The 287,242-nt window shown below is 41.4% G+C and overlaps 2 protein-coding genes across 11 annotated transcripts; both read left to right on the forward strand.

Annotated features, from left to right (window-relative positions):
* Positions 1 to 20,677: 20,677 nt before the first annotated feature.
* On the forward strand, positions 20,678 to 234,426 carry LOC132816525 (inositol polyphosphate-4-phosphatase type I A). Of its 10 annotated transcripts, none has more exons than XM_060826226.1 (28): positions 20,678 to 20,765; positions 49,371 to 49,461; positions 77,648 to 77,755; positions 109,122 to 109,208; positions 124,794 to 124,974; positions 128,350 to 128,556; positions 135,462 to 135,506; positions 138,940 to 139,058; positions 147,372 to 147,488; positions 156,127 to 156,206; positions 160,163 to 160,274; positions 161,069 to 161,159; positions 163,420 to 163,567; positions 167,207 to 167,337; positions 168,677 to 168,781; positions 171,611 to 171,719; positions 175,837 to 176,020; positions 178,791 to 179,003; positions 182,055 to 182,295; positions 195,111 to 195,143; positions 198,455 to 198,627; positions 199,594 to 199,717; positions 200,544 to 200,670; positions 206,721 to 206,861; positions 208,721 to 208,818; positions 210,025 to 210,137; positions 217,371 to 217,525; positions 231,979 to 234,426. In XM_060826226.1, exons 6-28 carry the CDS (start codon positions 128,454 to 128,456, stop codon positions 232,109 to 232,111), a joined length of 2,895 nt encoding a protein of 964 aa, XP_060682209.1. In that variant the 5' UTR covers positions 20,678 to 20,765; positions 49,371 to 49,461; positions 77,648 to 77,755; positions 109,122 to 109,208; positions 124,794 to 124,974; positions 128,350 to 128,453; the 3' UTR covers positions 232,112 to 234,426. The 10 variants fall into 10 exon arrangements, with proteins under 10 accessions (XP_060682209.1, XP_060682217.1, XP_060682211.1 ...); XM_060826234.1 differs by having other exon boundaries at positions 182,055 to 182,193; XM_060826228.1 differs by having other exon boundaries at positions 109,122 to 109,204.
* Positions 234,427 to 243,894: 9,468 nt separating this feature from the next.
* On the forward strand, positions 243,895 to 269,553 carry LOC132816848 (nucleoside hydrolase-like). The gene is made up of 7 exons (XM_060826826.1): positions 243,895 to 244,000; positions 252,231 to 252,302; positions 253,232 to 253,422; positions 257,693 to 257,872; positions 260,053 to 260,164; positions 261,410 to 261,546; positions 267,779 to 269,553. The coding sequence occupies exons 2-7, from the start codon at positions 252,278 to 252,280 to the stop codon at positions 268,124 to 268,126; spliced, it is 993 nt and encodes a 330-aa protein (XP_060682809.1). The 5' UTR covers positions 243,895 to 244,000; positions 252,231 to 252,277; the 3' UTR covers positions 268,127 to 269,553.
* Positions 269,554 to 287,242: the final 17,689 nt, after the last annotated feature.

The raw sequence follows: 287,242 nt of genomic DNA on the forward strand, positions 1-287,242 counted from the left end.
GGCTTCCTCTAGCAGTCTCCAGCATCACAGATACCAGTCTTCAGCCACAAAAACAGAAATTGCCAGCAAAACTCAGCTGGTCTGGCAGCATCTGTGGCGAAAAATCAGAGTTAACATTTTAGGTCCAGTGATCCTTCTACAATACGATCTTTGGCCAATTCGATTCACTCCATGTGATATCAAGAAGTGGTTGGAGGCATTGGACACTGCAAAGGCTTGACAATATTCCAGCAATAGTCCTGAAAACTTGTGCTCTAGAACTTGCCACTTCCCCAGCCAAGCTGTTCCTGTACAATTACAGCACTGGCATCAACCCAACAACGTGGAAAGTTGCCAGGGTATGTCCTGTAAACAAAAAGCAGGACAAATCCTACCCGGCCAATTACCGTCCCATCAATGTACTCTTGATCGTTAATAAAAAGCTGGAAGGTGTCATCAACAGTTCTATCAAGTAGCACCTGCTCAGCAGTAACCTGCGCAGTGATACTGTTTGGGTTCTGCTAAAGTGACACAGCTCCTGCCCTTATTACAGCCTTCATTCAAACTTACACAAACTTACCTCTGAATTCCAAAGGTGAGGAGAGCATGACAGGCCTTGACGTTAAGGCTGCATTTGACTGAGTGTGGCTTCAAGGAGCCCTAGCAAAACTGGAATCAATGGGTATCAGGGGAAAACTCTCAGGTGGTTAGAGTCATACCTGACACATAGGAAGGTGGTCGTGGTTGTTGAGGTCAGTCATCTCAGCTCCAGGACATCTCAGCAGGAGTTCCTCAGGGTAGTGTCCTGGCTCCAACCATCTTCAGCTGCTTCATTGATGACCTATCCTCTGTCATACGTTCAGAAGTGAGGATGTTCACCAAGGATTGCTCAACATGTAGCATGATTCGTGATTCCTCTGGTACTGAAGCAGTCCATGATCAAAATACCACACAAATGGCAGGCAATGACCATCTCCAATAAGAGACACTCTAATCACTGCCCTTTTGTCATTCAATGGTGTTACCATCACTAATCCCCCCACTATCAACATCCTTGGAGTTACCATTGACCAGAAAGTCAACGTGACCCGTCATATAAACACAGTGGCTACAAGAACAGGTCAGATGCTAGAAATATTGTGGTACCTAACTCACTTCCTGACTCACTCCTGACACCATCTTCAAGGCAAATGTTAAAAATGTGATGGAATACTCCCCACTTGCCTGGATGGGTGTAGCTCCAACAGCACTCAAAAAGCTTGACATCATTCAGGACAAAGCAACTCACTCAATTGGCACTAAGCATCCATTCTCTCCACCACTGACCATTAGCAACAGTGCGTCCTAGCTACAAGAAAGAAACTACTACAGAAATTCACCAAGGATCATCAGATAGCACCTTCCAAACCCATGACCACTTCCACCTAGAAGGACAAGGAACAACCATCACCTGCAAATTCTCCTCCAAGCTACTCAGCATCCAGACTTGGAAATATATCACTGTTCCTTCATGGCTGTTGGGTCAGAATCCTGGAAATGCCTTCTTAAGGGCATTATGGGCCAGCCTACAGCATGTGGACTGCAGTGGTTCAAGAACACAGCTCACCAGTACCTTCTCAAGGACAACTAGGGATGAACAATAAAAAATACTGACCAGCCAGCAATGTGAACGTCCCATAAGTGAATTAAAAAAAGAGCTTTCGGGAATGGCCAGAGGGCTTTGGTTAGCATGGGGCGAAGGGGTTGTATTTTATGGTTTAATCTTTATTTTTAGCTTGGTAATTGATGGAAATTCCTGGAAACATCCAACTGGCCCATTCTATGGTCAATAACAGTCATTTTAATTCCAAGAGTAATTTTAAAAATTAAACAAGCATTGCCTTTTAAAAAGAAAGAATGTAGAATCTAACTTCATGCCTTTTTGGTATGTCATTTCATACTGAGAGTGCGCAGGGTGGAGATAGGGTATTCTGTGTACAGACACTGGTAATGATTAGGCTTGCACTCCCATTTTATTGACCCTGTTCACACTGTTTCATTTATAATAATATTTTATTCTTGAAAGATGGTGGACTCCTGAAAATCTTCAGACCAATTTGGGGAGCTTGGCTCCCCAGTTGACAATCCTTGTTATTTGTAATTGTTTTATTTTATTATGGATTGCTTGAGCTAAATCACGGTGGTGGGTACAAAACACAAGTGTGATGGATTTTTTTTAATGGACACGTCAGGGAAATAAGCTTTTGAACTAATTTCAATTATTATTAGCTAGTCTATAATAGGTTTCCTCCATTCCTGAATTCTCCAATGGAAATTACACATGGCACAAATATAAGATTAATTACAGATTTTACATGTGACCTGTTTGTTTTCCATTTTTCATTTGTTTGTCATTCCACCTTAAATATATATTTAGCTTTCTGGCAAAACATTTAATCAATTTAAAACTATCATGCTACCATTATTTTAAAATTTGGTATGACCTAGCAGTCATACTGAATTACTCATTAGATGGTGACTTGTCAGAATCCTGCTGTAATTCCAAACAGATCTACAAATGGTAGAAATCCAAAACAAAACCATAATGGAGTTGTATAGCACTGTTTCCTCTCTTTAGAGGAGAATGACTACTCAAAAATGGAATCATAAAAAAAGTCTTATCAAATGAATCAATATTGTAAGCAGTGTTGACTATGCCCATCCCACTGGATAAGGAGGACCTTAAGCATACAAATGGGCATTGAGTGCTCTTTCTGCAGCCTTACATGCTGATTGACCAGCTGTATGATTAGATTAGATTACTTACAGTGTGGAAACAGGCCCTTCGGTCCAACAAGTCCACACTGACCCACCGAAGCGCAACTCACCCAGACCCAATCCCCTATATTTACCTCTTCACCTAACACTACAGACAATTTAGCATGGCCAATTCACCTAACCTATACATTTTTGGACTGTGGGAGGAAACCGGAGCAAACCCATGCAGACACGGGGAGAATGTGCAAATTCCACACAGTCAGTCGCCCTGAGGCGGGAATTGAACCCGGGTCCCTGGTGCTGTGAGGCAGCAGTGCTAACCACTGAGTGACTGTGCTGCCCACCACTGTATATTTGTATAATTTTCTGGTTTTGGCTGTAGGATATACTTTCTGTTTTCAGTTAGGTGAATGTCATTGGTGATAAAGAGTTCCATATTATTATGGAACACTTTAGCTAAATAAAAGTGCAAAAACCTGTTATCATCCAGCTCTATGTTTGTTCAGTATTCGTCATGACTTAACATTGAGCAGCATATAGGGTTATGTAATCGCCTAGCTGGTGTTGGATACTGCATTCATGCTGGTGATAAAAGCCTAACTGATTTACCTTATTCAGTTAGAACTGACATTTTAGCTCTAATGAAAATCACAGAACAATTAGAAATTGTAGAATTAAATTTAATTGATTAAATTAACCACATGGATTTAAAAGCAATGCAATATTCAAAAGCACAATGGAAAAGGCTTTGAGTGTGGACAGTTAAGTATCCAATAGTGTAAAACTGGTTCATCAGGTCAGACTGTGGGTTGAATCTTTACAAAAGTGTGAATTTTGGTGAGTTTCAGAAGGATTTCTAACCGTGAGTCCCAGCAGGTTTCCACATGCACTTTTATGTTGCTCATCTCATTGGTATGCACCATGTCTCCATAGTGCCATGCACGCACAATCTGAAACTCAGCAGCAGCAGCAGAACTGCTCAGTAGTGCCACAATCTTCCAGCATTCATTCCACTGACACCATATTCAGGCCCCAGCTAAACACCAGTTTTCCAACACCACAAGCCAGGAATTCTCCTTCCCAGTTCCAGTTTGCAAAGCATTTCCAAGGGAGATGGCTCATAGAGGCAAACTGGCACCCTGTTTTGTGTACAGTGATCTGGAGGGCTTGGTTGCCAGGATGGTGCAAAGGTAGTGCATCTTGTCTCCCCAGGGTCACCAAAGGGCGCTGCCAGCCTGGTCTGTAGTTGCCAACAAGTATTTTTCGTAGACTGGATGGATGTCCAGTGGTATAAGAAGATGGTTAATGACCATCTTCTGTGCTCCATAAGAGTAAGTGCCACCATTTTCTCTCTGTTACTTCACACTTCCTCTAACTACTACTTGCCAAAGCTCATGGACTATCCCTGCCTCTATTGCATGCACATCTTTCTTCATTTGTCCTCATCTATCATACTCCCCAGTCCCTTCTCCAGAAAACTAACCCTCCACATCCTCTGTATTTCCTCTTCATTCACACAGAACCTTTCCTGCAGCTGTGCCAGTACTAACAGGTCATGTCAGCCACATTCATCTTAACCCCTCCCCTTGTCTCTCTTTTCAGGAGAAAATGACCTACAATAAATTTGAAAAGGACAAGGCATGTGCTGGGATGGCCAACATACTTCTCCTTACCCCCAGTGAGCTCATGTAGTGACCCTGTGACCTTAATGTCCCAGCAACCATGTTCAAGTTCATTGTGATGTGCTGCATCACTCCCCCATTACTAACACGGTGAATGCATTCTTAAGATGCTCAAGCTTCTAAACTTTTTATGTTATCAGGAGACAGCAGATTCCCTCTCTTGTCTTCTGTCTCTTGGAAGAGATTAGCTTCTGCAGCCCTCTCCTCTATCTCTGAGGAAGAAGTCAGTGATCACTCAAAGGAAGTACCGACAAAGCTATTTGACTGCTTTTCAGATGGACCTTATGCTTCAGTTATAATAAAAACTTTGGAAAAATGTAAAATTAAACTCCCAGAACTCTATAAATAAATTAATTAAATAAATTGATCAGATGTACTTAAAATCAGCTCTCTCAGAGGGTAGTGAATCTATGGAATTCTTTAACGTGGAGGTCTGGAGAGGCTGTGTTCTTAAGTCATAGAGTCATAGATTCACACAACAGGGAAACAGACCCTTTTGTCCAGCCAGTCCATGTTGAACATAATCTCAAACTGAACTAGTCCCACCTACCTGCTGTTGGACCATATCCCTCCAAACCTTTCCTATGAATGTACTGATTCAAATGTTTTTTAAATATAATGGTGCCCACATCAACCACTTCCTCAAGAAGTTCATTCCAGACGCAAACCACCCTCTGTGTAAAAAAAATTGTCCTTCCTGTCTTTTTAAACCTCTCTGCTCTCACCTTAAAAATGTGCCCACTAGTGTTGAAATCGCCCATCCTAACAAAAAGACACCTACCATTAACTCCACCCATACCTCTCATTATTTTATAAACTTCTATCAGGTCACCTGTCAACTTCTCTCGCTCTAAGGAAACATGGTCCTAGCCTATCCTCCTTTTCTTTATAACTCAAACTTTCCATACCTGGCCATCCTGGTAAATCTCTTCTGAACCCTCTTCAGCTTAATAATATCCTTCCTATGATTGGGTTCCCAGAACTGGATACACTATTCCAGAAGAGGCCTCACCAATGTCCTGTACAACCTCAACATGACTTCCCAGTTGCTATACTCAAAGGACTGAGCATTAAATGCCTTTTTAATCACCCTATCTATATGCGTCACAAACTTCAAAGAATTATGTATCTGAACTCCTGGTTCCCTTTGCTCTACAACACTACCCAAAGCCCGACCATTAATTGTATAAACCCTACCTTTGTTTGTTGTACCAAAATGCAATGCTTCACATTTATTCAGATTGAACTCCATTTGCCATTTTTAGCCCATTGACCCATTTGATCAAAATCCCTTTGTAATCTGAGAAAACATTTTTCACTGTCTACTGTGTCACCAATTTTGGTGTCATACGCAAACTTACTAACCATGCTTCCTATATTCTCGTCCAAATCATTTACGTAAATGTCAAACAAAATATGTTCAAAGCTGAGATAAACATTCTTTGCCTTGTGCCTATCGTAGCATAACATCTTGTCATGTTTGAATGTAGCATCATTAAACACTGTGAAGCCTTCCAAGTATTCTTAATGCTAACTTGTATTACACAACAGGAAGAGCGAGGACAGAACAATGCAAAAAGCTGCATTTTGTTTGGCACTAAACAGAGGCTGTTTGCCATTCCAGCATGAACACATTTGCTGTTAATGAATGATGACTTCACCCAACTCAGTTCCATTCAAAGTGGTTGTCAAATAACTCCTATCTGGCTTGTTGCAGCTGATGCATCATGGTGAAGGTGATTCTCCACCTGCAGAACATTCTCATCTTCCTCCTCAGAGGAGTTCTGCTTTGCACATAGCTTCTCATCACCTTCCCTTTTGCTGGCTGCAGGTGACTAGTGCACAGTGATAGAGTTAAGGTTAGAGTACGGATTATGGTCAGGGTATGGGTATAACCTAGGGTAAGGTTATGGGGCTCACCCTGTCAATAGAGTACTACAAGGTAACTCCAGGTCAATCCAAGTATGAGAACCTCAACTCAACTCAACTCAACCTCAACCACTACCTTGTCTGTCCGACAGTGGCCCTGCTTGAAGAATAGGCAGCATTGTATCCTTGTTGGGATTCAGTCAAGTGCATGTGCAATGGAATCATCAGTCATGAATGGAGAAGATTGCTTTTGTCCACAGCATTCATCCTTGTAAGGCACTCAGCCCTTGGAATAAAGCAGGAGCCTCAGAATTATTAAAGCGATAGCCATCATGGCAACTTACAACTTACCTGGCACAGATCTCTAAAGTTTGGTACCAATGGTCAGAGACAAGTTAGACAATGATTGAATGAAATCCTTTCCTATTAATGATCTTAATCATATTATGACATGGAGCATTCAACACTTCGTCTATACTGTCTATTGTGCCCTGCACCCTTAAGGCTCCAGCAAATGACACTATTATGTTATGATGTTCCCAGCTGCCCTCATTCAGTGGTGGCACTTGCATTGTTCATTTGGATGAAATGGCATTGAAGCATCCTACATTTTCTCTGCATCCTAAGGGACCTTCTGTGGCAAATTCATCAACTGGAGGTTGGTTGGCGACCCCAGAGGTTGCTGCTGGTCATCCTGGTCTTGCAATGCATCTGTTCTCCCTCAATTCCTGTGGCTGTTTATAGGCACCAGCCACAATGTCAATAGCACCTGCCATGCCTGCATCTATTGGTGATGGTTCCAATCAGCTTATGTGGCAAATATCAGAAACCAAGCAGCACCTTAGTATTGTGATCAGTCAGTAGTTGCAACACACAAAAATGATAACTTATATAGAAGCTTGATATGTTGTCACATGGTGTCTTCCAAGAAAGAGGACCATTGGATGCAACCAGATGGACCTTTAATGTAATAGACCTTATTCAGGAGGAATTAGTAGTTGTGGGAGGATCAATGACACATTCTTCCCTGAACCCCAACACCGAAGTAACCCAAGAAAGGCAGCTTTGTGTTTAGGAGAAGTACATTCAGGAGGTGGTGGTATTGTGATCATGTCACTGGACTCTGTTCTGTGGACCTGAGTTTGATTAGGTAGATGGTGAAATTTGAACTCAACAAAAATCACGAATGAAGAAAAATCTAGCCTAGGTAAGGATAGGTAAAGACCGAGTAAGGTTAGTCAATTTCCTCTCTGAAGGGCAGTGGTGAATCAGATGGGATGTTTTTTGCTTATGTGGTTGCCATTAGCCCCATATTACCAGAATATTAAACTGGGGTTCATTTCCACTACATCACCACCTCCCCACATACAGTGTGCTTTTCACCGAAGTTGCTGGCACATGCAATAGGTGTGATAATGAGATAACATAATGCCATACAGCAACCTCGCTCTTGATTGATCACAGAATTTGTGTACAAGGAGGCCACTTGGCCCATCAGGTTTGCACCAGCTCTCTGAGCAGTTTAGCCTCATGCTAATCTCTTGCCTTTTTCCCACAGCCCTGTACATTATTTCTAGTTAAATAAACATCTAATGGCCTCTTAAATAATTCAGTTGAATCTGCCTCAACTACGCTTTTGGGCCATGCATTACAGATCCTAAATACTTCCTGCTTGAAAACATTTTTTTCTCCATATCATGTAGGAGCAGAAGTAGGCCATTTGGTTCATTGAGTCTACTCTGCCATTCAATTAGATTATGGTCAATCTGATAATCTTCAGCTTTCTGCCTTTTCCCTATAACCTTTGATTCCCTTCCTGATTAAAATCTATTTATTTCAGCCTTGAATATACTTAACAACCCAATCTCTACAACCCCTTGTAGTAAATAATTCTACGGATTCACTATCCTCTGAGAGAAGAAATTCCTTCTCATCTCTGTCTCAAATGGGTAAACCGTTGCTCTGAAATTATACTCTCTGGTCCTAAGCTCTCCTACAAGGAAAAGCAATCTATCCATATATACTCTGTCAAGCCCCCTAGAATCTTGTATGTTACAATAAGGTCATTTCTCATTCATTTAAATTCCAATGAATACAGGCCCAACCTGCTCAACCTCTCCTCATGAGACAGTCCCTCCATGTTTTAGACATCAGCGAAGTGAACCTTGTCTGGACTGCCTTCAGTATGGGTATATATGAGATAAGGTGCCAAAAACTGTTCTCAGCTCATGTTTACCTTTTCAGCAAAACACTTTAAAACTGTGCCCTCTAGTTTATGAGTGGGAATAGTTTCTACCAATCCATTGCTTCTTGAATGCTCATGGTTTTGAAATATTTCTATTAATTTTTTAAATTCAGTCCTGGGACAAGGCTGTCACTGGCTGTGCCAACATTTACTGCCTGTTTCAAATTGCTCTGGAGAAGTGGTAGAGAGCTGCTTCTTGAACTGCTGTGGTCCATGTGCTGTGGGTACACCCATGATGATGTTGTTGGGGTTGGAGGGGGGGGGGGGGTGCAAATCTCTTCTTACTTTCTCTTTCCCAGGGAAAACATTCCCAACCTCTCTAATATTTCCTTTTAACTGAAATGTCTCATCCCTGGTATGATCCTTTTACACCTCTTCTGCAATCTTTCCAATTCATCCATATCCTTCCTGTAGTGTGGATTCTCCAGCTGAGTCTAACCATTATATAGATTCATCATAATGTCCCTGCTGCTATTTATGAAGTCTGGAGTACCAAGTACTGATCATTGCTGACAAACACAACAAGCTGCCTGGCTTTCCATCTGCAACAAAACACATGGCAAGACAGAACCATAGTGCGCCTGTAAGTTATGAATGAAGCAGCAATGCTCTAAAAATCAAGGAAAGGCAAGACAGGGATGCTGTGAGTATCCAGGCAAATGCAAATTGAGTCCAAAGAAGACAATGTTGGCCAGGAGCTGCTCACACATAGAAACAGCAGCTTGTGAACTCAAGTTACCTGAGCCCCAGCTACTTTCAACAAGTTCAAATCAGGTCAGCTCAGAGGAAAACAAGGGAAGTGACATAAGGTAGAAATCGTTACTTTGTGGGAGAGTAATGAGGTAACATTAATGGTGTCCTTGGGCTGGAGATTATGATGAAAAGACACAGGCTTGCCAGATGAGCCAGAATCAACAAGAGTAAGACACCTCAGTTTGTAAAGATAAAAAGAAAGGATAAAAATGAAGGATTTGGGGTGTGCCAGCAATAAAAATGCCAGAGATCAACCTTTACGAAAGTGGAGGACCTTATGCCTGGAAGCACGGAGATTATATCAATGAACTGAGGGATCACCTGGCCAATGTGAGCTACTGTTTTTGAGTATTTAGTCTTTATTTACGTTGACTGGTCAGGGAACACCAGAGAAACTTATTGGTTGTGCACATAGATTTTAGTCTCGTATGAATTGCTTGCCTGTTTTTAACCCTTTCTTAACCAAACTGTGTGAATTGCATTTCTATTTTAACTAACCAATAAAGTTGATTGTTCATTGATACAGATTTGACATTTTTCTTCTTTGTGCCGAACCAATATTATTGTTGAGGACGGAAATCAGGCAAAAGCAATCTAAGAGCCCAGAGGTGCATCTTGTTCCGTTGCATGAGATGGATACCTGTTTCTGCACGTAAGGTGGCCTGTTAACAGCATTACAATGAAAGATGTTGATGAGGCCCAAAATGTGGTGCAGAAGTGTTGCATTGAAGTGTAATGCCAGTGAGTCTGAAAGGTGCCATTCTGATATGATGAGGCTGATGCTTTGCCAACGTCAATCTCCTGGACTGAGAGTGCACGTGGTTGCTGCCCTGTGTTTTTAGTTTACCCTGAGAATTTGGGGAATGATGGAAAAAAATGGAGATGTGGAGATGATGCTAGAGGCCTGTGGTTACTTGGTAATACAAAACAAAAACAAATTGCTGGAACAACTCATCAGGTCTGGCAGCACATGTGGAGAAAGAGAAGAGTTAATGTTTCAGGTCCAGTGACCCTTCTTCAGAACCAAGTAACTGTTCTGCCTTTCATATTGGAAATTGACGCTGTCTTATTTCTCTCTAATAGGAAAATAGCAACCATTTTTTAAAATAGAAGTGGGATTAGGCCATTCAACTCTTTGATCCTGATACACCATTCATAGAGTCATACAGCGCGGAAACTTATACTTTGGTCTAATTCATCTGCGCCAACCAGATATCCTAAAATAGCTAGTCCCATTTGCCAGCATTTGGCCCATATCCACATAAACCCTTCTAATTCATGTATCCATCCAGATGCCTTTTAGACATTGTAATTGTACTTGCTGCTACCGCCTTCCCTGGCATACATGTATCACCCTCTGTTAAAAAAGTTGCCACTCAGGTACCTTTTAAATATTTCCCCGCTCACCGTAAAATGATGTCCTCTATTTTGGACTTCCCTACCCTGAGAAAAGACTTTGACTATTCACCTTATCCATGCCCCTCATGATTTGATAAACCTCTATTAACCTCACCCTTCAGCCTCTGACACTCTAGGGAAACCAGCCCCAGCCTACTCAGCCTCTCCCTATGGTTCAAACCATCCCAGCAATATCCTCGTAGATCTTTTCCAAACCATGTCAACTTTAACAACATTTTTCCTATAGCAGGAAGACCAGAATTGAATGCAGTATTCTTAAGGTCACCTCTCCAATGTCCTGTTCATGACATCCCAATTTCTATACTCAATGCACTGGCTAATGAAGGCAAGAGTACCAAATGCCTTCCTCACTATCCTGTCTACCTGTGACTCACTCTCAAGGAACTATGCACCTGCTCCCCTGGGTTCCTCTGTTCAGCAACACTCCCCCAGGACCTTAACATTAATTGGATAAATCCTGTCCTGGTTTGCCTTACCAAAATGCAATACTTCACATTTATCTAAATTAAACTCCATCTGCCACTCCTGGGCCCATTGGCCCATCTGATCAAGATCCCATTGTACTTTGAGATAATCTTCTTCACAGTCACATTCACTATGATCATCACTGATCATCCCATTCAATATCCTGTTCCTGCTTTTCTCTGTATTCTTTGATCCTTTTAGCCTCAAGTACTATATCCAACTCCTTCTTGAAAGCATGCAATATTTTAGCCTCAACTACTTTCCGTGGTAGTCAATTTCACAAGCTCACCACTGTCATCTCAGTCCTAAATTGTTTTATTAGACGGCAATCCCGGTTCTGGACTCTTGGCCATTGAGAACATCATTTTAGCAGCTAAGCTGTATAGTCCTGTTAGCATTTCATTGGTTTCTATATTGCAATAAAAATGTTGATTATCCTTCATTTTTTTGAACTCCAGCAAATATAATCCTAATTGATTCAACCTCTCCTTGTATGTTAGACCCGTTATCTCAGGAATTAGTATGGTAAGTCTTCACTGCATACCCTCTAGAACAAGTTCCTCAGATACAGAGACCAAAACTGCATATAATAATCCAGATGCGGTCTCACCAAAGCCCTGTATAACTGAGGTGATGAGATTGGGTATTGTTGAGATATTAATGCATGCAAATAGGCCCTTCACTGGTGAAATTCTCAAATATCTCTGGAAACCTTCAGGAGAAAATTGGACATTTTTTTCTTGACTTGGAATGTCTCAGTATTTTCATTCATACTTATTATTTTATTCACCTTTGCCTTTTTTGTTTAGAGGTCAAGAAAGTTTCACCTACATGACAGCGACAAGTGGTATCACATGAATTACACACAAAGTGAACTTGAAAGATAAGTGGATTTTAAATATGTATAAAAGTACAAGATTGTGTCCACTAGTACAGGTGAAAAAAATGTGGATGGAATGATCAATCATTTCTTGAAATCCGCATCAATGTAAAGTTTGTATCAGCAGGACAAATTAAGTGCTGTCACACATTTCAAATGCTTTTTATCTCAGGCTGTATAAGGCCTCTCCAACTTTTTTGTGTAGCCAAATATGGAAACTAACAACTCTAGGTTTCAACCTTTAAATGTACATTATAGATTAGAGACTTCATGTCATTGTACCGAGCTGATTCTTATTTTGGCTAAGTATGAATTGCATCAAGTTTTTTGGAGGGCTTTTCACCATGAGTTGTAGCAAGATTTCTCATGAATCCTACAAAGTCGCATAGCTATTCCACTCCTATAGTGCCCCTTTCTTCTGATTCCATCCACATCTTGCTACGTGCCATTCCTGGAACAACCTGCCTCTCAGCAGATATCTGCCAAAGGACTGGCTTCCCCGTTCCATCTTTGAAAGGCCACTGTGCACCCGGACAAGCATTGGCAATCAAGCATTGCCCCTAACCAGCAAAGTAATGGCACAACAGCCAGAAAACGACATTCCTCACAGCATAGAGTTGGCACGGCTGATGTTCCCTTGCACAAACAACATCAGTTTCTCATCTTCATAGCTGTTAAATTAAAAGGCCATGCAGATAACCTGTCTGTAGCTACATCCCATCTAATACCCACTCTAAACCACCACTACTCTGTCCCCAGTGCCTGCTCCTTGGTCTCAACACTAGCATCCTGCTGCTTGGGCTTGCTGTTGGACCTCATTCTCCTGTAATCGCCTTTGTCTTCCTGGGAAAGCCAACGCAGGAAACAACATCCCAGTGGCTGGGTGCAAGACTTTTACTGGAAATGACCAATATTAGGGACTAAAGAATCAGAATATATATCTAGGTCTCAGAGGAGTCAATGGTTATGTACCCTGCAGATGAGGGATGCAAGCATTCCTCCATACAGTAAGACATGCTGCACCCTGACAACAAGAGCCATGTCTTCACCATTCATCAGCTTCTGCCTCAGTGTGTGCATCAACTTGATGTAGGAGTCATTGCAGGCTGACGAACCAACAAATTACAATAAAGAGAGTGGCTGCTTTTCTCTGAACTCCTTCCCAATCCAATTCTATATTAATATTTCAATATTTCACTGAATTCAGAAAAGACTATTGTTAGACTTTCATGACAGATAGTGAAACAATGGTCTCTGGGTCCCACAGTGTGACAAGTTTCACAAGGTCACCTTTAGCCAGCATTCACCTCTTTTTAAGTCAGTGCTGCTAATTTCAGTATCATTCAGAATCCTGCATATTGCAAATAAACCTTGGCATGATTGTAACTTATATGAAGCTGGGACTCGATGGACTCATTGAGTCATAGAGTCATACAACATAGAAACAGACCCTTCAGTCCAACCAGTCCCTGCTGAGGATAATCTCAAACTAAACTAGTCCCACCTGCCTGCTCCTGGCCATATCACTCGAAACCTTTCCTACTCATGTACTTATCCAAATGTCTTTTAAAAGTTGTAATTGTACCCACATTCATCATTTCCTCATGAAATTCATTCATTCTTTCTAAAAGATTTGCCCTCATGTCTTTTTTTTCAAATCTCTCTCTTCTCACCTTTAAAATGTTCCCTCTATTCTTGAAGTCTCCACATCCTAGGAAAAAGACAACTACCATTAACCCTATCTATACCCCTCATTATTTTCTAAACCTCTCTATGTATTTGCTTCTTCGATATCCTAGTGTCCTAGAATGTGGATCCTGCACTCACGTCCATCAGTAATGCTGTCTCCATCACCCTGAGCTGTGTCCCAGCCATTTTCTAATTGCATTTCACTCTAGAAAATGGCAAGTAATGGCAGGGCCAAGCTCCACGTGGTCATGGGTATCCCTCCAGAGCCTCCAAATCATCTTTTACCTCGTTCTACCTGACAATCCGTTTTCACTAATCACCTCCCATTTGGAGACCCAGCACATTGAACTGCACCTCGAATTATCCTCCCTGTCCCTAAAGCTAATGTAATACCTTAACAATGCCGACACTCCTTGACCTTCTCATTGTGGAGGCCTTAGAGGTGATGACTGCCAATAACACCCTCCTGAAGTTTGACCATGGTGAATATTAGGTGAGTTGACATGGATACGGGACTGCAAAGAATGATGGTGGGCTTATGTGTTGACGTGCTAGCACTAAGTTTGCGTGGGGCTATATGGGGGAATTGTTTGTTATGGAGAAACAATAGAGGTTGGTACAATGGCTTAGGGTGGCTTGGGAGTACAGGGGAACATTGGGTGTATATAGGAGCACAGGATGGTATGTAGTTTATAAGGATTGGGATTGGGTGGATGCAGATCACTAGTGACATGATGAGAATGAATGAGGAACTGGCAGTGTATGTCAGAGAGAGGAGATACCAGAAGGTGGAGAGCTGTCTTTGGTTTCAATCATTTTGTTTTACTCTCTTATTCAGTTCCTGATCATACAGGCATGCCTTCCACCCAGCCTGCGTCTATGTACAGTCTTAGCTCTTGTTCCAAGGTCATCAATCCCATCTTCCAAGGAACTCTATCTCTCCAGAGCTAAGATCCATCTGCTTGGGTGAAGTTTTGAATTTGTGGAGCTGTGGAATGTCTTTTCTCTGCATTTCCACATCCGTGAATGGAAATTGGGCCCAAAGGTGTATCGTATATCCAGGTGACCAAACAAAAGGGGGTTAGGCAGTTTTCTGGGAATCATTTTTTAAAAATTCCTGATGTCCAGCAGAAATTCACTGAGCTAGATCACTGATGTTTACCATTGGATATCCATCTTACTCAGCACATTAAGGTGTGTTTTGTACATTGATATTCCCTGAGAAGGAGCAGATTCATTTGATCAAATTATTTTATTTCATCCCATGAGCCTTTTAATTCTCGTTTTATTATTCTTAAAAGAATCAATTCAAATATGGTAATGAGAAAATGTGAGACCACTGATTGGATTGATTAAGTGCTAGATAGAACAATGAAGTCTCAAAGCCTTGAAACATTCTGTAATCCACAGGGCTTCAAGAAATGACATTGTAGACTTGAATGTTGAATATTTAGACTTGTAGGTCTGACACAATCCAATCCCACTGGCTCTTTCTTTTTTATCCTCTGACTTATCTTTCCATTCTAAAAAATTATATTTCACATTATTCCTTCTATCATTTGAATTATTTCCTTCTCTGTTTCAAACATTGGGATCTTGCTCTCATTTCAATGTGTATCAGAAATTTAATTCAACTGTGCCCTAGATTACTGAAAATTAATGAGGATTAAATTAATTTGGGTCTAAAGAAATAAATATCCATTTGATTTCAGCAGGGTCTAATTAGCTCTGCTCCATCTAAAACAATGAAACATTTTGCTTCAGCTTTGCACACCAGAGTGATTTTTTTAGGTCATTGTTAGCTAGAAGAATCCTGTTATAAACTGAATAATGCAGGGTGCAGGAGGTGGAAGAAGTTATTGATTACCCAGTACTGTAGCTGAAAAAAGTACTGAAAAAAGATTTTCCACTTGCATTCATTTTAGCCACCTTTCATAATCACCAACATAGACATTTTGTATGCTTGACCTTCCAATCTGTCAGGCAAAGAAACAGGGCAATGCTATTTAGCATTTCACATTAAAAAAACGTGAAAATGAATTGGGATGGAATCTTCTATAAAGGGAGACCAGAAAATCAACAATTGTGGGCTTTGGCAGATCATTTAATTATTAAATTGTGTAATTAATAGCACAGTTCATCAAATTTAAGAATTTAATGAATGGTACTTTTGTCATTTTAATAATGTGCTTTTGAATGGAGCATTAGTATTGTCAAAGAGAGTGTCAGTCTGGCTAAAAATTGAAATTTCTTTTAAGAAGAATTTGGAAGCTGCCAGTAATATCCAACAAGGGCTCTGATCGTTTACAAAATTATACAGCTTGTCAGGAAATGTTACACAGTGACTGAATACATGATGAAACGAAATACATGAGTGAATGTAGTTACTAAAGGGAAAAATAATGATAATCTTTTAAGGTTTTATTTATATTTAATTCAAACTACTTGACATATAACAAATTGTATGGGTTTTTACTAATTCATGTGACAAGAGTTGAAACTACAATATATTCCTCTGTGAGGGAATATTATTTTTGAAAGATTCTTATGGACATGGAGGTTTTCTAAATCATCTTGATCCACCTTCCAAAACAGCCAAACAACATTCTGCCTCCAGCCATTATTACATTATTCTTGAGTTTTGTTTATCTAGAAACCAAATTCAAGTTTCTCCATGAAGAAGTTTCAAAGTTATTCTACATAGAACATAGAACATAGAAAAATACAGCGCAGTACAGGCCCTTCGGCCCTCGATGTTGCGCCAATCCAAGCCCACCTAACCTACACTAGCCCAATAACCTCCATATGCCTATCCAATGCCCGTTTAAATGCCCATAAAGAGGGAGAGTCCACCACTGCTACTGGCAGGGCATTCCATGAACTCACGACTCGCTGAGTAAAGAATCTACCTCTAACATCTGTCCTATACCTACCACCCCTTACTTTAAAGCTATGCCCCCTCATAATATCTGACTCCATACGTGGAAAAAGGTTCTCATGGTCAACCCTATCTAAACCCCTAATCATCTTGTACACCTCGATCAAGTCACCCCTAAACCTTCTTTTCTCCAATGAAAACAGCCCCAAGTGCCTCAGCCTTTCCTCATATGATCTTCCTACCATACTAGGCAACATCCTGGTAAACCTCCTCTGCACCTGTTCCAGTGCCTCCACATCCTTCCTATAGTATGGCGACCAAAACTGCACACAATACTCTAGATGCGGCCGCACCAGTATCATATACAACTGCAACATGACCTCAGGACTCCGGAACTCAATTCCTCTACCAATAAAAGCTAGTACGCCATATGCCTTCTTCACAGCACTATTTACCTGGGTGGCAACTTTCAGAGATCTGTGTATATGGACACCATGATCCCTCTGCTCATCCACACTACCAAGTATCCGACCATTAGCCCAGTACTTCATCTTCTTGTTACTCTTACCAAAGTGAATCACTTCACACTCAGCTACAGTGAACTCCATTTGCCACCTTTCTGCCCAGCTCTGCAGCTTATCTATATCCCGCTGTAACCTGCCACATCCTTCCTCACTGTCAAAAACTCCAGCGACTTTCGTATCATCTGCAAACTTGCTCACCCAACCTTCTAGCCCCTCCTCCAGGTCATTTATAAAAATGACAAACAGCAATGGTCCCAAAACAGATCCTTGCGGAACACTGCTGGTAACTGCACTCCAAGATGAACCTTTACCATCAACTACTACCCTCTGTCTTCTTCCAGCCAGCCAATTCCTAATCCAAACATCCAACTCCCCCTCAATGCCATACCTCCGTATTTTTTGCAGTAGCCTACCATGGGGAACCTTATCAAATGCCTTACTAAAATCCAAATACACCACATCAACCGCTTTACCCTCATCCACCTCCTTAGTCACCTTCTCAAAGAATTCAATAAGGTTTGTGAGGCACGACTTGCCCTTCACAAAACCATGCTGACTATCCTTGATCGCATTACTCCTATCCAGATGTTCATAAATCCTATCCCTTACAATTCTCTCTAAGACTTTGCCCACAACAGAGGTAAGACTCACCGGTCTATAGTTACTATGGTTATCCCCACTCCCCTTCTTGAACAAGGGAACCACATTTGCTATCCTCCAGTCTTCTGGCACTATTCCTGTAGACAACAAGGACATAAAAATCAAGGCCAATAGCTCTGCAATCTCCTCCCTTGCTTCCCAAAGAATCCTAGGATAAATGCCATCAGGCCCAGGGGACTTATCTACATTCACCCTTTCCAGAATTTCCAACACCTCTTCCCTACATATCTCAAAGCCATCCATTCTAATTAATTGTGACTCAATATTCACATCGGCAACAATGTCCTGTTCCTGAGTGAATACTGATGAAAAGTATTCATTCAGTGTCTCCCCAATTTCTTCAGCCTCCACACGCAATTTCCCACTACTATCCTTGAATGGACCTATTCCTACCCTCGTCATCCTTTTATTCCTGACATACCTATAGAAAGCTTTTGGGTTTTCCCTAATCCTACCAACCAAGGACTTTTCATGTCCCCTCCTTGCTGCTCTTAGCTCTCTCTTTAGATCCTTCCTGGCTACCTTATAACTCTCAATCGCCCCAATTGAACCTTCACGCCTCATCTTTACATAGGCCGCCCTCTTCCCTTTAACAAGGGATTCCAATTCCTTATTAAACCATGGCTCCCTCACACGACTCTTTCCTCCCTGCCTGACAGGTACATACTTATCAAGGACACTCAGTAGTTGCTCCTTGAACAAGCTCCACATATCGATTGCACCCTTCCCTTGAAGCCTACTTTTCCAATCCACGCATCCTAAGTCATGCCTCACCGCATCATAATTTCCCTGCCCCCAGCTATAACTCTTGCCCTGTAGTGCACACTTATCCCTCTCCATCACTAGAGTAAAAGTCACCAAATTGTGGTCACTGTCCCCAAAGTGCTCACCTACCTCCAATTCTAACACCTGGCCTGGTTCGTTACCCAGAACCAAATCCAGTATGGCCTCACCTCTTGTTGGCTTGTCTACATATTGTGTCAGGAAACCCTCCTGCACACATTGGACAAACACCGTTCCATCTAACGTACTCGAGCTATAGCTTTCCCAGTCAATATCTGGAAAGTTAAAGTCCCCCATAACAACCACCCTATTACTTTTACCCTTCTCCTGAATCATCCTCGCAATCTTTTCTTCTAAGTCTCTAGGACTATTAGGAGGCCTGTAAAAAACTCCTAACAGGGTGACCTCACCTTTCCTATTTCTAAGCTCAGCCCAAACTACCTCAGATGGCGAGTCTTCATCCATCGTCCTTTCCACTGCTGTAATACTATCTTTGACAAGCAATGCCACACCTCCCCCTCTTTTACCACCACCTCTGACCCTACTAAAACATTTAAACCCTGGAACCTGCAACAACCAATCTTGTCCCTGTTCTACCCATGTCTCTGTAATGGCCACAACATCGAAGTCCCAGGTACCAACCCACGCTGCAAGTTCACCTACCTTATTTCGTATACTTCTCGCATTGAAGTATACACACTTCAAGTCACCTTCCTGTTTACAGGCACCCTCCTTCGAGATTGATGTCTGGTTCCTAACCTCCCTTTAAGGTCCTGCACCTTAAAACTACAGTCTAGGTTCCCATGCCCCTGCAGAGTTAGTTTAAACCCCCCAAAAGAGCACTAGCAAACCTCCCCCCAAGGATACTGGTGCCCCTCAGGTTCCGGTGTAGACCATCCTGTTTATAGAGGTCCCACCTTCCCCAGAAAGAACCCCAGTTATCCAGAAACTGGAATCCCTCCCTCCTGCACCATCCCTGTAGCCACGCATTTAACTGATCTCTCTCCCTATTTCTTGACTCTCTATCACGTGGCACGGGTAACAAACCAGAGACAACAACTCTGCTTGTTCTAACTCTGAGCTTCCAACCTAGCTCCCTGAAAGCCTGCCTAACATCCTCATCCCTCTTCCTACCTATGTCGTTGGTGCCAATGTGGACCATGACTTCGGGCTGCTCCCCCTCCTCCTTAAGGACCCGGAAAACACGATCAGAGACATCACGTACCCTTGCACCTGGGAGGCAACATACCAAACGTGAGTCTCTCTCGCCCCCACAAAACCGCCTATCTGTGCCCCGACTATCAAGTCTCCAATAACTATTGCTCTGCTCTTCTCCACCCTTCCCTTCTGAGCAACGGGGATAGGCTCCGTGCCAGAGGCCTGAACCCCATTCTGTACTGGTTTAAATTTATGTGCCATTCTCCAAACCCATCATTTAATCCAAAGATACAAATATCAAGGTATAATCTAACGAAAATATCTTACAATTTGATCATGTCTTCCTGTGCCATGTTATAGTGTGTTTATGGCAGCACTGATAACTCGTATTACTAGCTTTATGGTGCCCTATATCAGCAAGGCGTAGTGCATATTGATCCTACTAAGAATCATTCTCTTTCAATATAATTTTTGACTCTTTAACACAATTACAGATATTGCCCATTAATCATTCCTGTTAAATTTGTATGCATTAAATGTTATCAAAATGAATTAATGGAAGAAACATGGAGGTATCTATTTAATAGAGCTTGCTATTGATTGGAGAATGATGCTACCTGAAAACTTTCTTAATGAGATAATTCGTTTTGTCTGCAATACAGTATAGTGGTTATTATTGTCTGAAATTGGATCAGCGATTGAAAAATTTAATTGACTGACTTGGAATGATGGATAATGTTGCTGTATCCCATCATTTGCCCCACAGCGTAAAAGGCTACTTTGAGGGAAGGACGCGGTGACGTCTGGGAGTTGTAGTCTAATATAGGCTGGGCCCAATCGAAGTATAAAGAGCGTGACTACAACTCCCACGACCCTTTTCCGCGGGCCAGCGAGGCGCGTGCGCATTGAGTGGAGTCGGTGGGCGTTGAGCGGGATGGTTACTGCATCCGCCGCTGGTACTGGTCTATGTTTGTCGCCGGCGTGAAGGGGCAGGGAGGAGGGAGGGAAGAGAAGACAGCCCCAGGTAAGAGGTGATGTTATGGCAAGGATTAGAATTCGCGTTTACTTTGATGGGAACGGGCTCGGAGAATACTGGTCCCGATGGAGAATCCGTTTGATGAAGGGATGAGCTCCTTCACCCTCCACCCGCTCAGTTGCTAGCCGCAGGAGGAAAGCATTAGGCCTCTGCTGATGGGAGGGAACCTGTCAACTGGAGCAGCAGAACCATTTGTTGCAAAAGTGGTGCAATCATGAGTTGCAGTTCATGAACAGCGCAGAAACGGATTCTCGTCTTTTTATTTGGAAGAGGTTGAGGGAGGCGGTGTTCACTTGCTGTTAATTTAAAACCAGCTGAGACCACTCATTTCTATTTCCACACTTATGCTACATATCTCCTAATTAATTCTCTTCCTCTGTCTCGATTGAAGCAGTCTGCGTCCTTACGTGCAGCAGGCACCTTTCTACTGTACAGAAGGACTTTCATTTATATAGAGCCCTTTTTTTTTAAACCTCACCATCCCAAAGTGCTTCACAACCAATTAAGTAACTTTGCAAGTGTCAACACTGTTGCAGTGTAGGACATGAATGAAGCAAATAAGCTTTCACTAACATAAATTGAATACATAAACGTTGGTTTATAAAATGAGAGAAATGCAGAAACAGCCTTTCAGCTCATCTTGTTTGTACTGGTTCTCTGAGTGAGCTTCTCATTAAGTGATATCAGCACTCTTGCAATCATTAGGGCAATTTATGAGAATTCCAGCACAAGGAGAAACCAACATGCAATATTGCACGAGAAGCAAGTGCTGATTGGCAAGTGGACTCATTGGTAGAGGTGTTGTCATGGTGAAAATACCAGTTAACTGGTCAGCTTTGTTTAAATTTTAAACCAGTCACCTTGACTCTGATTGTGGCATTATCCTGAGAAGTAAACTAACAAATGAGTTGAAATAGTGTGGTGTGTGTTCTAGCATTTAAATATCAATCATTATTAGTACATTCTTCATGGCAATGCATTTGCCAAGCAAACAACACCATCATGCTCTGTAAATGTTCATTTTCCCCTTGACTTGATGTTGCAAATTGCTTTGGTGAGTGTAGCTGTAAAAGCAATGAGTGATCATGCCTTGAAAGACTTCAGGCCTAAGTTCTAGATTTACCTTTTATGCCCCTGTAACTGGTATTCTTTCTTTAAGATGTTCCTCAAAACTACTATCCAGTCATCTGATCCAATATCTTATGAGGCTTGATGTTTGTTTTGTTTATGATCTTCCTGTGAAGCATCTTGGGAGTTTTATGTTAAAAGCTTCAGAAATATTTTGTGAAGAAGTAACAAAGAGGAGGATTGATGAGGGCAGACTATTTGAACTTTAGTCAGGCATTCAACAAGATTCCTCATGATTGCAAGGTTAGATCACACGAGATTTAGGGAGAACTAGCTATCTGGATACAGAACTGGCTTGAAGGTATAAGATGTTGGTGGACAGTTGCTTTTCAGACTGTAGGCCTGAGGTGTGTCACAAGGATCGGTGCTGGGTCAACTGTTTTTTGTCACTTATACAATGGATGTGAACATAGGAGATACGGTTACTGTGTTTTCAGATGACACTAAAATTGGAGATACAGTGAACGGAGTGGAAGGTTGCCTCAGTAAAACGGGATCTTGATCAGATGGGCCATTGGGCTGAGGAGTGGCAGATGGAGTTTAATTTTAGATAAATATGAGGTACTACAATTTGGAAAGGCAAATCAAGGCAGAGCTTATACACTTAATGATAAGATCCTGGGGAATGTTGCTGAACAATGACCTTGGTGTTGCAGGTTCATAGTTCTTTAAAGGTGGAGTCACAGGTAGGTAAGATAATGAAGGTGTTTGATATGCTTTCCTTTATTGGTCAGTGCATTGAGTATAGGAGTTGGGGGGTCACGTTATGGCTGTACAAGGCATTGGTTTGGCCACTTTGGAGTTATGTGTGCAGTTCTAGCCTCCCTCCTATAGTATGGATATTATGAAACTTGAAAGGGTTCAGAAAAGATTTACAAGAATGTTATCATGATTGGAGGCTTTGAGCTACAAGGAGAGGCTGGATAGGTTGGGCCTATTTTCCCTGGAGTGTCAGAGGCTGAGAGGTGACCTTGTAGAGATTTTAAAAATTAAAGTGCGTGGATAGAGTAAGTAGACAGGTCTTTTCTCTGGGGACGTAGGAGTCCAAAACTAGAGGGCATAGATTTAAGGTGAGAGGGAAAAGATATAAAAGCACCTGAGGGACAACCTTTTCATGCAGAGGGTGGTGTATTTATGGAATGAGCTGCCAGAGGAAGTGGTGGCGGCTGGTGTGATTACAACATTTAAGTCATCTAGATGGTTGTATGAATAGGATGGAGTTTGAGGGATATAGGCCAAATGGGGCTAGATTAATTTAAATATCTGGTTGGCATGGATGAGTTGGACTGAAGGATCTGTTTCTGTGCTGTGTATCTCTGACTCTATGAAATAGAAGGTGTTGATGGATGTTGACTAAAGAATTAATTTGACAATGAAATCAAAACAACGTTTGAAAACTATTTTTAGTTAGTAACTAGCCAAAGTTTTTTATTTAAGAAATCTTTAGTCATCAAGAAATTGGCATTACCAGATTTGTTTATTTTGTCTTGAGCAATGACTACATTTACTGATTTTCTTGTATTATTTAATTTTTTTTTGGCTATTGTTTGGTGAGTAAGGGAAGAATGTTGGTGGGAATTCACCACTTATCATAACTCAAACTGGATTAGTAATTAGCAAATATACATTGTCAAATGTGCAGTTGAATTCATTTGAATTCAATTGCATGTACCATGTTAGTGGGTGAAAGTTATTTGCTACATTGTATAATGGGAATGGAAAGTTTTTGGTTGCTGTTTGGGGGTGGTAGTTTCTCCTAGTCCCAGTGTTAAGTTTGTTTTAAAAAGTAATTGGTATTAATATCGATAATAGTTTATATGTTGAATTATCAGATTGTTTTTAATATAAAGCTGTATTTACTGTCTTTCACTTGAAGTACCAGTCTAAGACATTGCTCACAATGAGAATAGGTTAACTTGTTTAATTTGCATACTGAATATGGGACTTTTTCCAATTATAATTAGTTGTGTGAATGTTGCCACCTGTCAAAAATGTCACGCTTGTGTGACTATATTGTTCTTTGCATTAGAAACTATTAATAAAGCTATATGTAAAAGCAATAATAGATTATTATAATGTGACTGGTACAGTTAAATACTTGAGCTTTGATTGCAGTTTGTGTTAAATCAGCTTTCTATTAGTGTGTAACCCTCTTTGTCAGGTTTGCAATCTAATATTTTATATTTCTCTAGAGATAATATTATTAAATACAAAACACAATGGACATGTTTCTGATTTAAGATCTCAGAAAATAGTGCTAACGTTAATTTCACGTTTTCACTCTATCGGCATGAGTTCCACTTTTTTTTAAATGTAAGATTTGTATTCCAACAAGACTCCTAAAAAGAAATTAAGTATAAACAGGTGTACTGTATTAAAATGTGTAAAAGAATTGGTCTTCATTTTAGGTCATTCTCCAATTCTTATTTCCTCTACTTACTATGCTATATTGCTTCTTTTTAATAACGGTTCCTGTTGCTATCTATGAAGGTACTTTCTTTTACAGGATGTTTTGAACTGAAGGGGAGGAAGTGATAGTGCCTGCCCACCCATGCACTAAGTTAATATTTTAATTTCTCTTTCCCAAATTGATGTATGCTGTTCCCAGAATGGGAGGAAGTAAAGAAGTCTTGCTTCCAGATCTTTATTCTTTTCTTACCCTTTGGAACATTTGTCTCCTAAAATCTCTGGAGGATGTTGCTTCATTTCATTTTTATTTCCCTTAGTGAATAAAGCAACAAATTATTATTTTGTTTTAATGTATTCATCATTTCCATGTCTATAATACTGCTGTATGAGGGACCTCATTCAGAGGATTAGTGTTATGTTGTACATTGGAGGAGACTTCATTTAAAGTTGGGTTTAATTTTCAATTTGTGATGAAATTCTGTTCTAGTTTTGCAGCTGGTATTTTCATTTGAAGTGATAGAGTCATAGAGATATACTGCACGGAAACAGACCCATCGGTGCAACGTGTCCATGCTGACCAGATATCCCAACCCAACCTAGTCCCACCTTTAAAGTCTGATTGAAGATTTGTAGCTCTGGTATCCGTTGTTGTGGTTCTGTTCGCCGAGCTGGAAGTTTTTGCTGCAAACGTTTTGTTCCCTGGCTAGGGAACATCATCAGTGCTATTGGAGCCTCCTGTGAAGCGCTGCTTTGATGTTTCTTCCGGTATTTATAGTGGTTTGTTCTTGCCGCTTCCGGGTGTCAGTTTCAGCTGTAGTGGTTTGTATATGGGGTCCAGGTCCATGTGTCTGTTAATGGAGTTTGTGGATGAATGCCATGCCTCTAGGAATTCCCTGGCTGTTCTGTCTGGCTTGTCCTATGATAGAAAAAACACACCGAATCATCAACGCCACACTCACAAGAATACAATTCACGAGAGAAGAGGAAAAGGATAGCCAACTCCCATTCCTAGACGTGTTAGTAGAGAGAACACCCAACGGAGAATTCACCACAAGGGTACACAGGAAACCAACACACACAGACCAAGTCCTAAACTATGAAAGTAACCACCCCAACACACGCAAACGAAGCTGCATCAGGACACTATTCAAAAGAGCCACAACACACTGCAGTACACCAGAACTGCGAAAAGAGGAAGAGGAACACCTATACAAGGTATTCGCCAAAAACGGATACCCACGCAACTTTATCACCAGATGCCTAAGAGATAGACCATGGAACGAGGACATGCCACAACCAAAAGGACTAGCCACACTACCATACGTCAGGAGCGTCTCAGAACTGACAGCCAGACAACTGCGACCCTTAGGACTCATAACAGCACACAAGCCAATTTCCACACTCGGACAACAACTCACTAGAACAAAGGACCCAATAGCCAGCACGAGCCAAACTAACGTAGTTTACAAAATACCATGCAAGGACTGCACAAAACACTATATAGGACAAACACAGGAAGACAGCTAACAATCTGCATCCATGAACATCAGCTAGCCACAAAACAACACGACCAGCTATCCCTAGTAGCCATACACTCGGACAACCAGGAACATGAATTTGACTGGGAAAACACTACCATCATAGAACAAGCCAGACAGAGAACAGCCAGGAAATTCCTAGAGGCATGGCATTCATCCACAAACTCCATTAACAGACACATGGACCTGGACCCCATATACAAACCACTACAGCTGAAACTGACACCCGGAAGCGGCAAGAACATCCATCAACAGACACATCGACCTGGACCCCACATACAAACTACTACAGCTGAAACTGACACCCGGAAGCGGCAAGAACAAACCACTATAAATACTGGAAGAAACATCAAAGCAGTGCTTCACACGAGGCTCCAATAGTCCCACCTGCTAGCACCTGGCCCATATCCCTCCAAGGAGAAAGTGAGGTCTGCAGATGCTAGAGATCAGAGCTGAAAATGTGTTGCTGGAAAAGCACAGCAGGTCAGGCAGCATCCAAGAAAAAGGAGATTCAACGTTTCGGGCATAAGCCCTTCATCAGGAATCATTCCTGATGAAGGGCTTATGCCTGCAACATCGAATCTCCTTTTCCTTGGATGCTGCCTGATCTGCACTTTTCCAGCAACACATTTTCAGCCCATATCCCTCCATACCCTTCCTATTCATATACCCATCCGAATGAGTCTTAAATGTTGCAATTGTACCAGCTTCCACCACTTTCTCTGACAGCTCATTCCACACACTTACCACCCTCTGTGTGAAAAAGTTGCCTGTAGGTCTCTTTTATATCTTTCCCCTCTCACCCTAAACCTATGCCCTCTAGTTCTGGACTCCTTGGCCTATTTATCCTATCCATGCCCCTCATAATTTTGTAAACCTCTATAAGATCACCCCTCAGCCTCTGACGCTCCAGGAAAAACAGCCCAGCCTATGCAGCCTCTCCCTACAGCTCAAACCCACAGAGTTCTCAGGTACATCTGATCAGGTCCTAGGGATTTATCCACCTTTACCCATTTCAAAGACATCCAGCACTTCCTCCTCTGTAATATAGACATTCTGCAAGCTGTCAACATCTATTCCCTGCAGTCTATATCTTCCATATCATTTTCCACAGTAAATACTGATGCAAAGTATTCATTTAATATCTTCCCCCATTTTCTGCGGCTCCACACAAAGGCCACCTTGCTGATGTTTGAGAGGCTCTATTCTCTCCCTAGTTACCCTTTTTTCCTTAAAATCCTTTGGATTCTTCTTAATTCGATTTGCCAAAGCTATCTCGTGTCCCCTTTTGCCCTCCTGATTTCCCTCTTAAGTATACTCCTCCTTCCTTTTTATTCTTCTAAGGATTCACTCGATCTATCCTGTCTATACCTGACATATGCTTCCTCCTTTTTCTTAACCAAACCCTTAATTTCTTTAGTCATCCAGCATTCCCTATACCTACCAGCCTTCCCTTTCACCCTAACAGGAATATACTTTCTCTGGATTCTCGTTATCTCATTTTTGAAGGCTTCCCATTTTCCAGCCATCCCTTTACTTGCGAACATCTGCCCCCAATCAGCTTTTGAAAGTTCTTGCCTAATACCATCAAAATTGGCCTTTCTCCAATTTAGAACTTCAACTTTTAGATCTGGTCTATCCTTTTCCATCATTTTTTAAATCTAATAGAATTATGGTCGTTGGCTCCAATTAGCCATGATTGAATGGCGGAGTGGACTCACTGGGCCAAATGGCCTTACTTCCACTCCTATGTCTTATGGTCTTAAAGTACTCCCACACTGACACCTCCAGCAAGTAAAATTAATAAATTCACAGTTGTGAAGTGCTATTTTGTGTTGAGAAAGTTTTGAAATTTGTTGCAAGATGAAAATATATAAAGTGAATGGCCAAAGTTTTATTTGTGGTTATTTATGTATTGTATCAACTTGTATTATGTTCAACATAATGTGCTACATTTCATGCAGCTGGAATGTGTTTGTGCTTGTTAACAATATAGATCTTGTTTTAGTGCTATTCATTACATAACAATCTAAAACAAAAGTCATATTTTCAATAAAGTACTCCATCTCAGCCTTCTGTCTTCCCATGCTGCTGAATTTTGCTGAGTACTTTTTTTCAAGAACTTGATAGCTTAATGATTCTGATCCCAAGTACTGTTCTTCAGGCTACTGTGGAAATGCATGGTATGCTTGCACATTGAAAATGGCAACTTTAGGTAGAAACGAAGGGCTGCTAGTACCTGGAGAAATGATATCCAGCAAATGTTAGCAAATTGGAGGAAACGGGCAGGACAAACAACAAATCCACAGTGCAGTGCAAAGCAATTTTAAAAAGACACACTGCATTTGCTGGACCTGCATTTACGACCTGTTTTAGTTGCCATTTGAGAAAGTGGTAGTTGCTGCGTTGTACCAATATAGTTTGCTTGGTCCTACAATGTTTTCAGGCAGAGAGTTCCATGATTTTCATCTGGTGACAGGGCAGGAATGGTGATTTATATTTCCAAAGTCAGGGTGCTGAGTAGCTTAAGGGGTACTTGCAAACAATGGTTTTCTCATGCATCTGCAACTCTTGTCCTTCTAGGTGGTGATGCTCATAGGTCTGGAAGGTGGTGCCTGAGGAATCTTTGGGAATTTCTGCAGTGCATCTGTAGATGGTACACAGTACTACAGAGTGGTGGTGGAGGGAGTGAATGTTTGTGGGTGTGCTTCCGAATGAGTGGGCTGCTTTGTCTAGGATGGATAATGCTTTGGAAATGTTTGTGCATGTATATTGGCATTTTGGATGGAAGCAGATCATTTCTGTACACTTGTAATGCACGTTTTGTTGGAAAAAGTGAAAATTCCTTCATGGTTTCAAGTATTTATGTCCTATTGTGTATTTTCAAAAAAATCATTCTCAGGATGAGCAAATAATATCACTGTTATCCAGTGATTATGCCACTAGGCAATTGCCTCGTGGGGAAATCACAGCATATACTGTAATCCACATGTACCTCTAAAGTTTGAAAAATTTGTGAATGAGTCTGCTATTTGTAGCATAATTAGAAATACACATTTTAAATAAGCATTTTTACAGATTGTGAACTAATGCTAATTGAGATTACAAAATTACTGTAAATTGGAAATCTGTAACAAAAATAAAATATTGGAAATATTGAACAGGCTGGGTAGCTTCTGTGGAAGAAGAAAAACAAGATGACCTTTTCATCAGAATTGTTTGCTGTTAGTCGATGGATATTCCAACTTCTGCCTTACTCGGAGGAATAATTTCTTCATCACATAGCAACCACCAGATTTTCAAATGGTAGGAACAAATTACTACAGATGCTGGAGTCTGTACTGAAAATAACAGATGCTGGAGATCGCAGTGATTCAGACAGCATCATATGAAGAGAGAGAGAGAGAGAGCAAGCTAACGTTTTGAGTCTAGATGACTCTTCCTCAGCGCCGGTCTAATGGACCATCATTTAGACTCAACGTTAGCTTGCTCTCTCGCCATGGATGCTGTCTAACCTTCCGTGATCTTCAGCATTTGTTTTCTGAAATAGCTGCTAATTTACTGCTTGTCTGTCTCCGCCTGCCAGCCCTGCCCTGCCTAACCATCAGAGACTGAAGTGACATGTTTGTAACCACTATCATTAGGGCCATTGCATGCCACTCCATGTTTAAATTTTCAAATATGCCACTTTGTGGTCTCCACATTCTCCTCCTTGGAAACTTGAAACCATCCAAAACCCTGTTGCCCATGTCTTACACCATTCCATTCAAGTAACTTTCTTGTGCTCGGTGAATTGCTTTAAACCCTGGACAACAATGCTTTGATTTTACCATTCTTAACTTTTATCACCATATGCTTGCATGACCCTTTTTCCCCCCACTGAACCACCTCCAGACTCTCAGATATTTGGAACTCATTTAAATCTAGCCTCTTGAGCATCCTGATTTTTGAGTGCTCCATCCTTGAAGGCTATGCCTTCAATTGTGTATTCTCTAAGCTCTGGAATTTCTTTCTCTGACCTCTCCATTTTCCTACCTACTTTCTTTTCTCTAACTTTAATCTTTGATAAAAAATGTTATCATCTAACCTATTATAACTTTATTTGGCTTGGTATCATTTGGATTACTAATTGTCCTATGAGGTGTATTGGGCATTTGATTACATTTAAAGGTGTTTAATAAAAATTAGTTGTTAGGAGCCAATTTGAATGTTTTTTCACCAAAGGAGTGGATAATTAGTAATGTATGAAGCAATAAGACATGGAATGGGCAGTGGGCCTTTCAGCCCCTCAAGCCTGCTCTGCCATTCAATAGAATCGTGGCTGATCCAACATTCCTAACATCCAGTGTCCTGCTTTTCCCCCATAACTCTTGATTTTTCCTACTTGTTAAGAATCAGTCTATCTCAGCCTTAAATATACACTCTGCCCCCACAACTATCTCTCTCAAGAAATTCGAAACACTCAACCTTCCTAGAGAAGAAATTAATTCTCATCTGAGTCTTACATCGATATCCCTTTTATTCTAAGACAATGGTTTCTGATCTTAGGCTCTCCCATAAGGGAAACATCCTTTCAGCATTTATCCTGTCAAGCCCTTGAAGAATCCTGTCTGTTATGGTAAGATCACCTCTCATTCTTCTAAACTCTGAGCACAGGCTCATCCATTCAATCTCTCTTCATGAGACAATTTCTTCATACCAGGAATCTCCTACTGAACCTCCTCTGAACTGTCTCCAGTGAAATTATATCTTTCCTCCAAACTGCTCTCCGTATTCCAGATGTGATCTCACCAGCACCTTGTACAGTTGCCACTAAGACTGTCCCTACTCTTGTACTTAACCCTTGTAATAAAAGTTGGTATCCCATTTGCCTTTCTGACTATCTGCTATACTTGTGTGCTGGCTTTGTGTTTCCAGTACCCCCAAATCCCTTTGCAGTTTGCTGCTGCTTTTCTCGATTTAAAGGATACTCTGTTTCTTTTGTTCTCTCTTCCAAAATAAAATGCTTCATGTTTTCCAACATTTTATATTGCATTTACAATGATTACAATCCTACTTCAAAAATCTGCTGCAAACTCTCTTCCCTCTCTGTTTCTGTTATATGACCTGAGTGAGTTTGAAGAAAATAGTAATTTCTTCAAGGAGGAATTGTGGATATGAATCTGGCTTCATGTCGCCTTGGTCCCTTAGAGAATTAAAATTAATAGGATAAGAAAAAAATACAAATTGACTTTGCATCTTTTTTATTAAAAGAAAAGTAAGTGAATATCTAATGTTGCTAGTAAGCTTAGTTTGAGGAAAAAGTGAGGTCTGCAGATGCTGGAGATCAGAGCCGAAAATGTGTTGCTGGAAAAGCGCAGCAGGTCAGGCAGCATCCAAGGAACAGGAAATTCGACGTTTCGGGCATAAGCCCTTCATCAGGAATGAGGAAAGTGTGTCCAGCAGGCTAAGATAAAAGGTAGGGAAGAGGGACTTGCGGGAGGGGTGATGGAGATGTGATAGGTGGAAGGAGGTCAAGGTGAGGGTGATAGGCCGGAGTGGGGTGGGGGCGGAGAGGTCAGGAAGAAGATTGCAGGTTAGGAGGGCGGTGCTGAGTTCGAGGGAATCAACTGAGACAAGGTGGGGGAGGGGAAATAAGGAAACTGGTGAAATCTGATCCAGCAGGCTAAGATAAAGTTAGCTTAGTTTAAGTTGATTTGCAGTGCATAGTAACACCAACAGTAACTGTATGAAGAATCTTAATTTTAGTACAGTGGGGATGATGGGAAGGAGAATACAGTATCTTGGTGTATTTTTGAACTTGGAAGAGTTGAAGAAAATTTTGTGCATGTACTAGTTAGAGTAATGACACTAACCTTTTATGATTTTGGGTGAGGCTGGGGAATGGTTGCTGGCAATGGAGAAGAGAAAGAGAATGTCATTAGTGTGTATGGCTCCGTTGCCTAATGGTTCAGGAAAGTATCAATAATCCTTTCCAGAAATGAGACTTTCAGAAGTTTTGAAAAAAACTTACATGCATTGGGAGATGTTTGGTAATGGAGGGAGTTTAGGTCACTAATTATCTGATGCCCACAAATTGTGTATGTCTTAATTATTTGATACATCCTAAAAATGAGTGGTGTCTCAAATATGTGACCAAATTTATAAAAAGGTGCTCAATCCTGCAGCTCACTACCACCTTCTCAAAGTCAGTTCAGGAAGGGTAATTCATGCTGACCCAGCCGCCATGCCCACAATGAATGAATTAAGAAGTGTCTGTGAACTAAACATGCAAGAAATGCAAACAGTCTTGATTTTAAAAAATGCTTATGCTAAAAATTTTGATTTTTCTCATCCATTCTTTTATTTGTCCTTATTACTAGAAATCTTTTGATCCAGACCTTTTTGACAATTTTTTTTCATGAAAAGGGAAGGTTCAGTCTAGCTCTGTGTTCAGTGAAGCTGTGAGTTAACTGAGATCCTAACTGTGCACCCCTGCCCCAGAGTTTTATTTCTCCTTCCCTGTTAGCTGTTCTTGCCTCAATTGCTGAACCTCACCACTTCCTCCATGCTTTTCCCTTCCTTCCCCCTCTTGCTGAGATTTAAGATCTCAGGGGCAAGCAACGAGGTTCAGGCCTCTGGCACGGAGCCTGGCCCCGTTGCTCAGAAGGGAAGGGTGGAGAAAGGTAGAGCGATAGTTCTTGGGGACTCGATAGTGAGGGGTACAGACAGACGGTTTTGTGGGGGCGACAGGGACTCACATTTGGTATGTTGCCTCCCAGGTGCAAGGGTACGTGATGTCGCTGATCGTGTTTTCCGGGTCCTTAAGGGGGAGGGGGAGCAGCCCCAGATCGTGGTCCACGTTGGCACCAACGATATAGGTAGGAAGAAGGGTGAGGATGTCAGACAGGCTTTCAGGGAGCTAGGTTGGAAGCTCAGAGTTAGAACAAACAGAGTTGTAGTCTCTGGTTTGTTACCTGTGCCACGTGATAGAGAGTCGAGGAATAGGGAGAGAGAGCAGTTAAATGCGTGGCTACAGGGATGGTGCAGGAGGGAGGGATTCCGGTTTCTGGACAACTGGGGTCCTTTCTGGGGAAGGTGGGACCTCTATAAAAAGGATGGGCTACACCTGAACCTGAGGGGCACCAGTATCCTTGGGGGGAGGTTTGCTAGTGCTCTTTGGGAGGGTTTAAACTAACTCCGCGGGGGCATGGGAACCAGGACTGTAGCTTTAGGGTACAGGACCTTGAGTGTAGGGAGGTTAGGAATAATGCAGCGATCTCTAAGGAGGGTGCCTGTAACCAGAAAGGTGGATTGAAGTGTGTATACTTCAATGCCAGAAGTATAAGGAATAAGGTAGGTGAACTTGCAGCGTGGGTTGGTACCTGGGACTTCGATGTTGTGGCCATTACAGAGACGTGGGTAGAACAGGGACAAGAATGGCTGTTGCACGTTCCAGAATTCAAATGTTTTAGTAGGATCAGACATGGGGGTAAAAAAGGGGGAGGCGTGGCATTACTTGTCAAAGACAGTATCACAGCAGTGGAATGGACGATGGAAGAGGACTTGCCATCTGAGGTAGTTTGGGCTGAGGTTAGAAATAGGAAAGGTGAGGTCACCCTGTTAGGTGTTTTCTACAGGCCTCCTAATAGTCCTAGAGAAGTAGAGGATAATATTGCGAGGATGATTCAGGAAAAGAGTGAAGGTAGCAGGGTGGTTGTTATGGGGGACTTTAACTTCCCAGATATTGACTGGGAGAGCTATAGCTCGAGTTCATTAGATGGGTCGGTGTTTGTACAATGTGTGCAGGAGGGTTTCCTGACACAATATGTCGACAGGCCAACAAGAGGGGAGGCCATATTGGATTTGGTTCTAGGTAATGAACCAGGCCAGGTGTTAGACTTGGAGGTAGGTGAGCACTTCGGGGACAGTGACCACAACTCGGTGACTTTTACTTTAGTGATGGAGAGGGATAATCGTGCGCCGCAGGGCAAGAGCTATAGCTGGGGGCAGGGAAATTATGATGCTGTGAGGCATGACTTAGGATGTGTGGATTGGAAAAACAGGCTTCAAGAGAAGAACACTAATGAGATGTGGGGATTGTTCAAGGAGCAGCTACTGCGTGTCCTCGATAGGTATGTACCAGTCAGGCATGGTGTAAAGGGCCTTGTGAGGCAGCCGTGGTTTAGTAAGGAATTGGAGTCCCTTGTGAAAGGGAAGAAGGCGGCATATGTAAAGATGAGGCGTGAAGGTTCAGTAGGGGCGATTGAGAGTTATAAGGTAGCCAGGAAGGAGCTAAAGAGGGAGCTAAGAGAAGCGAGAAGGGGACATGAAAAGTCTTTAGCTGGTAGGATTAGGGAAAACCCAAAGGCTTTCTATAGGTATGTCAAGAATAAAAGGATGACTAGGGTAGGTATCGGTCCAGTCAAGGATAGTAGTGGGAAGCTGTGTGTGGAGGCGGAGGAGATTGGAGAGACATTAAATCAGTACTTTTCATCAGTATTCACTCAGGAACAGGACACTGTTGCTGATGTGAATATGGAATCACAAATAATTAGAATGGATGCCCTGGAAATATGCAGGGAAGAGATTTTGGGAATATTGGAAAGGATGAATATAGATAAGTCTCCTGGGCCTGATGGCATTTACCCCAGGATCCTATGGGAAGCTAGGGAGGAGATAGCAGAGCCATTGGCCTGGATTTTTATGTCGTCATTGTCAACGGGAATAGTACCAGAGGACTGGAGGATAGCGAATGTGGTCCCATTGTTCAAGAAAGGGAGTAGGGATAGCCCTAGTAACTATAGGCCAGTGAGTCTGACTTCAGTGGTGGGCAAAGTCCTAGAGAGAATGGTAAGGGATAAGATTTATGAACATCTGGGTAGGAATAACGTGATCAGGGATAGCCAGCATGGTTTTGTGAAGGGCAGGTCGTGCCTCACAAACCTTATTGAGTTCTTTGAGAAGGTGACTAAGGAAGTGGACGAGGGTAAAGCAGTAGATGTTGTGTATATGGATTTTAGTAAGGCGTTCGATAAGGTTCCCCATGGTAGGCTAATGTTAAAACTTCGGAGGTATGGCATTGAGGATACATTAGAGGTTTGGATTAGGAATTGGCTGGCTGGAAGGAGACAGAGGGTAGTAGTTGATGGATTATGTTCATCTTGGAGCGCAGTTACTAGCGGTGTACCACAAGGATCTGTTTTGGGACCATTGCTTTTTGTTATCTTTATAAATGATCTAGAGGAAGGACTTGAAAGCTGGGTAAGCAAGTTTGCGGATGACACAAAAGTCGGTGGAGTTGTGGATAGTGAGGAAGGAAGTGGTAGGTTACAGCGGGATATAGATAAGTTGCAGAGCTGGGCGGAAATGTGGCAAATGGAATTCAATGTAGCTAAGTGCGAAGTCGTTCACTTTGGTAGGAATAACAAGATGATGGATTACTGGGCTAATGGTAGGCTACTTGGTAGTGTGGATGAGCAGAGGGATCTTGGTGTCCATGTACACAGATCTCTGAAAGTTGCCACCCAGGTAAATAGTGCTGTGAGGAAGGCATATGGTGTACTGGGCTTTATTGGCAGAGGAATTGAGTTCCGGAGTCCTGAGGTCATGTTGCAGTTGTATAAGACTCTGGTGAGGCCTCATCTGGAGTATTGTGTGCAGTTTTGGTCGCCATACTATAGGAAGGATGTGGAAGCTTTAGAACGAGTGCAGAGGAGGTTTACCAGGATGTTGCCTGGAATGGTAGGAAAATCTTATGAGGAAAGGCTGAGGCACTTGGGGCTGTTCTCATTGGAGAAGAGAAGGTTTAGGGGAGATCTGATAGAAGTGTATAAGATGATTAGGGGTTTAGATAGGGTAGATACTAAGAACCTTTTACCGCTAATGGAGTCAGGTGTTACTAGGGGACATAGCTTTAAATTAAGGGGTGGTAGGTATAGGACAGATGTTAGGGGTAGATTCTTCACACAGCGGGTTGTGAGTTCATGGAATGCCCTGCCCGTATCAGTGGTGAACTCTCCTTCTTTATGGTCATTTAAGCGGGCATTGGATAGGCATTTGGAAGTTATTGGGCTAGTATAGGTTAGGTAGGATTCGGTCGGCGCAACATCGAGGGCCGAAGGGCCTGTACTGCGCTGTATCCTTCTATGTTCTATGTTCTATGTTCTATCTGTAGGAGGCCAGTGAGAGAACATCAGTGGAAGAGCTAGAGCATTTATTTAAAGGCAAATACTGTCTTTTTGCTTGGCCTGTTTTCTGTCAACAAATTCTGAAACCTGTTGCAATCAGCTGCATTTGAAAGAAAAAAAACAGCACAGTACAGTATCAGGGACTGTCATGTAGACAGCGCACGACTTTATTTTTCCAAGAAGTACATTAATCAAAGATTGTATATCTTGTATACAATATTATTTCTGTAATGGGTATATTAACTGGGGGAAGATGGCATGGGAAAGAGAGAAGATTATATAATTTAACATTATTTTTGTTTTGATTCGTGTGTAGTGAGGTGCTTTTTGAATAACTTGTGGATTGAAAGATAGGTTCCATTATTCAAATTTTAAAAAATGAGCATGGATTTATAGAGTCAAACAGCATGGAGATGGATACTTCTATCCACCTTGTCCGTGCTGACCAGATATCCCCATTTGCCAGCCTTTGGCCCATGTGCCTCTAAACACTTCTTGTTCATCTACCCATCCAGATACCTTTCAAATTATGTAATTGTATCTGCCTCCATTACCTCTGACAGCTTGTTCCATACACACACCATCCTCTGTGGAAAAGTTGCCCCTCCTAGTTTTTAAGTCTTTCACTTCTCACCTTAAATGTATGCCATCTAGTTTTGGACTCCCTTACCCAACAAAAAAGACCCTGGTTAATCACTTTTATCCAACCCCTCATGAGTTTATAAACCTCTAATAAGGTCACTCCAGGGAAAATAGCCCAAGCCTATTCAGCCTCTCCCTGTAGCTTAAACCCTCTAATCTTGGTAACCTCTTTGCAAATCTTTTCTGAACCCTTTCAGGTTTCATAACATCTTTCTTATAGTAAGGAGACTGCATTTTAACTTGTTGCAAGATGCCCTTATGGAATTCAGTACTTTTAAAGGTAAAGTTGTAATATTTTATCAGTTTTAAAAGGTAAAGTAAATTGCTGATTTTACTTGTGGTGTTTTATACTGTTCTAGAGCACTTCTACTGTTAAGTGTAATAATCCTCATGGGCCAAAATAATCAAATGAACCAAATTCTCTATCTCCCCAGCCTCCCTTTGAGGAAAATTGCAATAAGATTTGTTTTTTTTAGTAACATAAGCAAAGATCGGAACCAATGCAAATTAAGCTTGCATAAATACTCAAATGATAATTCAAATTAACTTTAACCCTGACAAATTCTATGGCTTTCAGGACTCGATGCAGATTTCAGTCATTTTTGGGCCTATTCACCACCTATATCTTTTACCCATCCTGACACTTCTAGCCCTATCACCATATGGGTTGCTTTCATCACAGCCAACTCATTGTCCCCATTATCAACTCTTTTTGCTATCTGTATCTCACCATTATCCATCCCTTTATCTGCCCAACTGCTGTTCGTTTTGCATCTGTTTCCATCTTCACCTGTTGTTTAGTCCTCCTAGCCCACCCCAGTTCTGAAGAAGGGTTATTGCACCAGAAATATTGACTGCTTTCTCTCCACAGATACTGCCAGACATGCTGAGTTTCTCCAGCAATTTCTGCATTCTTCTCACAACTGTAAACATGTATGGCATTATACAACTATACCTTAAATTGAGCATTTTTAAAATCCAAGTAGGGTAGTTCTATCCAGTGACAGTTGAGCTAAATGGGTTCGATTATTAGCATGGAACACTTTTGAGTTCTGACCCTTGGGTCACAGTGGCCCTGATAGCTCTATAATCTTTCTTTTCAACTGACTGATCAGTAATACCAGTTCAGTATTTGGCTACTTGGTCAAGTTCCCAGCTGTTTAGTGTTGTCAAGTTGTTCATACATCCTTCCGTGTTTTGACTCTTTTAGCTCATTTACACTGCCTCCAAGAACTCTCTTTATATGGGTTGATCTCCAGCGCTGCTCTGTTTGCCAGTCACATGGATTTCATGTTCTAAATTCAGTTTGACACTGCTTCCAGATCAAAGCTCATCAGTTCTCATGGAACTCAATGCTGGAGGTGGCAAGCATCATGCAAAAGCCATCGAGACATAAACATATAGATGTACAGCATGGAAACCGACCCTTTGGTCCAACTCATCCATACCGACCAGATATCCTAAATTAATCTAGCCCCATTTGCCAACACTTGGCCCATATCCCTTCCGATTCATATACTGATCTAGAAGACTTTTAAATGTTGTAATTCGACCAGCCTCCACCACTCGCTCTGGCAGCTCATTCCATACAGGCACCTCTATTGGTTAAGTATTTGAAGTAATCAGAACTGCTTAGCATCTCAGCCTTTCCCCACGTACCCAGCATCTCATGCTAGTTCTTAGCCAGTTTGATTTTCTACATGTTATATAAAGAAGTAGCCCATGATACTGGATACTACAAAGGCTGTTGGCCCTGACTACATTCTGGCGGTAATAGTACTAAAGACCGGTGCTCCAGAATGAACCACATCCCTAGCCAAGTGTTTTTTTTTTTAGTACAGCTAGAACACTGGCATCTACCCAACAATGTGGAAAATTGTCCAGGTATGCCTGTGAACATAAAGCAAGACCAATCTGACCTGGCCAGTAACTGCCCTGTTGGTTGATGACTCATCACGAGCAAACTGGTAAAGGGGTCATTGTCATTACAAACGCAAGTTAATAGCAGTGGAGTAACCCTGTTGGCTGACATTAGTTGGGTTCTGACAGGGCACACGGTTCCTGACCTCATTACAGCCTTAGTCCAAAAATGCTGAAGTCAATTGGTGAGGTGAACGTGACTGGCCCCCATATCAAGGCAACATTTGATCAAGTATGACATCAATAAGTCCTAGTACACCTAGAGAGGATAAGAATATTAGGAGGGGGTGGGACTCCTCACTTGTTAGGATTATGTTCAACACATGGGTGATGGTTTCAGTTGTTGGTCATCAATCATCTTAGGCCCAGGGTATCATAATTGCAGAAGTTCTTCAGTTAGTGTCCTAGGTCCAGCTAATAAAACCATGACTTCACTTTATTATGCAAGGAAGATGTGGGGTTGGATGTTTGTTGTTGATTGCACAACATGAAGCATAATTTGCAACTGAAACAAGCCATAATTAGCAAGACTGCCTAAGGCTTGGGCAGATAAGACAAGTAACATTGTTACACAACTGTCATGTTTTGGCTGTTTCCCCACAGAAGAGAATTTAACTATCACCTCTTAATGTTCAGTGGTATTACGATTGCTGAATCCCCGTACTAGGGGTTACCTTTGTCCAGAAACTGAATTGGGCTAGCTATACAAATATTGTGGTTAAAAGATCTAGATAGAGGCAAGGCATTGTTTCTTTTGTTCATGGATACTGGTTAGAGAGCAGTTAAGGGTCATCTGCATTGCCAACAACCTGCATTTATTTGTGGACCAGATGGTAAAGATGGCAGAATTCTTCCCTCAAGGAAAAGAGTAAACAAGATTTGTTTTTGCAACAATCAACAGCAGTTGCCCAATAGGGTTAGGCTAGCAGTTTATTCTAGATTTTTACTGATTTCAAATTTCACCATTTCCCATCGTAATAAGTAGTTCATATCTCCAGAACAACTGCCTGGGGTTCTGGATTTCCAGTCCAGTGACCTTACCACTGTACCACTGCATTCTGTAGCTAGTACTCTCATCATGTCTCCTCACTGCCGTTGTATCATCTACAAAGTACATTCAAGAGTGTAATAGAATGCAGGTAGTTCTTCTATAACGCAATGTTTGCGTTCTTGTGCAATCCTGTGTTACAGAAAAATTGTGCTTTAGAAACAGCGCTTGAAGTGTTGGTGATTTAACCAAGTTACAGCCAATGTGCATTTTGAAAGTTTGTGCTTTCAAAGTTTGAGCTTTAAAAACAGTCTCCAATTTGTCAGTTGTCATTGTGTTTCGCTAAAGCAAACTTGCGTGTTATAGCAGTGCAGCCTGTATTGTCCACTTACTGGATGACTGAACCTCCAACAGTATTCATACTTGACAGCATCCAAAACAAAGCAGCTTGCTTAATTGACACTGCACTCGACACCTTCAACATTCACTTCCTTCATTATTGATACCGAATGATGACACCCAGACACCATCTCTAAAATGGGTCTGCAGTAATCCATCAAGTTGTCTCCTTCCAAATTCTCTACCACACAGGACAAAGGTAACAGATCAATTTGAACGCTATTACCTGCAAGTTCCTGTGCAAGCACCACACTATCCTGACTTGGAATTATATAGATCATTTTTTTCACTCACTGAATCAAATTACTGGAACATCCTTTCTCACACCATTGTTGGTGTTCCTACACCACAAGTACTGCAGTGCTTCAAGAAGGCAGCTCATCATTACCACCTTTAGGGAAACTAGGAGCAGGCAATAAATTCTAAGCTCGTCAGCAACATCCCATGAATATACTTTTTTTTTAAAAAAAACTGGACACATTGTGAGAGTAGTTAGCAAAGCAGATGGGATTTAATCATAGATATCAACTACAAAAGTAGGTGTGTTATGCTGAAACTTTTTAAAGCTCTGATTGGACACGACCAGTTGTACATGCAGTCTGGACGTGAGAATAGATGTATGTATCCATGATTGGGGGAGGCGATGTACTGATATGGATCCAGAAATATTCAAGATTAGGTGGTCGAAGCTGGTGTTTTTTGCCATGGAACAATGTAGACTGAGGGAAGGTTTAAGGGGAGAGATAATGTATGGTTTAAATAAAGCTGCCATAAACAGCTATTTCCATTAGACCATGCTGCAGCATTAAGGAACAGAGTTAAGGATTAATTAAGAAATAGAAGGGTTGTGACAAAAAACACACTTTCATGTCGGAAGGGGTACTGACTTTGAACTTGCTGCCTAATGAGGCAGGAAGAAACTGAGAGCATGAGTGATTTTGAATGGAAATTGATTGGTCACTTCAGGAAAATATACTTGTAAGGCTATGGTGAAAGAATGATGGGAATGTTACTGATAAAATTTCCTCAGAGAATCAACATGAGCCCATTATGCCAAATGGCCACCTTCTTTACCATGATCATTCTGACACTTTTTGTGTAATTTTTGAATCCAAAGCTGTAGTTCTCAACTTGTGATTCAGACCAAACGGATCACTGAAATCTACAGGTATGTTTATATTGTAAAGATATGTATTCTGTTTTCATCTGTCTTGACAGAATGAAAGCTAACCTCTCTAGTTTGCCTGCTGTCATGATTATGGACTGGCTGTATCCTTGAGTGGTCTGTGAAGAGTTCATGTAAGCTAGTGGTTAACACCCTTTCCGTTTTTCTTTCAATTTATTAGTAACCAGACTCTCAGTTTATGTTTTGGACTAGATTTTTTAATGCAGCTATTACTGAAGGTTATTTAAAAACAATAAAGTTGTTAGCTAAAATACAGATACAAAGATTGGTTCCACAGGTTGAGTGTGAGTGAAGACTCCTTTCTTCCACCTTTTATAATGCTGTAGGTTGTGACTCTTGGTAGCCTTGTTCAGTACAGCAGTCCTTGGATATTTTTGTCCATCGTCCCATTAACATTTAGTTGCTTCTCCTCTGATCTCTGTACAAAATGTTTGCTGAATTTTATATAGTTCAAAACTTTAAAATGGCTGTTATCCTAAATGTCATGTTGTTCATTCTTCTAGAATATTAGGTCAGCCCAAGTCTGAAGCATCCATTGTCTTTTAGTAGAGATAATTAACTTTAACTATTTTTAGTCGAATTAAGGAGTAGTGATTGTAGGAATAGTAATGTCGTCTGGGAAACTATTGTCAGCGGGTTTATGTTTACCCTTGGGAAGGGTCACTGAGTTTTCAAGTTTTTGAGATTCTTGAGATATGTGCAGTATGGTTCCAAGACCAACTGGATTCACAAGTACAGTTTTGTGGCCTTGGAGCTGTTTTGTAGGACTTATGTTGCTTTGAAGGTAATGAGCTTTCTTTACAAAACCACATTTGTGGTGCTACATTAGTTGCCTTCATGTAGCAGATGCTTATAGGTAAATTTAAAGTCTAATGTAGAATACAGCCATCATTGTGGTGGTGATCTTACATTGCTCCTTAAGTGAAATATTTGAAATGTTAAACTAAACACCAGGGACTAAAATAACCATAGATTTGTATGCACATATTAAGCATAACTATAATAGAGTAATTAAGTAGTGGAAGAGCTAACTGTGATCACTATATATGAAAGAATTGTGGAGATCTTGCATGTACAACATGTGCTTACACAAAATGTTGCTCATTGTAAAAAAAAAGTTCCTAGCCTGGATTTGTTACACAGCTGCAAGCAATGCGTTATGTGCACGTGCCAAACCTAACATTTACAATTCATAGGTCCTAATAACCACATCCTTCAGACCATTTCAGCTCTTCTAGGTCTGTCACTGGCAGCTGTGGAAGACCAATAAGGTTTTCCTTTAGTTTGGAAGGAAGCTTTTTTTAAAAAAAAACCTTTTATCTTTCACTCAAATTAATAGACGTTCAACAAAATACAATGAAAATGTTTTGTGTGTGTGTGTGTGTGTGTATAATACAACGGCAGTCTTATTTCCATTTGTTAAAAGATACAATATCTTTATTTGTGCTGAAGGGCCTGTACTGTGCTGTAGTGTTCTATGTTATATCTGCGTATCTGTTTGTCATTACTGCATGCACTGTACTTACTGACAACTTCTTAACATTTAAGAAATTTAACTTTTTGAGTTGGCAGTTCCGTTCACCTACCCAATTTTGACCTGACTTAAAGTTGACTGCAATTGTGTTCCATGTTTATAAGCAACAACAGGCAAAAGATATATTTAAGACCAAATTATTTTAATTTTCCTTCACAATAGATGTGATAAATAATCTTGGAGCATTTAATCCCCTAAAACAATTTTATAAGGTCATTGAAGCCTTTATAATTAGGAAACCTCGAGTGTGAAAGCTTGGAATAGTTGTCTGCTATATAGGCTAATTATGTCTTGCAGCTTCACATGCTTCCCAAGGGTTCAGTGAAGGAACTGTGCACCCCCTCCTGAAAAGTTTAGTTGGGAGCTCTGCTCAGCTTATCTTGAATCTTGGAACTGTTAAAAATGTGGGCATTATCACGGGACTCGGCAAGATGGCAGCGATTCTGTAGAACTGCTGTGGACAGCTCTGCCTAACAGCCAAGGCATACTGGTGTTTTTTTTTCCATCCTTGCCCAACTTATGTGGTGGAATCATTAGTTTAAAACCTTACAGAACACATTTGTTAATATTTGGGAGTGGGAAGGATGCCAAAGGGAAAAGGAATGAGCAAACAGCAGCAGGGAGGGCACTCCCCTGCAGCACCAGGCATACCAGAGACCGCTGCAGCAGCAGCCTCTCTTGAACCCCCTGGGGACCTGACAGACACTCAGGAATTGGCTGCGGTGATGGAGAGACTTGAAAGATAGGGCTGTAATTGAGGAGATCCGTGGGGGGGATTTGTGCCCAGGTCCAACCTATCGCATCCGTGCTGCAGAAGCATGAGCAGGAGATCCAGGGCCTCGGGGAGCAGCTGGAGGAGGTGGAGGGTCGAACTAAGACCTCGGAAACTGCGATGGAGTCCTCATCCAGGTGGTACCCAGTGCTGGAGCGAGAGGTGCGGGCCTTGCAAGACCATATCGACAACCTCTAAAATCGAGGTCGGAGGATAAATCCCCGAATTGTTGGGCTCCCTGAAGGTGAGCAGCCAGTCATCACCTTTGAAAGCTGGCTGCTGGAGTTTTTGGGCCTTCACATAGAGTCTTGCGGGTTGAAAGGGTTTATCGGGTTACAGTCTCCCCCCCCCCCCCCCCCCCCCCCCCGCCAAACTCGGTCCTAGTGCACTCCCACTCATGTAAGGACAGGCAAAACGTCATAGAAGCTTCCAGATCCCTGGGAAAAGATCTGAAGGCACAGCTGTACAAGGGACCAAAAATCATGTTTTTCCAGGATTTCTTTGCAGCTTTAATTCAAAAAAGGAAGTCCTTCGATGAAATTAGAGGCTGAGGAACCTGGGCATCCAGTACTCCATGAGATACCCCGCAGTGCTCCATTTCAGCCATGAGGACTCTGTGTTTATACATTTGACTCAGCGGATAAAGCTAAAAACTTTGTAGACACTTTACAATAGATGATTGGCCTGAAGGATACGGTTAATGTTTGTTCTCTTTTTCCTTCTTCCCCCATGTTTTCCTTTCCTTATTTTTTAAAATTCTTTTCTCCCTAGTAATTTCTTTTGTTTTGGAAAGGGGGGAATAGACCTTGGAATAAGTTGTTCCGTTTTTTTAATAACCTGATATTCTGATGGGAAATTTTGTGGATGCTCTTTGTCTCCCCCTGTTTTTGTTTTTTTTCTTTTTCTGTTTCTCTTTTAGTCACAAGTAGGGGTGACATAAAGCCAAGGATGGGTGGAGTGCTCATCCTGACTTTGTCTTTTTTCTGTTAATTTTCAGGATCATCTCCTCCTTGTTTGTTTTTCTCTCTGGACTAAGGCTGAGGCGCAGTCTGGGTTTGAAGGAGCTGTGAAGGAGGGGATAGGTAGAGTGAGTTCCCCCTATGGGAAGGGGGAAGAATCTTCCATTCACAGTTTTATAGTTGGTTTTCTTTGTAGTTTTTTGGTAGTGATAGTTATTTATAGTTATGATGGAGAAGTGTTTGTGTATATTGTTCTTCGACTCTGAGTCTTTATTTACTTGTGCTCGGCGCTTTGTAAGCAAGGCTCTCCCTCTGAGAGGGGTTCAAGGGTCTCTGAAAGGGGATATGGCTAAGTGTCTTATTAAATGGTGCACCTGGAACATTAAGGAAAGTCATTAGCCAGTTAAAAGGAAAAAAGTGCTTTCTAGCCTTAAGAAGGAAAGGGTTGATATTGTTTTGTTGCAGGAAACCCATCTTGATGGGGAACATCTGAAGTTACAACAGAGGATTATGACCAGGTATTCTTTTCATCTTTTACGACTAAAAGTAGGGGAGTGGTAGTACTTATCCAGAAAAATCTTCAGTTCGCATTATTATAGCAGGTGAAAGATGAGCAGGGACGGTTTGTGATACTTAAAGCCCTGATACATGGAGAGGAATATGGCATTTTAAATGCCTACTGTCTTTCAGCGCATCCCCTCATATTTTAGAGTGTTTTCTCTAAGTTGAGTGCTTTTGGAACACGGCACATTGTTATAGGGGGGTGATTTTAATTGTCTTTTGATCCAACAGTGGACAGGATGTCTTGTGGACCTCCAACTATTTCTTTGCAGGCCAAACAGGTGGTTGACTAATGTGAGGAATTGGGGCTGGTGGATATTTGAAGATGCCTTTGCCCTACCGGCAGGGACTTCACCTTTTTATCAAACCAACATAAATATCACATGAGGATTGATCTCTTTCTGGCTTCCTTGGCCCTTCTGGATTCAATTATGGGTTGTAAAATTGGGAATATAGCTATCTCTGATCACATGGCAGTATATTTGGAGGTTAAGGCCAAGAGTGAAGGGCTAGGTTTACAGCACCCTTTTCTCCTTAAGGATTCCAAATTTGTGGAATTCTTTTTGAAGGAATTTCAGGAATTCTTGACTATCAATTCAGGCACGGCTAGTAGTCAATCTGTGCTATGGGGGACTGCTAAGGCCTTTGCTAGGGGATTAGCTATTTCCTATTCAGCTAGCTGGAAGCGACAGAAGGAGGAACAGTAGCGTCTACTTGAGACGCAGTTGAAAGCCGCTGAAGTGCCACATTTTGAGCGGCCTTCGGTGACTAAGCTACAGCGGATCACGGCCCTTTGGGCTGACTTGAATTCAATACTGACACAAAATGCAAAGAAAGAACTTTTGATAGACAAAGGCTGTTCGAGTATGGGGATAGGTCTGGGAAGTATTTAGCATACCTGACTAGGAAAACGCATGCTCCCCAATCTATTACTGCAATCAGACACAGCACTGGGGTTCTTACATACGATGCTAAAAAGATTGACAAGGCTTTTTGGAGATTTTACTCTGAATTATATCGGTCTGAAGGTTGTGAGGGCAGGAGGGCTAAAATGGAGACCTTTACCTTGGGAGGCCCAGGTTCTTAACCTTGAAACAGGCCTCTCTCCTTAATGCCCCATTGACAGTTCAGGAGATGCAGGAGGCAGCTAGGTAACTTCAGAGTGGGAAAGCGCCTGGCCCTGATGGTCTTCCGGGTGAGTTTTATAAGGAATTTATAGGCATTCTGTCAGGAAATGTACAATCACTCCTATATGCATGAATGCCTACCACCATCTTTGAGAGAAGCTAATATTTCCTTAATTCTTAAGAAGGGGAAGGTTCCTGAGGATTGTGCCTCATACAGGCCCATCTCTCTATTAAATTCAGATTTCAAGATTCTGTCCAAGATCCTGACACTGAGATTGGAAAGGGTCTTGCCCCATATTGTTGAAGAGGGCCAGACATTCTTTTATAAGAGGCCGTAGGTCCTCTACTAATATTAGAAGGTTGCTGAATATGATCTAAGTTTGTCAGCAATGATCGATTCGGGGTTGGTGATTTCCTTAGATGCAGAGAAAGCATTTGACTGGGTGGAATGGCCATATCTTTGTCTTAGAACAGTTTGGGTTGGGTGGGGTCTTTGCTAGGTGGTTTTATATTGCCACCCTCTGGTCGCGGTCATCACCAACGGAGTGAAGTCTGGGAATTTTAGGATTGGTAGGGGTAGTTGGCAAGGCTGCCTCCTCCCACTGCTGTTGATTATGTTGGTGATAGAGTTGCTGGCAGAGGCCATTTGTCAGAATGTCCACATAATCACTCCAGAAGTAGGATTGAGGGTACACAAGATTGCACTGTATGTGGATGATGTTCTCCTGTTTTTATTGAACCCAATGACCCCTCTACCCCATTTGATACAATGTGTCAATTCATTTGGGGCTATTTCAGGATATAAGATTAACCTTGCAAAATCGGCGGCTATGCCTTTGGGGAACGTTAAGGATGTGCCAGAAGTTGAAGGTGGCCCTAGATTCCCTTTTAAGTGGTCACGGGCAGGGTTCTGATACCTCGGCATTTTTATTACTACCAAGTTGATCTGTTATTTCGAACTAACTTTGCTCACTTGCTCGGCAATATTAGGCGAGATCTCCAGAGATGGGAGGCTCTTCCAATTTCATGGCTGGGCTGAATATCTCTCATTAAGATGAATGTTCTTCTTCATTTGATTTATCCCATGCATATGCTCCCTGTAATGTTTCCCAGGTCAACATTGCGGAAGCTTATGGGATGGTTTGGTTCCTTTATCTGGCATCGTGGGCGGCCCCTCATCAAACTTAGCAATTGGCAGTTGCCTCAAGGAGGGGAAGGAGTTGATTTCCCAGACATGAAGAGGTATCATTTGAGTACCCTAATGTCCTTTGTCTGTGATTGGTTAGATAATGATCCAAACTCCATATGGCTGGATACTGAGGCCTCCCAGGCAAAGTGCCGTCTTAGATTAGGTTAGATTACTTCGTGTGCAAACTGGCCCTTCAGCCCAACAAGTCCACACCGACCCGCCGAAGTGCAACCCACCCAGACCCATTCCCCTACATTTATCCCTGCCACTAACACTATAGGCAATTTTAGCATGGCCAATTCACCTAACCTGCACATTTTTGAACTGTGGGAGGAAACTGGAGCACCTGGAGGAAACCCACGCAGACGCGGGGAGAATGTGCAAACTCCACACAGTCAGTTGCCTGAGGTGGGATTTGAACCCAGCTCTCTGGTGCTGTGAGGAAGCAGTGCTAGCCACAGTGCCGCCCACTAATTATTATTAACTTGTTGTTCATGGATAAGATGAGGACCGTTATGGACACTGTCGGAACCCCATTGTCATCAACACAATCAAGGCATGGAGGGCGATGCGTCAGAGTTCACCACTTACACCTATAGCTGGCATGCCAGGGTTTTGACCAGGGATAATGGACTCAGGATTCAAGCTATGGGCAGAAAGAGGAGTTTCTAGTTTGGGAGACTTGTTTGAGGGGGAGGTTATGATGTCTTTTGAGCATCTGAGCCGCAAATATGGTTTGCCCAGCAGAGATCTTTTCCGTTTTTTTTCAAGTTGTGGGTTTCATCCAGAAGAAGACTACGCTTCTCACTCAGCCCTATAAGCCTGATACAGAGAGGTTGTTGCTACGCTCCACCAGCACCCTTTCGGTTAGTGCCCCTCTATTGCCTGCTGAGTGGCAGGGCCTGGCAGGATATTAACTGGTTATGAGGTCTGGGAGCAAGAGCTCTTCTCAAACATAGGAGAACACATGGGAGAATGCTCGAAAGACCTCAGTCTGCAGTAGGACATGCGCTACGCAGTTAAAAGTTCTGCACAGGGTTCATCTGGTGAAGTTTAAAAAAGGGGTTCAATGTGCCCCCCCCTTTCTTCAATGTGCCCCAAATGTAAAATAAGTGTAGGTACTCTTACCCATTGCTTCTGGGCATGCTACAGGCTCCGTGTTTATTGGAGTGCCATGGCGGGAGAAGTAGGAAGGGTATTGAGGATTGAAGTCAAAGTAGACCTGATATCTCTCCTCTTAGGTCTACCGAATTTACATCTATAGACTGGCATGGGAAGAAGCTATTTAATTTTCTTGCATACTGTGCATGGAAGAATATTCTGATGAACTGAGTTCTGAGAACCCGCCGGGCTTGCTGGGATGGCAGAAATTAATTATGAAGCACATTCCCTTGGATCTTTAACACACATGGTGCACCACACAACAGACCATTTTTATAAGACATGGCAGCCCTACTAGAGTTATTTGGATAAAGATTTGACAGTTATCTTAACAAGGGTATTTGTTTAACCAGGATATTTAGGTTTGTCGAGCCCTGGGCCCTGGAGGGGGGGTCTCCTGAGTTAACACGGGTGTTTTATACAATGCTCCCAGTCCTTTGGGAGCTTTGCGTCGAGCATAGCTGTTCTGTATTTTTTGTTTTTGTTTTTGTTTTTATTTTTTTTGGATCTGTTAGTTATTGATGTTGCTTTGCACAGTGTTAGGGTTTGTTTTGTATTATAGGGTAGGTTTACAGTTAGTGGACAGTTTTTATATTATGTTTTTTTCTTTTTGTTATACTGAAATTTTTATTGTATTTTTCAATAATTTAGTATATTTTGTAAAGTTAAAAAATTGCTAATAAATAAATTTACAAAAAAAAAGTAGGCATTATCAAATTTTCAGTAGTGTTAAATTGGTTATGTTTTGCTCAAAGAAATTATGCAAGTCCCCCTTGGTGTGTCTCGCTGAGCCATCAGTTTCAAACCAGTTGAATAAGTAAGTAGATCACTCGAGCAGTAATAGCTGGGGAAACTGCAGCAAGATATAGATCTCCTCAAACTGCAGCAAAAGTATTTTTGTTCTTTTTTAGGTTCCAAGCAACATCTTGTTTTTCTTCTGTGCAGAATGTCTCAACAATTATAAGCTGGCTGCAACTGACATAATGTTATGCTAAAAACCAGGTAAGACTTTTGAATCCCATTTTTGGCAAATAATCTTGACTTTTAAAGGAAATGTGAATACTATACAGCCCCTAATGTGCCATCAGTGTGGCTTTAAAGGGTTTGATTGAACAAACCTTTAATGTCTCTTCCTTATCAAATTTCTTCATGAAATAGAGTTCATGGAGCACTAGACCATAAATTATTGTTTTAGATAGTTAGTCATTTAAATGAACAAGCCTGAGTAATCATTTTGATATTGTGTTGTTTTTATTTGTGGCAACCATGGTTGATGTTGAAAATCTTTGCTTGTGTTTCCAGTTAGAGCAATAAATGGCACTTATGCTTGACAGAATACATAGCTCCTTTCATTAGAAAGTGTTGCAGTGTAAAAATGTCTTGGTGGTGCATCGGGTACTGATTCCTTTTGAATGCATTTACTACAGCAAAGAGATATGTTTATGCAACAATCTTGTTCAAATGCAAGGATGATGTTTAATCATTTTTACAACTTGCATGGCTAAATCAATTTTTACAGCTATAGAGTTAACATATATATGAATGTTGTAAATGCTTGTTTATTTTATCTTTGAAATGTTTAAACCTAGTTTTAATTTAAAAAAAGTTGTTTCCCTTTCCTTTCCAAAATGATTGAATTATTTTGTTCTTCTGTAGGCACTGGACTCACTGGTCCATTTATCTAGCATTGAAGTTAGATTTAGGGGTTTGCTTGCAAAAATTACTGCTTTATTCAGTGTGGTGTGTATATCTCCAACTTACACAGTTATGGGCACTCACTGTCCTATGAATTAAACAGAGTCAGAGGGATGTACAGCATGGAATAGACCCTTCAGTCCAACTTGTCTATGCCAACTAGTTATCTTAAATTAGTCGAGTCCCATATGTCACCATTTGGCTCATATTCCTCTAAACCCTTCCTATTCATAGACCCATCCAGATGCCTTTTAAATGTTGTATTTGTACCAGCCTCTGCCACTTCATCTGGCAACTCATTCCATACATGTACCACCCTCTGCGTGAAAATATTGCCTTTCAGGTCCTTTTTTAAATCCTTCCCCTCTCACCTTAAACTTATGCCCTCTAGTTTTGGACTCCCCTATTTTGTAAAAAGACCCTGTCTATTCACCCAATCCATGCCCATCATGATTTTCTAAGCTTTTTAATAAGGTCACTCTTCAGCCTCTGACACTCTAAAGAAAATAGTCCCAGCCTATTCAGCCTCTCCCTATAGGTCAAGCCCTCCAACCCTGGCAACATCCGTCTAAATCTTTTCTAAACCTTCTCAAGTTTCACAGCATCCTTCCTGTAGGAAGGGAGACCACCATTGAATGTAGTATTCCAAATGTGGCCTAATCAATTTTCTGTACAGCCATAACATGACCTCCCAACTCCTATACTCAATATACTGACCAATAAAGGCAAGCATACCAAATGCCTTCTGCATTATCCTTTCTACTTGGGACTCCATTTTCAAGAAGCAATGAACCTGTGCTTCAAGGTCTCTTTGTTCAGCAGCACTCCCCAGAACCTTGCCATTAAATGTTTCAGTCCTGCCCTGACATGCCTTTCCAAAATGTAGCACCTCACATTTATCTAAATTAAACTCCATCTACCCCTCCCCAGACCACCTGCCCATCTGGTCAAGGTCCCACCATATGCTGAGGTAACCTTCTTGGCTGTCCATTACATCACCAATTTTGGTGTCACCTGCAAACATATTAGCCATACCTTGTAAACGATCTGATTGTATTAACTCGGGTGGGGTTGGGGGGTGGGGGGGGGGAGCAGAGGTGTGTGTGTGTGTGTGTGTGTGTAGGAGAGGGGTGGAAAAACACCAGTCCAACATATTCTATATAAATTCTAAGATTGTGCATGTCTTGAGAATAAGCAATAGAAAGAAATGTCTCAAATGTTGACATACTATTCACCCACATGCAGACATTAAACTTAGTATTTTCCTGCCATACATACAGTGATAGCACTGATTGTCAGGAGCCATAATCCTTGATTTCCCTCTTTTGGTAAAGGATTTTCGAGCTATTTTTGAAATTACTAAGAATATCTATATGCGTACTAATCTAGGACCAAACTAACTCCTTCAAGAATTTGTTTTTCTGTTAGTTTCAATAAAATCAGCATGTAGGGTGAGGTTACCAAAAGATAGATATGTAACTGATTTCATCTAGTGTGTTTTTAAATCTGTAGTTATGTGAAGGAACATGTGAAATTTTGAATTTTTAATGTGCATTTTTAGCAACTAATGCCCCATTAAGATCATAAAACTTAAGAGTGGGAACAGACCATTTAACCCTTCAAATCTGCTCCACAATCACTTGATAATTGTTAGTCTGATTGTGGCCCTAACTCCACTTTTCCACATGCTTTCCATAACTCTGGAAGTTGTAATTTTGATTATTTGCCCCTCCAACTAGGAATGTCTGGTTGGTACTGTTTATGATGATATGATGGCAACTAAGGTGGAACATTTCTCATGGACTCAGAGGCAATTTAGTCTAATGTGTTTGTACCAGCCGGGAAAGATCTGACTACACTAATCGCATTTTCCAACTCATGGCCCACCGCTCCAGAGGCTATCTGAATGCAAATGAACTGTTATCTGTCTTTACTGTTCAGGGTTATAGATCCAGCTGTTTGATTAAAAGAGCTCTTTATCCCAGGAACACATACTGTCATCAGATGTTCATTGGTTATGCCTGTAGTATGTCATTTGAGGCCTTATGACTTCTTCTATAATTTTTGGAAATTAAAATGTTGCTCTCTGATGAGAAACTCTGTGGAAAATACTTAATCAGTCAACATTCATGTATCTAAAGCTTACACTAGTGCCATAGATCCCACCACATGAAATTATGAGTTGACTTAAACTTTAAATCCTTGAGCGTCAATCTGGATATTATCTCTTTGCGAGATATCAGTGGTCCAATAAAACCATAATGTGTTTTTAAAACTTCATTCATGGGATGTGGATGTCACTAGCTGGGCTAGCATTTATTCTTCATTACTGATTTCTTTTGAGAAGATAACTGAGCTGATGCCTTGAAATGTTGTAGTCTGTTTGTACTACATACACCTACAATGCTGTTCAGGATCTTGACCCAGCTACAGAGACAGAACCACAATGTATTTCCAAGACAGGGTGTTGAGTCTTGAATGGAAGCTATAGGTGATATGTTCCTGTGTGTCTGCTGTCCTTTTTTTTTCAAGCTGTTGGTAGATGAGAGTTTGGAAGGTTTAGTCTAAGCAACCTTTGTGACATGTATATGATACCAACTGCTAGGTCAGTAGTGGAGGGAGTGAATGTTTGTGCATATGGTGACAGTCTAGCGGGTCTTTTTTGTTCTGGATGGTATCAAGCCTCTTCTGTTGCTGGAGCTGTGTTTCTCAGAGTATTCTATCACACTCCTCACTTGCCATGTAGATGGTGGACAGACTTTGACAAGTTACCTTGCTGCAGGTTTCCTAGATTCTGACCAGTTTTTGTAGCCTTGCTGTTTATATAGCTAGTCAGTTCAGTTTTGTTTTAGTTGTAACACCCCAGGATGTTGATAGTGGGGAGTCAGTGATGCTGATGCTATTTCATCTAACTCGTGTAATTCTTTTTTACATTTTTGTCTAAATATGAGATGGATTCACATTATTTACTAATTACTTAGACCTTGTTGGTAATTCTACATGGAAGATGAAAATGTGTTGAGATAATGGGAGATTTAAAAGAAGCACTCATGCAAATTTTTAGATAGAAGGATAACTAGTATGCAAGTCAGCATTACTTGCAGTATAGAGGCACCAGTTTCTTTGGAGTTCAAGATCTTCATCAGTAGCCAGTATTTGTATGCTCTGATTTGTCACTGTAGAATTGATCTTGTATATATCTATTTTCTTTTGATTGGCACCTTGCAACCATAAAATGTTTCCTTGAATATTTACATTTCCATTTAATTTAGTTTCTGTGCACTTAAAGGCAGCATCGCTACCCAAGCGATGCACTTCTGCTTCCTTGTGGTAGTTACTGTGAAAACATATTAATTAATTAATTAATTAATTAAGTTAGTATGAAATATGTCTATCTGTAAAGCTATTACATAAAGTTGCAATTTAATGTGAGCGCCCAAATATCACATGGGAACAATCTTATTAAGAAATGTTGCCAACTATGTGCCCTAATATAAATTGTTTTTGACATTTTTGTACGACTGTGATGTAACAACCAAGGCAGCATAGTCATTAGAATTTCAGTACACTAATTTTGTATCCAGTGTCAGATTAAAAGGTGGTGTAAAGATCTGTTCAGAATTGATGGTTTTCATGTAAGAATTTACATAAGTGGGGATGTAACAATACAGCTATGGAATTCACTGGATTTTAAATTTGTATACTAAACATAACTTACATTCAAATAATTGCTTCAAGGTTATGCTAGCATTTATGGAATTTCCTTATTTAGAAAGTGTGCATGTTGTCTTCCCATTATCATTTACAGGAATATGACCTACTATTCTTTTCATGTAAAACAACTTTGTTCAGTTATTTAGCAATTTCTTCGGTGTTTCGTCTGTAGGCTCCAACTCCTATGACCTTGCTTCCTTGGGTCAATAAGATTGTCTCAACTTGTAACTGAAGATACTTCAAATCTGTCATTTTCTGGATACAAACTCATGTACTTCATCAAAAATTAGCAGATGTAGGGAAGGGCAGAACAGAATTCATATGCATAACAAAGTGCCAATTTTAATGCAGTACTTTATCAATTTCCCAGTAGGAATCACATTGTTTTATTATACTAGAAATTAATAATAAAGGTAAGCAGCTTCTGGAGTTAAAGTTTGAGCAGAAGAGAATTTCTGAACACTATTTTTATTTGTCTTTGAGTTGAGATTTTTAAATTATCGCAACATGAATTAAAAGCAAAATGAGACTGAGGTAGGAAATGCTGTTCTCCTGATGATACCTTATTTAACTGAGTATTTTGTGTAAAGCTGTGCAACAGCTAAAAGCTGAGATTGACATAATAGTTTTGTTTAGGATGTTGCTATGGTTGGCAGTTTGATAGCATGACATATTCTTGTTATACAAATTACAGATGGAATGATTATTTTTGAACAGCTGAATGTTTGTTCTAAGATTTGCCTGTTTCTTCAAATAGCTGAGTTATCATGTATAGTAATTTTTTTTCTGCACACAGGCTTATAACAATTTTTGTATAATCGAAGAACTAGCACAGGATGCCATTGCTTCTGAATGGTTTCTTCTTTTGTGTGATGTGAGCATCTCGTCTCTAATTTCCTTTTGAAAACGGTGGTGTATTGCCCTTTTGGTCCACTGAGGTTCTTGGGTTATAGGAACACTGTTCTATTAGGAGGCAAGTACCAGGGCTTTGACCCAGGAACTGTGAATGAACCATGGATTTAGTTCCAACTTAAAATGGTGTGTGATTGAGAGGACAATGAGCAGGTGGTCAAGTTCACATGTATCTGCTGTCTTATCTTTTTGGGTGGTAGAGTTGATGTTTTAGAAAGTGCTCACAAGAGGCTGAATGAATTACCTGAAGGTAAGGATCGTTTGAGTTCCTTATCATCCCAGCAAGAGCTGATATGATGCTAGAACATTTTAGGGTGAAGTTGAGGATCTAAAGTGCAAATTGAATGCCATGATTCTTCAACAATGTTTTCGTTATCGCACCTGACTTTTAGCTTCATTTGTGTCTTGCGGGTATCTTTGAATTTATAGTGTGAGAAAATCACTGTGGTGCTTTGAACTCTTTGAAACCCAATAAGCAAATTGTTGACCATTGCTTGAGATTACAAGGTCTGGGATTCTGTGTTGCACGTATTACCTTCAGGGATTTAATCACTGTTCAGGAGAATGATCCTACAATTGCTTGACTTCTGTCCATTGGGTGTCGCACCTTAAGGTCTCTGCTCAAAGAGGTCTGTCCGAAGACACACTCTCAGAACATGCTGGGCAGGAATATGACATCAATGATTCTTTCTGTTCTCCGATGCTTGCTTGGTACAGCTAGTACAGCTTTGAAAGATCTGCTCATCAAACAAAATATCTTGCTCTGACTCTGCATTATGCCTTCATCTATTAATTTAACCAGCATGACAATGTATTTGTATGAGTTTCCAAAGTAATGCGATTGAAGCTTATGAATTTTCCAAAAAGTGTTTGAATAGTAATCAATCAACAATGGAAATTTAGACCAGATTTAAAAAACCAAATCTTCAGCAATAAAATGTAAAGGCAAGATGGTAGTACTGTCTCTGGGTAATGATTTAAAAGCCAAGTTCAGAGTTTCCTTCTGACTTATTAAGATCCATTGTGACTCATGATGAGTATTTCAGACAAGAGGAAACGTCAGTACTTTAAAAGAGTAAAGTGATATGAAGGTAAAGGAAATGGTCATGACGTGATTATTGGTTATCAGTCAGCTGTGAAACTGCACCTCCGTTGTGAATATCTTGGACAAAGCTCTAGCTTGCTTGATGAACATTGCTATTCCATGTGTTTGTATTTACAAAGGTAGCCTGAAAGAGTTTTGAATATGAATCTCTCTCTCTCCCTCTCTCTCTCTCTCTCTCTCTCTCTTTCTCTCTCTCTCTCTCTCTCGTAAAAGTGAGCATATACCAATAATAATATATTGTGCGGACTTACTTTGATCAAAAGGTTAAGGCATAGTAAGCTTTTGATTCTAATTTTCTGTTTTTTATTGAACAATGAATTTTAGCTTTGAGCAAATCCCAGAATTTTACACTTGTAATCTGGAGGAACTTAAAAATTAGAAGTCAGACGAACTGCTGACACATGAAATCAGACCGGCTACATGTGTCTTATAAGGCGTTGGTTTAAGATACTGGAAACAACAATGGAAAACTCAACCCTGTCGACCATGCGAGGTCCTCTTTACAAATATTGAGAAGCAAGTACCAAAATTGACCGAGCTGTGTCTCAGACGAGTCAAACATAATTGTACCTTGCACGCTGTCCTAGAATACACCATTGCAATCAATAGGTATGTTCTGTGTACTAGGAAGACCAGAACTGTTGCAAGTAATGGCAGTGGTGTACTGTTAGGAAAGAGTTACCTGGGATTCCTCAATATTGACTTTAGACTCAATGAAGTCTCATGTTATCTGGTCAAAAAATGGACAGCAAAACCTCCTGATAACCATATTCTTCCCTCCCTTCCAAAAGAAAAATACTGCTCCACTTAAACACAGCTTGGAGGGAGCATTGAGGCTGGCAAAAATGCAGAATGTTCTTTGAATGGGTGACTTCAATGTCCACCACCAAGATTAGATCGGTAGCACCCTTGCTAACTGAGTTGGAGTCCTAAAGGATGTAGTTGCTAGATTAGTTCCCTCGTCACCATTACAGATCCATTGAGGGGAAAATACGCTTGACTTTGCTTGCCAAACAGCACAAGCAGTATCTATTTAGGATTAAGCAATTCCATGACTGATTGATCATGTCGGAACTCTTTAGTCCTGCTGTATCCAATTGTGAATGGTAGTGCATGATTCAACAACTTAGTGGAGGACAATGCTCTGCAAATATCCCCGATCTGTTATAAGGATGCCAGGCACACCAGCAAAAGATAAGGTTGAACCATTTTCTCCAAATGTCAGACAGAAGTGCCAAGTGCATCCTTGAGATCCCCACATCACAGATACTAGGCTTCATCCAATTGATTGACTCTGACTCTGTGATATTAAGGGAAAGCTGGAGGCACTGGATACTGCAAAGTCTATGGCCCTTGACAGCATTCCACTAATGGTAAAGAAGCACTCTACCTGTTGCCAAGTTGTTACAATACAGCTACAACATTGGTACCTACCGGATCGATGTGGAAATTGGCCTATGTCTTATACAAACACTCAATCCATCCAGTTGCTGCCCCATTAGCCTACCTTGTCTAAAAATTCATACGCAGAATATGGGCATCACTGGTTAGGTCAGCATTTATTGCCCATCTCTAATTGCTCAGTTGGCAGTTAAGAGTAAATCACATTGGTGTGGTCAGAGTCACATGTAGGCTATAAATGAATGAGATGTGTTTTTCAGACAATTGACACCAAAAATGGATTCATGGTCATCATTAGATTCTTAGTTCCAAATTTTTAGATTCAAATTGTACTGTCTGACATGGCGGGATTTGAACCCAGGTCCCCAAAACATTACAGGGGTCTCTGGATTAACAGTCCAATGATAATACAGCTAGGCCATCACCTTCCCCTAATCAGTAAAGTAATGGATGGAGTTCTGAACAGTGCTGTTAAGCAGCGCACCCAACGATGGGGAGGAAGGAAGGGAGACACTCTGACGTTTTGAAGTTGTTCCAGCAAAATTTGTACAATATTCAGTTTTAGGCTGAACGGTACATGAATGACTATCTCCAACAAGAGAGTATCTGACCATCACCCTTGACATTGAATGACATCATCATCATTGAATCCCTCACTGTCAACATTATGGGGTTACCATGGACTAACAACTGAGGTGTACTGGATTAACCATATAAATATTGTGGCTACAAGACCAAATTGGAATACTACAGCATGTAACTCACCACTTGATTGCCCAAAGCCTGGCCACAATCTACAGGTCATAAGTTAAGCATGTGGTGACATATTCCCCACTTGCCTAGAAGGGTGCAGCTCTACTAACAGGAAGCTTGACACTATTCAAGACCGAACACCCCATTTTGTTGACATCACACCCACAAACATCCATTTTCCCCCCCTCCCATTGATGCTCAGTAGCAACAATGTGTGCCATCTACAAACTGCATTGCAGGAATTCGCCAAAGATCCTTAGTACCTTCCAAACTTATGACTTCTACCATTTAGAAGGACAAATATGATAAATGTAGAGTAATGCCACAACCTCCAAGCCCTTTGCCATCCTGATTTGGAAATTGATCACTGTTTCTTCAGTGTAACTGGGTCAGAATTCTGGAACTTTCTCCCCAGTGGTATTGTGGCTCCATAATAGACTGCAGTGGTTCAAGAAGCTTGCTGATCGCCACCTTTCCAGGGAGAATTAGGGATTGGCAATAAATTCTAGCCTAGCCAGCAAAGTCGACTTGAGAATGAATTGAAAAGAACAGAGGCTTCCATAATTGAAAAGGAGTTACAACTGAATAAGCAATGCATCCCACTGCAATTTTACAAGCAGTTATATGGTTTTTAAAATGTACCACAATCATTTATACAAGTTAGAGGAATCTGAATTTATGCTTGAAATGATAATCTTTGGAAAAAAATGCAAGGTCATTTCTCCAACAAAATGCAATGGGAGCATCATGCATATTTTTACATGTAAAAATCAATTCCAATCACTTTAGACTCCAGCCACTGTCTGGTTGGGCAACTTGTTTAGGTCTGTCTTGCCCCATCTCCTTTAATCCTTTCTTTGTCGACTCCTTCATCCCCCTCTGTCAGTCTTCCCTCTCTTCAAAACCTGATTTTACAAAAGTCTATACTGCTTCTATAATGTGAATTTAGCAGTAGTGATGAGAGACAGATCCAAATGACCGGAATCTGCAAATAAAAGGTTACCTCACCAAATTGATGTAAGTATCAGCTGGAGAAGAAAAATAGACATTGCAGTGTTCAAAGGTGAAGGAGGTCAGCTTTTCGGTGACCTGTTCATTGGAAGGTATGCAGTCTGATCTGTCATGTCAATTTGCTGGTCAATCAATTACTTTCTGGTCACTTGGTTTGTCTTGGTCTTCTGGCATACAACTTTTTTTTAAAATCCATAGTTGACTATTCAAAACCAGTACATATTTGTAAACTTAAGTGATTTTGATTTGTTTGTTCATGGGATATGTTTATTAACTGTTCCTAATTGCCTATTGAGGTGTTGGTGAGTTGCTACATTTAAACTGCTGCAGTTCTTGGGCTTTTGGTATAGCAACCAGTCCTCTTGGGAGTAGAAATACAGGATTTTGATTGCAACTATGGTTCCAAGTCAGGAGGATGATTGGCTTGGATGGCAACTTGCAGGTTGTGTGAATCTGCTGCCCTTTCCATTCTCTGTCCAGGTCCAGGGGTTGCAAGATATTATTGAAGGAGCCTTGGTGAGTCACTGCAGTGCATTTTGTGGATGGTACATATTGTTACCATTGCTGGAGGGAATAAATGTTGAAAGTGGTAGATAGAAAAATTTTGCCTTGGATAATGTTAAGCTGTTTGAATGTATTAGAGCTGTATTCAACAGGATAAGTGGAGTGTATTCTGTTAGACATGATTTGTGCGTTGTTGATGGCAAGAAGGCTATGGGGAGTCAGGAGGTGACCGACTTGCCACAGAATTGCCAACGTCTGTCGTCGCAGTATTCATATTGCTGGTCCACTTCATTTTCTGGTCATTGGTTACCCTAGGACATTGGTATTAAAGGAATTCAATGATGGTAGTGTCGTCGATTTTCCAAAGGGAAGTGCTTGGATGCTCTCTTGTTTGGAATGCAGAGGAACCTTGATTATCCAAATGTCAATTATCCGAATATCGGATTATCTGAAGGACATCTCTAGGTCCCATTAGAAACATTATATTAAAGACATGTTTCCAACATTGTGCCTTTTGTTTACAGTGATTTAAAAGCGAACTCTGCTTACTGAAATGCTGCCGAGAACACTCCTGGGCTAATGGGAGGAGAAAGTGAGGTTTGCAAATGCTGGAAATCAGAGCTGAAAATGTGTTGCTGGAAAAGCGCAGCAGGTCAGGCAGCATCCAAGGAACAGGAAATTCGACATTTCGGGCATAAGCCCTTCATCAGGAAGTGGACCATCCTGATGAAGGGCTTATGCCCGAAACGTAGAATTTCCTGTTCCTTGGATGCTGCCTGACCTGCTGCGCTTTTCCAGCAACACATTTTCTGGACTAATGGGAGCTCAGGCACTGTCTCCAAATGACTGACTTCCTGCCCTCTCTCTCTCTCTCTCTCCCCACACACTTTCCCTGGAGTTCTATACAGGCATGTATGCTAAACACCACCCCCCCTCCAGATAATATTGTCCTGTACAGGGCAAAGGTGGAACCCAGTAAAAAGTTGTGTGTGTGTGTGGGGCTGTGTGCATGCGTGCATGCTATTTGGAGACTCACTGCCCCCAAAAAGGTGGTGGCAGCAGCAATCTTGTTGGTGTTGAGTCCAGCTGCCCTGGAGAGGGGGCTGGGGCGCGCATTGGCAGGAGGGAAGGAGTGGACAGGGGTGGCGGTGTTGGATGGGGTGGGGGGAGTGGGGGCTTGTGCGTGGTGTGCTGCTGCCTAGTCTCCTGAACGGGTACTTAACAGAAAATCCCGAGCCCCAGAAGAAAGGCATTGAATCAATTAACCAAATAATCAATCATCCAAACAAAATAGTGCCCAACCATCTCATTCAGATAATCAAGGTTCCTGTAATCATTGTCTGGCACTTATGTAGCAATGAATTTTGCTTGTCTTCAAATTACTATAAGATATAATGTGATAATTTTGCTCTGGCTGTTTTGGACTACTTGGAGTGATACTCAAATTAATGGTCCATTGCTTTGAATGTTACAAAGCATATCATTTACTGGTTGGCATGACAAGGTACCATTGTTTAGTGTGAGGCAATATAAACATTTCATTTAAGCTTTATCATACTGCAGTTTTATGTTTGTGTTTGTGAAATGGCAGTGAAATCACATTGTCCGCAGTAAACTAAAAAATTAGCTTGGGAAAACACCGCTCCTCGTTGGCTCATTTAGAATTAGCTGTGCAGTGAGGTCACTGCATTGACACTCCTTATTACCAAATTTAGCTATAAACAGCATTCTCCAAAAAAATAACTGTACTGACTGGCGCTCTCCCAGAATTTTTGAAATGTAAGCATACAGGCAGCTTTTCTATGATTTAGTATTTGTGCACACTATCTGTGACATGGATGAAGCTGAAAGAAATGCAGAATCTTAATAGACTCAACTAATCATCTCCAATCAATGTCGAGTAAGATAACAAGTTGTGACATTGGACTAGTGGCACAAATGGGGTAAAAATGGGTGATGAGACATTTCTGAGCTGGCATAATGTAAGGAAACCTCACAATCTTTTTTAAAATAACACTTGAAGTGTACTTGGTGTCATAACATTCAAGGCCGTTGGCATATTGTAGGTAGTTGTGTATTTTTGGTGGTTCAGACTTGATTACTGTATGATTGTATCACATCATTACTTACTAATGATGTGATTTGCTCAAGCAGCAGCAAAAATTCTAATTGGATTTGCGTGATGAGAAATCACTTGCTGAAGCTCGAGTCAATCTTTTGTTCTCTTTACCAGTGCCCTGCTACTCTGATCTTTTAGTTTGCATTAAAGATGTTCTTTCCAAGACATCAACTCATTGCTTGGTGTATGGTTTAATTGTGCTGATTGTTGATTTTTGCTTTGGTAAAGTATGTAAAGAAATTAGTAATTACATTAGTGACTGTATAATTGACTCAATTCCTCAAGTTAATTTTTTTACAAGAATCCAATTTTGTAAGTCTGTAAACTGATGAGTTGGTTCCTGGTTCTTTAGCATGTGCAATTTTTAATTTGTGCTGTTTAATCCATTTGGCTTTTCTACAATAGTGCTTGTGCAGCAGCTTGCAGTTTCTTAGCAGCTTTGCACCAGTCATGGTTAGCAGTTGCAATTCTGATTTTAAAGTAGTATATTTCAGTTAGTGTAGTGAGGCAGCATGCAAAACAGCACCATTGACAGGAATGAATTAAGTGTGAATTAAAACACTGCTGAACTTTTGAGGTTGTAGCAACAAGAATCAACAGTGGGGAATCTTCAGAATGCAGTTGCAAAACTGAGCAAAAGATTGACATTTGAAACCGTGAAAGTTGAAGATCAAAAGTAAAGTACTCTTTGCTCCTTCCTGTCCTTTGTGTGAGGTAAAGAAGTGTTTATATATTTTTTCTGAACATATCTGGAAATGTAATTTTATTTGACAATATCACCAGTAGAAATACTGCTTTAGCTATTGTGCAGATTTTGTGTGCTAATGTATGAAAGTTACAATACAATTTAGCTGGAAATTTAGCTGTTTTTGTCACCTTTACCCCTAAGAAATATGACTTTACAGACTTGAAGTTCTGGTTGCTGCTTGTCTTGTCTCAGGCGGCAGGTACTTCTCACTAAATCCTCAGACTATTTGCTGAATAATCAGAGAATCATTACAGTATGGAAACAAGCTATTTGGTCCAACAAGTCCACACCAACCTTTCGAAGAACATCAGACCCAGACCCATCCCCCTCCATTTCTCTGACTAATGCACCGAACCTACATATCCAAGAACACTGGGCAATTTAGCATGGCCAATTTACCCCACCTGCACATCTTTGGACTATGGGAGGAAACAGGAGCACCTGGAGGAAACCTACGCAGACGTAGAGACTAGAATTGAACCTGAGTCCCTGGCACGGTGATGCAGCAGTGCTAGACACTCGGCCACCGTGCAGCCCCAAATGTGGATTTCCTATCCGGTGCACATGCACCATGGTCCACCAACTTCTGATACTCAAATGACTCAACACACTCTACACAGTGTTGTCATCCCTCCTGAGAATCTCTCTCATCCCTTTTCCTCATTTGTGTTGTCATTTTATGACGACATTTGCAAATGTATGTCAACATCCATTTATGTATAGTTAATAGCTCTTTTCCACTATTCTTAACTCATGCACACTGTCTTAATGTTTCAGATTGACCTGTATCAAACTTTCACCTGCTAAACTGAGAGCATTGAAGACCTTTATTTTAAACCGCCAGCCTAACTCCATGTTCATGCCTTCAACTTTTTTTCCTTGTCTTTCTGGTAGAAACGACTGCTTGCAAACCTAGTGTTGTGTTCCTTTTGTTTAACCTGAATGTCTGATTTTCTTTCCTGTCCAGCAGAAGGATTTTCTTTCTGTTCCATCTGTGATGTTACTTGCCTTTGCTCTTTTCCTCAATTGCTTTACAACTTAAATCTCATTCGCTATTCGTGTTTCAGGTTAATAATAACATTCTGCTATACTTACAATCAGTGTTTTTGCGATTGATCAGTCTTGAAATCTGACTTCCTGTAGCTTAGGGCCATGTTACATTATGACCTGTTAGTTGACTTAATGATTAATTCCTTTTGCACAAAATATCTCTTAAATTTCACTTAACTTGCTGAGGAGCAACAAGATGATGACAAGGTGTAATGAGCGAGTTGCAAGTTATCCTCGTGATTGATTTTTAAAAAAAGGAAAGAAATATGAATGGGAAGGATTTGGAGGGGTATTGGCCAAATGCTGGCATGTGAAACTAGATTAACTTAGGATATCTGTTCGACATGGATAAGTTGGACCAAAGGGTCTGTTTCCATGCTGTATAGCCCTGTGACTCTATAATTACATGCAGCATTGTTGTATTGTCCTTATGGCCTCAGTATGCTCCCTTAATGAAAGGGAGTAGAATATGGCTCAAAGGTAGAAGACAGAGGGTGGTGGTGGAGGGTTGTTTTTCCAGACTGGAGGACTGTGAGCAGTGGAGTACCACAAGGATCGGTGCTGGGCCCTCTACTTTTTGTAATTTATGTAAATGATTTGGATGCGAGCATAAGAGGTACAGTTAGTAAGTCTGCAGATGACACCAAAATTGGAGGTGTAGTGGACAGCAAAGAAGGCTACCTCAGATTACAACAGGATCTTGACCAGATGGGCCAGTGGGCTGAGAAGTGGCAGATGGAATTTAATTTAGCTAAATGCGAGGTGCTGCATTTTGGGAAAGCAAATCTTAGCAGGACTTATACACTTAATAGTAATGTCATAGGGAATGTTGCTGAACAAAGAGACCTTAGACTGCAGGCAGGTTCATAGTTCCTTGAAAGTGGAGTCACAGGTAGATAGGATAGTGAAGAAGGCGTTTGGTATGCTTTCCTTTATTGGTCAGAGTATTGAGTACAGGAATTGGGAGGTCATGTTGCGGCTGTACAGGACATTGGTTAGGCCACTGTTGGAATATTGCGCGCAGTTCTGGTCTCCTTCCTATCGGAAAGATGTTGTGAAACTTGAAAGTGTTCAGAAAAGATTTACAAGGATGTTGCCAGGGTTGGAGGATCTGAGCTACAGGGAGAGGCTGAACAGGCTGGGGCTGTTTTCCCTGGAGCGTTGGAGGCTGAGGAGTGACCTGTAAAGAGGTTTACAAAATTGAGGAGCATGAATAGGATAAATAGGCATAGTCTTTTCCCTGGCGTTGGGGAGTCCAAAGCTAGAGGGCATAGGTTTAGGGTGAGATATAAAAGAGACCCAAGGGACAATTATTTCACGCAGAGTATGGAATGAGCTGCCAGAGGATGTGGTGGAGGCTGATACAATTGCAACATTTAAAAGGCATTTGGATGGGTATATGAATAGGAAGGGTTTGGAGGGATATGGGCCGGGTGCTGGCAGGTGGGACTAGATTGGGTTGGGATATCTGGTCAGCATGGACTTGTTGGACCGAAGGGTCTGTTTCCATGCTGTACATCTCTGACTATTTGCTCAACTGCACACTTAAAATATGTTTATTGAACAACCCTTGCATTAATGTTAAGACCTGATTTTAGAGGAATGAGTCTCCTACCTTTTTGTAGGAAATATGGTGACTTAGAATTTCTGAATTGTTGACCAATCCTAGGATATACCAAGTATTGTATTGCCTCCTTGACACATCTTAAAAGCACTCTGTACTTTCACATTTTTAGAGGTACATGTTCTTGCCACGTTTTCTGCCTCAATTTGAGAGCTTTTATGTAAATTGTATTGTTAATTTGATACTTTTGATGGCATGGAATCTATTTAGGTGACATTACTGGTCATTTGTGTTGCACAAATGCTAACCAATGACCATCTCCAATAGGGGATAACTTAACCACTGTCACTTGATATTCAATGGTGTTACATCACTGAATGCCCCAGTGTTATCATCTTGGGGCTTGCTATTGTCCGGAAACTGAACTGGACTTGCCATATAAATAGTGAATTTGAGAGCAGGCCAGAGGCTAAAAATGCTGCACTGAGCCAGTCTTCTCCTGACACCCCCAATCTTGTCCACTATCTACGAGGCACAAGTCAGGAGTGTGATGGAATACTCCCACTTGCCTTGGTGAATGCATCTTTGGCATCATCCAGAATAGAATGGACTACTTGATTGGCACCACATCCACAAAGATCCACTTCCTCCACCACCAACACTTTAGCAGCAGTGTGTTCCAACTGCAAAATGCACTGTAGAAGTTTGTTAAATATGCTCAGACAGCACTTTCCAAACTCCTGATACTTCTGTAATGAAAGTCAAGGGCAGCAGATACATGGGAACACCACAATGTGCACATTCCCCTCCAAGCATCGCCATCCTGACTCGGAAATATGTCTGTTCTGTTAGCATATTTGGGTCAATATCATAGGGAAGGAATTCTATCAAATTTGTGGTTCTGCCTATAGAATATTGGCTGCATTTCTTTTGTTTTGCTGTACAGTAAGGACATGCAGTATTTTAGAGCAGTGAAAACAAATATAGATCTCTTTAACCGATCTTCTGAAAGGATTTTTGAAACTAGTAGTGCAAAGACTGAAATCAGTGTAAAAGTGGGTGAATTCAATGAAAATTTGTAAAAGAGAAAAATACAGATTAAAGTTTCCTTTTTAAAATTTTTCATTTAAACTCAAATAAAATAAATCCATGTTTGCCGCAGTTAGTTGTTCCTCCGTATCTGCAAGCATTCCAATCGTGAGTACACTGCAAATGATGAAATTTGAGAGTGCAAAGCTCGTTTAAAAATAAAATTAAAAATGTTGGTATGCTATTTTTGACTGCAGGCATTCATTTTTGTTAATTTGTTTTTTTTGATGCTGCTGTAGGAATTCTCAATTCGTGATTCTGTGAATATAGAGGATGCACTTCAGCACCAGAGGTTGTCTAATAGTAACTTATGTTGCTAATTGAAGTCCCTCCCCAGGACTTGATGGCCAGGGAGGTACATTCAAAATGCAGTCAAACTGGTTGATGATTAACCTGCAAATCCTTCTAATACTTATGCTAGTGGCATCTAGCAAGAGCAAGAGCGATTCCTGGCTAGCTAAGTGATGGAAAGAATGTTGCTGCCTCTACCATCACGATCTGTAGCTCCAGTCTACAACTTCCATGCAAAAGTGCATGTTGTCACAACTCCAGCTATACTCTTTGTGCCAGGAATGGATAGTGGGTCTACCTAACCAGTGAGCAGGAGAGTCGACGTTTCAGGCATAAGTCCTCCTTCAGGAATGAGGAAAATGTGTCCAGCAGGCTAAGATAAAAGGTAGGAAGGAGGGACTTGGGGGAGGGGCGTTGGAAATGCGATAGCTGGAAGGAGGTCAAGGTGAGGGTGATGGGCTGGGGTGGGGGCGGAGAGGTCAGGAAGAAGATTGCAGGTTAGGAAGGCGGTGCTGAGTTCGAGGATTTGACTGAGACAAGGTGGGGGAGGAGAAATGAGGAAACTGGAGAAATCGGAGTTCATCCCTTGTGGTTGGAGGGTTTCTAGGCGGAAGATGAGGCGCTCTTCCTCCAGCCGTCGTGTTGCTATGGTCTTGCATGTCCTTGGTAGAGTGGGAGGGGGAGTTGAAGTGTTGAGCCACGGAGTGGTTGCATTGGTCGGTTGATCCGAGTGTCCCAGGTGTTCCCTGAAACGGTCCGCAAGTAGGCGGCCTGCCTCCCCAATATAGAGGAGGCCACATCGGGTGCAGCGGATGCAGTAAATGATGTGTGTGGCGGTGCAGGTGAATTTGTGGCGGATATGGAAGTATCCCTTGGGGCCTTGGAGGGAAGTTTCGGGGGAGGTGTGGGCGCAAGTTTTGCATTTCATGAGGTTACGGGAGAAGGTGCTGGGAGTGGAGGTTGGGTTGGTGGGGGTGTACACCTGATGAGGGAGTCACGGAGGGAGTGTTTTTTTTTTCGGAGGCGATGGGAGGGAAATATATCTCTGGTGGGGTCCATTTGGAGGTGGCGGAAATGATGACAGATGATACGATGTATATGGAGGTTGGTGGGGTGGTAGGTGAGGACCAGTGGGGTTCTGTCCTACTAGCGATTTGAGGGGCGGGGCTCGGGCGGAGTAGCGGGAAATGGAGGAGATGCGGGAGAGGGCATCGTCGATCACGTCTGGGGGGAAATTGCGGTCTTTGAAGAAGGAGGCCGTCTGGGTTGTATGGTTTTGGAACTGGCCCTCCTGGGAGCAGATGCGGCGGAGACGAAGGAATTGGGAGTATGGGATGGCATTTTTACAGGGGGCAGGGTGGGAGGAGGTGTAGTCTAGGTAGCTGTGGGAGTCGGTCGGACACCTCTGGGACACCCGGACCAACCAACCCAACCACCCCGTGGCTCAACACTTCAACTCCCCCTCCCACCTCCCACTCCACCACGGACATGCAGGTGCTTGGACTCCTCCATCGCCAGACCATAGCAACACAACGGCTGGAGGAAAGTGCCTCATCTTCCGTCTAGGAACCCTCCAACCACAAGGGATGAACTTAGATTTCTCCAGTTTCCTCATTTCCCTTCCCCCCCCCCCCCCCCCCCCCCCCACCTTGTCTCAGTCAAATTCCTCGAACTCAGCACCGCTTTCATAACCTGCAATCTTCTTCCTGACCTCTCCGCGCCCCACCCCCACTCCGGCCTATCACCCTCACCTTGACCTCCTTCCACCTATCGCATTTCCAACGCCCATCCCCCAAGTCCCCCCTCCCTACCTTTTTTGTCTTAGCCTGCTGGACACACTTTCCTCATTCCTGAAGAAGGGCTCATGTCTGAAACATCGACTCTCCTCCTTGGACGCTGCTTGACCTGCTGCGTTTTTCCAGCAACATGTTTTCAGCTCTGATCTCCAGCATCTGCAGTCCTCACTTTCTCCAATATAACCAGTGAGCCTGGTATGCTGTTAATTTGGTCATGGCTGATCTTGGGTTTCAACTCTATTTTCCTACCTGCTCCTCTGACCCCTTGATTCACCTGAGAGCAGAACCAATCTCAACATCTTAGACTAAAACAGATCAAGCTTTCTCTTGAAGTTTAAGCATACTGGGTTTATATCTATGTTAATATAGCAATTTCCCACCAACCAATGCCTTTCATTGCTGAGAAACCATAAATACTGTTTTTGTGAAGTTAATGAGAGGTACAATTTTTGGATTTTAAAGATTTTGCTGTACCTTGCCCAAGCTGCTGATTATTTGCTTAAATGATGGCATACATCATTTATGTCAAAATCATTTTGACACCCCTTTGCAGTCAGTGTAATTTTTGGTGTATTTCTTTGTTGTCTGTTGGTCAAAATTGTATAATTTTCTGCTATGTACATTGCTTTATTAATCTGTAGAAAATTTTCCAGATTAATCATTTTTTAAATTTTTTCGAATCAAAACACTTGTCAGATAACATCTAATAACATTAGACTTGTTATTGTGGCGCATAATATGCAGCTCTCTTGCCACTTCCTCCTGAAGTCAAAAAGTATAAATTAGTGAATTTTGATGACATTGTTACAATATCCACCGTTCGGTTCTTTCGGAGGCTCACTTTGGCGAAGTCTGTTTTGTCACATCAATAATTCCAGTTCAACTCATTTTGGTTTCAGTCTGATTTCTTGTGTTGCATGTTGTGCTTAGTTTCTTCCATTCCTGAAGAAGGGCTTATGCCCGAAACGTCAATTCTCCTGCTCTTTGGATGCTGCCTGACCTGCTGTGCTTTTCCAGCAACACATTTTCAGCTTAGTTTTAGTAAAGCAATGCACCTTCCTTAAATTATAAAATCTCTAATGCTTTTGTTCCAAAACTAGATTGTATTCATAAAATTTGTACAAGTTTAGCAATCCATTAACCACATCCCAGTTCAATATTTTTATAGTATCTGCTGCTGTGTTGTGTAGCCTCTCATTTCCACATTATATTTAAAATGTATATTTCCATATCAAACACCTTGAGGGCCCTTGTACAACTTCCAACTGCTCTCTGTACTTTTTGGGAAAGCCTTAGTGGCCTCTTACTATAGAATCTTTGTAGTGGCAGGTTTTGAAGGTTTATTTTGCATCCTTCATGTACTACTGAACCTTGCCATGTTCAATGTTGATTGAACTTCTATTTTATTCCATTGAATGATTCCACCTAGATCTAACTTGACTTTTCTACTTTTTTCGCTTTATTGTGTTGCAGCAGTAGTATCACTCCAGGCGTGTGTTTAGATTGGGTATTACACTAATTCCACTTAAATCCTTGGATTGACTAGTTTTAAAACTCAGGATGATCCCTGGATTGGCCACTTGATTTTGCATTCATAAACAGAATTGCTCAAATTGAGAATGACAAGCTGTATTTTTGAAGTTAATTGTGGGGAAAGAGCAAATTAGCGAAAATAGAAACGCGTCAGTGTAAATTTCTATTGAGAAATTCTCAAATTTGAAAAAGGATTTTTGTTCAGCTTCCCCCGCCCTTGGTTATACAAACTTGGAACTAAAAGCCCTCTGGTATGTCTCCTTCTGGGTTTCCTGTTGTCTCTCCTCGGGCTGCAGCCTGTACATGATAGGTGTCTGTCACAACCAAACTGGTTGATGATCAACCTGCAAATCTTTCAAACACTTCTGCCAGTGGCATCTTGCAAAAGTTTTCTATTTGTGAATTCTTTCTTGCTGAAACATTAGCTGCCGTGAGGCTGCAGTGTTCTGTTATAGGCCAAGCTCATCCAACAGAATCTTACCTTTGTTAAGAATTTAGCTCAGACACAAATCATAGCATTATTTCGTGAGCTCTGCACGTGGCAGGCAGGATTACACTTTGTACTTATCCCTAAATGAAAAAGAGAAGGTGGTGGGGAGCTGACTTCTTGAACCACTGCAGTCCATACTTCCACAGGCACTCTTGTTTGGAGCTGGGTTTGAGGACGTAGATCCAGTGACATTGATATGCTTCCAAGTCAAGATTATGTGTAAATTGAAAGCCACTTTACAGGGACTGATTTTTGTCATGTTCATTTGAAGATGCGGTCTCCTCTACATTGGGGAGACAACTTGCGGAATGTTTCAAAGAACATTTCTGGGACACGCACTAACAACCCCACCGCCCTGTGGCTGAACACTTCAACTCTCTTCTCTCCTCCTCCTCCTCCTTTTCTCCCCCCCGCCCCCCCCCCCCCCCCCCCCCGACTTCACTCAGTTGAGGACATACAAGTTCTGGGCCTCCACTGCCAGATTCTAGCCACCCAACATCTGGGGGGAAGACCATCTCATCTTCTGGCTTGGGACCCTCCAACCATGTGGGATCAATGTTGATTTTTTTACTAGTTTCCTCGTCTCTTCCCTCTCCACTTTTTTTATCCCAGATCCAACCCTCCAGCTCAGCCCCATTCTCTTGAATTGTCCTACCTGTCCATCCTCTGCTCTGACCTATCACCATCATCAATCCAGCTTCATCTACCTATCGCATTCCCAGCTACCCCTCCCATTTATCTCTCAGCACCTTTGGGCCTCTCCCATTTTTCTGATGAAGAGCTCATGCTCGAAATGTTGACTCTCCTCCTCAGATGCTGCCTCACTGGCTGTGCTTTTCCAGCAACACGCATTTTGATTCAGTTGAGGAGTTACAGGGAGAGGCTCAATAGAGTGGGACTGTTTTTCCCTGGAGTGTAGGATGCTGAGTGGTGACCTTCTAGAAGTTTATAAAACCATGAAGGGCATGGATAGGGTGAACATCAAGGTCATTTTCTTCCGGTAAGGGAGTCCAAAGCCAGAGGACATAGATTTAAGGTGAGAGGAGAAATATTTAAAAGGACCAAGGGTAACTTTTTAATGCAGAGGGTGGTGAGGTGTATGGAATAAACCACCAGAGGAAATGGTGGAGGCTGGTATAATTGCAACATTTAAGTCATCTGGATGGGTACATGAATAGGAAGGATTTAGAGGGTAATGGGCCAAATGCTGACAAATGGGACTGGGTGAGATTGTGATGCCTGGTCAGTGCAGATGAGTTGTAGTGCACACATGCCAGTAATGTAACTACCTTGGAACAGCTCAACCAGGTGTGGCAAGTTCTGGACCCCAGTCTTCAGTACAATTGCCAGAATGTTGTCGGGGCCCATTGCCTTTACATAAACCAGTGCCTCCAACTGTTTCTTCATGTTGTGTAGAGTGACTCTCAAATTGGCTGAAGTCTGTGAACTGGGGATCATTGGAAGAGACTGAGATGGACCATCTTCATGGCCCTTCTGGCTAAAGGTTGCCTTATTTCTTTGCACTGATAAACTCTTCAAACTTCGAGGATGGGGATGTTTGTGATGCCTACTCCTCCTGTACGTTGTTTAATTATTCACTAACATTCACAACTGAATGTGGCAGGACTGCAGAGCTTAGATCTGATTCGTTGGCTATGGGATTGTTTTGCTCTGTCTATCATTTGCTGCTTATGTTTTATGGCATCCAAATGGTCCTGTTCTGTAGCTTCAAGTTGACTCCTTATTTTTAGGTATGCCTGGTGTTGCTGCAGACAAGCTGTCTTGCACTCTTCATTGACCAGAGTTGATCCCCTGACTTGATGGTAATGGTTGAGTGGGGGATATGCTAGACCATGAGATCACAGATTATGATGGAGTACAATTTTGTTGCTGTTCCTGACCAACAGCATCTCTTGGATGTCCAATCCTGAGTTGTTAGGCTTAGTTGAAGTCTGTCCCATTTATCACAATAATAGTGCCACACTACGTGATGGAGATTATTCTCAATGTGGAGGTGGGACTTTGTCTTTATAATGACTGTGTATGGTGGTCATTCTTACCAATACTGTCTTGGTCAGATGTATCTGCAGCCAGCAGATTGGTGAGGATGAGGTCAAGCATGTTTTTCTGTCTTGTTGGTTCCCTCACCACTTGCTGCTGATCCATCTAGCAGCAATGTCTTTAGCATTTGACCAGCTCAAACTGTCATGTTGCTGCTGAGCCCCTCTTGGTGGTGGACATTGAAATCCCCCACCCCGGATACGTTTTGCATCCTTGCCAAACTCGGTTCTTCCTTCAAGCATTATTTGAGTTGATAAAGTGTGGTACTGGAAAAAGCACAGCAGATCAGGCAGCATCTGAGGAGCAAGAGAATTGATTTTTCAGGCATAACCCTTCTTTTCCAAGTGTTAATTCAACATGGAGTACTGATTCATCAGATAAGGGAAAATGGCATGTGGTAATCATCAGGTTTCCTTGCCATGCCTAACCTGAAGTCTCAAGACTTCTTGGGAGCTGGAGTCATGTGATGAGCACTCCTAAGGGAGCTCCCTCCTGACTGTAAACAATGGTGCCATCACCCCTCTGGATCTGTCCTGCTTGGACAGGATATATCCAAGGATGATGATGTCTGGGGCATTTGGCTGTAGGGTATGACTAGTTGCAAGACAATGCTACCAATTTTGGCATTAGAGTTCGGTTTTTGGCATTTAGATTTGTATTGGGACCAATTTACTGTTAACATCTGTTTCCTCTGCTTTCCAGTTTTGCTTTCTACTCTTCTGTCTCTCATTTGTCACCTTTATTTTTGTACTCTTGTCACCTTGCTCAGGTTCCTAGTTAAAATCCTCTCCCGCTGTGAGGAAATGCCTCTGAGGATACCAGTCATGATTCTGCTGGAGAGCAACCTTTCTAGCTTGTGCAGTTGTGTTCTCCAGAAATGATGCAAATATCTCAAGAATCTAAATCCCTCCCTCCTTATACCATCCCTCAAGCCATGCATTAGTTTGATCTCCTATTACTAATCTTTATAGCACATAACACTGGGAGTAGTCTTGAGATTACTACTTTTTGACATTGCATTTAATATTTTTTCCTGTCTCTCGATTCTGCTTCCAGAACCCTATCCCTCCTTTCTTTTAACCTTTGTTGGTATTGACATGAGCCATGACCCCTTTTAGAATGTCTTGCAGCTGTTCAGTGACTGGGCACTTGGAGAGGTAACCTACCAATCTTGTCAAGTCTGTGGTCACAGAAAAGTCTTCTCTGTTCTCCTGTCACTATTGCTCTTGCAGTCTGTTTAGCCCTTTGTGCAGCTAAGTAACTCCTCTTGACTCATGGGTTTGACTGTTGCCCCTGAAAAGTCATCTTCCCAGCAGCGATCAGAATTGAAAACCTATTAGAAAGAGTTGGTTCTAGGGGACTCCTTTATAATGCAAAGTTCCCCTCCCCACTCCCATTGACTTGAGTTTTCCTTGTTTTTTTCCAGCTTAATTCTATAGAATGGTGCTGGAAAAGCACAGCTGTTCAGACAGCAGGAAAATTGACGTTTCGGGCAAAAGCCCTTCATCAGGAATACAGGCAGAGTCCCTTGAAGGGTGGGGAGAGAAATGAGAGGAGGGTGGGGTTGGGGGTGGGGGAAGGTAGCAAAGAGTACAGTGGGTGGATGGGGGTGGAGATGAAGATGATAGGTCAGAGAGGAGGGTGGAGTGGATAGGTGGAAAGGAAGATAGGCAGGTAGGACAAGTCATGGGGACAGTGCTGAGCTGGAAGTTTGGAGGTGGGGGGAGGGGAAATGAGGAAACTGGTGAAGTCCACATTGATGCCCTGGGGTTGAAGTGTTCAGAGGCAGAAGATGCAGGTGTCGGGTGGTGAAGGAGCGGCGGTGAAGGAGGCCCAGGACCTCCATGTCCTCGGCTGAGTGGGAGGGGGGAGTTGAAATGTTGGGCCACAGGGTGGTGTGGTTGATTGATGCGGGTGTCCCAGAGACGTTCCCTAAAGCGCTCTGCTAGGAGGTGTCCAGTCTCCCCAATGTAGAGGAGACCGCATCGGGAGCAACTGATGCAATAAATGATATTGATGGATGTGCAGGTAAAACGTTTTTGGATGTGCAAGGCTCCTTTAGGGCCTTGGATGGAGGTGAGGGAGGAGGTGTGGGTGCAGGTTTTGCAATTCCTGCAGTGGCAGGGGAAGATGCCAGGATGGGACTATGGGTTGTAGGGGGGCGTGGACCTGACCAGGTAGTCACGGAGGGAACGGTCTTTGTGGAAGGGGGAAAGGGGTGGGGAGGAAAATATATCCCTGCTGGTGGGGTCTGTTTGGAGGTGGTGGAAATGTCGGCGGATAATTTGGTTTATGTGTAGGTTGGTGGGGTGGAAGGTGAGCACCGGGGGTTCTGTCATTGTTACGGTTGGAGGGGTGGGGTCTGAGGGTGGAGGTTCGGGATGTGGGTCTCCTCTCCATTGGGGAAATGAAACATTGGCTGTTTGAACACTTCGCAGAATACTGAGGTTCTTTCTGCAAAAAAAACCTTGAAGTTCCAGTCACCTGCCACTTTAATACACCATCTTGTTCTTTTGCCAGCATCTCTGGCTCAGGCTTGTTGCAGTGCTCCAGCAAAGGTCAGCACTAGCTGGGAGAACAGCACTTCATTTTCCACTTGGAAACTCTACTGCCATCTGGATTCCATATGGAATTCAATAATTGTAGGGTTTGAGGCTCTTTCTCCCACGTCCCTACCCCAACCCCCACACACCAGACCATGTTATCACATGGTCTGGTATTGCACAATACCAATTGTTAGCCATTAATTGTCCCCTTTAGCTGCTATTTCTGCCACCTCCAGTCAGCTGCCATCATGAGACACTTCCCCCCCCCCCCCCCCCCCCCCCTCCCTTGTCAGCCTTCCTCCAGAACTATTCCCTCTCCTAAGTTGATGTTGACCATTTATTCACTCCTTTTGTCTCTGACTGTTTCTGCCTCTTTGGGCTCTATCCCCACCTGTTTACTGCGTACTCCACTGTCCTTTCTTCTGCATAGAAGTAAACTTTTTCTTAGCTACCATTCATTCTGACAAAGAGTCTCTGCATCAACTAATGTTTCTCCACAGATACTGCCAGACCTGCTAAGATCTTCTAGCAATTTCTGTTTTTGTTATTAGCCTGAGAAATTTGTTCAAACGCCTATTCCCATAGCCTCTGATTTCCCCAGTGTGGCTCCTTGATGCCACACTTCCTCAGATGCTGCCTTGACATCAAGGGCAGTCACTCTGCACTCTGAGAATGTAGCTCCCTGGTATGTGTTTAAATTTTGTAAATTGGAGGGGAATGGTTGGGGGGGAAAGGGAGGAGGGGGGGAGCACTGCATGGTCTATTTTAAAAGATTGTGGTTTACAGTGCTTAGAGTTAAAATGGATGTCTGAACAACAGTTTTTAAAGTGCAGGTGCACAAGACTACCAAACTGAAATATTTCGTATCAGACAGCATTTTGGCTAAGGCAACAAATCTTTTCGAATTCAGCCAATCAATTTGAATCAAACCCTTAGATATCAGAAACCAATTAAATGAAAATCTGATGGTTTTGACGACTTAGAGCCCATTTGAGTGTAAAGAAATTAGGTCATCAAGAGTATAAGAGATGAGGGCATTTGGAAAATCAGTGGGAGCAAACTGCCATCTAAAGAGATAACGACTTTCAGCCTTGAGAAAAAGGTATCTAGTTAATAAATATACCACGGCACCCTTAGCTAATATTCCAGACAACAGGATTTGCAGACAGAACATTTCTGACAGAAGAACTGACATAAGAATTCGAAGGAAGAGACTTTTTTCTGAAAGATGATCAGTGGAGAGTGCGAGGAACATTCCACATTGTAGCTGTAATTTTGAGAGTCTAAGTTCTGTTTACAGGACTTTTATTTATTGAAACAGCATACCATTAGGATTTTGTTTATTCAGGAATAGTTGGTAGTTAGGGGGAATTGTTCAGTTTATTAGTGATTCTGTTAAGTTGTTCACTGTTGGAGTTTATAAATAAATTGTTACTTGTTGATTTTCGAATGTGTGAAAGGAGTTCATTTCAGTTAACCACTCCTTTATAACAGATGGCGGGGCGGGGGGGGTGAAAGGTTATACCACTTTTCACACTAACAGATTATAGGACCAGGCGAGTCTCTTTGGGTGTTTTGGTTTTAGTTAGCAAAGGGGAATCGACCTCCACTTTATAATATTGTCAATCACCTCTCATAAGAGACCACCTTGATTGTGGGGGTCCAAGGCGAGTCGTGCTTGCCAGCTTTACCTTGTCTGAACCATACCAATGAGTATTTGACCATAAAGGTCTCTGCTAGTCAGCATGAGTTCTCGTGCACAGAATATTTTATTACGACATACTTTGACTGTATGTGAGTGACATGTAGCTGTGGGAAAACTTTCATCAAGTATGCTTCTGTCTTTTGTTGTTCTGGCTTCAGTGGGAGATCAAATCGTGGTGCCCTCTTTGCAACAAACCCTACTAACATTCAGGCAAAACTTCAGAATTGATTTCCGTCGAGTGGTCTGGCTCGAAAACATATTTTTTGCCAAATCCTGTTTTACAACTCTCAAATGACCAGTGCTCCAGAGGTGAGAAAAGAATAAGAAACGTACTCTGAATCTTGAAGTCCAGTAGCACTGATGTTCGTAAATGTGAGGAGCTAACTGCAAATCATTCAAAATGACTGAAGTTGTCCATCTAGCTGCATTATGATTTTAGCCCACATGCTTTGATGTGGCAAAGCAGCAATTTTAGATATACAGTGTAAATCCAGTAATAGTATGAGTCAGCTCAATCCAGTAATTGTTAGGATGAGTGGCTGAGTGACATCAATCATACTTTTTAAATCCGTTGGTTGTGGTTTAATTTTCTCCCCAGAGATTAGGATATAATTTAAGTCTACGTGTCTGTGCTTATTTGAGGTGCTGTCTCATTTATATAGCACCTGTCACATACTCATGCCAAAGTGCTTGACAATCAATGAAGTATGTTTTGAAATGTTGTCACTGTTATGATGAAAATATGGCAGCCAGTTTATGCACGTAGATGTGTTTCAAATAAGTGAGAGCAATTTAGTGAAATTGACTGAGAAATAGTGTTCGTCATGACTGCTGATTCAGGAGTAAAAAAACTTGATGCTTATCCTTCAGTGTATACTAGTGAGAAGAGCCAGATCTGTCTCTCAGCTATAGTGCGAGTGTCTGGAGAACAGTTTTAATATTTTAAGGAGTAAAAGCAATGTATATCTGTTCATTCAGTTGAAGCTCTGTCATCAGTATCTGCCAAACAATTACCCTCAAATTTCTATTAGAACTTACAAAGTGATGTAAAGTAAGAACAGATTATTGAAAAATACACTTTGCTTTATTTCCGATCTTTAGCATCTGCAGACTTTCGCTTTTGTGTGCAAACATCGGGTTTAGCTGAAGTGAAAGGTTAGCAAGAGAAAACTGAAAAATATTCACTGACGAGAGTGCAAGCAGTAGCTGGTAAGTAATGTAAAATTTTTTCTAATTATACTGCTAATTGATATTGAGTCTTTTAACATGTTTGCATATTGAATTTTGCTTTTTTTTAAAAGATTAGAGAAGCCCAGGTTTTAAACATTTTTGCCAGATATATTCAGGTCCAAGAGCAGTAATGAATGGGTGAAACTAAAGCTTTATTTATTTGTGCGCACACAGATCAGTAGATGTTACATCCAGTGCTCTAGTTTTTATTTCAAAAGTCATAAAATCATCTATAAACACATATACATTCTAAGTCAGTTCTGTACAGTCTTTGCAGAGAAAAATAATAAAACATTGGAATTTTGACATTCCTGAGAGCTTCTGACTAGTTGCAAAATAACAAGGTATTTTCTACATGTGCAGGAAACTGTTCTTTGTGAGGCACCAAGAGAGTCTGACAATTGAATGGACTCTTGCTATACTTCAGCAGGAAAGATGCTTCTTTCCCTATTGTGCCTTGGCGGCAACTGCCCCAAACATTAGTCCCTCAGCAATAGTCCTGGACCTTGGAAAGTGCCAGCTTGCAACACTTAATCAAGGCCATTGGAAGACCAGTAATTTCAGGTGGACCAAAGAGTGTCTTTCACCGAGTTGATGGTCCTCCAGACACAGTCGATAGTTATTTTGTAGTGTGTATAGAACAGCGCCCTGCTTCATGGAGCTGCTCACAGCAAACTTTGACAAAAACCACTGCATACCTCTCCAGACCTTTTTTGCAATGGCATGTTTGAGAAGGAGATTTTTATTTTAAAAATATTTTTTATTCATAAAAAATATCATTTTATGTGTACATAAAACTAAACTTTGTGACTGTACAGTAGCATATCAAGGAGACAAGCAAACATTGAAGTTTGACTGTCTCCAAACAAGTCAAAGGCATCTCTACTTAAACCAGACTATTTACAAGCATTTGAAGCAGTAGGAGGGTCCGATAACTGAATGAGCCCCCATTTTAACTTCAGAAAAAGTTCAGACAGTAAATGGACTAGTAAGGATAAACACGATCTGTGGGACTTATTTCTCAGCTCAAAGTCTTGCCCCAATTGACAGGACAAGGATCTCCTTCCTCTTTTCACTTGCGGACTGGGCTACAGGTTTCTACAGAAAACCTGTAGCCTACCTTGAGGCAAAATCAGAAAACTGACTCCCTTTGACCCTGAGATCCTTGCATGGATTAGCTCATGAAACCCGTATTTGAAAGTCTGATAGAGTTTTAACTGTGCAGATTTGTGTTTATATCTATTATTCCGGTGATGAGGACTTCAATTATTGTCCATTCCCAACTTTATTCTCAACTGACTGAGAAATAGTGAACTGCCTGCTTGAGCTGCTGTAATTGGTATGATGGAGGTACGTGTACAATGTTAGGGAGGGAGTTCCAGGATTTCGATCCAGTGGTAGTGAAGGGACAGCAATATATTTCCAAGTCAGGATGGTGTGTGGCTTGCAGAGAGAACTGGGGGTGGTATTTCCATGTCTCTGTTTGCTTGATTTTTCTAGACAGTGGTTTTATGGATTTGGAGATGTTATCAAAGGAGCCTGAGTGAATTTCTGATCCGGCAGTGTTGTCTTCTGCAATTGTCAGCCTATGTTGGAGACTGACTGACAATACCAGAAATGGAAAATAAATCAATCTGACATTCAAAAAAAAATTGAAAGAGAAAGATTAGAATAAAATTCAAGGACAGCTAGTATTCTGATATAATGAGGCCTTTTCATCAGTCACGGTTTTGATTTTCAAACTAGTGCAGCAGAATTTCCCAGATACGCAGTTAGCTGTGATGTTTGAATGCCATACACAATTTGTGGATCCTTTTACATTATCTGTTTGAGATAATCACTACTTTTGGGTATAGGTAGAAAGCAATGAGAACCCTTTAACTAAACAACAATAAATATGGCGGGTTATTTCACTGTAAAGAAGAACAACAAATAACCAAACTAGAACTCCTATCATCTATGCACGTTTAATGGATAGCACTCTGTTTTTTGAATGTTAGGACCTGTTGAAGATTTTAAAGACCATTTTAACTAGGAGCAGTTAACTTTTTTGATACCAGGAATCAAACTTACTCTATATAGTTCAGAAATCCTTTGAACCAGGGCAGATCAAAAAATATTTTTTGAAGAAATGTAAGGAATACTGTTTGCATATTTCTTAAAGATAATTTGTTAGTTTGGGTCCCACCAGGGCCAGTCTTCTCCTGCCCTTATTGCAGCCTTAATTCAACATGGACAAAAAAGCTGAATTCCAGAGATGAGCTGAGTGTGACTGTCCTTGGCATGAAAGTTGCTTTTGACAGAGTAAGGCATCAAGGAGCCCAAGCAAAACTAGTCATTGGAAAGTGGGAAACACTCCATTAGTTAATGATATCTGGCACCAAAGAAGAGAGGTCAGTCAACTCGGTTCCAAGGTATTTCTGCAGACATTCCTCAAGGTAGTTCACCTGCTTCACCAGTGGCCTTCCTTCTGTTATGTGGTGATATGCAATAATAAGTGAATACTGTTCAGCAGCATACATTGCACAGGTGCTGAGGTAGTCCACATCCAAATGTAACAAGATCTGGACAATATTTTAAAAATGCAGAAATATCACCCAAGTAGAACACTATAAACCTATAAGGCAGGATGTGATTATAGATCAATGAGGAGAAAGTGAGGACTTCAGATGCTGGCGATCAGTCAAAGATTGTGCTGCTGGAAAAGTGCAGCCAGTCAGGCAGTATCTGAGGAGCAGGAAAATCAATGTTTTGGGCTTAAGCCCTTCATCAGGAATTCATCAGGATATTGCCTGACCACATGTGCTTTTCCAGCACTGCACACTTTTAATGTGACTATAGCTGCCAAGTTATTCTTACTGGCTAGGCCAGCATTGCTGTCCATAATGTAGTGGTGGCCTTACAGTCACAATATCGTTAGAGAGAGCTGCAGGATTTTAATCTAGCAACACTCAAGGAATGGTGATAACTTTCCAAGACAGGATGGTGACTGGCTTGCAGGGGAGCTACCAGGTGGTGAGGTTTCCTATGTTTTGCTTGCCCTTGTTTGGGATGCCACACAAGTGACAAGAAAATCCCAGCTCTGGCTGTTTTCCCTGGAACATCGGAGGCTGCTAAAATCATGAGGGGCAAGAATAGAGTAAATAGACAAGGTCTTTGCCCTCACACCAGAAAGCTCTACTCTCTAGATCTCCCCAACCCAGGGAAAAGATTTAAAAGGTACCTAAGGGGCAACATTTTCATGCAAAGGTTGGTACATGTATGGAATCAGCAAGCAGTGGAGGCGAGTACAGTTACAATATTTTAAGACATCCGGATGTGTACATGAATAGGAAGAATTTAAGGGGATATGGGCCAAGTGCTGGCAAGTGGGACTAGATTAGGTTAGGATATCTGTTTGGCATGAACAAGTTGGACTGAAGGGTCTGTTTCCATGATGTATATCTCAATGACTTTGAGTCCAAGTGTGGTGCTAGAAAAGCATGGCAGGTCAGACAGTATCTGAGGAGCAGGAGAGTCGACGCTTCACCTCTTATCTCTAAAGAGGTCGGTTGTGACATTAACCCTTGATATTCAGTGACATCATTATGAACATGTTGGAGGTTGACTAAAAACTGAACTGGAGTAGGAATATAAACACCGACTAAAAGTTCAGGTCAGAAGCTAGGACTCCTGCATGGTGTATGTGTGGGATGAGGTGCCAGAGGAAGTGGTGGAGGCTGATACAAATACAACATTTAAAGTGCATCATGTATATTTGAGTAGGATGTTTAGAGAGATATATGTGCCAAATGTTGTTCAATGGAACTAGGTCAGATTGGGATATCTGGTTGGCACAATAACTTGGACAGAAAAGTCTGTTTCTGTGCTGTATGACTCTGACGCCAAGTTAAAATCTTGGCGCTTCCTCCCTAAAGGCATTATGGATGTGCCTACACCAAACAAATAGCAGAAGTTCAAGAAGGCATCTCTTCATTACTTTCATGGAGGACAATGAGGAGAGGCCAATAAGTGCTGGCCTAACCAGTGATGCTCACATTCCATCAATAAATAAAAAAGAATAATCTTAGAATATCCTGGCATCTGTATGGGTGACACAGTGACTATGTAGCTGAAAATGTGTTGCTGGAAAAGCGCAGCAGGTCAAGCAGCATCCAAGGAGCAGGAGAATCGACGTTTCGGGCATGAGCCCTTCTTCAGGAACAGGTACTATATTGCCTATAGTATCCAGCATCTGCAGTCCTCACTTTCTCCACAGTAACTATGTAGTTAACATACTGCTGACTCCCAGCGCCAGGGACCTGGGTTCAACCCTATGATTGGGTGACTGTGTGCAAACTCTACACAGACATTCTCCCTGTGTCTGTGTGGGTTTTCTCCAGGTGCTCCAGTTTCCTCCTCCAGTCCAAAATTAGGTGTATTAGCCATGCTGAATTGCCTATAGTATCCAGGGATGTGTAAGATAGTTAGATTAGCCATGGGAAATAGTGTTACAGGGATAGGGTAGGGGGTTGGGTCTGGGTGGTATGCTGTTTTAGAGGAGTCACTATGGACTTGATGCATTAAATGGCCTGCTTTCAGACTGTACAGATTCTATGATTCTGTATACTGCCTTTGCAACAGGCTTATAACATTCTACTAGAGTGATATTTCTGAACTTGTAAAAAAAAATTAGTTCACAGGGTTATACTACTTGAGTGTAGTAACTCCACTGGCTCATTGCAGCTGTGTTGTGGCATGAGGGATTGTTCATCTGAAAGAAAGTTAAGAATCAACCACATCTAGCAATACGAGGTAAAACATGGATAGAATTCCTAATTTCTTTTTGCTAAAGATGCTTGCATTTAATTTGTGGCACTGAGATTTCTCTAGCAAGCCCATGGACACTCGCTTCACGTATATTTCGGTACTATAGATATTGGCTTTTTGGGTTGTCTACTGAGGTGCAACAGGTAAAACATAGCTTTCTCGTCTGTGTTTAAAAATTTGCATTTCTGACAAATTGCTTAAAAGTGAGGATTAATAGGAATTGTGATTTTTCTTTTCTTGCTCCTACAATGCAGAGGAATGCAAACAAAGGTACATATGAATCAGGATCGGGGTATGATTTGGAAATGCCGGTGTTGGACTGGGGTGTACAAAGTTACAAATCTCACATTATCAGGTTATAGTCCAATAGGTTTAATGGGAAGCACACTAGCTTTCGGAGCAACGCTCCTTCATCAGATGATAGTGGAGAGCTCAATCCCAACACAGAATTTATAGCAAAAAATTAGTGTGATGTAACTAAAATTATACATTGAAAAATTGATTGTCTGTTAAGCCTTTCATCAGTTAGAATACAGTGATAGTTTCACTTCCTTCATGTGTAAATCACAAAACTTTTTTTAAAAAAGTTGCATTCTCGGGTTAGCTGTTGACAATGGTGATAGCTAGACAATATGTTGAAGGTGTTGGCCCCCTGTGTTTAGACTGATTCTAATCTAAAAAGTGAGATAATGGAGTTTTACATAAATTCATGCAGTTTTTGAGCAAAGTACAATGTAACCCTGCAAGTACAAATTCACCCACAAAATGTGTACATGTGGGTCTTTGTCTGTGTGTCTGTCTGTGTGTCTGTCTGTGTGTGTGTGTCTGTCTGTCTGTGTGTGTGTGTCTGTCTGTGTGTGTGTGTGTCTGTCTGTCTGTGTGTGTGTCTGTCTGTCTGTGTGTGTGTCTGTCTGTCTGTCTGTCTGTCTGGGTTGGGGGTTGTGAGTGTGAGAAAGAGTCTGAGTGCAATGTGTATTTAAGTCTGTGAGGGGGTGCATGTGAGTGTGTGGGTGTCTGTGAATGTCTGTGTGTGTGTGTGTGTGTGTGTGTATATGTGTGTAGTGCAATGGTGGTCGCCTGTAATGTGACATGAAACCAAGGTCTCAGTTGAGGCCCTCCCTATGGGTACCGAACTTAGCTATCAGCCTCTGCTCAGCCACTTTTTTTTCTACTGCCTGTCCCGAAGTCCACCTTGGAGGATGGTCACCCGAAGGTCAGAGGCTGAATGTCCTGGACCACTGAAGTGTCCCCCAACTGGGAGGGAACACTCCTGTCTGTTGATGGTTGTGCGGTGCCCATTCATCTGTTGTCGGGGTAGACTGTTTGCCCCTCAGAGTTTGTTTCATTATTCAATAAGACCTTGGCTAATCTGATCACTCCACATTCCTGCCTCCTACCCCAAAGATAATTAATTTTGGCTGTCTTGTTTTCTTTTATTCCCCAGGTTTCCAGTGGTCAGCAAGAGTCATTTTAGCTGCAATACAGGGTTGTGACTAGTGAGTGGTTCCTCGCCTATGACCTTCACAGTACTCTAGTGCTCAAACCCAGGCTAGTACTCATAAATGTCTCTGAATTCACCAGCACGCTTTGTTCCATTGCAATCCTGATCCAGTGCAGGCCCTTCAGCTCTCGATGTTGTGCCGCCCTGTGGAACCAATCTGAAGCCCGTCTAACCTGCACCTTTCCATTCTTATCCATTTGCCTATCTAATGGCCATTTAACTGCCCATAAAGTTGATGAGTCTACCACTGTTGCAGGCGGTGTGTTCCATGCCCCTACTATTCTGAGTAAAGAAGCTACTTCTGTCGTCTCTCAATTTGAAGCTACTCCCCCTTGTGCTATCCAACATCTTAGGAAAACGTCTCGCACTGTCCACCCTATCTAACCCTCTGATTATCTTCTATGTCTCAATTAAGTCACCTCTCAATGTTCTCTATAACGAAAACAGCCTCAAGTCCCTTAATCTATTGTTGTAAGACCTTCTGTCCATACCAGGCAGCATCTAGAAAATCTCCTCCGAACCCTTTCCAAACCTTCCACGTCCTTCCTATAATGTGGTGACCAGAACTGCATACAATACTCCAAGTGCAGCCGCACCAGAGTTTTGTACAGCTGCAGCATGACCTCATGGTTTCAAAACCCTTTCTCTCTGCTAATAAAAGCTAACACACCTTTGGGCAGTACAGTGACACAGTGGTTAGCACTGCTGCCTCACAACGCCAAAGACCCGGGTTCAATTCCAGCCTCGGGCGACTGCCTGTGTGGAGTTTGCACATTCTCCCCGTGTCTGCATGGGTTTCTTCCGGGTGCTCCAGTTTCCTCCCACAGTCCAAAGATGTGCAGGTTAGGTGAATTGGCAATGCTAATTTGCCTGTAGTGTTAGGTGAAGGGGTAAATGTAGGGGAATGGGTCTGGGTGGGTTGCTCTTCGGAGGGATCGGTGTGGACTTGTTGGGCCGAAGGGCCTGTATCCACACTGTAAGTAATCTAATCTTATGTCTTCTTAACAACCCTATCAACCTGGGTGGCAACTTTGAGGTTTCTATGTCCCTGGACACACAGCGCTCTCTGCTCATCAACAGTACCAAGAATGTTACCATTCTCCCAGTACTCTGCCTTCCTGTTACTCCTTCCAAAGTGAATCAGCTCACACTTTTCCACATTAAACTCCATTTGCCACCTCTCAGTCCAGCTCTGCAGTTCATCGATGTACCTCTGTAACCTACAACATTCTTTGGCACTATCCACAACTGTACAGACCTTAGTGTCGTCCACAAATTTACTAACCTACCCTTCTACGCCCTCATCCAGGTCGCTTATAAAAATGACAAACAGCAGTGGACCCAAAATAGATTCTTGCAGTACTAAATATGTGTTGCTGGAAAAGCGCAGCAGTCAGGATTCCTAAAGGAGGGCTTATGCCCGAAACGTTGAATTTCCTGTTCCTTGGATGCTGCCTGACCTGCGCTTTTCCAGCAACACATTTTCAGCTCTGATCTCCAGCATCTGCAGACCTCACTTTCTCCTCGAAGATTCTTGCAGTACACCCACTAGTAACTGAACTCCAGGATGAACATTTCCCATCAACCACCACTCTGTCGTCTTTTAGCTAGCCAATTTCTGATCCAAACTGCTAAATCACCTTCAATCCCATATCTCTGTATTCCGTGCAGTAGCCTACCATGGGGGTCCTTATCAAACACCTTACTGAAATCCATATACACCACATCAATGGCTTTACCCTCATCTACCTGTTTGGTCACCTTCTCAAAGAATTCAGTAAGGTTTGTGAGGCATGACCTACCCTTCTCAAAATCATGTTGACTATCCCTCATCAACTTATTCCAATTGAGATGATTATAAATCATATCTCTGATGACCTTTTGCAACACTTCAACCACAACTGAAGTAAGGCTCCCTGGTCTATAATTACCAGGGTTATCTCTATTCCCCTCCTTGAATAAGGAAACATTTGCTATCCTCCAGACAATGACGACATAAAGATCAAAGTTAAAGGCTCAGCAATCTCCTCCCACAGAATCCTAGGATAAATCCCATCTAGCCCAGGGAATGTATCTATTTTCACACTTACCAGAATTTCTAACACCTTCTCCTTCTGAACCTCGATCCCATCTAGTCTAGTAGCTGTTTCTCATTATTGGGTGGCACGGTGGCACAGTGGTTAGCACTGCTGCCTCACAGCGCCTGAGACCCGGGTTCAATTCCCGACTCAGACGACTGTGCAAACTCCACACAGTCATTCTCCCAGTGTCTGCGTGGGTTTCCTCTGGTTTCCTCCCACAGTCCAAAGGTGAATTGGCCATGCTAAATTGCCTGTAGTGTTAGGTAAAGGGAAAATGTAGGGGTATGGGTGGATTGCGCTTTGGCGGGTCGGTGTGGACTTGTTGGGCCGAAGGGCCTGTTTCCACACTGTAAGTAATCTAATCTTTGAAATTATTCTCCTCAACAACATTGTCTTTTTCCGGTATGAATAATGACGAAAGATATTCATTTAGCGCTTCCCCTATCACCACTGGCTCCATGCGCAACTTCTCACTACTGTTCTTGATTGGCCCTAATCTTACTCTTAAGGGTGTGTTTTGTCCTTTTTCTCTTTAGAAGGAGAGATGTTAAGGCATAAGTATCGAGCAGTCTACCGAGCCACTGGAGTAACAGCTTGTGAGGAGGCCTTGGACATTTTTTGAAGTTGGAGCAATAGAAGCAGCTTGAATGAGTGTGGTCAAGTTCTCCCAGAACCAAGATTTCCAGTTTAGTTTTTCAAAATTTTTCAGAAACCACAGTTGCTGGGATCCCAGCAGGGTTGAAAGCTACAGTACATCTCTCATGGCTGCTAAATTCTCTCTCAGAACTTTCTGATTACAGTCCCCAGCAAGCCAGAAGAAAAAGTAATGAGAGGGTGAGACAAACAACTTATATTTCTAAGTTGAATTTACTCAGAGGATGGTCATGATTTGGAGATGTCGGTGTTGGACTAGGGTGTACAAAGTTAAAAATCACACAATACCAGGTTATAGTCCAACAGGTTTAATTGGAAGCACACTAGCTTTCGGAGCAACGCTCCTTCAGGTGATAGTGGAGGGCTCAATCCTAACACAGAATTTATAGCAAAAATTTACAGTGTGATTTAACTGAAATTATACATTGCAAAATTAATTGTGTTAAGCCTTTTATCTGTTAGAATACAGTGATAGTTTCACTTTTCATGTGTAAGTCATTGTATTCTAACAGATGAAAGGCTTAACAGACAATCAATTTTTGCAATGTATAATTTCAGTTACATCACACTGTAAATTTTTGCTATAAATTCTGTTAGGATTGAGCCCTCCAGTATCACCTGATGAAGGAGCATTGCTCCGAAAGCAAGTGTGCTTCCAATTAAACCTGTTGGACTATAACCTGGTGTTGTGATTTTTAACTCTTTACTCAGGATACTGGCAGGTGTCTTTATCTGAAAGAACGAAGGAAATTTTGGTTTTCATGACATTGAACTGTACCAATTTAAAGGCATGCCATTTGGTATGAAAAATACACAGGCCACATTTCAAAATCTAACCAATAAAGTCCTTTCAGGATTACCCAGCTGTGCATTGTACTTTGACCTGGTGATTTTTAGTCACACGTGGAAGCTTTTGCAGCATCTTATTGGAATTGTTCAATTGACTTCAGGAGGCGGGCTTGGTGATAAATCCTGGCTAAGAGTGAATTTGCAAAAGTCCAAATTACAGTTGTGGGCCATTTCATTGGACATAGACAAATGGTCCCACATGGTGTGAAAACAAAGGTTATTGGGGAGTTTCCCGTATTGTCGATGAAGAGGGCAGTATTACAATTCCTGGGATCGAGTGGTTTTTTTTAATCGAAGGTTCATACAAAATTTCGCAATGTGTTTGTTCTACTGACTGACTCATTGAAGTGCAGAAAATTTCAGTGACTGGAGGACTGTGAGAAGGCATTTGACAGCCTGAAAGTTCTGCTAGCCACTGTCACAGTGTTAGCCACACCTAATTGCACACAGCCATTCAAGATGATATCAATGTGAATGATGTGGGTGTCAGTGCCGAACTCTTGCAAGAAGACAACAGAAAAATAGAAAGACCTATTGGGTATTTTTCCAGAAAATGGAATAATCATCAGAAATATTCCACGGTTGAGAAAGGCACCTTTAAGCTTAATGTTAGCGTTGCAGCGTTTCAACATTGACAATAATGTTAGATTAGAATAGATTAGATTACTTAGAGTGTGGAAACAGGCCCTTCGGCCCAACAAGTCCCACCGACCCGCCGAAGTGCAACCCACCCATACCCCTACATTTACCCCTTACCTAACACTACGGGCAATTTAGCATGGCCAATTCACCTGACCCGCACATCTTTGGACTGTGGGAGAAAACCGGAGCACCCGGAGGAAACCCACGAAGACATGGGGAGAATGTGCAAACTCCACACAGTCAGTCGCCTGAGTCGGGAATTGAACCTGGGTCTCAGACGCTGTGAGACAGCGGTGCTAACCACTGTGCCGCCCACAATGTGTCTGAGATAATTGACTATACTGATCATAATCCTTTCATGATTTTGAGAAATTTAAGGACAAAATTCCAGACTGTAGCTGGTGCATATTATTGCAGCCATTCAATTTGAAACTATACACATGGCAGAATGAGAGAATATAATTGTTGATACATTGTCGCGACTTTGAAGTAAGATGGAGGTGTTTGGTGGTGGGGGAAAAAAATGACTGAGCAAACATTTACTAGTGCAGATTATTTCAGTTGGTGTGATGTATACGTATTGTGTACTAATAGTGTAAGACTTAACGTTTTTAAAAATTGAGCCATTTTTGTATATTTTTAAGGGTGGGGGGAAAAGCGGTGTGATGATACCTCTTCCGGTTTTAAGAGGTGTATTGTTCTGTTTTGTTTTTTGAAGTTTTCAGGCAGAAGCACTGAGCAGCCTTTTTTTGTATACATTCATTTTGTGGGATGTGGGTGTTGCTTGCTGGCCAGCATTTATTGCCTGTCCGTAGTTGCCCTTGAGAAGTTGGTGGTGAGCTGCTTTCGTGAACCGCTGCAGCACACCTGCTATGGATTGACCTACAATGCCATTAGGGAGGGAATTCCACGAGTTTGAGTCAGCAACAGTAAGGAGTTATGTATTTCCACGTCAGGATGGTGTAAGTTTGGAGGAGAACTTGCAGTTGGTCATCTACCCATAAATCTGCTGCCCTTGTCCTCGATGGAAGTATTTGAGAGTTGAGAAGGTGCTGTCTGAGGATCTTTGGTAAATTTCTGCAGTCCATCTTGTGGATAGTACACACTGAGCGTCCATGGTGGAGGGAGTGAATGCTTGTGGATGTGGTAACAGTTCAGCGGGCTGCTTTGTCCTCGATAGTGTCAAGCTTCTTGAATGTTGTTAGGGCTGCACTCATCCAGGCAAATAGAGTATTCCATCGCACTCCTGACTTGTGCTTGTAGATTGTGACTTTGAGGAGTCAGAAGGTAAATTACTCGCCACAGTATTACTAGCCTCTGATCTGCTTTTGTAGACAGTGTCTATGTAGTAAGTCTAGTTGAGTTTCTGATCAGTGATAACTCCCAGGCTCGTGATAGTGGGGGATTCAATGATGTTACCATCACTGAATGTCAAGGGGCTGTGGTTAGATTCTTTCTTATTGGTGTTCTTCCTAGCATGGCATTTGTGAAGCTCAAATGTTACTTGCCGTTTGTCAGCCCAAGCCTGGATATCAACAAAATCCTGTTGCATTTGGACATGGACTGCTTCAGTGTCTGAGGAATCATGAATGGAGCTGAACATTGTGCAAGTTGTTGGCGAACATCCCCATTTCTGACCATGTGATGGAGAAAAGGTCATTAAAACAGTTGAAGATAGTTGGGCGTAGGACACTACCCTGAGGAACTCTTGCAAAGATGTCCTGGTGCTGAGATGACTGACCTCCAACAACCACGACCGTCTTCCTATGTGTCAGGAATTACTCTAGCCACCAGAGAGTTTGCCTCATGATACCCATCGATTCTAGTTTTGCTAAGGCTCCTTGATGGCACCCTCTGTTGAATGCAGCCTGTCTCTCGCCTCACCTGGAATTCAGCTCTTTTGTCCATATTTGGACCAAGGCTGTAATTAGGTTAGAAGCTAAGTGACCCTGGCAGAACCTAACTTAGTGTCACTGTTTGACACCACCTGTCACTTTAGTGGTGATCGACAATAGACTGATGGGCCAGTAATTGGCTGGGTTGTATTGTCCTGCTTTTTATGCACAGGACCTACTTGAGCAATTTTCCACATTGTTGGGTAGATGCCAGTGTTGTAACAAGCTTCCCCAGGCTTAACTAGGGGAGTGGCAAGTTCTGGAGCACAAGTCTTCAGTACTGTTGCCGGAATGTTGTCAGGGTCTGTAGCCTTGTCTACCAGAGCCACAAGTGTAAACGGCTTGTGAGACCTTGTATTTTTTTTAAAGTTGGAACAATAGAAGCAGCCTGAATAGTGTGGTCAAGTTGTCACAGAACCAGAATTTTCAGTTTAGTTTTTTAGTTTTTCAGTAGTAGCAGTTGTTGCTAGGATCTCAGCAGGGTTGGAAATTTAAAGTCGTTGTCATTTTCCTTTTCGTTGTGCTATTTTTGAACATTGCTTGGTTTTAAAACAAATGTAGAAACTGTAAAGTGCAAACTGGGTAAATGCTTGTTGTGAAAAATAGTATAATGTGGATTTATCAAGAAGCTAAAATTTAAAATCAAAAATGGCATGCTTGCTGCTATATTGCTACTTATTGTAGCTAACTTTTTAAAAAAGAAACTGCAGATTTTCCACATTAATACTGCAGCAGTGGATAATATAACCATCCATCCATCCATCCTTCCCTTTCAAAATATTAATGTGCTATGGTTAAAATAGTTTTGACAGCCTTTCTACGTTTGTGAAATGTCCAAGTCTTTGTTCAGAAGTGACTGTCCATCAGTCAATTGGCCAAAGATAATTACTGCTTCACTGTGGGAGAATCTGCTCTGGTTAAATGTTATTGGCTTATTGTGAGGAAATACTTGGGCCATGTTGATGTATATTTCATCTAAAAGCTGACATCACACTATTGCTAAAGGCAAGGCAGGCAGAAGCTGATGGATTAGCTGCACCATGGAAGTGAAGTTTGCTTGTTACTTGGAGTGCACTAAATGGTTTGTATACTGAAGGTAATGTAATTTGGTATGATTAATCTGTAACACTTCTAAAACTTTTTAATGCATGTGTTTGTGCATACTTTTAGGAACTTGAGGAGTAAGCTGTTCAGTTTGTTATGATTGCTTCTTCATTCTGTCAGATTATATCTGATAATTCATCTGAATGCAATTTTCATATCTTTGCTCAGTAATATACAGAAATCTACCATTCTGACTTCAGGAATTCATTCTCGAAATCTGTGCTTTCACAGCTGTCCAAACTGTTCTGTAGGTTGTCTGCCCTCTGAAGAAATTCCTCTGTTTTAAATTGCCTCCCTCTAACTCTGAGACTATAATCCTCGAATTTTCAATTTACCAGCAAGGAGAAGCGTCCTATGGGCATCAGTCCCGTCACACACTTTGTAATTTTGTAAGCTTTAGTGATATCTTGCTTTCAAAACTCTGGGAGTTTTGTATATTTGTATTTGATGTTGATCCAAATGTTAGAATCACCTGCCTCTTAACTATAATTTGTGACTGTTAATTTTTGTTGTAGCATGATTTAATGCTGCATTAAAGGTCAACGAGGAGTTATGCTGATTTAGGTTTGTTCTGTCTTTTATAATAACTATCTGGTTCCTTTGAATATCATAATTTAACCTGCTTTAACCATGGTCTCTGGCATTGGAATCAGATCCTAATCACTAGCAGAATAACAGAATTATGCTCTCAAATTAAGTCATTTGTGCATTTGTTAGCTGGGAAAGATTTTCTTCATACCCCTGATGCTTTTTGCCAATCATTTTAAATCTGGGTCTTGTTTATGGTCCTCTCAGCTCTGTCTTTGAGAAAATGAGTTTCAACTTTTCCAATCCACCTTTGTAACTGAAGTCATTTCATCCTTTAAACCATTCTTGTGAATCTTGGTTGCACTTTCAAATGCTTTGACGTATTTTCGAAAGGACTGCAGCCAAATGAATTCCATGTGTCTATATTATGCCGAGGGCATTATATTTATGTAAGAATGTTTCAGAATTAGAAGGCATTTGCAACAATTTTAAATAAAAACTATATTAAAATCTGGAGCCAAAGGCCAAGAAATAGTGATGTGTTAATTGGATAGCTTTCTCATTGTCAGGAGCCGGAACTGGCATGATAAACATTGTGGTTTCCTTCTATGCTGTTGGTTTTGATTGAATAGAACTGAAATTTGCTGTATTCTCAGTGAATTAGGAATTATGATACAATACAAACAACCACATTTTAAAGCATTTTATTACTGGCATAGCAATTTTTTTTAGAGAGTCATAGGGATGTACAGCATTGAAACAGACCCTTCAGTCCATCTTGTCCATGCCAACCAGATATCCTAAATTAATCTCGTCCCACTTGCCAGCATTTGGCCCATATCCCTCTAAATCCTTCCTATTCATTGTCCCAGCCAGATCCCTTTTAAATATTGTAATTGTACCAGCCTCATCTACTTCCTCTGGCAGCTCATTCCACACTTGCACAACTCTCTGAAAAAGTTGCCCCTCTGGTCCCTTTTAAGTCTTCTCCCTCCCCTTAAACCAATGCCCTCTAGTTTGGATTCCATAACCCGGGGAAAAGGCCTTGGCCATTGACACTATCTATGCATTGCATGGTTCTATCAACTTATGTAAGGTCACCCCTCAGCCTTTTGTGCTCCAGGGAAAATAGCCCCAACCTATTCAGCCTTTCCCTATAACTCAAACCCTCCAACCCTGACAACATCCCTGTAAATCTTTCCTGAAGCTTTTCTATTTCCTCTTTAATCAATCACGAGACTAACTTGCAACACGCTTATTACACCTTGTCACCATCTCGCTGCTCCTCTGCAAATTAAGTGAAATCTAAGAGACGTTTTGTGCAAAAGGAATTCATCATTAAGTCATCTGATGGGTCATAATGTAACATGGCCCTATATTACAGAAAGTCAGATTTCAAGACTGATCAATCACAAAAACACTGAGAGAAGAATGTTATTATTAGCCAGAAAGACTGTATAAGGTCTCAATGATTGAGAATTTCAGTTGTGAAGCAATTGGAGATCAGAGTCAAAACGTGTGGCGCTGGAAAAGTGCAGCTGTTCAGGCAGCATTCGAGCAGCATTCCTGATGAGTTTATGCTTGATACGTTGACCCTCCTGTTCCTTGGGTGCTGCCTAATTGGCTGTGCTTTTCCAGCGTCACGTTTTTTAACACTCAAAAAAAAAAGGACACAATACTAGGTTTGTAAGCCTGGTATTTCCACCAGGCAGGCAGGGAAAAGAAGTAGAAAAACCGAGGAAAGACGTACTTTAGAATTATCAAATAGGTCAGAATTGGGTTTAACCAGGTACATAAGGAAAGCTGGAATTGTAATGGAGTTGGTTAAGCACTTGTATGTATCAGAGAAACAGACAAGTGCAGTAGAGTTATAAAAACTTAATTACAGTTGAGACAAATGGAGTTAGAAGATGAAGGCAAAGAAGAACCATCTTAGAAGAAAGAGAGAGCAAAGTACTCTGTGCATGGTTTGCATTTTGTATTGTTGTTTATAATATCATTTTGCTTCTAGTTGTGACTATTCCAATGCATTCTGGCTGGTTCTCCACTTACCACCTTTATTGGAATCATAAGTACTTGAGTGTCTGGGTTTGAACTAGGCAATCCTTCGAGAATTCAGAAAGGGAGACCAAGTCCTTTGTCCCATTAGATCATGTGCCATGATATGATTATGATGTCACAAGCATGTCCCTTTTGACACACGTTATTGTTGTGAGACTCAACACAAGTTGCTGCAGTAAAACTCAATCTTGCTTTTCTCCTTCAAGGCATTACTTAAAATCTGTCCCTATTCAAGCTTTTGGGCAGGTAACCTAATATTTCCTTATGACATTATTTGTCATTGTTTTATAGCGCTTTTGAGAAGTCCTTTGAGGGCTGTGAAATAAAGGTACGATGTAAGTATAAACTCCTCATCAGTGCCTCAGTTGATTGAGCGCACTGCTCCACATTAGAAATTTTATCTTAGCAGTACTTATTTAGCCTTTAGTTGTTTTGTCTTGGATAAAATGGACATGGAGGTAGGAGTTGAAAGCAGAAGACTACAAGCATTCACACTGCCCACTATGATGTCACAGTTTTGGTCACAGGACATTTTGCTGTTCCTGAATGAACCAGATGCTACTGTTTTGCTGGGAGTCTGCACATTTTTCATTAAACGTCTGTCTTGACAGTTTATTTACAGATTGCTCTTGAATTTGGTCCTCTGAAGGCACTATTTTAACCCTCTTTCAGCAAATTCAATGTAAATCGCCACCTAGAATTGTGTTGTGCATTGAGAATGGAAATTATAAGAACAGGGATATGTACCAAAATAATAATTTCCTGGAAGTGTTCCTTTCACCATGCAGAAGGACATTAGATTTCCCTTGGATCTCCCCACCTTTCAGCCAGTAAGCCAGCAATCCTGAAAATGGAAAGGCAATGTTTCCAGTGAATTGGAAGACTTGGAGGTTTAGAGGATTCTGGATGTCCTGATACGTAGGTCACAAAAAATTGCAAACAGTACCAAGGATTAAAAAGGGAAATTGAATGATAGAATTTATTGCAAGGAGAATGGAATGTAAAAATTGATGTTTTGTCACAGTTGTGTAGATCTTTGAGAACTTCTATGGTGTAGTGTGTGTAGTTTTGGTCTCTCCTCTGAAACAAGGATCCATGTGCACTGAAAGCAGTACTGGAATATTACCTTTAATGCTCTCTGGGAGTTATAATTTTATGAGGAAAGGTTAGACTGCATTGGGACTGCATCTATTGATCTTCAGAAGACTGATATGCTGAGTAGATTTGACAAATTGGATGCTGAAAATTTGGCTCCTTTTGTAGGATGTGGTAGAACCAGGGAACATAGCTGCTTGTTTTTAAAGTAAGGGGTCTCCCATTTAAGACACTTTTTTTTCTCCTCTTCCCCAGTGAATAGTGGAGGCAGGGTAATGGAATATTTTTAGGGCAGAAGTAGTTGAGAATTGAAGGACGTCTGTATGGGTCACACTGTGAAGTTGTGGCCAAAATCAGATCAGCCATGATCTCATTTGAATGGCAGAGCAGACTTGTGACCAACTCCTGTAAGTTTGTGTATGAACTCTGCACTCCCATTTGGCTGAAATAGACAGCAAACAGCAACGTTCATTATTAACTGAGTGACGAGAGAGGTCTTGCCCTAACAATGGCTGCAGGACTGTAGGTGAGAATGAAGGCTCTCCAGTCCAATCCAATATGGATCACAGCTGGGGATGATTCTGTCTGTCTTGGTGTTACTTTTCAATCTGTTGTGCTCATTTAGAATGCAGCACCAGTTGCCATTTTGTGCTCATTGGAGCTTTTTCTGACTGGGCCAGCTTGTGTTGGGTTCCAACAAAAGGTTAATTAGTGTTGCATCTGCTAATGCAGAATATTTCCAGTATGTTATCATCCTTTTTGTTCAAGTAGGTTAGCCAAAGGATGTATTTTTGGGTTAGTAATCCAGAGACATAAGACATACTATGGAGATGTTCAAAGCTCACCATGGTAGCTGTTTAGAGCTTAAATTCACTTCGTAAAAAATCTGAAGTAAAAAGGTAATTCCAGGAGTCGATGGCCTAATGGTATCATTGCTAGGCTAAATTCAGCTGATGTTCTGGGGTCTCTGGTTTGAATCCTGCCATGTTGGTTGGTGAAAATTGAATTCAATAAATATCTGGAATTAAGAGTTGAAGGAAATCACTGCTGTTTGAGAAAAACTCATTTGGTTCATTTGTCATTCAGGGAAGGAAACCTGCCATCCTTACCTGGTCTTGCCTACATGTGGATCCACAGTACAACTCTTGACTGGCCTCTCTAAAATGGTCTAGCAAGCCACTCAGTTGTAACGGTCACTATTTAGTCTCAATAAAGGAATAAAACTGGACAGACTGTCAATCTAGGCATCAGAAACAATGGTTAAAACAACCCTTCAAAATCGTCCTTACTAATGTCTGAATCTAATGCCAAAATTGAAAGAGTTGTCTTACAGACTGGTCAAGTGACAGCCTGATATACTGTACAGATGTTGCCCTAGACCTCACCATAGCCATGCCTGGGTATGTCCTGTCCCACTAGCAGGACAGGGTCAGCAGAGGTGTGACATACTCATAGACAGTCAGGAGGGAGTTCCCCTGAAATTCCTCAACATTGACAGTGGACCCCCATGAAGTCACATGATATCAGGACAAACATGGGCAAGGAAATACCTTGCTGATTATCACATACCATATCCCCTGGCTGATGAATCAGTCCTATTGCATGTTGAGCAACACTTGGAGGAAGCCCTCATGGTAGCAAGGACACAAAACATACTCTGGGTAGGGGATTTCAATGTTCACCATCAGGAGTAGCCTGGCAGCAGTACTTCTGATCAAGCTGGATCCTCGAGGACAAAGCTGCTAGACTGGGTCTGTGGAAGGTATTGAGGGAACCAATAAGAGATATATATGACCTCATCCTTACCACAGATGCATTTGTCCATGACCATATTGGTTAGAGTGGCCACTGCACAATCCTTGTGGAGCCAAAGTCCAATCTTCACATTGAGAATCAGATGTATTGTTTGGCACTATTATCAAGCAAAATGGGACAAATTTTGAACAAAGCTGAAAATGTGTTGCTGGAAAAGCGCAGCAGGTCAGGCAGCATCCAAAGAGCAGGAGAATCGACGTTTCGGGCATGAGCCCTTCTTCAGCAACACATTTTCAGCTCTGATCTCCAGCATCTGCAGTCCTCACTTTCTCCTCAAATTTTGAACAGATCTAACAAATCAAGAATGGACATCCATAGGGCACTGTGGCCCATCAACAGAATCATACTCCACAATTCTGCAACCTTGTGGCCCAGCACACTCCCCCAGTCTAACATTACCATCAAGCCAAAGGATCAACTGTGGTTCAATGAAGAGTGCAGGGGGGAATGTCAGGAGCAGCATCAGGCATACCTAAAAATGGGGTGTCAGTCTCATGCTACAACAGGACTACTTGTGTACCAAACAGCAAAAGCAGCAGATGACAGACTGAACAAAGCAATTCCATAACGAGCTAAACAGATCTAAGCTCTGCAGTACTGCTGCATCGATTTGAGAATAATGGTAGACAATTTAATATCTTCCTGGAGGAGGATGTTCCATGAATATCCCTATCCTCGATGATGGAAGAGCTGAGCAAAGGATAAGCCTTTAGCATTCATAGTAGACTTTAGCCAGAAGTGCAGAGTGAATGATCCACCTTGGCCACCTCCAGAGATCCCAGCATCATAAATGCCAGTCTTCTGCCAATTTGATTAACTCCATATAATTTCAAGGAATGGTTGGAGGCACCAGATACTGCACAGATTATGGATCTTGACAGTATTCTAACATTAATACTGAAGATGTGTACTCCAGAACTTAGAAATGTAGGAACAGAAGTAAGTCCCTCAAGCCTGTTCAGTGAGATCATGGCTGATCTGTGGCCTAACTCCATATATCTGCCTTTGGTCCATGTCCTTTTTAATAGCTTTGAACAAAAAATAATCTGTCTCAGCATTCACTGCCATTTGTCTGAAGAACTGCTTCTTAACTTGCTTCACCTAAATTGTTCCAGTACTACCACAACATTGTTATTTGCTCAGTGTGGAATACTATCCATATATGTCCTGTAAGCAAAATTTGATTTGATTTATTATTGTCACCTGTACCTCAGCACAGTGAAAGGTTTTGCTTTGCGTGCAGTACAGGCAGATCATACTGTACAAAGTGCATCAGGCTAATAGAAAAGAGCAAAGAATACAATGTTACCCCTGCAGAGAAGGTGCACTAAGAACGAGGTCAACATTAAATTTAAAAATTGAGATCCATTCAGAAATCTAAAACAGTTGGGAAGAAGCTGTTCCTGTTATCTATTGGTATGTGTATTTAAGCCTTTGTATCTTCTGCCTGATGGAAGAGGTTAGAAGAAATTATAACCAGGGTGGGAGGGGGTCTTTATGTTGGCTGTCTTCCTGAGGCAGTGAGAAATATAATTGGAGTCAGTGGATGCAGGGTTGGCTTGCATGATGTTATAAGTTGAAGGTGTGTACCGTACCTTTGAGAGAGTGAGCGCTGCCAAGCACCTAGCAGGCATGGAGTGTGCTGGAAAATTTAAACATGTAACATTCACAACAATTCGAATTCAGCCAATCAGTTTAAGTTATGCCCCAAGATACTAAAACCCAATTGAATTTGAATTTTACTGTTTTGCTAACATCAAACCATTGAGATGATCCAATGTTTTGGTATATAAAAGCAGGCATTTTGGACAGTTAGCCAGAGCCCCTTCTGCTATCGAATGACTGCTATTCAAAAACATTATCTCTGAAAAGTACTTTTTTTTTCATATGAAACATCTCTACAGCAGAAGACCAAAGGGGACCCAGGGAAAATCTACAGGGGAGGATCAACCCAGCTGGTTGGCTTTGAGCTGTAAATTTAATAGGAACTTTATTGGATCAGTATATTGTTATATAGTGGGACGGAAATAAATCATCAAGACAAAGGGAGCTTATAGTTGTAGAAATCTTACGAGAGTATCTGTCTCCACAACTGTTTCAGACAGGGCATTCCATATTTCTGCCACTTGGTGGAAAAGATTTTTCCTCTGATCTCTCTAAACCACTTTCTCTTTTTTCTTCAAATTAATGCTGACTAGTTTTAGACATATCTTCCATTCTTTCACTGTCAATGGGTCAAAATCCTGAGAACTCTCTTCCTTCACTCCTCACTAACGGCATGTGGACTGCAGTGGTTCAAGAAGCCAGCTTGCTGCCACCTTCTCGAGGGGAATGATGGGCAGCTAATAAATGCTGATCCAACCAACAATGCCCATGTCTCTCGTGAATATTTTAGAAAAAAAGTGTTCTTTTTATAATTTGAATCATAGAATTCCCACAGTGTGGAAGTAGGCCATTTGACCCATTAAGACCACACTGCCCCTCCAAAGAGCATCCTACCCAGATCCACCTACTCAACCTATCGTTATGCCCTAGCATTTACTACGGCTAATCCATCTAATCTAATTGTACAAAGCATAATCTGTTTAACTAATATCCTTGAGGGAGGAAAAACTGCCATCCTTATGGGTCTGGCCTATACAGACCTCTAGACCCATGCAAATATGGATGACTCTTGACTTCCTTCTGAAATGGCTGAGTACTCTGCTCAGTTATTTCCAACAACCACAGAGAAAACCACTGAGGGTGTACAGGTGTCAAATGGACGTCACAAATTTGAAAATAGCATTGCGCAAATTCTGAGAACAAATATAAAGCATGTATCATCTTGAATCAACACAACATCCCCCTTCCTTCAGAGAAGGTAAATTCTTAAATTCCATTACTGGTTTCTTTGCTGAATGATACATCTATTGTTGGGACAGTGATATGAGGAATGCCTTGTCTTTCTCGTGTTCCACTACTCCACGCGACACAACATAAATTTAATTGCTTTGTTTATTTTCTGATTAGTATAGAATGTTCAGATTCTGGCACATGTCAGCCAGTGTCACCAATATCGGATCATGTCTCTGGAAGCTCGGCACATACAGTTTGCTCAGGGGACTCCGGCTGAGCAGGTCCTTGTTTTTTCTCTCAGCAGGTTTTACCAATGTAAAGTCCAAGCCTGCAACGCAAAATTCAGAGTACCACTAAAATTCAGTCATAAAAAAAGTCAGGTGTTTTCCCTGAAGTGAATTCAAGCAACTATTTAGAATCATGTATTTTCCAAGAAATTAGTTTTTTTTTACAAAAAAGATCCTCAATCCTTATATTGACCTATTGAAAAAGACAATCCTTCAAACTCGAATTCACAAAAAACTGTTGAAAACAAAGCCATCCTAACAATATTATGCCAACTGTTCTGGACTTTTTCCCTTTTAGCTGAAATTAAGTTTCTGTATGGTCCTGGTTTTTGTAGATGTTTTCTTAGCAGTCTGTTCAGGAATGTTATTACACATCTCTGGAGAAAGTGGGACTTGAACATCGGTCTTCTGGGAGACACTACCAGTTCACAATATGAGCCCAAACCTGATCTTTACAATTTTACATTTCTCAATTTAAATCACACTCTCTACTTCCTAAATGCGATGGAATACTAAACCAGTATGTGCAATGCCAAGTGATACTTAAGTGGGCCAATGCACCATGCAGATTAAAATGAAACTACATGACTAAAACTCACATTTAGTCCATGATCTGTTGCCTTGACTGATGCAGCAATTTGAGCAGTTTATTGGGTTTAATGTAACTCTGAAATTGTGTTCAGTAAAATATGTTGGAAGACATGTCAGATGTGGGAAGATGTTGTCAAATAACCTGTATGTAGTTACATAAGTTTGAATATCATGATTATGTAAAATATGAAGTGCTGCTATTCCTGTAGAACTGTATTGCATTGTTTGTTAGTGTCATCCATAGCTCAACTGATAATATTCTTGAGTCTCAATGTGAGCTGAAAATGTGTTGCTGGTTAAAGCACAGCAGGTTAGGCAGCATCCAAGGAATAGGAAATTCGACATTTCAGGCATAAGCCCTTCATCAGGAATGAGGAGAGTGTGCCAAGCGGGCTAAGATAAAAGGTAGGGAGGAGGGACTTAGGGGAGGGGCGATGGAGATGTGATAGGTGGAAGGAGGTCAAGGTGAGGGTGATAGGCCGGAGTGGGGTGGGGACGGAGAGGTCAGGAAGAAGATTGCAGGTTAGGAGGGCAGTGCTGAGTTGAGGGAACCGACTGAGACAAGGTGGGGGGAGGGGAAATGAGGAAACTGGAGAAATCTGAATTCATTCCTTGTGGTTGGAGGGTTCCCAGGCGGAAGATAAGGCGCTCCTCCTCCAGCCGTCCTGTTGTTATGTTCTGCCGATGGAGGAGTCCAAGGACCTGCATGTCCTCGGTGGAGTGGGAGGGAGAGTTAAAGTGTTGAGCCACGGGGTGGTTGGGTTGGTTGGTCCGGGCATCCCAGAGGCGTTCTCTGAAGCGTTCCGCAAGTAAGCGGTCCGTCTCCCCAATATAGAGGAGGCCACATCGGGTGCAGCGGATACAATAGATGATGTGTGTGGAGGTACAGGTGAACTTGTGGCGGATATGGAAGGATCCCTTGGGGCCTTGGAGGGAAGTGAGTGTGGAGGTGTGGGCGCAAGGTTTACATTTCCTGCGGTTGTAGGGGAAGGTGCCGGGAGTGGAGGTTGGGTTGGTGGGAGCTGTGGACCTGACGAGGGAGTCACGAAAGGAATGGTCTTTGCGGAACGCTGATAGGGGAGGGGAGGGAAATATATCCCTGGTGGTGGGGTCCGTTTGGAGGTGGCGGAAATGACAGCGGATGATACGTTGTATACGGAAGTTGGTGGGGTGGTAGGTGAGAACCAGTGGGGTTCTGTCTTGGTGGCGTTTGGAGGGGTGGGGCTCACGGGCGGTGGAGCGGGAAGTGGAGGAGATGCGGTGGAGGGCATCGTCGATCACATCTGGGGGGAATCTGCGGTCCTTGAAGAAGGAGGCCATCTGGGCTGTGCGGTGTTGGAACTGGTCCTCCTGGGAGCAGATGCGGCGGAGACGAAGGAATTGGGAATATGGGATGGAGTTTTTACAGGGGGCAGGGTGGGAGGAGGTCTAGTCCAGGTAGCTGTGGGAGTCAGTTGGTTTATAGTAGATGTCTGTGTTGAGTCGGTCGCCCGAGATAGAAATGGAAAGGTCTAGGAAGGGGAGGGAGGAGTCTGAGACAGTCCAGGTGAATTTAAGGTCGGGATGGAAGGTGTTTAGTAAAGTTGATGAACTGTTCAACCTTCTCGTGGGAGCACGAGGCAGCGCCGATACAGTCATCGATGTAGCGGAGGAAAAGGTGGGGGGTGGTGCCAGTGTAGTTGCGGAAGATGGACTGTTCCACATATCCTACGAAGAGACAGGCATAGCTGGGGCCCATGCGGGTGCCCATGGCAACTCCTTTAGTTTGGAGGAAGTGGGAGGATTGAAAAGAGAAGTTATTCAGGGTGAGGACCAGTTCAGTCAGTCGAAGGAGGGTGTCAGTGGAAGGGTACTGGTTGGTGCGGCGGGAAAGGAAGAAGCGGAGGGCTTTGAGTCCTTCGTGATGGGGGATGGAGGTGTACAGGGACTGGATGTCCATCGTGAAAATAAGGCGTTGGGGACCGGGGAAGCGAAAATCCTGGAGGAGGTGGAGGGCGTGGGTGGTGTCCCGAACGTAGGTGGGGAGTTCTTCGACTAAAGGGGACAGAACCGTGTCGAGGTATGCGGAGATGAGTTCGGTGGGGCAGGAGCAGGCTGAGACAATGGGGCAGTCAGGTTTGTGGATTTTGGGCAGGAGGTAGAAATGGGCAATGCGGGGTTGTGGGACTATGAGGTTGGAGGTGGTGGATGGGAGATCCCCTGAGGTGATGAGGTTATGGATGGTCTGGGAGATGATGGTTTGGTGGTGGGAGGTGGGGTAGTGGTCAAGGGGGCGATAAGAGGAGGCGGACGCGGGCTGGCGTTTGGCCTCAGCAGTATAAAGGTCGGTGCGCCAAACTACTACCGCGCCTCCCTTGTCTGCCGGTTTGATGGTGAGGTTGGGATTGGAGCGAAGGGAGTGGAGGGCTGCACGTTCTGAGGGTGAGAGGGTGGAGTGGGTGAGAGGGGTGGACAGGTTGCGTTGGTTAATGTCGCGGCGGCAGTTGGCTATAAATAGATCGAGGGCGGGTAAGAGGCCAGCACGGGGTGTCCAGGTGGATGGGGTGCGTTGGAGGCGGGAGAAGGGGTCGTCAGAGGGTGGGCGGGAGTCTTAGTTGTGAAAGTAGACACGGAGGCGAAGGCGGTGAAAGAATTGTTCAATATCTCGCCGCTTGTTGAACTCATTGATCCGAGGGCGTAGGGGAATGAAGGTGAGGCCTCTGCTGAGGACTGATCTTTCATCCTCAGAGAGGGGGAGGTCTGGAGGGATGGTGAAGATCCGGCATGGCTGGGAGCTAGGACCTGGTGTGGGACTGGAGCTGGGGGCGGGGGCAGAGATCGACGTAGGGGCGGGGTTAGACGTGGTGACGTTGCTCGGTGTGGGGGCGGGAGTCGAGCGTGGGGGTGGGGTCATGCGTCGTGACGAAGGTTTGGTGAAGGCGGGGTTACATGTAGTGACGAAAGACGGCGTGGGGGCGGAGAAACCTGAGGCGTTGTGGTCCTGCAGGTTAGTGATGTCAGTGGGGGCGGAAGTGGCTGCGGCGACGGCAACCGAAGGGGCGGAAATGGTTGTGGCGACTAAAGAACCGTAGTCATTCCCGGTAGCCGCGGGGGTTGCGAGTCCGTCGGCGATCTCAGAACCCCACTGGTTCTCACCTACCACCCCACCAACCTCCGTATACAACGTATCATCCGCTGTCATTTCCGCCACCTCCAAACGGACCCCACCACCAGGGATATATTTCCCTCCCCTCCCCTATCAGCGTTCCGCAAAGACCACTCCCTTTGTGACTCCCTCGTCAGGTCCACACCCCCCACCAACTCAACCTCCACTCCCGGCACCTTCCCCTGCAACTGCAGGAAATGTAAAACTTGCGCCCACACCTCCTCCCTCACTTCCCTCCAAGGCCCCAAGGGATCCTTCCATATCCTCCACAAGTTCACCTGTACCTCCACACACATCATCTATTGCATCCGCTGCACCCGATGATGTGGCCTCCTCTATATTGGGGAGACGGGCCGCTTACTTGCGGAACGCTTCAGAGAACACCTCTGGGACGCCCGGACCAACCAACCCAGCCACCCCGTGGCTCAACACTTTAACTCTCCCTCCCACTCCACCGAGGACATGCAGGTCCTTGGACTCCTCCACCGGCAGAACATAACAACACGACGGCTGGAGGAGGAGCGCCTCATCTTCCGCCTGGGAACCCTCCAATCATAAGGAATGAACTCAGATTTCTCCAGTTTCCTCATTTCCCCTCCCCCCACCTTGTCTCAGTCAGTTCCCTCAACTCAGCACCGCCCTCCTAACCTGCAATCTTCTTCCTGACCTCTCCGTCCCCACCCCACTCCGGCCTATCACCCTCACCTTGACCTCCTTCCACCTATCACATCTCCATCGCCCCTCCCCCAAGTCCCTCCTCCCTACCTTTTATCTTAGCCTGCTTGGCACACTCTCCTCATTCCTGATGAAGGGCTTATTTCGAATTTCCTATTCCTTGGATGCTGCCTAACCTGCCGTGCTTTAACCAGCAACACATTTTCAACTGTGATCTCCAGCATCTGCAGACCTCATTTTTTACCCTTGAGTCTCAATGTGGTGAGTTCAATCCTGCAGAAAGATGAGGACAGCTCACTGAAAGGTGCAATACTGAGAGTTTTTTTTTAAGTTCACTTGTGGGATGTAGGTGCTGCTGGCTGGGCCAGCATTTATTGCTCATCCCAGTTGTGTTTGAGAAGGTGGTTGTGAGCTGCTTCCTTGAATCATTGAAGTCCATGTGCTACAGATCCACAATGTGGATAGGCAAGGACTTCCAGGACTTGGACCAAGTGGCAGTCAAGGAATGATGAAGTATTTCTAAGTATGATGATGAGTGGTTTGGAGGGGAACTTGCAGGGGTGATGTTCCCAAGCATCTGCAGACTTCCTTTCTAGATGGTAGCAGTCATGCATTTGGAATACGGTTTCTAAGAATTTTTGAATTTCTGGACTGCATCTTCTAGATATTACACTTTTTAACTACTGAGTGGCGGTAGTAGGGGGAGTGGATGTTTGTGGATATGGAACCTATCAAGTGGGCTGCTTTCTCATGGATGGAGTAAAGCTTCATATGTGTTGTTGGAGTTGCACTGCCCAAGCAAATGGGGAGTATTCAGTCATACTCCTCTCTTGAACCTTTGTAGATGGTGAGCCATCTTGGGGGAGTCAGGAGGTGAGTTACTAAGTGCAGTGTTCCTAACCTCTGGCCTGCTCTTATCACTAACTGTGTATTTATATGGTGAGTTCAGTCCAGTTTCTGGTGAATGGAAACTCCCAAGGATGTTAAGAGTGGGGTGATCAGTGCTGCACGAGAAAAAGTGCTATATGAGATAGTCCCCTCTGCTAAATCTGCTGTCTGCCACCTCAAGGGAAATGTAAAAGATGTAAGTTTGCTCACTGAACTGGAAGGTTCATTTCCAGATGCTGCTTCACGCTACTAGGTAACATCTTCAGTGGGCCTCTGGACGAAGCTCTGCTGATAATTCCTGTTTTCTGTGTATATGCTTGGGTTTCTTTGGGTTGGTGATGTCATTTCCTGTTCTTCTCAAAGGGTGGTAGATGAGTTCTAACTCAGTTTGTTGATAGTTCCGGTTTGATAGAGCTCCAGTTGGAGCGCTATCAACAAATACATCTACCACCCTCTGAGAAAAACAACAGAAAATGACATCACCAGGAAAAAGAAACCCAAGAATATACATAGAAAGCAGGAATTATCAGCAGTGCTTCACCCAGAGGCCCACTGAAGATGTTACCTAGCAGGGTGATGAAGCGTCAGGAAATGAACTTTCAAGCTCAGCGAGCAAACCTACATCGAGAACCTCAACCTGAGTTACAAATCTTCTCAAAACTTGCTAAAATGTAAAATAGCCCATTCCGTTATCCTGTCCCTGTTGTTAAGGCCAAGATTTACCCATCAGTCAACATATCTCAAAAAGATATGGTCATGATCACATTGTTGTTTTGCAAGAGTTTTGTAGGTGCAAATTGGCTGCTTTATTTCCTATATTACATCACTTCTCAAGTACAGAATAAAATGTAAAATATTTACATCTGGTGATTGCAAAAAGTACTATATAAAGTGCAATTGAGCCAGGAGGCCGAGTTTCAAGTCGCACTTGCTCTCGAGATATATAATGACATTGTTGAGCACTTGGAAATTTATTTATAGATGCAAGAAATTTCTTAATGTTAGGTCGCACATTAGCCGTTGAAAGGCAGGAAAAGTCTTCAGCTAAAGGCAAAATACTATGGATGTTGGAAATCTTAAAGAATTGAATGCTTGAGAAACTCGGTGTGTATAGCAGCATCTGTGGAGCACAAAAGACTGTTAATATTTAGTTCATGGTATGACTCTCCAAAACTGAGAGGTGTTGGAAAATATAGTTTCTATTATAAAGAGTTCTGAGCTGCATGGCATATTAACCTGTCCCAGGGCCATTTCTATGCTATTGTATTGACTGTAAGAGAAAATCTACATTACTGATTTGCCACCGAGCTTTTCCAAGGCTCTATATGCACAGCTAATTACATTGAAGTACAGTTATTGCTATTATATAAACAAGTGCAGTGGTCAATTTCTACTCCAGGCTCTACAGATAACAATAAAAGGTATATCTACTTTTTGTGTTAAAAATGTTGGCCAGGACATCTGAATATAGAAAGGTGGCTTTGGAATGCAAGTCTTTATTTCTTTCGTTAACAATTTAAGCTATGTTGAGATTAAACCATAAGAGAACTTAAGCAATGGATTGTGCTAAATTTGCCTTAATGCTGAATTAGGTTAATTAGCAAATAGATTTCTTCTAGCTCAAAATAGATAATCTATTAATGGATTTTGATAATTTTGCACAAATTAGGCTGATCTGAAAATGGACTTTCTCTACTATAGATTGCTCAAGTAGATATGCAAAATACCTTGACTTTTATATCCAAATATAATCAAACAGATATTAGGGAGTATTTAAGAGCTCAAGGCAGTCCAAGAGAGGACTGATAGTGGGAAGAATGGGGTTATATTTCAAATTTGTGCAAAATTTGAGAAATGTGGTCACAGTCATACAGCACAATAGGTATTTGCAGGTATGCAGTATTGTAAGATTGTCACAAGAAAACTACTTTAGTTGTACCTGTCGAAACAAGTCATCTAAACTTAATTTTTGTAAACTGTGACTGACTGCTTGCTAATACTTAGACTATATTCACACTCTTCTGATATAAACTTTAGACAATGAATAGACTTTCAAACTGTGATTCACACTGAGTGCAATGCAATGAAATTGGAATAAAACAAAGTGCTGGAGAAGTCTGCAAGGATCTATGGAGAAAAAAACAATTGAATTGACATTTTGAGTTCAGTGACAATTTGTCATAACCATCTGGAGCATAAACAGTGTGCTTATTTAGTTGGATGTCTGCAATTTTTGCAAGAATGTTTCAGAGATGATTTTGTTTGAGAGTTAAAGCTAAATTAGATTGTGTTCAGTGAACCCCAAAAGTAGTGATAACCCATTTACTTCATTAGGTCAAAGAAGAAATTGTTTGAGAGAGAATTAACAATGGATTCATTTGAGAACAGCTCAGTGTAGGTTATGTTGTTATGGAGATGATCCTTAAAGATTATGTAGTTTCAGATTGTCTGGATATTTGCTGAAAGAATTGATTGCAGTTTGGACTGTTTGTGGTTTATAGCTCTCAGAATTTAGCAAAATTATAATTAAATGCATCTACACCGTAAACTGAGTTTATACTAAAACAAAACATCATCATTGATCATGAAAAGCAGGTAAAATTTAATCGTAGTTCAATTTTATGGGCAAGCAACAACTTGAAGAATGCCTAGGTTGAAACTAATGGGCGAATCTACATTGGTGTTCAACAGTCTAGTTCCAAAGAAGGCAACATGGAGATTAATTTAGAAGTGCTGTAAAAGTAACCAGATTAAGTTGATAGACGACGAGCTGGAGTTGGGTGTTCTTCAGTGAACAATGGCAGCAAAGTATTTGGAAGTATCTTAGACCATTCGTGTGGGGTAGGAGTCGGGCAAGAAGAGTAATCCTGAGTAGATAGGCTATAGTGTTAACTTAATTGCTATTTATGCAGTGAAGCTTGTATGTTGTGTTTTTAAAAGAAATGTCCTCTGGCATAATTCTAGTGATAGGTGTTCAAACTTTTTTTTTGAATGGTCGCTAAATGGATCGTAACAAACTTCACTCGGATCTTGATGAGTGAATTATCTGTATTTTCTCTACCTGAACTGTAAACTGTAGTATTTTTGATTTTTATTTAATATAGGTATCAGTGGCAAACCCAATATTGATCCTTGATTGACATTCAATTGAGTTGCTGGTTTGGCCATTTCAGATGGCAGAGTTAGCATTGCTGAGAGTCTAGAGTTGCATGTAGGACGGATCAGGCAATAATGGCAAATTTTCTTCTCAAAAGAACATTTTGAAGACCCATTAGTTCACTATTTTGATTTTTTTTATTGGTCACCAATACTGAGACTAGTTTTATATTCCAGTAAATGAATTCCGATTCCACAAGCGGTCATGACGTGATTAAAACGCATATCATCAGGCATTAAAATAGAGCACAGAACTATTCACACAGATACTAGGCATCTGGAACAAACAGGAATTATGGGAGAAACAGTGGGTCTGGGAACATTTGTTGAGATAAGTGTTCATGTTTAGAGTCCAGTGACCCTTTCCTGTTTTCTCAATTTTAATCCACCGGGTTGGATTTTATACTGAAGTGCATGGGTGGTGTGTCTGACTATTATTCAGTCACTGTTGAAGGTTTCCTGCACATGTCAAATTGTGTGAATCTCAAAATTCAAATATTGTCTTAAGTGTGAGTTTAGCTTTTTCTTTAATTAGCAGAAAAACCCAGAGTTAAAGCTTAGCAAAGATATGCTGGCCAACAGTGTGAAATGCTAAATATCTCCAACCAAGGTGAGAGAGAGAGAACTTGGAACAGTGTGAATCTGCTTTAATCTTAATATTTGAGAAAAAATGTTTCAACAGAAAATTAGTTTCAGGCTTTAAGTTTCCATTTTCTTTCTTTCTCCTTAAGGTGAAACAATGAAGTAGCCATACTGTTTTAAGACAAAGAAATGCAGAGCTGACATTAAATGATGCCAGCAAATCAACCTTGCTGTACGTAAGTAGCAGAAGTGTATTCTAAGCATTTGTGTGTAACCACTTCATGAATTTGTTAAGCTGCTACTGTTTTCAAGTCTGTGCAGATCGGTGCTTTTGCTGTTCAAAGATATTTAACCTAATATGTTTTGGATACTGAATTTGTTGACCTATGGTGCTGGAACAAATAAACCCCTGTGGATTTGTCAGCTTAGTTCCTAGTATTAAACTAGATAATTATAGACTTTTCTTTTTTGATTTACTAACATTTCCCTTACCCATTGTTGCTCATCTTGGAGTTTGGATCAACTTTGCATGTGTTGATGAAACTGTTGCATGTTAAAATTGACTGACATTTCACTGTATAGGATGTTTTCTAATGGATGTAAATTTGCTCGCCGAACTGGGAGATTCATTCTCAGATGTTTCATCACTATACTAGGTAACATCATCAGTAAACCTCCGATGAAGCACTGGTGTTACCCACTTTTTGTGTTTAGGTTTCCTTGGGTTGCTGGTGTCATTTTCTGCAGTGATGTCAATTCCTGTTCTAACACAAATATAAATCGGGTCGTAACACCAGTGCTTCACCCAGAGGCCCACTGAAGATATTACCTAGTATGGTGACGAAAAGTCTGAAAACGAGCCTTCCAGCTCAGCAAGCAAACTTACATCCAGAACCTTAATCTGAGCTACAAATCTTCTCACAACTAGCTGATGTTTTCTAATCACTAAAATGTTGAAGGTGAGTATCTTTACTATGACAGTACTAGTTTAAACTTTCATCTTATGGTTCCTTCTTCCCTTGCCTTTCCTCATACTATTCAATCCACTCGCATTCCATCCTGTTTTCCATTGCATTTTGCTCATGCCATCTATTTTCACTGTGTTTTATAAGTACAATGCAAACCACACATCTCCCAAATCCCTCCAACCAATGTAGCTCTTTTGCATGCTCTAATTTGAATAGAACAATACATGGCTGATATATTTCAAAGTAAGAGACTTATTAGGATCATAGAAAGTAATCGACCAGAAACTCATTTGGCTCACCATGCCAATGCTGACACTTTGAAAGAGCTGTATATTAATTCAATTTCCTTGTTTTTCCTAGCCCTGTTTGTTTCTCCATTGAGGGGTTATCTAGTTCCTTTTTAAAAATTGCAATTGATTCAGTTTCCACAACACTTTCAAACACTAAATTCCAAATCATCGAACCTATGTGCACAGTTTTTCTTCCTTGTCTTATTTCCTGTTCTTTTGCCAATTGCCTTAATATTGACAGCTGGTTATCAGTGTTTATGCCTCTGGAGACCATTTCTTCTTCTTTACTCTATCAAAACTCTGAAGTTCGCTAGTCTCTGTATGGTTGAAGACCTTGGTCTCTGGTAACTGGTGTATTATAAAGAGAAATATCTATCAGGGGCTTGAATGACATAATTTACAATGAGAAATCTGAAGGAATCCCAAGTACTCCAGTAAGGCTTCTCATACTGTCAGGAGCAACTATGTTCCAGGCATTATGATCTTTTCAAATTCCTGTTAACATGGATTATTGCATAACACTCATTAACACCAAAGCTCACTTTTATTGATATATAGCATCCAATCCTACTGACTCATAGTATAGAAACAGACCCTTCTATCTAACTTGTCCATGCCAACCAAGTTTCCCAAACTAAAACTAGTCCAATTGCCTGCGTTTGGCCCATTATCCCTCTAAACCTTTCCTATTCATATATCTATCCAAAAGTCTTTTAAGTATTGTAACTGTACCTGCATCTCCCACTTCTGTCGGTTCATTCCACATATGAACCGTCTTGTGTGAAAATGTTGCTTCTCAGGTCCTTTTATAAATCTTTGTTCTCTCACCCTAAAAATGTGCCCACTAGTTTCAACTCTGTCACCCTAGGGAAAAGATCTTTTGCTTTTTACCTTACCTATGCCTGTCATGATTTTGTAAACCTGTACGGTCATCCCTCACAGCCTCCTATGTTCCAGTTAAGAAAAAATCTCAACTTATCCTTATAATCCAACCCTGCAGTCCCAGCAAAATCCTTGTAAATCTTTTCTGAACCCTCTCCAATTTAATCATATCCTTTCTATAGCAGCATGACCAAAACTGCACATAGTACTCTAAAATGTACATCCATATCCTGTACAACCTCAACATGGTGTCCCAACTCCTATACTCAGTGGTCTGAGCAGTGAAGGCACGTGTGCTTAATGCAGCCTTAACCACCCTGTCTACTTATGATGCAAGTTTCAAAGAGCTCTGAACCTTATCCCCTTGGTCTCTCTGTTCAACAATATTGCCCAGGGCCGTACTATTAACTGTCTGAGCCCTCCCCTTTGTTTCTGCCAAAACGCAATACCTTGCATTTAACCAAATTAAACTCCAATTGCCACTCTTCAGTCTGTTGACCCAATTAATCAAGATTTCTTTATGATCTTAGTCAGCAATGAAGGTGGTTATCTATGACACCAATTTTGATGTCGTCACCAAACTTACTAACCATGCCTCATAAATTCTAATTCGAGTCGCTCATATAAATGAGGAAGGAACGTTGACCCTGCATCAATCCCTGCCGAGCACTGCTGTTCACAGGTCTCCAGTCCAAAAAACAACCCTCCACCACCACCCTCTGCTGCAAGGAAGCAAGATGTCAACAATTTCTGACATAAAGGCCAGAGTGGGTACCTGGCTCTTGGATAGTAGTACCACTTTGCTCTTGGTACTACTATCTTGGGCAGCCCAGGACAACATTCCAGTGGACACTACAGCCAAATGCATTCCCTCATCCACAGACTCAGGCGTCCAAAGCCTGTGTGCTTTAAAATTGAACTTTGGGGTGCACCAGCAGCTGGCATTGATATGGGCCCTAACACTATTGTGGATTTACATGCAGAATAGGCACTGCCATGTTTTGAGAAGGCAACTCAGCACCACTACTTCAAGGGCAACTAGGGGTGGGCAATAAATGTTGGCCCAGTGCCACCCACATTCCCTGTGGGAATAAAAAGAAATGCTGCTGTAAAGATATGCATCCAGCTCACAGATTGGAACAGCCGGCATTTTGGTGCTGCTCAGGAAAATGGATAGGCAAATATTAAAGAGAGCTGTAATTATGGTTGCCTTTAATCTGCATATTGGGAAAGTCAGATTGGTAATACTGTAGTGGAGGAATTACTGGACTCTGAATGGAATGGTTTTCTGGATCAGTATGTTGAAGAACCAACCAGAAAACAGGCCATCTCAGACTGACTATTGTTTAATGAGAAAGAATAATAGACAATCTAGCTTTGAGAGACCACTCAAGGAGGGGTAACCATAACATGATAGAATTCTTCATTAAGATGGAGAGTGATATTGTTGATTCTGAGACTAGAGCCCTGAATCTAAATGTATCTATAATGATATGATTAAAGAAATGATGATGGATAGGCAATGGCAAACATTAAAAGACTGCATGGAGGAACTGCAGCAATTGTTCATTCCTATCTGGCAAAAATAAAATGGGAAAGGTAGCCCAACTATGGGTAACAAAGAAAAGTATGAATAGTATTAGATCCAAACAAATTTGGCCCAAGAAATGTAGCAGACCAGAGGATTAGGAGCAATTTAAAGTTCAGCAAAAGAGGATGATATGGATTTAAAAAGGGGGACATTGATTCAGTAAGATTGTGGGGAACATTAAAATTGACGGTAAAAGTTTCTAAGATGTATGTGAAGAAAACAAAGATTGATAAAGGTAAATGTGGATCCTTTACTTTGAGAATCAGGGGAATTTATAATGGGGAGCAGACAAGTAGCTGACCAACTCGATACATAGGTTCTTTAGTGACAAAAGAGGTCATAAATAGCATGGCAGAAATATTTGGGAAACACAGCGTTTAGAGAAGGGGAGAAACTGAAGAAAATAAGTATTAGTAGGTAAATGATATTGGGAAAATTGAGACTGGGGAAATGGAAATTGAGATTGAATGTAGATAAATCCCCAAGGCCAGATAATCTACTTAATGACGTGGCCCTTGAGAAAACAGTGGCAGAATCAGCATAGAATCTACTGGAATTATTTGAAGATGTGACTTGTAGAGTTGGTGAGGGGATGCCAGTGGATTTGATTTATTTGAACTGTCAGAAGTGTTACTCACCAATCTATATGGGACTATTGACACAGTCCCATATAGATTAGTGTGTAACACATGGGATTTGAGGTCATGGATTGAAATGGATAAAACTGAAACAGTGGAGGAATAAATGGGTTTTTTTGCCAAATGACAGGAAGTAACTAGTAGAGTCCTACAGGAGTCAGTTCTAGAACCCCATCTATTTACGATGTATATTAATGATTTGAATGAGGAAACTAAATATAATACCTCCAAATTTACAGGTGAAACAAAGTGAATGGGAGGATGAGATGTGAGGAGGGTGTAGAGTTGCTTCACTGTGATTTGGGTAAGCTGGGCGAGTGGACAAATGCTTCATAGATGCAGTGAAAGGTGAATGTGATGTGGGTTTATCTATTTGTGAGAGCTCATATAGGAACATGTACTACCTGGCTATAAATTTGAAGAAGGTGATGTGCAACAAGGCTAAGGTAGCCTTGTACACCACTCACTGAAGGTAAGTGTGCATATGCAGCAGGTGGTTCAGAAAGCAGATGGTCGACATCCTAGAGAGCGGTTTGGACTACAGGAGCAGGGATGTCTTGCTGTGATTATACAGGGCCTTGGTGTGACCATGCCTGGAATATCTTTTGTAATTTTGGTCTCCTCCTCCTCCTCTGAAGAAGGGTGCGCTTGCTATAGCATAACTGCAGCAAAAGTTTACTAGACTGATACATTGAGATTGAATTGGAGATTATATTCACAGGAGTTTAGAAGGGCGGTTTCTACAAGATCCCTTCTCAACCAAATTTGAACAGGACGAGACGAGTAAATGCAGAATGGACATTCTAGATTATAGCAAAGTCCATGTCCTTGTTTAGTGACACCGGGCAGACCACTTAGTACTGAGCTAAGTAGAAATTTCTTCAGAGTGGTGAACCTGTGGAAGTCCCTACCACTCGGCGAACAGAACCACTACAACAAGCACCCGAGCTACAAATCTTCGCACAAACTTTGAAGTCCCTACCACAGATCAGTCATGACAGATGGGTCATGTCTGTTGTGGTTCTGCTCGCCGAGCTGGAAGTTTTTGCTGCAAACGTTTCGTTCCCTGGCTAGGGAACATCATCAGTGCTGTTGGAGCCTCGTGTGAAGCGCTGCTTTGATGTTTCTTCCGGTATTTAAATTGGTTTGTTCTTGCCGCTTCCGGGTGTCAGTTTCAGCTGCAGTGATTTGTATCTGGGGTCCAGGTCGATGTGTCTGTTGATGGATGTTCTTGCCGCTTCCGGGTGTCAGTTTCAGCTGTAGTGGTTTGTATATGGTGTCCAGGTCAATGTGTCTGTTGATGGAGTTTGGGGATGAATGCCATGCTTCTAGGAATTCTCTGGCTATTCTCTGGCTGTTCTCTGTCTGGCTTGTCCTATGATAGTGGTGTTTTCCCAGTCAAATTCATGTTGCTGGTTGTCTGAGTGTATGGCTACTAGAGATAGCTGGTCGTGTCGTTTTGTGGCTAGCTGATGTTCATGGATGCGGATTGTTAGCTGTCTTCCTGTTTGTCCTATATAGTGTTTTGTGCAGTCCTTGCATGGTATTTTGTAAACTACGTTAGTTTGGTGCATGCTGGGTATTGGGTCCTTTGTTCTAGTGAGTTGTTGTCTGAGCGTGGATGTTGGCTTGTGTGCTGTTATGAGTCCTAAGGGTCGCAGTAGTCTGGCTGTCAGTTCTGAGACGCTCCTGACGTATGGTCCACTCTAGTTGAATGATCAAAACTGTGGTAGGTGAAGCTCAATGTACGCAAGTGAGGTTATTTATTTTATACCACAAGGTTAGATCTAGATAGTATAAAGTTAAAACTAGTGGGTGTCCAAAGAGCCTTGGCGCCTTGGTATATAAATCTCTAAAATGCCACAAACAGGTACAGAAAGTAATCAAGGCGGCTAATGGAACATTGACCTTTATGTCGAGAACACCGAAATATAAGGATACAAAAGTTATGCTGTAGCTATTTTTAAAAAAAAACCCTGGTTGGACCCTACTTCGATTACGTGATTTGATATGGGTGCCACATTTTAGGAAGAATTTTTTGGTCTTGATGAAAGTATCATCTAGATCCGCACGAATGAGACCTGGACTTCATGGGTTAAGTGATGAAGAAAGATTAAACAGGTTAGGTCTGTTTTCTCTCAAATTTAGAAGATTAAGAGGTGATTGAATCGAAGTCTTCAAAGTAATAACACAAAATCCAGAATAGATGATAAAGCTAAACTTTTTCAATTGTTTGGAGTTGTCTTCCACAATTGGCAATTTATGCTTGATCAGTTGTTAATTATAAATCTGAGATGAAATTTTTGTTTGGCAATAATATTAAGTGATATCGGCCCAAGGCAGATAAATAGGCCCCAGATCAGCTGTGATCTCATGAATTGGCAGAACAGGCTCGAGGGGATGAATGGCTTATTCCTGTTTCTATGCACTTGATATTTTCTGCTCCATTTTGTTGTACTGAAGATCCACCTGATAAATCCATTCCAAACAATTTATTTTTAGTGAAATCTCATAATTGAGAAAGATCATAGAATTCAATAACCTGTGAATGGAGTGGGAATAATATGCTTGTGGGCTGAGAGTTTGAAATGACAGATATAGATATGAGTGGAATCACTTTTTTTCTTGGGAGAATACTTCAAGGTGTCCTGATTTAAGGTTTTGAAATTAAGGTGGGAATTAACACTATTGATACCAGTAATCTGTTTCCATTAATAGAGTTTGACGTTTGGGGTATTGCCAGAGATTATAATGCAAAACATCTGGAAGAGGAATCAAAGCCATCTTTAGCTAACCCATTAACCTCCGGTTTTAACAAAGACAGGAAAGAGGAAAAAAAGTGTTCTGACCAGTTCACTTTTCGGAAGCAAGTTGGCCATTTAAGTGTTATATTGAGACTTTGTGCCCTCATTTCAGCTGCAAATCTGGGCTTGAGAAAACTGCACAGTAAAGGAGACTAAAGGCACTACATCTGAAACGAGGCCCCATATTCCTTGAAGACCAGGAAAAGCAAGAGTGCTTCCTCCAACTGAAGAAACCAAGTAAATTAAACCATCCCATCATTCCAAATTGCCTTAACCCTGGTGCAGCTCTTAACAAGAATCTCTGTCCCTCCCCAAATATTGTAATAAACTTTGACCTGTGACCAAGCTCTTGTCTGACAATCGAGAGTCCTGCAGTTATATATGTTCATTAGGGTTTTACATTCTTAACAGAGCTTCTAAGAAGAACTCCTCTCCAGGCTTAAATCTAGGTTTAAGAACTGGAGAAATAAGAAGTCCTTGTGGGCGTAATCTCTAGGTCTCTGACCAGTAGTTCCATAATGGGGCACAGTATAAACCAGGGCATACTGGAAGATTGTAAGGAGGTTATGGCAATTATCTTGGGTGATTTTAATATGCGTTTGGACTGGATTAATTAAATTGGCTAGGGTAGCCTTGAAGAAAAGTTCATTGAATGTGTTAGAGATTGCTTCTTGGAGTAACTAACCAGAGAGCAGGCTGTTCAGGACTTGGTAATGTGTGTTGAGGTGGGATTAATTAATCTCATTGCAAAGGATCCACCAGGGAAGAGTGATCATAGCATATTAGTGATTTCAGGGAGAGAACCTGGATTCATGCACTAATATCCTGGGGTTAAAATGGAAAAGGTAATTACATAGGCATGAGGACAGATTTGGTCCTAGTGGACTGTGCAGGAAGACTAAGAGATAGGACAGTTGACCAGCAGTGGCAGATGTTTTGGGAGTTAATTAATACATCCCAGAGAGGAAGAAAGATTTGAAAGAGGGGAAACATCCAGGGATTTGCAAGAAAGTTAAAGATAAAGACAAAAACCAAGTCTTAATATATTATAAAGGCCAGTGGCAGGCTGGAAGACTGGAAATTCTTTAAAGATCATCAAATGAATACTAAAAAGATCAAAGTTAAAAATCACAGCACCAGGTTACAGTCCAACAGGTTTAATTGAAGCACACTAGCTTTCGGAGCGACACTCCATCCGGTGGTAGTGGAGGGCTCAATCCTAACACACAGAATTTATAGCAAAAATTTAGTGTGATGTAACTGAAATTATATATTGGAAAATTGATTCTGTTAAGCCTTTCATCTGTTAAATTACAGTGATAATTTCACTTCTTTCATGTGTAAATCACACCTTTTTTTTAAAAAGTTGCATTCTTGGGGAAGCTGTTAACAATGGTGATAGCTAGACAATATATCGAAGGTGTTGGCTCTATGTGTTCTTTGTCTATGCCATGATGATTAGATTGATTCTAATCTAAAAAGTGAGATAATGGAGTTCTACATGAATGCATGCAGTTTTTGAGCAAAGTACAATGTAATCCTGCAAGTACAAATTCCCCCACAAAGTGTGTGTGTGTGTGTCTGTCTGTCTGTCTGTCTGTCTGTCTGTCTGTCTGTCTGTCTGTCTGGGTTGAGTGAGAAAGTGTATGTAGTGAGTGCAGTGTGTGTTAAGTCTGTGAGGGGGTGCGTGTGGGAGTGTGTGTGGACAGCAAAATCGTCTGAGTATATAAAAGGGAAGAGAATAGTTGAAGTGAACGTTGGACTTTGGAGGATGAGACTGAGAAGATAATAGTGGGAAGCATGGAAATGGCAGACACACTAAATCAATATTTTGCCTCAGTTTTCACTGGCAGACTCCAGTACCACTCAAACAGTGATAGGTAATGTAGAGGTTATAGAAAGTGACTAATTTTAAGCAATCATTATCACGAGGGAAAGGGTACTGAGCAAACTATTGGAACTACAGGAAGGCAAATCCCCTTATTTCAGGGGGGATATAGTTGTATTGGAGACAATTTGGAGAAGGTTCCCTGGATTGATTCACAAGATGATGTGTTTGTCTTATGAAGAGAGATTAAACAGTTTAAACTCTCTGGAGCTTAGAAAAATGCAAGGCTATCTAATTGAGGTATACAAGATTGGGGTCTGACACAGTACATGTAGAGAGGGTGACCTCTTATGTGGCAATCTTGAACCAGAGGTAATAGTTTTAAGATCAGGGGTGGTAAATTTAAAGCAAATGCGAAATTGCTTCTCTCAAAAGATTGTGGTTCTATGAAATTCACTCCCCAGAATGCAGTGAATGCTGAGACGTTTCAGTAAATTTAAGGAGCAGGCCCAAGGGATTGAATTGCAGGCTCCTGCGCTCACTGTGTACGAAAACAAATCAAAAGATTGTAAAATATTTCATTGAAACTGCTATGTGGAAGTAATAAAGCATGTGGTGTTAAAGGGCCCTTGAACAGAATTTGGTTATGTTTCTGGGAGAAATTTGATGAAAAAGTGATTTTGTTAGTGAGTTGACCTATCAAAAAATGGAGACCAGGCTTTGAATGTAATGTTATTACGTATGATGAACTGACTTTATTTTGCTGTTGTATAATCAGCAAATGCCAATGCACTGACAAATGAACAATTATTCAGGTTTTGTCATGAATCTCTGAATCCCAAGTCAGCCAATTTTAAAAGGAATCAGTTAAAACATGAGAAACCAGATTAGATAATAGATCTACTTGCAATCGTAAAGTCAGACAGCACAGAAATAGGCCCTTCAGCCCAACTCGGTAAAATGACTGCAGATGCTGGAAACCAGATTCTGGATTAGTGGTACTGGAAGAGCACAGCAGTTCAGGCAGCATCCAAGGAGCAGCAAAATCGAAGGGCTTTTGCCAAAATATCGATTTCGCTGCTCCTTGGATGCTGCCTGAACTGCTGTGCTCTTCCAGCATCATTAATCCAGAATCCCTTCAGCCCAACTCATCCATGCTGGCCAGATTTCCTAACCTGAACTAGTCCCATTTGCCTGTATTTGGCTTTTATCCCTCTTAAACCTTTCCTATCCATGTACGTGTCCTAATGTTTTTTAAATATTATAATTATACCCTCCTCTACCACTGCCCCAACAGCTCATTCCATATATGCATAACTCTCTGTATGAAAAGGTTGCCCCTTAGCTCCTTGTTAACTCTTTCCCCTCTCACCTTAACCCTATACCTTCTAGTTTTGGACTCCCCTACCCTTGGAGAAGACCTTGGCTATTTGTCCTATATATGCCCCTCATGATTTTATAGACCTCTCAGGTCACCCCTCAGTCTCTGATGCTCCGGGGGAGAAAGGAACCAGCCTATCCAACCTCATCATCTTATAACTCAAATCCTCCAGTCCCAACAATATTCTGGTGAACATTTTCTGTCACCATTCTAGCTTAACCACATCCTTTCTGTGGCAGAATTGAACATTGTGTTCTAAAAGTGACCTCACCAATGTCTTGTACAGTTATAACATGACATCTCAACTCCTATACTCAATGCTCCAATCAATGAAGGCAAGCATGCCAAACGGCACCTTCACCCTGTCTACCGGTGACACCACTTTTAAGGGACTATGAACCTCAGTCCCTTTGTTCAACAACACTTCCTAGGACCATCCCACTAACTTTATAAGTTCTGCCCTGATTTGCATTATCAAAATAATTAAACTCCATCACCACTTAGGGGTTTTTAAAATTGTATGCAGGAGCTGGACAGAGTCATTAGGGAGAAGCCCTCAGCTCGTAAAAGGAACAAGAATGAACGAGGGCAGAGGGCTTTTGCAAAGGTGGAAGTGAGGGACAAAAACCTCGTCACCCAGCTAGTAGGGTGTGGAATGCAGTGTCTGAAAATGTTTTGAAGGCATTAGAGCTAGCCAATACTCTTCTCCATCAGTGAACATATGAAACTGCATGGCTGAGTGTGTAAATCTGTCAGTAGTGTGTATAGGTCAGAGTGTGTATGTCACTTGTGAGCAAAAAGATAAATATATTGATGAAGAATTTTGTCTTGCACCCGTTAGGACAAGTACAATATTGGCAAGTTTCAAAGTATCATAACTTGTGCTATAGGGGGAAGGGAGCTGATTGGTTGGCAAATCAGCTGTTGTCGAGGGTTTGCTGTGAAGCAAAGGAAGAGCTGTTGACTTACTTAGCGCTCAGGCAATTCTGAGAGGGCACAGGGTTAAACATGTTTCTTTTTGGTTTTTTTTTTGCAGAGCACTGGTGGCTTCACGCGAATATATATTATTTCCAGCAACTTTAAATGACCTTGACTGATTATCTTAAATTGTTTGTTCAAGTAATGATTAGCACATTCAGGATTGTTCAGCAAATGTTGTCCAATTACAGAATTGCATATAGAACATAGCACATTACAGTGCAGTACAGGCCTTTCGGCCCTCGATGTTGCGCCGCCCTGTCATACTAATCTGAAGCCCATCCCACCTACACTATTCCATGTACATCCACTTGCCTGTCCAATGACAACTTAAATGCACTTAAACTTGGCGAATCTACTACCTATGCAGGCAAAGCATTCCATACCCTTACTACTCTGAATAAAAAAAACTACCTCTGACATCTGTCTTATACCTATCTCCCCTCACTTTAAAGTTGTCCCCTCATGTTTGCCGTCCCCATACTTGGAAAAAGGTTCTCCCTGTTCACCCTATCTAACCCTCTGATTATCTTGTCTGTTTCTGTTAAGTCTCCTCTCAACCACCTTCTCTCTAACGAGAACAGCCTCAAGGCCCTCAGTCTTTCCTTGTAAGATGTTCCTTCCATACCAGGCAACATCCTAGTAAATCTCCTCTGCACCCTTTCCAAAGCTTCCACATCCTCCTCCTAATGCGGTGACCAGAACTGTACACAATACTGCAAGTGTGGCCACCCCAGAGCTTTGTACAGCTGCAGCATAATCACCTGGTTCTGGAATTCAATCCCTCTATTAATAAAGGCCAAAACAATGTATGCCTTCTTAACAACCCTGTCAATCTGGGTGGCAACTTTCAGGGATCTGTGTACATGGACACCGAGATCTCTCTGCTCATCCGCACTCCCAAGAATCCTACCACTAGCCCAGTACTTCGCATTCCGATTACTCCATCCAAAGTGTATCACCTCACACTTGTCCACATTAAACTCCATTTGCCACCTCTCAGCCCAGCTCTGCATCCTATCTATGTCTCTCTGCTACATCCATCGTCACTGTCCACAACTCCACCGACCTTAGTGTCGTCTGCAAATTTACTAACTCACCCTTCTAAGCCCTCATCCAGGTCATTTATAAAAATGACAAACAGCAGCGGACCCAACACTGACCCTTGTGGTACGCCGCTAGTAACTGGACACCAAGATGAACATGTTCCATCAACTACAACCCTCTGTTTTCTTTCAGCAAGCCAATTACTGATCCAAACTGCTGTCTCCCACAATCCCATTTTTCCGCATTTTGTATAATAGCCTACTGTGGGGAACCTTATCGGCATTTTTTTTAGTTTTGTAAGCGTGGCTGATTGAGTACAGTTTGGGCGCAACCAAAAAAACATGCTGTTTGATTCATTGGCCTAATATATACAGTCTATATGTTGTGGTTCTGTTCGCCGAGCTGGGAGTTTGTGTTGCAAACATTTCGTCCCCTTTCTAGGTGACATCCTCAGTGCTTGGGAGCCTCCTGTGAAGCGCTTCTGCGATGTTTCCTCCGGCATTTATAGTGGCTTGTCTCTGCCGCTTCCGGTTCAGCTGCTGTTTGCTGCAGTGGCCAGTATGTTGGGTCTAGGTCGATAGCACTCATCCACAGATTCTATATCTCTAGGAATTCCTGGCTGTTCTCTGTTTGGCTTGCCCTATAATAGTGTTGTTGTCCCAGTCAAATTCATGTTGCTTGTCATCTGCGTGTGTGGCTACTAAGGATAGCTGGTCGTGTTGTTTCATGGCTAGTTGGTGTTCATGGATGCTGGTCGTTAGCTGTCTTCCTGTTTGTCCTATGTAGTGTTTTGTGCAGTCATTGCATGGGATTTTGTACACTACATTGGTTTTGCTCATGCTGGGTATCGGGTCCTTCATTTTGGTCAACACCTACCAAAAGAGGGAGTCTGACCCCACTCCACAGCTCACCAATAGGATTGACGTGATGGTACAGAGAACACCGAACGGAGAATTCACCACTAAGGTATACAGGAAAGCCACACACACAGACCAAGTCCTGAACTATGAAAGCAATCACCCCAACACACACAAACGAAGTTGCGTCAGGACACTATTCAAAAGGGCCACAACACACTGCAGTACACCAGAACTGCAAAAAGAGGAAGAAGAACACCTATACAAGGTATTCACCAAAAACGGATACCCACGCAATTTCATCAACCGATGCCTAGGAGAAAGACAACAGAACGAGGACATGCTGCAACCCAAAGGACTAGCCACACTACCATACATCAGGAGCATTTCTGGACTGACAGCCAGACTGCTGCAACCACTAGGACTCCTAACAGCACACTAACGAACAGCCACTGCGACAACTCCCCAGAACGAAACACTACATAGGACAAACAGGAAGACAGCTAACGACCCGCATCCATGAATACCAACTAGCCACGAAATGACATGACCAGCTATCCTTAGTAGCCATACCCGCAGATAGCAAGCAACATGAATTCGACTGGGACAACACTACTATTATAAGGCAAGCCAAACAGAACAGCCAGGGAATTCCTAGAGGCATGGCACTCATCCACAGATTCTATCAACAAACACATCGACCTAGACCCGATATACTGGCCACTGCAGCGGACAGCAAGAACTGACAACCGGAAGCGGCAGAGACAAGCCGCTACAAATGCCAGAGGAAACATCGCAGAAGCGCTTCACAGGAGGCTCCCAAGCACTGAGGATGTCACCTAGACAGGGGACGAAGCGTTTGCAATACAAACTCCCAGCTCGGCGAACAGAACCACAACAACGAGTACCCGAGCTACAAATCTTCTCCCAAACTTTATACGGTCTATATATTGCCACTGATGCATACAGCAAGTTGCCCACTTGTATGGGAGGCAGACATCTTGCTTGGACTGATGGAAGCCTTGTGAAAATAGAAATTGGCACTTATTTAGCCTTATCAGCAATCTGGCCAAGGTAATTTGCTTACCTTGCAAGCTTTTGCTACAGCAATAGAGTGCATTAAAGCTATTCTGCAAAACAGTGGCAATCCTAATCAAATCACCACTTGCTCAGTGATACACAAACATATAACTGGGCTAAGGACTGCAACTTTCAGGTATGAAAAGTGACTGGTCTATGCCAAATTGCCTCGGTGAAGCCATATATCTCAAATGTGAACAGGAAAAACAAGCTGTCTTTAGTTCTATATAGTGGTTATTTAGGCCAATCAGTCTTTTTTTTTGGTTTTGTCCTGTTGTATAAATTGAGATATTTTGAAATTTGTTGTTTTATCCTGAGTAAAAGATGAGAACTTTGGTAACATGTCCTTTCAACAATATTGATGAATGATTTCAACTGGAACTGAGTGCATATGATGAATGTCTTCAGACTTCTGGGCTCTGTTATCCTGAAACATTTCTAAAGATGCTTTTAAGATTATATGCATGTGAAGCATGGCAACAAATAAACAGCTGTTCTGTTGGAATGACCTGGCATGACTGCATTTAAAACCTTTGCACACTTTGCACAATAATACTTTAAGTTTCGGGATCTGATGTGTCAGGTCCAGTGCTGAATGAAGTTTTGAAGGAGACCATAATATAATTGACATTTCCTTCAACAGATGAGCTTGTTTGTTTCAAGCTTTTTTGGTACATACTAAAGCAGGTGGGCTGTTGTGTCTTGACCAACTACTAAGAGTGCTGATTGGCAGTGTTAGTCTAGAACCATATGTAGTCTGATCAGATGATATCTGAAATATTGTCTGTTTTGGTTACTGAGACCATTGAAAAGTGCTTTCAGCACAATTAATTCTTCTAGTACTGCTAGATATCAATTGTCTGATTTCTCTCTGCTGCATCATGTTCTGAGTTCTTAGCTTTGAAACTGCTCAGGGATAAACATTAAATATCTAGATAAAGGAAAGAGAATGAAAAGAAAGCTACTTAGTTTAAACAATGGAGAGGATAGTGGAATGCAATTTCACTGCAGTAAATTTTTGACATTCAATTTTACTTTTGCTTTAAGTAAGTCATTCGTCCTCCAAGAACACTTTGTGCTGTGGGATGAATAATTTTTAATATGAATTGAATTTTGAAAGTCATGCAGTAAGTTCATGCAAGGTTTGTTGATAAATATTGAATTCCTTATGCAAATGCTTCATGTCTCGAATAATTTGTATGACACTTACCTTATTGCACTATTTTTAACAATTATACAAACTAGATCCAATGCTAGGAAGGATCAGCTGGTAGATGCTTGTAAGGGTTCATGCACACAAACAACAGCATGAGATACAGGCATGCCTAACTTAAAACACTTGATTTGTTTATGGTCTTCTAGTTTTTGACCTCGTTCGACGGTTTCTAGGTTTTTTTTCTGTAGATTGTACTTTATTTTAATTTCTGCTGTGTTAATAATTCCTTAAGTTTAAATTTAATCAGGTCTCCTTTTTCAGGTCCCTTTTTGGAAGCATACTACTAGCAAGTTGCCGTGTTATGCAATAATGGGGCACTAGATGTTTGGAAGTGGCCTGTGTCTGAATTGGCATTTCGCTTTTTGCTTGAGTTTGGGAATTTGCCATGTGCGTGCATGTGAATGTACAACTGCCTCCTAGACTTCAGTGATGCCATTTATGGGTAAGCTGCTCCATCTTTCAGATGTGTGTTATCTTAGATGTAGTGATTTGCATTGCAAACTGTTAATACATTTTCTGTTCACTGAAACACATTCTTATGTTCTTTTGGAAGTTGCCAGCAGTACCTGAATGATTTGCATAGAATGTATAATAGTGGTACTTTTTTTAAAAAAAAAAATACTGGATTTCAATTTTGCTGATCTGACAAAGTACTCTATATCGCCACTACTGTAAAGACATCATCTTGGCATTAAACTGAATTAGAATAGTTGTCATAATATTGATGAATTTAGTAGTAATTGTCTTTAAATGTGACAGATCATTTCCTCCCTCTTGGCTCAATCTAATATCTCCTACCAAACGAGAATCCTGGACAATTTCTCAAAGCTTCTTCTATGTAGAGCATCATCGTCTGAGGAAGAATGAAAGCAACAAGACCCCAGTCCTGTTGGGCTGTTTTCATTTTCTTTCTCATTGTCCTGCTTCACTTCCCATTACTAATGTATTGTTGATTCTGGGAAAATACGAGCTGTTGGTTCAACCATCCCTGCCATTGATGAAGAGGCTACCCATCTGGTTTCCTGTTTCTACCTTAGTCAAATGTTTACTTTTGGCTGAATTGAAAATCTAAACCGGAATTGTACTCAGACTTTCCTCTCCAATTGAGGACTAACACAATCATTTTTGTAGTTGAATGCCAAACTGGGTAACGGCTTTTTGGCATTTTTGACTCTAATTTTGTTAATTATATTGCATTGCTGATGTTAGATTGCCTGACATTAAGAAACAATGAATATAAATATAGAAATTGGAAAGATTTCTATCTCCTAGCCAGAGGTTGCAGATTATCCAAAAAACAATGGACGTCAGATTTTATTTAAGTAGATTTGTTATCTGGAATGTACTGAAAAAGATGATAGCAAATTTAATAGTAACCTTCAGATGAGGAAATCCAATTTATCACTTAAAAGGGAAGATTTGCAGTGCTATGGAAAGATCAGAGAAATGGGTTTTATTTGATGTGTCAAAGAACTGGCATTGTGGCAGTTGGCTGAATGACTTATTCATTGCTGTTGTTGTGGTTCTGCTCGCCGAGCTGGAAGTTTTTGCTGCAAACGTTTCGTTCCCTGGCTAGGGAACATCATCAGTGTGGTGGGAGCCTCGTGTGAAGCGCTGCTTTGATGTTTCTTCCGGTATTTATATTGGTTTGTTCTTGCCGCTTCCGGGTGTCAGTTTCAGCTGCAGTGATTTGTATCTGGGGTCCAGGTCGATGTGTCTGTTGATGGATGTTCTTGCCGTTTCCGGGTGTCAGTTTCAGCTGTAGTGGTTTGTATATGGTGTCCAGGTCAATGTGTCTGTTAATGGAGTTTGGGGATGAATGCCATGCTTCTAGGAATTCTCTGGCTGTTCTCTGTCTGGCTTGTCCTATGATAGTGGTGTTTTCCCAGTCAAATTCATGTTGCTGGTTGTCTGAGTGTATGGCTACTAGAGATAGCTGGTCGTGTCGTTTTGTGGCTAGCTGATGTTCGTGGATGCGGATTGTTAGCTGTCTTCCTGTTTGTCCTATATAGTGTTTTGTGCAGTCCTTGCATGGTATTTTGTAAACTACGTTAGTTTGGCTCATGCTGGGTATTGGGTCCTTTGTTCTAGTGAGTTGTTGTCTGAGCGTGGATGTTGGCTTGTGTGCTGTTATGAGTCCTAAGGGTCGCAGTAGTCTGGCTGTCAGTTCTGAGACACTCCTGACGTATGGTAGAGTGGCTAGTCCTTTTGGTTGTGGCATGTCCTCATTCCGTGGTCTATCTCTTAGGCATCTGGTGATAAAGTTGCGTGGGTATCCGTTTTTGGCGAATACCTTGTATAGATGTTCCTCTTCCTCTTTTCGCAGTTCTGGTGTACTGCAGTGTGTTGTGGCCCTTTTTGAATAGTGTCCTGATGCAGCTTCGTTTGTGTGTGTTGGGGTGGTTACTTTCATAGTTTAAGACTTGGTCTGTGTGTGTTGGTTTCCTGTGTAATGGAAGTGTAATGTAATACACAGGAAACCAACACACACAGACCAAGTCTTAAACTATGAAAGTAACCACCCCAACACACACAAACGAAGCTGCATCAGGACACTATTCAAAAGGGCCACAACACACTGCAGTACACCAGAACTGCGAAAAGAGGAAGAGGAACATCTATACAAGGTATTCGCCAAAAACGGATACCCACGCAACTTTATCACCAGATGCCTAAGAGATAGACCGAGGAACGAGGACATGCCACAACCAAAAGGACTAGCCACTCTACCATACGTCAGGAGTGTCTCAGAACTGACAGCCAGACTACTGCGACCCTTAGGACTCATAACAGCACACAAGCCAACATCCACGCTCAGACAACAACTCACTAGAACAAAGGACCCAATACCCAGCATGAGCCAAACTAACGTAGTTTACAAAATACCATGCAAGGACTGCACAAAACACTATATAGGACAAACAGGAAGACAGCTAACAATCCGCATCCACGAACATCAGCTAGCCACAAAACGACACGACCAGCTATCTCTAGTAGCCATACACTCAGACAACCAGCAACATGAATTTGACTGGGAAAACACCACTATCATAGGACAAGCCAGACAGAGAACAGCCAGAGAATTCCTAGAAGCATGGCATTCATCCCCAAACTCCATTAACAGACACATTGACCTGGACACCATATACAAACCACTACAGCTGAAACTGACACCCGGAAACGGCAAGAACATCCATCAACAGACACATCGACCTGGACCCCAGATACAAATCACTGCAGCTGAAACTGACACCCGGAAGCGGCAAGAACAAACCAATATAAATACCGGAAGAAACATCAAAGCAGCGCTTCACACGAGGCTCCCACCACACTGATGATGTTCCCTAGCCAGGGAACGAAACGTTTGCAGCAAAAACTTCCAGCTCGGCGAGCAGAACCACAACAACGGATACCCGAGCTACAAATCTTCAATCAGATTTTAATCATTGCTGTTGGTTTTGTAACTCTAAATCTAGCATGTCCACATGAGTTCATGACTTCTGTTGACGATTAGTATTTTTCAAGGAAATTTTCACTTAGGGAGGTGAATCTTCAGCAACATTCCAAATATAATGGATGTTATCTCCTGAATCCTGAGAGTACTGGAGATGCATACTTCATGAGCTGCTGGACTGTTAAATGTGCAGAATTGTCGAGCATCAGTCCTAAGTTTTTCAGAAACCTCTCCATAATTCTGTGGAGAAAGACACGAGATTACTTTGTTCGAAACTATTATAAGATTATTGCTGGAGAATCTGTAAGGTTAAATGTCCCAGGAATGTAACACTTCAACCTGAACCTTCTGCCTTTGTTTCAGAATTCCAAACTCCCTAAAGTAATTCCGCCTGATTATTCATATAAAAGCGCAAATTTGCAATTTGAACTCCGACTGACAAAACAATTAAACATTTCTCATGAAAAATGACAACAAAGGAACAAAGCCCTCGGCACGTTAAAGCCAGATCGATTCAGCGAGCTTCAACATTTGATTTGTCTTCAGATATGTTAAGTTTATCTCTTACAGGTGGGTTTTTTCTACAGTTACTTTGAAATCGTTTGCCTAGAAACACTTTTTGTGCATAATTTTTTGAAATGACATGAGTTTTGAAAAAAAATGGAATATTTATGAAGAACTGTAAATTGGGTATTGGTTGGCTGTCTATAAGATTAGATGATTAGATTAGATTCCCTACAGTGTGGCAACAGCCCTTCAGCCCACCAAGTCCATATCGAACCTCTGAAGAGCAACCCACCCAGACCCATTCACCTACATTTACCTCTGACTAATGCACTAACACTATGGGCAATTTAGCATGGCCAATTCACCTAACCCACACATCTTTGGATTGTGGGAGGAAGCCCCCATAGACACTGGGTGAATGTGCAAACTCTATACAGTTATTCACCCAAGGTGGGAATTGAACCCAGATCCTTGACGCTGTGAGGCAGCAGTGCTAACTGCTGAACCACCGTGCCGCCTTTTGCTAAAGTTTTGAAGATCTAATGATTTCAATGAGACTTTGCCAATATACTTGATATTCACATATAAGCTCTTAAAAATGTGAATGTTTAAGTTTTTTTGAATTCGCAGTAATTTTTTTAACTAATCTAGTCTTATAATGCCTACTCTTGAGATACTTGAAATAGCTTTCCTCCTTCCTCCAATAAGAAATCTAGCTTTAATGCAGAACTTCCTCAAATTAGCTAATCAGTTAAGATGAGTTATTAATTCTATAGATGCTGAATAGGGAGGTTTTCTGAACTGTGGAAAAATAGATAAACATTAAAATACTAAGTGTATTGTATTAGCTGCTGCAATTTTCTTTGGGCAAATGTTGCAACTAAGGCAGTATAGTAGGAACAATTTTTGCATAACAGAAATGCAATGTATGGAAAATAAAAGCCCTTCAGTCATCAGTGGATTTGAGTATCTGAGTGTTTATTAAAGATTTTTGGTTCTTGCAGAATTTACACTTTGCAGCTAGTAAATTGTTGCAGACTGAAATGCCCAAAAGATTTGTTTTGTGATTGTTTGCTGATCAGTGTAGCATTTAAGGGATAACAGTTATTACTAACACCATCATGCAATCTTATTCCTCACATCTGCAAGCTTTTTTGTTCATGAATGTGAGGTGAGCATGCTGTTTGGGGGAACATTTATTGCATATCCCTAATTGGCCAACAGATAGTGATGGTGAGCTGCATTCTTGAGCTGCTATAGTCTGTGTGCCACAGGTAGGCCCACAATGCAGTCAGGATGGTGAGTGGGTCGGAGGTTGAAATAGCAGGTGGTCATGTTCCCATTTACTTGCTGACCTTGTCCTTCTAGATTTGAAGTGGTCATGGGTTTGGAGGATGCTCTTTAACGTTCTTTTAATTTCTGCAATGCATCTTGCAGATGGTGTATTATGCTGCTCCAAGCTCCTCTTCGTTTTAAAATTGTTGTGTAAATTTGGATTTTACATGGGGTGGGGAACAGGTGAGAAAGAAAACTCACCAGGTGTTATTAAAGGTGATGCCATCCTGGGGTGTGAAGTTGGGAGGGTGCAGCTAGGGCACACTCCCAATGACCGACTGAGGGTCTCCCTATCCACCTTTTTAGAACTTGATTAAAAGATGGCTTCTTCATCCCTACTCTAAATGTATTTTAGCATGAGCTACGTATTATTTTTAGTCAATTGGCCTGTTAAGAACCTTAATTGGCTGTCATTTATTTAGAAAACGTGTGGCTTAGTGATTTCTGTGCCTGCCCACCATATCATGGGAGGCACCTTCATGTGAGCAAGATGGGTGGTGTTGTGTAGCTGTCATGTCTTAATGCACAATTTCCCATATTCTCACTAGAGAGGGGTCTGTGCTATCTGGACTACACCTCCTCCCACCCTGCCCCCTGTAAAAACTCCATCCCATATTCCCAATTCCTTCGTCTCCGCCGCATCTGCTCCCAGGAGGACCAGTTCCAATACCGCACAGCCCAGATGGCCTCCTTCAAGGACCGCAGATTACCCCCAAACGTGATCGACGATGCCCTCCACCGCATCTCCTCCACTTCCTGCTCCTCCGCCCTTGAGCCCCGCTCCTCCAACCACCACCAAGACAGAACCCCACTGGTTCTCACCTACCACCCCACCAACCTCCGTATACAACGTATCATCCGCCGTCATTTCTGCCACCTCCAAACGGACCCCACCACCAGGGATATATTTCCCTCCCCTCCCCTATCAGCGTTCCGCAAAGACCACTCCCTTTGTGACTCCCTCGTCAGGTCCACGCCCCCCCCCCCCCCCCCCACCAACCCAACATCCACTCCCGGCACCTTCCCCTGCAACCGCAGGAAATGTAAAACTTGCGCCCACACCTCCTCCCTCACTTCCCTCCAAGGCCCCAAGGGATCCTTCCATATCCTCCACACACACCATCTATTGCATCCGCTGCACCCGATGTGGCCTCCTCTACATTGGGGAGACGGGCCGCTTACTTGCGGAACGCTTCAGAGAACACCTCTGGGACGCCCGGACCAACCAACCCAACCACCCCGTGGCTCAACACTTTAACTCTCCCTCCCACTCCACCGAGGACATGCAGGTCCTTGGACTCCTCCACCGGCAAGACATAACAACACGACGGTTGGAGGAAGAGCGCCTCATCTTCTGCCTGGGAACCCTCCAACCACAAAGGATGAACTCGGATTTCTCCAGTTTCCTCATTTCCCCTCCCCCCACCTTGTCTCAGTCGGTTCCCTCAACTCAGCACCGCCCTCCTAACCTGCAATCTTCTTCCTAACCTCTCCGCCCCCACCCCACTCCGGCCTATCACCCTCACCTTGACCTCCTTCCACCTATCACATCTCCATCGCCCCTCCCCCAAGTCCCTCCTCCCTACCTTTTATCTTAGCCTGCCTGGCACCCTCTCCTCATTCCTGATGAAGGGCTTATGCCCGAAACGTCGAATTTCCTATTCCTTGGATGCTGCCTAACCTGCTGTGCTTTAACCAGCAACACATTTTCAACTGTGATCTCCAGCATCTGCAGACCTCATTTTTTACCCAATGGGTCAGATGGGCTACTTTTGCAGATGACACGAAAGTCGGTGGAGTTGTGGACAGCGAAGAAGGATGTGGCAGGTTACAGCGGGATATAGATAAGTTGCAGAGCTGGGCAGAAAGGTGATAAATGGAGTTCAATGTAGCTAAGTGTGAAGTCATTCACTTTGGTAGGAGTAACAAGAAGATGGATTACTGGGCTAATGGTAGGCTACTTGGTAGTGTGGATGAGCAGAGGGATCTTGGTGTCCATGTACACAGATCTCTGAAAGTTGCCACCCAGATAAATAGTGCTGTGAAGAAGGCATATGGTGTACTGGGCTTTATTGGTAGAGGAATTGAGTTCCGGAGTCCTGAGGTCATGTTGCAGTTGTATAAGACTCTGGTGCGGCCTCATCTGGAGTATTGTGTGCAGTTTTGGTCGCCATACTATAGGAAGGATGTGGAGGCATTGGAACGAGTGCAGAGTTTGTTTACCAGGATGTTGCCTGGCATGGTAGGAAGATCGTATGAGGAAAGGCTGAGGCACTTGGGGCTGTTCTCATTGGAGAAAAGAAGGTTTGGGGGGATTTGATAGAGGTGTACAAGATGGTTAGGGGTTTAGATAGGGTTGACAGTGAGAACCTTTTTCCGCTAATGGAGTCAGCTGTTACTAGGGACACAGCTTTAAATTAAGGGGTGGTAGGTATAGGACAGATGTTAGGGGTAGATTCTTTACTCAGCGGGTTGTGAGTTCATGGAATGCCCTGCCAGTAGCAGTGATGGACTCTCCCTCTTTATGATCATTTAAGCGGGCATTAGATAAGCATATGGAGGTTATTGGGCTAGTGTAGGTTAGGTAGGCTTTGGTCGGCGCAACATCGAGGGCCGAAGGGCCTGTACTGCGCTGTATTTTTCTGTTCGATGTTATTTCTTACATTCTGACCCCTGCACTAAATCTATTGCATTTACTTTGGCTTGAGTTATTTTTGGGCTTGCTTTAAATTTTAATATCAAAGTAGCTGAGTTTGTTTCTTCACTTAATTTTTTTATCTCCCTTCAGGTGAACCAAGATTTGATGGAGTTTATGTTGGTATTTTACTAAAGCATAACAAAAAAATCTGCAAATCAGGGGGAACAGAACTTCAAATCACTCCCATTGCAATGCTGGGTGAATGATGTAATATGAGAATGAATTGTTCATTTTTAAGAATATTAAATTGCATCCCCTTTTTCATAAGTTAGCTGTCAAATCTTTCAGTCTTATCTCTGTTTTGTTGCCTCACAGATCCATCTGTGGCAACCCTTTCATCATGCATTTCGGTTTCTTTAATCTAGAAGTTAATGTGCATACCCAACTATGCAAAGTCACTTAGTGCGAAATTAAGTAAAAATGGAGGATGACTGAGTACTCTCAGAAACATGACCGAGGTTTATAAAACTGAGGGGTATGGATAGGGTAAATAGACAGGTCTTGTGTGTCAACTTAATTAAAACCACACATGAATAAGCTGATTAATTCATTGTCTTTGTTCTTATGAACGTTTTGATATTGGTTTCAAACTACTGAGAAAATATTGTACTTCTCACTATTCAGGGTAGCACAGTGGTTAGCATTGCTGCCTCAGAGTGTCAGGGTTCTGCGTTCAATTCCACCCTTGGGCAACTGTGCAAATTCCACACAATATCCTCCCCATGTCAGCATGGGTTTCTTCTGGGTTTTCCAGTTTCACAATCCAAAGATGTGCAGGTTAGGTGAATTGGCCACCCAAAATGCCCTTAGTGTCCAGGGATGTCAGGCTAAGTGGAATAGCCATGGTAAATGTGGCTTTATGGGGATAGGCTAGAGGGGTGGGTCTCAGCACAGTGCTCTACGGAGGGGGTGGGGGTGTTGTTAGTGTAGACTTGATGGGCTGAATGGCCTGCATCCACACTGTAAAGATTCTATGCTTCAAATCAACACTGAATACCAGCCTTTGTTCAACTGCTAAGTAGCCTTTATTTTTGTACTGGTTGAAGATTATCTCAACTGATAAATCACTAATAGAGATTCAAGCATTTTACATATTCTGTAGTCTCAGTGCTGCTCTCAACAGGACTGATGTTATTAACAATGAAACTTAGGGCAATACAACAATGACACAGAATAAGCACCATCAGTTCATCTAGTTAAGCAATGGAAGAAGACATTATTACAGTTCATAATTCCAGACATGACCTTTGTGTCAACTAAATTAGTAAGAAAGAAAATGCCACAATCTCAGATGATCATAGGGCTACTTGACAACCACAACTGGAGACAGTACTCAACTGTGAGATATAACAAGTGTCTTCAACATCACCTCCCTGTTCTTTTACACCATTCCCCTATTATTAAAGCCGAGGGCATGTTATGCTTTAGTAACTGCTCCATCTACCTGTCCTCCTGCTTCAATGATCTGTGCACATATATAACCAGGCCATTCTGCTCCTACCCCAGCTTTAGAATTTTACCCCCTATTTTCTCTTGTCTTTTAAATGTTTATCTGACTAAAATGCATCACTTCAAACCTCTTTGCTTTAAACCTCATTTGTCTCCTGCCTGCTCACTTCACCAATTTGTCTGTGTCTTTTTGGAGTTCCACACTGTTCTCCTCACAGTTTATAATTCTTCCATGTTTAGTTGGAAGTAGTGTGCTGTTAGGAACACTTAATTTATATCCTTCACCATTTAGTTCAATTGTCATTTATCAGTTTATTTTGTAATCTTCAACTTTAAGTCCATCAGTCACTTTGAAAGCGAACAAGTTGATATATCATCTATGTGTGCACGCAATCTCACTTTCTGTTGACCTTATATCTTCTGATTAAGATAGTGGACATAAATTATATGTTCTCTTATGTTCTGGTCTCCTTCCTATCAGAAGAATGTTGTGAACCTTGGAAGGGTTCAGAAAAGATTTACTAGGATGTTGCCAGGGTTGGAGGATTTTAGCCATAAAAAGAGATTGAATAGGCTGGGACTGCAGTGTCAGAGGCTGAGAGGTGACCTTATAGAAGTTTATAAAACTGAGGGGCATGGATAGGGTAAATAGACAGGTCTTTTCCCTGGGGTGGGGGAGTCCAGAACTAGAAGGCATAGATTTATGGTGAGAGGGGAAAGATATAAGAGACTTAAGGGTCAACTTTTTCACGCAGAGGGTGGTGCGTGTGTGGAATGGCTACCAGAAGTAGTAGTGGAGGCTAGTACAGTTGTAACATTTAAGAGGCATTTGGATGGGTATATGAATAGGAAGGGTTTGGAGCAATATGGGCCGGGTGCTGGCAGGTGGGACTAGATTGGGTTGGGATATCTAGTTGGCATGGATGAGTTGGACCAAAGAGTTGGTTTCTGTGCTGTACATCTCTATCACTCTGTCGTCCAAGATGTACTGAGCGTATTTGCTCAGCACTACATCAGATAATGCACTTATCAATTTCCTCCAACCATTTCTTGTTTACTATTGTGGTTTAATGCCAGGCAGTTTTAATCATAATGTACATGACAGATTAATGTGTATTGAAATAAGATGACTGCTGTCCTGAATTTTTCAAAATGTCATCCATCTCTACATAGCCAACTTAATCCACTGAATTGAACTTTTATTATACAAGCCTTGGCAATATTACTGACTGTCTCAACTGAAAGCATGGAGGCCTGGTCTGTAGAAAGCCCATCTTGTCTATAGTAGATCAGTAGGAATGTTGAAACAAGATTTGAGCATTAAATTATTGCTTTATTATAATAATAAAAAATATTTGTTATTCAATTTAAAGGTTTGATGTTATATATTTTTCTACAGTTGATTATTAGTTACTAATTTGAATATTCTAGATATTGAATTTATTGATTTGTCTTATTCCAATCATAAACTTGTCTTCTTTTCTAGCTAACAGCCAGGATCCGGATGAACCAATTTTGGAATTTAGTTTAGGTGGGTAGGAAAGACATTCCTGCTTCAGTTACTTAGTGACAGTACTCCCTTTTCTTAAAACAAAAACCGTCTTCCCTCTTGCACTTTGTTCAGGTATTGTTAGGCAAATATCTTCCCCTTGGGCATTTCATGCTGTCTGCTTTTGGATTTTTTGAAATGGAAGTTGGAGAGTAGTAAAACAGTCTGTGAGTGAGCAAAAACATGGCACATGGAATGCTTGTATAATTATGAGGTTATTTGCTTTGGTAGGAGGAATAAAGGTGCAGTATATAGCTTAAATGATGAGGAATTGGGAAGTGCTGATTTCCTTAGGTGGTTTGTTTCGTAAATCAACGAGAGCTAGCTTGCGGGTGCAGTAAGCAATTTTAGAGGCAAAAGGCAAATTAGTCTTTACCGCGTCAGGATTGGTTATCAGCAGCAAGGAAGTCTTGTTTGAGTTATATAGAACACCTGAGATTGCGCCTGAAGTATTCAGGCAGTTTTGGTCTTTTTTTAACCTGTGGAAGAATATAATTTCCATAGATGGAGTTCATTGGATGTTCACAAGGCTAATTCTTAGGCTGGAGGCACCATCCTATGGAAAGAGGTAGAGGACATTGTGTTGTATCCTCTATAATTTAGAAGAATGACAGAGAACCTCATACCTCATGGATCAAAATTCTTGAAGGGCAAGACAGTAGATGCAGAAAGGAGTGAGGTGAGATGATGAGGAACACATTAAACTTTTATAACTTAGTGAATCTTTGGAATTCTGCACTGCCAAGGGCAGTGGCAGTGGCAGCGGCAGCTCTCATTTAGTTCAAGATAGATTGATGGATTTCTAGTTACTCAGGATATCCAGGGATATGGGGATAGCGCGGGAATATAATGGAGATTTGGATAATCCGCCATGATCTAGAACGGTGAGCAAGTTCAAGGGTTTGATTGTCCTACTACCTCTACATTTCTGTGGTGTGGTGTTTGCATGCCAAATTTGTTGTTGTTTATGTTTTTAGTGCTACTGGGTGAATTGTGGTCCCTTCAGAAGTTTTGCTTTATATGGTGAAAGGCTTAACCTGATGCACATTAGTCGTAGAATGTATCTGTGTAATGTGTTCATGATTACTCATTTTTAAAATAATAGTTTAATCAAGATAATGGTTTTAGTGAAAGATAAAGTCAAACAGCTCAGGAAGGGTTCCTGGTTAATTGGAAGGATATTGAAATGAACAGGGAGAAGTCTTCACTAAAGTACATGAAGTCAACAAGAAAGTTGATACAGAATGATTTAGAAGATCGGGAGATGAACCACATATCTTTGCAACAAGTTGGATGCAAATTAGTCCATTGGTAAGGTCTGTTTTTGTAACCTAATCTTAATTTCTCTACTTGAGCCCCATATCAATGTGTCATTCTCTTTTAAATGTTCAGTAGTTTTTCCCTTAATTGTAAGATACCTTTTCTTATTGGCAAAATGGTTAGCTGTGTGTTACGAAGATCATACTTTGGTTAGTATGTTGCCTACTTGAATCTCGAGCTTTGAGACTTGGATGTTGAAGAATGTAGGAACCTGACCTGTGGTGGGAATGATTCAGTTGAGATTTATAATATGAGATGATCATAAATGTTAAAAGTCAACTCATAACAGGTTAAAAGTAATGTTCTCATTAGGAGGACCCTGAGGTTAGGTGTTCATTGGTGACCAGAGTGGGTGTAAAGAGGGCCTTGAGATGGTTTGGAATAAAGAGTGAGTAGTCACTTCCCAGGAATGCTGCAGGTTGATTGGTGTGTACTTTTTATTGGGGAGAGTTTAATTTTTTTAAATGTTAAAGGTCTATCCTGTCAATAAGTTATTTTAGTGGTAAAGGTTTTATATTAAGATAATTTTAATTAAAAGGCATTAAGGTTGGCAAGGCAGTTGATGCGTTGTGATTGACATGTGGATGCTTAAGGACACTAGATGTTTCAGGACAAAGATATCTGCAGCATGTATCTATAACTTCTAAGTTGCCAAGTGTTCAGGGACAAGAGGGTGTGACTGCTAATGAGGCACATGAAGTGCAGAGACAAAAATGCAGGAGCTTTAGCCCTTTAGGTTGTCCAACAGTTAAGAGGTTCTTTCAACTTGTTTGAATGTGTGTGGGAGTTAAACATGGTTGAGCTAACTGACCAAGGAACCATGATACAGAATCTCTGTAGTGGTAGTAAGCGGCAATGTTGTCAACGCTGCTCTCTGCAGCTGAGAGCAAGTATCCAGGCAGTTGTCAGCCTGATGGGCTTTGGAAATGTGCTCTCGGTTGGAGAAAAACGTGAAGTGGGGGAAACCAGTTGTCATGGCTCATGTGGCTACCACCATTTTAAATAAGTCCAGGAAAGAAGCATCTAGCAACTAAACTTAAAAAGCAGAACCTCCGAAGAAAATCTTGGGTTGTTACCGGAGCCAGAAGGAAATTTGCATGGCGAAAATAAGGTTAGAGAGATGACTGTAAGACTCAGATTGGTGTGGGCGAAATAGACTTTGGGTCACAGGGCACTGGCACAAATATTAGAGTGAGCTATTGGGGCAGTCAATACTGAAAGCATGTGGGACTCAAGTTCTGGTGAATCATGTAACTTTGGCAGTAGAGATGACTTTAAATGAAATAGTCGGGGAAGCAAGTCAATTGAGGATATAGTAAAGGGAAACAACAATGTTAATAAAGCGGGGCTGCAATTAGGTAACAATTACCAGTATTTGACAGGAAGGGACAGAAGTTACAAGCATGAGTGTATGAACAGATAAGGTAAAAGGTAGCAATAAGAATTTAAGGCCCTTAATCGAATTCATCTAATATTTGTAATAGAGGAGATGAATTGTTAGCACATTTGAAATTAATATTATGACCTGACGGGCATTACTGAGATATGGTTAAACATGACCAATATTGGAACATTAGTATTGAGGAATAATTGACATCACAGAATGACGGGAAGATAGGAAAAGGCAGTGGACTTGGACTATTATTTAAGGATGCTGAAAATGTGTTGCTGGAAAAGCGCAGCAGGTCAGGCAGCATCCAAGGAACAGGAAATTCGACGTTTCGGGCATAAGCCCTTCATCAGGACTTTCCTGTTCGTTGGATGCTGCCTGACCTGCGCTTTTCCAGCAACACATTTTCAGCTCTGATCTCCAGCATCTGCAGACCTCACTTTCTCCTCTATTATTTAAGGATGACATTAATTCAGAACTGAGAGATGACTTTAACTTGAAAGATTGGCGTACAGAATCAGTTTAGGTGGAGGTCAGTTAAATAATTTAATACTTCCTGTTTCTATATTTTCCAAAGAGTGATGACTACATTTCCATTAACATAGTCAACATTTAAAAGAAAAAAAACTATTAATAAGTTCCACACACCACAGCTTTGACTATTAATAAAAAACTAATTTATTTTTAATTTTTCTCTCCCTATAGCTTGTAGTGAATTGATCACTCCCTCCTTGGACAGGAAGCCTAATAGTTTTGTAGCAGTAAGTGTAACAACCCCACCACAAGCCTTCTGGACCAAGCATGTACAGACTGAGATTATAGAGGTGAGTTCATCAACTATTATTTAGTCATAGAGAAATGTATAGCACAGAAAGACACTTCGGTCCAACTTGTCCACGCCGACCAGGTACCCCAAACCAAACTGGTCCCCCTTGCCAGCACCAGGCCCATATCTCTCCTCATCCTTCCTATTCATATACACATCCAGATGCCTTTTAAACAATACAATTGTACTAGCCTCCACCACTTCCTCTGGCAGCTCATTCCATACACATATAACTCTCTGCCTGAAAAAGTTGCCCCTCAGGTCTCTTTTATATCTTTCTCCTCTGTCTGTAAACCTATGCCCTCTAGTTCTGGACTCCCCGATCGCAGGGAAAAATACTTTGTCTATTTATCCTATGCATGCCCCTCATGATTTTATAAACCTCTATAAGGTCACCCCTCAGCCTCCGATGCTCCAGGGAAAACAGCCTCAGTCTATTCACCCTCTCCCTGTAGCTCAAATTCTTCAACCCTGGCAACATCCCTGTCAATCTTTTCTGAACCTTTTCAAGTTTCATAACATCCTTCCAATAGGAAGGAGACCAGAATTGCACGCAATGTCCTGTGCAGTCGCAACATGACCTCCCAACTCCTGTACTCAATATTCTGACCAATAAAGGAAAGCATTCCAAACACCGCCTTCACTATCCTATCTACCTGCAACTCCACTTTCAGGGAGCTAAGAACCTGTACTCCAAGGTCTGTTTGTTCAGCAACACTCCCTAGGAACTTACCATTAAGTGTATGAGTCCTGCTAAGATTTGCTTTGCCATAATGCAGCACCTCACATTTGTCTAAATGAAACTCCATCTGCCACTTCTCAGCCCTATTAATCATCTTTGAGTGACTGCAAATCACAGAATTATATGGAATTGAGTGTACTGGAACAGCTGATTGACTATGTTCCTTGTAATCTTTGCTGTCATCACATGGACATTTGAGGTCCATGCACAGCAGCAGTTTCAAAACCGGAAGTCAATGTGTTGGCGTACAATCAGTGTACACGACATCTCTAAGTAACTGCACAGCTTAGAGGGGTTGTTGCTCATTGGTGTTGATATTTCCAGATAAGCATTCACTTTGTTTACTTCAACTCCCCCATCAACATATTCTCTTTCATGTTTGCCTCCCTCATAGTTAGCTAGTTTTTTCTCAAATGCATCACCTAGACCAATCCATGGTAGCAGATGCCCAATGACATTGTTGGGGAAAGGACGTCTTCCTGAACTCTGTACATTTATTACCAACAGTCTTCTATAAAATGGTCCTTGGTATTGGACTTCGTCCACTATGAAAATACCTTCTCAACATTTACCCAATCAAAATCCTTTGTTCAGTTTGGAAGAACTGAGTCAGATTGCATTTCAACATCAGTTTTCTCAAAATAAAGCAGTAGGTTGTTTATGCTTTTCTGATACTTGTAGTCAGTTAGCTCTAATTTTATTTTTGTAAGTTATCTTTCTTTAGCGTTTGTATTTTTCTTTAAATATTTGTGCATATCAGGCAAATTGATATATATATGTTTCCTTAAGAATTAATAGCCACGTTGACACTATTGGATGCCTTAAATCAGTAAAGGCCATAACTTTTAAAAAGAAATGTGCATTTCCCAGACACCTATGCAAAGATATGCGCAGTAAGATAGTGAACAGTTAATGGCGAACTGCAGATCAGTGTCGATAGGAAAGCAATACACTGACCAGATACTTAATTGCAGAAGCAATCATTCCAACACCCACAAACAGAACTATATCAGGACTTTATTTAAACACGCCACAAAGACGGCAGCACCCAGGAACTGAGTGGCAGAAGAAAAATACTTATACAACCTATTCAAGAACAATGGGTACCCGATAAACACAGTTTGCTGATTCTTGAACAACAAACCCGAACAAATAGATATAACATGCCCAGAAACTCTAGCCACACTACCATACATCAAAGACATCTCTGAGATGACTACCAGACTTCTCTGACTCCTTGGCATCATAGTAGCCCACAAACCTACCGACACACTGAAACAGCCCCTGATGAACCTAAAGGAGTCTGTGCCAACAACCAGCAAAACGAATGTCATTTACAAAATACCCTGCAAGGACTGTAACAAACGCTGCATCAGGCAGAAAGCTATCCACCAGGATACACAAACACCAATTATCCACCAAAAGACATGACCCAATATCACTCGTATCCTTACATATAGACGAAGAACCTTACTTCGACTGGGACAACACATCCATCCTAGGACAGGCTAAACCGAGACACACACGGGAATTCCTAGAGGCCTGGCATTCAATACATCGATAAACACATCGATTTGGACACCATTTACCATTCTCTGAGAAAAAGAACTGGAAATGATATTCATGATTTGGAGACACCGGTGTTGGACTGGGGTGTACAAAGTTTTTTTTTTAAAAAATCACAACATCAGGTTATAGTCCAACAGGTTTATTTGGAAGCACTAGCTTTTGGAGCGCTGCTCCTTCAGGTGGTTGTGGAGTATAAGATTGTAAGACATAGAATTTTATAGCAAAAGATTACAGTGCGATGGAACTGAAATTATATATTGAAGAAGACCTGGATTGTTTAAGTCTCTCATCTTTTAGAATGACCATGTTGGTTTCAGTTCTTGCATATATAAATCGCAAAAGTTTTTTAAAAAGTTACATTCTCAAGTGAACTTTAACAATTGGTATCATGTCAGCCCAGATAATGCATTGAAGGTGTGAGTTTCCCTGTGAGGCTGTCTGTGCCACAATGGTCAGACTGATTCTTATCTAAAAAACAGATTTACAGAATTTATGAAAGATTCATACAGTTTTTGAACAAAGTAAAATGTAATTCTGCAAGTATAAATTCACCCCACAAGTTTGTGTATGTGGGTGGGTGGGTGGGTGTGTGTGGGGGGGGAGGCATGGTGGTTGTGTATCAGAATGTGTGTGTAAAGTGGTATAAGTCTGTGAGAGATGGTGTGTGTGTGTGTGTGTGTGTGTGTGTGTAAGTATCTGTGAGCGTATGATATCGCCCACCTTAACAGACCACGCATCTAAAAAGCGGAACAGAGCACCAGCGCTTCACTGGACGCTTGTTGATGTTATCCAGCATGGTGATGAAACGTCTGAAAACAAACCTTCCAGCTCAGCGAGCAAACTTAAGACCTAAATCCATCAGGTTTCACGTTAAGTTTTACTACCATTGGATAGATCTTGATTGAAGGATATGTCTACTCTCAGCTGTGAATTTCTGCTAAGGATGAGACAGCAATCTAAACATTATTTAGTTGGCAACTAATAGATTAAACTATAGAAAAGATATTCGCCACAACCTATTGCAACCAAAAATCCCACGCTTGTTCAGTGTTCTCAGCAGGTAGATAACCTTTTCGTTTAGTAGCTCAACTGTCTTCTGTCTGCCCTGACAGAATGAATCTTTTTAGTGTCCTTTTAATGGAGCTCTTTACATTCAGTCTTCAGCTCATAATTCAATGGACTTTGAGCAGCCAGGCTTTGGTGACTCTTTGACCTTCATTTCTGTTTCACAAGCTTAATCGCTTCTGTCTTCATTTACATCACACTTGTTGATTAACCCAAAAACATTTGTTTTCTTCTACTTTGCACAGTGACATGTTCCTTCAGTCTGACTGCTGCATCTGTCAGCAGCACAGTGAACTGCTTTTAATGTTGTCTAATGTTAAAACATGCATCTGTCTTTTAATAGGGCAGCGAGCTGAAGACTCTTTTTTTTTTGGACAACGAAATCGCGTAGGTTGTCACCTGGTGCATTCAGTATAACTTTGCCCTGTAATGGGGCATGATGCATTCTACTTTGTTTATTACACTGGCTGTTTAAGTTTAAAATCATCGCATGATCTTGCTGTCACAACACAGGATTATGCAACAAGCTTATCCTCTAATCAATTGCAATATGGACTTAAAAGAGTAGTGTTACACAAACCCATTTTATCTCGACGATCATCTGCTTTAACATCTTAAACTTGCCTCTGCTCATATCTTGGATGAAGGGTGATGCCTGAAACCCACTCACTCCTCTCCTGCTGTTACACCAGACCTTATCCACCACATCTCAGTTCAGCTGGCATCTTCCAGTTTTCATTTCGTCACCCCATAGCTGATTTATTCCATCTTTTTTACTACGTAAGTTTCAGCCTGTACACACTCTTACCAATGTTCTACTTACCCTTCAATTTTATGTTGCAGTATTCATTCCCTGAGTCCAAATATTTTTAAAAAGGAACAGGAGTAGGCCATTGAGCCAGCTACACCATTAAATATGGTCATGGCTGATCGTCCAACTCGATACCCTCGTCCTGATTTTGCTCCATACCCTTGAATCCCCTTGGCTAATAGAACTGTCGTCTTCAATGGTTAGGAACATGGGACTGTGATATCATATTAATTACAGAGACTTGACTCAGGGATGGACAGACTGGCAGCTTCATATTCCAGGATTCAAGTGTTATAGGAAGGTTAGAGAGGAGGGGGAGTGGAAGTTTTGGTAAGGGATAAGATTACGGCTGTCCTTAGGGAGGATATTCCTGAGAATACGTTCAGACAAGTTATTTGGGTGGAACTGAGAAATAAGGCAGGGATGATCACCTTATTGGGATTGTACTATAGAATCCCCCTCCCATCAATAGTCAGCAGGAAATTGAGAAACACATTTATAAAGACATGTCAGTTATCTGTTAGAATAATATGGTGGTTCTGGTAGGGAATTTTAACTTTTCTAACATAGACAGGAACTGCCATAGGGTAAAAAGTTCAAATGGAGAGGAATTTGTTTGTGTACAAGAAAATTGTCTGATCCGGTATGTGGACAAAGCTACTAGGGAAGATGCAAAACTTGACCTACCTTTGTGAAATAAGGCAGTGCAGATGACTGAAGTGTCAATAGGGGAGCACTTAGGGCTATTGACCATAAATCTTTTTTTTAGTTTTAAAGTAGGGTCGGAAAATGACAGACTGGAGATCTAAACGTTGAGGTTGTAATTTTGAGGAAGGCCAAATTTGATTGTATTGGGCAAGAACTTTCAAAAGTCTATTGTGGTGGATGTTCACAGGTAAAGGGATGGCTGGAAAATGAGTCCAGATACAAATATGTTCCTGTTAGGGTGAAAGGCAAGGCTGATAGGTCCAGGGAATGCTGGATGACTGGAGAGTTGAGTAGGCAAAAGTGAGGACTGCAGATGCTGGAAACCAGAGTTTAGATTAGAGTGATGCTGGAAAAGCACAGCAGGTCAGGCAGCATCCAAGGAGAGGAAAATCGATGTTTCAGGCAAAAGCCCTTCATCAGGAGAGTTTGGTCAAGTAAAGGAAAGAAGCATGTGTCAAGTAAAGACAGCAAAGATCAAGTGAATCCTTGGAAGAGTTTAAAGGCAGTAGGAGTATACCTGTGGGGAAAATCAGGAGGGCAAAGAGGGAACTTGAAATAGCATTGGCAAATCAAGTTAAGGACAGTCCAAATGGATTTTATAAATGTATTAAATATATTTAAGAAAAAAGTGTAACTAGGGAGAGAATAGGGTCCCTCAAAGATCAGCAAGACAGCCTATGTGAGGAGCTGCAGGAGACCGGGCAGATACTAACCATGTATTTTGCACCTGTGTTTACTGTGGAGAAGGACATGGAAGATATAGTTTGTAGGGAAATAGATGGTGACATCTTGAAAAATGTCTGTATTACAGAGGTGGTGGTGCTAGGTGTTTTAAAACGAATAAAGGTGGATAAATCCTGAAGATCTGATCAGTGTACCTTAGAACTCTGGGAAGCTTGGGGAAGTGATTGCTGCGTCCCTTGCTGAGATATTTGTATCATCGGTAGCCACAGGTGTGGTCTCAGAGGACAAGGGGTTGGCTAATTTGGTGCCACTATTTCAGGAAGGTGGTAAGGAAAAACCAGGGACCTATTGATTGAGCCTGACATCGGTGGTGGGCAAGTTTTTGGACAGAATTCTGAGGGACAGGATTTACATATATTTTGAAAGGCCAAGACTGATTAGGGATAGTCAACATGGCTTTGTGCGTGGAAAATCACGTTTCACTAACTTGATTGAATTTGTTTTGAAGAAGTATCAAAGAGGATTGATGGGGGCAGAGTGGGTGGACATGATTTATATGGACTTCAGTAAGGTGTTTTGACAAGGTTTCTCATGGCAGACTGGTTAGCAAGGTTAGATCTCATGGAATACAGGGAGAACTAGCCATATGCATGCAGAACTGGCTCAAAAGTAGAAGAGAGGGTGGTGGTGGAGGGTTGCTTTTCAGACTGGAGGCCTGTGACCAGTGGTGTGCCACAAGGATTGATGCTGGGTCCACTGCTTTTTGTCATTTTATATAAATGATTTGAATGTGAACATAGAAGGTATAGTTAAAGTTTGCAGATGACACCAAAATTGGAGGTGTAGTGGACAGCAAAGAAGGTTTCTTCAAAGTACAATGGGATCCTGGTCAGATGGGCCAGGGAGCAGAGAGTGGCAGATGCAATTAATTTGAAAAAATGCGAGGTGTGGAAGGGCATTTTGGAAAAGCAGACCAGGGCAGGACTTTTATACACTTAATGGTAAGGTACTGGCAGGTGTTGCCAAGAGACCTTGGAGTGCAGGTTCATAGTTCCCTGAAACTGGAGTCTCTTCTAGATAGAGGATAGTGAAGGCAGCATTCGTTATGCTTTCCCTGTATTGGTCAGTGTATTGAGTATAGTTGAGAGGTCATGTGGCTGTATAGGACATTGGTTAGGCCACTTTTGGAATTCTGTGTGCAGTTCTGGTCTCCCTCCTATTGGAATGATATGAATTTTGAAAGGGTTGAGAAGACTGAATTCAACCAAGGTTCCTGGTGCTCTGAGGCAGCAGTGCTAACCACTGTGTCATTGTGCTGCTCGTTCCTACACTTGCTGCACTTTTTATTTCCTGTTTGCCAGCAAGTTTTCTGTCTGCCTCAGTGTCCTACTCTTCATTCTTTGTCGTTTTAATTTTACACGCTAATCTTTTATGTGAAACTTTCAGAAAGTCCAAATAAACCACATCCACTGTGCGCCATCAACGCTGTGAGTCACATTCACAAAGATTTCTAATAGACTTGTCAAGTATGATTTCCCTTTTTTGCGATTCTGTCACTGTCCAGGTGCTCAACTTTTATGCTTTTATAATCAACTCCAGCATTTCCTCACTACTGACGTCAGATTAACTTGTCTATAATTCCAAGTTTTCTCTCTGCGCCTCTTTTTTTAAATAGAGGGGTTACATTGGTTAGACTACAATCTGTAGGAATTGTTCCAGAGTCTGCAGAATCTTGGAAAATGACTATTAATGCATCTCCTTCCTATTGGAAGAATGTTGTGAAACTTGAAAAGATACAGAAAAGATTTACAAGGATGTTGCCAGGAATGGAGGATTTGAGCTACAGGGAGAGGCTGAATAGACCTGGGGCTGTTTTTTCCTGGAGTGTCGGAGGCTGAGGGGTGACCTTATGGACGTTTATAAGATCATGAGGTGTATGGATAGGATAAATAGACAAAATCTTCCCCCTGGGGTAGGGAAGTCTACAAATAGAGGGCATAGGTTTATGGTGGGGAGGGCCAATATAGAAAAGATTTAAGGGGCAACGTTTTCACTCAGAGGATGGTGCATGTATGGAATGAGCTGCCAGAGGAAGTGATAGAGGCTGGTACAATTGCAACATTTAAAAGGCATCTGGATGGGTATATGAATAGGAAGGGTTTAGACGGATATGGGCCAAGTGCTGGCAAATGGGACTTGACTGGATTGGGATATCTGGTTGGCATTGGCGAGTTGAACTGAAATGTCTATTACTATGCTTTACATCTCTTACTCTGACTCTACTCTTGGTAGGGCCCCCTCTTCTTTTGCACTGCCTTTTGTTTAATGCATTCCTTGGAATCTGCTATCTCCATCATGATTGGTTACTCCTCCTAATGTTTCGTTTGGCTGACACCCATTTTTGTGACATTCTCTGTCTCTGAATTGCCTGTGGATGTTTTTCTTTGTTAAAAACAGTATTTAATGTGAAGTCTTTGATTGTGAATAAACTGTTAAGATAACTTTAATTGGTGAAAAATAAACTAAAAATAAAAATAATAATATTTGTGTGAAAAACAATATTTAATTAAAAATATTTATTTAAAAACTGTCATTTAGACTGGTAGAACTGTGCAACCCTACACTGAAAGGTCAAAAATCATTTATAAAGGCACTTGAATGGAGCACTTGTGATTTATGACGACCTGTTAAGACCAGAAGAATGTATTAATTGATTTCCTTTCTCGTTGCAGGGTACCAACAATCCCATATTTCTAAGTAGTGTTGCATTTTTCCAGGATTCTCTCATCAATCAAATGACGCAAATTAAGCTTTCAGTGTATGATGTTAAGGACAGATCTCAGGGAACTGTAAGTGATATAATATTTGCCTCTGTGCATGTGGACCTACTTTTAATATTGAATTTTCCAAATTCACAGCGAGTGAAATGGTAGATATTTTTGCAGTTCAGCTTTAGTATATTGTACGCACACAATGTTATCATGACTTATAAATTATATATTGTAATTTTTGCTGGATCTGATGAAGTATTCCCTCGGACACTAGCAATGTTGAGTAGCAACAATACATTATGAAAAGAATAATTGCAGCATTAATCAATATTTGATTGTTCAGCATTACAATAGCTATTGTATTTGTTCCTAGAGTGTGAACTTTGCTGGCAAAGCTAACATTTGTTGTCCAATTTTAATTGCCCACAAGAGTGTGAAATTGAGTGAACAACAATGCTGACCTTGTCTCTCCCAAGGATGGGATTAAAAATTTACTGTGCTCTCTCCATTCAGAGACCCAGACGTAGTATAGAAACAAATGCGCCAAGAAGGTTACAAGTTCAATTTCTTATGTGCGCAAGTTAATTGGCCTTGGAGTTGGTAGATCCAGCAAAATAATTTTTGTGGGCTTTTCTGTGCTTAGGAAATGCAAGTTTGCTCAATATCTATTTATGAATGTATCTGCTTAATTTAAAAAAAAACATACACTGATAGGATAGTTACAAGGATATTTTCACTATTGGACAAACGAGCACTAGGAGCTCAGTCTCAGGATAAGAACGCAACTATTTAGAATTGAGATGAGGAGAACTCTATTCACTTAAAAGGCTGTAGGTCTTTGGAAATCACAAAGGGTAATGGATGTTTATTCATAAAGCAGGTGGTGAGATTAGAAGAGATCCAAGGTATAACCGGTTTAAATAAGAAGAAAAAAAGTTGTTTGTTAGTTAATGATGCAAGGAATAGGAAAATACAAATTTAATGTTCAGTGTATTAGAAGATCATGAGAAACATAAGCAGGAGTAGGCTGATGGGCCCCTCAACCCTGTTCTGCCATTCGTTGACATGACACCCATTTTTCTGTATTTTCCCTTAATCCTTGATTCCCTCACTAATCGAGAAACTATCTACCTCCGCCTTAAATATGCACAACGACTCTGCCCCCACAGCCCTTGTGACAAAAAGTTCCAAAGACCCTCAACTCTCTGAAATTCCTTCTTAACTCCATCTTAAATTGACACCCCTATACTCTGAGGCCATGCCCCCGATAGTAGATTTTCCCATGAGGGGAAACATCATCTTAGCACTGACCCTGTCAAGCCCCTTAAAAATCCCAAGTGTTTCAGTGAGATCACATTTCTGATGAACCACGTGAAAAAGGATGTATCAGCTTCCCTCTTTTTCACCTCCCTGATTGGATATAACAATGATTTTAAGGTTTTAATGTGATGCTGTACTCCTTTTTCATTTAAAATGTAGTTAACTAATGTCTGTTGTAACAGTAAGGAGCCAGATACAAGATTATTTTGAGTAAAAGAAATTAGGAAAAATAGTAGACATAACATCAAGCATACAGGTCCAAAGTTAAAAAGGGGTCCAGTCCAGTGCCACAGGAACATGAAATAAGTTTACTTTAGTGTTCTTGAGTAAGGGTTTTACCCAAGACCACAGTTGTTTAATAGGTTATTTGAATCATCAGCAGTAGTGGTTAATTTCTGTTATCTTTTGTTCTTAATTTTCTAATATTTAATTTTTGATAATGAGCACAGGTCTTTTTACATGACAGGCAGAGAACACTTTTTCCAGCTGGCTCGAATTCACAGCTAAAGTCCATTTCCCCTGTTCTTGTTGAATTAGAAGATGGTTCATGCATTTTTTACTTTGATTTCACTGTCTCCAAAGTTACACTATCCATTATGAGAAAATTTTCAAAGTAAATAAAAAAAGATAATTAAGGCTTTCACATCTGATTGCATAGACTGGTTTCAGTGCCTTTTGATAAAATGCTAATTTCGGTTTTGATTGGATTTGTTATTTTTTGAAATTATTCATTCATGGGATGGGAGCATAGCTAGTCAGGCCAGCATTTATTGCTAGTCCCTAGTTGTCGTCTTGAACTGCTACAGTTCCGTGTGCTGTTGGTAAACACTCAATGCTGTTAGAGAGGGAGTTACAGGATTTTGACCCAGCAACAATGAAGGAGTAGTGGCATATTTCCAAACCTAAATGTTAATGGCTTGGAGGGGAAATTGCAGATGGTGACATTCTCCCGCATCAGCTGCCCTTGTCCTCTGAATGTAGTGGTCATGGGTTTGAAAGCTGCAGTTGAAGGGACCTTGTTGAGTTTCTGCTTTGCATCTTCTAGATAGTAGCAGCAGTATCAATGGTGGAGGAAGTGAATAAGGCCTTAAGACACAGGAGTGGAAGTAAGGTCATTCGGCCCATCAACTCCACTCCGCCTTTCAATCATGTTTGCCGTTATGATGCCAATCAAGCAGGTGCCTTTGTCCTGCATGGTGTCATGCTTCTTATGTTGGAGTTGCACTCATTGAGGCAAGTGAGAAGTAAATCTACACACTCCTGACTTACACACCGTGTAGATGGTGGACAAGCGCCAAGAATTCAGGAGGGGAGTTAGTCAAAAGATTCCGAGCCACTGACCAGTATTTGTAGCCATGGTATTTATATAGCTAGTCCAATTGAGTTTCTGATCAATGATAATCCCCAGAATGTTCATGGTGAGGGATTCAGTGATGGTGATGTCATTGAATATCAGCGAGTAATGCTTAGATTCTTTCTTGTTGGAGATACTGGGTTAGTGGTGCTGGAAAAGCACAGCAGTTCAGGCAGCATCCAAAGTGCAGCGAAATTGAAGTTTCAGGCAACGTTGATTTCACTGCATTTTGGATGCTGCCTGAACTGCTGTGGTCTTCCAGCATCACTAATCCAGAATCTGGTTTCCAGCATCTGCAGTCATTGTTTTTACCCCTATCTTGTTGGCGATAGTCGTTTTCGATGTGGATGCATGTTTGTTTGAACTTTGAACAGTTAATCAACTTCACTAACACGTTCCACCCTGACCTTAAGTTCACCTAGACCATCTCTGACACCTCCCTCCCCTTCCTGGACACCTTCATCTCCATTATCGGTGATTGACTCAACTCACGTCCATTACAAATCCACTAATTCCCACAGCTACCTGGACCCGTGGATGACACCATCTCCCACCCTGTCTCCTGTGAAAACGCTAACCTTGTTCCCAATTCTACTGCATCTGCTCCCAGAAGGACCAATTCCACCACAGAACATACCAGATGGCCGCCTCCTTCAAAGACGCAACTTTCCCTCCAGTGCATCTCATCCACTTCCCACACCTCTGCTCTCCAACCCCCCCTCCCCCGGGCTTCGCCTTTCATCTCTTCAACCTCTGGATACATCGCGTCAACCACTGCCATTTCTGCCACCTACAAACAGACCCCACCACCAAGAATATATCTCCCTCCCAATCCTGATCTGCGTTCCATAAGGACCATTTCCTCTGTGACTCTCTTGTCAGGTCTGCACTCCCCACCAACCCACCCTCCCCTCCCTTGCCAACACCTTCCCCTGCCACTGCAAGAATGGCAAAAACGGTGCCCACTCTCTTCCCTCCCCTCTGCCCAAGGCTCCCAAGAGTTTTCTACATCCATCAGAGATTTACCTGTACTTCCACACACGTCATTTACTGTATCCTTTGCTCCCAATGTGGTCCCCTCTATATTGGGGAGTCAGGACACCTACTTGCGGAACGCTTCAGAGAACATCTCCAGGACACATGTACGAAACAACCCCACTGCTTTGTGACCAAACGCTTTAACTCCCCCTCCCACTTCCCCAAGGACATGCAGGTCCTGGGCTGCCTGCATTGCCTAACCCTTACCACCCAATGCCTGGAGGAAGAACGCCTCATCTTCTGTCTTGGGTCTCTCCAATCACATGGGAATCAACGTGGATTTCACCAGTTTCCTCATTTCCCTCCCCGCCACCTTTATCCTAGATCCAGCCTTTCAATTCTGCACTGCCCTCTTGACCTGTACTACTTGTCTGTCTTCCTTCCCACCTACCCAGTCCACCCTCCCCCTTTGACCTATCACCATTACCCCCACCTCTATCTACCTATCATATTCTCAGCTACCTTCTTCCCCCACCCACTTCTATTTATCTCTCAGCTTCCTTGGCCCACAAGCCTCATTTCTGATAAAGCGCTTATGCTCCTGCTGCTCGGATGTTGCCTTACTGGCTATGCTTTTCCAGCACCAAACTCTTGACACTGATCACCAGCATCTGCTGTCCTCACTTTCTCGGTTTGTTTCATGAGCTTGGCTAAATTGTGTGGTCACACGATTGCTGTGATCATTTGAAGTTAGTGTTTTGTTCCTTTCAAAACCATTTCATTCCATGGATGTTCCTTGTAGTAATATCAAATAATGGAATCTGAAAATCAATGCTCCATATTGTTACCATTACCAAAAATAAGAGATGTGGGAAGATTGAGGAATAATGTTTCTATTCAGTAAATGGTAATGAATTAGAACTCATTGATAAAAATGGAGGTTATGAATTATTTTAAAAGGAAGTTGCATGGGCACATGAAAAATAAACTTGCAAGTCTGTGGAAATAGAGCCAATGATTGAAACTAGCTAGATTGCTTTATACTGAGTTAGCATGTACAAATCTTTCTGCTATAACTCCGGTTTCTTTAATGCCCATTCACTATCGCGATTGATGAATTGGGACATATGTTTTAAAAGTTCATGCTTTAGGAGTAATGTTGGCTGTAATGTGGTTATATCGCCAACACTTTATGCACTGTTTCCAAAGCGCGATTTTTCACTAATGCGGGGCTACACAAGGACGCAACCATCACATTTATGGAAGAACTATCTATACAACAGAGGCCAAATGGCTTCTGTGCTGTAATGTCTCCATGGCTCTGAATAGATTTAGCGTTCCTGGGAGGAACTCACAACACCTATAACTGTCACCAGATCCTCCTGATCTGCAAAGGTAACATTTAATACAGTGAGCCATGATTTCAACAGTGGTTAGATCTTACTGGAGTGACGCCTCCAACATAAAGAACATGGTCAGCTAAATATTCTCAGATTTTGCTCCTGCTCAAGGTGCATGAGCTGCAGTTGACTGAACTAAGCTTAGTGTTGCTGAATGATGGCGTACAGTTTCTTTTGCTACTGGGTGCCAAATGCTTACAGCTAGCATGTTGGCAGTTCTGCAAGTCTGTTAGGCTTGTGTTAAAGTTGAAGAAGGTAACTGTGGAAAGAAGAGCAATTCTTAGTTTGGAAGTTAGGAAGGAAATTTTATAGAACATTATTCACCTATCTGGTTCTAAAAGCTGTTAGTTGATGTATCATTTTCTATTGAGAAATGTTTCCACGAATTCACCCTTTTATCCACTAAGGGGCGCTACAAACAATACGAAGAATAACAAGTGAGTAACTAAAGCTAAACTTGCAAAAATATTTTAAATCCTTTGGAAATTTGCCCACTAGCTCTAAAATTATGCCAAATAAAGTCTGAACAAATAACTATTTAGAATTGCAATAGCTTCTTAGAATTCTATGGATTAGGAACTTTGCATTTTGTGAATGTGCTTTTTTTTAGGATGTTTTTCTTAATTTCCCTTGTATACACCATGTTCAATTGAGAGAGTCTATGGCCTTTGTAATCCCCTGGAAAAAAAGCAGTTGCAAATAATTAACGTAGTGAAGAGAGAATCCCACTGGCTTTTGTTTTCTCTGGAGAACTTAGTGACCTATGATATGAATGAAATCTGACAGTACAAACGAACCCAAGATGTCTAATTCTGCACCACAAGGTGGTTAGGCATATTGAAATATGCCTGCTGTGGAGCTAATAATGCTTGCTGTATATTATACACCAATCCAACATAACCTTTGGGTAAGGGTTGGTGCGCATGTCACTACAGAAATCCAAATGCTACTTTAAGATTAACCATTCCAGAGCAACTCCTTAAAGTTTGCATTTCCTTGCTTAGCCACGAAATGCAACGAATGAGCATGTGCTGACTAGCTAACCTCACCACAGATGATTTGGGCCGTTATGAAGTTACGCAAGGAATATGTTTGAACTATTTGAAGTCAACGTATATTTAATTAAAGCTGAATAAGCTGTCAGATTCACATTTACCATGTCATGATTAATCATACCAATGAAGCTCTGACATTGAAACTAAAGTGCTGGAAGTTTTAAACTAAATTTATTAGTCTGTCTTTATTTTTTCTTTCAGTACCTGATATGACACAAATTAGAATTGTTAATTTTAAATTTCATCTGTTAATTTTGCAATTTATTGATGGGATTGCTTTTTAAAAAAAGTGCACAGGTATATTGTCCATTTGAGGACCCTGATGCTTGGTTTCCCTCTGCTCACAGTTTCACCAATTTGGATTGCAAAATGCCGTTCGTTAAATGGACAAGAGCGATTCTAATCATTGTCGTTGTTTATCAGTTATAACAAATTACAGACCATTACTTTCACCAAAGAAGTGAATTGATTTTCACTGAATTCTTATCCACATTGAGCAGTATGATGGGTCTAGAGTGTTGTATTGGAAAAGCACAGCAGGTCAGGCAGCATCCAAGGAGCAGGAGAATCGATGTTTCGGACATAAGCTCTTCATCGCGAATTGTGCTTTATATTCCCTGGAGGCTGATGACATGCCTAGTTTCGCCCTCTGTGCACTGGTTTTCAATCACAGTTGAAATTTTGTATCTATAATGAGATGACCTTTGAGTAAATTACAGACTGTTGCCTTTTGAAGACCAGCATGATAGCCAGAACAGAAAGTCATTTCCCTAGTAAATGACCTGATGTCAAATGTGCTAGTTCTAATTTTGAAAGTATCACTCTTCTATTCAGTTGATTGAATTATTGTTGGAATCAAGCTCTCTCCCTACCCCGCTCCCTCAAAATCCAAATTAATCTCCATTCTGCCCATTCTTAAATTTAGCTCATTTATCTTATTCCCTATTTGAAAAACTTATTTGCATTTTATTTATTGCCACTGATCTACATCTGTAACCTGCGGTGGTTTTGATCTTTAGTCAGGTGATCGCTGGCAGGATTTTTATTTTAAAACTGAGGTACGGTTTTGAATCTCTCTGGGATTGGGTTTACATGCATATGATTTTTATCCATGGTTTTTCGCTGCTGACCTTGCAATGACTTAGAATTTTATTTTATCTGTGCTTTACTCCAATACTACTACCTGCATTTGCAATACTAATCTGGAGTATCTCGGGCTGTGGGTATCTACACATATGTTGTTCCCGAGGTTGTTTGCTCCTTACTTTGAAGTGAGTCTTTTCTACTCGTGTATTATAATACTGCTTTTGCACCTTACAGAAGAGCTGAATGCTAGAAGGGAAGCGAGTTGATTTCATTTCGTATTTTCACCTCTGCTGAGATACAGTGAAAAGTATTGTTTTGTGTGCTAACCAGGCAAATCATACCTTTACAAAAGTACATCAAGATAAAAGAATAGAGTTCAGAATATGATGTAACAGCTACAGAGCAGATGTAGAGAAAGATCACCTGTCATATGAGGGGTCTGTTCATAAGTTTGATAACAGTGGGGGGAAAAAGCTGTTCTTAAATCTTTGATATGTGTTTGAAAGCTTTGGTATCTTTTGCCAAAGGAGTAGAGTATGACTGGGGCAGGAGGGGTGATTGACAGAACAACAACATTTAATTGTGCGGTATCAAGCACCCATAGCAGAACTGACCACTAATCCCATTCCCCTCCTCTCCTCACCAACTCCAGAACAAAATGTGCATGGAAGGCACCAACAAGCCATTAAGTGATCCAGTTGTCACCTGCCTGCTGTGAGGCCAATTTTTCTTTAGCTTTGGAATCGCCAGCTACCACCTCAAGTAGACCACCCCAGAGTCCACCCCTAACATAGGGTAGTTTACATGATCTTTACTACAAAGGAGGTGGCTCAGTAGTGAGGGACTTGATCTTTTCGAGCTAGAGTCAGACACTCAGCACCCCAGGATTGTTCTGTGGGAAAATGCAACTTCTGCTTCACAAAGCCTGAGGGTATTTCCACGGGCTTTCCTCTGTACCAGGCAGTCTGCGTATATACTGGCCAGAGCAAGCATGATGTATTATCCAACCTGGTCCAGTAAAATATTGCAGGTTATTACCATAGGACCAAGAGTGTCATTATAATTGCATTTTTGTTCTAGACTTTTCAGGGGTGGGGTGCATCCCTGTGTGTGCACGTGAGGGACAGCATTATGATTGCCTGCGGGGAGCTCACTCTTGAAACCCAGTCTTTAATTCCAATGATAGGAAGTCAAGGACAGTGGAATTTTATTAATCATAGCCATGCATCACAGAAGGAGGCTTTTTTTTAAACCCATCAAGGACTGTTCACGTTTCCAGGTTTCTTTCAGTGAAAACAGTGATCTGTGACTTAGCTTCTGACAGCAGAACCGAAAGAAAACCAATATTTGGTCCACCAGAATTTTGTCTCTCATGCCCTCTGCCCCTGCCTTCCAACAAAAGGCGTTGACAGTTTAAAAGTTGCAGAGCCACGTCCACAACTCCAGTGGTAATGTGGTTTGAGGATTGTAGTAATTTTAAACACAAGATCTGAGACTATTGTATCTCAATCTTTTTTTTCTAGATGTATCTGTTGGGTTCTGCTATGTACACCGTAAAGGATTTGTTGAAAGAAAAAAATCACCGATTGCACCTAACACTACGGTCAGTAATACAAAATACTGTGCAAATACTGGAAATCTGAAGTAAAAACAAAATGCTGGAAAAGCTCCACAGATCTGGTAACATCTGGAGTGATCATCAAAGTTGATATTTCGGGTTGAAAGCTTTGTGTAAGAACTGGAAAAAATCAGATGTGATAGTTCTTTCCCCACCTTGCCTCACAAATCGAACTGGGGTGGTCTGTAGTAGGGTGGAAGGCAAGAAAGTGTATGGATGCCAGAAATATGATGGTCAAAGGCAAATCAAGATGGTAATAGGACAAGTAAAGTCCTCTACATCCTTGAATGTTTCTTGTCCCATTGCCACCATCTCATGTGTTGCACCATCATTTCTTCTGTCATGTAATCACTACTTATCACTGCTTTTTTGTTCCCTTGCCTTCGTATTTGCTTTAAATCTGTTGAGTCTTTTACATTTTGCCAGTTCAGATGGAATATGTCAACTTGAAATATTAACTTTGTTTCTGTTGCCATGAGATGATGTAGTAGTTATATCATTTAAAAAAAAATCCAGAGGCCCATGTTAATGATCTGAGCATGCTAGTTCAGATTCCATTATGGTACTTGTGGAATTTAAATTGGGTTCATTAATAGATCTGGAGTAGAAAGCTAGTTTCACTGATATCATTCATTCATCACTTATTGCAAAATCCTAACTGGCTCACTCATATTGTTTAGTGAGGGAAAATGTGCTGTCCTGAACTGGTCTGACCCACAGCAATGTGATTGGCTCTGAACTCTGAAATAGCGCCTCAATCCACAGTAGTCAAGGGCAGTTCGTGATGGGCAGCAAATGCCAACTGTATTCATAGCCAACTGTCGCCGCGAAATTAACCGCCTTCGTAGTCAACTGCCGTTACGACATTAACCGCCTCAACCTCTCCACCCTTCTCACCCACTCCAACCTCTCACCCTCGGAATGTGCAGCCCTCCACTCCCTCTGTTCCAACCCCAACCTCACTATCAAACCTGCAGACAAGGGAGGTGTGGTAATAGTTTGGTGCACTGACCTTTACACCGCTGAGGCTAAATGCCAGCTCACGGACATTTCCTCCTACTGCCCCCTTGACCATGACCCCACCTCCCATCACCAAACCATCATCTCTCAGACCATCCATAACCTCATCACCTCAGGGGATTCCCCATCCACCGCCTCCAACCTCATTGTTCCACAACCCCGCACCGCCAGTTTCTACCTCCTGTCCAAAATCCACAAACCTGACTGCCCCGGCCGACCCATTGTCTCAGCCTGCCCCTGCCCACAGAACTCATCTCTAATACCTCGACACGGTCCTGTCCGCCTTAGTTCAAGAACTCCCCACCTACGTCAGGACACCACCCACGCCCTCCACCTCCTACATGATTTTCGCTTCCCCAGTCCCCAACGCCTTATATTCACCATGGACATCCAGTCCCTGTACACCTCTATCCCCCATCACAAAGGACTCAAAGCCCTCCGCTGCTTCCTTTCCCCCGTACCAACCAGTACCCTTCCACTACTCCCTCCTTCGACTGACTGAACTGGTCCTTATCCTGAACAACTTCTCTTTCCAACCCTCCCACTTCCTCCAAACCAAAGGAGTAGCCATGGGCAGCCACATGAGCCCCAGCTATGCCTGCCTCTTCGTAGGATATGTGGAACAGTCCATCTTCCGCAGCTACGCTGGCACCACCCGCACCCCCCCCCCCCCACCCACCCACCCATCTTTTCCTCCGCAGCATCGATGACTGTATCGGTGCTGCCTCGTGCTCCCACGAGGAGCTTGAACAGTTCATCCACTTTACTAACACTTTCCACCCCGACCTCAAATTTACCTGGACCGTCTCAGACTCCTCCCTCCCCTTCCTTTCCATTTCTATCTCGGGCGACCGAATCAACACAGTCATTTACTATAAACCAACCCATTCCCACAACTACCTCGACTACACCTCCTCCCACCCTGCCCCCTGTAAAAACGCTATCCCATACTCCCAATTCCTTCGTCTCAGCCGCATCTGCTCCAGGAGGACCAGTTCCAATACCGTACAACCCAGTTGGTCTCCTTCAAAATCGCAATTTCCCCCAGGACGTGATCAACGATGCCCTCCACTGCATCTCGTCCACTTCCTGCTCCTCCTCCCTTGAGCCCTGTCCCTCCAATCGCCACAAGGACAGAACCCCACTGGTCCTCACCTACCAACTCACCAACGTCCATATACATCGTATCATCCGTCGTCATTTCCGCCACCTCCAAACGGACCCCACCACCAGGGATATATTTCCCTCCCCTTCCCTATTAGCGTTCCGAAAAGACCACTCCCTCCGTGACTCTCTTGTTAGGTCCACACCCCCCACCAACCCAACCTCCACTCCCTGCACCTTCCCCTGCAACTGCAAGAAATGCAAAACTTGTGCCCACACCTTCCCCCCCCTTACTTCCCTCCAAGGCCCCAAGGGATCCTTCCATATTCACCTGCATCTCCACACACATCATTCACATCCGCTACACCCGATGTGGCCTCCTGTATATTGGGGAGACAGGCCGCCTACTTGCGGAATGTTTCGGAGAACATCTCTGGGACACCCGGACCAACCAACCCAACCACCCCGTGGCTCAACACTTCAACTCCCCCTCCCACTCCACCAAGGACATGCAGGTCCTTGGACTCCTCCATCGCCAGAACATAGCAACACAACAGCTGGAGGAAGAGCGCCTCATCTTCCGCCTAGGAACCCTCCAACCACAAGGGATGAACTCAGATTTCTCCAGTTTCCTCTTTTCCCCTCCCCCACCTTGTCTCAGTCAAATCCCTCGAACTCAGCACCGCCTTCCTAACCTGCAATTTTCTTCCTGACGTCTCCGCCCCCACCCCCTACTCTGGCCTATCACCCTCACCTTAACTTCCTTCCACCTATCGCATTTCCAACGCCCCTCCCCCAAGTCCCTCCTCCCTACCTTTTATCTTAGCCTGCTGGACACACTTTCCTCATTCCTGAAGAAGGGCTCATGCCCGAAACGCCGATTCTCCTGCTCCTTGGATGCTGCCTGACCTGCTGCGCTTTTCCAGCAACACATTTTCAGCAAATGCCAATGTCAACTTCCTCCTAGGAAAGAATAAAGCAACATTTCTAGGGCAAAAGCAATGTGTGAGACTAATTGGATAAATCCTTAATTTGGGCAATGAACAGAATGGCGGCCTCTAATTCCATAAATTTGTTGAGCTGTTTCATTAAAATCCATATAGGTGCATTATTGGCTGTTATAATAATTAAAAATATTGTAAATGCTTAGCAAGTCTGACAGTACTTTTGTTTTCTTTCATCTTTCATGAGATGTAGGTTTCTGCCAAGGCCGGTGTTTGTTGTCCTACGTTGCCTGTGACTTTCTAGGGCCATTTCAAAGTGCATTTGAGAGTCAACCACATTTCTGTGGATCTGGAATTAAATGGAGGCCAGATTGGGTCTGACTGTTTCTTTTTAAACCATGATTTGGTATGGTTTCACAATTGCTATTAATAACTGAAGCTAGCTGTCAATTTCAGACTTCCATGAGCTGCTGTGAGATTTGAACCAATGTTTCCAAACCCTTAGCCTCTTAATTGCCATTCAAGTGATATTACCAATGGGTAATATCTGCCCTTGTGTTTTCTACTTCACATGTTTTGAGTGTCACTGTTGAACCTATTTTCAGCACTAGTTCAGGCAGTTAATTCCAGATCATAACTGTATGGTGTAAGTTTCTGTTTCCTCTCTGGTTCTTTTGCTAATTGTCGTAATGTATATTTTTAATTATTTGCTGTACTGCACTGCTAGCCAAAACCTTTCTGGCCATCAAAAATGCATAAGCAGGACTGATCTTAATAAAAATTAGATGAGTGAAAAATCGACCTTTTTTGTTTTCCTATTTTCCTTTCTTCCCTATCCCTTCACTCTGATGCCATCAATATATTTTACTGCAGGTCTGCTGAAAATGAACGTGTGGGTAACATTACTGTGATAGCTTGGCAGATGGAAGGCAAAATTGAGGACAAGATTCCTGTAAGCCGGTCACCTGACACCACCAATGGAAGGGTAACTGTCCCAAATGAAATTGATATCACTGATTTGGTCAGTTCAGGTTATTTCCTTGCCACGATAGAGCGAGTCATAAGTCATGCATGCAAACTTAAAGCATTCACATTTATCTTAAAGTGGCATCAATTTTGGCTGAAACTCCAGCTTTTTCTCCAAGATTCTGTCTGCTGACAGGTAATCTGCATGTATGTGTAAGAAGAGAAAAATAATTCATGTATGCTTACCTGGAGCATGCATTTATATTATGGAAGAGAAACAGCATTGATTTTAAAGAAATGAATCTAACACAAACTATTTTCATATATTGTGAAATAAAGATACATAGTTATGTATGTCAGACTTCAAATACTGAAGTATTTCTTAAAGTGTGCCTTCAGAATGATTGAGGAAGCAGGTGTATTTTTAAAAAAAAGTCTAGGCAAAATTTACAGTGGCTGCAAATCTGTTCATGGGTAACATTTCTGTTCAAGTAGGTATAGGTGCAATCAAAATCGCCTCACTAGCAACAAGATGTTCTGACCATCCAAAGGAGAGGCTGATACCACTGAACTTGAAGCTATATGTTGATCCTGCTGCAAAGCATCCATGCCTGTTCGATGCATGAGGATATGGTCAGACATAACGCGCAGTTAAATTACCTATTGATGCTTATCATCTAGGCTAAGACAGCTGCAATCTCCAATAATAGTGTATGTTTTCCAATGGCCACTTGCCACAGTGGAGGAAATTAGGGAGGAAAATTCTACATGGGAACGCCTTTTGATAACTTGTTTCCCTGTGTAACCTTGCAGATGGTTTTGCCGGTTGACGAAAGTTTAACAGAATCTTTGAGTATTCGTTCAAAACACTCTTCACTGAAGAAAGATCCACTATTACGATCAGGTAAGTAATAGTCAAGTGCTTGAATTTTGTAGACTTCAAGTTTTCCAACTGCCATTTAAAATTTGTTTTACATACTTTGAACTTTTATACAGTATAGTTTTCTTGAGCTGTCAGTCCAGCTTTTACGTGTGGTTGTTTGTTTGAACCCCACCTGAACAATGTTTTAATTGAGAATTGTATGATACCCATCAATATTCAGCCATCAGTCTACTAGAAGCGCTGCCTCACGGTGGTCCACCCTGTAAAATGAGTGGCACGTTTGCCTGCATAAATGTGGGGTGGACATGTGAGGCTGTAATAGATATAAATAACTTAATTGAGCAGGTGACAAGGTAGCAGATACAGTATGTTGCAAAGAAGTATTCACTTTGGTCGTAAGCTTCAAAAGCAATGTTATGTTTTGAAAGGAACGAACCTTTTTAAAATGTCGATCCAAAAAACCCAAAGAACGGCAGACGCTGCTGATCACCCCCCCCGGCCCCGCGCCAAACAAAAGCGCCCAAATACATTCCCAGCTGCAATGTATTCTGAAAAACGATCACTGGACCTGAAGCATTAACTCTTCTTTCTCTCCACAGATGCTGCTACACCTGCTGAGTTTCTTCAACAATTTCTGTTTTTATGTTGTAAATGTTAGAAGAATTTGGTGTACTTGTAGAAGGATCACAATGGTAAGGTCCTAGGGAGAGTTGCTGAACAAAGAGACCTTGGAGTGCAGGTTCATAGCTCCTTGACAGTGGAGTTGCAGGTAGATAGGATAGTGCAGGAGGCATTTGGTATGCTTTCCTTTATTGGCCAGAGTATTGGGAGGTGATGTTGCGGCTGTACAGGACATTGGTTACGTGATGAAGGGCTCTGGCCCGAAACGTCGAATTTCCTGTTCCTTGGATGCTGCCTAACCTGCTGTGCTTTAACCAGCAACACATTTTCAGCTCTGATCTCCAGCATCTGCAGACCTCACTTTTTACACCAGGACATTGGTTAGACCACTTTTGGAATATTGCGTGCAATTCTGGTATCTTTCCAGTCGGAAAGATGTTGTGAAATTTGAAAGGGATCAGAAAGGATTTTCGAGGATGTGAGATGTATTGATCAGGCTGTATAAGCCTGTGGTCAGACTGTATTTTGAATATTAAGCAGTTTTGGGTCCTTTATCTAAGGAAGGATGTGAGATTAGATTAGATTCCCCACAGTATAGAAACAGGCCCTCTGGCCCAATAAGTCCACACCGACCATCTGAAGAGTAACCCAGCCAGACCTATTCCCCAACCCTGTATTTACTCCTGACTAACACTACAGGCAATTTAGCATGGCCAATTCACCTAACCTGCATATCTTTGGATTGTGGAAGGAAACCGGATCACCTAGAGGAAACCCATGCAGACACGGGGAGAACGTGCAAACTGCACACAGTCACCCGAAGTGGGACTTGAACCCGGGCAGTGCTAACCTCTGAGCCACCGTGCCGTGCTAACATAGGAGATGGTCCAAGTTGAGGGGGGAGGGGAGAGGAGAGATTGGGGCTTAGGGTCATCCCTTCACTCTGTGCCCTTTTCGAACTGAATTGAAGAATGTTTTTCAGCCAGAGGGTGGTGAATCTGTAGAAGTCAGTGCTGCAGAAGGCTGTGGAGGTCAAGTCATGGACTGCATTTAAGAGAGATTCTTGATTAGTAGGGAGAAGGCAGGAGAATGGGGTAAGAAGCACATCAGCCATGGTTGAATGGCTGGGTAGACTGAATGAGCCAAATGGCTGAATCCTGCTCCTGTATCCTGCCCACAATCCTCCGATATCAGTACGCCTCTAATTCTGGCATCTTGAGTATTCCTGATATTAATGGCTGTAACACTGGTGGTCATGTTTTCAGCTATTAGTCCCTAAGTTTGGAAATTCTCTCACTGCAAACTTCAGCCTATCACTCCCTCTTTCCTCCTCTAAAACATCCCTTACAGTCTAACTATTCGACTGACTTTGGGAGAAATTGTGTCATAAAGGTAAAATCAATGGTTTGGTAATCCAGGCGCACAGTCTATTGCTCTGGGAAGAAGGGTTTGAATCCCACCATATGACCTGATGTGATTTAATTTCAATTAAAAATAAACCAAGTGTTTGGCGTCAAACTGGTGTCAAATTTTGCTTTGTAAAGTTCCTGTGGCCTATCTTGAGATGGTATGTTATTGGCCATACAATTTCATAAATGTATGCTTGTCTAAAGTGGTGTATTGAACAACTGAATATCAAAATCCAACCTGTGTCTTGCAGTGTTTGGGGGCGTTATCTGTAGGATGTATCGTTTCCCTACAACTGACGGGAACCACCTACGGATACTGGAACAGATGGCAGAGAGCATGTTGTCACTGCATATCCCAAGACAATTTGTAAAACTAGTTATTGAGGAAGATGCAGCAAGGTAACATCAATTTAGTTTCTAATTATACCATGAATAAATGGCCTAATTATTGCTGTTCTTCATAGATCAAATCAAGTAGACTGATTTGAATTTATTACAGATTTAAACTTCTTCAGCCTTTTCAATTTATGTGCCCACTGTTTTGGCTGTTTTTCTGTTATTCAAAATACAGTGCTTTCAATGACTAAATAATCAAAATTGTATCACATAATAAATCAATTAATGAATAATTCTGTAACAGAAAACAGTTCTCAGTATTGGTATCTATGACGCATAAAAATGCAGTTACATCTTAAGTGATCTGTGAAATAGCCTAGCAAGTAATTCAGTTGTAGCAGTTAGGGTTGTGCAACAAATGCTGGCCTCAAAATTTATTTTTTTTTAATTGTTCTCTGACAGACTGTTAGCAAAGCTTAGCCTCTGCAGAGAAATAGGGCTTTATTTTGCGCTTCAACTTTTCAGGGTAATTCAGATAGTTAATTCAAATCAGTTAGATGTTTTGAATATTTGAACTTCAAGCTGAGCCATATAGTTCTTCCTCAAAATTCTTGGCCTTTTTGAACCACTATCCAAAAACACTTCACAAATGGGTACTTGTAATGATGTATTTAGTAAAGCACGGTCATTTGTGTAATGGTAAGATATGTAATTCATAGAGTCATACAGCACAGAAACAGGCTCTTCAGCCCAACTAATCCATGCTGACCACATTTCTTAAACTGGACTAGTTCCAGTTGCTTGAATTTGGCCCATATCCCTCTAAACCTTTCCAATCCATGTACCTTTTCCAAATTGTACTCACCTCTGACACTTCCTCTGGCAACTCGGTCCATACACACACCATCCTCTGCCCCTCAGATCCCTTTTTAAATCTTTCCCCTCTCACCTTAAACTTAAGCCTTCTAGTTTTGGACACCTGAGAAAAGGACCTTGGCTATTTACTTTATTTATGCCCCTAGTTATTTTATGAATCGCTAGGAGGTCACCCCCTCATCCTCCAATGCTCCAGGACATAAAGTCCTAGCCTATCCAACCTCTGAGTGATGCAGCACAGAAACAGGCCCCTTTGGTCCAATTCATCCATACCACCCAATTTCCTAAACAAAACTACTCTCATTTGCCTACGTTTAACCCATATCCTTCTAAACCTTTTCTGATTGTTGTATCTGTCCAAATGTCTTCTAAGTATTGTAAATGTATTTGCATCTACCTCTTCCTCTCTCAGTTCACTGCATACACAAACAAGCCTCTGCAAATGAAAGTTGCCTCTCTGGTACCTTTTTTAACTCTTTTTCCTCACCTTAAAATTATGGCCTCTCATTTTGAACAGCCCAACCCTAGGGAAAAGACCTTTGTTATTCACCTTATCTATGCCCCTCATGATTTTATAAACCTCTATAAGGTCACCCCTCAATCTCCTAAGCTCCAGTGAAAAACGTCCCAATTTATACAGTGTTTCCTTATAATGTAAGCCTTCCAGTTTCAATAGCATTCCTGTAAATCTTTTTTGCACCCTTTCCAGTTTAATAGTATCCTTCCTACAACAGATGACCAGAATTGTATGTAGTACTCTGAATGTGGTCTCACCAATATCTTGTACAATTGTAACATGATATCCCATCCCCTGTATTTTAATGCTGTGACCAATGAAGGCAAATGTGCCATTCTCTGAATTCACCTTGTCGTTAGTGATGCCACTTTCAAGGAACTATGTACCTGCACCCCAGATGTCTGCTTGACAACTCTCCCCAGAGCTCTACCATTAACTAAGTCCTGTCCTGGCTTGTCTTGCCAAAATGCAACACCTTGCATTTTTCTGAAGTAAACTCCATCTGCCATTCCTCGGCCTACTGGTCCAGTGTAATGTTGAATCATTGAGGTATGTAGCACAGGTCCTTCGGCCCAACTTGTCCTGGCCAATCAACTTCCCTACACTGAGCTCGTCCACTTGCCTCCATGTGGCCCATATCCCTCCAGACTTTTTCTATCCATGTACCAAATGTCTTTTAAATGTTGTACCACTATCCAACACTTCCTATGTCAATTCATTCCATGTATGAACCACCCTCTGTATGAAAATGTTGCCCCTCAGGTCCCTTTTAAATGTTTCTCCCCTCACCTTAAACCTATGCCTTTACTTTTAATTTTGTTTCTTTATTCTTCTACTTTGTACCTAAGATTTTGTACCTAGATATCATTTTGAGACTGGGAATGGCAACTTTGTACACACTTTTCACTGTATTCCTTTATCCTTGTACTTGAGTACACGTGACAATAAAACCTAATTCTAATTCAGTTGAATATACCTGTTGTGATTTTGTACTTTTTCTATAACTATCTTTGTGAATGTTTACTACACCACTGCTGTGTTTTAGAATGTACCTTCTGCTTTTAGAATGTAAAGTTTACAGTAAGGTATAAGATATGTTCAGTCAATTAAAGATTTGGTGTGACGTTTGCCTTTAGAGATTAACATCTTGAAGGCAAGATTATGAAATAACAGGTGGGCTTAATTAGCCAAGGATTGAAACCGTAGCATTTGCAATAATGCAGTCCAGAAAAATATTTGTTTTGGGACTTTGAACTAAATTAGTTTGAAAGCGTGTAAAGTTAGGGGTAATGAGTTTAAAGGTTAATTTGCGGATAGCTCAGGCCTTGTCATCATTAAAATGGATGATTATAGGAAGGCTGTCTGATTTTAATTTATCTGCCTGTTTCCTATATAAGGATATTAGTTTTTGGGCCTTGTGGTGTTTGCCATGTACTGAAGGAAGTTAGCAGAAATAACTAGAATGCAGTTCTTCTTAACACTAAGTGGGCTAACCACTAACTTCATTGACAAGTGAAAGGCGGAAGAAACTTCAGGCATTAGCATTTTATTGCAAAAAAAGTTAATCCTATCAATTAGACACGAAGCACCTTGTGTTGAGGAAGAGGCAAGGTAAAAGTTGTGAATGCATGCATGTTTTTCCTGGCTCACTAATATGCAGAAATATAAAATAAAATGCATATCTCCCCACCCAGATCACCGCTCCCGTCTCCCGCAGCTGATTTCAACAGTGCAGATCACTTTTTTTGTTTGCTTGTATTGCAACATTAATGACATTGTTTTGCAACTTCTGACTATGTATTATGGTCCTACTTGTGTTCCTGGGGCACATCAGCACTGAATAGAAATGGTTTAGAGGTGGAACACTTCGTGACCACTGCACACATAGTCGTCCTGATATCACACCCATGTCATTTCATTGAAGAGGCAGGGTTAAAAACCAAACATGCACTGTTAACCAGTAACAAGGGATGTTCCAAACTTTCTTTTAAAGCAATAAACACTCAGGTGGTTGCCTAATGTTTAAAGAAAGACCATTTTGCTTTCAAAACACACTAAAGTGACCCAATAAATTGGGCAATGTAGATAGGATTCAATTTGTTGCAGCTAGCAAACTGATCGTAAAACAAAAAAGGCTTGTTGGCCAATTTAGAAGCTTTTTCCGTGCTTAACTTCTAGAAACTAAGGGTCTAATTTTGTGCTAAATGACTCGATGGCTCTGTGAATCTATAATCTATAAATTTGAATTGATGTTTTATTGTCAGAAAGTATTTTCTTTTGGCTTGTGATTGTTCTTGGCTTTCTTACAGGATATGTGAATTAGATGATCTAGGTGAGCTATCTCCTTGCTGGGAGAATCTTCGAAGACAAATTGTAACTCAGTACCAGACCCTCATAATAAATTACCAGGAGAATTTAACAGAGCTGCATCAATATAAAGGTTGGCCTACATTATGGAATATTTTAACACCTAATTGACGGGTAGCATTGTTAAACCTTTCAGTTACATTTGCGCATCAGGTGGTCTATTCAGAATCCGGAAATACTGCCTGTTTTTCATCCAGTGCATGACTCAAGAAGGAGTTCTGGCCATTTGACAGAACACTGCAGGGATTGCAAGTCCCCTACATTGCTACAGTGATATGCCTCTGAAATATTTTCCACAGATCTTTGGGCATGCAGAGCAGGATGTCTCTCTAAGTATTGAGGTACAGAAAGATTTTCTTTGTATCTCTGGCACTGCTCTGTGTTCTTATTATAGCATTGTGTCTCAACTTGATGCAACTGTTTAACATTCCAAACTGCAAAATTTATCTGTTGTTGGTCACAAAGATGGTGATCCTCCATTATGTGGTTCCCTAGCCACGGGAAAGTGACTCAATCTTGGTTCAGGGAATTGCTTGCAATCCAAAGACATCTCTGACCTAACATAGGTGTCCAATGACCTTGATGTGCCTGAAATAAAAACAGAAGTTGCCCGAGAAACACTACAGGTTTGTCAATGCCTGTGAAGAGAGAAGAATATCCATTGTTTCAAGTCCAACACGATTACTCTTTGGAACTGAACTGGATAAGTAATGGATTTTATGCTGAAAAAAGGTAGCAAGAAGGAATGAATGGAACAATTAACAAAGTGTCCCACAGTAAATGACAAAGAGTACGCAGGTGAAGATTGAGGTGTTAATGGTGGACCATAGGTGAGCTTCACTCAGAGTAAATGCATGCAAACAAGTCACTGGGGGCTGGAGTGGAGGAATTTCAGAATTAGACAGTAGTACATTAAAGACCAACAGCCAGAGCTCTAGAAGGCCTACAGTGCTGGGAGCCACCGTCTTAGGTTGGAGGATGAGTGCTTGGACCAAGAGCAGTCCCTGGCCCTGTGATCTCTGTCCCTGACCTTGCTGACAGCCATCTGTGTGCAGACTCTTGAATAGTGACAGCCCTGTCCCAGTCATTAATTCTCCATTAACCGAACAAACTAGTCACATAGAATCTGTATTTAACATGCTGCCTTTGGAGCAATATCGTTGTCTACACAATTTTGGCAGCTTGAAGATCCTGTGACATGTCCCATCACAATGACTCAGGCCTCATTGCCTCTGCATCCTTTCCACAATGTTCACACCTGCTATGCAGATAGGGGTGTTACAATGTATAAATGTCTGAGTGTAAGTTTTGAGCTTTAAAAGTATAGGAGATGACTGACATGCATGTAGGATTTTATTGTAAACATTTTGAAATACTACTCAGTTTATCTAGCTTACAATGGTCTTCTGCAGGTCCTTCTTTCAAGGCAAGCAGTTTAAAAGCTGAGAAGAAATTAGAATTTGTACCTACTAATTTGCACATTCAGCGGATGCGGGTTCAAGATGACTCTGGGGCAGGTAATTTCTTTGAGTGATTCTTTCAATTTTACCACTTATCAACTGTATTCTAAGGCAAAGAACAAGACTTCTCCATTTTAATGCTTAATATTTAAAAATTTTGCTTCCTTGTTTTTTAATGTTGCTGATAAGTTTTGTTTTAAGTAGTGGTGTTTTTCCTCTAGTTCATCCTTGGTATACTTGGAGCCAAGTCAATTGTTGAAGCATAATGTCTCTTAATTTTCACTTTATTTGCTGAGCATGAGTAATGAGTGTGTTGCAAGCCATCCTTGTGATTGATTAAAAAGAAAATAAGGAAGATGTTGTGAAACTTGAAAAGGTTCAGAAAAGATTTACGAAGATGTTGCCAGCGTTGGAGGGTTTGAGCTATAGGGAGAGGCTGAACAGGTTGGGGCTATTTTCCCTGGCGCACAAGAGGCTGAGGGATGACCTTCTAGCAATTGATAAAATCATGAGATGCATAGATAACGTGAATAGCCAAGGCCTTTTCCCCAGGGTAGGGGATTGCAAAACTAGAGGGCATAGGTTTAAGGTGAGAGGCAAAAGACTTAAAAGCGACCAGAGGGACAACTTGTTCACAGTATGTGTGTGTGGAATGAGCTGCCAGAGGAAGTGGAGGAGGCTGGTGCAATTACAATATTTAAAAGGCATCTGGATGGGAATATAAATAGGAAGGATTTAGAGGGATATGGGCCAAATGCTGGCTAGTGGGACGAGATTAATTTAGGATATCTGGTCAGCATGGACAAGTCGGACTGAAGGGTCTGTTTCCATGTTGTATATCTCTATGACTATGACTCTATTATTGAGTCAGGAAAGTTTTACAAACTGATGTAGTCATTTTCTCAGAGTTTATTTGGTTGAAATTATTCTGAACGTCTTCAGAACTGGCAAAAACCTTTTGCTTTGGAATGTAAAGTTTAGATTAGATTAGATTAGACTTAGATTAGACTTACAGTGTGGAAACAGGCCCTTCGGCTCAACAAGTCCACACCGACCCGCCGAAGCGCAACCCACCCATACCCCTACATTTACCCCTTACCTAACACTACGGGCAATTTAGCTTGGCCAATTCACCTGACCCGCACATCTTTGGACTGTGGGAGGAAACCGGAGCACCCGGAGGAAACCCACGCAGACACGGGGAGAACGTGCAAACTCCACACAGTCAGTCGCCTGAGTCGAGAATTGAACCCGGGTCTACAGGCGCTGTGAGGCAGCAGTGCTAACCACTGTGCCACCGTGCCGCCCACGGTGTTGCATAGAAATTATAAAACATACATGGGCCCTTTTGACCAGTTGATCTACACTGGTAATTAAGCACTACACAAGTCACCTCCTCCCTTCTTAGAATCTATTTTTCTTCATCTCTTGTATTTGTCTAGAGATTAGGGATTTTCTAGTAAGATGTCCTGGAAGTACTTGGATGCTAGGCGTGGCACGGTGGCTCAGTGGTTAGTACTGCCACCTCACTGCACGAGCGACCCAGGTTTGATTCCAGCTTCGGGCACCTGTCTGTGGATTCTCCCAGTGTCTGCATGGGTTTGCTCCCACAGTTCAAAGACATGCAGATCAGGTGAATTGGCCATGCTAAGTTGTTCATAGCATTAGCTGCATTAGAGGGAAATGAGTCTGAGTGGGCTATTATTGAGGCAGCAAAGTGGCTTAGTGGTTAGCACTGCTGCCTCTCAGCACCAGGGTCCCAGGTTTGATTCCAGCCTCTGTGTGGAGTTTGCACATTCTCTGTGTTTCCGTGGGTTTCCTCTGGGTGCACTGGTTTCCTCCCACAGTCATAAAGATGTGCAGGTCAGGTGAATTGGCCATGATACATTGCCCATAGTATTAGGTGCATTAGTCAGAGGGAAATGGGCCTGGGTGGGTTATTTTTCGGAGGGTCAGTGTGGACTTGTTGGGCCGAAAGGCCTGTTTCCACACTGTAGGGAATCTAATCAAATCATATCTGTGGAGTGAAAGCATTAATGTTACAGATTAATGAAAAGTCATCAAACTGAAAACTTAATTGTTTTACTCAAAAGATACTGCCTTATCTGAATTTTTCTATCATTTTACTTTTTCACTTTAGATATCCAACATCCACGCTATTTGTTGCGTTTCTTTTCAGTGCTATTCACTTTTTATTGCAATTACATGTTAGCAAGTAACTCATTCTACCCGTTCTGGTAAATAATTCTTCTCCACTTCTGAGCTCATTTTGATAATTGTCAGACTACCAATCAAACGTAAATAAATTGTTATCAGCTCAATTGCTTCGAATATTGTACTGATCCATGCCTTAACACATTTTCAGTAGGCAATTCTTCTAGCATCTTACAACTGTGGGAGTACTGAGGAAGTACTATCTTCAGAGGGTGCCTTTTCTGACCCATGGAACGACTGGCTAGTACTGTGGCTGGCATGCTCCAGAGGCTGTGACTACTTGTAAAACTAGTGGAAATCCAACTATCATGCATTATGGTTCCAGGGAAGGCTTTTTTTTTTACAGTATGTTTGTTAGCCATCAACTTCCCATTGTTGAAGGTGAAGTGGTGATTCACTTTCAGGAAAGCAATCTGCTGTTCTTAATTGATCTGTCTGACGTGGTAACACCTGACCCACAGCAATATGGATGACTATTAATTGCTTACCAAGCCACTCAGTTTAAGGGTAATTAGGGACCAAGAATACATTTTGAGTGACGCCTTTGTCACATGCACAACTAAAGGATCAAAAATGACACTTGGCATCCCTTGCTTCAAATCCAATGCGATATTTTTGTTAGACTTCACCCATTTATTACCTCAGTAATTCTCTATGTTCTTTCTGTCACAGATCAAACGTATGACATAATTACTATTGGGGCGCCAGCAGCTCACTGTCAGGCCTTCAAATCTGGGGGCTTAAGAAAACTTCTGGTCAAGTTTGTGGAAGCCAAGAAAAAGTAAGTTAACAAGAACTTGAAATCCATGAAGTTTGCTAAGATTTGTATTGCTTTTTCTAATATAACAGATATTGTAGCATGAAACTGCTCATTAGTTGTTGCTTCATTTGGGTTTTTTTTTGTTTTCTTAAAATCGCCAAAATCAAGGAGGTACTGGACCTTAAGCATTTTTGGAAATTAGCTGATGTGTGGTATTAGGACTGGGAAGGAGCCAATGCATAAGGAAGTAATCCTAACTACAGTATGAATGGGAGAAAATAAGGCTTATTGACAGTTTGCCTGTCACACATCTGCACCACTTCACAGTGTAAATCGAATGTAAGAGTAGCAATATTTTAAATACTGCACCTTTTTAAACAAAAATGAAAGCACCAAATCCTCAAGGTGCTGTGATCTCCATTTACTTTGCTGAGCAGAGGAACTTGTTGGTCTTTCCAACATCTATTGCAACGGAGATCAAAAAACAGTCACTGGTGCCAGTTGTTTTCTTTCCACTGCCAGATTGCCTGAGAGTGAAGTAGTCTGCTTTTAATTTAATTTCATGCTTAGATAGAAATAGGACCTGAGCCATCCTTTATTTTGTGTATTGCCACTTGTGTACCACATGGTATCAGATTCACTGAAATTCTTGTTTCTTAGCTAAATAGCTTAAAGATTTCAATTTAAAATCGCTAATATTATAGTGCTAACATTATGCAAACTGTAAGTAATTATTTACCCTTCCTGGAGCATTAGAGTTTTACTCAATATGTACCTTAATTATAGACCAAGTTTTCCTGCTTTTTATCCCTAATCTGAAAGTTAGTTTTTGATATTGATAAACTATAATTGCTTTTATAAACCCTCCATAAGAGAACCATATTTCTTACTCTCGATTTCCAACACGTGATCTGCTGGCACATAATATGACTGACATTGGCTGATGAGGATAATGCCTAAATAATAGGATTAAGAGAAATAAAATAAACTATTCTTTGAAACTGAAGAGTGAAAATTTTGGATTTAAATTGCATGTTGTAAGTTTATTTTCAAATTGCCATAATTACAATGGGGCTAAGATTTCATTTCAAGTTGTTTGGTTGATGATTGCTTTGTAGACATCCTCGTGATCTAATAGATCTCAATCTACTTGCACGAGTAATTATTTGAGTGTTGTGCAGACTGCACACTGTTTGGTAACCTTAATAGCAGTTGGAAACTTCAAATTTAGTTTTAGCCCAAAATTGCCATTCCATTTTTTTTGCAAAATTGAATAATTTATTTTTCCTGATCCCGAGTTTAAAAGTACAGCTTGTTTTATTTGCTGATTGGTTTTTGATGATACGCAACACTGCTTGTAACACTCTTCTGCAATTGTTTTTGTTCTGTTTGTTTATTCTTTTCCCCTCAGCGTTTATGAGGAGGGTTGGTGAGTTCCTAACTGTTGACAGCTAAGCTTGATCATTTGGTTTCCATGTTCATTTTATGTCCTGTTTCACTTTCTTTTCGAACCAAAATGTGTTCATAATTTCTTCACTAGGGCACTAACCATTGTTTGTTGAGAACTCCACATTTAACCATGGGTTACTCATCAAAATTACAAGAGTTGCATAATGTTGCCATGTAATTAATATATGTATGTCTCAGTGCTACATTGTAATATTCCATGTCCAGAATAATTCCATTTTCCAACCCAAAAAAGACTTTAAACCAACCATTATGCATGCATCAATAGATATGGATAGTGTCCTGTTAGGTTATACCAAGCAAGTCTTTCAACTGATTTAAAAAAAAACTTGAAGGCAGTCATCATGCATGCGTGCATAGCAAGCAGTTATATCTGGGAGTAATTTAATTCAATCACTTCACCATATGTCTCAAGTAGTCTCTCGATATACATTCAATTTTTTAATTTATTTTTTCTCTTGTCAAAGCTCCATCAGTTCTTGCACTTCTGTATAGTAGTTTGTTTCTAATCCAATTTTAATCAGGTACTGGAGGGAACATCAGCTGACTGGTATGTTCTTGATCGGTTTATACACTCCTGTGTTGGAACCTGCCTGGTGTCTTTTGTTTATCTGCATCACAGACCAAGTTTGAGCACTCAGTTGTGGAGAGATATAAAAATGGAATGCAGAATGTCGTTGTTTCAATGTTCTCAAAAATAAAAGATTTGTTTTCAGCAATACTTAATTAATACTACGCTATTCATTTGCTCCAGTTGGATGTGTCAAATCTATTCTGAGAGAAAATTGCTACCTCAATCAGATCATTACTCCTATATTGTGTAAATTTTGAATGAGTTTAAGACTGCCACTTTTTGCCCTAAAAGTGCCAAATCAATCTACAATTAAGGTAAGATATCTTAAAAGGTTCCACAGCATCTGAAGAGAGTTGTTTCACTTTTCTACCAAACAGTAGCAACACAAATGGTGTCAGCCACAAACAGGCTACTACTGTCAGGCCGAAAAGGCATTTACCTATCGTGATAATGAATAATGGGACATGTGAATTTCTGTTTTTACTAGGTTTGTAGGCAGTGCATAGCAAACATTGGCGACTGTAGCATACTGGATCCCTGCAATAGACAGGCTGCTGACCATCACCAGCTATACTCTTAATAATAAAGGGTCCAACATAAATTTGAATGCACAATGGGATAGCATTTTGTAAATAATCCCGAGTGTGCTGTGAATTACATTGACAACCAATTCAAGATTGTCAGTTGGACACATGGTGTAGTATATATATGTGTGTATGTATGTATAAAATCCACAGGGCCCTGCCCTTTGCAGACAGAATATGTACAAATTGCACCTGTTTCAACTTAGTAATATCTCTGATATTCACTAGCTTATTACTGAGGACAATGCCTTGGCCAATCTGCCTAGTTTAAGTTTAAAATTTAGAGTTAACTGTCAGTCATCGTCTAACAGATGTATTCTCCATGGCAATGCTTCTACCATCAGAACCTGTTTGTCAACCAATCAGCAAACTCTTGTATTCCTGTGAATGTCCTTTTTAAATGCATGATGAGAAGCTTTGACACAAATGTCTTTTTTTCAGCAAAAGTAAAATTCTGTGTAGATTAGATTGTCTGTCTGGTTTGAATTCAAATGGTTGCTATTGGTAAGTGTCCTTCATCAGTACTGTTGCTAGTTACAGTAATACAGCACAGCTAGCACATTTATGGGATGCTTTTTTATAAGACTATGCTGTTGACAACCTAATCTAAATAGGTGTCTCCTAAATTTGACCTGAAGAGTTCCAGTTTCAATTAATAATTCAACTTGGGTCATTATTTCATCTACCTCTGAAACAATATGTCAGTTGCTACTGTGGGGTTTTACGGTAATACATTATTTCATGAAATTGAATTGTCCTGAAGCCTAAAAGTCCTTGTGACTCCGGGCTAAATTGAATCTAAGATCAGGTGAAGTAAGAATGTTTTAATGTTTATAAATACTTTTCATTGTAATATAACCTTGCTTATATTAGGGTTACGCTATTTTTAACTCTTTGATCCAAATCAACATTTGGAGCTGAGTCGTAGTCGTTCATATTTGACTGTTCTACTAACCACAAAAATCATCAAAATACCTTGAATATTTTGAATGAACTTCAGATTTTGGATTTTGTTTTGCTTGTTGCATTTTAAATGCCACTACCCATGAGAGAGAGTGCAGCAAATTATGTGGCACTTTTTTGGTGTCCGACCTTGGTATTTGTGTAATTGATCAGTACGATCAGCACAATGGTTTTCTCCATAATGAGTCTAAAGTAAAGAAGATTGAGTTTATTTGAATGTGGGACCCCTAAGAAAGTCATGTTGCACCTCACTCTCATGTTAGATCATGAGTCCCAATTTTACATTAAGTTTAGTGATCATGAAAAGCTGAAGCAGCTTCCCACTGAAATGTGCCATCAATTACTTGGTCACCATCTCGCTCTTCCCAGAATGGGAAAAAAAACTTCAAAAATGTAAGTTCTGGAAAGTCTAGTGCCAGCTTTGTGATCATGTGAAGCACTAAGATTAGGAGGTGGTGAGGTTACAGAGAGGAAGAAAGTCCATCTGAATTGACATTTCTACCTCACGAATTTAAAATTTCCTAAGCAGTGTAAATCTTCTTTCTTACAGTTCTTCATCTAGCTCCCAGTCTATAGTATACATACCACAAGACATAATAAGAGCTAAAGAGATTATAGCAAGTATTAATACTCTTAAAACGCAAGTCAGTTATTATGCAGAACGACTATCAAGAGCAGCCAAGGAGAGATCGGCAAATGGCCTTGAAAGGACACTTGCTATTTTGGCAGACAAGGTAAGTAAAGTATTCTTGGTATTATATTGATTTTTTGTACTAGTGTTATAATGCCACAATGCTGCATGGCCCTTTCATTCAGTTACGTTTTTAACCATCTCTATTGAGCAAATTTCCCTTTTCCAAATGTTCCCATTGGTTTTGCAAGTGGCTGGTTAATTTCTAAAATGTTTCTGATTTATTCATTAAAAGTCACAGTTTTGCAACAACTGCTGAAGGAACGATAAATTGGTTTTCTTCAGGTTTAAAATGAGTTTTGACTGCTGAGAACCGATACGGTTTTTTCTAACTCGTTCCCAGCCCCGATCTGTTCAGTTATCTGAAAATCAATCACCAGATGTTGGCAAACAAAAAAGCTCTTGTCATCATCCCACAGGCTAAGTTTTTGTTATCCAGAGCTGCATTTGAATACAGACCTCTCAGCTCATGTTTGTCTGTAGCTTGTTCCAACATAGAACAGTCCAGCACAGAACAGACCCTTCAGCCCATGATGTTGTGCTGACCACTGATCCTCATGTATGCACCCTCAAATTTCTGTGACCATATGCATGTCCAGGAGTCTCTTAAATGTCCCCAATGACCCTGCCTCCACAACTGCTGCTGGCAACGCATTCCATGCTCTCTCAATTCTGTGTAAAGAACCCACCTCTGACATCCCCTCTATACTTTCCTCCAACCAGCTTAAAACTATGACCCCTCGTGTTGGTCATTTCTGCCCTGGGAAATAGAGTCGATAGCCAGAGACTATCTATGCCTCTCAGTTATACAAAATGCTTGCTAGAAGTAAAACAATGCTGGAAGTAAACAAAGGAGTTGATTCTGAAGATCTGAAACAAAAAATATGTATTGCTGAAGAAACTCAGCAGGTCTGGCAGCATCTGGAGAGAAAGCAAAAGTGGCATTGCAAATCCAGTGACCCTCCTTTAAAATAGCTCGGAAAAAGTCATCTCTTTGCCCTCTTGCCACAGATGCTGCTAGACCTGCTGAGTTTCTCCAGCAATTTATATTTTAGTTTGCTTTGAGTCTTTGGTTATTTGCTTTTCAAAACATGCAGCATTCCTTTGAATTGCTGTTTTTTAAAACAATTCTTTGATTTCGGTCCATAATCTCTCAAAGTGCAAAAGATAAAGTATGTTTCTTACATCTCATAAACATTTCTTAAATTAACGTTGAGTTCCTTGCTGGGCATTTAACTGAAGGCGCATGCTTTCTTAAAAATTGCCTTTTTTCAGTGTTCCATTTGATCTTCTGATTTCTCTTTTTTTTTAAAAAAACTTACCTTCTCAGAACTTAAACCAGAAGTCTTGTTCGCTTGAATCTCCAAATGCCTAAATGATTTTTTTTTCATTGCTTCCCACGTTACATCAGTAGTTACATTTCAAAAGCACTTGCCATCTTTTTCATTACTTTCATGTTAGGGACTTTATCAAAAAAAAGCTATGCTTTTAGCCAACCCCTATAAGTTTGATACAGAGAAGAATGTGTTTCATGCTGCAAGCACTCTCTCGGTTAGTACTCTTTACTAAGTTGTGGTGCCTCGAATGGTATTGAGCAACTGTGAGAGGTTTGGAAGCAACAGTTGGGAGTAGAGATCACTTCAGAGACATGGGAGGATATTTGGGAGAACTGTAACAGAACACATGTTAAGCAGTTAAAGGTTCTTCGTAGGGTTCATTTGGCCGCAGATCGTCTTGTGAAATTCAAAAAGGGAGCATCTCCAATGTGCCCCATATGCTATATAAGCATAGGTACCCTCACTCATTCTGCCACAAGCTTTGTATGTACTAGAGCGCTGTGGCAGAAGTAATAGGGAGTCCTGGGGACCAAAGTTAAAGTAGACTCGGTCTCTTTTGGGCTTGCTGAATTTATCTTCCTTAGCTGTACATGGGAATAAAGCTACTTAACATTCTCACTTACTGTGCTAGGAAGAACATTTTGATGAGCTGGGTGTCTGAGAACTCTCTGGGTCTGTTGGGGTGGCATAAGTTAATTATGGAACACATCTCTTTGGATTTCCTCGCAAACATGGTGCACCATTTATTCATAGATTTGTAGTGAGTGTAGTTTTGATTTGTTTTGTAGAGTAGGGTAGTCGTTAGTTCATTGTAATTGTTACAGTTTTAAATTATGTTTTTGTAATTTTATAATTTTGTTGAAAAATTCTCAACAAAATTTATTTTTTTAAAAAGCACTTGTCAACGGCATGGCATGTATAGCAGCTTTCCTTTTCTTATATGCCATATTATCACAGACAGGCAGGCAGTTCATAAATGTATACTGATGTGATACATGCTGATCTTTTTAGTTCTGCCTGTAAGTGACTTCCCCTTGTTCTTATATTCAACATGGTACAATTGATTATAATGATACTCGCCTTGCTTTCCTTCGACCTAAGCAGAGCTCTAATGATTTGAAGAGCGTGTTGTGAGGAACTGCGATATCTGTCGGTAACAAAAGATGGATGGAAATAGCATACCATAGTATCTGGTACATCTTAATGACTGACCTGATTTTTAGGAATCTTGCTTACAGCATTGAAGATGTACCTGATTTCCTGAACAGAGTGCATCAGAGTGAAGAACAAAAAGGGGAGCAAGCTTAAGATCAGAAGACAATTTTTGTATATTGCTATGTTAATGAACATCTTAAATCCTAATGGAGAAAAGCATAATCTTAGTGTGGAATATGCAGTGCAAGTTATGCACATTTTCTTTAGATATAAAAAATTTATTTATATTTCCTTCACTTGTCATTCTCTCTGTTTGCTTAGACAAGACAACTTGTCACTGTTTGTGACTGCAAGTTACTGGCAAATGCAGTTGAAGCCCTTAATGCTGCCAGACCCAATTATATCGCTTCTAAATCATCCCCATCAGGCGAGGCAGATCAAGTGATGCTGAGAAATGACCAGGATACACTTATGGCCAAGTGGATGGGCAGGAATAGCCGCTCTTCCCTACACGTCGGTTGGCATGAGGAATGGGTAAGTCTGTAGAACAAGTTGCAAATAAGCTGAGATCTGTTAATATTGATTGTATTGCAGTCTGAGTTGTACTCCACACAACTGCAGCAACTTGGTATGGTTCTTTAGACAGTCCCTTGTAAACCAATGACCACATACATCTAGAATGACAAGAGCAACATATCCAGGAACATCACTGTTAGAATCATACACCATGGAAATTGACCCTTTGCAAATTAAACTCGTCCCATTTGCCTGCATTTGGCCCATATCACTAAACCTTTCCTATTCATTTGTCCTTTAAATATTGTACCTGCATCTACCACTTCCTCTGGAAGTTCATTCCATGTATGAGCCACTCTCTTGTGTGAAGAAGTTGTCCCTCGGGTCCTGTGTAAATCTTTCTCCTCAATAATTAGGTGCTTATTTTTGATCGGCACAAACTCAATGGGCTGAAGGTCCTTTTCCTGTGCTTCAGTTATTCTGATTCTAATTTACCTGCCATTGAAATGAATTAATCCCATCCTTCTTAATAAATTAGCATACATTCTGTAAGCTATAGCAATAAGAGAGTAACCCTATTACAGGGTTACTCTCCCTCCCACTCCACCGAGGACATGCAGGTCCTTGGACTCCTCCATCGGCAGAACATAACAACACAACGGTTGGAGGAAGAGCGCCTCATCTTCCGCCTGGGAACTCTCCAACCACAAGGAATGAACTCAGATTTCTCCAGTTTCCTCATTTCCCCTCCCCCCACCTTGTCTCAGTCGGTTCCCTCAACTCAGCACCACCCTCCTAACCTGCAATCTTCTTCCTGACCTCTCCGCCCCCACCCCACTCCAGCCTATCACCCTCACCTTGACCTCCTTCCACCTATCACATCTCCATCGCCCCTCCCCCAAGTCCCTCCTCCCTACCTTTTATCTTAGCCTGCCTGGCACACTCTCCTCATTCCTGATGAAGGGCTCTGGCCCAAAACGTTGAATTTCCTGTTCCTTGGATGCTGCCTAACCTGCTGTGCTTTAACCAGCAACACATTTTCAGCTCTGATCTCCAGCATCTGCAGACCTCACTTTTTAACCCTATTACAGAGCAATTTTAAAAAGTGGTGACATTAGTGCACAACCAAAGTAAAACTTTAATTCCAATAATAACCTGTGCTATTGTTTTTTTAAGCACTTTGTAACATTATTTGCAATACTTCAATGTTACATTTAATGTGAAGAGCAAAGCAATTAATCAGCAAGCTTGTCATTGCTATGTCTTTTACTTCCAGTATTTTTGATGCTGACTGAGCCACCATGCCCTGTTGCCTCACAGCGCCAGGACCTGGGTTCAGTTCCAGCCTTGGGTGATTCTGTGTGGAGCTTGCACATTCTCCCTATGTCTGTATGGGTTTCCTCCGGGTGCTACAGTTTCCTTCCACATTCCAGAGATGTGCAGGTTAGATGAATTGGCTGTGCTAAATTGTCCCTTAGAGTTCAAGGTGTGTTGGTCAATGGAAATGTAGAGTAATAGTGTTAGTGAATAAGTCTGGCTGGGTTACTCTTCCGAGGGTCAATGTGGACTTGTTGGGCCAAATGGTCTGTTTCCACACTGTAGGAATTCTATGATGATTCTATGATTCAATCTATTTGGGACTTTCATAAGAACAGGACTGAAGTTCCCACTTGAGACAAGCTGGTAAACATGTGAAATAATTTTTGTTCACCCCGCAGCTTTTAGTAAAAAGCTGATGACTTTTTTCAATCTTCCCTCACTCAGTTTTGATGGGGCAGAGTTAAAAATTTAGCCAGTTTAATGCAGAAGGAGACAGTTGATCAATGTTGCTCATGACAGTTGTTTGAAAGACCTATCAAATTGGTCCCACTTTGCCACTCTTTCCTCATAACTATACATTTGTCTTTCTAATATGACTTCAGATTATAGGGATTGTAATGAAGCAATTCCTGCTCTGAAAATGATGGTAGAAATTATTCATTGAAGTTTAAAATAGCTTTAAAAATAAACAAGCAACAAACAAAATTCCAAATTCTCGTACATACCATTGGAGATGGGTTTACTATCACTTTTTTTCAATTGAACTAAATAGATTGTGTCTGTGCATACTGCCAGGAATTTTTTTTAATGAAGGATTTGTGCTGCAAGCCCAGCACATTGACTGACTGCCTTGATCTAGAAATCCAGTTTTGTTAGTATTGTTTACTCACTTGCTGTCTGTCTCACTTATTTTTTATACGCACACATACGTGCTCGCAGTAACCTCACTTGTGTATGTATATGTACATATTTTATTGTTGTTTACTATTTTTAAAAATTGTTAGTTTTACCTGCCAAGTATCTCAAACAACCAGAATTGGATCACCTGTCCTGTCAGTCTGTTTCCATGCTATCTAACTCTATAAATGCCCTTGTAAATGCTTTTAATAATATGTAACGCCCTCTTTTTATTTAAACATTTAACGCTGTAAAGTATAATGAAAGCAAACACCATACACACCACTTCTGGACTTTCAGGCCATGGGATAAATGTAATTCAGCGTTTGTATTATTTCTTGAGCTGCGCATTTGTGGTGTTTTTCAATGATCATCTGAGTTCAACTATTCTAATCGTGGCACTAATTTTTGTAAATATGTATTTTATGCATAGGCATAATGGATTACAATGTTAGCTTCCTAATTTGCCATCCTTAATTTCAGATTGACTGAAGAAAGAGGAACAGAAAATGCTAGAAATGCATGCAAGATCTGAAACAAAAATTGCAATTTTGATTCTAGGTCAGGGTGACTTGCCTATTGACAAAGGCTAGCATCTGTGGAAATACAAATAAGAATGCCAAAACATTATTTCCATGTTTCAGCTCGGCCATGAAGGGATCCAGACATGAGGCTTGAGATCTGATGTCTGACCCCTTCTGAATTCAATGTCTATACAAAGGAGGTCAAAACAAGTTTTCCTGTCCACACATAATCTTCTAGATTGTGTTTGTTTTTGATTGCAATAACAATGACTTAATAATTTAATGACTTAATCAATTTTATAACTACTGCCATTTTTCTCTCCTTTAGGAGAAGGTGTGGCTTAATGTTGATAAAAGTTTGGACTGTATTATTCAGAGGGTGGACAAACTTCTCCAAAAAGAACGGTTACATAGTGATAGCTGTGAAGATGTTTTTCAGTGTGATACTACCTCTGCCAGCAAGAAAGGTAACCAAGAATATCGTGCATACTGGATAAATCCAGGGGACTTAGATGAGAAATGTTCTCGATCTCCATCACCATGTCGTTCATCAAATAACAGAGCTGCGTGTGAGTGAACATTACCATTTGCTTTCCTTTCTAACCCTTGGTACGTTAAGTTAAAATCATTTAGTTGAGTTTTAAAATTGGGGAGAAAGCACCCAGGCATTAAATCCAGATCTAAGAAGTGCTTTGTGCATACAGTGCTGCCAGCAGGACGCAAGTCCATCCTACCAACCCTTTGTAATTTTGTGAATCGCCTGAGCTGCTTTTGTTGCAGGCTTCTGTTGCTGGCCTAAGACCCTACATCCTGACGAATTGCTCAAGATCGTTAGGTGATCAGCGATGCTCACGCTAGCTGCAGTCCTGCTCTTTCCCTTCCTGATCCTCTCTCCCTCATCACCCTTGGCCACTTCTCCAAAATCAGTGCTGCCAGATTTGTTTATCAGATGACATTGTACTGTCATCAATAAAAAGCTAGAACTCCTCTAACATTAGTGCTGGCAGTCCTTAAATTTGAGGTTTCTCAACTTGATGATTAATTGGCAACACACTTATTAAATACATAGTCTTTTCCTCCAATTTGATTGAAGCCAGTGAGAATTTTGTTCAGAAACAGAAGGTAGGAAAACAGCCAATTTTATGTCGTCTAATAGCAAAGGTTTATAAGTTGTTTCCATGAGGCTTGGAACAATACACTCATTGATAAGGAATTGCCCATCCTGATGCTTTTTAGCAAAAAATCCAGTTGTAATAATTGGATCTTCTAACTGCTCCAAATAGATCGGTTTTGTCCATTGATCTTACCAAGGGTTAGTTTCCATCTCATTTTTTCCTTTGTATTTTGATATTTTAATGGTTTGTTCATCATGCTGTCTGCATTTTCCATTGCTTGATCTTTCTAATTCTGCTATCTTTGCTTTTACTGTCATATTTAATCTTTAGCTATCTATTTATATGTTGGAAGGTTAAATTTTAGGTTCCAACTGTCAAAACATAGCATGTTTGTCTTAAACCATGCTCATGGTGGATTTGGGTGGCAATATAACTGTAGAATTGCAGTGATCAATTGTTTCAAATGTACACATACACTCACACCTTCAAGAATTCCATCTAAATGTGGACACTGATATAATACATTGAGATATAAGGAAAACATAGTCTTCCTTTGATTAATACAAATGAAACCTAATTTTCACGGTAATAAATAAAATATTGCCTAGGGTTTATTTATCAAGAATAAATGAAGGTACATCTTAAATTAATTTCCCTGTTCATCTCAGAGGAAACCCTTCCAAATAATAATTATTCTTTATCTTTCTACTTTATACTAAGGACTGTCGTTTTGTCCTTAAACCTTATTTCTTTATTTTTCGATTTTGTACCTAAGATGATGCCAGAAGTGGTGACTTTGTACACTTTTCACTGTACTCTTGTATTTTTGTGTTTGACAATAAAATCTAATTCCTATTATGCATGAGAAAGTAATATAGATGTTAGTGAGGCATCGCACTAAAGTGTGGAATTCAAATCTCTGTTTTAAAACTGAAATGTAGCCTCTGGTGAGAGTGATCCTGTTGATATCAGAGCAGTATTTGATTGAGCATGGCATCAAGGAGTCCTTGCAAAACTGGAATCAATGGGAATATCTTCTGGTTAGAGTCAAACGTAACACAAAGATGGTGGTGGTGTTGCATGTCAATCACTTTCACTCTCAGGATATCATTAGAGGAATTTCTCCGGATAGTGTCTTAGGCCCAATCATCTTCAGCTACTTTCTCAATGATATTCCTTCCATCTAAAGATCAGAAGTGGAGCTATGTGCTAGTGGCTGTGTGCATTGTTCACCACTATTTGCAACTCACTAGATACTAAAGCAACCTGTGTCTATCTAAGGTAAGATCTGCAGAGTGTTCAGGGTTGACTGATGAGTAGCTAGTAACATTCAAGGTACACAAGTGCCAGACAGTAACATCTTCAAGAGAAAATCTGACTAAATAAAGCTGGAAATTTCTGGAGAAATTCAGTGGGTGACAGTCTCGACAGGGGAGAAAAGAGTTAACATTTCGAGGCCAATATAACTCTTCAAATTGAAGAGGTTGGTATAGTAATGGGTATTATGCTGTAGCAACAGGGGCAGAGGAGCAAGCAGAAGGGATAATAAAGGAGCTCCAGAGCAAAAGGTGCTGGGAGTGTTAATGAGAAGGGAGAAGTGTTAATTGATTATTAATAGCAGAAAATATGTCAGCTTAATGAAAGAAAAAATGTAAACAAGACACTGAATTGGGAGGTAGGTATGGGAGGATGGGGGAAATGAGGAGTAATTGAAATGGAGCATTCTATTTACAATCTGATATTGTTGAACTCAGTGGTGAGTCCTGAAGGTTGCAAGTGACTGAGTTGAAAATGAGGTGCTATTCCACCAGACTGCCCACCACCCCCTCCATTGACCGACATTGACATTATTGTCATGATATTGTTGACTCTGTCACTATGAACATCCTGGGATTTACCATTTAAACAGAAATTGAACTTGACTAACCATACAAGGTCTGTGTCTACAAGAGCAGGTCAGACACTAAGAATGTTGCAACAGATAACTCATTTCCCAACTCCCTAATACCTGTCCATCATCTACAAGATGCAAGTCAGGATAGTGATAGCATTCTTTCCACTTGCCTGGACAGATTTTGGCTTTAGTATTGCTCGTGAAACTGTGCCATCCAAAATAAAGCAGGCCCATTTGATTGACAATCCATCCACAACTTTCACAATTCACTCCCTTCACTAGCACCACACAGCACGGCAGCAGTATTTATCATCTGCAAGATACACTGCAGGAACACAGCTGGACTCCTTAAGCAGCAACTTTGTATGTACTCCCTGTCACTTAGAAGATCATTGACAACAGATGCTGGGAGCACAGCCACTTTCTTGCCTGGAAACTAGATCACCTTTCTTGATCAACACAAACCCAGGGATAGCCAATTTGATAAAGTTTGCTTTTGTTTCTTCACACAAGCTTTTTTGTCAAGCTCTCCCTAGGCATATGCTTTAATATAAATCAAATGCTTGTGTATTTTTTGTTTTTTGCCAATAAATTTGCACCCAAAATGATTGAGTTTCTGGCGCTTCCCATCTTAAAAAGAGCTTTTTCTTTTCATGAAGATTTTGAGAGTTTCAAGTACTTTCCAAATTTAAATTTCAGTAATAAGTCTTTGTTTTACTGAGTCGCTCAGATAAAGTATTTAAGTCTTTGTGCTTTATTTTCAATCTATGCTTCCTATATTCTTACTATCTCATGCCCATTACCTGTTTGTATGTGCCTGTGTGTGCGTTTCAGGTTGTTGCATTTGACAGTAACTTGCATTTGTTTACAGGTTGATATATTTTATTGATGTTCTTGGAATTTATAAACACTGAGATTATAACAAAAAAAGAAAATAAATTAATAGAAACATACTAGTCTACCCAGTATCAACAAACTTTCTTAATGCAATTGTCAAACCAAAAATATTTGATCACAGTTATGTGAAAGCATAGTTTTCTGCTATTCACTAAGTTGCTAGGCCCTCAAGTCAAGTTGGGTTTAGAACCCTATTAATTAAATGCAAAATCCTATTGATTAAATGCAAAATATATTAAGTACACTTAGTTTGTTAATGCCATTATTTTTAGACACCGTTACCTTTCCACCCTGATTTGTTGTATTAATTTATATTGCTAGTCTGAATTCAAATTAAGAGCAACTTTTTGAATTTGGAATAAAAGTTCATTTTCTTTCCTTGTTTAATCTGAAGATCTGAATCTAATTTAAACCAAGAATTTTGTTTTCTGTGAAATCTCTCTGCTCATTATTTGTTTAAATGACTTAAAAGTTGACCACAAAAGGAAGCTTCGTCACTTGAAACAAAAAGCAGCTTTATAGTCTAATTTTTGTCCTGTTGCATGCTGTGCGATGAGTTGCTGCCTTAAATAACTCCTAAGTACTTGCTCCTACATCTGGGCATTTTTAATTTTTAAATAAATAAATCACAGGATCTTTATTCATTTAAGCATTGACTCACTGAAGTCTGTCTTCAAAGCATATATTCTAAGAAATTGACTACCAGTTTTGGCAGCAGATCTTTTTCTGCTTAAAGAAAAATCTCCACCTATGCAATAATTTCTGATGTTCAGAATGTAAAACTCTTTTAAAGCAAGCAAAATTTATTGTAGTCTGTGAAAGTCGAGTTTTTCCCCTTGTGTTGACCTGGGACTCCTCCATCGCCAGACTATAGCAACATGACGGCTGGAGGAAGAGCGCCTCATCTTCCGCCTAGGAACCCTCCGACCACAAGGGATGAACTCAGATTTCTCCAGTTTCCTCATTTCCCCTCCCCCCACCTTGTCTCAGTCCCAGCCCTCGAACTCAGCACCGCCTTCCTAACCTGCAATCTTTTTCCTGACCTTTCCACCCCCACCTCCACTCCGGCCTATCACCCTCCCCTTAACCTCCTTCCACTTATCGCATTTCTAACGCCCCTCCCCCAAGTCCCTCCTCCCTACCTTTTATCTTAGCCTGCTGGACAAACTTTCCTCATTCCCAAAGAAGGGTTCATGCCCGAAATGTCAATTCTCCTGCTCCTTGGATGCTGCCTGACCTGCTGCGCTTTTCCAGCAACACGTTTTCAGCCCTTATTGAAGCGTGGCCTTTTTTTTTTGGTCAACCATCCTTCACTAAGACCAATAGATTGCCTGTGGTCAGTGTACCCTGAGTCCTCAGTTTTCCATAAGAGTTGAAGGAGGCCATTTTGCCCTTTAAATCTGCTCTGCCATTCATTGCCCAAATGCTTGGTCGAGGTAGAGTAAACACCAAGAAATGCACCTATTGGTCCAACTCATCTGTGCTGACCAGATATTTGAAATTGATCCAATTCCCCTTGCCAGTATTTGGCCTATATCCCTCTAAACCCTTCTTATTTATGTACCCATCCAGATACCTTTCAAATATTTTAATTAGAGTCCTAGAGATGTATAGCATGGAAACAGACCGTCTGATCCAACTAGTTCATGCCAACCACATATCCCAAGCCAATCTAGTCCCACCTGCCAGCACCTGGCCCATATCCCTCCAAACCCTTCCTATTCATGTACTTATCCAGATGGCTTTTAAATGTTGCAATTATACCAGCCTGCTCCACTCCAATGGCAGCTCATTCCTGACACGCCCCACCCTCTGCATGAGAAAGTTGGCCAATAGGTCTCTTTTTATATCTTTCCCCTCTCACCCTAAATCTCTGCCCTCTAGTTCTGGACTCCTTCACCCCAGAGAAAGAGCTTGTCTATTTACCCTATCCATGCCCCTCATGATTTTGTAAACCTCTATAAGGTCACCCCTCCACCTACGATGCTCCAGTGAAAACAGTCCCAGCCTATTCAAACTCTCCTTATAACTGAAATCTTCCAACCCTGGCAACATCCTTTTGAAGTCTTTTCTGAACCTTTTCAAGTTTCACAACATCCTTCCGATAGGAAGGAAACCAGGATTGCATGCAATGTTCCAAAAGTGGCCTAACCAGTGTCCTGTACAGCCAACTCCTGTACTCCATGCTCTGACCAGTAAAGGAAAGCATATCACTGCCTTCACTGTCCTATCTACCTGCGACTCTACTTTCAGGGAACTATGAACCTGTACTCCAAGGTCTCTTTGCTCAGCAGCACTCCCTCGGCACTTACCATTAAATATATAAGTCCTGCTATGATTTGCTTTCCCAAAATGCAGCACCTCTCACTTATCTAAATTGAACTCCATCTGCCGCCACTTAGCCCAATGGTCCATCTGATCAAGGTCTTATTGTAATCTAAGGTAACCATCTTCACTGTCCACTACTCCTCCAATTTTGGTGTCATTTGCAAACTTAGTTACTATACCTCTTATGCTCACATCCAAATCATTTATATAAATGACTAAAATTAGTGGATCCAGCACTGATCCTTGTGGCACTGGCCTCCAGTCTGAAAATCAACCCTCCACCACCATCTTCTGTCTTCTACCTTTTGTGTCAGTTTTGTGTCCAAATGGCTAGTTCTCTCCTTATAGCTCAAATCCTCCAACCCTGGTAACATTCTTGTAAATCTTTTCTGAACCAGTTCAAGTTTCACAACCTCCTTCCGATAGGAAGGAGACCAGAATTGTACGCAATATTCCAGCAGTGGCCTAATCAATGTCCTGTACAGCCGCAACATGACCTCCCAACTCCTGTACTCAATACTCTGACTAATAAAAGAAAGCATACCAAACGCCGCCTTCACTATCCTATCTACCTGTGACTCCACTTTCAAGGAGCTATGAACCTGCACTCCAAGGTCTCTTTGTTCAGCAACACTCCCTAGGACCTTACCATTAAGTGTATACGTCCTGCTAAGATTTGCTTTCCCAAAATGTAGCACCTCGCATTTATCTGAATTAAATTTCATCTGCCATGTCTCAGCCCATTGGCCCATCTGTTCAAGATCCTGTTGTAACCTGAGGTAACCCTCTTCGCTGTCCACTACACCTCTGATTTTGGTGTCATCTGAAGACTTACTAACTCTACCTCTTATGTTCGCATCCAAATCATTTATGTAAATGACAAAAAGTAGAGGACCCAGCACCAATCCTTGTGGCACTCCACTGGTCACAGGCCTCCAGTCTGAAAAACAACCCTCCTCTACCACCCTCCGTCTTCTGACGGTGAGCCAGTTCTGTCTCCAAATGGCTAGTTCTTCCTGCATTCTATGACATCTCACTTTGCTAATCAGTCTCCCATGGGGAACCTTGTCGAATGCCTTACTGAAGTCCACATAGATCACTTCTACCGCTCTACTCTCATTAATCCTGTTTGTTACTTCAAAAAACTCAGTCAAGTTTGTGAACATGATTTCCCATGCACAAAGCCATGTTGTCTATCCATAATCAGCCCTTGCCTTTCCAAATATAAGGGCCAAGGGCAAAATAATTGTACTGGCTTCCACCTCCTCTGGCAGCTCAGTCCATTCATTCACAACCCTCTGTGTGGAAAACATTGCCCCTCAGGTCTCTTTTTGAATCTTTCCACTCTCACCTTTAATCTATACCCTCTAGTTTTGGATTTCCCTGCCCTGGGAAAAAGACCACGGCTATTCATCCTGTCCATGCCCCTCATAAGGCCACCCCAGTCCATGAAATTCTTTTATACAAGTTAAATGTTCAGCTTGTGTGTGACTGAATTTTATTATCTTTTGGAGGGCTGATATCCACTCTGATTTTTTTTTTCTCTGCTGTGGATATTATATTTGGAGTTCTAATGGATTTACTTTTGTGTAACGTTTCTCTTGATTTTCGTATTTAAAAAGAAATGACAATTATTTATACAAAATCTTTTTTTTTAAATCTGGATCAATTGTTGGAGATCACTGATTTCAGCTGAGAATTAATACCAGAGCTGCAGCACAGGGGAATGTGGGAATCTCTATGCATGAATCTCAAAAAACTAGCATAGAAGTTCAGCAGATAATAGGGATACAAATGTACCATTAGTCTTTATTTAAAAGGATGGAGTGTAAAAGTAAAGCTAATGGTATTCAAGGCTGCAGGCAGACCAGACCTGGAATGCTATAAACAGTCTTGGTCCCGTTATCTAAGAAAGAAATACTAGCATCAGAGGCAATCTGGAAAGTTGATTACAGGTATGGAGGGATTTTGTTTGAAGGAGAGCTTTCGTAAGTTGGGCCTGTACTCATCAGAATTTAGAAGAATAAAAAGAGACCTTATTGAAACACAGGTGACTCCAAGGGATCATTACAAGGGAGATGTGGAAAAGTTGTTTCCACTTGTGGGAGAGTCTGTGACCAATGACTGTAATCTGAGTCATGGAGGCCTATTTAATACAAGTGAAGGGGAATTTTTCTGAGGGAAGTGAATTTATGGAATTCTTTATTGTGGGAAGCTATAGAGGTTGAGTCACTAAGTATACTATGAAATCCTAGAATTTTATAATAAAGACAGTAGCCGTGCAGCTCAACCTATCTGCAGTGGCTACCGAAAGACCTACCCAGGTAGTCCCATTCTCCAGTCCTATCTCTGTGCCCTCGAAATTCATCACTTACAAATATATATCCAGCTCTGTTTGGAAACCTCTTATGGAATCCACCTCCATCACTGTCCCAGACAGCACATTCCAAATCCTAACAACTGAGTAACAAGTTTCTCCTCATCTCACTGCTAGCTCTCTTGCTGGCAATCTTGAAATTGTCACCCATGGTTACCAACGTAGCAATTAGTGCAAACAGAGTATCCTTTTTTTACCCAGCCAAAATTGTTCATACTTTTGAACACATCAAAAAGGTCCACGTGTTCTCTGCTTCAGGGTGAAATGAGCCTAACTTCTCTAACCTTTTCATTACATCAGTGTCAGCCAACTGAACCTCAACTCCTTTGTTTTTCTCTTTAGCTTTCGCTTCTTGCAGTGATTTATGACAGTGGGATCTTGTTACTACGCAGTCTGGAAAAATTCCAGAGTATTTTTCTTTTAGCTGCTTAGTTCCCTGGCTTCTCCACAACAAGGGGTGTCACTCCCACTTTGGATCCTGCTAATCGTTCCCAAGAACAAACTGTATTCCTGGAACTGACACACTGTTACTTCCCCAGTCTTGATTTGGATCTCCAACTCAATCTTACATAGGAGAATGCTAAATTCCTGTCCATCTATTCCACAATTTACCACTCGCTCGGGTAACATATCAGGAAAAGGTGCAAATACGTTCATCGCTTAGTATTAGAGACTGATTAGCTCCCATATCTCTCAAAATTGTAACTGCCTTCCTTCCCTGCCGTCAGTCCCTCCCTCTGAGGTGAAATCTCTTTCCAGTGCCTGCCTTAAACCATTGGCACTGTAATTTTGTGTCCCACTCCATTGCAGTGAAAACATGAGGCCTTTCACCTCCCTTCCACCCTCTTAGGTTTCCTTTTTCACCTGTGGTAAAGTATTTCTGGTGTGATCTACTCTTTGTTTTGAAGTGAAGGATCTCTCCTCCTGCTAAGTTCTGTTCCTCACAGGATGAAATTCTTGCCGGAAGCTAAATTTCATCTGATGCACCAATGCATGTTCATCTGTCATCTCTGCAAGTCTTTTCACCACTTGAACTTTCTGTTCCTCCAGTTGAATTTTTATCATTTCTGGAAGTGAGTTTTTAAACTCCAGCAGAATAATCTCTCTGAGCCTCATAGGTGACATTTATTTTTAAGACCCATTCCAATTTTATCAAAATTACTACATATAATTCTTTCAAACACAACATAAATCTGACCTAGTTCCTCCTTTGTTTCTGAACCACATATACTTCTTGTCCCAATTCATAAGTGCTCAAAATAGCCTTTTTGATATCTGCATAATCTCTTGACCCCTCATCTGACAGTGCTGCAGATACCTCACTAGCTCTGTCTACCAGCTTAGTCTGACCTAGCATTACCCATAAGTCCTCCAGCCACTCCACCTGCCTAACCAATCTCTCAAATGAAATAAAGACTTCGACATCTTTCTCATCAAAGTGTGATAATGTTTTAACATATTTGTATACATCACTACCTTCTCTCATCATCTCCATCCTGTTAACTTTCCTGACTGATTTGCAACTTCTGAAGTTCAAGATCTCTCTCCATTTCTCTTTTTTTCTCTCTCTTTGCTCAGCTAAGAACCTTCTACCGCTTTCTTTTTCCTTTAATATGGCCCCCTTTCCCTTTATTTAACTTCATTACATTTGCCTCAGTTGCAATTTAGGTTTTTCTAACTTTACTGCACTTGCCTTTTCTCTGAAACAGCGAAGTGCTTGACCAACTCCATTACCGTTTCAGCTTTCCTTTTGTGCCTGTTTAAGCCTAATTCTAACCAATTTGCTAATTCTAAAATTATGTCCTTCATCTGTCTTGGCAAATTTGGGAAGCATCTTCAAACCTCAGAACCTCTTGCAATCTTGAATCATTTCCCTCACTTGTAGTTTAACCAACCACAAGTAACTGAAACTAAATACATTTTCTCACTTATGTTTTATTTAAAAATATAGGGCACTAATCGACAAGTGTTCAAATCTGCTGAAATCTTTTGTACCCAAATCAGTACAAATTTGTCCAAATCCCTGACTGGATCTATCTAAACTGTCCAAATCTCACACCCGAGCCCCCAAATTGTTATGATCTGGAGGTGAACACCTCTGTTAATTAAACTAAATCCAGAAAAGCTCACTTTGCCTCGTAATCTGTTGAAGTTTGAGTGACCGAGAACTCCCAAATTCCACTAGTTAACGAAAATAACATCAGTTTATTTTTCTAACTCTAAAAGTGACTATTAAACAACTATTCACAATTCTAAGCCCCTTTTCTCTTTTTTTTTGCTTATTATCTGCCTCCAACTCTATAACAAGATGTTGTTCCAATAAGACACATTAACATTACATCAACTTAATTTCTAAACCACACGGCTGCTGTCGTCTTCTGTGTCTTTCTTCTTCTGGCTGAAGATCTCCCTGGGTCGGCGTCATTCTTTTTATTGAGTCTGTTTCATTTGAAAAGGTACTTTTTGTTAGAGAGGGTTTCCTTATTTCTTGGAGAACAAGATATTAGCTCTCCATACTTTTGTGGCTCAGCAACAGTTGGTCTCCGACCAATTTTCGAATGGTACACATTTTCTGCACCTCCAAACATTGGATCGTCTTATTGGTTCAATGTTGGCAAAACCATAAATTCAAACTCATTGAGTTGTTACATACTGGGGCATAATTGAAACTAGTTAAATTTGAATTGTTGTTCAAACAGCAACCATAACTCTGGTATCCATTTCACACCCAAATGTTACATATTTTCAATGTTCCAGTACACTGAGATTGCCATCTAGTCTTATTCACAGGTACTTGTAATCTCTCAGTTCAGAACAGCATTTACTCTCTCTCAAAGGTACAGTACATGTCTTCAACTTCATAATATCTTGTATCTAAAATCCCTCATTCCTGATACTATTCTAGTAAATCTCTCTGCACTTTGTCCAGGACTTTATTTGTTGAGGTGTATCATCACTTCTTTTATACTCTACTTATAAACCCATGGATCCTGTGAGCTGCCTTAAGTATTTCGACTTGTCTGGCCACCCTCTTGAGAATTATGCACTTGTACCCAAAGGCTCCTGTACTCCCCTCCTTCTGTATCATTGAGACTGTCTTGTCTCTGGGTTTCTCTACCAAAATGCATTATCTTCTATATCTCTGCTCTGAAATTCATTTGACACTTTTACCCATTTGGGCAACTTGTCAGTGCCTCTGTGAAGTTGCTCAGCATCATTCTCATAATTCAGTATTCTCCCTTGTTTAGTATTATCTGCAACTTTAGAGATTGTGCCCTCAATATTCATCTCCTCCAAGTCGTTTATACAGATCTGAAAAGGCAAGGGTCTCTATCTCAATCCTGGGGAGCACCACTTGCAACTCGTCCAATCTGAGAAATGTCCATCATTATTACCCTCTCTGTCCTGTTTTTTAGCCAGTTTATAATCCATACTATGAAGGGTCCATCAATCCCAAACAGTTCTAATTTGCTAGTCAACTTGTGCATAGTTTTGCATGCTTTCCAGAAGTCCAAATATATAGCATGCTCAGAATTATCCTCAGCCACTGTCTGTGTCGCCCCATCAAAGAACTCCATTGAATTTGTCAGATATGATCTGCCCTTGATAAAGCCATGTTAACTATCCAGTATTAACTTACCTTTCGCTGTGTATTTATCTTGTACTGTATTATGCATTGCATCAGTTTTCCCACTTCAAGCTGTACTTTTCTGGGTTATTCTTTGCCTTTTCTTAAATAAAAGCATCAATCCTTCAATCCATTGGGACTCGTACTATGTTCAACAAGGCCTGGAAAATTTCTGTCAGCAGCTGAAGTTTAGGCTGACAGACGTGCATTTTTAATCAATCAGGAAATCTAAGGTCATGGGGATAAGGTTAAAAAGTGGAGTTGAGGTAAACCAGGTCAACTATAATCTATCTTAAGAGCAGAGTAGATATAGACCACTGGCTTATCTCTGCTCCAACGCCTAGAGATGTCCCCTTTTTCTCTATAGTGTTTTAATAGAAGAACTCCTTGCCATTCAGTTATAATAAATCAGAGTAATAAGATACAGGTTTATATTTGTCAAAACATTCCTGGGAAGAGAGAAATTTGAGAGTTGCTTCATAATCTTCTACATATATTTTATAGATAGTTGTAAGTAATCACTGGCAGTGTTTAGGATAAGATCTGTAATCAGTTCTGTTAGGGAAGTTGTGGATATGAGCCAAGAGCTTATATTAAAAAAAATATATTTTTATCTATCAGTGCCCACAGAAAATCAAATGTTTGAATGCAGATTAATGTGCAAAATGAAAAATTAAAATCCTTGTCAAACGAGTTAACTTATAATTGAAGTGACAAGTCCATTTATTTTTATATGTATAATATTTAATCATTTAATGAAATTACTTTAATATATTTAATATGGGTGACTTATTTTTCTAGTGAAAGCTTCCTGGTCCCAAAACACACAATTATTTTATTTAAAATATTGTGGGCTGATGTTGTAAAACTTTCACTGCAAGACTCTACACTATCTTGCCCACTTTGGAAATCGACTTCAGTAAGGCAATTTAAAAGATGTTGTGTTTGGAAAATGCCCGGGTGGAATCATTCTTGCCCTGAAATGCTCTTGCTCTTTGATTCTGTTTTGCTTGCTGCTTTATCAGAGCTGAGTGCGAAGCACCTCATTGTAAAATACTTCAAAGAAAAAAGCAACTAGATCTGCTTGTCAGTAGAAAAAAAGTGCTGCTTCCTAATCATGCATGTGCACCTCCATTTCTGTGCAGATTGCCACTCCACTGCAGAGGACCCTACCGAAGGTATGTGCGTTTTCCAGGCCCTTTCACCAGCCAATTTGTGCTTTTTTCACACCTGATCTGGGTTGCCATGAATGCATTTTTGCACATAGATGCTTCAGCTAGGATGTTTACAAAACTGACCTATTTTAAAGTAAATTGGTTTTTGTTATTTCTGGAGCATCACAACTGATAATTACAGCTTTTGTCTCAATATGAGCATGTTTGTTAAGCTAACATTTTAAAATTGATTTTGTAATAAAGTGTCAAGTTTAATTCTGTTTCTTTCCAGTCTTTGCAAATTTCAAAGCTTGAAGAAAGGGCAATGAAAGAGTTGGTTAGTTGTAATTTTAAAGACTGAAAGAAAGTCTTCCTTTTAGAGTTAGTTTTTGAGAGGTTAAAATTGAAAATTTTCCTTCAATAGGAAGGAGAACACTTCCAATTAGTGGAAGGCTTCGGGAGATCCAGAGGGCATAAATCCAATATGATTGGCAAAAGAAATAGTGGTGTTGTGCGGAAACCTTTTTCATCCTTCAGTGCACTGCCTGAGGATATGGGAGAGGCAGAATTGATTGTGGCTTTCAAAGGGAATCGGATAATTATTCATTGGGAGTGTTCATGGGGAAAAGGCAACAATTTGGCTCCAGTTACATTGATTTTGCAGGGACCTGGCATAGAGATGATGGGGTGATTGGTTTAAAGCATAGGAGGCAACCAATCACAGTATGGTTACATAATTTATTGTCATTACCAGCGAATTGACAACCTCTAACTCATGCTGAAATTCTATCATTACAAGTTGTGCCATTAAGTACAATAAATTTTCTTACTTCAGCCTTTTAGCCTCAAGGAGCTGCCTCAACACTTAAGGGAAGTGGAACAATAGGTGGATTGCTCCAAACTTTGGACGCACTTCATGGAGTGGTGCAAGTTTGAAACAGTGCTGTTGTGGCTGGTAAATTACAGGGTATGAGGAGCATGAGTAAGATAGAAAATAGAGACCCCAGAAACAGACACAATATATTGCCACTACAAGGTATAGGTCATTGTAAAGCCCACTAAATTATAGACCAAGGCACATCTTGTTGCAGGATGCTGTCCAAATGCAACAGGAGGAGGAAGGGAAGCATAATTGCAAAAGATTCAATAAGTGAGAATGGAGAGCATCCTTTTTTAAACAGGATTGAGTAACCTCTATGGTATGGCCTATCTGGTGCGAGGGTCAAAACCTCTTGAACAGGCTGGAAAGGGTATTAGAGGATAGGATTTCAGTGGTTGAGATCTATGTTCGAACCAACAGCATAAGAAAAGGGATACAAGAGGTTTGTTTTTGGTGAATACTAGGAGTTAGGGCCAAATTAAATAACAATATCACAATTACTAACCGTGTCAAATCAACTTAGTACAAGGTGAAGCAAAGTATGAAGGTGAACACATGGTTGAAAGAATCCTGAGCGAAAGAGGTGTTCCTCAAGGTACTGTACCTCTGGTCCAGCTGCAAGTGCAAGACGGTTGAGCTAATAGCCCACCGTAAGGGACAAATAGGGTGGAGATAACTTTAAACCAGTGAATGGGGATGGGAGGCTTATATGGAAAAGGTAGTACAAATAATAGTTTCAAAATAATCAAAAGACAAGAAATTAGACTAATTTTGTGCTTCAGACGTTTCAAGTAAAGGCAAAACTAAAAGATATAAAGTGATTGGACAATGAAAGAAAAAGAAACACCCAAGTAGAACACTGAAGCAGAAGGGCAAATTAAGCGTTCTTTAAGCATAATTAACTGTGTAAGGAACAAATCATAGCTTGAGCAAATTCAACTGAAAAGATATGACATGATAGCCATTAGTGAAGCACGATTGCAAGGCTATCAGGACTAGGAACTAAATACACATGTTTATAAAGTATGTGGGAAAGTTAGGGAAATTAGGATGGGGAAGACTAGCTTTATAGATGGAAATGCAACACTTCAAAGCTGAGAGGATACAACAGAGGTAAGCAAGCCTCCAAGATTTTGAGTAGCAATAGAAAATGCTTTGAGTGTTGTGGAAGTTGTATATAGCAGTTCTTCCACCCTTATTCCTACAGCTGCCCTATAAAGCCTCCAGACGAAGGAAAAAAATCTCTGAAATTGTTTAAAAATAATCTTCACTTAAGGGTATTTAGACTTTGTGAACTTGACCAGCATTTATTGCTCATCCCTAATTGCCAGTGAGAAAATGGTGATGAGCTGTCACCTTGATGTCGTCTGTTTCTTGTGGGCCCACATTGTGCTATTAAGAAGTTGCTCCAGGATTTGGATTACATAAGTATTTAGGTGCAGAACAGGTTTTTCAAAACTGAGTAAAATAACAGGATCAGTCAGGCCAAATTAAACAATTCAACCCTTCTGTACTAATTTAATTTCTTCAGTAATGTAGCTGAAACATGGGTGCTAGAATGTTACAATTGAGCATTAATTATAACTAAAGTCCATACTCTCACTTTTTGCATTTTGTATCCAGATTGCAGGACATCTAAGTGGCAATGTTTAACTTTTTTTTGGCAATGGCTGTTGTTTTAGAACAACAGCCAAAGAATGAGGTCTTTCCAAATAATAAAATCAGTGATGTGTAGGTACTTTCGTTTGAAAGTGAATTATAGCAGCTAACCTTTAACAATTAGTTCACCATCAATTTAAGAAAAGATTTGATTAAAATATGTTAGTGCTGATGTGACAGAAATAACAATAAATATGAATGCATTTGTAGGATATCTAGAAATGTTATTGTTTGAGCAGTTTTATCCTGTGCAAAATGGTGAAGTGGACCCCAACACTTAACTTCCTGATGAAGGGCCTTTGCCCGAAATGTCGATTTCTCCTGCTCCTCAGATGCTGCCTGACCTGTGCTTTTCTGGCACCACGCTGTCGACTCTAATCTCCAGCATCTGCAGTCCTCACTTTTACCCAACATGTAAAGCTCATGCCTGCAAGTTGCCTACTGTAACTTTTAAAAACCAGTTTGATTTTTTAGAGTGATAACTTAAATTTAAATCTATCGATTACTTAAAATTGTTCTTAACTTGTTTACACTGCTCTTTGTTGAGGAAGGGGTTGTGGTAAAAGAACAAAGGGAATGTCTGTGGTGGGGTGGAAGAAGAGACAAGTTAAATCACCAGTCAGTGATGCAGAACATTTAGATGTTTGTGTTTCTTACTTCCTTACACTAGATTTTGCACAATTCCATATTCTAATAGTAGGGAGTCAAAATTGTTGGTCACTAATTCAGTTTCTGTGATAGTTCTGCTTCCTCAAACCCAGGTATTGAATTTAATTGGTCTTTTACTGCTTAACAGGTGAATGGAGTGAAGCACTTTATCCTCTGTTGACCACACTCACTGACTGCGTAGCTATGATGAGTGACAAGGCAAAGAAAGCTATGGTATTTCTACTAATGCAGGACAATGCTCCAACTATAGCAATGGACTTAACTATCCAGTACCGCAGAGACGTGGTCTTCTGCCAAACTGTAAGTTTGTATGCTGATGCAGTTTTTTTCTTTTGTGACCAGTGTCTTTTTTTTTCTTTGTCTCCTCCTCTATCGCGAATATTGTTTAATTAAACCCACCAGGCCTTGAACAATGCTGTGTATAACCATAATGCTAGAAGCTGCAAAAATTGACTCAGTGTGATTGTCTTAGCTTTCCAGCTCACCAACTTGTTGCAACATGGACCTAAAAAATTTGCTGACATTAGATTACTTACAGTGTGGAAACAGGCCCTTCGACTCGACAAGTCCACACCGATCCTCCGAAGAGCAACCCACACCAAACCCATTCCCCTACATTTACCCCTTTACCTAACACTGCGGGCAATTTAGCATGGCCAATTCATCTAACCTGCACATTTTTGGACTGTGGGAGGAAACCGGAGCGCCTGGAGGATACCCACTCAGACACTGGGAGAATGTGCAAACTCCACAGAGAGTTGCCTGAGGCAGCAGTGCTAACCACTGTGCTACCGTGCTACCCAGAAGTATCTCATACTCCAAATATAAATAAGCTTGACTTGGGTGTCATTTTTAAAAAAAATCTCCTTTCAAGCAAAATTTCAACTTATTTGCTGTTTCTAATACGAAGATATTTTTGCTAATACAAAAGGTATTGATGCACAAAAATATATTCTGAAAAGAGAATTCACATCCTGTAACATTTTTCACTGTTCGACTTGTGTATAAATGACATTCTAGGATTCATTAGAAGGAAAAACATGTTTACTCTATGTAGTTTAGGTGGGAAGTTATTGTCTTTTTGCTGAAAAGACCTTTCTACTTATTACAGGATATTTTGGTCAGTGGTACTGACTATTCTGCTTCAGAGGATTTCAAATGAATTGTGCCATAAAAAGGAAAGAAATAAGACCCTGCATGTTTCCTGATAACTCTTTGTCATATTTTTAATTGAATATTATTCTTCTGTTTTTACCTTCAATATAGCTGACAGCCCTGATCTGTGGTTTTATTATTAAACTGAGAAACTGCCTTCGTGATGACGGATTTTTGCGTCAGCTTTACACCATTGGCTTGTTGGCACAATTTGAAGGTCTTTTAAGTACATATGGTAGGACATTCATAATCTTATTTGTGTTATTAGATTTTTGTTGTAAGACTGCTATCTGCCATTTTTGAAAATTTTAAAAACCCTAAGGTATTTAGTACTTAGTTTAGGTGGAAATATCTATCGTGGTATTGCCTCCACTCGGTTACAGTAAATATAAGGCCTCTGAATCCAGTAACTGGCTGAAAATTGTCTCTCATTTTTTAATCATGAGAACTTTGTCCCATGAGGCATTTTATCATTGCATAAAATCAGTAATCCACCATCTTTCAACATCTTGTATAATCCAACCTTTATTGTGACCCTTGGTTTTTTTTTCCCTGAGCTTCAGTGCTTGTGATAGTTTTTGTTCAATACGTGGGTACTTAAAAAGACTGAAAGCAAGTGTAAAACAGCTGTGAAACCATTTCAGAAAATTTTACTCTAAATACTCAGTAATCACTTAGTATGTGTATTTACATTACGTAAACACTTTCTCGCTGCTTGGCACTGTTAGTGTCTTCAGCGTATTGTCGCACTTTATACTGTACTACCTTGTAAATAGCTTGGTGTGCACTCCCAATAATAGGCACTGGCTCTTTGTTCATGGAATACATCTTTTTCTAGAAACAAGTTAAGAACTAACTTTGCATTAAAAGGTGTTCTCTCAAGATTCATATTATAACCAAATAAAGTAAGCCTTAATATTTTAAAAAAGCTAGAAGTGTTTAGTAAATAGTGTTGTGTAAAAATGTTTCTTTGGCCACTTAATTATTCTTTCTATTGTAGGTAAGAATTAACAAAGTGATCATGACTCCCCATCCCAACATTAATAATGTACTTTTTGTAGGGGAGGAACTTGCTATGCTCGAAGATATGAGCACAGGAATTATGGATTTACGAAACGTGACTTTTAAAGTAATCCAAGCTATGTCTGCTTCGTCGGTTGATATGCTGCCTGTCATTACTGGAAACCGGTAAGTAATGAGGGATTCCTTTCTGGAATAGCTTGTGATAGATGTATTTTCCAATGGTAAGTGAAAAATTAAAAACCTTTGTATATCCTTGTATGCCACCATTGCACGTAAAATAACATCCATGCTAGTGTTTACAGTTAATGTTTCCTTGAAAATTGTGCAGTGGTATTGGTAAATAGATCATGTTATGCTCTAGAATTATTGGAAATTGAACTTTCTCTTAGTAGTATGACATTATTTGATCGGTTCCCCAAATACTTACTGTAACTGCTCACTGCGGGTAACTTCCCTTATCTATTGCTGCTCAATTCAGACCACTATTAAGCAGCTATAAGGTCATCTTAATGATCAGCACTTTTTATTGCATTCATTCAGTCACTTGCCGGCTCTCCGCAGAATGGTCCAGGTGTATAAGATGCTAGTTGGTGCAGAATTGTTGCTTGCTGGTACTAGTACTGCTCACTGACATCAGTGAAAAATAATAAGAGATGATGATGGTGAGGTGCAGCAACTTAAACTGACTAGAACCAATGAAAAAACATAATTTAAAACAATATGTCAACTAATCACCACATTGAGATGCTTCGCAGTTATATTGACCAGTGGGGATCATAAGTGAAGTGTATGTGGTGGTGAATCTTGGTGATATTGTTTTATTTACTCATGGGATGTGGGCATCGCTGGCTGGCCAACATTTATTGCCATCCCTAATCGCCCTTGAGAATGTGATGGTGAGCTGCCTTCTTGAAACGCTGCAAGTCAACCTATGTGCTATAGGTTGACCCACAATGCTGTTAGGGAGGCAATTCAAGAATTTTTGACCCAGTGACAGTGAAGACACGGTGATAAATTTCCAAGTTAGGATGTTGGGTGGCTTGGAGGTGCAGTTGCAAGTGGTGGTGTATTTCTAAGTGTTTGCTGCGCTTGGCTTCTCAGAGGGAAGTGGTTGTAGGTTTGGAAAGATACTGTCTTAGGATCTTTAGTGAATTTCTGCAATTCATCTTGTAGATAGTGTATATATTGTTGCTATTCAGCATCAGTGGTGGAGGAACTGTGTGCTTATGGATGTGGTGTCAATCAAGTGGGCTGTTTTGTCCTGGATGATGTCATGCTTTTTGAGTGGCTTTGGAGCTGCATCTGTTCAAGCAAGTGGAGAGTATTCCATCACACCTGACTTGTGCCTTGTAGATGGTGGACAGGGTTGGGGAGTTCAGAGGAGTCAAGTTGAGGTCATAGCATGGAAACAGACGAGTGGATATTTTACTTACAGTAAGTGTGCAGTGGTGAGTAGAGTGGATTCTTTCTTGATTATATGTATTATTGAGATATGTCTCTTGATTAAACTTAAAACATAAGCCATAAGTATTAATTTAACCTGGAGCAGTGTTTTGTAGAAGAATAAGAGCTATTTTCTGGGTCTGTAGATTGAAAGAAGCAAAAATGGCCTTTAGTAGAGTAATATGCTCTTCTTGTTGGATGTGGGAGTTTCAGGAGAGTTTACGGATTACTGAGGATTATATCTGCAATAAATGCTGTTAGTTGCGAATCCTATCAGATCGAATGGATTGGTTGGAGAGACAGAGGTAATGAGGAATTTACAAGAGGATGGGGATGTGATGGATGACATTTCTAGGAAGGGGGAAAAGTCACAGATACGGTCACATAGATGGGTTAACTCCAGGAAAAGTAAGAGGTAGGCAGTTAGTGCAGGAGTCTTCTGGGGCTATCCCCATTTCAAACAATTATGCTGTTTTGGAAATGTAGGGGGTGATGTAGGGGAACATAGCACGAAAGCCAAGTTTCTGGTATTGAGACTGGCTCTAATGGAATGAGGGGTACATCGGGTTCCAAGAGATCAATTGTGTTAGGGGATTCTGTAGTGAGGTACAGACAGACATATCTGGTGGCCAGCAGCAAAAAGTCAGAATGGTGTGTTGCTTCCCTGGTGCCAGAATCAAGGATGTCTCAGAGAGAATGCAGAATGTTCTCAGGGGAAGAGAGAAGCCAGCAAGAAGTCATTGTACACATTGCAACCAACGACTAGAAAGGGAAAAGGTTGAGATTCTGTAGGTAGGTTACAAAGAGTTAGGCAGGAATTTAAAAAAGGAGGTTCTTGAGAGTAGTAATATCTGGATTACTCCTAGTGCTACAAGCTAGTGAGGGCAAGAATGGGAGGATAGAGCAGATGAATGCATGGCTGAGGAGCTAGTGTATGGGAGAAGGAATCACATTTTTGGATCATTGGAAGCTCTTTTGGGGAAGAAGTGACCTGTACAAGAAGGTCAGATTGCACCTAAATTGGAAGGGGACTAATATGCTGGCAGGGAGATTTGCTAGAGCTGCGTGGGAAGATTTAAACTAGCAAGGCGGGGCAGGGGGGGTGCTGAGGTGGGACGCAAGGAGATAGTGAGGAAGAAAGAAATTAATCTGAGAACAAAGGCAAGTCAAACCGTCAGGTCAGGCAGGGACAAAGCAGAGAACAAGATAGAACTGATAAATTAAACTGCTATTATTTCAATGCAAGAGACCTAACAGGGGAGGCAGATGAACTCTGGGCATGGTTAGGAACATGGGACTGGGATATCATACCAATTACATAAACATGGCTCAGGGATGGACAGGACTGGCAGCTTAATGTTCCAGGATACAAATACTACAGGAAGGACAGAAAGGGAGGCATGAGAGGAGGGGAGTGGTGTTTTTGATAAGTGATAACATTACAGCTGAACTGAGGGAGAATATTCCCGGAAATACATCGAAGAAAGTTATTTGGGTAGAACTGAGAAATAAGAAAGGGATGATCACCTTACTGAGATTGTATTTTGAACCCCTAATAGTTAGAGGGAAATGGAGAAACAAATTTGCAAGGAGATCTCCGTTATCAGTAAGAATAATAGGGTGCTTATGGTAGGGGATTTTAACTATCCAAACAGACTGGAACTGCCATAGTGTTAAGAGTTTAGATGGAGAGGAATTTAAGTGTGTACAAGAAAATTTTCTGATTCAGTATGTGGATGGACCTACTAGAGAAGGTGAAAAACTCGACCTACTTTTGGAAAATAAGGCAGGGCAGGTGACTGAGGTGTCAGTGGGGGAGCACTTTAGGGCCAGCTACCAAAATTCTATTCGTTTTAAAATAGTGATGAAAAGGATAGATCAGATCTAAAAGTTGACGTTCTACATTGGAGAAGGGCCAATTTTAACAGTATTAGGCAAGAACTTTCAAAAGCTGATTGGAGGCAGATGTTTTCTGGAAAATGGGAAGCCTTCAGAAATAATGAGTCCAGAAAAAGTATACTCCTGTTAGGGTGAAAGGAAAGGCTGGTATGTATAGGAGATGCTGCATGACTAAAGAATTTGGGGTTTGGTTAAGAAAAAGGAAGAAGCATATGTCAGATAGACAAGATAGATCGAGTGAATCCTTAGAGTATACTCCTACTGCCTTTATACTCTGAGAGAAATCAGGAGGGCAAAAAGGGCACGAGATAGCTTTGCCGAATAGAGTTAAGGAGAATCCAAAGGGTTTTCACAAATACATTAAAGACAAAAGGGTAACTTGGGAGAGAATAGGGCCCCTGAAAAATCACCAAGGTAGCCTTTGTGGGGAGCCGCAGGAGATGGGGGAGATACTAAACGAGTATTTTGCATCAGTGTTTACTATCGAAAAGGACATGGAGGATGTAGAATGTAAAGAAATAGATAGTGGCATCTTGAAAAATGTCCATGTTGCAGAGGAGGAAGTGCTGGATGTCTTGAAATGCATACAAGTGGATATATCCCCAGGACCTGATCAGGTGTACCCTAGAACTGAGAAGCTAGGGAAGTGATTGCTGGGTCTCTTACTGAGATATTTGTATCACCAATGGTCACAGGTGAGATACTGGAAGACTGGAGGTTGGCTAACGTGGTTTAAGAAGGCTAGTGAGGACAAGCCAGGAACTATAGACCAGTGAGCCTGAGGTCCATCGTGGGCAAGTCTTTGGAGGGAATCCTGAGGGACAGGATGTTGCATGTATTTGGAGAGTGTTTAGCAAGGTTAGATCTCATGGAATACAGGGCGAACTAGCCATTTGGATACAGAACACTCTTAAAGGTAGAAGACAGTGTGGTGGTGAAGGGTTGTTTCTCAGACTGGAGGCCTGTGACCAGTGGAGTGCCACAAGGATCGGTGCTGGGTCCACTACTTTTCTTTTCATATAAATGATTTGGATGTGAGCATAAAAGGTATGGTTAGTAAGTTTGCCAAAATGGGAGGTGTAATGGACATCGAAGAAGGTTACCTCCGATTACAATGTGATCTTGATCAGATGGGCTGAGAAGTGGCAGATGGAGTTTAATTCAGATAAATGTGAGGTGCTGCATTTTGGGAAAGCAAATCTTAGCAGGACTTATACACTTAATGTCCAAGTCCTGGGGAGTGTTGTTGAATAAAGAGACCTTGGAGTGCAGGTTCATAGCTCCTTGAAAGTGGAGTCGCAGGTAGATAGGAGAGTGAAGAAGGCGTTTGGTATGCTTTCCTTTATTGGTCAGAGTATTGAGTACAGGAGTTGGGAGGTCAAGTTGCGAATGTACAGGACATTCGTTAGGCCACTGTTGGAATATTGCATGTAAGTCTGGTTCCCTCCTTATCAGAAGGACATTGTGAAATTTGAAAGGGCTCAGAACATCTTGACAAGGATGTTGCCAGGGTTGGATAATGAGTTATCGGGAGAAGTTGAATAGACTGTGGCTGTTTTCGCTAGAGCGTCGGAAGCTGAGGGGTGACCTTATAGAGGTTTATAAAATCATGAGGGGCATGGATAGGATAAATAGACAAAGTCTTTTCCCTGGGGTGGGGGAGTCCAGAACTAGTGGGCATAGGTTTAGGGTGGGGGGGAAAGATATAAAAGAAACCTAAGGGGCAACTTTTTCTGAAGAGGGTGGTGCATGTTTGAATGAGTTGCCAGAGGAAGTAGTGGATGCTGGTATAATTGCAACATTTTAAAAGACATCTGGATGGGTATATGAATAGGAGGGGTTTAGAAGGTTATGGGTCGGGTGCTGGCAGGTGGGACTAGTTTGGGTTGGGATGCCTGGATGGCATGGACGGGTTGGAGTAAAGGGTCTATTTCTGTGCTGTACATCTCTATTGCTATCTGATTCTGCAAGTTATTCAGTGCAGTATAACTGGCTACAAGAGCAGGTCAGAGGTTAATGTGTTTATGTGGCAAATTCGGTTGAATTTCTGGTCAATGGTAATACTCCCAGGATGTTGATAGGTGTCAGTGATGGTAACACCATTGAATGTTCAGGGGTGTTGAGACAATGGCCAAGGAAGGGATGACAAATTTGTTGACTAGGAAATAAACTTCATGGAGGAAGCGGAAATTTTTGCATTTGATGTCCTTGCCGTTAAAGCTTAAAATATGATCATCACTACTCCCAATGTGCTTCTGCATATTTAGGAGGAAGTGATGCCATTTATAGTAATATCAGAGAACTATTAATCTAGAGCCCCAGTCTAATATTCTGGGAATGTGGCTTTGAAGCCCAGATTGTGAAATATGTATCAATTAAAAATCTGAAATAAAAAACTAGTTTGATGGTTACATTGTCAATGTTGATTGTCATAAAAATCCATCCATTAAAATGTCCTTTTGACAAAATAATCTGCCACCTTTGCCTGGCTTACATGTTACTTCAGATCCATGGCAACGTGATTGACTTTTAATTGCTCCCTGGGCAATGGGAGATGGATAATAAATGCTGACACAGTCAGCAATCCCCACATTCCAAAAAAGAATTTGAAACGGCACTGTTCCCAACTCTAATATTTGCTGATCTATGGTTGACTAAAAATGTGCGCATCTGTTATTATTGATCAGTTTTAATGCTCATATCATATTCTTCTATTGACTATTTTAGCACTGACATTTTGTACTTTATTTAAGCATTTATCTATTGTGTGCAGTTTTTTTTATACACTTCTGTTTGTGGGCTAAAAGAATGTCAGAATGTTTTGAAACATTTACTTTGCTTGTAAAATCCCTAAGCTATATTCCTCTTTACAGAGATGGATTTAATGTGCGAATACCACTACCAGGTGCTATGTTTGATGCCTTACCTCGGGAAATACAGAGTGGAATGTTACTTCGAGTGCAACCCGTACTATTTAATGTGGGTATCAATGAGCAGCAAACACTCGCAGAAAAGTAAGTATTGCTATCAAACAAGCTAAACCACTTTACAAAGAGTCATCAGCTCTTAAGATTAGCGATAACGGGGGGGCGGAGGGATCTACTTGAGTGCTGGAAATTTAAAAGCAGAAAATGCTGAATATGTTTGCGACACCCAATGCTCTCAGTAATTTACATGTTTAATCACTGGGTTCTAATGAATGATAAAAGCATTAGTCTGCCATAGGATTTTCAGATGTTGATAGATCTCCTGAACATTTCCAATATTTTCTTTCATTTTTAAACCTTATGGGATGGTGAATCACCTCTGTGTAGCATAGTTGCTTAGATGCTGTATCAGTAATTCCCATTGCACAAACCGTTCCAGACTTCATCTGTAAATGGTAAAGGCAGAGTCAACCACATGGATTTTGGGTGCACAGGAATACTCTCAATATCCTAAGGTTCACTGGTCTGACCAGTGACTTGTATAGATTTGGCATGACTACCTTAATTTTATACTCCATTTCCTTTGAAATAAAGGCCAATTATTCCATTTGCCTTCCTCATTACCTGCTGAACCTGTATGCTTGTTTTTAGGATTTATGCATGAAGGCTGCTTGCAAAATGCTGCTGTTTGCTATTTTGTGTCTAAGTTGCTGCAATTGGACTGCAGAAGTATTGCGACTAAGATTCCTGTTGGGATCAATGAATCCATTATTATTTACAGTATATTTTAATGACTTGAATGGTGAAAATCACTCTGTGTAGCATAGTTGCTTAGATGCTGTATCAGTAATTCCCATTGCACAAACCGTTCCAGACTTCAACTGTAAATGGTAAAGGCAGAGTCAACCACATGGATTTTGGGTGCACAATCTGATCTCTGTACCTTCTCTGCTCTGTAACACTATTCTGCACTCTATTCTGCAACCTGATGCACTTTGTAAGGTACAATTTGCTTGAAGGTCGCAAAATAACACTTCACTATATCTTTGTACCTGTGGCAACAATAAATCAAATCCCATGGATATACTTTAGCCAGGTTTTGCAGACAAAAAGTTGTTGGGAAGGTAAGTGGTGAAGATGATAGACTATAGAAGTGCTGTAGGTAGTTTAACCAATTAGGTGAAAACTTAGCAGATGGAATGTAGTGTGGGAAGATGTGAGGTTATGCACTTTAGCTGGAAGAAAGAAGAGCTGAATAATATTTAAATGGAGAAAAATGGCAGAGAGCTACAATAATCAGATTTGGTAAAGTCATCTTAAAACTATAAGATAGATAAGGAAGAATTTCTTCTTTAGTGTAGTGAATTTGTGGAATTCTTCACAGCTCTCTGTGGTAAAGGCTGAGAGAGACAGATTTTTAATCCAGGAAATCGGGGGTTATGGGAGAAAAGGCAGGAAGCTGGAGTTAAGGATTGTCAGATCAGCCATGATCTCATTGATTAGAGGAGCAGACTTGATACGCTGAATGGCCTGCTTCTCATCCAGGTCTCATCTTTTTCATTATTCCGTCAGTTATGTTCTTAAGCTAAAGAAAAAGCTGCAGCTCCAAGCGTAATTTTAATGAAAACTCTGAAAGACACTTTGGGGGGAGTTGGCGATCCAACGTTTGCTCTCGAGTTCTCAATTCCAGCTTAGTACTGAAGTCGCAAGTACACCAGCTGGAAAGGAGAGAATCTGATTAAGATCTTCCTCTGAGCAGCACGTGTTTTGCAAGTACTAGCAGAGAGTTGTTAGAGATTTACTTTAAAATGAATCTGACCAATAGTTTTCGTTTGTAAGATGGCTTGGGTATGGCAAAAGAATGAAATTGATGCAATGAAATGAATTTTCTTAAAATCCCATTTTTTTCACATTTTTTGATATTTACACTATTTTATCTGGGTTAGGTTTGGAGACACATCTTTACAAGAAGTAATTAATACTGAGAGTTTGGGCCGTCTGAACTCCTACTATGAGCAGTTTAAGGAGGTTTTGCCTGATGATTGTAAGTATGTGTAGATATGAATTGAAATACTCTTTACTGTATTGTGACTCACTCTGATTAAGAGAAGGAAGATTATTGAGAAAATAACTTGCTCTATAGTCCATGCTGAAAGGTTACTGAAACTTGAAAGAAGCCTAGTTCAATTCATATATTTGTTTGTGAATTTGAAAACAGCATATTTTTCTGTCTCAAGTCTGGAAAGAAAATTGCAGATTGGAATAAGTAAAGGTTGTGAAAATATTGAGTCCTGTATTTCAAATTAAATAAGCTGTACATGAATTTGCTTTGTTACAATTCTGAAATTCATCTTTAGAGGCTTGAGACAGAAAATGTGTTGCTTTCAAATTCTCACGCATTTGAATTGAATCAGGCTTATTTCAAGATTCAGCAGCCTTTGAGAATCAACTGTCCTGTCCTACAGTCAGCTTGGCAGCCTCATGCTCTCTCCACTTTATCACCTCTTAACACTACACTGCCCCCTCCCCGCCACTGGTCTCTCTCCACCACCCTGACTTTGCAGTCACTTTGTGTTCTCACCCTCCCATTTCTTGCTACCCACTTTTCGCAAAGCACCCATCCCTCCCCCACCGCTATCACCATCACCGTCCCTTCCCAGTCTGGTCTTGCGGCAGTAGTTCCTGGTATGGCCAGATATTGGGGTACTCGCTGAATGTAAATGTATTTCAAGAAATCATCCAATGGTTTAAAACATTTTGTTTGATTTAAGTTTAAATCTAACCCCACACAATAAGACATAATGGTATAACTTCACTTTTTAGTGAGTTTGGTGTGCATCCTACGGATTTATAAAACTTGCATTACTGAAAACTTGTTAGTTTAATCTAATAACGATTTCCACTTTTGAAAATATCCTGCACCACAGTAGTTCCATAACTTATACTTTGCCTACACATTCTACTTCAAGGTAGCTCGTACATTTTTTACAAGCTGAAACTAAAGCTTATTTGTTAGGTATACTATAAACAAAAGACTTATATCAAGAAAAGACTGATGTAAGTTGAAGTATACATTTTTATAATTCACATTGCTGAGGTCACAAACATATCTAGTGCTAGCTAGTTTGATGAATGTGAATGTACAGCGTGAATAACCGGTAGATGGTGTAAAACACATTCCACAAATAATAGCATCAGTGCTTCCCTGCTTTTATTCTGTTTACATCTGCATGAACGTGTTTTTTTATAGGTTTACCCCGATCCCGGAGTCAGACGTGTCTGCCTGAACTGTTGAGATTTCTTGGCCAAAATGTTCATGCAAGAAAGAATAAGAATGTAGACATCCTTTGGCAAGCCGCTGAGGTAAGCTGTTTTATTCGCAAGTTTAATACTGGAATTTTACATTTCAGTGGATTGGTTACAATTGATCAACATTTTAAAATAAGTTGTAAAGCTAAAATTATTAGATATAAACCTGCATTTGATCTGGATTTCCATTAGTTATGGATTTTATTATCTCAGCACACTTCATTGTTGAGGTCAAATGGTTGCCTGATTGTTCAGTATGAATACAAACACATGCAATCTATCAGATAGGTAACTGATTGCGATGTAACTTTGGGGAAACCTGTGAAATGAATTGAAAATTGAGATTCTGTAACGAGTCATGTTTGAAAGTAATCTTTATAATGCTGCTGAGTAATTTGTTTTCCTGGAAACACACGTTGACATTAAAAGTCTAAGGCTGACCATGAATCCATTCTTGATTGTTGGAAAAACTCAACTGAGTGAAACAGTCAGGGCAAGCAGGGATAAGGTATGACTAATAAATTAAACTGCATTTATTTCAATGCAATGGGCCTAACAGGGAAGGCAGATGAACTCTGGGCATGGTTAGGAACATGGGACTGGAATATCATAGCAATTACAGAAACATGGCTCAGGGATGGGCAGGACTGGCAGCTTAATGTTCCAGGATACACATGCTACAGAAAGGATAGAAAGGGAGGCAAGACAGGAGGGGGAGTGGCATTTTTGATAAGGGATAGCATTACAGCTGTGCTGAGGGAGGATATTCCCAGAAATACGTCCAGGGAGGTTATTTGGGCAGAACTGAGAAATAAGAAAGGGATGATCACCTTATTGGGATTGTATTATAGACCCTGCCAATAGTCAGAGGGAAATTGAGAAACAAACTTGTAAGGAGATGTCAGCTATCTGTAAGAATAATAAGGTGACTGTGGTAGGGGATTTTAACTTTCCAAATATTGTCTGGGACTGCCACAGTGTTGAAGGTTTAGATGGCGAGGAATTTGTTAAGTGCCTACAAGACAATTTTCTGATTCTATATGTGGATGTACTTACGAGAGAGTGCGCAAAACTTGACCTCCTTTTGGGAAATAAGGCAGGGCAGGTGACGGGCATCAGTGTGGGAGCACTTTGGGTCCAGCAACCATAATTCTATTAGATTTAAAATAGTGATGGAAAAGGATAGACCAGATCTGAAAGTTGAAGTTCTAAATTGGAGAAAGGCCAATTTTGACGGTATTAGGCAAGATCTTTCAAAAGCTGTTTAAAAAGGGTGGTAAGGACAAGCCAGGGAACTATAGACCAGTGAGCTTGACCTCGATGGTGGGCAAATTGTTGGAGGGAATCCTGAAGGACAGGATGTTACATGTATTTGGAAAGGCAAGGACTGATTAGGGCTAGTCAACATGGCTTTGTATGTGGGAAATCATGTCTCAAACTTGATTTGAGATTTTTGAAGAAGTAACAAAGGATTGATGAGGGCAGAGTGGTGGATGTGAACTATATGGACTTCAGTAAGGCACTTGACAAGGTTCCCCATGGGAGACTGATTAGCAAGGTTAGATCTCATGGAGTACAGGGAGAACTAGACATTTGGATACAGAACTGGCTCAAAGTCAGAAGACAGAGGGTGGTGGTGGAGGGTTGTTTTTCAGACTGGAGCCCTGTGACCAGTGGAGTGCCACAAGGATGGTGCTGGGTCCTCTACGTTTTGTCATTTACATAAATGATTTGGATGTGAGCATAAGAGGTACAGTTAATAAGTTTGCAGATGACACCAAAATCAGAGGTGTAGTGGACAGTGAAGAGGGTTACCTCAGATTCCAACAGGATCTTGATCAGATGAGCCAGTGGGCTGAGAGGTAGCAGATGGAGTTTAATTCAGATAAATGTGAGGTGCTACATTTTGGGAAAGCAAATCTTAGCAGGACTTATATACTTAATGGTAAGGTCCTAGGGAGTGTTGCTGAACAAAGAGACCTTGGGGTACAGGTTCATACTCCTCGAAAGTGGAGTCACAGGTAGATAGGATAGTGAAGTTGGTGTTTGGTATGCTTTCTTTTATTAGTCAGAGTATTGAGTACAGGAGTTGGGAGGTCATGTTGCGGCTGTACAGGACATTGGACACTGTTGGAATATTGCGTGCAATTCTGGTCTCCTTCCTATCTGAAAGATGTTGTGAAACTTGAGAGTGTTCAGAAAAGATTTACAAGGATGTTGCCAGGGTTGGAGGATTTGAGCTATAGAGAGAGGCTGAACAGGCTGGCGCTGTTTTCCCTGGAGCGTTGGAGGCTGAGGGGTGACCTTATAGAGGTTTACAAAATTATGAGGGGCATGGATAGGGTAAATAGGCAAAGTCTTTTCCCTGGGGTCGGGGAGTCCAGAACTAGAGGGTGAGGGGAGAAAGATGTAAAAGAGACCTAAGGGGCAACCTTTTCACACAGAGGGTGGTATGTGTGTGGAATGAGCGGCCACAGGATGTGGTGGAGGCTGATACAGTTGCAACATTTAAGAGGCATTTGGATTCCTATATGATTAGGAAGGGTTTGGACGGATATGGGCCAGATGCTGGCAGGTGGGACTAGATTGGGTTGGGATATCTGGTCAGTATGGATGGGTTGGACCGAAGGCTCTGTTTCCATGCTGTACATCTCCTATGACTCTCTGATTCACTAATGTCCTATGAGTCAAAAACTGCCATCCTTACCTTATCTGAACAAGATGTAACTCCAACAATGTGGTAGACTCTTAACTGCTCTCTGGGGTGGACACTAAATCCTGGCCTCGCCAGCTATGACCTCATGCCATGAATGAGGTTCTGGATGTAAGTTTGCTTGCTGAGCTGGAAGTTCGTTTTCAGATGTTTTGTCCTTATACTAGGTAACATCAGTGAGCCTCTGGTGTTAGTGACCCGCTTTCTATATGTGGTTAGGTTTCCTTGGGTTGGTGATGTCATTTCCTGTAGTGATATCATATCTTGTTCTTTTTTCAAACCGGAACTCTGTCAACAAACACATTGACTTGGACCCATTGACCACCCGCTGAGAAAAAGAGCAGGAAATGATGTCACCAAGGTTGGTGGAACATTGCCTTGAATTACAGTCAAAAGAGAGAGCTTATTGAGGCTTGAAAAACTACAAGCTCTCTGGCATGACAGAGCTGATATCAAACTCAGTGGAGGAATTTAGTAAAGCTATTGATTTGCGTACTGTGTGCAAAACACCATGGTGCTGATACAATCGTGTGAACTCAAGCATGAGAACCTGGCACTTCAGCATCTGTGCAAACAGCCTTGTCTCAAGCTGGATACAGCCTCCAGCAAAGTATGATGTGCATGTTGTGAGCTTGTGCTAGAATAAGGGCAGCAATCAAAGCATTTAACTGCTGATCATTACTCTTGTCAGACTGCAGTTATTGGCAGAATGTATCTGTACCACATTCCAGTGTGGCTGCAGAACCAGAGGATTTGCAATTGATATGAGCTTCTCAAGTCTGGCAGCTGTAAGAAAAGTGCTGAGAACAATGGAGACCCTATATATTGTCTACAGCAATTGCTCATTATGATCTTCTCTTTCCTTCATAACATGATGGATAAGTTCATAATCAGATCTTTTTGAGATGTGCAGAGAGCTCAAATAGGGTTGTGCTTTGGTTCTGACATTTTTTGCTCTATTTTTGTTACTGTCATATGCCTCGAGGACATCTGCAGAGGGGAATCACTTGCATAACAAAATTGACGAAGAATTGTTCAGCTTTGCTCACCTCAGATCCAAGACAAGAGTGTGCCAATTCCTCATCTTTTGTTTTGCTTTTTGACAATCCCATGCTAACATGCTGTGCTGACAAATGTCTGCAGAGTTAATTGAAAAGCATATTCATGCCTGGTTTGACCAGCAGCATCAGAAGGATAGACATTTTGTCCAGGAAGTTGCTAATCGATCATTTGTAAGCATTGGCAATGTTATTTTGTTTACTTTATCAGCAAGTGTGTGGAGGACTGCATACCAAGGAAGTCAATCTGGGTGCTCCCCAACAGGAAACCCTGTATGAATCAGGACATACAGAACCTGCTAAAAACCAGGTGTGAGGCCTTCAGATCAGGAGACCTACTCAAATATAAGCAATCCAAGTATGATCTTCACAGAGCCATTAAGACAGCCAAGGACCAATATTGATCCAAACTAGAGACCCAGACAGACACCCGCAACTATGGCAAGGACTGAATGACATCACAGGTTCTAAAACGAGACAGTGCAAGATAGCAGACGATGACGCATCCCTCCCAGATTGTCTCAACACCTTCTAAACTCGCTTTGAGCAAAATTTCAGCAGAAAGGTAACACCTATTCTGACAAGTCTTGATGAACCTATCTCAGCATTCACCGCATCAGAGGTCGGATCAGTTTTCCTTCGTGTGAATCCAAGGAAAGCTATGTGACCAGACTGAGTACCAGGCCGTGCACTCAGAGCATGCACAGATAAACTGGCAGAGGTCTTCTCTGACATCTTCAATCTCTCTGCAGCAGGCCACTGTCCCTGCCTGTTTAAAGAGGGCCAACATTATCCCTATGCCTAAGAAGGCTCATGCAGCATGTCTGAATGACTACTGTCCAGTGGCCCTAACGTCAGTGTACATGAAGTGCTTTGAAAGGCTGGTCATGGCATTGATCAACTCCAACCTCCCCACTATTCTTGACCCACTCCAATGTGCCTATCATACCAACAGATCCACATCAGATGTCTTATCACTTGCCCTTCACTCCTCCCGAGAACATTTTTGACATCAAGAACAGCTACGTAAGAATCTTACACATTAATTACAGTTCAGCCTTCAACGCTATTATCCCCATGAGACTGATTAAACTTACTCTGAGATCACTAAGCCCTACTCTCTGCAACTGGATCCTCAGTTTCCTGACCCACAGGCCACAATCATTGAAGATTGGGGACAATATTTCATCCTCACTAACACTCAACACTGGAGCCCTCCAGGGGTGTGTACTCTACCCCCTACTGTACTCATTGTATACCCATGATTGCGTTGCCAAATCCCAGATTAATGCTATTTACAAGTTCACTGATGACACCATCATAGTCAGTCGAATCTGAGATGGCGATGAAACAGACTACAGACGGAAGGTGGAAGACCTGGAAAAATGGTGCACTAAGAACAACCTCGCTCTCAATGTGGCAAAACCGAGAAACTCATTATTGACTATCGGCGAGATGTTACTCATGCCCCCTACACATTAACAGCACAGAGTTGGAACAAGTGGAGAGTGTCAAGCTCCTGGGAGTGGTCATTAGTAACAAGCTTTCTTGGACTTTTGTGGAGGCACTGGTTACAACGACCCAACAACGTCTCCTCTTCCTCAGGCAGCTAAGGAAATTTGGCATGATGGCTAATACTATTGCCAACTTTTATAGGTGCATCATCGAGAGCATTCTGTCTAGATGTATCGCTACCTGGTATGGCAACTGTACCATTCAAGATCGGAAACAGTTAGAGTGTGGAGAACTCTGCCTGGACAATCACAAAGGCCAACCTCCCATCTGTGGAATCTATCTACCAGGCTCGCTGTCAAGGAAAAGCCGCCAGTATTCTCAAAGATCCATCCCACCCTGGCAGTGTTCTTCTACAACCTCTACCATCGGGGAGAAGGTACAACACCTGCAACAGCCTGTTTCGAAACAACAGTTTCTACCCTATTGTTATTAGAATACTGAATGGACTCTAAAGCTCTTTCACCTGTACTTGTGTTGTTGTTTTTGCAGCTAATTCAGTAAATTCAGTTCAGTAAACCTAGACTCTACAATCCCTAGCTCAGTTATCACTTAGAATCAGCATACGCCTCTTAAAATCTGCAGCTGTTAAGTCCAGGCTAAGGATGAGTGTGGAAACGCAGCAACCTGATTTGAGAATACTGAACTGCAAGTTGCCAAGCCTGATCCCTCAGTGCGCACTCTTAGAGGTGAGACCCAGATAACAAGTTTCCACCTTTTGCTGTCTCAGGCGTGCCTCAGTATTTCTTGACAGAACTAGGTAACAAACTCAAGCCCCGAAACTATTAATTCCACCAGCATGATGCCACTGCGTACATCATTGGTTTAGTAATGGATGAATGACTACTGGATACACATGGATCTTCTGGTGAATTGACTATTGGGTCATGCCTCCTTAATCATCTATCCCTCCAATATAAGGACACCTATGAACGAGATATAGAAATGACAAATATTGACACTTCCAACTGGAAGGTAGTCACCAACAGGCTGTGACCTGTGGAAGGCTGAATTTCTGGAAGACCACTGGAAGAGAGAAGCAGAAACCAAAAGCTCAGGTATCTGAGAAGACGACCTAGAGAAACAGGAGCCAATGAATTTGCATCTTCTAACCCCACTGTGTTTTTCTCTGCAGCAAATATGGCATACTACATTGATGCCCTGAGATCACAATATGATGCTTAACACAGGAAGGCTGTTTCATAATACAACAAATATGAACACATGGAGTTATTTCTGAAACATGTAATAATGTGCAACTTCCTTTTCCCATACTGTAAATGATTCTCTTTTAACAGCCATTTAGCCATCCGACCTCTCGATTGACTATTCACCTTTGGTATGTCATAGTCAGAGTCATGGAGCCATACAGCATGGAAGTAGTCCACGCCAAACATATTCCCAAACTAAACTAGTCCCATCTGTCTGCTCCTGGCCCATATCCCTCCAAACCTTTCCTGTTCATGTAATTACCCCAAATATCTTTTAAACATGGATGTACCTGCATCCACCGCCTCCCCAGCAAGCCCACTCCAACCGCGAACCATCCTCCACACAAAACACTTGCCCCTTGTACTTTCCTTTAAATCTCTCTCCAGGAAATCATGTGCGAGATCTTGGCCCAGGTTTAACCCTACCCGCTGCCTGGGCACACTGTGTGTGCCGGTGCCCAGGGCTCTGACCTTCACCCCAAGAAACAGAAGGAATCCCTCCCCATCTCTGCCTTCGATGGGTGACCCCTTACTTTGAGGTGAAGTTCCCTCTGCTACTACACCCTCCCACACACAAGGGGGCACACCCTCTCCACATCTTCCCCCTGTCAGTCTCCCCCTACCCCCACCAAAAATCTTCAATATGGTCACTTCTCATGTATATTTGAAAGTTTCTGTAATCTTGTTGCATTCCTATTTTAGCTTCAGAAATAATCCTCAGTTTGGAAATTAGGTATAAAGAATTGAGCCACTTTTCATGTACAATCTGTGGTTTTTCATTTTCTGTTGTTAGATTTGCCGTAGATTGAATGGGGTTCGATTTACAAGCTGTAAAAGTGCCAAGGATCGAACAGCTATGTCAATCACTTTGGAACAGTGCCTGATCTTACAGCATGAGCATGGAATGGCACCTCAAGTTTTCACACAGGCCCTGGATTGCATGAGGAGGTGAGCTTTCATTTATTAACGAGCCATTCAAAAATGCTTGCAGAACTGATTGCAGAAAGATGCAAACTGCAGAAAAGTACATATCCAATAATACTAAGGATTGTAAATTGGGTGCAGTGAATAGCATTGGGAAATGGGATACAGTGAAATTGTCAACTATGTTTATCACAAGATGAACTAATCCAAATGTTTTGAGCAGCAAAAATATATCACTGAAGAATATTTATATAATTGGAGGGAAACTTGAGGGAACAGGATTTACATGTATTTAGAAAGGCAAGGATTGATTAGGAATAGTCAGCATGGCTTTGTGTGTGGAGAAATAATGTCTCATGAACTTGATTGAGTTTTTTTGAAGAAGTAACAAAAGAGGATTGATGAGGCAGAGCGATGGACGTGATCTACATGGACTTCAGTAAGGCATTCAACCGTGGTTTCCCATGGGAGACTGGTTAGCAAGGTTAGATCACGTGGAATACAGGGAGAGCTAGCCATTTGGATACAGAACTGGCTCGAAGGTAGAGGATGGTGGAGGAGGATTGCTTTTCAGACTGGAGGCCTGTGATCAGTGGTATGCCACAAGGATCTGTGCCGGGTCCACTACCTTTTTGTCATTAATATAAATGATTTGGATGTGAACATATGAAGTATAGTTGGAAGTTTTCAGTTAACACCAAAATCGGAGGTGTAGTGGATAGCGAAGGAGGTTGCCTCAGATTACAATGGGATCTTGATCAGATGGGCCAGTGGGCTGAGGAGTGGTAGATGGCGTTTAATTTAGGTAAATGCGAAGTTCTGCATTTTGGGAAAGCAAATCTTAGCAGGACTTATACACTTAATGGTAAGGTCCTAGGGAGTGTTGCTGAACAAAGAGACCTTGGAGTGCAGGTTCATAGCTCCTTGAAAGTGGAGTCGCAGGTAGATAGGATAATGAAGAAGGCGTTTGGTATGCTTTCCTTTATTGGTCAGGGCATTGAGTATAGGAGTTGGGAGGTCATGTTGCCATTATACAGTACACTGGTTAGGCCACTGTTGGAATGTTGTGTGCAATTCTGGTCTCCTTCCTGTCAGAAGGATATTGTGAAATTTGAAAGGGTTCAGAAAAGATTTACAAGGCTGTTGTCAGGATTGGAAGAGGCTGAACAGGCTGGAGCTGTTTTCCCTACAGCATTGAAGGATGACGTTAGACAGGTTTGTAAAATCATGAGGGGCATGGATAAGGATAGACCAGGTCTTTTCCCTAGGGTGGGGGAGTCCAGAACTAGACTACATGGGTTTGGGGTGAGTGGGAAAAGATATAAAAGGGACCTAAGGGGGAACTTTTTCACTCAGAGGGTAGTGCATGTATGGAATGAGCTGCCAGAGGAAGTGGTGGAGACTGGTACAATTACAACATTTAAAAAGCATCTGGATGGGTATATGAATAACAAGGGTTTAGAGGCATATGGGCTAACTACTGGTAAATGGGACTAGGTTAGGTTAGGATATCTGGTCAGCATGGGCAAGTTGGACCCAAGGGTCTGTTTCTGTGCTGTACATCTCTGTGACTATTAGAAAGGGGCTGGGGTGACTCAAAAACTAAAGGTGCAGGAGTAACTCCAAAACATTTGGATACATTTGCTGCTCATCTGTCGACTCCGCCTGTAGAGGCAATGGCCTCATGGTATTATCGTTCGACTAGTAATCTAGAGGTGCCAGTAATTATCTGGGGGTCTAGGTTCGAATTCTGCTCTGGTGTTGGTGGAATTTGGATTCAGTTAAAAATCTGAAATTAAGAATCTAATAATGACCATATGATGACCAATGTCAGAAAAACCCATCTGGTTCACTAAGTCCTTGAGGGAGGGAAACTGCCATCTGGCCTACGTGTGATTCCAGATCCACAGCAATGTGATTCTTAGCCATCCTCAGGGCAATTAGCAACGGAATAGGTGCTGGCCTAGTCAGCGAGGCACATCCTGTGAATGAATTTTTTTTCAAAATTGTGCTCTCTTGCAATGTTGGAAAAGCAATAGTGTCCACAAGGTGCATGGATTTCCAAGAGGCTATCTGAGTATTCTCTGTCCCCACCCATTCTGTGTCTGCCTGCCAGTCCCACTTCATTCCCAAAAAAACATGCCTGTACATGCTGTCTGCTGTAGGACTTGTTAGGATGTTCCACCTTATTTTGGGGAACATGTCTTGCTTCTCTTCAAACTACTTCCTGCCACACAGGATGGATTTTTTTAAAGACCTGAAGTGTGTGCCAACAATTGGACTGCAGGTCAGCTTTGAGGCAACTTCTCCAAATTAAACTGCATTTCTGCCAAAGAAATACAATTTTTAAATGAGTTTAATCTCGATGTGTGATTAAGTGCTGATGTCAAGATGCACTTCATACAAATGGTAATGAAAGTCTGGAACTCAGTCCCTCAGAAAGCTATTAAGTTTAGGTCAGTTGAATTGAACAATTTTTTGTTGAATCAGAATCATTGCTGGCAGAGAGTTGAAGGGCTGAATGAACACCATTGTTCCTACAGTAATGAAGAGCCTTCAGGTCTTAAATTTCAGTAAACTGCACTAACAGTTGACACGGTTAAACTATCTATGTCTTTAGAGTAGATGCAGTCATCTCAAATCTCTCAGCAATTTCACAGCAGCCCAGGAGCTGATTCATTTATATTTAGTCTTGGAAAAATAATGCTCCCGGTAAAGTATTACTAATCTGAGCATACCCACATATGTTGCACCTATAACACATTCGAAACCAACTTCAGATGGCACTGAAGAATATCTGAAATTGCTGCATTAATTTAGTTTTAGCTTGCCTGAGCAAGAAAGCAGTTTTAAGGCTGTGAAAACAGTCATTTTCACCTAATTAAAATTGAGTTAATGTTAATGTTTGGAAAACAGCCATTGACAATAACAGTTCAGAGTATCCTTTGTTTCTGTGTGTCAAAGCCTGTTGGATATTGCTATTTAACATGACTAACCAGGCCAAGTATTGTGCAAAATACTGAGGATGTTGGAAATCTGAAAAGAGGAAACAATGCTGAAGAAGGTTTGTGAAGGTTTGTAGCTCAGGTTGAGGTTTAGGGTATAGGTTTGCTCGCTGAACTGTAGGTTTGACATCCAGACGTTTCATTACCTGGCTAGGTAACATCATCAGTGGCGACCTCCAAGTGAAGCGAGGCTGTTGTCTCCTGCTTTCTATTGATATGTTTGTCCTGGATGGGGTTCCTGGGGTTTGTGGTGATGTCATTTCCTGTTTGTTTTCTGAGGGGTTGATAGATGGTATCTCGATCTGCGTGTTTGTTTATGGCATTGTGGTTGGAGTGCCAGGCCTCTAGGAATTCTCTGGCATGTCTTTGCTTAGCCTGTCCCAGGATAGCTGTGTTTGGTCAGTGTTTGTCGGTTTTCTGTATACGCAGATTTGTAGTTCTCCGTTGACCTTTCTTTCGACTGTGACATCCAGGGATGCGAGTTTGTTGTCGGTTTCGTCCTCCTTGGTGAACTTTATGCCTGTGAGGGTGTTGTTGATGATGTTAGATGTGTCTTCTATCTTGTTTCGTTTTGTGATGACAAAGGTGTCATCTACGTAGCGGACCCAGATTTTGGTTTGATGGTTGGTAGGGCTATTTGTTCTAGTCTTTGCATTACCACTTCTGCTATGAATCCTGATATCGGAGATCCCATGGGTGTGCCGTTGGTTTGTTTGTAGATTATATTGTTGAAGGTGAAGTGGGTGGTGAGGCACAGGTCCACTAACTTCATGATATTTTCGTTGGACCCAGAAATCTGGGTCTGCTACGTAGCTGACACCTTTGTCATCACAAAATGAAACAAGATAGAAGATACATCTAACATCATCGACAACACCCTCACAGGCATAAAGTTCACCAAGGAGGATGAAACAGACAACAAACTCGCATTCCTGGACGTCACAGTCGAAAGAAAGGACAACGGAGAAGTACAAACCTGCGTATACAGAAAACCAACAAACACTGACCAAATACTTAACTACACCAGCAACCATCCCAACCCACACAAACGAAGCTGTATCAGCACATTATTCCAACGAGCCACCACGCACCTGCAGCACAGACAAACTTTGGAAAACAGAGGAGAACCACCTATGCAACGTATTCAAGAAGAACGGATACTCAAGTAATACAGTCTGCAGATTCCTCAAGAACAAACCACGACAAGCAGACCAAACACAGCCAGAAACCTTAACCATCTTACCAAACATGAAAGAAGTTTCAGAAATGACAGCCAGACTACTAAGACCCTTCGGAATTCTAGTAGCACACAAACCCACCAACACTCAAACAAAAACTAACAAACCTAAAAGACCCAGTACAACCCATGGACAAAACCAACGTCATCTACAAAATTCCATGCAAGGACTGCCACAAACACTACGTAGGACAAACAGGAAGAAAGTTAGCCACCAGGATACATGAACACCAGCTAGCCACAAAAAAGACACAACCCCCTCTCCCTCGTAGCCCTACACACGGATGAAAAAAAACACCAATTCGACTGGAACAACACATCTATCCTGGGACAGGCTAAGCAAAGACATGCCAGAGAATTCCTAGAGGCCTGGCACTCCAACCACAACACCATAAACAAACACCCAGATCGAGATACCATCTATCAACCCCTCTGAAAATGAACAGGAAATGACATCACTGCAAATCCCAGGAACCCCATCCAGGAGAAAGATATAAATAGAAAGCAGGAGACAACAGCCTCGCTTCACTTGGAGGTCACCACTGATGATGTTACCTAGCCAGCTAATGAAATGTCTGGATATCAAACCTACAGCTCAGCGAGTGAAGCTACACTCTAAATGCTGAAGAAACTCCCATCTGACAACATCTGTGGAGAGGGAAACAGCACTAACATTTCAAGTTCAAAGGCTCCTCTTCAGAACTGATTACACAACTACTGTACATGACCAGCCAACGGCGATCTGTAATGGACTAGGCCAGACCACTCCAAACATACTTAAGCAGGCAGCCCAGACCATATCTTTGCTACTTGTCTTGGTAAGTGTACAGTGAAAATTACCCAGAGTAAGTTAGCTAGGTTGACTATCAGCTTTTAAAACAGATAAAAATTTATTCACCAAATTATGGAAGGAAACACACACAACAGAATACCCCAAGAACTCAGTCTATCCAAACTCGACTTAATTAAGCTGTTTGGAAAATATACAACAGTCCCAATAAGCAAGCCCCTTAAACACAGTAAAAATGAAATAGAGGCTCACAGGTCGAGATTAGAAGTGCAGAAGGAGAGAAAGAGAGAGCGAGGTTTCCAGCCGCCGTCCATACATCCTCTGCTGCCACTGATTTAAAAACCAGAATCCAGCTTCCAGGTTTGACCACTCCCCTTTTATTATACAGGTTACTTGTAAAACCTAAAAACTTTGGCCTAAAGTCTCTTCTGTTTATGTATAAACAAAAAGACCTCCTTTTGATCTGTGTACCACTTCAGCCGATTCGGAGCGTGTGCTGTTTTATGACCCATCTGAGAAAAATTAGGACACGATATCCTTGAGAAAAGGAACAGCTTTTCATTTTTAAAAAAGGGCCAGTTTTGTGATAGATCAAAATCTATTGAGTATCCAAAGCAGCCTGTCAACACAGACATTGATCCATCAGGTATCTTGTGTGGATATGAAGCTAGGTATCGAGCTGGGACAATTGCATTTGGGACTACAGAGACTCAAACAGATGTAGAAGAAAAACCATGAAATTTACATGAATGTGAGAATTCCTATTTAATTCATTGCCCCCAGTGTCCTCAACAGGTTTTATTCTTTCTGAACCTGCCACTGAGGCTGAGTTGGTAAATTGTCTCTGACAGTCCTCAGATGTCAGCAGCCAACTCTGGAGCTATTGAAGTAAACTGCTCGCCAGCTTGTTTTCCCAAACTTTCTAAGACTCACCTTCCCGCTGAGGTGTTGATATCTGAGTTGGTGGAGGTGCAGGAGGAAGTCTTGCTGATGCTTCCTCTGATGTACGCTCAGCCTCAGAAATCTAGGAGGTGGCTTCTGCTGGAGCTGGCTTTTCTCCAGAGCTCTCTGACATTTTAGAGGAACTGCAATATTTGAGAGAGAGAGAAAACCTCATGGTCAGTGGTTATAAGTGATATCCAATGAATGAGACTGACGGTGGGGTTACAGTGAAAGTTGCAGAGAAATGAAAAATGGTACCTACTCAGCTGGCAGGACATAGATGTTTTGGTTGCCCTACAGGAGTAGTCTCAACCTTCTGTAACAGATAAGATAACGTCAGCCCAAAGGAGGGGATAATCCTACACTATGCTCCCCTCCTCTATCTCTGCACTTTCTGCCCTAGTTTTTAAAACCTCATTCACGGAACGTGGGCATTGCTGGTCTGGCCAGTATTTATTGCCCGTCCTTAATTGCCCTCAATAGGGTGGTTGTGGCCTGCCGCCTTGAACTGTATATTTTATTTAACGTAGGTAGACCCATAATGTCATTAGCGAAGGCATTCCATAATTCTGTCATCTGGAATAAAAGAAAGGGCAGACTCTGGTGTAGTGAATGTGGGTGGTATGGCTATCAGTGTTGGTATGGATGGTTATGAGATATCCTAGGTGAGTGATGTGGCTGCACAGAGGCTGTGTAGGATTAATGTTGTGTGAGATTGAGGATGTGAGAGCGAGTCGCAAGCAGTGATGATACTGCCAGAGCATGAATTTTGATGGAGTTTCTGTGCATTAACAGAGAGCAAAGTGTGACAACCCTGGCAAAACAAGCTGTTAAGATGGCGACCTCAGAACGGGCTGTCAGAACAGGAACTGGGATGGCACAGTGGCTCTGGTTAGCACTGCTGCCTTACAGTGCCAGGGACTTGGGTTCGATTCCAGCCTCGGGCGACTGTCTGTGTGGAATTTGCACATTCTCCCCCTGTGTCCGTGGGTTTCCTCCAGGTGTTCTGGTTTCCTCCGGCAGTCCAAAGATATGCAGGTTAGGTGAATTGGCCGTGCTAAATTGCCCATTTTGTTCAGGGATGTGTAGGTTAGGTGCATTAGTCAGAGGTAAATGTAGAATAATGGGGATTGGGTTTGGGTGGGATACTCTTCAGAGGGTTGGTGTGGACTTGTTGGGCCGAAGGGCCTGTTCCACACTGTAAGGATTCTATGATAGGAAGAGGATGCCTTAAACTTCGTACCACTCCTTTGACTAGGACCTCCAGCTTTCTGTCATTTTGTCTTTGACTAAGCAGGGCAGCTTCAGAATACCAGCACAATCCAGGTGCAGTGGCATTTTATTTATATTTTTATATATAGTCAATGCTGTGTGAAGAATCTGTTTTTTTTATTTTTTTCTTTTTTTGAGACACAGTGAGAGACACAAAGTGTACAAATCTTTATTCAATTTCCACCACCAGAAAAATAGGAAAACACCTGAGTGGCCTGTGACAAGCAGTGCCCTTCACATCAAAGGGCAATGCTGTGTGATCAAAACAATGAAGGGGAGGGCAGGGACTAAATCAAAATAGAGTTGGAGGGGGAAATGATGCACTCCACTCCCTGCGGCGCCCACCTCTTCCTGAACAACTCCAGGGTGTTGGTGGACACCGCGTGCTCCTTCTCCAAGGACACCCAGGCTAAAACGTAACCGCGGAAGAGGGGCAGGCAGTCGGCCCTAACGACCCCCTCCATGGCCCGCTGCCTGGACCTGTTTATGGCCAGTTTGGCCAGGTCCAAGAGCAGACCCATGAGAACGTCTTCAGACCTGCCCTCCCTCCTCCGCACCGGGTGCCCGAAGATCAGGAGCGTGGGACTGAAGTGCAACCAAAAGCAGAGGAGAAGGTTTTTCAGAAAGCAGTGGCATTTTAAATGTGACACTGGTACCAGGATATTGGTCTTGTCAGTGATTTGGCAACTTGTTCCAGAAGTGGCAGATAGTTAAGTGGGGATGGAATCAAATGTAAGTGACAGCATGGAGCCAGGTGATAGTAATGGAGAATGCTTGGTAAGAAGCAAGAAGAAATGTCACTAGTTTCATGGTGAGAATTCTTCCAAAACAAAAACTTGATGTAATTGCACATAGTCACAGAAACATAATTTTCAGGCCTCTAACTCCCTACTTAGTTTATTCAGCCCTTTATCATCTCTCCTCAGCTGCCTTTTATTCAAGGAAAACAGTCTGAATTTCTCCTGTCTGTCTTCACAGTTGTAGTTTCTCATTCCTGGAACTAGCAAAAAAAAATTTTTTTTGACTTTATAAAAATATAAAGTCATTAAAAATACAGCCAATAACAAATACCAATATAATATAGAGAAAAAAACACAAATTACAATACAACTACTGTCTACCAATTGCTAACCTACCCTATAACACAAAACCTAACACTGTACAAAACAACCAATAAATAAGTAACTGACTAATAGATTTTAAAAAAAGCAAAAGAAAAAAAAAGCTATGCTTGACCACAGAGCTCCCAAACAAAAGAACGGGGGCATTGTATATATACCCATGTTAACTCAGGAGTGCTCCCTCTAGGGCCTAACCAGACTGGTTAAAGATATGCCCTAGTTAAGATAGCCAACATATCTATATCCAAATAACTCAAATTGGGCTGCCATGTCTTATAAAAATGATCTGTTGTGTGGTGCACCATGTTTGTTTAAAAAAAATCCAAGGGAATGTGTTCCATAACTAATTATAGCCAGCCCAGCAGGTTGTCAGGCACCCAGTTCATCAGAATATTCTTCCGTGCACTGTATGCAAGAATATTTGAATAGTTTCTTCCCATGCCAGTCTAAAGACGATAAATTCAGTCAACTTAAAAGAGAGAGAGATTGGGTCTACTTTAACTTCAGTCCTCAATACCCTCCCTATCTCTCCTGCCACAGCGCTCCAATAAACACTGAGCCTGTGGCATGTCCAGAAACAATGGGTAAAAGTACCTACGCTTATTTTACATTTGGGGGACATTAAAGATGCCCCTTTTTTAAACTTCGCCTAGAACCATTCTTGACCTCTTCTGCATGGTCTTCAGTGCATCTCTATGTTCCCATCGTGTGGCATACAAAACAGTACACACTCGTCCAGCTGAGTTCTAACACAAATGCAGTATCACCTCCTTGCTCTTGTACTTTATGTCCATATTAATAAAGTCCAGGACACAGTACACTTTATTCAATGCTCTGTCCACCCAGTCTAAATGTAATATCCCTGTCCCACCACCTTCAGTGATTTGTGTACGCCTTCAGGTCCCTGTGCCTCTGCACCTCCTTTAAAATTGTATCCATTATGTTTATATTGTCTGTCCATGCTCTTCCTACCAAAATGCATCACCTGCCACCTTGCTCCATTAAACTTCATGTGCCACCTATCTACCCACTCCTCCAACTTGTATGTGTCTGTGAAATTCTATACTTTTTGTCTAGACAGTTTACACTACTTCCCAGATTTATGTCATCCATACACTTTGAAATTGTTCTCTATGCACCAAGATCTTGATCATTGATATATAACAGGGAAAGGAAGGGCACCAACACACACTCCTGAGGAGCTCCAGTACCAATCTTCCTCCAACTGAAAAGTATCTATTGACCCTTGCTCTCTGTTTCTTATCACAGTCAATTTTGTATGCGTGTTGCTGTTGTCCCTTTTATTCCATGAACTGTTGTAACTTTTCTCAAGGCTTTTGTGTTGCACTGTAAGTCCATGTACACCAGATGCTCAACATTACCCTCGTAAACACTTTGTTACTTTTTCAAAAATATCTCCAAGTTAGGTCAGCCCGTGATTCATGTTAAGCATATTCTAAAAGGTTTAATTTAAAGGGGTAAGTAATGGCAGGCATTGTGTGCTCCTCCTGCCGTTGTATGTGGGAAGCAAGACACATTTCCAGTGCCCGGGACTAGAATGTGCGCAGAAAGCATCTCCAGCTGCAGCTCCTGGAATTCCAGGTTTTGGACCTGGAACAGTGACTGGGAATACAGTGATTTAGGTGAGGGAGTTAAATTTAATATCTCAAAATTTGTAGATGACTCAAAGCTGGGTTGAAGGGTAAGTTGTATGGAGGACGCAGAGGTATTGCAGTGTGATTTGGACAGGCTGAGTGAGTAGACAAATACATGGCAGATATAGTAATAATGTGGATAAATGTGAGCTTATCCACTTTATTTGCTAAAAATAAATTATTATTTGAATGACTGCCCTGTCTCAATCTACAATGTTCAATGACCTGGGTAGCCTCGTGACCCAGTCATTTGAAAGTAAGCATGCAGGTGCAGCAGGCAGTAAAGAAGGCATTAGTGAGAAGTTTTGAGGACAGGAGCAAGGTTGTCTTGTTGCAATTACACACAACATTGTTGAAGCTGTACCTGGAATATTTTGTGCAAGTTTGGTTTCCTTGTGTTGCAGGATGTTCTCGCCATAGAAGGAATGCAGCAAAAGTTGACCAAATTGATTCCTGGGGTAGCAGGACTGATGAATGAGGGAAGGTTGAGTTAGTTAAGGTTGTATTCACTGGAGTTTAACAAAATCAGGGGTATCTCATTGAGACCTATAAAATTCTGTCAGGACTAGTCTTTTAGGGCTGAGATGAGGAGAAATTTCTTCAACCAGAGTAGTGAGCAAACGAAATTCACTGCCACAGAAGGTGGTTGAAGCCAAAACATTGTCTGTTTTCAAGAAGGAAGTGGGTATAGTCTTGTGCCTAAAGGAATCAGGGGAAGAAGGTGGGAGGAGAATGGGATCAGGATGTTGAGTTCAATGAACAATCGCGATCTCTCAGAATGCCAAAAGAGGCTTGAGGCGTCGATTGGTCTACTCTTTCATGCTCTCATGATTAGGTTAGATTCCCGACAGTGTGGAAACAGGCCCTTCGGCCCAACAAGTTCACACTTGCCCGCTGAAGAGTACCCACCCTGTCCCATTTCTCTCTGACTAATGCACCTAACACTACGGGCAATTTCTCATGGCCATTTACCTGACCTGCACATCTTTGGATTGTGGGCGGAAACCGGAGCACCCGGAGGAAACCCATGCAGACACGGGGAGAATGTACAAACTCCACGCAGACCTTGGTGCTGTGAGGCAGCAGTGCTAACCACTGAGCCACCCAAATGTTTCAGGCTTTGCCTTCAGCTCATTTGTTTTAGTACTTGCATAAAAGTAGCTACACTGGAGCACTGCCAAACCTGTATTTTCTAGTACGAAAACAAATTGCTTGAGAAACTCAGCAGGTTTCGTGTGACTCATGCAGAGAAACTTCAGCCTAGGTTTCTGTCTTTTTTTTCTAAAATCAGACGATTAAATTATTGTTGAAAGTAGAAAATGTAATATTTAAAACTAAATTTTATCAGTAATTTTCTATTTAAATTGAATTACATTTAAAATTAGTTAGAAGCTTTAGAAGTTTGAAAACAGGGAACTATCTTGATAAGCTGAAATGCTCAGCCTGAATGTAATTTTAGTTTACCCTGTGTAGCTGAAACAAAAGAAACTCTTCTGCAGTTTGCTCTTATTCCATTTGCTCAGTTCAGAACAGCAGTGAAGTTGCTTGTTACATTTTTTATAAAAGCTACATGAACGTGACTAAAATTAAAGAATTGTCTGAGCTTTTCATTTCTTTTGTCATTTATGCAGCAGTCATCGGTTTTGTTTTACATGTTTTACAAATGTCGTTAACATGAAATACTTTAAATAACACTCAAATATTGAAAACATTTCAGCACTAATTAACAATATGTTCTACATTTGCGGTACATTTCAAAGAAAGGATAAGAACACAGTAAATGGCCCAACATTAACTGTGGTCGAATCCTGTTTGCAGTCACTGATGTTTCAAAGTTAGTTTTATTGTGTGCCTTGTGTCAAAGCCTTGTCTCAAAGTTCCTTGTAGTTTTCTTATCCTTTCTCTGTTTACCTGTTATTTAATCCTGTCTCACCTAAGTATGTCGGCAGTGCTTTTAGTTGGTGTTCTAAATTTCTCCAAATAAATGATTGCCCTTTATTCTCACAGATAACTAAGTTGTTTAAAGAAACATTCTAAAGATTATATGAAGCTAAGAACTGCGCTTAATTTCCAGCCTCTTCAACTTTCCTATATTTGTGATATTGGTATCATAAATATGGAATATTTCTGCATTCACAAAGAGAGTTTAACACCACTCTAAAAGAGGAAGTTTATTATTACGTAAGAATATTGCTGCCTCTTATCCTCATTGCACAAATATGTTATTGGGACTGCAGGGAAATTTCTAGATGAATTATAAGACAGCTTTATTTCTGTGGCAACTTTGTATAATATTTCCCTTTTGAAGGTGAGAAAGGGCTAAATACAAGGATGGTTATTCACGTTCAGTTTGCTTGTGCAGTTTGAAGCATGACCAGGCATGAGAGTGCAGCATGTACTTGATACATACAGACTGAACATGAGAAACCATTGTCATTCTCTCTGAATTTTCAACTTTTCTCTTTTTTTTCTCCTTTTTCACTCTTTCCCTTTCTAATGTGTTACTTTGGTCACTCTTCTGTTTATTTGCTGGTTTTGGTGCTTTATTTCCTAATTACCTGTTACTTTGTATTTCTGTATTTGTTTTTTAAAAAAAAACTTGCCCCTTCTCTCCTTTTCCTCTTCCCTTCTGTTTGAAATATTCTCACCTGTTCTTTTTATGCTGTTTGCTGCATGTTTGTTTTGCTTTCTTACACCCTCCCAACCCTCTTCCTCCTCTGCCATTTCCTACATTTTCCCTTTTCACAGCATTGGAACGCGGGAGGTAGTCACACAGAAGAACTTGAGTGGCCTGGTGCCTATCCGTGATTGCAGGCTTGACCCCAGTCTCCTCTATTCCATCCCTTTACTTGCTCTTAGCCCCAATTTAATGATTGTATGCGTCTTTCTGAGCCTGGCTTATCTGCTGGCCAGATTTCGATGCCAATGAAGAGAAGCCATTTTTATATTTTAAAAATGAAGTTTTTTTTAGACAAGATTAGCTACTTGTTTCCGAAAAGCCACTGAATGGAAGGATGTGCAATAGAATTGTCCACCGTAAAATATGCCTTACCAATGTTGAACTTTACACTGTACTTTGTATATATTTTATCAAGGCTTACAATAGAGGATGTATTAAAGATTATATCAACTATATACATGAACACTCTTGTAATAGAAACATGACCAGTACCTCAGTTTCTTGAAATATATCTAAAGTAAAAGGACAGTGCATATACTGTATTTTCAACTTTATTTAAGCCCTTTTTATACATTCTAGTGCAGTCATAACTTTTCTGTTAGTTGTTGTGTGACTGTTCTATTGTAATGTTCTTTTTGTGTTGGGTTCTGAAACCACGGCACTTCCTTGGATGAAACTGCAGAAGTGGTAAAACCTCTTCAAAACTGCTTATCTGTATTTAACAGAATAAAATTGTATTTAAAATTATTTTGAAATATAATAACCCTCTAAAATGTGTATGTTGGCCAGTTTTGGGATAACTTGCTTCGTGACTTGCTTACATAAATGCTTTGCCATTTAAAAAAAAAATCTGCTCAGACATCTGAGCAAGCATATTAATTTGCTTATGTAAATACAAAAGATCTGTAGTACTGCATTCTGCTTCTGCCTTATAGCACACCCATTTAGCCTCTGTTAGTGGATAATTCAATAACACTTTAACCTTGGCTTAGATCTTGTGCAGTGTCACAGAGCGCAAAGAAATGGGACTAAATGGATAGCTTTCCAAAGATCCAGCTTCTGAGCCTATTGACTGCCTCATGCTGTATGGTAAATTATCAAATGCCCTACGCAGAGACTTGCACTTTAGTTTTTTTTTAAAATGTGATATTTTCCCTTTTTTAATCTTCTGAAAGTTATGTTTCATGGATGCATAGGTAGCCTTCTGTGCTCTGGTTACTACTTAGCACAGCGCATAGTCAAAATCATCCCAACAGCCGCATTGTTCAGTGCATTTATCCATTCAGCATAAAATGCAGTTGAATTTAATGCGTGGAGGAGTTGATTTGGAAGATAATTCCTCTTTTCTGGTAGCCCTGACTATATTTTTTAAAAAAACTTAGCATTGAGCTGCCAATTTTCAAGTCAAGTTCACGAATTAGCCAACTGGTAGTATTTATAATCGCCAATTGCAATTTGTAACTTGTAATGTGAACATAAGTACTTGATGCCAAGTTACAACAACGGTTAAATCTGAAAAGGAGTCTGAATAAAAGTTATTTTGGGTGTGTTATAGTTAGATTCAAATTTAACTTAAAACTCATCTTTTTTAAAAAAACTTATACAAATCTGGCGATTTAATAACTGTCTGTGAAGCACGTATTGCATAATCACCGCTTACCATTCTGTTGCTTCTCTTATTAACAAAATACACATCTTATCATTGTCTTAAGTCTTTACTTTGTGTCATTTTTTTTCTTTGCTTCTATCATTCTCTGTACTTGTTTCTTCCCCAGCGAGGGATGTCGCCGAGAAAACACGATGAAGAATGTTGGATGTCGCAAGTACGCATTTAATATTCTACAATTGAAGGCTTTTCCAAAACATTACAGACCACCAGAAGGAACGTTTGGAAAAGTCGACACTTAAAAATAGGAAAAAGACCTTAACCAAATGTGACTGCTATGAATGACTACTCATTTCTAGTAATAGTTGTGGGGTTTTTAACAGTGAAACATACATAGTAAAGATAGCTGTCCACCAAAAAAAAAGAGTAGCTTGTTGAACAGTTAAATGTTTCTTGAGATGTAAATGTTCCACCATCCCCCAATTTGGTCTTTTTCCTCTGTATATGTAGAGCATGCTGTTTTGGTTAGTTTGTCAATATGTAATATAGTACATGATAGAGTAGATTGTGGAACTGCCATTTGAAAAGAATTTTTGTGTTTTAAAAAAAAAATGAAGCACACAGGAAGGGAATGTCCCTCAGTGAAAGCAGTACACAATGGCTGGGCATTGACTATTGAAGAGCTGAGGGTAATCAGTTCCAAATCTGTGTACGCTTCAGGTGGCTTACTAGGTAAGAGTCTAGTTTTGTGTTTTACAAAGAGCAGGTCATATGGAACTTGAAGATGTGTTTTTTCACTACTTTTGAGAATAACAGAACTATTTGCTTGAGCTTTCCAATTTAGTCACCAATACAGATTAAACCAAACAGTTGTGCATTGCATTTGCAGTTAGGTTGCCTGAACCTATGACAATAGCTCCTGTTTTACAGAATATCTGCTAGCATATCTACTTTTCTAATCATAGCAGTAAAAACACAGCTCAGTCATGGTCTTGTCAAAAATGTGCACTTTTTAGTTTGTTAGATCTGAGTTTGTCCAAAGGGAAATGAGTTTATACATGGACCAACATTACAATTCCAGAAAGAGAAAAGGAGATGTCTTTTCTTAAGATTCATGCTGAAGTTTCAAAATTTTGAATGCCTTTGAACATTAAGGAAAGAAAAGGCCGTGCAATTCATTAAAGCTTGTCTCCATGCTTATCACAGCTTTTCCCACATTAGAAACGTTCAAGTTTGCTTTCAATGTTTTGCATCCATTCTAGTTTCTGAAACTGGTTCCCTTTATACTCGCAACTTTAATTATTTCTTAGCCATATTCATAAGACCATCTTTATGGTTTAATAATAAATCCCATATCTCTTGTCCTATTTTATTTATGTCCTTGGAGAAAAGGCTACTTTTTCTGGCTTCATAACAATATTGTAATCCTTTTTGACTGAGTTCAGCTGTAATATTACCTTGGTTATCAAGGAAGGGATGTATCTCAAAGTAACTATTGTTTAAACAGAGGAGTTGGATCAGATCATTTGTATTTCCATGCAACTTGATTAGTTTTAAAACAAATGGTTGCTGCAGGACACTTCTTGCATCCTTAAGGTGCCCGATAATGCAACTGGGATGTGGAGTTTTCTAAGTGCAGCTCACTGAGGGTCATTGAAGAATTATATAATTTGTGTTTTGAAAAGTTACACTGTGGTCTATGGCATCTAAACTGCATTACATATCTGCCAGACTGTCAACAGTCATACACATTCCACTTGCTTCTGTGTATGTATTAGACAAATATGGAAGTTAATGTCCTATGAGTTTCTACATTTCAAGGCACATGCTTGCATTAACATCTGCTCTCAAAAATAACCTGGGGTCCTTGTAAAGAACACCCTAATAGAGTGAATAAAATGTTTTCATTGCACTGTTGATTTTTAAAGGGAATGGCACTCAATGTATTTACAAGGTTTACAGAATTTTTAATCTTCGTCGAACGTATTTGTTGCTGTTTTACATGATGCAAAAGCAAGTTGACATAAAATAATTTTACTCAGAGCAAATTATGCAGAATTGTATCTTAATTTTTTTTACCATTGCTCCAAAAGTATTGCATTTCATATAAAGATTCTCTCCATGTACCATACAATAAAGAAAATATGCCACCAATGTCGCTGGAAGACCAATCAGTCAGAATAGATTTGTAAATATCTCTGCAGGATAAGTTTGCTCACTTTCAATTTAGTTGGCATAAATTTTTTTTCATGTAGGGCCATTTGTGTAACACTGCAACCTTGTTTCAACTCAAAAGCACCCATCAAAAGTTTCTCAAGTAGAAAATGGCCTGTTTGGAAAGCTGAAAAGGTCTTTGTTGAGAATATTGTAATAGATGAAAACTAAGTGGTACTTGTACACAGTTTATTATGTTGTAACATACTGGTAATGTTTGCCAGTTCTGTAAATTAATGAGTAATGCATATCATAGCCATGTTAACTTGGGGATGCACTTTGATTTAAATCTGCTTTTTCATGTAAATAATGTATATGAACAACCATTCCGTCCAAAACTGTTCATGTTTCATGTAATCTTTTTGCAAATTTTATTTATTTATGTTTGCAACATTCAAACTGTTTAAAGCATTTACCAGTGGAATTATTTTTGTTTCCTCTGATCGCATTAAATTCATGTAAGCTGTATAATGTGCTTCTCCAAGCGGTATGAAATATTAAAAGGAAACTGCCATGTTGCTTGTGTTCAGTTGTGCTAAGTCATTGGTATCTAATACAATAAGTTGCACATATTTTTAGATAAGCTATTCTATTCTGATCTTGTATTCAGCTGTGTTTGAGTATTGAGGTTAGGTACTATTGCACGTAATCAATGATGCATTGCTTTGGCAAGATTCCACTTGACTAGAATGATACCACAGGTAATCTCAACATTAAATCACTTTGGGTAATTGACTTATTATTTCTCTGCATATAAATGACTTCTTTGAATTAACTTTGTCACATGTATTGACTTGCCGGAGTACAGTAAAGAGTTTACAAGCTGCTACATACGATACCATCTTAGGAACAAATGTACCGAGGCACCCCACCCCTGCCTTGGGCCTACCCGCTCCCCCTCACCCCCACCCTGCCTTGGGCCTGCTTGCTCCAATGTTTTCATTGTCATCAATTGTAACCTTCATTGCTAGGGAGCAACTTTATCCATTTTTGACATTCTGTAGCCACAAGGTTTGATTTCCTGTGGGAAGCTGACTGAGAAAAGCAGCCATATTCTAATGTGAGCCATGATATTGATACCGGAGCAGGAAAGAAAATTGTCACTGCCGGGTTGAACCCTGTCTTCACTAACGTACACTTAATGCATATGTTGCATCTATTCAGCCTCCTAAGTTAACTTAATGCTATTAGTGAGCCCAGAATAAATCCTTAGACTTTAAAGCTATGGTGCAAGAGTGTATACAGATAACTAGGCCTGTCTGTTCATCTAAAATTCATCTCTGATTTTAAAACAATTTATTTAAGAGATAATAAATTCTGAAAAAATACCATGAAGCAAATAATTCACTATTACCTTAAATTTATACTGAAAGCTTTGTTTTGTTTGGTGTAACTTAATTCTTTTCAGTGTTACGAAATAAGGAGCTAAAGTGAATGGATGGAGTTGGGATACAGATGTGACATGGTTTCAATGAATGGCTAAACCTGAGGGACTTCGGGTAACAAGATCTAACCCAGATATAATTTTTCCACTACCTTCGCCATCACTACATCTCCTCACCAAAGGACACTGACAATTTTTATATTTGGGAATGGCCATGATTTATTGTTAAACCTTAAAGGAATTTGAGCCCAACAAATATAGTGGCAAATATAAATAATTGATTACTGTAAACAATAAGTACATAAGAATTTACAAAATAAATTTGAAGGATGAGACAGGTGACACAAAAGAACATACCAGGAATGAAAGTATCAAGTGGATCAGTTAAGTGTATAAATTATGTTTTAAACAGCATATGTGAAGTTGAGCAAAAGTAATCTGGGTAAACAATATATTTTTAAAGTAATTTGAGTGAAAAATGTCCATATTACAGTGGAGGAAATGCTGGATGTCTTAAAGCACATAAAAGTGAATAAGTCCCCAGGAGCTGATCAGGTGTACCCAAGAACACTCTGGGGAAACTAGGGAAGTGATTGCTGGAGCACTTCCTGTGATATTTGTACCATTGATAGTCACAGGTGCAGTGCCGGAAGACACTAGGTTGGCTGACATGGTGCCACTATTTAGGAAATGTGAAGGCCCAGCCACTGAACTATCGACTGATGAGCCTGATGTCAGTAGTGGGAAAGTGGTTGGAGGGAATCCTGAGGGACAGGATGTGCATTTACTTGGAAAGGCAATGATTGATTAGGGATAGTCAGCATGGCTTTGTGTGTAGGAAATCATGTCTCATAAATTTGATTGAGTTTTTTGAATAAATAACAAAGGATTGTTGAGGGCAGAGCAGTGGACGTGATCTATATGGACTTGAGGAAGGCTTTTGACAAGGTTCCCCATGGGAGAGTGCTTAGCAAGATTAGATCTCATGGAATAAAGGGAGGACTAGCCATTTGGATATAGAACTAGCTCAAAGATAGAAGACAGAGGGTGGTAGAGAGTCGTTTTTCAGAGTGGAGGCCTGTGACCAGTGGAGTGCCACAAGGATCGGTGCTGGATCTGCTACTTTTTGTCATTTATGCTCACATCCAAATCATTTATATAATAAGTATAGTTAGTAAGTTTGCAGGTGACACCAAAATTGGAGGTGTAGTGGACTTTGAAGAAGGTTACCTCAGATTACAACGGTATCTTCATCAGATAGGCCAATGGGCTAAGTGACCGATGGAGTTTAATTTAGTTAAATGTGAGGTGCTGCATTTTGGGAAAGCAAATCTTAGCAGGATGTATACACTTAAGGAGTGTTGCTGAATAAAGAAACCTTGGAGTGCAGGTTCATAGCTCCTTAAAAGTGGAGTCGCAGGTAGATAGGATAGTGAAGAAGGCGTTTGGTATGCTTTCCTTTATTGATCAGAGTATGGAGTACAGGATTTGGGAAGTCATGTTGTGGCTGTACAGGCCATTGGTTAGGCCACTTTTGGAATATTGCGTGCAATTCTGGTCTCCTTCCTATTTAGAAGGATGTTGTGAAACTTGTAAATATTTTCTGAACCCTTTCAAGGATGTCGCCAGGATTGGTAGGATTTGAGCGATTATGGAGAGGTCGAATAGGCCTGGGCTGTTTTCCCTGGAGCATCAGAGGCTGAGGGGTGACCTTTAAGACATTTATAAAATCATGAGGGGCATGAGTAGGGTAAATAGATAAGGTCTTTTCGCTGGAGTGGGTGAGTTCAGAACTACAGGGCATAGGTTTAGGGTGCGAGGAGAAAGATAAAAAAGGGACGTGAGGGGCAACGTTTTCATGCAGAGCATGGTGTTGTATGGAATGAGCTGCCAGAGGAAGTGGAGGAGGCTGGTACAATTGCAACATTTAAAAGGCATTTGGATGGATATATGAATAGGAAGGGTTTGGAGGGATTTGGGCCAGATGCTGGAGGTGGGACTAGATGGAGGTGGGATATTTGGTTGGCATGGACGAATTGGACCGAAGGGTCTGTTTCCGTGCCATACATCTCTATGGCTCTGTGTTCAATTTTAAAATGAATTACATTTCACAATTAATACAAATGGATGTTGAAACTACACTAAAACCTGATCCCCTTCTGAAATATCAGTAATGTCCTTGCCCATTATAGCTCTTAATGATGTTTGTAATTTTGGGCATTGTGTAAAGCAGTATTCGTCCATATGCAGTAAAACCAAGGCAATATTCAATCTTAGGCTAAAAAGTGGCAAATGACATTCAGGCCGTACTAGTGCTAGGCATTAATCAAATCCAACAACAGGAAATACAGCAACTCATTGAGATCCTTTCAATAGCAACTTCCATGCCCATATACTTGGGAATAAGGGTCCCAGAATAATGGAAACAGCACCCTCCAAGTAACTCACCATCCTGACTTGGAATTATATTGCTGTTCATTCAATTCACTGGGTCAAAATCATGGAGCTTTCTTTCTAATGGCACTGTGAGTGCGCCTAAACGAGAGGGACAGCAGCATTTCAAGAAGGCACTCCCCACCATCGTGTTGAGGGCCATTTGGAATGCATTCTTTAAAAAAAAACACTGCCCTTGCCAATGATGCTTACCTTGCAAGAAGAAATTAATTTTCGTAAAAATTCCATCATGTCTTGTGAATCATTGAATTATAATGTTTGCTTGCTGTTATGTCAGCTAGTTGTATTTTGATGTGTAAGTAATGAATGAATAGTATATTGTTATTGTGTGTGTGGTTGCACTACTCATTTGCAGGTGTTCAAATATTTGAAATCTTTTTGTGAGGTGGTCAGCTATCTGGAAGAGATATGCATTTAATGGTAGGGTCCTGGGTAGGGTTGCTGAATAAACAAACTTTGGAGTGCAGCTTCATAGTTCTTTGAAAGTGGAGTTGCAGGTAAGCACACTAGTTTTTTTTTGGCCCAACAAGTCCACACCAACCCACCTAAGCGCGACCCACCTAAGCGCGACCCACCTAAGCGCAACCCACCCAGACCCATTCCCCTAACACTACGGGCAGTTTTTGGATTGTGGGAGGAAACCCACACCGACACTGGGAGAATTGCAAACTCCACACACACATTCACCTGAGGTGGGAACTGAACCCGGGTCTCTGCGCTGTGAGGCAGCAGTGCTTCCCACCGTTCCGCCCATAGATAGATAGGATTGTAAAGAAGGTATTTGGTATGTTTGCCTTGAATATAGAAGTTGGGACGCCATATTGTGGCTGTACAGGACATTGGTTAGGTCACTTTTGGAATACTGTGTGCAAGTCTGGTTCGCAGCTATAGCAAAAATGCTGTGAAACTTGAGAGGGTTCAGAAAAGATTTACAAGAATGTTGGAGGGTTTGAGCTATAGGAAAAACCAAATCGACTGGGGCTATTTTCTCTAGAGAGTCGGAGGCTGAAGGGTGACTTTATAGAAGTTTAGAAAATCATGAGGGGCATGGATAGGGTAAATAGGTGGGGTCATTTCCCCAGAGTTGGGGAGACCAGAACCAAACTGCAGAGATTTAAGGTGAGAGGGAAAAGATTTAAAAGGGACCTAAGGGACAAATTTTTCACACAGCGGACAGTGGGTATATGGAATGAGCTACCAGAGGAAGTGGTGGACACTGTTACAATTCCAGCGTTTAAAAGGCATCTGGGTGGGTACGTGGAATCAAAACCTCAACCAGATCAGCCATGACATTGTTCCATTGAGCCTGTTTACTCATTCAATAATGTTCCTAAATTTTATATTCCTAAATCTAATGTATAATCAGTAACATTAACTACTCAACGCTTTTCATTACCGACCAGTCAATCTTTCACGGCACTGATTGTGAACAAATTGTACAGCTCAAATATTTGTCCACAAAATTTTCAGAGAATCCATGACCTTTTCAGTGAAAGTATTGGCTGAATTACTGGATATGATCCCAGCTAATGGTATTATTGGATAAGTCAAATCCCAGAGTGACGCCTGTGGCTTGATTGACTATAAAATTACTTGGTAATTTGATTACCTCTGTGGGTCAGTTGCTGAAGATATTCACAAGAGGCTGTTTATGTAATTAACCTTGTCAATTGAAGTTTAATTTCACAGCACCTGAGAGAATTTATCTGATGCCCATTTAACCTACACCTCTCCATTATTATCCATATGGATGTCCAATGTCCATTTAAATGTCCTTAACATCGGCGAGTCTACTACTATTGCAGGCAGGTCGTTCCACGCCCCTACTCCTGAGTAAAGAAACTACCCCTGATATCTGTCCTAAATCTATCTTTCTCCCAGGAATTGAGAGTAGAATCAGCTGATCCAGTGCAAACAAAATTATTAAAGAAAAACTGAATTTGAAAAATATCATAAATTGCTTTCAAACAAGACATCAAATGATAACTTTGAAATTCTCCAGATTTCCCTTTTTTTAACTTTTTGATTGACAATAGCTCATGCATCCAGAGGATCCATACAATTTGCTTCAAGCAATTCAATTTAATATAAAATATCGACAGAAGGCCACTATTAGTGCTCCTACCTCCCAGTCAGAAGGCCGGGCTTTCAGGAATCACTAGAATCAGGGAGGGTCCCAGAGGACTGAAAAATTGCTAATGTGACCCCCCGTTTAAAGAAAAAGGGAGTAAGGCAAAAAACTCAAAATTACAGATCGATTAGCCTGACCTTGGCCATGGATCAGATCCTGGAATCCATTGTGAAGGATGAGATTTCTGAATGCTTGGAAGCGTATGGTAAAATAAGGCAAAGTCAGCATGGTTTCATCAAGGGGGGAGGTCATGCCTGACAAAGCAGCTCGAATTCTTTGAGGAAGTAACACGCAGGTGTGACCAAGGAGAGCCAATGGATGTTATCTACCTGGACTTGAAGAAGGCCTGTGACAAGGTGCTGCACAGGAGGCTACTGAGCAAGATAAGGGTCCATGGTGTTAGAGTAAGGTGCTAGCATGGACAGAAGCTCGACTGGCAGAAAGCAGTGAGTCGGGATTAGAGGGTCCTCTTTAGAATGGCAGCAGGTGACACGTGGTGTTACGCAAGGCTCAACGTTGGGACCACAACTTTTCAGTTTATACATTAATGATCTAGATGAAAGAACGGAGGACATTCTGGCTATTTTGCAGATGATACAAAGATTGGTAGAGGGACAGGTAGCATTGAGGAGGCAGGAAGGTTGCAGAAGGATTTGGATAGGTTAGGAGAGTGGACAAAGACGTGGTAGATGACAAGTGTGAGGTCATGCACTTTAGTAGGAAGAATAGAGGCCTTTTCTGTTCTAAAGGACTATTTTCTAAATGGGGAGAAAATTCATAAATCTCAATTACAAAGAGACTTGGCAGTTCTAGTCCAGGATTCTCCCAAGGTAAACTTGCAAGTTGAGAGACTAGTTAGGAACGCAAATGCAATGATGGCATTTATTTTGAGAGAACTTGAATATAAAAACAGGGATGTTCTTCAGAGGCTTGAAAATGCTGTGGTCAGATCACATTTGGAATATTATGCACAGTTTTGGGTCCTATAATCTCAGGAATGATGGACTGTCCCTGGAGTTTGTTCAGAGGAGGTTCATGAGAATGATCCCAGGAATGAAAACCTTAACATATGAGGAATGTTTGAGGACTCTGGATCTATACTCAATGGAGTTTAGAAAGATGAGGGGGGAGGGCATCTAATTGAAACATGCAGAATACTGAATGGCTTGATCGGTGTAGAAATTGGGAAGATATTTCCGTTGGTAAGAGAAACTAGGATCCAAGGGCACAGCCTTAGAGTAAAGGGAAGACCTTTCAGAATGGAGATAAGGAGAGACTTCTTCAGCCAGAGGGTGGTGAATCTATGGAATTCACTGCCACAGAAGGCTGTGGAGGCCAGGTCGTTGAGTATATTTAAGACTGAGATAGATAGATTCTTGAGTATGAAGGGTTACGAGGAGAAAGCAGGAGAATGGGGTTGAGAACTTATCAGCCATGATTGAATCGTGGACAGACTTGATGGGCTGAATGACCTGATTTCTGCTCCGATGTCTAATGGTCTTATGACTTTATGTCCCAATTGCTTGAGAGGTATCACAACATGTCTGAACAGATTGATTTGAAATATTGGACAAGCATTTGGGTCAATATGATTCACCCTCAAGGATATGATTAATCAGCTAAATATGTAACGAGTCAAAACAAGATTCTGCAGAATAAAAGTAAAACACTCTGAGAAGTGGCTCTGAAGGAGTTGGATCAGTGTGTAAAAAAAAAAGTTAAAAAAATTTAAAATTAAAAGTAAAATGCTATTGGTGTTGCAGATCCGAAATAAGAAGTGCTGGCTAAACTCAGCATCTGTGGTGAATGAAAAAAGATTTAATGTTTTGAGGCTGGTGTAACTCTTCAAAAGTCACCTCCTGTCCACCATCGGTAAGACACAAGTCAGAAGTGTGATGGAATACTCTCCACTTGACTGTATGGGTACAGCTTCAAAAACACTCCAGAAGCCTGACACCATCCAGATCAAAGCAGCCTACTTGATTGGCACCACATCCACAAACATTCACTCCCTCTACCACTGATGCTCAGTTGCAGCATTATGTACCATCTACAAGATGCACAGCAGATTTTTGTTTTACCAAAGATTCTTTGAAAGAATCTTCCAAACCCACAACCACATGCATCTAGAAGGAGAAGTGCAGCAGATACATAGCAACACCACCAACACCTGCAAATTTCACTTCAAGCCACTCACCATTCTGCCTTGGAAATATATCAGTTTCTTCACTTTTTTTTGGTTAAAATCTTAGAATTTCCCTTCCTAAAAGCATTGTGAATCAACGTATAGCACATAGACGAAAGGGGTTAAAGAAGGCAGTTTCGCCATCACTTACAGCTGCTTCTAGTTCTATTTTCCAATGCTCTAAAACATCTGAGTTTGAATTTCACAAGCTCCAGGTTGAAACCAAGAAATATCTCACAGAATTGAGTTCAGATCAGCAATCTGATGAACAACCACCACCCTCGATCAAGAGCAAGATCAGGAAGAGCTGTAACAAAAGTGACCCTTCATCAGAACTGAAAACAGCTGGGAAAGGGTGACATTTGTGCTGATAATAGGGTGGAGGGAGGAATGAAGTATATGGAGACTGGATCCAGAGAGAGAATAAAAAGGGATAGGTAAGCAAAGAGATTGCTGATATGCCAAGGCAGAAATACCAGATACAGAGCTATTGAGGAATGTAAATACTTGCAAAATGGGCTGGCTGTGCTGGGAGCAACTTCTAGTCATCATGAGTCTGCTCCAATATACTTCCGTTTACAGGGGAATGAGGACATATGCAAGCAATAAAAGTGACTTTTTAACCAATCAGATTTAAAGAGTTCTTGCAATTAGATTAGATTAGATTACTTACGGTGTGGAAACAGGCCCTTCAGCCCAACAAGTCCACACTGACCCACCGAAGCGCAACCCACCCAGACCCATTTCCTAATGTTTACACCTGCACCTAACACTACGGGCAGTTTAACATGACCAATTCACCTGACCCGCACATTTTTGTTTTAAATTATGAGATTTCTAAGATTGTTTTGATTTGGGACGATGCACTTGGAGAACGATGGAGGGGTTCTGTGTCCTGTCTTGCTGTCTGGTGAACAGGACCGGGATGGCAAGGCGCATTAAAGAGAGGCCTGGATTGTCTTGTCAGGAAGATTGTGTAAAATGTTCACATTTGCAGAAATGCCAACTGTGTGTATATTGCTAATCTCCAAAGTTTCTGCACGGTGTTGAGAATATTGAGTTGTAAATAGTTATACTTTAAACTGTCGTTTGAAACAAAAGATAGGACAGAAATGGGGTCTCACAGATAGTTAATCAGCATTGCTGCCCAGATACAATTCCCACATAATTCTTGTCCCCATGAGAAAGGGAAGTGTTTCTAAATTATTGACTTCCTGAAATTTGCAGACAAGGTAGGCTGCCTGGATCCAGAAGAGAAGCAGGAACTGGAGGATAACAGTCTCTCTTGTTCATAGTCAAAAATCATGCAATACCAGGTTACAGTCCCACAGGTTTATTTGGAAGCACTCTAGCTTTCGGAGCACTGCTCCTACATCAGATGGTTGACGAACGAGCAACACTCCGAAAGCTAGTGCTTCCAAATAAGCCTGTTGGACTATTACCTGGTGTTGTGTGATTTTTCACTTTTCATATTTTTAAGCGTTAATGTAACTTATGGGGCAGAGAGTGTCTCTGGAAGTTCAGCACCAACAAAATTGTGTGCTTTATAAACATAATCTGTTGATAATTATCTTTATCTTAATTTAAAACTTATAATATTGCACATGGTATGAGTTTTGAACTGAAAAAAACAAGCGGCCTGGAAAACAAGATTGTTCTGGTTGAACACCACATGTCGTTGAAGACCAACCCAGTCACTTTAAGACAAGTTAATCAACTTCCACCAAGAGGTGGAGTTTGTCGGCTTCATATGCCTTTGGAGGAGCGTATTGTGTAACATGCAAACTAAAGGCAAAGGAACAAGTTGGTTGAGAACACGCTTGGTGAGTGAAATTTATGTTTTCCTGTGCTGATCCATGAATAATTGTTTTCTGAAGAATCATGTCAGAATCGAAAACTTTATTTCTGCACAGCTGCTGTCACATCTGCACATGGTTTCCAACATGTTCCATTTTTATGACAAACTAATTTAATTGAATAATCTTGTGGAAGAGAATAATAGTAAGAAACAATTGTTGCTGAGCTACGCACAGAAATATACATGGTACTTCTAACAACCTGTAAAAGGCACACTTTCACCAAGCTTGGTGAACATCATCAATGAGGGAACTTATCTAGCATGTAGCTCCTTCATATTTTGATCTAACATTTATGGCTTGGTTGATATTGGTTTTGGACTCCAGGCTTCTTTAAATAATTTGGCTACAAACAAGTTTAGTGCTGCTTTAAATTCCTCTGAACACTCAGATTTTAAAAGATTTTTGTTGGTAAAAATCTATAACAAAGTCAATTGGAAAACCTGTAAGCCAAACCAGTCCATACTTGGAGGGGTTGGGGAGTAAGAATGGGTTTAAATTTTGGATTAAAAATTAAGAACTGAAATTGGAACGGAACTGAGTGGCTTTTTGACACATTCTGTGGGTTTATGCCATGCATTTTTCCAGCTATTTTCGCAACTTTTATTATATTGATCTCACAAAAAATAGTTTTATTTAGTTTTTTTAAATTAATAAGCAGCCTCTAAGCCATTGCAACTTGTTGTCCTACATTGCATTCAACACTGATTAAAAAGTTTAATGTCTTTACAATCCTTATGAAGAGCTAACTTACTTCCTATTTAAAAATATTGCTTGATTTTGTTTTGTTACAGTTTTTGGTTTCTTACTTCAAATGGATCATTTTTTAATAATTGGTGACAAATGGGTTTTTACTTTCTCAAATGTTGAAAAGGTTAAGAAGCACTCACTTTCAAAACTGAGGACCAACCCAAATATAAATGTTTCAGATTACAGCAAGTTATGAATGTTTCACTACATCACACTGCAACACCTACTATCACAGTGTCACTTTTAAGGTGTTTTAGTTCCCCAGAATGCAGAGAACAGGTTGTTTCTGTGACATTAATACTGGCTCCTTGTCACCTGAACTTCTGTTTGGCATTATATTACTGGATCTAATTTTGTGGTTTTTGGTGGGGTGGGAGGGGGGTGCATTTATCAGTTAAGATTGGATCATGTTTCATGACAACGTGGCACATGGTGTAATATGGAAAACACACTGGTCCTATTTCTGTCATTGAAAGTCAAGTCTGAGAACTAGGGAAATCTGGATTGTCTAAATTTCTGTATTTCGGCATGAAGCATTTTGGATTAAGTATATCTTCAGTGAAGCCTTTAATGTGTCTGTGTGTTAATGTGTCTGAGTGTGATGATTTGAGAACCATTAACAGAAGATATATTCTGTGATAGGAAATTCAGTGTACTTGAATCTGGGTGGGAAGAATAATGTTTAACTCATTCTACCTTAAGGTTATAGAGTAGCTAAACAGTTAAAGTCAACTCCAAAAAAAGTTACCATGTTCCTGTTCCATTCTCACCTCTATGGATGGTCGAGATACCTGCTTGACTAAAACTAAAGACTTATTAAGACCTGATCACAAAGGCAACTTTTAAAATTCCCTTGTTAGTGTCACTGGGTGAGCCATTTATTGCCTGTCCCTAGTTACCCTCAAGAAGGTGCTGATTAGCTGCATTTTGAAATACTATAGTCTGTGTTCTGTAGGTACTTCCACAACACATTATGGAGGTAATTCCATTCTTTTGACCCAGAGACATTTGTTATGGACCAGACCAAATCCCTTAAAATACATTAAGGAAATAACCTGGACTCTGCGTTTACTTTTTTTTAAAGGCAAGTGAAAGGCATTGTGTTCTGGGTGCAATTTGATTGGTTAAATTACCAGATTTGAAGCAAAACACACTTTATTCTTGCACTATAGTTAAAATATTAACAAAAGAAAGAAAAATTGGAATAACTTTATTTGAAAACTTAGCATAATAATAACTACTAAACAGTAACTGTTCCAATCTAGTAACATCTCATAATCACACCCTTTTGATCACAACTTTTACGGTTTGTTTGATGTTTCTATTTTGGATACCAGGGTTATTTTATAATTTGGCTGCAAACAAGTCTGGCGCTGCTTTAAATTCCTCTGAACATGAAGGTTTTAAAAGAGTTTTTGAAAAAAGAAGGAGATATAACAAAATCTATCAGAAAACCTGCATATAGAAACCAGTTGGAATGGCATCAAATTTTGGGTTAAAAAAAATTAAGAACTGAAATTGAAACAGGACTGACTGGCATTTTAGACAGTTCCTGTGGCTTTCCGACAAGCAGTTTTACAGTCTTTCATTATCTTGAACTTTCAAAAAGAGGTTTTTTTTTAAAATAACCTCTAAGCCATTGCAGCCTGCATTTTGCTGTTTGTTTCTGTTACAGTTTCTGATTTCTTACTTCAAATGGGTCTTATTTTAATAGTATCAAATATGTTTTCATTTTCTTAAGTGTTGAAAAAGTTAAGAACCATGTGCTCTTAAAAATGAGGACCAACCCAAAAATAATTACTCTTGACTGCAGTAAATTATAAATGTTTCAGTCCAACACAGTGCATCACACAAACTTTAGTATGGCACATTTAATCAGGTTTTAGTTCTCCAAATACATAGAACAACTTGCTTCTGTAACACTAATACTATGATTAGATTTTTTTAGATTACTTACAGTGTGGAAACAGGCCCTTCGGCCCAACAAGTCCACACCGACCCGCCGTAGTGCAACCCACCCAGACCCCTACATTTACCTGTTTTACCTAACACTACAGGCAATTTAGCATGGCCAGTTCACCTGACCTGCACATCTTTGGACTATGAGAGGAAACCGGAGCACCCAGAGGAAACCCACGCAGACACTGGGAGAATGTGCAAACTCCACACAGTCAGTCACCTGAGTTGGGAATTGAACCCGGGTCTCTGGTGCTGTGAGGCAGCAGTGCTAACCACTGTGCCACCGTGCCGCCAAACCCCCTCAAAATATATTAAGAAAATAAAGTAGACCCCAACACTTTCTTATTTTTAAAGGCAAGAGCAAGGTATGTTCTGGATGCAATTTAATTGGTCAAATTATCAGGCTTGAAGCAAAAAGCACATTATTCTTACACTATAGTTAAAATATAACAAAGAAGAATTAGAATATCAACGCTATTGGAAAGCTTAACAGAATAATAGATTATTTAACTACTAAACAGTAACTGTTCCAATATAGTAACATCCTATAAACACACCCTTGGCAAAGGCAAATTCAGTAAAAAGGACTGTCTGTTTTGCAATTAGAGTCATAGAGATAAACTGCATGGAAGCAGACCCTTCAGTCTAATTTGTCCATGCTGACCAGATATGTTAACCTAACCTAGTCCTGTTTGCCAGCATTTGGTCCATATCCCTCTAAACCCTTCCTATTCATATCCCCATTTAAATGTTGGAATTGTACCAGCTTCCACCACTTCCTCTGGCAGCTCAATCCATGCTCACATCATCCTCTGTGTGAAAGAGTTGCCGTTACGTCCGTTTTATATCTTTCCCATCTCACCTTAAACCTAAGCCCTTATTTTTGGAATACCCCATCTCAGGGAAAAGACTTTATCTATTTACCCCTATTCATGCCCCTCATGATTTTATAAACTTCTATAAGATCACCCCTCAACCTCTGTGCTCCTGGGAAAATAGCCCCAGCCTATTCAGCCTCTCCCTATGGGCTGAAACCTTCCAGACCAGGCAACATCCATGTAAACATTTTCTGAACCCTTAGAAGTTTCCCAACATTCTTTCGAACTGAAGGAGACTAGAATTGCACGCAATATTCCAACAGTGGCTTAACCAATGTCCTGTACAGCCACAACATGACCTCCCAACTCCTGTACTCAATATTCTGACCAATAAAGGAAAGCATACCAAACGCCTTCTTCACTATCCTATCTATCTGCAACTCTACGTTCAAGGAACTATGATCCTCCACTCCAAGCTACCTTTGTTCAGCAACATTCTCCAGGACCTCTCCAGTTCAGATGGAAAGAACATCAAAAAAATCTTAGAGAGAACTTAAGCATTTTGCTGTAGCAGGGAGAGATGTATAGCAGCTTCCAAACCCCAACAGCTACTGAAAATTAAACTAAAATCCTGGTTTTGTGGGAGCTTGACCCCACCTCTTCGTGTTGCTTCTATTGTTCCAACCGTTTTAAAAACCTCAAGGCCTCCCAATCTTTACTTTATTGGTTGTGAACAGGCCACTCACCACCTCTGTCTCAACCTCCCTTCATTTAAAAAGGGGCAAATTACATCTCTTAAAGACATAGTACCATCGCTCACTGGAGGAATAGTGATATATTTCCGAGTCTTGATGTTGAGCAGCTTGGAGGGAAACTTGCAAGTTCTTACATATCTGCTGCCCTTGTCCTTCTAGCTGGTCATGGTTGTGGGTTTGGAAGGTGATATCTGAGGATCCTTGGTGAATTTCTTGATGGTATATGCTGATGCTACTGAGCACCGGGGGGGTGGGGGGCAGGGGGGGTGCGTGTTTGCAGATGTGGGGCGAATCAAGCAGGCCACTTTGTCCTGGATGATAGGATCAAAGATTCCCTTCAGTGTGGAAGTGGATTATTCAGCCCATCAAGTCCATACTGGTCCTCCAAAGAGTATCCCACTCAGATGTCCTCTTCACCCTGCATTTCCCATGACTAATCAACTTCGCCTGCACATCCCTGAAGACTTTGGGTAATTTAGCATGGCCAATCCACCTAATCTGCACATCTTTGGACTGTGGGAAGAAACCCACGCAGACAATGTGCAAACTCCACATGGTTATGGGAATCGAACCCGGGAACCTGGCGCTGTGAGGCAGCGGTGCCAACCATTGAACCACCGTGCTGCCGAATGTTAAACATCTTGGGTTTTGATCGAGTTGCATTCAGCCAGGCAAGCGGGGAGTATTCCATCACCCTCCTCACTTGAGCCTTGTTCATGGTGGACCAGCAATGGAGGAGTAAAGAAGTGAGTTACTCATTGGAGCATTCCTAGCCTCTGACCTGCTGTTTTAGTCACTGTATTTATGTAGTGAATCAAGTTCATTTTGTGGTCAGTGATGACCCCCTGGAAGTTGATGGTAACACCATTGAATGTCAAGGGAGGATGGTTTGATTGTCTTTTATTGAAGATGGTCATTGCCTGGCATTTGAGATGTAAATGTTACTTGTCACATTTAGCCCAATCCTGGGTATTGTCTAGATCTTGTTGCACTGGGACATGGACAGCTTCAGTAGAGAATAGCGCAACTATACGAGTTACGAATAGTGCTGAACATGCTGTAGTCATCAATGAACACCTCTAGAGGGAAGTTGATTGATGAAGCATTTGAAGATGATTGGGTTTCGGACACTGCCCTGAGGATTTCTTGTTGAGATGATTGACCTCCAACAACCAATAAGTCAGGTATTCCATCAACCAATAGGAAGTTTTCTCCTCATTGCCATTGAGCCGGGCTCCTTGGTGCCACATTCAGTCAAATCTGATCTTGATATCAAGGGCAGTCACTCTTGCTTCCTCTCAGAAATTCAACTGGTTTGTCCATGTCTGAACCAGGGTTAGAATCAGGTCAGGAGCTGGGTTTCCCTGACAGTACCCAAACTGGGCAGTCAGTGAGCAGGTCACTGCTGCAGCAGCACAGTGTGTGGGCTCCTTTTACTGTTTTGCACTCACTGCTTCTTTTATCTTCCGACAGTGGGGGAGGGAGGGGAAAGGGTGTTCCCGGTGGTGGGGGAGGGAGGGGAGAGTGTGTTCCCGGCGGTGGGGGAGGGAGTGGAGAGTGTGTTTCCAGCGGTGAGGGAGGGGGGAGAGAGTGTGTTCCCCGCGGTGGGGGACGGAGTGGAGAGTGTGTTCCTGGCGGTGGGGGAGGGAGGGGAGAGTGTGTTCCCCATGGTGGGCGAGGGAGGGGAGAGTGTATTCCCGACAGTGGGGGAAGGAGGGGAGAGGGTGTTTCCGGCGGTGGGGGAGGGAGGGGAGAATGTGTTCCCGGTGGTGGGGGGAGAGAGGGAAGAGTGTGTTCCCCGCGGTGGGGGAGGGAGGGGAGAGTGTGTTCCCGACGGTGGGGAGAGAGGGGAGAGGGTGTTCCTGGTGGTGGGGGAGGGAGGGGAGAGTGAGTTCCCAACGGAGGGGAAGGGAGGGGAGAGTGTGTTCCCGGAGGTGGGGGAAGGAGGGGAGTGTGTGTTCCCAACGGTGGGGGAGAGAGGGAAGAGTGTGTTCCCCGCGGTGGGGGAGGAAGGGGAGAGTGTGTTCCCGGCGGTGGGGGAAGGAGGGGAGAGTGTGTTCCTGGTGGTGGGGGAGGGAGGGGAGAGTGAGTTCCCAACGGAGGGGAAGGGAGGGGAGAGTGTGTTCCCGGAGGTGGGGGAAGGAGGGGAGTGTGTGTTCCCAACGGTGGGGGAGGGAGGGGAGAGGGTGTTCCCGACGGTGGGGGAGGGAGGGGAGAGTGTGTTCCTCACGGTGGGGGAGGGAAGGGAGGGTGTGTTCCTGTTGGCGGGGGGGATGGAGGGGAGAGTGGGTTCCCGACGGTGGGGGAGGGAGGGGAGAGTGTGTTCCCGACGGTGGGGGAGGGAGGGGAGAGTGTGTTCCCGACGGTGGGGGAAGGAGGGGAGAGTGTGTTCCCGGCGGTGGGGGAGGGAGGGGAGAGTGTGTTCCCCGCAGTGGGGGAGGGAAGGGAGAGTGTGTTCCCGGCGGTGGGGGAGGGAGGGGAGAGTGTGTTCCCGGCGGTAGGGGAAGGAGGGGAGAGTGTGTTCCCGGCGGTGGGGGAGGGAGGGGAGAGTGTGTTCCCTGCGGTGGGGTAGGGAGGGGAGAGTGTGTTCCCCGTGGTGGGGGAGGGAGGGGAGAGTGTGTTTCCAGCGGTTGGGGAAGGGAGGGGAGAGTGTGTTCCTCACGGTGGGGGAGGGAGGGGAGCGTGTGTTCCCGGCGGTTGGGGGAGGGAGGGGAGAGTGTGTTCCTCACGGTGGGGGAGAGAGGGAAGAGTGTGTTCCCCGCAGTGGGGGAGGGAGGGGAGAGTGTGTTCCTCACGGTGGGGGAGGGAGGGGAGAGTGTGTTCCCGGCAGTGGGGGAGGGAGGCAGGTTTGGTCCCTATGATGGGTGCAGGAACTGGCAGCCTCAGGGGGCGCTGCATTGCTGAGCTCGGCCAAGATGGTGATGTGTAGTGTGTCAAAAAGGCACGAGGGTGGCTGACTACCTCCTGCTGGTGTTAGACTCTGTGTTCAGTGGAAGACCCGCAACCACGCCCATGGATCTGAAGAAGGACTGTAATGTTGAAGTTTTAACTTATTTCCTTACTTTCTACTTTATACCTATGCTTTTGTACCTCGGTACTTCTGTATCTCAGAAGGAACTGGGAATGGTGACTCTACACTTTTCACTATATTCCTGAAGCCATGTAGTGGAGTACACATGACAATAAAATCTCTAATTCCATTTCTGGGTATGTGCTGCTTAATAGCACAGTTTCTGATACCTTCCATCACCTTTCTGATAATCAAGAGTGGACTGATAGGGGGGCAGTTGGGGCGGGGATGAATTAGTCCTTTTTTGTGTACAGGGCAAAAGCAGAAATTGCTGACAAAACTCAGCAGGTCTGGCAGCATCTTTGGAGAGAGATCAGAATTAACATTTCAGGTTCAGTGACCGAAATGTTAATTCTGATTTCTCTCCAAAGATGCTGCCAGACCTGCTGAGTTTTCCCAACAATTTCTGTTCTTGTTTCTGATTTCCAATATCTTCACTTCTTTTGGGTTTTTTTTAGTATACCTGAGCAAATTTCCACATTGTTGTGTAGACGGCAGTGCTTTAGGTGTACTGGAACAGCTTGGCTCGGGGAGTGGCGGGTTCTGGAGTACAAGTCTTATGGAATATTGTCAGAACGTTGTCAAGGCCGATCACCTTTGCAGTATCCAGTGCGTCCACCCTCTGAATTCAGAGGCACACTCCATACTGCCATCCTCCATAATCAAGTCCACTAAGGACAAAGCAAAGGTCCTTTAAGCTATCACTTATGTTTTTTTTAAAATCCATTAAAAACTTTTTGTTTCCTTTTCAGCCATATCTTCATCACATACAATTCAGACAGTGAAGCAATTCACCAGGTAACACAGAAAGTTTTCTCAGGTTAACATATTCCTTTAACTTGCAGAGTGGAAATTGAGAACTTGCTACATTGGAAGAGCCCTGGACACAAAAATGGAGCAAATTACAGTACAGACGGGTGAGTGTTAAGGTTGAAGAAGAAAAATAAAATTTTATAGTTAACATTTTTAATAGGTGTACCTACTACTAATAAAAATGTCCCTAAGGAAGTAAAATTCAGAACCCATCAACAGCTGAACATATTTCTGATCCAAAGCTTATTCTGATTCTAACAAATCCATTCACAAACACTTATATGGCCTCACTGGAATTTCACTCCTCAGCGTTATTGGATGATCCCCAACAATGACCTGCTCTGTAAACCAATACCGACTCTATCAGTAGGATAAGCCCTTTGTGTCCAGGTCCTGGTTTATCTATACCTCTCCTACCACCATTACAACTCAATGCTAGTAGATTAAGTAGCTGATATACAAACAAATTATTTATCTGCACTTCACTGAATCCTGATCACACAGAAAGGAGCCAATCTCCTGACTTTAAGCTGTGGATATCGTCCACTTCCTCCTCACAACGGTCAGGAGAAAGTGGTCAGAGACCCAGGAGTTGTCCTTTTACTTCACTGAAAGTTACTGCATTTTCCGGGTATCCTTTGGGTTGGGTCAGGTGTATGGTGAGATTGGAAGGGGTCGGAACCAAGACTGGATCTGCAACAGTTGCTGGCTCATTGCAAAGGGTTAGTACAGAAGGAATCAAAGGATGTAGGGAAAAAGTAGGAGCAGGGTACTGAGTTGGATGGTCAGCCATGATCATATTGAATGTCAGGACAGACTCAAAGGGTCAAATGGCCTACTCCACTCAGATATTTTATGTGTCTGTATGGGGTAGGGAATAATAGTGCCCTGGACTCAGGAGGGGTGGGTGTAGGCTGTGGAGGTTGAATTATCAACTGGCTTAAATATCCATTTTCGACCCATAAGTCATCAAGTACTGTTCAATTTTACATTGTTAAGCAATGCCTTTTCAAACAAAAGCTCTGCATTTCAGGTTGTACAATGGGAAAGAAGCTGTTGCTGTTAGATGTTGACTGTGGGGTGGATGATGCCCAAGCGATGATGATGGCTCTTGCAGCTCCTGATGTACACATCCTGGGTATAACGTGTACTCACGGAAACACAAACATTGAAAACGTTTGCAAAAATGTGCTGCGAGTGTTACAACTTTGCAATAGGATGGAGGTAGGTGTGGAAGAGCAGAGAAACAAATCTCTATACCTGGGACTCTGTTTTTTGTTCAGTAACAAGAAGTGAGGAATACAAAACTCACTTAAAGCTTGGACATATCCTACTTCTGTCAAAATGCTGCCCTATTGTTTCTGTTTGGAACGAACACACAAAACAGGAACGGCAGCAGACCATTCGGCCCCTGAAGCCTGTTCTGCCATTCAGTAATTAATTTGGAAAGCAAAGCCAGTCTGAACCAACTACCTTCCATGTCCTCCTCCTAGATAAAAAATCATCCAACACCAGGTTATAGTCCAACAGGTTTATTTGGAAACACTAGCTTTCAGAGCGCTGCTCCTTCATCAGGTAACTGTGGAACAGGATTTATGCAAAAGATGACATGTCATATAATTGAATAAAGTCGAGATTGCAGTTAAGTATTTCATCTTTTGGAATGGATTGCAGGTTTCAGTTCATTATATGTTAATCTTAGAACTTCTTTTAAGTCACATTCTCGAGATAGTTTAAGATTTTTTTAAAAAATGTGACATCTCAGCTCTTTCATTGGACTAAAAGTTAGAGTCTGTCTGCATCCCAATCTTGAATCAAACTGGTTCTATTTCTGAAGTAGGAATTTATAAAATATTACATGGATTTTCTGCCTGCATTGACTGCCTGCAGATTGTTTGCTTTTAGAGTAAAATGGAATGTATGAATGTATCTGCAAATACAATTCTGCAAATGCAAATTCACCCCATAGACGTGTGTGTGTGTGTGTGTGTGTGTGTGTGTGTGTGTGTGTGTGTGTGTGTGTGTGTGTGTGTGTGTGTGTGTGTCTGCATGCATGTGCGTGCGCATGAGTGTGATGGAGTGTAAGCCTATGAGAGGGTGTGTGTATTGGTGTGAGTGTGGGAGGGTGTACATGTGTCTGTGTCTGAGAAAACACGTGTATGAGAGAGTGTGCATGAGTGTGTGTATATGTGTGCTTGTGCAAGTGTATAGTGTAATGGGGTCATGTAAATCTGACATGAACCCAAAATCCCGGTTGAGGCCATCCTCATGGGTACCAAACTTGGCTGTCAGCCTCTGCTCAGCTTAGCTGACAGGCCGAGGCCCCACATTACCCAAGAGGACCAGTACAATCCTGTCCGAGCAGATCCTAAAGGCAGTGGCTGCCGCCTGGAAGGGGCACTGCTATCTGTGTAAGAAGATGCTATCAGACAGTAGCCAATATGTGACAAGGTCCATGCATTGGTTCCAGTGGCAGCCTGAAGCCTGATGAATAAAAGCTTCTTGGTGCAACCCTTGGGTGGTGGTGTGGGAATTGGCATGGCACAAGTTGGGGAGCAGGAGAGTTTGTGTCAAACTGCAGTAAAGTATGTGTTATGACATGGATAGCAAGCCAAACCAACTCAGCCTCACAATTACTGGATTGGCAATACAGCAACATTAACCAGCCTGAAAATCACTCAGTTGTTTCTGAACAGATTTTTGATACCAAGTTTAATTTAAACAAAAAAAAAATCAGTTTGCTGTTAAGCATGTAACTTCAGTAGAACATAGATGAACAATACGGCAGTGTAATCCATATCTACAATCTGAATCTTATCCTTTTTGATCACAAACCCTGACTCTCTGTATGTGGAATAGTCCATCTTCCGCAACTACACTGGCACCACCCCCCACCTTTCCCTCCGCTACATCGATGACTGTATCAGCGCTGCCTCGTACTCCCACGAGGAGGTTGAACAGTTCATCAACTTTACCAACACCTTCCATCCCGACCTCAAATTCACCTGGACTGTCTCAGACTCCTCCCTCCCCTTCCTAGACCTTTCCATTTCTATCTCGGGCGACCGACTCAACACAGACATCTACTATAAACCGACTGACTCCCACAGCTACCTGGACTACACCTCCTCCCACCCTGCCCCCTGTAAAAACGCCATCCCATATTCCCAATTCCTTCGTCTCCGCCGCATCTGCTCCCAGGAGGACCAGTTCCAATACCGTACAGCCCAGATGGCCTCCTTCTTCAAGGACCGCAGATTCCCCCCAGACGTGATCGACGATGCCCTCCACCGCATCTCCTCCACTTCCCGCTCCTCCGCCCTTGAGCCCCACTCCTCCAACCGCCACCAAGACAGAACCCCACTGGTTCTCACCTACCACCCCACCAACCTCCGTATACAGCGTATCATCCGCCGTCATTTCCGCCACCTCCAAACGGACCCCACCACCAGGGATATATTTCCCTCCCCTCCCCTATCTGCGTTCCGCAAAGACCACTCCCTTCGTGACTCCCTCGTCAGGTCCACACCCCCCACCAACCCAACCTCCACTCCCGGCACCTTCCCCTGCAACCGCAGGAAATGTAAAACTTGCGCCCACACCTCCTCCCTCACTTCCCTCCAAGGCCCCAAGGGATCCTTCCATATCCGCCACAAATTCACCTGCACCTCCACACACATCATCTATTGCATCCACTGCACCCGATGTGGCCTCCTCTATATTGGGGAGACGGGCCGCCTACTTGCGGAACGCTTCAGGGAACACCTCTGGGACGCGCGGACCAACCAACCCAACCACCCCGTGGCTCAACACTTTAATTCTCCCTCCCACTCCACCACGGACATGCAGGTCCTTGGACTCCTCCATCGGCAGAACATAACAACACGACGGCTGGAGGAAGAGCGCCTCATCTTCCGCCTGGGAACCCTCCAACCACAAGGAATGAACTCAGATTTCTCCAGTTTCCTCATTTCCCCTCCCTCCACCTTGTCTCAGTCGGTTCCCTCAACTCAGCACCGCCCTCCTAACCTGCAATCTTCTTCCTGACCTCTCCGCCCCCACCCCACTCCGGCCTATCACCCTCACCTTGACCTCCTTCCACCTATCACATCTCCATCGCCCCTCCCCCAAGTCCCTCCTCCCTACCTTTTGTCTTAGCCTGCCTGACACACTCTCCTCATTCCTGATGAAGGGCTCTGGCCTGAAACGTCGAATTTCCTGTTCCTTGGATGCTGCCTAACCTGCTGTGCTTTAACCAGCAACACGTTTTCAGCTCTGATCTCCAGCATCTGCAGACCTCACTTTTTACTCTCGTTCTGATAGACAGAATTAAGGGATTTTTTTTCTTAAAATAAAAGAATTGTTAGTAAGGGATGACTGTCTCAGTGATGAATACCAGGCCTTTGTGAAATCCTTGGGTGATTGTGTATATCTTGCTTGAATTCCAAAGTCACCAGTCGATTTAAACAGCTTCTGCAGACCTGTGGAGCCTTTGACTGGTTTCTTACAACTGGAATTTTAAAAAAAACTTTCACCAGAATAATAACTAGAGAAAGCAAAAGCAAAAACCTAGCCCAGTGCAGTAGCTGCTAAAGCAAAGCTGCTCCCTGCACAAAACCCAGTCAGAGGTAGCTCACTTTTCCTCCTCCTTTTCTAACATTCTGCAGTTGGCTGGCCATCCTTAGTCCTCCCTTAGTTGACCAACTCAGCATCCTACCAGCTGCAGGTCCCTGACAGCAGCTAGCTACTGGTTTGTCTATAGGGTGCTTAGATCATTAATTAACCTGTGTTATTGTTCCAGGCTGCAAACACCAGTCCTTTGTTCTCCACTGCTTTTGTTCAAAACAAGCTGCTGTTCAAAGTTTAATTCTCAACTTCAACTCACAGTTTCAAACCAGGAGGTGTGCAGGTCAGGAGAATTGGCCATGCTAAATTGCCCATCATACTACATGCATTAGCCAGAGGGAAATGGGTCTGGGTGGGTTACTCTTTGGAGGGTCAGTGTAGAGGTGTTGGGCTGAAAGGCCTATTTCCGCACTGTAGGGAATCTAATCTAACTAAATGAGGGAAGATAAAAATAATGATACTCTCAACAGGTACTTAACAGATTTGAGGCTCCATTTCTTAAAAACAAAAAAAACCTTAAAAACTAAAGCACCTACATCTTAAAGTAAATAATGCTAAATGGGGCAACTTTAAATGAGGACTTCAATAATCAAATATTTGGAATCTGTTTGATTTCTTCATTTCCTAATTTAAGAATTGGAGTCAGTTGTACTGTCCCTGTTTTTAACTTAGTAAATGCCAAGAAGACTAATGTAGAAACTGCCTGAGTTTTTAACAATACTCACTGTCTGTCTGGTTAACAACTAAATAACTCAGGGAAGTTTTTCAATAAAATTATTAATCATCTTTCTTACATTTACTGTTTTCTGAAGAACTGACGTGATGTATGCTCAGTATTTCTGAAAACTACGTTTCCATGTTTGCACAGATTCCTGTATACCGGGGTGCAGGTACCTCTCTCCTTGGAGAACGTCTCCATGATGCTGCTTATCATGGAAAGGATGGTCTGGGTGATGTCCCAGACCCGAAGGCTCCAGGGCTGGAACACATCCAAGCTGAGCATGCAGTGAATGCCATGATAAGAATAGTCAACAAGCATGTTGGCCAGGTGAGATGTCGTCTTCCCTCGTTCAAGGGTTGTGCCTTGGGATTGAGGGTGACCTGCTTCCTTTCAGCTTCGTGTCTTTTGAGACATCTCTGTAAATCTAATGTACGTTCTGCAGTCTCTGCCACATGAAGAGTCAGATAGATAGGCTGCGAGGAGGATTGTACATTTTCTCTGCCACCTCAGTTTAACCTCTGTGCATTCCCATTGAAATCTAACAATGTTTTGCAAATGTACCTTTTCCATCTTTATGGGTCACAAGTCAGGGACACCAATGAGTTGCTTCGGCTGTTTGATCACTTCACTGATGCTTTCAGGACATCCAAAAAGCATTTCCTCCTGCAAGTCTCCTAGTTTGACTGTGTTCCAAGCAGAGCAGTAGCTTCAGGAGTCTGGCTTCAGGCACGTGAACATGTCCTGGTCAATGAAGCTAGTTTTACATGATTCGGGTTTTCATGCTGGGCACATCAGCTGGAAAAAGCCTGCTGCTGTTGGGAATGCCTTTCTTAGATTTAAAGCATTTTGTCAGGGCACCATTGGTGGGTTTTTTGTACCCACTGTACCCACTGTAATTGTGAAATACACAAAGTAGTTGGGACAGCAAAACTTAGCGGTCAAAGTCTTTGAAAACCTTACGGACACTTGGCAGGAGACTGGAGTGAGCTTGTTTTTTTGAATTGGGGCAGGCCTGTGTAAGTAAGGAGAGGATCTTATCTCAGCAGAAGCGTAAAAGATTAAGGAAATTTGGAAACAGTGGTATTTCTGTGCAAACCATCACAATTCAGGTTTGTGCTAAATGTTTCAAGAATAAAATGTCCTGTGCTATAGCTAAACTATTGTAATTGTGAACAAGTTAAGATTATATTCTCAGGGAAGAATATTTGAACATATTAATGAAATGCCAGCACAAACTTTAATTGTGTTTTTGTAAATAAGGAATTGTATTTCCAGTAACAAAACAATTTTATTAACACAATGTGCTGAGTGGGGTCGCACAGGGTCTGTGCAGGGACCTGTGCTTTTTGTGCAGTTTATATCAATGACTTGGAGAAAGAAAATGATGGATTAGTAACTATGTTTTCAGCTGAGACAAAGATGGGTAGGACAGTAAATTGTGAAGTGGATGTGTTAGAGATGGAGACACACAGACTGTGAGTATGCAAAATTCTTACCAAGTATAAGGTAGGAAGTGTGAAGTTACTTACTTTGGAAAGAAGAATAAAAAAGCAGAGGACTACTTTAAATAGAAAGTGACTGCAGAATTCAGAGCTGCAGAGTGATCTTGTTATTCCACTGCATGAGTCACAAAATGTTCATACGCAGGTTCAGCAAGTAATTAAGAAAGATAATGGGATGCTATTCTTTATTACAAAATGAATAGAACATGAACGCAAGAATGTTCAACTTCTGTTACAGAGGGCATTAATGAAACCACATCTTGAATCCTTTGTGCAGTTTAGACCTCACTTTTTTAAGGAAGGAGATGAACATCTTTGAGGTGGTTCAAAGGTACTTTACTGGACTGATCCCTGGTTTGAGCAGTTTATTTGATGAGGATAAATTGGACAGACTGGGATTGTTTCCACTGGAGTTTAGAGTGAAGCGTGGTTTGGTTGAAGTATATAAGATCCTCAATAGCGTTGGTAACTTGGATGGAGAAAGGATATTTCCTCTTGTCACAATTCTAGCACTAGGGAGCACTGTTTAACAATGAACACATGCCCGTTTAGGAAAGAGACGAGAATATTTCTATGTTGTTTGACTTTGGATTTCTCCGTCTCAGATGGCAGTGGAGGCAGGGCCACTGAATACATTTAAAGGAAAGATTGGTAGATTCTTGTTGGGTGAGAAAATCAAAGGTTATCACAGGTAGACAGGAATATGCAATTTGAAATACAAACAGACTTGTCATGATCATATTAAATGGTGGGACATGGTGGAGGGATCAAGTAGCCTGATCCGAACTTTTATGTTTATTTACTTGTAGACCTTAAGTAGGTCAAACAGAGTCGCATTCTCATTGAAACATTGTATGTCTGATATACAATGCAGTATTCCTAAAAACATTTATGAACACTGCAATAGGTTTTACTTGGAATTCAGCAATAGCTTTTTACTATTACAATGTACAAAGGAATGAACGTCTCACTGTTACTATCCTCAGACATTGCATCATCTTGTAGGTCTGTCTTGTTGCTGTTGGACCCCTGACCAATGTGGCCCTGGCTGCAAAAATGGACCCCACTTTCCCAACAAAACTGAAATCTTTGTACATCATGGGAGGAAACATGGAAGGTAGGTCTCCTTTACTGAAGCAAAATACTGTGGAGGCTAGAAATCTGACTTGAACAGCAAATGATGGAAGTACAGAGCAGATCTGACAGCATCAGGAGAGAGAGAGGAAGACAGTTGGTGGATGGAATGTTATGATCAGTTGGGGGAGGCTACTGAAAACCGGTGGGAACTTTATGTTGTTCATTTTCAGGGGACCCAATGGAATGTTGCAATGATTCAACATTTCCTGGGGCAGTGATACGCTCCCATTGACATAATAGTGTTGCAGTGTAGACATGCACAGCAGGTCAGGCAGCATCCGAGGAGCAGGAAAATCAACATTTCAGGCAAAAGCCCTTCATCAGGAATGAGGCCAGGATGCTGCCTGACCTGCTGTCCTTTTCCAGCACCACTCTAATCTTGCAACCACTGATTTGTCAGCAGCTCTTGGGATGGGATGTCTATACTCCAAAGCGAAAGTGAAGACTGCAGATGCTGGAGATCAGAGTCAAGATTAGAGTGGTGCTGGAAAAGCACAGCAGGTCAGGTAGCATCCTGGCCTCATTCCTGATGAAGGGCTTTTGCCTGAAATGTTGATTTTCCTGCTCCTCGGATGCTGCCTGACCTGCTGTGCATGTCTACACTGCAACACTATTATGTCAATGGGAGCATATCACTGCCCCAGGAAATGTTGAATCATTGCAACATTCCATTGGGTCTCCTGAAAATGAACAACATAAAGTTCCCATCGGTTTTCAGTAGCCTCCCCCAACTGATCATAACATTGTCAACACCACTGGGCCAGAAGGCCAGAGCTAATACTGCACTGAGATCTTCAGCAGGGATTAACAATAGAATGCTGGAGAGAGGTGAGTGTGAGGACATTGGGGATAATAAACCAGGACCTTGGCGAAGTGGGTGAGTGGGTCAATTTAAAAGGCAAGAGAATAGCTTCACACTAAGGTCTCCCCTTGATCAGTTGCAGAGTGTATGGGATGAGAGACACCTCTGTCTTCACCCCCTCAGTAGGCCACAGCCAAGCTTGACTGAATTTGCTGGGCAGTGATTCACCAATGATAAGATGTGGTTCTAAAGTCAGCCTTGAGCAATTTCCTAAGAGTTTCAGTAGATCTTCAGGCAGGAAGGCCACCCTCCACCCTTTCCATCTGAAGCTTAGTAAAGGTCTAACCTCCAAGATAGCCGATTATCGGGACATTATGTCAATTATCGTGTTCTCAACATCTACGATGTCTGCTTTATTTTCAGCTCGAGGGAATGTGAGAGTCTGCAGTGAGTTTAACTTTGTTACTGACCCAGAAGCAGCTTCCATTGTCCTCAGCCATTTTACATGCCCCACTCACATTGCCACCTTGGAATATAGTCTCCGTCATCGATTACCATGGGTAAGTTCTTCAAAATAGGCAGCAAGAATCTCAGGATTTGGGGCACAATTTGTCAGCTACCCCTCAGCCTTTTAATACTCCGTCCATCATTTGAAAGGAGGTACTGTCTCAGGGAGCTCCCGGCCTCTTTGGCTCCAGCTTTGTAATCCTAGCATCACCACTCTGCTTGGAAGCCACTGTTGGGACTGTTGAACATTCCTGATGAAGGGCTTATGCTCGAAACGTCGAATTCTCTATTCCTGGGATGCTGCCTGGCCTGCTGTGCTTTGACCAGCAACACATTTGCAACTGTTGGGACTGTGTCCAGTCCCAATGAAGAAAAGTTAGGATTCAGATGGAAGTTTAGTTCTGGGAGTTCACATTCACATTCTGTGTTTTGTTATTGGATCATGCAACATAGGAACTGGTACTAGCAAAAACATTTAGACCATAAGACATAGGAGTGGAAGTAAGCCCATTCGGCCCATCGAGTCCACTCCACCATTCAATCATGGCTGATGGGCTTTTCAACTCCACTTACCAGCATTCTCCCCGTAGCCCTTAATCCCTCAAGACATCAAGAATCTATCAATCTCTGCCTTGAAGGCATTTAGCGTCCCGGCCTCCACTGCACTCTGCGGCAATGAATTCCACAGGCCCACCACTCTCTGGCTGAAGAAATGTCTCCACATTTCTGTTCTGAATTGACCTCCTCTAATTTTAAGGCTGTGTCCACAGGTCCTAGTCTCCTCGCCTAACGGAAAAAATTTCTAGCGTCCACCCTTTCCAAGCCATGTATTATCTTGTAAGTTTCTATTAAGTCTCCCCTTAATCTTCTGAACTCCAATGAATACAATCCCAGGATCCTCAGCCATTCCTCTTATGTTAGACCAACCATTCCAGGGATCATCTGTGTGAATCTCCGCTGAACACGTTCCAGTGCCAGTATGTCCTTCCTGAGGTGTGGAGACCAAACCTGGACACAGTACTCCACATGGGACCTAACCAGAGCTTTATAAAGTCTCAGTAGCACAACGGTGCTTTTATATTCCAACCCTCTTGAGATAAGTTTAGTTTCCTTTCTGATAGAATACATGGTGGAACTAACTCTAGTTACTTCATACATATGTATAAGCAATCCCAGTTACATTAATCAACGAGCATAGATTTTTGAATCGGTCTAGCCCCCTATTCTAATTAGATTTCAAGGTTTAAAATGGCTAACTATTAAAGGGTTAAACTTTTGGGAGCCATGTACCAGGAGGGGAGGTCTTCACGAACAGACTGCAGTAAGAGGGCATATTTTAAAGTGCTTTAAATTGTGAAAGGTTGCGACAAATTTGGATCCAAGTAAGCTTTTCTGCTGTGCACTGAATATAATGACATCTGGGATTTGCGGTTTCCCTCGCTTAAGAGAGTATACAATATTCAATGGATTTTTGTAAATTATCATTGAATAAATTGGATTATGTAATGAAATGCAAGCAGTACAAACTAGAACATGATAAATGTTATATAAAGATAAAGATAAAATTTCTACAGTCTTAGTGGCTGCTCACTAATTGTAGAGAAAGATGACTGGTGGTCCTTTAACTTGGAAGTTCCCAACCCCTCAGGTGGGTGGTGAGGCTGAAAAGGTGGGATCTTCATAATAATCTCTGCCAGCACAGGAAATGATCCCAGACAAAACAGGCCATTTAGGGTTCTAGTGTCAAAATGAAGTAAAGCACGAAAATAGACCTTTCAGTCCAACTTGTCCATGCTGACCAGCTATCTTAACATAATCTAGTCCCATTTGCCTGCACTTGGCTCATATCCCTCTAAACCCTTTCGATTCATTTATACATCCAGATGCCTTTTCAATGCTGCAATTTTCCATTTCTTCTGGCAGCTTATTCCATATACACAACCCGCTGCATGAAAAGGTTGCCCCTTAGGCCCCTTTTATTATCTTTCCCCTCTCACACTAAACCTAAGCCCTCTAGTTCTGCACTCCCCCACCCCAGGGAAAAGACTTTATCTATTTACCCTATCCATGCCCCTCATCATTTTATAAATATTTATAAGGTCACCCCTCAGCCTCTGACGCTCCAGGGAAAACAGTCCCAGCCTATTCAGTATCTCCCTATAGCTCAAATCCTCCAAACCTGGCAACATCCTTGTAAATCTTTTCTGAACCCTTTCAAGTTTCACAATGGGTAGCATGGTGGCTCATTGGTCAGCACTGCTGCCTCACAGCACCAGGGTCCCAGGTTCGATTCCAGCCTTGGGCCACTGTCTGTGTGGAGTTTGCACATTCTCCCTGTGTCTGCGTGGGCTTCCTCCAGGTGCTCTGGTTTCCTCCCACAATCCAAAGATGTGCAGGTCAGGTGAATTGGCCATGCTAAATTACCCATAGTGTTCGGTGCATTAGTCAGAGGGGGAGTGTGTTGCTCTTTGGAGGGTTGGTGTGGACTTGTTGGGCCAAAGGGCCTGTTTCCACACACTAAGGAATCTAATCTAATCTTAAAAAACAGCCTTCCGATAGGAATGAGACCAGAATTGCACGCAATATTCCAAAAGTGGCATAACCAATGTCCTATACAGCTGCAACATGACCTCCCAACTCCTGTACTCAATGCACTGACCAATAAAGGAAAGCATACCAAACGCCTTCTTCACTATCCTATCTACCTGCGGCTCCACTTTCAAGGAACTATGAACCTGCACTCCAAGGGCTCTTTGTTCAGCAACATTTCCTAGGACATTACCATTAAGTGTATAAGTCCTGATTTGATTTGCTTTTCCAAAATGCAGCACCTCGCATTTATCTAAATTAAACTTCATCTGCCATCTCCTCAGCCTATTGGCCCATCTGATCAAGATTCCATTGTACTCGGAGGGAATCTTCTTTGCTGTCCACTACACCTCCAATTTTGGTGTCATCTGCAAACTGACTAACTATACCTCCTATGTTCACATCAAAATCATTTATATTAATGACAAAGAGCAGTGGACCCAGCACCGATACTTTTGGCATACACTGGTCACAGGCCTCCAGTCTGAAAAGCAACCCTCCACCAGCACCACCTTCTGTCTTCTACCTTTGAGTCAGTTCTGTATCCAAATGGCTAGTTCTCCCTTTATTCAATGAGATCTAACCTTACTAACCACTCTCCCATGAGGAACCTTGTCGAATGCCTTATTGCACTCCGTATAGATCACGCCCACTGCTCTGTCCTCATCAATCCTCTTTGTTCCTTCTTCAAAAATTCACTCACGTTCGTGAGACATGATTTCCCACACACACGACCATTCTGACTACCCTTAATCAGTCCTTGCCTTTCCAAATACATGTACATCCTGTCCCTCACGATTCTCTCAAGCAACTTGCCCATGACCAATGTCAGGCTCACCGGTCTATAGTTCCCTGGCTTGTCCTTACCACCTTTCTTAAATGGTTGCATCACATTAGCCAACCTCCAGTCTTCCAGCACCTCACCTGTGATTATCGATGATACAAATATCTTAGGAAGAGGCCCAGCAATCTCTTCCCTAGCTTCTCACACAGTTCTGGGGTATATCTGATCAGGTCCTGGGGATTTATCCAGTTTTATGCATTTCAAGACATCCAGCACCATTTTTCAAGATGTCACCATTTATTTCCCCACATTCTCTATCTTCCATGTCCTTCTCCACAGTAAACACTGATGCAAAATACTCATTTAGTATCTCCCCCATCTCCTGCGACTCCACACATAGGCTGCTTTGCTGATATTTAAGGGACCCCAATCTCTCCCTAGTTACCCTTTTGTCCTTAATGTATTTATAAAAATCCTTTGGATTCTCCTTAACCCTCTTCGCCAAAACTATCTCATGTCCCCTTGTTCCCATCCTGATTTCCCTCTTAAGTAATATCCTATTGCCTTTATGCTCTTCTAAGGATCTCTCCTGTCTATACCTGACATATGCTTCTTTCTTTTTTTTAACCAAACTCTCAATTTTTCTGGTCATCTAGCATTCTCTAAATCTATCAGCCTTTCCTTTCACCATAACAGGAATATACTGTCTCCGAACTGACGTTATCACATTTTTGAAGGCTTCTCATTTTCCAACCGTCCCTTTACATGCGAACATCTGCCCCCAATCAGCTTTTGAAATGTCTTGCCCAATACTGTTAAAATTAGCCTTCCTTCAATTTAGAACTTCAACTTTTAGATCTGTCTATCTTTTTCCATCACTACTTTAAAACCAATAGAATTATGGTCGCTGGCCACAAAGTGCTCCCCCACTGACACCTCAGTCACCTGCCCTGCCTTATTTCCCAAGAGTAGGTCAAGTTTTGCACCTTCTCTAGTAGGTACATCCACATACTGAATCAGAAAATTGTCTTGTACGCACTGAACACATTCATCTCCATCTAAACCTTTCACACTATGGCAATCCCAGTCTATGTTTGGAAAGTTAAAATCCCCTACCATAACCTATCTATTATTCTTGCAGATAGCTGAAATTTCCTTACAACATTTGTTTCTAACTATTTCCTGCTAACTATTAGGGGGTGTATAATTCAATCCCAATAAGGTGATCATTCCTTTCTTATTTCTGAATTCCACCTAAATAACTTCCCGGATGTATTCCCTGGAATGTCCTTCCTAAGTACAGAAGTAATGCTATCCCTTATCAAAAAATGCCACTCCCCCTCCTCTGTTGCTCCCCTTTCTATCCTTCCTGTAGCATTTGTATCCTGCAAGTTGCCAGTCCTGTCCATCCTGAAGAAGGGCTCATGCCTGAAACATTGATTCTCCTGCTCCTTGGATGAAGCCTGACCTGCTGCGCTTTTCCAGCAACACATTTTTCTGGCCATCCCTGAGGCATGTTTCTGTAATTGCTATGATTTCCCATCCCGGCATTGCATTCACAAACATCCACTCCCTCAACCACCGATGGTCAGTTGGAACATTACGAATCATCTACAAGGCACACTGTAAAAATTCTTAGACAACACCTTCCAAACCCACAACCACTAATGTATAGAAGGATAAGGGCAGCAGATGCATGGGAACACCATCTGCAAATATAGGGGAAAGGCATGAAAGTGGAGTTGAGGAATAACAGATCAGCCATTATTTCTTTGAATGGCAGAGTGGATGTGATTGGCTGAACAGCCTACTTCTTCTGCTCCTCTATCTTATGGTTATAAGTTCCCCTCCAACCCATTCACCATCCTGACTTGGAAATATATCTTAGTTCCTTCAGTGTTGTTGGATACAAATACTGGAGGATTGAGTTGAATTCCCTCCATAATGACATTGTGCATTGACCAAAGCATATTGACTGCAGCCATTCAAGAAGTCAGCACACCACCACCTGCTCAAGGGCAAGTGATGAGAGGTAGTAAATGCTGGCTCAGCCAGTGATACCCGCATGGCCTGGGTAGATGAAAGCAAATACAAGTTAAAGGGTTTAGCAGAGTACAAGTGCACAAAAGTAATTGAACATCAAGGTGTTACTTGTGTACTTCTGACATTCACTGAATCTTAACACTAATGAATGAGCACAGCTGTTTCTAAGAGAACGTGTGGAGCTGCAGCTGCCAACTTCCTTTGCAAACAGATAATCGGTCTCCCTTTTGGCTGATGTTAGTGGCTGTTTAAAATAAACATGGCGAACTATATTTACAAATTTGGAACTATGAAAGCAAATCAGGATTGCAGGAAGGATTTTTTGACTGAAATTGTACAACTGTGCAACAGGTAATTAACACAGGTGTGGAACAAACAGCCTTCAGTGGCTTCCAAAGTGAGCAGTGTTGGGTTTTTAATCAACTTGCTGATTGTAGAGAAGAAGACAGTGTGTCTTGTAGATGATTCATACTGTGTCCTTGGATGCTGCTGCCTGACCTGCTGCGCTTTTCCAGTAACACATTTTCAGCGATGACTCATACTGTTCCAACTGAGCATCGGTGGTTGAGGGAGAGTGCATGTTTGTGAATGCAATGCCGGGATGGGAAATCATAGCAATTACAGAAACATGCCTCAGGGATGGACAGGACTGGCAACTTGCAGGATATAAATGCTACAGGAAGGATAGAAAGGGGAGCAACAGAGGAGGGGGAGTGGCATTTGTTGATAAGGGATAGCATTACTTCTGCTCAAACATCCCAGTCCATTATCTGCCGTTGGGTTGTGGGGTTATTCAAAATGTTATCGATATCTGGGCGAAAAGCTCTTTCAGTGGCCGAAATATTATCACTTTTTCTTTTAAATTGCAGGACTTTTTTCATCAGTGGGTAAATCAAAATACTGAAAAAGCTCGATTCATGAAAAGTATAACTGCACTTACTACTCAGTATGTCAAAGATGATCAAGGCAACAAAGAGTTGTACTTTGGACAGGGGTTTGTGTCCTGTGATTCCTATGCAATGGCTGCTGCAATTGATGAGTCTGTTGTCACTGAACATGCAGTGTCTGGGGTAAGTGTGGAACTGCATGGATCATTGACCAGAGGGATGATGGTTCTAGATACCCTTGATCTCCTGAAACTAAAGCACAAAGCTATTGTTTTTCTGAAATGTGACATGGAAAAGTTCAAGCAGCTGTTGGTTAATGCTGTGAAATAGGATGCTGCAAGCTTTTAGTGGGGAAAGAAAGGAAAAGTGAACATATATTTCATGTTGTATTATTTAGGAAGTAAACTCTAATGCAATACAAACTTAGCCAAATTTAAACAACATGCTGATACATTGCTAATACCTTTATCACAGTTACACTGCTTGTGTCTGCCTGGCCTCAACTCATCTGCTATGAAAACCTTCATTCATGCCATTACCATCTCTCAAAGTTGATTATTCTAATGCTCTTCTGGTGGCATTCCACCTTTCTTCCCATTGTACAACTGAGGTCATGCAAAATTTGCTGCCTAGACCTAGCTTCCACTGAATCCAATTAATGTTTACCTGTCCCCTATCCTATTGAGCTACATTGGCTTTTAATTCTTATCTTTAAATCTTTCCCTATCTCTGCAACCCTGAGATTCTCTAATCCTTCCATTCTAGCCACATGTCTGCTGCCTTCCATCACTCCATTGTCAGCTGTATCCTCCCTAAGCTCTGGAATTCAACCCCTATACCTCTCTGCCTTTCTTTTCCCTCTAAGATGTTGTATAAATCCTACCAATGTGACCAAACTTTCTGTCAGGTTTCCTAATATCTCCTTATGTTGGTGTCTGAAATAACTCATCGAAGCCAGTGTCCCATGACCAAGTCACCCTTTGTTTACATGTGCACAGCACACTGGCTCTGGCCAGCCTGCCTGTTGCCAGCCCCTGAACTGATGCTCCTGGATTGGCCTGGGTTAAAACCCCAATCAAGGAGCTCATAGTCAATGAGGTCCACCTGATTCCAATCACTACAGTGTCAAATTTACTTAATGGGGGTATTCTATTAAATTCCCGATGAAGGGCTTTTACCCAAAATGTCAATTTTCCTGCTCCTCAGATGCTGCCTGACCTGCTGTGCTTTTCCAGCACCACTCTAATCTAGACTCTGATCTCCAGCATCTGCAGTCCTCACGTTTGCCTTTTGCCCAGTCTTCTATTAAATGCCTTGGGTGCTTTACTATTTTAAAGTCGCTTTTATTAATTGTTACAGCATTAACCAGCTGATTATGCTTTGGCCTTAGAAATTTGCATTTCGAGAAAACCATTTCGCTTTCTTTGTTTTACTAGTTAGCTGAATTTGATGCAAGGATCAATTCAGTTATGAAAGCTAAAATAAAAACAGTACTGGAGAAAGTCAGCAGATCTGGCAGCATCTGAGGGGAGTTCTTTGGGACTGAAGAAGTAATCATACTGGACTCAACATTAACTCAGTGTCTCTCTTCCTATATACTGCTAGGTCTGCTGACTTTCTCCAGCACATTCTGTTTATATTTTCATCTCCAGCATCTGTAATACTTTGCTTTTAATTGTGAAAATTTCTATATTTAATCTCATAGAGGAATATGTTATACTTTTTTAAAAAGAGCTTTGCTTTTATTTAATCAGATGTACTAGCATTGGATTGTAATGGATAAACGCGCTCTTGTATGTTATAAATCAATAAAAATGAGAGATGCATGCAACTATTTGTTTTCAGTTGTATTTATTTCCATCTGGAGCCTGATCCAGTTCATTACGTTTATTGAGAAATGTCCTCCTTCATTCAAATAACTAAATGGATGAAGACTCACTGGATATTATAGCTCCCATTCAGAGAGATGTTGGAAGCTTGGAGAACTGTATGAGCATCATTTCTTTCAGATCCCTGGGAAGAATGAGAGTCTATGTTTATCTCCCAATTAGTGGTATTTGGTTCCACTATAAATGGATGCTGAAGGTGGGTGAAGTTCTAATTTTAAAGTACAATAAACATTTGAAGTTCTATATTTTGCATACTTTAAAACTACTGTTCCATCAATATTAGTTCCAGTATTTACTCCAGGCTGTGCATAGAGCAAGTGGTGAGTGTGCTAACAGTTTTCCAGGATTTTTAACAGTAGGAAGACTGTTCCATATTTTCAGTAGGTTTCCTGCTCAAAAGCAGCTGAGAAGCACTAAGTAGATTAATTAGTGATCATGGGTTTAGCAAGTTGGGGGCTTGAAAATCAGGATCAGGATCTAGATATTTCAGAGTGATAGGGTCAAAGAAATACAGGGTGTGAGAGTCAGAAATTGGAAATCAGACTTGATAGATGAATAGCCTAACTTGCACCTACATCTTGTGGTCTTATGTGGAAATCCAGTAAGATTGCAGCTAAAGGAGGAAGTCAGTTTGCACAATTGATGTTGGGGTGGGGTTGTTGGTGGAGACTAAAACGTGTAAGGGATGGGCACTGGAGATTCCATGCCCCTGCAGTTTGAGTGGCACAAGTTTGAGATTTTAGACTTGAGCACATCAAAAACCTCAGCACTGTATTTTCTTATCAGAGAACTGTTTTTTTTGCATGAAATGTTGAAACTGAGGCCGGGTCTAATTAGTTGGATAGAGTTTTTAAAAAACAGTTCAATGCCAAGGTAGTCTCCTGATGTCTTATCAAACATTACGCCCTAATGTAACGCTATGTCTGACTGTCTGTCATGCTTTGGACTTGTGAGAACTTGATGTGCAAAGTAAATTGTATGTGTTACCTATAAAATAAAGTTTTGTGTTTGAAAGGTAATTTGGCCATCTGAAAGTGTTTGAGTTGTCTCAAAAACAGGTATTGTATAGTCCCCTCTACTACTTACTCAGGACATTTGGATAAATAGCATTAATGCTCACCACTTGCGTGGAAGTAAATTACAGAGGCATTGTTGGTAACACGTTTAAACAGGCTGTCTATTCCAGTAGTTCATACTTGGGTTTGGATCAATTCCTGTCAACAGGAAGGATTTCTTCAGCATACAGCAGTGTGATTGATAATGAAATTATAACGAGATTGGAAAAAATCAAATTCTCAACATAGAGAAAGCTTTTTTCCGATTTTCCTCACTAAGGTTTGAGTGATGAGTTTTGAATTCCTCAAATGAGGAGTAGCCACCTTATTTCCATTTGTTTAGATCTCATGATTTGCTAATCTTGCCTCATTTCTATCCCTCCTTCCCTGAGAAACTAGATGGTGTCTGTTTCTGACATGAACATCAGAGCAGTTACCCAGTGGCAGCAACTCACTACTTCTTTGTTCAGGCCCTTCATCCGCCCCCCTGTCATCAGAATTACTTGACGCTCCATTGACTCTGTCCTCTTCCACCCTTTGTCCTCTGAATTGAGTGTCACCAAACCACCAGTCTCACCACGTCATGATTTGGAGAAGCTGGTGTTGGACAGGGATGGGCAAAGTTAAATAAATCACAGAACACTAGGTTACAGTCCAAAGGGTTTATTCAGAGGCACTAGCTTTTGGAGTGCTGCTCCCTCGTCAGGTGGTTGTGAAGCAGGACTATAAGACACAGAATTTAAAGCAAAAGATTGCAGTGTCATGCAGCTGAAATGATTTAACGAACAAACCTAGATTAAATCTTTCACCTTTTAGAATAGTTTTGTTAGTTTTGGTTCTTTGACATGTAGTCCCAGAACTTCTTTTAAGTCTCATTCTCAAGATAGCTGAAGATTTTATATCAAGAGGTGCCATTTTAGCTCAGACAATGCATTAAAGGTGTGAGGTTAAAGTCTTGGGTCAGACTGGTTCTATTTCGAAAGTGGAATTTACACAATATTACATGGATTGACTGCCTGTAGGTTATGTATTTTTTGAGCAAAATAGAATGTAAATGTAAATATAACTCTGCAAATATAAGTTCACCCCATAAACTTAGATGTGTGCGTGAGAGTGTGAGTGCATGTGAAGTGAGTGTGATGGGGTATGTACCTGTGAGACTGTGTGTGTAAAAGAGTATATGTGGGTGTGAGTGAAAGAGTGCATAGTGCAGTGGGGTCACCTGTAGTGTGACATGAACCCGAGGTTCCGGTTGAGGCCATCCCCTTGGGTACTGAACTTGGCTATCAGCATCTGCTCGGCCACTTTGCATTGTTGCTTGTCCCGAAGTCCACCTTGGAGATAATTATCTGAAGATCTGAGGTTGAATGTCCCTGACCGCTGAAGTGTTCATCGATTGGGCGGGAACACCCCTGTCTGGTGATTGTTATGCGGTGTCCATTCATCCGTTTCGTAGTGTCTGCTTGGTCTCACCCATGTACCATGCCTCAGGGCACCTTGCCTGCAGTGTATGAGATAGACAATGTTGGCCAAGTCACATGAGTGCCTGCCACGTACACGGTGGGTGGTAATGGTGGTATCCATGTCGACACTGACACGTCTTTCTCATCAAGATGTCATTTTCAAATTAGCAACATTCTGGAATACATTCAGATTCTTCTTCTTTGAATGATTTTAGCTAAACTAATTTAGTTTTTTAAATCCTGTTGTAATTCAGCTAATTGCTCTGAACTAAAAATATCCACTTTCTCCTCCACCTGTTCTCATTTTATTTCTCAACCATTTGATCAAACATAGTCTGAACTTCAACTTCTATATCTTTGTTCTTTGATTTCTCCTCCTGTTTCAACCTGTGGCTTTGTGACCTTGTTACTGCACAGTCAGGGATAATCTCAGGATATATTCCCTGTAACACTTCAGTTACCTAAATTTCTACTGGCATTTCAACTACAGTACACATCACTCCCACCTGTGATCCAGCAATATTGTTATCAAGGATAAACTGCATTTCCAGAACCAAGAATTTCTCTATTACTCCTACTGCCATTTCACCACTTTTCATTAGACTCTCCAACCTCACTTTATATAATGGAATATTGCTGTTCTCACCATGAATTCCACATAGAGTCATAGAGATGTACAGCATGGAAAAAGACTCTTTGGTCCAATTCATCCATGCTGACCAGATATCCAACTTAATCTAATCCTTCTGCCAGCAATTGATCCATATCCCTCTTAAATCCTTCCTATTCATATAACCATTCAGACGCCTTTTAAATGTTGTAATTGCACCAACCTCCACCACTTCCTCTGCCATCTCATTATATACACACAACGCTCTCTGTGAAAAAGTTGCCCCTTAGGTCCTGTTTAATTCTTTCCCACTGTAAACCTATGCCCTCGAGTTTTGGACACCGCTACACTAGGGAAAAGATCTTGGCTGTTCAACCTATCCATGCCCCTCATAAGTTTATAAACTTTAAGGTCACCCCTCAGCCTCTGATACTCCAGGGAAAATAGCCCCAGCCAATTCCACCTCTGAATGTTAAAACATAAAAATGGGCAGAAAAGATTTACGAGTATGTTGCCCGGGTTGGAGGGATGAGTCAAAGGGAGAGGCTGAGTAGGCTGGGGCTACTTTCTCTGGAGCATCAGGGGCTGAGAGTGACCTTATAGAGGTTTATAAAATCATGAGGGGTATGGATACAGTGAATAACCAAAGTCCAAGGTTAGAGGAGTCTAAGACTAAAGGTCATAGGCTTAAGGAGAGTTGGAAAGATATAAAAGGGACTTAAGGGGCAACTTTTTCATGCAGAAGGTGGTGTGTGTATGGAATGAGCTGCCAGAGGAGGTGATGGAGGCTGGTACAATTGCAACATTTAAATTGCATCTGGATGGGTACATGAATGGGAAGGGTTTAGAGGGATATGGGCCGAATGCTGCCAAATGGGACTAGATTTATTCGAGATATCTTGTAGACATGGATGACTTAGACCAAAGGGTCTGTTTCCATGCTGTACATCTCTATGATGCTATAATCTCTGAAGTTCAAACACTCCCTCTTTCTCTCCTCCTTCTGCTAGGGCCTTCCCTTTGTTTCCTTTTTCTTCTGGTTTTAACCGTAAAGCAAACTCTTTATTTTTCTTTCCTTATAGAAGCTGCTTCATTTGCAATTGAATTTTAGCCATTTCCAATGATTCCAATGGCATTTCCAGTGATCCTAAATGTTGAGAGTTATCACTGCAATTACCTCCTCATTTCTCACGGACAAGGTCAACCCCAAATCCAGCTCGTCTTCCAATTCCAAAAGCTTTGCCTTGCTCCCTTTCTGTAAAACTCCTGAAGTGCCTTCTTCCATCAGTGACGATAAGAACCATTATTACACAAGGCACACCCTATTTAAACCAACCAAATAGAACACCTGAAAGGAGAACATCAGCACTCACCAACTCCCTGCCTCTGAGTCCAATAAACCTAAATCCAACCTGGAGTTTGAGATTTTGATCCTATCAGGAGCCCCCAGTTTGTTATGGACCACACCAAACCCTGTCAAAATACATTAAGAAAATGGTCTAGACTGTAACTTTTTTTTATTTTAAAGATGCACTTTGGTTGATCAAACAACCTAACACTAAACAAAGCAATTTTTATTTTTATGCTACGGTTAAAATACAGACAAAATAAAAAGAAAAGAATTGGTTTAACTGTAACCCTATTGAAATGCTTAACAAAATAATAGATACGTCAACTACTACTAATTAATTGTTCCAATGTAGTAACACCCCATAAATACACCCTTGACAAAAGCAAATTCAGTAAAGTAGATTGTAGGAGGATGAGAACCCTAGCTTTTACTTGTAACAGAGAGAGGAATTAGAACTTCCACATCTAGCTTCAAGACTCCAGCAACTGCTGAAAGCCAAAAGTAAAAATCCAGATTCTGTGGGAGTTTGACCCCACCCATTCAGGCTGCTTCTATTATTCCAAATTTTTAAAAAAGGACATAATACACCTCTTATAGCTACAGTATTGTCACAACATCAATGTGTTATTGGACATTTCTCTTTCCCATCTATCACCCATTCAGATAATCATCTGCCTCAGTTTTTTTGCTCTCAAAATTGGTGACCTCACATCTATCCACATAATGCTTCATATGCCATGCATTTGTCATTCACTCAACTTGTCCAAATCACGCTGAATCATCTCTGCATCCACCTCACAGTTTACCCTTCCACCCAGTCCGATATGGCTCCTCTCCTTCAGTCTCAAAGTACTCCCTTCAGATGCTGTCTGCCTCTTGGGCTTCTCAGGACTTTGTTTTATTTCCAATCTTCAGCTTCCACAGTATTCTAATTTTAATCACCGAAACTATCTGCATTTAATCTCATAGAGGAGTATACCTTTGCAAAAGTTAGATATATTTTTACCAATGTTGTATTAGCGTTGGATTGCAACAAATAAATGTACTCCTGTATGCTGTGAAGCAATAAAAAATTAGTAGTATGCAACTAAATTCTTTAAATTGCATTTATTTCTATTTAGGCTCTGACCCAGTTCATATATTATTAAAAAAATGTTCCCCTGGGTTCAAATAACTGGAAGTGGATGAAGATTTGACCAGCCATTTTAAGACCAGAAACATAGGAACAGAAGTAGGCGATTTGGCCTGTTACATCTGCTCCACCATTCAATGAGTTCATAGATGATGAGATGATTCTCAATTTTACTTTCTTGTCTTGACCCATAATATCTGACCCCTTACTGATAATCTGTGTATTTTAGCCTTGAATGGCAAGTTTCAGATCCTAGGAGAAAGTGAGGGCTGCAAAGGCTGGAGGTCAGAGGCGAAGAGTGTGGTGCTGGAAAAGCACAACTGGTCAGGCTGCATCCTAGGAGCAGGAGAGTTGACATTTCGGGCAAAAGCCCTTCATCAGGAATTCAGATCCTCTGGACTTTTCCAGAATTTAAGAATTTTTGGAAGATTGCTACCAGTGCATCCATTAATGCTGCAGTTACTTCCTTCTACAATCCTAGGATGCAGCCCATCAGTGCCAGGGGACATAACAGTCCTTAGCTCCATTAGTCTTCTGAGTATGCTTTCTCCGGTGAAAATCATTGTTTTTATATCCTTCATTAGCCCATTGTTTATGTAACATTTTTGGGGTGCTGTTTAATTCCTCTGCCTTGAACGCAGATGCAAAGTATTTTGCAAACTCATTACTGTTTTTTGGTTCACTAATATTATTTTGAGAGCCTCGTTCACTAAGAGGCCGATGTTCACTTTGGCCCCTCTTCCTATTTTTATATCTAAAGAAGCTCTCACTATCTAGTTTTATATTACTTGTTAGTTTGCACTCAGTTTATTTTCTCCGTCTTTATTATTTTTAGTTTATTTTTTGTTTTATAAAACATTCCTAATCCTCTGCTTTACCACTAATCTTATGATTTATGTTTTTCTTTCAATTTGAAACAATCCTTACCTTCCTTCATTAACTATCATCAGCTCTTCCCCTTTCTAGAATTCTTCTTCCTCACAGGTTAGAATTACAATATCCTTTCTTGTCACATGTACTCAAGTATGGAAGTACAGGAACTTTTACAAACTTTTACAATGGCACCCCATTATGGCGCCATCTTAAATACAAAGTACCTAGGTACAGATCTTAGATACAAGATAGAGAAATAAAGGGAAAAAGAAAGGAAAATAAAAATTATATTACTTACAGTTTTTCATACTATAAGTCTTAAAAAAGTGAAATAAAGTTAAAAAGATAGACATTACAGTCTTTCTATTAAGGGCCTGCAGTAGATCAGCACAGGGGCGTGGTCTGACAGATTCACAAACAGCTAATCGCCCATATCAGTCCCCACTCCAACAGGTGTCCCCGCTTCACTTGGGGCTTCAGCCCTCCGACGCCCTTCCACCCCATGCCTCCCGTCGCTCTACCTCAGGAGAGAAGACCAAAAAGAGGAAAAAGGGCAAAAAGCAGAAGAAAACAGGAAATAAATAGAAGGAGTGGAGGAGCTCTGGTTGGAGCAACCTACACTGCAACCATCTTGATCAGAAAGTCCAAAAAATACCATTCCTCTGCATCATGACCTTATTTATTAAACGTAGCTCATTGTTTCTTAACTGACTTTTCTGCTAAACCCCTTTCCAAATCTGCTCGAGCCAACATTGCTCTCATCCCTATGTAATTACCCTTGTTTTTGTTACCTTGTTTAAGCCATAGTTATTTCCAACCCAAGTTTCTCATTCTCAAACTGAGCACTGCATTCTACCATTTTATGGACTCTTTTCCCTTTTACTTTGAGATCATTTATGAAACTGGCCTCTATACGCACTACCAGATCCAAAGTAGCCTGGTCCCTAGTTGGATTATTGTTGTAGCTACCAATCAAAGAATTTTGAAAATGGTGTTTTGAAAACTGCATGGTCATTGTTTTTGCCTGATTCCCACTAAAAGTGTGAGGCCTACTTATAATTTCTCAGTAGTGACACTTCCATCTAATACAGTCAGGTGTTAAACCATTTAAAGATCTCATTTTCAAGCACAGTCAATATTTTTGAGGTTAATATCAAAGTGCTGGAAAACTGAGCCTGCAATGTAGGAGCCCCGAGGTGTTCTGAGTCATATCTGACTCAAAACATTACCTTTCTCTCTCCACTGATGTTGTCAGATTTTGAGCCCTTCCAGAAGTTTCTGCTTTTATTTCTATTATCATGACACATTTGAAGTTATATTTTTAAGGTTTTGAAACCACCAATTGTACAAGGGCCCCACATGTACTCAAGGCCATGAATACAGCAACGATGAGTTTTCAGGAAGTTTTCCCAGGGCGTTTAACAGCAAGATGACTTGAAAATGTTCATAATGGTTCTTGCTTGAAGGAGGCTGTTAGGTAAGTCAGAGACTATGAAATCAGACTTCACAGAGTCCTAGGCTGTGAGAATCAGATGTCAGAATTGTGTGTGGTGGGGCTAATGTAGAGATCAAGGAGCAAATCAGTGTTTCCAGGATTGACTTTGAGGGCTGAGGACCGGGGACTGCATGGGATGGGTGTTGGAGGTCTCAGTAGTCAGGCTGGAGGAAGTTGGAGGTTGAAGGACACTGATGCACTAATTTAGGTCTGGGAAAACAAAACTGTAAATATGTTTTATGGATCTGATCCTTGGCAGATTTTTACCTGCTATGATTCCAGAGTCTGGTGCAACTTGATCAATCCTTTTTAAATAAATGAACCAGAAACATGCAACTTCCTTTAAAAAAACACTGACTACTGACCTGCAGAGGGCACCCTGTTTCCCCATCACTTCCATTACAACTGGAAGTGGATGTACTGACTGGGGTTGAAGTTGGAAATGAAATTTCAACTTTATTTACTCCCACCAATCAAATTAACCCCATTCCACAATAAAATTTTCAAACATCTTCCCTGTATTGTCTGCATCAGAACATAGTGGAAATGGTACATAATAAGATTTGCAGCAGATTTATAGTTTCAACATAACAGCAGCTGACGACACAAACTGCTTCCAAGAGTCTCGCAAAAGCAGAAGATCCTTAAACAATACAATTGAAATAATTCCACAGAGGCCAGTATCCCATCACCAAGTCACCCTTTCTTCTCATGTGCATTTGACACTGGTGCAACTTCCACATAGCCAGCTCTCAGAGTGAACAGAGCCTCTGACACTCCTGCTTATATCTGTCAGCCAGGGCTCCCTGATTGGATCAGATTAACAATAGACATAGGTGCAGGAGTAGGCCATTCAGCCCTTCGAGCCTGCACCGCCATTCAATATGATCATGGCTGATCATTCCTAATTAGTATCCTCTTCCTCCCTTATCTCCATAACCTTTGATTCCACTATCTTTGAGAGCTCTATCCAACTCTTTCTTAAATGAATCCAGAGACTGGGCCTCCACTGCCCTCTGGGGCAGAGCATTCCACACAGCCACCACTCTCTGGGTGAAGACGTTTCTCCTCATCTCTGTCCTAAATGGTCTACCCCGTATTTTTAAGCTGTGTCCTCTGGTTCGGCACTCACCCACCAGCGGAAACATGTTTCCTGCTGCCAGAGTGTCCAATCCTTTCATAATCTTATATATCTCAATCAGATCCCCTCTCAGTCTTCTAAACTCAAGGGTATACAAGCCCAGTCGCTTCAGTCTTTCAGTGTAAGGTACTCCCTCAATAGCCAGAATGTCTTTCCTCAAATTTGGAGACCAGAACTGCACACAGTACTCCAGGTGTGGTCTCATCAGCGCCCTGTACAGCTGCAGAAGCTTCTATTCAATCCCTCTTGTTATGAAGGTCAACATGTTATTGGCCTTCTTCACCACCTGCTGTACCTGCATGCTTACCTTCATTGACTGGTGTACAAGAACACCCAGATCTCTCTGTACTGCCCCTTTACCTAAATTGATTCCATTGAGGTAGTAATCTGCCTTCCTGTTCTTGCCACCAAAGTGGATAACCATACATTTATCCACATTAAACTACATCTGCCATGCATCTGCCCACTCACCTAACTTGTCCAGGTCACCCTGTAATCTCCTAACATCCTCATCACATTTCTCCCTGCCACCCAGCTTTGTAAGATCAGCAAATTTGCTAATGTTATTGCTGATACCATCTTCTATATCATTAACATATATTGTAAAAAGCTGCGGTCCCAGCATGGATCCCTGCTGTACCCCACTGGTCACTGCCTGCCATTCTGAAATGGAGCCCCAATCAGGGAACCCATATTCAATTAGGCCCACCTAGCTGACTTTGTTACAATCACTACACAATATTGATTGTGACTGAGAGAAAGTGAGGACTGCAGATGCTGGACATCAGAGTCAAAAGTTTGAAAAAGCACAGGTGGCCAGGCAGCATCTGAAGAACAGGAGAGTCGACATTTCAGGCATAAGCCCTTCATCAGGAATATTTATAGTCCATGATAGTTGAAGGGTTACAAACAGAGGAATGCATTTTTTATGTGAAAAGAGGACATTCTTAGGGATTTTGAGGAAAGGTTTTTGTTTCCCCAGAGAGTGGTGAGAAATCTGGAAAGCACTGTCTAGGAGCGTTGTTAAGGTGAGAAACCTCACATCGCTTAAAATGATGAGTGCGTGAAATATCATACCATTCGCAGCTCTAAGTAAGTGCTGGGAAGTGGCATAAATTTAGCTTAGTTTTGGCGTTACAGACTTACAATTCTATGAATACCTAAAGCTTAGGATGTTCAATTATATTTGCATGCAAATTATACCAAACTGCTGTTGCTAACCATCTTTCCTTGAGTTACCATTTCCTTATTGCTGGGGATATACTTTGAAAGCACCTCAATCATTGTATTTTATTCTTTAACTTGTATCAGATGAAAAAGATGATGACACGGCAGCCATGTTGGTGACACATAGCCAAATGTATATCTGGCTCAGGCAGCTGCTGCAGGAAATAGACTCCATGGGCTTTAGGTCACCAGAAACGAGGGGAAACGTGACTCCTAATGTGGGCCAGCTTACATAAAGGCTTGTGGTTTCAGTGGCAGCCCTGGATACCTGTTCCCAACCTTATGGTTCTACCTCCTTCCATTCATCAGCAAGACCATCAGCTTTGAGGCTGCCTATCAAGCATCACAATGGCTTAGTTGTTACAGTTTAAATGGGTTGTGATGGCCAAATAGTATTGTTGCTTGATAATTAATTTTGAAATTCTGCTAATGTTCTGGGGACGATAATTTAAAATTTGAATTTAGGCTTGCTAGGAACAAAAGTGCTGTTAGAAATATTGATACGATTCTTGCTACTCAGCCACAAGATACTAGTGTGAGTACTCAACAAGGTCCTAGTACCGGTCGGAAATTTCTGCTGAAAGAATCCTAAGATTTACAAAATTAGTAATAGAGAATTTGCTTGCCCTGGGGTTATGACAGGTGAAACTCCATTTGAGAAGCCCTGGACCCACACTGAGGTCTGCGTTATGCTTCAAGAGGCCCCTGAATGCCCAATATTAGTTTTAATTGGCTAGTACAAATCTGCTGTAATTATAGCTGCTTGCTTCAGGATATCCAGACATTAATGAATTTGGCATACGGACACATTGGGCAACTATTAAAGACTCCATTGTATTTCCCCTGGGTTGTGGGCAAATGCAGAGGCAGGAAAAACTTGCCTTGCAAATGTTGTTAGAATCACAATTAGAACGGCTGAAGGGTATTTAGATTTTGCACACTTGGTTAAGCAACAATGTGTTTATGAGACTAAACTCCAAAGCTAAAAAAGTACTGAGGTATTGTTTGTGTGAGAGAGCGAGAGAGAGAATGAGAGAGCTGTATAGCTTGTAGAAAGTTTAATCTTTTGTGATACGGTTTGAATGCACATTTGTTTGTTGGTGATTGAATGTTTGTGCTTTGTTCCCTGGAGCTCGAGATCTGGGACTGTTTTGAATCTGATTTGCATTTCGAAAATTTAGCACCATTTCTTTTAAGGTTAAGGATCCTTCAGTGATTATGAAATGAAATATTAACTCCTGTTCTTTTTACAGGTCATGTCTGCCCTACTGTCAGTTTCTAATTAATCTCTTTTATTCGTTCATAAAAGCCAACCTTATTCGATTTCAAATCGGTTTAATATGGAGGAAGAGAACATTATAACTTTTTTTTGTTTCAAACTCATTTGTTTCCACTTAATTTTACGATTGCTATGTATCATTGGTGATTATGACCTCCAGTCATACCCTTATTGAGGGAGTCCCTTCCCTCAATGACAATTGAAGTTTCAAGTTCAACATTAGGTTGTGATAAATCATGTAACAAAATTAATATCTTATGGTTAATATTTGTGTCTTTGGATTCGACCACTATTCATGCATTAGAAGGTTTTTTTAATCATCTGAGTAGACACGATCTTTTCAGGCAACTGCAATCATTTCACGACCTATAGCATTGTAAATGAGCAATGACTGGTCAGGACCACTTACTGAACCTAATCTTGGATTTAAATTAAGGAACTAAAACTGGGTAACTATAGTAGATTTCAAAGTTGGAAACAGTATGCATTTTACATTTTAAATATTGAATACTGAATAAATGAATTTCCAGTTTATATTGATGACTTTTAGTCAGTTTTTCAGTTTCCACCTCTGAATTACAGATAATGATTATTTTATTTATTATTTTTAATAATCAATTGTATTAGCCTGAATCACAAAATCAGAATGAATTGGCAGGATTGATTGGTTTTATTCCTTTACACATTGTCAGTGACCTGTCTCATTGCCTCATGGTTAATTTGAAACATGGTTCTGGTAATTCATTGTTAACTAAAGAATGGAAAGCTACCTTCCTGGCCAATTCAAGGAATTCTGCATATGGCAGATGGAACTCCTAAAAACTGGGGAGGTGACTGTGAATGGAAATATGAAAAAAAAGAGGCAAGAGAAAATGTGTAAGGCCACTAAGGTTGAGGAACATATAAATAAGATTAAAGCAACAATACTGTAAAATAAAGAATTTAGGCTCAGGATTCCAAGTAGAATCTATGTCTGGCATACCAACCCTTTTTGAGGATTGGGATTTTGTTCCTGTATACCTGCTGAGCCCCTAACATCTCTTGATTGCCTTAATTTAAACCACCCACTTGTTACAAACCTTTCCTGCTTTTGAAAATGAAGCATCCAGTCTTCATAGCCGATATCATGGGGTTAAGTGGCCTGCGCCATCCTAAACTGGGTCCCATCCCGGGAATTAGAGTTATGTTAATGAAGCCTGCCCCTAACTGCAAGAACAAACTGGCCCAATTTGCTCAATATGTCCAAGGGCGATCTGGTTGTAAATGCAGTAATATTCTGGGAGGAGCCTGATTATGAATGGTTTGCGTTACAAGACTGAAATATGGAGTGATCTGTCTGACGGAAGTAATATGCAATTGAAAAATAACCAAGAAGCTCAATTACCTTTGTTTAACCCTATGCTTTTGCAATGTTTTCCACCTGGAGTCACTAATATGATCCAGACCAACAGTACAACCCAGTCCAGGAATTTCCAGTTGCAAACGTGGTGAGCAGTGGTTTTTTTATAGGGATAGCCAGAACCAGACTGAACCATGATGCAAGTTATGGGTAGAATCAATTATATCCAGCGCCTTCATGATCCTAAATGCCATATGCCAGCCCTAATAGTGTTGATTGCAACCAGGATACCCACTGGGTGCAGAACCTACCCCATCTGCCCCACCCGGTGACCACTGCTGGGCAACCTCTTCCCAAGGGGACCCTGAAACTGGGGACAGGCAGGCCCAGCATTTCATCTTCAAGACTGGCATCAAGATAGCAAAACCCCCAGGCACAAATGCCGGGCCTTTGCTTTAACTGTTGAAATGTGGCCACTGGAGAGTGGTGTGTCTTTAATGTTACCTTCCAGCTGCCATGGGGAATCGAAATGTTTGTTTCCTAGCAAAATGAAAATCTATTAATATATGCTGACTCTTCATTGTGCTTTTAATATGACCCATGATTTTGGAGCCTTGTGGGAACACTGAAGAACTTTAACCCCCAAAAAGGCAGCGTTATAGTGATGCTGCTTTGTCTAATCAATCTGACAATTGTCAAGATGTTCGGCACATTCTGAGGGAACTGATACTGTTTCTAAAGTAGATGCAGCTACAAAGCAGGCAGCCTTACAACCCAAACTTCTGATCCCATTGGGCCCCCAGTAAAAACTGGTTAGACACAGTATAAGGACGGGTATGCCAGACCTGGGAAGGTGTAGAAATCACAGGGGGAAGCCCCTGCTGAAGACCACAAATTATGGTCTCAAATAAGGGAGGAGATGAGGATTTAAAATTTCAATTTGGGCTGTTGTCAGGAGCAACAAATAGATGTGGGCTTTTATTAAAAACAAAATGGGTTTTCAATTTAAAATAGCACAACAAAATGGCTTCAAATTATGGTTTGACACTGTGAACCTGCATTCCTGCTTTTCTGAGTTAGCTGAATTTGAAGATAAAGCAGACAATGGAGGTTTCATAAAATGAATCATAAGACATTAACTGACCATTCAAACTAACCTTGAACTGCAGTATGAGATGATGATCTGCATAAGACAAAACCATTTCCCAGGAAATATCATTGGATTAGCCTGCTGTCAATCATGTCACACTGTTAGATTTGATGGGTCTTTTCTTGTCATTAAGGCTGCGCTGTCTCTTAAAAACCTATAAATAATATTTGACTTTTGAATGTAATTGCGCAGTTTTCTCCAAGGAACCCAGAAGCTGTTAACTTCTGTGTTGCTGGACAAACCTGTGCCCGACGTCGTAATAAACTGGTAGCCTTGCTTTAAACAGACCGTACTCCTGTTGATTCTTTTGACTGATCTCGAAACTGAGAGGCCCCTCTTTTGGAGGGGGTGGGTGGGGTGGGGTGGGAGTGTCCAGATCTTCAGGGATGTAGTTGGATTCCCGTGGCAGACAGTAAAATTTCAATTCAATAAATATCTGGAATTAAGAGTCTAATGATGACCATGAAACTACTGTCATTTGTCAGAAAAACCCATCTGGTTCACTAATGTCCTAAAAGGAAGGAAACTGCCATCCTTACCTGGTCTGGCCTCCATGTGACTCCAGAGCTACAGCAATGTGGTGACTCTCAACTGCCCTCTGAAATGGCCGAGCAAGCCATTCAGTTTAACAACTGTGATGAAGTCTCGAGAAAGAAATGTAGCCAGTCAAACCAGAAGGCAGCAACCATAAAGGAAATAGCAATGACAATCTGTCAGCTCTACGAAGTGCTCCTTCCGAGGATCTGGGAAGCAGTGCCAACACTGGGACAGGTGGCTTCCAGACTAGACAAGAAACAGACTGACATAGTCATGACCATACAGTCACATCCTACAGGCAATAAGGTCCCAGGCATGACTGCTATCATCTCTGAATATGTCCTGTCCCATCGGCACTGCAGGCCCAGCTGGGTAGCTGCACACTGGTTTTGGATTTGATTTGATTTACTTCATTATTGTCACATGAACGGAGATACAGTGAAAAGTATTGATCTGTGCACTATCCAGACAAATCATACCTTGCATAAATATTAGGCTAATAGAACAGAGTGCACAATATCGTGTGACAGCGACAGAGAAGGCACAGAGAAAGAAAGGTCAGGTTTAACACACGGAAATCCCTTTCATTAGTCTGATAACAGTGAGGAAGAAGCTGTTCTTAAATCTGTTGGTGGGAGGGGTCCTTGGTGATGTTGGCTGCTTTCCCAAGGCAGCGGGAAACATAGATAGAGTAACTGGAAAGAAGGCTGGTTTTTGTGATGGACTGGGCTGTGTTCACAGCTCTCTGTTATTTCTTGCAGTTGGGCAGAGTAGTTGTCATACCAAGCTATGATGTATCTGGATAAGATGCTTTCTATGGTGCATCTATAAAAATTGGTAAGAGTCTCCGAATTTCCTTAGCGTCCTGAAGAAGTTGAGGCATTGATCTACTTTCTAAACTGTAGTGGTGTTGTGGATGGACCAGGACAGATTGTTGGCGATATTTACTCCGAGGAAACTGAAACTCTCGACCATCTCCACCTCAGCACCATTGATACAGGGGCATGTCCTTCACTCCACTTCCTGAAGTCAATGACCAGCTCCTTCATTTTACTATTATTCAGGGAGAGATTGTTGTTCACTGGGGAAAGATACATTGTTGTCAATGATTCTACTCGACTTCACATTGTAGCCCTTTATATTGTGTAAGCCTTGCCACAGTTAATGAATGTGGGACTCTAGTTTAGTCTGGTATTGGCTCTTGGTGTCCCTGATGACTTTGTGGAGATTGTACCTTGATTTCCTGTCTTGGTCAGGGTCACTGACCTGAACACCTCAGACCTGGGCATTAATAGGGGGTGGATCTCTCGGTTCATCCATGGTTTCTGGTTGGGAACACACAGATTAACTTCTTTGGCACACAGTCCTCTACACACTTACTGATGATGTCTGTAATGGTAGTGACATACTCATTTAGGTTGGCCATTGAGTTCTTGAATATGGACCAGTCCACCAACTCCGAGCTGTCATGTCGGAGCTCAGCTATTATCTCAGGCCAGCACTGCGTGACTTCCTCCAGCGGATCCTCATGTTTCAGTTTCTGCTTGTAAGCCAAGAGAAAGAGCACAGCTTTACGATCTGACTTACCACAATATGGGTGGGGCATGGAGCAGTAAGTGTCTCTGATGGTTGTGAAGCAATGGTCAAGAGGGTTTGAGCCTCTGGTGAGACAGGAGAAGCGCTGATGGTATCTTGGTAGCACACTCTTGAGGCTGGCCTGGTTGCTCCAATGAACAAGGTCTCGGGACATTCTGTCCCAAGGCTCTTTGTGGCGGTGTATAATTCATCAAGTGCACAGTCGGAGGGAATTACCCTGGGAGTCCTCAACACTGACCTCTGACACCATGAAGTCCCTGGCATCAGGTTAAACATCAGCAAGGAAATCTCTTGCTGATTATCATGTGATGTCCTCCCTCAGCTGATGAATCAGTTCTGCTCCATGTTGAACAACAATTGGAGGATGCACTGACAGTCGTAAGGGCACAGAATGTATGCTGACATTGAGACCTGAGACTGAGGAAGCAGCAGCACTATTGGTCAAGCCCTAACAGACACAACTGTTAGACCAGGTCTGTGGCAGATGGTGAGAGAACCTACAAGAGGGAAAAGCATTATTGACCTCATCCTCATCAATCCGTCAGCCACACATTCATGTATCCATGATAGTATTGATAAGAGCAACTACCACACAGTCCTTGTGGAGTCAAAGTCTTGCCTCACATTGACAACATCTTAAATCATGTTGTGTGGCACAGTCACCGTGCTAAATGGGACAGACGCACAGATCTAACAACTCAAGACTGGGCATCTATGAAGCCCTATGTGCCATCAGCAGCAGCTGAATCATACTCTAACACAATCTGCAACTTCATGGACCAGCATATCTCCCACTCAAACATCGCCATCAAGCCAGGGGATTCAATGAAGAGTGCAGGACAGAATGTCTAGGGCAGCACCAGGCATACCTAACAATGCAAGGTGAACTTGGTAAAGCTGCCAAACAGGACTATCTGCTTGCCAAACAGCATAAGCAGCAAGTGTTAGACAGAGCAAAGCAATGCCATGCTAACAGATCAGATCTGAGCACTGCAGCCTTCCCGCATGCAGTGTGAGGGATAGTCAAACAGTTCACTGGAGGATCAGAGCCCAGCCCATCAGGGCAAAAGGTAGAGCTGAAACATTCACAATTCTCAGTCAGAAAAGCTGAGTCAAAGATTCATTTTGGTCATCTCTAAGAATCCCCAGCATCACAGAAGCCAGTCTTCAATAAATTTCCTTCCCTCTACGTGGTATCAAGAAATGGTTGGAAACCATGGGTCATGGGTCCTGACAATGTTCTGGCAACAGTATTGAAGATTGTGATCCAGGATTGCAACACTCCTTGATAAGCTGTTCCAGTACAGCT

This window comes from Hemiscyllium ocellatum, chromosome 6, assembly GCF_020745735.1.
Source record: "Hemiscyllium ocellatum isolate sHemOce1 chromosome 6, sHemOce1.pat.X.cur, whole genome shotgun sequence".
NCBI lineage: Eukaryota > Metazoa > Chordata > Chondrichthyes > Orectolobiformes > Hemiscylliidae > Hemiscyllium > Hemiscyllium ocellatum.

Bases quoted from the DNA above. Each gene is read 5' to 3' on its own strand.
- LOC132816848 (XM_060826826.1), top strand. From the start codon at position 252,278: ATGGAGCAAATTACAGTACAGACGG. The intron at 252,303-253,231 runs GTGAGTGTTAAG...TCTGCATTTCAG, and splicing joins GCAAATTACAGTACAGACGG to GTTGTACAATGGGAAAGAAG. The intron at 253,423-257,692 runs GTAGGTGTGGAA...ATGTTTGCACAG, and splicing joins AACTTTGCAATAGGATGGAG to ATTCCTGTATACCGGGGTGC.
- LOC132816525 (XM_060826226.1), top strand. From the start codon at position 128,454: ATGACAACAAAGGAACAAAGCCCTCGGCACGTTAAAGCCAGATCGATT. The intron at 128,557-135,461 runs GTGGGTTTTTTC...CTTCTTTTCTAG, and splicing joins GTTAAGTTTATCTCTTACAG to CTAACAGCCAGGATCCGGAT. The intron at 163,568-167,206 runs GTAACATCAATT...GCTTTCTTACAG, and splicing joins ATTGAGGAAGATGCAGCAAG to GATATGTGAATTAGATGATC.